The 278,713-nt window shown below is 50.0% G+C and overlaps 6 protein-coding genes and 2 long non-coding RNA genes across 13 annotated transcripts; 6 read left to right on the top strand and 2 right to left on the bottom strand.

The window, feature by feature from the left end:
* Positions 1-497: 497 nt before the first annotated feature.
* Positions 498-20,303, bottom strand: THOP1 (thimet oligopeptidase 1). The gene is made up of 10 exons (XM_082206981.1): positions 20,227-20,303; positions 18,563-18,766; positions 17,423-17,571; positions 5,638-5,745; positions 5,073-5,175; positions 4,295-4,455; positions 3,673-3,808; positions 2,724-3,090; positions 1,578-1,779; positions 498-878 (listed from the first exon to the last, which is right to left on the bottom strand). The coding sequence occupies exons 1-10, from the start codon at positions 20,240-20,242 to the stop codon at positions 621-623; spliced, it is 1,704 nt and encodes a 567-aa protein (XP_082063107.1). The 5' UTR covers positions 20,243-20,303; the 3' UTR covers positions 498-620.
* A 15,623-nt stretch (positions 20,304-35,926) lies between these two features.
* On the top strand, positions 35,927-44,697 carry SGTA (small glutamine rich tetratricopeptide repeat co-chaperone alpha). Its single transcript, XM_082207004.1, has 12 exons — positions 35,927-36,049; positions 38,059-38,188; positions 38,861-38,964; positions 39,207-39,291; positions 39,629-39,728; positions 40,023-40,127; positions 40,312-40,450; positions 40,862-40,924; positions 41,171-41,208; positions 41,462-41,551; positions 42,466-42,593; positions 43,147-44,697. Exons 2-11 carry the CDS (start codon positions 38,089-38,091, stop codon positions 42,578-42,580), a joined length of 939 nt encoding a protein of 312 aa, XP_082063130.1. The 5' UTR covers positions 35,927-36,049; positions 38,059-38,088; the 3' UTR covers positions 42,581-42,593; positions 43,147-44,697.
* A 12,591-nt stretch (positions 44,698-57,288) lies between these two features.
* SLC39A3 (solute carrier family 39 member 3) lies at positions 57,289-66,419 on the top strand. Of its 3 annotated transcripts, XM_082206948.1 has the most exons (4): positions 57,308-57,357; positions 61,747-61,807; positions 62,225-62,517; positions 63,440-66,419. In XM_082206948.1, exons 3-4 carry the CDS (start codon positions 62,311-62,313, stop codon positions 64,187-64,189), a joined length of 957 nt encoding a protein of 318 aa, XP_082063074.1. In that variant the 5' UTR covers positions 57,308-57,357; positions 61,747-61,807; positions 62,225-62,310; the 3' UTR covers positions 64,190-66,419. The 3 variants fall into 3 exon arrangements, with proteins under 3 accessions (XP_082063072.1, XP_082063074.1, XP_082063073.1); XM_082206946.1 differs by lacking the exon at positions 61,747-61,807 and having other exon boundaries at positions 57,289-57,357; XM_082206947.1 differs by lacking the exon at positions 57,308-57,357 and having other exon boundaries at positions 60,478-61,807.
* Positions 66,420-69,463: 3,044 nt separating this feature from the next.
* DIRAS1 (DIRAS family GTPase 1) lies at positions 69,464-82,194 on the top strand. Of its 2 annotated transcripts, none has more exons than XM_082207020.1 (2): positions 69,464-69,586; positions 79,816-82,194. In XM_082207020.1, exon 2 carries the CDS (start codon positions 79,827-79,829, stop codon positions 80,421-80,423), a length of 597 nt encoding a protein of 198 aa, XP_082063146.1. In that variant the 5' UTR covers positions 69,464-69,586; positions 79,816-79,826; the 3' UTR covers positions 80,424-82,194. The 2 variants fall into 2 exon arrangements, with proteins under 2 accessions (XP_082063146.1, XP_082063147.1); XM_082207021.1 differs by having other exon boundaries at positions 69,467-69,582.
* Positions 82,195-85,190: 2,996 nt separating this feature from the next.
* On the top strand, positions 85,191-93,305 carry LOC309523225. Its single transcript, XR_014215285.1, has 2 exons — positions 85,191-87,703; positions 88,247-93,305. It is a non-coding gene; the product is annotated as an uncharacterized lncRNA (long non-coding RNA).
* A 7,875-nt stretch (positions 93,306-101,180) lies between these two features.
* On the top strand, positions 101,181-197,361 carry LOC309523220 (guanine nucleotide-binding protein G(I)/G(S)/G(O) subunit gamma-7). 3 transcript variants are annotated; one of them, XM_082207025.1, is made up of 5 exons: positions 101,181-101,265; positions 118,285-118,368; positions 175,539-175,566; positions 195,249-195,364; positions 195,557-197,361. In XM_082207025.1, exons 4-5 carry the CDS (start codon positions 195,284-195,286, stop codon positions 195,680-195,682), a joined length of 207 nt encoding a protein of 68 aa, XP_082063151.1. In that variant the 5' UTR covers positions 101,181-101,265; positions 118,285-118,368; positions 175,539-175,566; positions 195,249-195,283; the 3' UTR covers positions 195,683-197,361. The 3 variants fall into 3 exon arrangements, with proteins under 3 accessions (XP_082063151.1, XP_082063149.1, XP_082063150.1); XM_082207023.1 differs by having other exon boundaries at positions 101,230-101,380; XM_082207024.1 differs by lacking the exon at positions 101,181-101,265 and adding an exon at positions 106,257-106,277.
* Positions 197,362-238,975: 41,614 nt separating this feature from the next.
* LOC309523221 (guanine nucleotide-binding protein G(I)/G(S)/G(O) subunit gamma-7) lies at positions 238,976-240,402 on the top strand. The gene is made up of 2 exons (XM_082207026.1): positions 238,976-239,119; positions 239,313-240,402. The coding sequence occupies exons 1-2, from the start codon at positions 239,039-239,041 to the stop codon at positions 239,436-239,438; spliced, it is 207 nt and encodes a 68-aa protein (XP_082063152.1). The 5' UTR covers positions 238,976-239,038; the 3' UTR covers positions 239,439-240,402.
* Positions 240,403-267,391: 26,989 nt separating this feature from the next.
* LOC309523227 lies at positions 267,392-273,568 on the bottom strand. The gene is made up of 3 exons (XR_014215286.1): positions 272,311-273,568; positions 269,660-269,820; positions 267,392-267,940 (listed from the first exon to the last, which is right to left on the bottom strand). It is a non-coding gene; the product is annotated as an uncharacterized lncRNA (long non-coding RNA).
* Between the last annotated feature and the right edge of the window lie 5,145 nt (positions 273,569-278,713).

Consider the following 278,713-nt stretch of genomic DNA (forward strand, 5'->3'; position numbering starts at 1 on the left):
AAGTGGGGCAGGGGGCTCTGGGGTCCCCATCCCCTGCCCCAAATGGCCAGGGAGCCTTTTGGCCCATCCAGTTCTGGGGGGGGGGGGGAGCCAACAACTGAATTAAACCAGAGGAAGGTTCAAAAAGCTAAGAACAAAGGCTAGAGGACTCGCTTCGGGTTAGGAATTTCCTGGTTCCCAGAAACTGTGTGTCGCCTTCTTTACGAAGAGGAGTCTGGGATGCGGGAGCTGATCAACGAACAAATAAATAAATAAATAAATAAAGCAAAATAAACTAATCAGTTTTGCATGTATTGCCTAAACACCGGCTTCTGGGTTAAAGGGGATATTTCCTTGCTTATCTGTATGGTGCTGCCATTATGCATCAAAAGGATTTAATTTGAATTAGTACACACATACAAATGTTTTAAATGGAGAAAGAAAGCTAATGGATAGTTCAGCATTCAAGATTCTTTCCCAGCAAGTTATTTTTTTATTGATAAGCTTTTGATCCGGGAGAGCTCAGTCAGTAGAACCTGAGACTCTTAATCTCAGGGTTGTGGGTTTGAATCTTGCGTTGGGCAAAATATTCCTGCCTTGCAGGGGGGTTGGGTGGATGACCCCCTGGGCTCCCTCCAATGCTACGATTCCAGGCATGCTTTTGCAGGTGTTACTGCTCCTTCCCGTGCAGCCACCTGGGGACGCTGCCTACCTGTGTTGGCCTGTCGGGACTTGATGAGCTTCTCTAGCAGCTGGTCTGGGATGGGCACGCCATTCTTGTAGTGCGTGGACATCCGCCGCAGGGGCTCCTTCTCCCACACCCAGTTCTCCAGCATCTGCGATGGAGCCTCTACGAAGTCCCTCTCCACGTGGGTCCCACTGAACATGGCAAAGTCCGCCTGTCCGGGGGCAGAGAAGAAGCGGCTGAGCAAAGGGCTGCAGGACTGTCCTCAAAGTTACCCAGTGAGCTTCCTGGCTAAGGATTTGAACCCTGGTCTCACTCAGGCCTCATTTAATCGACACCACAACACTGTGAGGCCGGTTGGGGCTGAGAGAGAGGCTCTGACTAACTCCAAGGTTAGTCAGTAAGCTTCATGACCAAGGTGGGGGAATTCGAACCCTGGCCTCTCCCAAGTCTTTGTCCTGCTTTCATCCCTAGAGCCATGTGAGGCAGAAAAGGCTGAGAGGTCACACAGTGGGCTTCAAGGCTGAGTGGGGGGGCTTTGAGCTCTGGTCACTTCCAGGACCTAGTCCGGCACTCTAACCACTATGTGACGCTGCCGTGGGGGGCCACCTGCTATGGATACTTGTGTACCTGCATGGGGTTGGACTAGATGACCTTGTGATGTCCCTTCCAACTCTGCCATTCAATACTTGGCAATCATTTTTAATGATTCCTACACACTGTTTCACACGTCTTACCCAACAGGCAACACTAAATCACACTAATTTAGCCCAAATACCTTTCCAATCCCAGGTTGCTTCACCGCTTTCTAGCACCCCTCATTTTCAAAGGTTGGAAAATTCAGCAACTTGACCTCGGACCCATTTTCCAGCCCAGAAGACCGAGGCCAAGGGCTCCCGGGTCAGCCTCTCACCTGCGAGCAGAGCTGGTGCATGACGTGCCCAAACTCGTGGAAGTAGGTCTCCACCTCGTCGTGCTGCAGCAACGAAGGCGCGTCCTGCGTGGGCTTCGTGAAGTTGGCCACCATGGCTGCCACCGAGATCTGGCGGCTGCCGTCGGGGAGAAGGCAGCCGGGCTGCAGACCAAAGCAGGCTGCGTGGCCATACTTCCCCTCCCTGCTCCGGGGACAAAGGAGAGCCTGTGGCAGAGCAGCCGGCTGGGCTGGGGGTCCCTTCCCACGATGCACTTCTGATACTCTCTTGGGGCTGGAGCCTCCGGGGCCAAGGACAGTCTATCTGGACTCCAGCAAGGACAGGAAGCAGAGCTGGACTTTGGCCGGAGGCGGCAGCCAGGCTCTTCCTTGCGAGGCCTCCTGGGATGGCAGAACCTCTCTGCCCTGGGGAACCAGAAGGCGGGGACGGCAGCTGGGGACAGGGCTGGTGTGCTCAGGACCCCTTGCGGGCTTCTGGACTGATTGCTAGATTTTATTTCCTTGCCAATTCCCATCCTGATGAATCCCTAACCTTTTACAACCATTAACTGGTGAACATGTAAAATAACATCCTAAATGCAGCACAAATCTTAGAAAATAAGTAACAAATCATCAGTGAAGCAATTACAAATCACTGATGAAACAATTGCTGTTTAGCTATTAACAGAGCAACCAAAATTCTTCCCTTGGAGGGCATCTGGTCGGCTACTTTGGGACCAGGGTGCCAGTGGCGGGTGTCTTTGGATGCCTTGAAGGAGCCTCCAGCTCCAGAGGCAGTCGATCTGGAATCCTGGGTCTTTGGGGGCACCTGGCCACTGTGAGGACAGGAGGCCAGGCCGGCTGGGCCCCCTTCGGGTCTGGTCCAGCAGCAAAGCTCTTTTCTGGAGCCTCCAGCTCCAGAGACAGCAACTCTGGATTCCTCGGGTCCATGGGCATTTTGCTGCTGTGAGGTCAGGATGTTGGGCTGCTGGGCTGATCCAGCCCCCGGGTTCTTACTATGGAGCCTCCAGCTGCAGAGGCAGTCTACCCAGATTCTTTGGCTCTACGGGCTGCTGGCCCATGAAGACTAGAAGCCCTGGACCTGGGACCTTCTGCACGCTCTTTGACCCTTCGCCCCCTGGGACTCACCTTGGGTAGAGGTCCAGGTAGAACTTCCCGACAGCCTGGCCGGAGTGGGCGTCCTGCACGGCGTAGAGCTGGACGTCGGGGTGCCAGGCGGGGGCCCCCTCCTCCAGGCGGAAGGTGAGCCCCAACAACTCCTGGTAGATACCCAGCAGGCCGGCCGTCACCACCTCCATGGGGAAGAACTCCTTGAGAAGGTTCTGGTCCACCTGGTAAAGCGTCTCCTGAACCCGGTTCATGTAGAAGCGCAGGTCCCAGGCATGGAGGCAACCGTCAAAGGGCAGGCCGCGCTGCTCGCACTCCTGGCGCTTCAGGGACAGCATCAGGGCCCGCTCCTGCTCACCCAGCACGCGCAGCTTGGCCGCCAGCTCGTCTACGGGGGGGAGGAGAGTGCGGGAGGGTTGCAGGGTCCCCCGGGAGTCATCCAGACCAACCCTGTGCTGGGCAGGAAGCTCGGCCAAAGAACCACAGACACCCCAGGGTCCACAGAACCCCAGAATGGAAGGTTGGGGCCCCCAGGGGACATCTAGACCCACCCCCTGCGAGGCAAGAATCTCAGCAAAAGAATCCCTGATGGAGAACTGCTTAAAATCCTCCAAAGCAGAGTCCACCACCTTCTGAATCCGTTGGTTCGGGTCCTGCCCTCCGGAGCAGAAAAGAAGCTCCAGGCAGGGGCCTGTGAACCTCCTCTGGCTTCCAAAAATAACTATTGTTAATAAAGAATTTAAGTCAAAGGTTTTCTAAACACGCAAATAAGAAACACAAACAATGGAGAGACTTCCTTGCACCTATTGGAAGGCCTCTCCTTCCTTGGAGGTCTTTAGCGGAGACTCCTGCCTTGCAGGGGGTTGGGATAGATGACCCCCTGGGGTCCCTTCCACCTAGGAGACCCTTCAACCGCCCCGCTTTCTTTGGGGCTGAAGCCATGTACTCGCCATCTGCAGAAACGCCATACCCAGGAAAGAGGCCACCGTCTGGCAGTCCTTGGCCATGTTCATCTCCAGGACGAAGTCGGCGTGCGTCTCAAATCCCAGCAGAGCCGCCTTCTTCGCCCGCAGATCCACCAGTTCCTTCAGGATCAGGCAGTTCTCCTGTGGCAACCGGAGGGAGGGGGGAGGCGGTGAGGCAGCCAGTGGGGGAGACTGCAAAGGAGCCCCTTTTATTGCCCCCCTTTCAGAAAAGGCCTTTATCATCAACTACATGGAGAAAGAGACATTCTGAGAAATGTAAGGAAACACGAGGCTGCAGCAAAACCCTCAACAAAGAAAATGGAATCGTGCAGGGAGGTTTTCCTCCCTGTATCGTAAACTCGAACTCGTGACATGCAAGGAAGCGGAACGCCAGGAGGGTCAGGGCGGGCGAAACGGCACAGGGTCCATCTGCGGAACTCACTGCCACAGGACACCAACTCAGACGGCTTTTAAAGAGCGAGGGACAAAATTTGGATTGCAAGTTTGCTGAAATGAGTCACTGCCGAGTTTTCATGTGACAGCAGAGATATGCAGGGAGAAAGGGAGCCGTTCTCTAAGCAGAGAGCAGAAAAGGCGTTTATTTGTTTGGTTTGTGCTGCCTTCTACCTCCTTGCAGCGGGAGTTGAACTGCTTCTCCACCAGCCTCCGCGTCTCTGGAACGTGGCACTTCTTCATCAGGGGGAAATAGTGGGGGTATTTCAGGGTCACCTTCAGGTTGCCCTCCTCAGTCTTCTCCAGGGAACTCAGGAAGTCCTCAGGGAGACCCCCTGCAAGGAAGGACAAAGGGGCCCAGGGGGTGAGCCTCACAGAGGACTAGACGCTTTAACTGCACAAGTTTCATGTGAGGATTGCAGGCTTCATGGTGCCTGGTGTCCATTATTGGGTTACTGGGATTATTTTATTATTACGCTATGCACTGATGCTTTTATACCATTAATCTTCTTCTGGAGATTGTATCCTCTGAAAAGGTCAGGAATAATAATAATAAATGACAAAATGAAACTGTAATATAATGGCGAGTACTTGGCAATCATTTACCCTTTCTAAGCAAATTAACATTAATCTGTGATCTAACAACAAGTATTTTAAATTATTTCTATGCATACCTGGGAGGAACGGTTGAGAAAATTATTGGGCCTGGCTTTGAGTTGGAAGGGACCCCCGAGGGTCATCCAGCCCAACCCCCTGCAAGGCAGGAATCTTGCCTAAGGTGGGTTTTGAACCCACAACCCCAAGATTAAGAGTCTCCTGCTCTACCGAATGAGCTATCCCAGATATGTAGAATCATGGAAAGGTAGAGTTGGAAGGGAACCCCAAGGGTCATCTAGTCCAACCCACTTTGCCCCCAATGGCACCCAAGGGACACCCATTGCCCCGCCCTTACCCAGCTCTTCCCGGGAGAAGGGCAGGACGGTCGTGTCCTCGTTGAGGTTCTTGTTGAAGTCGATGCAGAGGACGCTCAGCCTTTTTTTTATCTCTTTGATTTTCTGGACGAAAGGGGGAAATGGGGTTGGAGGCAGGAAAGGCCCCGAGCCGAGTTGGCTTCCCCCCAACAACTCCCCCCCCCCGCCCTCACCCCTGGTTCCCGATCCCACGTATTCCCACGATCCATGCAGGGCAGTTTACTCGCTAAAAGGCCTCCCGTGAATCCACGAGAGGAAGAAGGGGTCCCTCATCTCAGGCTGTGCATCATCTTCCCAGGCCTCTTTCGACCTGGCAGGGGCGTCCCTCCAGCCCCGGTGGGATGAGAGAATGGGGGGCTGGAAGGGACCCCAAGGGTCATCCAGTCCAACCCACTGCAAGGCAGGAATTGCAGCGTTCGGCCAGCTCCGTTCCCTTCGCTTCCAAGCCTCCCCAAGAGGAGCCACGGATTTGCCTCTTGAGTCCAGCTGTGCCCCTGATAGGCCAGGTGACCCTCAGGGCCCCCCCCCCGGGCAAATGTCTCCCACCTCCTGCGTCTCCTCGGGGAGATGGAGGCCACTCCGCCGGCCCAGCTTGATCAGACGCTCAAGGTATCGCTTCGCTTCCGGCTTCAGGGAGGTGTTCTCCAGCTTCTCCTGTAAGGAAGCAACAAATCAAATAATTACAATGGCACCTTGGTTCTCAAACTCCAAAAACCCGGAAGAAAGTGTTCTGGTTTTCGAACGTTTTTTGGAAGCTGAACATGCGATACAACTGTTGGCTATTGTTTCTGGGGATCCTGCACCAATCAGAAGCCGTGCCTTGGTTTCCGAACATTTCAGAAGTCAAACACACTTCACAAACGGATTAAGTTTGGCACTTTTGTTTTTGCTATTTATTTTGCATTTTTGTTTTTGAGGCTTTTTCGGTTCATTTGTTTTGCTGACTGTGTGGAACCCAGTTCAGCTCCTGATCGATTGTGTCTCTGCAGAAATGGATAAAAGCCCCCCTTCCAAACAATGACTGTCATCAGTGCAGGTAAGAAAAAAATTAATTTTCATTTTTATCATCTACAATACTGTCTTATTTATAGTACAGTACATTGATTATTGCTTTCATTTTATGGATCAATGGTCTTGTTAGATAGTAAAATTCATGTTAAATTGCTGTTTTAGGGGTTGTTTTTAAGGGATTAATTTGTTTTGCATTAATTTCTATGGGAAAGCATGCCTTGGTTTTGGAACGTTTTGGTTTTGGAACGGACTTCTGGAACGGATTAAGTTTGAGAACCAAGGTACCACTGTATTACTAATAATAATTGTTGTTGTTGTTATTCTTTCACCTCTAAACCACTTAAAGCAGTTCAGAAAATAGGCCAGGACTTACAACAATGGTAATAACAGCTATTATTATTAATTATTATTATTATTTCATCTCCATAAGGTTGAGAAAAGTTGGTCAGGAGCTCTGAGCCTACCCAGCCAAAAGGCGAAGATGGATCTTCAGAGGAGAGCTGCTTTGCAAACTGGATTTTCCAGGTTCACAGCCCACGCTCTGCACTGCTGCCACACACCAGCTCTGCCCCGAGGGCTGAGAGCAACACCTACATCCAGTTCACTTGATGCACCTGCAGATTTTAAAGCTCGTGGTAGGGCAAAACTTAATGTCTGTAAACGGAGCTGCAGCCTGAAGCCTACCAATAAAGCAAGACTCTAGTCCTCATGCTTCCATATGAAAAGCTGATTTAAACTTAATTTTTGCAAATTTCTTCAGGGAGGGGTCTTTAAAAAACAGGGTTTTGGGTGTGAGCAAATCTGCTTGTATTTTTGTGGTTGACCAAGAAACATCAAAACTGCTTCTGGAAAACCAAAGAACATCCATTTTACCATCTGAAAAGTTTATGGAACGCAAAACAACAAACAAACATAATAACTGCAAATATACAGCAATCATTTTTAGAGAAATTTTACTTCCTAAGTATCCTCTTTGCCTTCTAAAAATGTCAGGTAAAACCGCGACTTCCGGAGGCGGCGCGAACGGCAATGGCGGTCTCCTTCACTTGCTGAAGGGGAAGCTCGGCGGAAACGGGTCGTCCGCTACGGCGAAGCGGAGACCCACGTTGGAAAACCACAGGCAGAGTGAGCCTGTGGCCGTGGGACTCGGCGGGCACCAGAAGCGCCCCCCGAAATGAAGAAGGGACCCCGTAAGGGGTCTCAGAACGTGGAAGGGCTGGCGCGGTGCTGTGAGTCGATCGCTCTTTCTGTGTGAGCGAAGCTGCATAGCTGCTGTCGGTGAGCGCTGACCTTTTTTCCTGGACTATTGGATTTGGAAACAGCAACCCGTGAGTAAAAGGGACTAAAATAACTGGACTAAATTAATTTTAAAATTTGGCCAAAGCGGGAGATGTAACCAGGAAGTCCGTCTCCCGGTTCTGCTAAAAGTTTTAAAGCAACGACTTTGATCTGAAGCCTTTGAAGAGGAATTAAAAGTTTCAATTTCGTGCATGACCTGAACTGTCGCTATAGCTACTAAGGGATTTAAACTTTTTTCCTGCCTTGTTTTGAACTTAGTTCTTCCTCTCCCTGTGGATTTACAAAATTATTTAAAGAAACCCAGGTACTTGACTGCCAAATCATTAGAGCTGTCAGTTTTGCGGACTTGATCTTTGTTACTGCAAACTGTTACATTTGAGTGTTACTGGACTAGCTACTTTGAAACACTATTTTCTGGCACTTTTCCTGAAACTTTGTCTAAATAAGGACTCACTTTGCTGGTTATAAAGAAGAGTGGAAGGTCTTTTTTGAAATTTATGAGTGGTTGGATACTGCTGGACTTTGGTAAAACTTTTTTAAGCTTTTAAGCCTGGGAACAACTATTGGAAAAATTTCCTTTGTTTTCCTCAAGATTTGTTTGAACTCCCCCTGGTGGACTTTGGACTTACAACTGCTTGGGACTTGTTTTTCTTCTTCTTTCTTCCTTTAACTTGTTGTTTACTCTCTGGGCTTGTGGATTCCCATGGGAGCATACATAATTTGACCTTGGCACGTAGACAGGAGTGGAATGAGTGGCACTGGGAAAACAAGGTCGGCCAAAGCTAAAGCTAAACAATTAACTCAATCAACATTAACCTCCCAGTTGCGCAGATCATCTGTTCCCACTGTTTTGGGAACACAAGAATTAGAAACTGAGCTGACTTCATCAGAAGGCATGGCAGCTGGAGGAAACGAATCAGTACTAGATAAAATCTTAGAGAAATTGGAAGCATTGGACAAAAAAGTGGATGCACAATCGGCAAAGATTGACCAAAATACTGCCAGCCTAAATAAATTAACTGAACAAGTGACTTTACATGCACAATCAATTGGGAAGCTTTTTGAAGCTACTACAGAGAATCGTAAAGCTACCACAGAGAATCGTAAATTGGCTGAGGAGGTTAATCAGAAAGTGGAAGCAGTGAAGGAGGAGGTTAAACCACTGTCTAAACAGATTGGTGAACATCAGGCCTACCTGTCTATGATTGAACTACGCAGCCGGGAAAATAACCTGAGGCTGAGATCAATTTTAGAACTTGAACAAGGGAATTTAACGGAATATTTGACAAAAGAACTTTCTAAGTTTTGGAACTTGGAGGAAGACAAGGACTTTAAAATCGTTAGTGCCTTCAGACTTGGAAGAGTAGCAAGGAAGGACAGACCCAGAGACTGCTTGATTACTTTGAGATCTAAGGAAGAAAGGGACAAAATACTGAGCTCACACTACGAAAAATCACTTGTAATCCAGGGAAGGAGAGCCGAAATTTACAAAGATATCCCTAAACAACTTTTGGATCTAAGAACCACCTTTACAGAACTAACAAAACTGTTGAGAAGTAACACAATCCTTTTCAGGTGGGAATTTCCTCAAGGATTATCTTTTACATTCAGAGGGAAGAAAGTGAAAATCAAAACACCCGAGGATAAAGATAAGTTTCTAAACGACTACGGAGAAGACCTTCAGAAAGGGAGTATAGGACCTGGGTCTTGGCCACCGCCACCGCCAGCACCTACACCTTTGGGGTCTGAGGATCAGAAGAAAGAAACGCCACTACCTACTGAATAACAGATTTGCCCAGGATGTCTCTGCAACTTCTTAGCTGGAACATTAATGGAGGAAATTCCCCGGAAAAAAGGAGAAGGATATTCCATATATTAAAGAAAGAACAATTGGATATTATTTGCTTACAAGAAACACATGTGACTAGGCTCCACAGAAAAGTGCTAATCAATAAGAGGCTAGGCCAAGAATTTATTTCATCAGACCGAGTTAAAAAGAGAGGGGTGGTGATTTATGCTAAGGAGAGCCTATCACCAAAATTCCTTTTTAAAGATGAGCAAGGAAGAATCTTGGCAATCGAAATACAAACACAAGGGGGAAAGTTTTTGATATTGGGAATCCACGCACCGAACGAAGGGAAATCGGAATTTTATAAGAGGTTGCATGAGACAATGCTGGACTATCTGGACTACAATAACATCATTATGATGGGAGATATGAATGGGGTGGTGTCCACAAACATGGATAAGTCACATGGTCAAAGTCTGACAAAAGATGGCAGACTACCTAAAACTTTCTTTGAACTAACTGACAATATGGATCTGATTGATATTTGGAGGATAAAGAACCCCCTAGGAAGAGAAGGAACATTCTTTTCTGAAGCCCAACTGACATGGACAAGAATGGACCAAATATGGATAACTAGAGGCCTGGCCCCCAAGACTAAGAAGGTGGAAATCTGCCCAAAAACCTGCTCCGACCATAACGCCATAAAGATGGATATGAGACTTACCCCAAGCGGTTCCTTCAGATGGAGGATGAATGACTCCTTGTTAAGAGATAAAGAGATTATACAGAAGGCCCAAAAGACATTGAAGGACTATTTTGAAATAAATTTGAACACTACAGTTGAAAAGAGAGTAATCTGGGACGCAAGCAAAGCTGTTATGAGAGGGTTTCTGATACAACAGAACACAATAAAGAAAAGAGCATTGAATGAGAAAAAGAACAAGATTTTGGAGAAAATAAAGGAAGGGGAGAAAAAGCTAAGATTGAAACCAAAATCACAGGAGATTTTAAGAGAAATTAAACTCTTATCAATCACAATATTCCAAATTGATAAACAAGGAAGTTGAATGGAAAATTAAAATGATGAAACAAAGGACATTTGAATCAGCAAATAAATGTGGGAAACTGCTAGCTTGGCAGTTGAAAAGGAGACAAAAGTTGAATACGGTTACAAACTTAGATAATGAAGGAAGAAACATTCAGAACCCCGAGGAAATTAGAAAATGTTTCCAGAGATACTTTAAACAATTATACATGCAAGGGCCACAAAAAGAGACTGAAATAGATCAATTTTTAAAAAGAAATGGACTACCAAAATTGACTCAAGAAAATAGAATAATCTTGAATTATAAAATAACACAACAAGAAATTGAAGGTGCCATTCAGAATATGTAACTGGGCAAATCTCCAGGGTCAGATGGGCTTACCTCCAAGTATTATAAGATATTGAAAGACTTTTTGATACAACCATTAATGGAGGTTTGCAATGAGGTTATGGAGGGGAAGAAGGCACCGGAATCGTGGAAAGAAGCTTTCATCACACTGATACCTAAATCAGAAACTGAAAAGACACAACTTAAGAACTACCATCCCATCTCTCTCCTAAATGTGGATTACAAAATCTTTGCAGATATTTTGGCAAGCAGATTTTAAAAAGTATTAAACGAAGTAATTCATAAAGACCAGGCAGGCTTTCTCCCCGGTAGACATTTGCCTGATAACACTAGAAACATTATTGACATTTTGGAACTTTTACAAGCAAATCTTAACACAAAAGCAGTGTTGATTTTTGTGGATGCGGAGAAGGCCTTTGACAACATTTCATGGAAATTTATGAAGAAAAATTTGGAAGGGATGGGAGTGGGACAGGGGTTGCCCTATCTCCCCTTTGTTATTTATTTCAGTCCTGGAGGTGCTCTTGAATATGATTAGAGTTGGTTGAAGGGATTCAGGTCGGAGCCAAACAGTACAAACTTAAAGCTTTCGCAGATGATCTGGTTTTGACTTTACAGGAGCCAGAATCTAGTACGAAAAGAGTCTTAGAACTGATTCATGAGTTTGGTCGGATGGCGGGATTTAAATTAAATAAGCAAAAAACTAAGGTTTTGGAAAAAAACTTGACAACTGAGGAATCAGAAAGGTTTCAGAAAGAGACAGATTTAAATGTGGTCAAAAAGGTGAAATATCTAGGGGTAAATATGTCAGCTAAAAATCTGAATTTATTCAAAGATAATTACGAAAAGTGTTGGACAGAAATTAAAAAGGACTTAGAAAGTTGGTCAAGACTGAAACTTTCCTTGTTGGGCCGAATTGCTGTGATAAAGATGAATGTATTGCCAAAAATGCTGTTTTTGTTTCAGACCCTCCAGATTGTGGACAGGGTGGAATGTTTTAGAAAGTGGCAGAAAGACATTTCTAAATTTGTCTGGCAGGGCAAAAAGCCCCGAATAAAATTTAAAATACTAACTGATGCTAAGGAGAGAGGGGGGTTTGCCCTGCCAGATTTGAGGCTCTATTATGAATCTGCAGCTTTCTGCTGGTTGAAAGATTGGTTTCTTCTTGAGAACACTGATGTCCTAGATCTGGAAGGGTTTAACAATGCTTTCGGATGGCATGCATATTTGTGGTATGACAAGGTAAAAATTCATAAGGCTTTTAAGAACCATATTGTCAGAAAGGCAGTGTTTAATGTCTGGACAAAATACAAAGACTTATTAGAAAACAAGACCCCAAGGTGGCTGTCACCAATGGAAGCCAAGGCTCAGAAAAGACTTAATATGGAGGCCAAATGGCCGAAATATTGGGAAATACTAGAAAAAGAAGGAGATACTTGGAGATTGCAGAGTTTTGAGAAATTAAAGGATAAAGTGCGAGACTGGTTACACTATGCTCAGATCAGGGAGGTCTTTAATTTGGATAAAAAAACAGCTTTCCAGGTGGAAAAATCGAAATTAGAAACAGAACTGTTAGAACCTAAGACCAAGGTACTTTCAAAAATGTACAACTTGCTGTTGAAATGGAATACGCAGGATGAAACTGTTAAATCAGCTATGATAAAATGGGCACAGGACATTGGACATAATATTATGTTTGCTGACTGGGAAAAGTTATGGACCACCGGAGTGAGGTTCACGGCATGCAATGCCTTGAAAGAAAACATTATGAAAATGATATACAGGTAGTACATGACCCCAGTCAAGCTGGCAAAAATATATCATTTGCCCGATAATAAATGTTGGAAATGTAAAGGAACTGAAGGAACATTCTTTCACCTCTGGTGGACGTGCCAAAGGGTTAAGGCTTTCTGGGAAATGATCTATAATGAGTTTAAAAAGGTATTTAAGTATACCTTCCTTAAGAAACCAGAGGCCTTCCTTTTGGGCATTGTCGGCCAAGGGGTGTTAAAGAAGGATAGAACTTTCTTTATGTATGCAACAACAGCAGCAAGAATACTCATCGCAAAATATTGGAAGACGCAAGATTTGCCCACTCTGGAAGAATGGCAGACGCAACTGATAGACTACATGGAACTTGCTGAAATGACCGGCAGAATTCGAGACCTGGGAAAAGAGACGGTGGAAGAGGACTGGAAAAAATTAAAGGACTATTTACAAAAACATTATAAGCTGTATGAATGTTAAGAAAATGCATGATAGAAAACAATACGGCATCAGTAAATTTAGTTGTAAGATGTATGAATAAGTGATGACTAAGAAAAGGTTGAAATCTGAAGTAATATTATGTTTAAGTTAAGCAGTTTAGTACATGACAAAATATTGAAAATTTGCGACATAATATTTGAGAACTATAAAATAAGAATTGAAATAAGGTAATAATTTGCTGCTTATAATTATATGATTGAGAACGCAGGAAAGGGTGATGTGAGGAAGTCCAAAGATTATGAAAATTAGATTTATGAACAATTATATTTTACTTGTATTCTTCTTTATTCTTTTTCTTTATTCTTGTTTAATTTTGCTTTGACTTTTTCTGTTTGTTGTATTATATATGTTTGGTGTTTTGTCTGTTGTTTAAAAATTGCAATAAATATCTTTTAAAAATAAAAATGTCAGGTAAAACCAAGTAATTCCAATAATAAATAATTTAAATAATCTACCATATAACTCCCAGACTCAGCAGTCATTTTTAACGATTTCTATGTATTGGACAACATTTAGCTAGGCAACTCTAGGTTAGATGAAGAAGCACCAAAACATCTTTCGGGAAACCAAAGAATTTCCGTTTTCCATTTTACCTTCTGAAAAGGGAAAATAAGAATATCTTTCAATTTCCCAATTCATGTTACAATTTTTTAGCACCCCTCATTTTTGGAAAGCTGAAATGCCTGACTTGTGTAACTCCAATATTTAGGCTAATGGCCAAATATAAATCAGTTTAATAAAAATTGATTGAGTGGCGGACTCTCCTTCCTTGGAGTTTTCTAAGCAGAGCTTGGGTGGCTTCTGTCAGGGATCCTTTGGCTGAGATTCCTGCATTGTGAGGGATTGGGCTGGATGACCCTTGGGGGTCCCTTCTAGGATTCTAGGATACAGATGCCTGAATAGCAAAACAGGCATCTGTGAGGCCTGACAGCACAAAAATGAGTTGGTTAAATTAATACAATTTAGTTTTACTTAGAAAGTTAGATGTGTGTAAAGTTGCATGGAAATACCGTAAATTTCGCTCCATAACACGCAGATTTTTACTCCTAGAAAGTAAGGGTAAATGTCTGTGCGTGTTATGGAGCGAATGCCTACAGATGGCGGGGGAATCTGCTGCAGTCGTGAGCAGTCCGAGGCTCGCTTTGAAACAGCAAAGCGGGTGTAAGCGGCTCCTGTCAGCTAGCGGAGCCGGGGAGGAGGGAGAGAAGCAGAGCGGGAGTTGGCTGCTTTAAAACAACCCCTGCTCTATGTCCCTCTCTCCTCCCCACTGAGCTGTTAAGTAGCAGCAAAGCTTTTCAGCTAGCGGAGCCGGGGAGGAGGGAGAGAAGCAGAGCGGGAGTTGGCTGCTTTAAAACAACCCCTGCTCTATGTCCCTCTCTCCTCCCCACTGAGCTGTTAAGTAGCAGCAAAGCTTTTCAGCTAGCGGAGCCGGGGAGGAGGGAGAGAAGCAGAGCGGGAGTTAGCTGCTTTAAAACAACCCCTGCTCTCTGTCCCTGCCTGCAGTTTCTTGCTGTCCGATTTTGGATTAGCCACTGTAGGGGCTGTGTGTGTGTGTGTGTGTGCTTGAGCTATCATTCTACTCCTCCTGCTTCCCCTTCACTCTCCCAGCGCCCCTGCGACTTTAGAATGGACACTGTGTGTCTGTGTGTGTGTGAGGGCTCCTTCTCCCCTTGCTTCCTGTTCACTCTCCCTGCGACTTTAGAATGGACACTCTGTGTGTCTGTGTGTGTGTGAGGGCTCCTTCTCCCCTTGCTTCCTGTTCACTCTCCCTGCGACTTTAGAATTGACACTCTGTGTGTCTCTGTGTGAGGGCTCCTTCTCCTTCCCTTGCTTCCCGTTCACTCTCCCTGCGACTTTAGAATCAACACTCTCTGTGTGGGGGGGGGGGGGATCGTTCTCCTTCTCTGCTTCCCGTTCACTCCCCCAGCGACCCTGCGACTTCCAGCGCCCTGCGACTTTAGGGCCAGTTCTCTCTCTGTGTGTGTGTGTGTGTTGACCTCACTACGCTTGTTGGGGGAGAGTGTTGGTCGCAATTTTTCTTGATTTGTCTCAGAATGGTTACTATCGTGGTTTCCTTGCTGGGGAGGAGGGAGAGACGCAGAGCCTGATTGTTCTAAAGGAGCAAAGCCGGAGAGGAGCCTCTTCTGCATTATTAGCAGCATCCTTCTCCACACCCCCCACGTGTGCTCCTTGTCCCTTGAGTGCTTTTCCTTCCCTCCCCACTTAAAACGTGGTTTCAAAGCATGGATCCACATGGATCCTAAGGATTTTTGCACTGGGTCACCCCAAATTCACCATCAGATCACATAGCATGTCCATGGCTACAGCCTGCACCAAAAAACACACACACCCACTGTTTCATGGGGCCGCAATGGCGCAAAACGTTGTTACAAAGCATGGATCCACATGGATCCTCAGGATTTTTGCATTGGGCTACCCCAAACCCACCGTCAGATCACATGTCTGTGGCCACAGCATGAACCACAAAAATCATACATCCACTGTTTCGTTTAGAATATTTTTTTCTTGTTTTCCTCCTCTAAAAACTATGTGCGTGTTATGGTCAGGTGAGTGTTATAGAGCGAAAAATACGGTAATTGCCTAGGACTTGCAGTTATACAGTGGTGCCTCGCAAGACGAAATTAATTCGTTCCGCAAGTTTTTTCTTCTTGCGGGTTTTTCGTCTTGCGAAGCACGGTTTCCCATAGGAATGCATTGAAAATCAATTAATGCGTTCCTAGGGAAACCGCTTACCAGGCTGGCGGTGCGGAGAAGGGCTTTTCTCCGCACCGCAAGCCTTCAGGACAGGTACGGGAACAGAGGATAAGGTGCGCAGCGCTTTCCCTCTGTTCCCGGGGCTTGCGTGGGAGGAGGGTTTTTCCTCCCCACCGCCAACATTCAGAACAGCATTCTGAGTGTTGGCGGTGGGAAGGAAAACCCTCCTCCCACCCCAAGTCTTCAGGAAAGCCATCCGATGCCGGGCGGCGGGAGAAGGTGTCCCCCCCCCCCCGCATCGGAGCTTCATCCCGATGCCGGGCGGCGGAAGGAGGCGTTCCCCCTCGCCCGCCCGGGATCGGAGCTTCGTTCCGATGCCGCGCGGCGGGAGGAGGCGTTCCCCCTCCCCCGCCCGGGATCAGAGCTTCGTTCCGATGCCGCGCGGCGGGAGGAGGCGTTCCCCCCCTGCCAGCATCGGAGCTTCGTTCCGAAGCCGGCGGCGTGAGGAGGTCCGAGGACAGTGGGGAAGACGCGCTGCGCTTCCCCGCTGTCCCTGAGATTTCCCTATGGGCTGTCGTCTTGCGAAGCAAGCCCATAGGGAAATTCGTTTTGCGAAGCGCCTCCAAAACGGAAAACCCTTTCGTCTAGCGGGTTTTCCGTCTTGCGAGGCGTTCGTCTTGCGGGGTACCACTGTATTAGAGATTGATATTATTTTTATTATCTGTTGTTCTCTAGCATTACCTGACCTTTTCTGCTGACTTGCTTAAGAAACCTGGAAGCAGAAAAGGTCAGGTAATGCTGGAGAACAACAGATAATAAAAATAACATCGATCTCTAATATAACTGCAAGTGCTAGGCAATTAATTATTTCCCCCAATAAATGTTGGAAATGTGAAGAAAAAGAGGATACGTTCTTTCATATGTGGTTGAATTGTAAACTAATTTAAAAATATTGGGAAATGATTTATAATGAATTGAAGAAAATGTTCACGCTAACTTTTGTGAAAAACCCAGAAGCCTTTTTGTTAGGCATTTCAGGTCAAGATTTGCTGAAAGAGAAGAAAAAACTTTTCATGTATGCTACAACTACGGCTAGGATGTTGCTAGCACAAAGACCAGGCTTCCTCAACCTCAGCCCTCCAGATGTTTTGAGACTACAATTCCCATCACCCCTGACCACTGGTCCTGCTAGCTAGGGATCATGGGAGTTGTAGGCCAAAAACACCTGGAGGGCTGAGGTTGAGGAAGCCTGACAAAGAAGGAAAAGTGCTGAAATATCAGCTAAAGAAGAATGGCAAGGGAAACTGACGGAATACGCCGAAATGGCAAAACTAATGGAAAGACAAAGACAATAGAGATTTTGAGAAAGTCTGGGAACCATTTATATAAACTTTACGGAATCAATGTAAAGAAATGGACTCACTTGCAAGGTTTGATTAAACACTTGCAATCAACATAAGAAATGTGAAATAGAAATAGGATGTTAAAATGATAAGAGAATAATAATTCCTTTAAAAAATTTAAAGAATAAGAAATAACCAATAAGCAGGGAAATATAATATGCCAAAAAACCAGAAAATAAAGTTGAGGGAAGTCACGGGGTGTGTGTGTTGAGGATTTGTAATGTATTTTGTTTTTGAAATAATGGTTCTGAGGATGAAAAAAATGTAACATTCAATTAAAAAATTTTTTTTAAAAAAAGAAACCTGGAGAGGCCAGCCAGAGGGAGATGTGAAACTGGTGCCCAGAGAAGTCTCCATGGTTGCAACTGGGCAAGCGCCTGGCACCTGGGGGAGTTCTAGCACTGGTCCTGCCCCCTTCCCGCCCCACTTTGGGGCGCCGCCTGCATCCTGACCTGCAGCCAGATGATGCGCTGGTAGACGTCCCGCCGCATGCTCATCTCCACGTCAAACTCGGAGAGCTTCTTGTCGGCCTCAGTGCTGGCCGCACGAACCTCCTTGCAGGGAGACACGTGTTGCGGGAAGTCTAGCATGTTCCGCTGAACTGGGAGGGGAAGAGGGAAAGGGGTGGCTGTCAGGCAAACCTCTCGGCCCCCTACCCACCCATGCAGAGAGCACCCTGTGGCCCAGAGCTACGCTTACTTTGACTAACAATGGGGCTTTTAGTATCACGGCTCCAGCCCCCTGGAACCTAGTGCATTTCATTTCATTCTTGTCTCCCGTCCTCCATCCATAGAGCAAAAGGAGGATACCTCAGTCAGTACAGCAAGAGACTTTTCAGCTCAGCGTCATGGGTTCAAGGCCCAGCTTGGGCAAAAGGTTTCCTCCATTGCAGGGGGTTGGACTGGATGACCCCTAGGGTCCCGTCCAACAGTATTCCCCTGTGATTCTACCTCCAGGAGGCTTGCACCATAAAAATACAAGATAGAAACACAATACACATACTAAAAACTAGAGCGAAAACACACAAATCAATACATAATTATATATCCTAACTGCCTGGAGATCTACAGATGAATAGCATACAAATTTAATTGTTATTATTATTAAGAATCTTCCTTTCCCCCACCCCTTCCCACAAACACTTTTGAAAGGTTATTGTATCCTTAGCATCAGTTTGGCTCCTTAAGAATTGCATTGGATAAGGCAGATCCACACAAAGAAGAAGAAGAAGAGTTTGGATTTGATATCCCGCCTTTCACTCCCTTTAAGGAGTCTCAAAGCGCCTCACATTCTCTTTTCCCTTCCTCCCCGACAACAAACACTCTGGGAGGTGAGTGGGGCTGAGAGACTTCAGAGAAGTGTGACTGGCCCAAGGTCACCCAGCAGCTGCATGTGGAGGAGCGGAGACACGAACCCGGTTCCCCAGATTACGAGACTACCGCTCTTAACCACTACACCGCACTGGCTCTAAAGAATCCCCGTAACCGCAGCTTCTCCCAGTGCCGAACTTCCCAGCACTCCCAGCAAACTACAGCTTCCAGGACTCCTATTGTGTGGAAATGATGTGCCTTCAGCGCCCCCTCTGGACTTACCCGTGTACTCCACCTCCACGGCCGCCAGGGCGCCCAGCGTGTTCTCGTAGGAGATGTCGCCCTGCGCCAGGGCACCCACCGTGTCGTACACCCGCTTGGTCTTCTCGATCAGCTTGGCCGTAGCGTCCTGGATCTGTGCGGCCGTCAGGTCCCAGCGGAGGTGGCTGGCCGGGCAGGGGGGGGCTGCAGCCTCCATGGCGCTGTCTGGGTAGGGAAGGGGCAGAGAGGGGGCTTTTTGTGTGCCACAACTGCAGCAAGAATTTTGTTAGCCAAAAATTGGAAGCTACAAGAAATGCCAACAGTGGAGGAGTGGCAGATGAAGTTGGTAGACTTTTTGGAGCTGGCTGACCTGACTGGAAGAATCCGCGATCAGAAGGAGGAGGAGCATCAAGAAGAATGGAAGAAATTTAAGGACTATTTGGCTAGATATTCTAACATAATTTAAGTAGAACTACTTGTAAGTACCAAATTGGCCTAGGAGTAAAATAGATTGATTGTATAACATTATGGATTGAGAACATTATGAAAAGAAAGAAAGATATTAATGGAATAAGTTAATTCTATTTGAAAGTGGATATTGGAAAACTGCTAAAATGAGTATTATGGAAACACAGGGGGGATCTGAGGAAGTCACTTAACAATGTTATTTAAATTGGGATTTTAACAGTTAAGATATATGCTTGTTTGTCTATTGTATTGTTTTTCTTTTGTGTTTATTATAAATTTGGAAAACTTTTTTTTTTTAAGGGGGCAGAGGGGGGGCATCAAGCAAGCAGGAATGGTAAAATAAAGGGCTTCTCGCCACTGCCAAGGCTAGTAGGATCTGAATATCAGTGGCTGGGAATCTGCCGAACTCTCCGCCCCAGGAGGCAGCCACCAACCTAGACAGCTTAGAAACAGGGTGAGACAAATTCACGGAGAGGACAATGCCAGGATAGCTCTGCCGTGCCTCCAGTTCTGCGGAACTCCCTGCCAAAGGAAGCAGCAGCAGCCAGCAAACTAGACTGCTTTAAAAGAGGACTGGACAAATTCATGCCCTGTCAATGGCTCTTAGCCACAATATCTCTGCTCTGGCCTCCCCAGTTGCTTCTGAATCCCAGTTGCTGGAAACCACACAAGGAAGGGGAAAGTCGCTCTTGTGTTCAAATCCTGCTGGCTGAGTTCCCCTTCGCGGGCATCTGCTTGGCCCTGTGAGAAAAGGAACCTGGGCTACATTGCTCATGCTCGGCATCTGGTGCCCCTCAAGGGCCCAGCGGTGCCGGGCATAAGCCCAGAGCTCCCTCCCCACCCCCAGCCCCGGCCGAGCCTGGGCTGCTCCCCCCCCTCTGTTCCTCTGCCAACTCCCAGGGCGGCAGGGAGGGTGCCAGCCAACCCCCCCCCCGACCCAGGACGGGGCGCCAACGAGCGACCTGACGGGAAAGGGAAGGCTCTGCGCCCCTCAAGCAGAGCAGACAGGTATCCAATCGGTGAATTGTGGAAAGGCAGAGAGAGAGGTGGAAGGAAGGAGGCTTGTTGGCAGGCGAGGCTGAAATTCCCCCGGGCAAGTCCAAACGGGAAGATGGGGGGGGACCCCAGCCTTCCTGGCTCTGACCCCCCCCGTCCCAGACCCCCCTTCCCGGCCTTCCTACTGCAGCTCCGACTCTGCTTTGCACCCCCAAAATCACCTGTCGGAGGAGCCATCCGCTTTGCTCGGCGGCGAGTCCTGCGGCTCCCGCTCAGCACATGGAGGCTTCCAGAGCAGAGGCAGCGGAGAGCCAGGGGGATTATGGGATGGGGCGGGGCCAAGGGAGGCGGCCCCGCCCACCTCGACCTCAGAGGGCGGGAGGTTGTCGCCTGCTTTGCATGCGCAGATTTCCCCCATTGCAAACCCCACAAGGAGAAAATCTCGTATAGAATTGGAAGGGACCCTGAGGGTCCTGCAGGAATATGCGCGCGTCCCTCCTTGAGAACCCTGAGGACAAGCCAGCTCTTCTTTTCTAAGGGAGGTGGCAGGCGGAAGGGGCCCTGCTTCTCTCCCTGGCCGCCCCTTCAGGGGCCCGCAAGCCTCTTTCCTTCAATAGAGAGCCGGAAGTCGTCTTGTAGAGACTCGATTCCCGCATCCCCTTTGGGCCAGGAGCGGACAAAGGCGGGGGCAGCTTCTCCGCCTTTGCGCAGGCTCCACCTCCCGCTCCCACAATCCACCGCTCTCCCATAGCAGCGACTCGCCTGCTTTCCGCCCTCAGTTGCTGGAAAGGGAGCATAGACCTACGAAACGGAAAGAGAGAACGTTTCGTTGTTAGATAAGAGAGGTCAAACGTGCCGAGTGATTTTTTTTAAGGAAGGCGTCCTTTGCTGCTGCTCACTGAACCGGGAGCGTTTCGTAATTGGAAGGTTGGCTGGAAATCCGCTCCATCTCCAAGCCTTTCATAGTAACATGGACCACTTATAAACGCCATCTCCAACTCTTGGAAAGATTCCATCAACAGTTCTCTCCTTAGAGTCATAGAAAAGATTCAGAAATTTGGGGAAGTGGCAGGATTTAAATTAAATAGGAAGAAAACTATATTATTAGTTAAAAATCTGAAGGAAGAAGAGAAAAAAGAGTAGGAGCAAAGTATCGAGATAGAAGTTCATAAAAAGGTCAAATATTTAGGGATATGGTTGACATCACGAAACATAAATATCTACAAAGACAATTATGAAAAAGTGTGGCTCGAGATAAAAAGAAATTTAGAAATATGGAGCAGAATGAACCTTTCCCTGCTAGGAAAAATAGCAGCGGTAAAAATGAATGTTTTGCCAAAAATACTATTTCTTTTCCAGTCACTCCCAGTAATGGTGAAAGATGATTGCCTTAAAAAATGGCAGAAGGAAATTTCAAAGTGTATCGGGGGCGGGGGGCGGGGGGCGGGCAAAAGGCCAAGGATAAAGCATAAGTTACTTACAGATATAAAAGAAAGAGGCAGTTTTGCCCTCCCAAACCTTAAATTGTATCATGAGGCTGCATGTTTGGTATGGATTAGGGACTGGATAAAACTGGAAAATCAAGGAGCATTGGATTTGGAAGGTCATGACAATAGATTCTGATGGCATGCATATCTATGGTATGGGAAAGGAAAAGTACATAAAGGATAATCATATAATTAGGAAATCATTAATGAGGGTTTGGGAGAGATATAAAGATAGAACAGAAGACACCCTGGTGGCTTTCACCACTTGAAGCTTTGCTGCTCAAGCCACTTGGTAAAAAAGGAAAGTGGCTTACATACAGTGACTTACTAAAGGAACAAGAAGGAAAATGGAAGCTAAAAGAGTATGAGGAAATAAAATATCATTTTCAGAGTTGGTTACATTACAGGCAATTACACAAGATATACAAAGAAGACAATAAGAAAGGATATAGTTATACTACTTCTAGATTTCTAAAGGAAGTTATAGAAGGGAAAGTGAAGTTGCTGAAGGGTGCATATATTATTCTGCTAGAATGGGAAACAAAAGATGAGGAGGTGAAAATAGGTCATTATCAAATGGGCACAAGATATAGGACATAACATACAATTTGAAGATTGGGAAAAATTGTGGAGAATAGAATTAAAATTTACAGACTGTTCTCTTTTGAAAGAAAATTATATGAAAATCATGTATAGATGGTATAGAAGAAGAGGAAGAAGAAGAAGAGTTTGGATTTGATATCCCGCTTTATCACTACGCAAAGGAGTCTCAAAGAGGCTAACATTCTCCTTTCCCTTCCTCCCCCACAACAAACACTGTGAGGTGAGTGGGGCTGAGAGACTTCAAAGAAGTCACCTAGCAGCTGCATGTGGAGGAGCAGAGACGTGAACCCGGTTCACCAGATTACAGATCTACCGCTCTTAACCACTACACCACACTGGCTCTCTATAACACCAGTACATATTGCAAGAATGTACAAAACCGGGTCAAACGTATGCTGGAAGTGTAAAGAAAAAGAAGGGACTTTTTACCATATGTGGTGGGAATGTAGAGAAATTAAAAAATTTTGGGAAATTATATATAATGAGTTGAAAAAATGTTTAAATTAACATTTGTAAAACAAAACCAGAAGCATTTTTGTTAGCGATTGTAGGGAAAGACCTGCCGAGGAAAATAATGAACTTAATAGCACAAGGATGGAAGAATGAGGAAATCCAGACAAAAGAACAGTGGCAAGAGAAATTGATAGAATATGCAGAATTGGTGAAATTGGCATAAAAACTGTGAGACAAGGACAACTGTGAGTTTAAAGAAGAATGGGAACTTTTTACAAACTACTTAAAAAAACAACAAAATGAATTGGACTCCTTGGCAGGTTTTGAATAAACATACACAAATTTATTGATTATTAACATAATAGATAGATAACTTAAGGATCTTTACAATTTTTACAATATGCAGAGAATAACGTGTTGAAAAATCAGAGAGAGGAGCTGAGGGACGTCTTTGGGGGGAGAGGAGGGAGGGTTCTTCTTGGGGAGGGGGGAGGGGGAAAATGGGGGGAAATGAAGACGATATGTTTTGATAATTTGTTATTGATACGGAACGGGGGGGGGGCAATGTCTTCTTCACTACAATATATTTGCTCAATTTCTCTAGGACTCCATCACCCCTCCCCTGTCCTCCATAATCTCTCAAGTAATACTGTCAAAATCCTGTTACAATGTATCCACTCTGTTTCTGCTTTTGCTCTATAGTACAGAGTGGCTTAGAAATCACTGAAATCTTCAAAAATTGATATAAAATCAACCGTAACTCCGATTTCTTCACTTTTGGTGTCATTCAACTCAGCTCCCCCTGGACTCCATAATGCTACCCCTACCTCCATAATCCCCGAAGCGGCAGGTCACGTACACAGGAATTTCTTAATCCTGTCAGATAGTCTTGCAAAATCCTTCCTTCGGGCAATATTAGGTGGCAGACGATGCATATCTCTGACCCATTGTCTTGCCACCACCAGTACTCAATAAATGTGTATCTATGTATATTTCCCGCTCCGCATATCCCCCCTCCCTCATCCGAAAATGCTAATTAATGTAATCCCACCTTTTCATAATGTATTCATGACGTGTAAAGTATATTCATGATGTAACTTGTGAAACCCAACCTTCCCATAATGTATTCGTGACGTTTCATGCACTGTATTCTGGGACATGGAGGGAAAACTCAAAAGTTCATGTCACCCCTTTCTCACTGTTCAATCTCGCCTTGAACCTGTTGCGCAATAAACTTGGATCTTCTGCAGTTTGCTCCTGCGTCCGGCTGAGCTCATTTTCTTCCGCAGGGACCCACGGACTTAGTCCGATGAGCTGGGTGGCAGAGTAACCCCGCACCCAGATTTTTTCCGTAACAGTTGGCTGCCCAACGTGGGGCTTGTGGTTCTCCCAAGCTGCTGACTGGGGGCCCCGAAATCTTCAGCCGGCTCCAGGCCATTTTGCCTGGGAAGATCCTTTTGGACCCCCAGCCATCTTCTGGGCGGTAATCGAAAGCCCTAGGAGTTCAGCCGGGGAGCAAAAGAGGGATCCAGCCGGCTTATTCATCGATCCCGGGATCATCATAGAAGACGCGTGAGTATAAGGAAAAAGGAAAATCCAGTGCACTGGTGGGAAGGGGGTGGAAGTCTCCTGGCAACTGAATTCTCTGCCCTCCTCTCTATCGCTCCTTCTTGCCTTTCTCTTGGTCCGGTTAGTGAGAGAGACCGTGGACCGCTGCTCAACCCGAAAGGGGGGTTCTGAGCTCTATCCCTTTTCCTTAAAATCTCCAGCCAGCCGCACCAATTGGGAGCCCGAAAGTAAGACGGAGAGACCCGACTTGAAAGATAGCCGACTCTCTGCAACGGACATCCCAGTTGAAAGCAAGGGGTTGGAGCTCTCTTTCCGATCTTCCCGAGCGTCCTTTCTAGGGGGCAGGAAGTGGTCTTGCTTTCTATCCCAATCCCAGCCGCACCGGTCGAGCTACATACCACGTGTACTGTAAGCTCGCTTCCGAAAGCAAGGGGGATTTTCGACCCGAAATTCTATCCAGGGACCACCCGATCTGGCACTGCATGGCGCGGGCGTCCAGTAGGGCCCCTTTTCCTGAGATGTGACGATAGGTAGGAGGTTGCCAGGAGGGATAGCCCATGAGGAATTGGGCAGGACCGGCAGAGTGGAAAGAGACCCCAGGTTATAGGAAATAAGGAAATAAGGAAATAGGAAATGGAACGCAAGGAACCGGATAGCTAGAGCTCTCTAAAACCCACTAAGGAAGTTGCCAGGCAACTAGAAGCCCCTTCTCCTCTTTACTATACGTCCCTGTACTAAGCGTACCAAACCCCTAGACATACCAATCCTAATCAACCCCTCTTTTTTTCCCTTCTCTATCCCAGACACACACCCCCCCCCCAAAAAAAGGAAAAAGCAAAAAAGCAACAACAGCAACGCATGTGTCAGGGGTTCAGGAGCAGAGACGCAGAGAAGGGAGGAAGCAGAGAGCGAGGGGGAGGAATCCGAAGGGAAAATGAGTGATGATGACGACCCGAGATCTCCAAGCCTAAGCAGTGAGTCAGAGGACTCCCAAAAGGGAGCCCCAGTGAGCAGAGCAAGGGGGGGATCCGGGGGGACACCCCAGGAGGAAGGGAACAGAGGAGATTCAGAGAGCAGCAGCTGGAAGTCGGGACCCACGCTCATAACTGAGGGCGGCAGCAGCTGGAAGTCGGGACCCACGCTCAAGACTGAGAGCAGCAGGGAGGAAGGTAGCCAGGCATCGGGTTCCGGAGGTTGTCAGCAGGAGGGAGGGCACGAGTCAGGGGTGGTCACGCCCTCCTCAGAGAGCGAGGCAACGGTTAAGAGGAAAGTAGAGAGTTGGGCGCGCGCGCCAAGTTCAAATGCAGCGGAAGCTGGAGCAGTAAGCAGCCCGGAGAGTGAGCCAGGTCCTAAAGCCCGCCGCAAGGAGGCAGAAGGATCAGGGGGGTCAGCGTCAGAGGAGAGTAGAAGGGAGGAGGCCCAGGGGGGCAGAAGGACCCAGAGACGTAGGGAGAGGCGAAGGAGGTGGAGCAAGGCTAGGGTATTAAGCTGGTGTGCAAGAGGCGGGGACTCAGACGGGTCTTCGCCGACCTAGGGCAGAAGGTGTAGAGCTGCACGCTGCAGTTCGGAAATGAAACCTGTAACTTAATAAAGACTCTTATAAAGTGAACGCTGGCGGACTTGGTCCTATGTGAGCTGGGACTGGGTGGCAGCTCTGACAGTAAGACCCGTCTCACTAAAAGCTTCGGACACCTGATATCTCGCAGCGGAGAGAGAGGCAGCTGGAGGAGGGGATCGGTGTTTGGGAGCAAGCTCACGACGGTTAGCAGAGATGACGGAAGCAGAGAAAGTTGCAGCGCTGCAACAGGCAGTTACCCAATTGAACGCGGAGGTACTGGCATCCAAGAAGAGGGAGGAGGATGCGGCAGCCGCCTACAGAGATCTCCACGCCAGGTTTGAAGCATGGGTTAAACACGGGCAGCCAGGACCCAGACCGGAGGGGGTTGGGTTGGCACGGAGAGCAGGAGGGCTTGTGGCTCACTTCGATGGGAATTTACAACAGTACCCCAATTTTCGAGCAGACGTAATGTGCGCACTGCAACTGCTGGCAAAAGACTTTAGAGATGAGGAAGAGAAAGTGGGGTTCATACTATCCCATTTGCATGGGGATGCTAAAGCGTGGCTACGCAATTTGTGGAGGGATAAAGATCCGGCGCTTCAGAATGCAGATGCCTTTATCAAAGCGATGGATGCGTGTTTTTTGTCTACTATTGATGTGGATCTTGCCCGACGGGAGATTCATGGACTGAAACAAGGGAGGGCAAGCGTCCGGCAGTACCACGCCCGCTTTTTTGCGCTGGTCAGTGCCTTAGAGTGGGACCGGGATTCGCCCCCTGTCAGAGACCTGTTCTGGGAGGGTCTAAGCTCAGCGGTCAAGGATGAAATTGCAAGGGGGGAGAGGCCCCGAAGCACGCAGGAGGTGGTCCAAAGGGCGCTGACTGTGGGGGTGAGGCTGGAAGAACGTCCCTGGTGCAGAGATGAAGGACGTGGAGGGCGCGAAGCAGCGAGAAGTTTCTCTTTCGTTCCAAGAGAAGCAGCGCGTGCGCAATCCACACCTCCGCCAGGAGGGGGAGGGGAACCGATGGAGGTTGGAGGTGCAAGGGCTCAGTCAGCAGCCAGAGCCCAAGCACCGACAGCAGTGAAAGCGAAGCCTCCTAGAGGGAACAGGAAGTGTTACATCTGCGAGGATCCAGGCCATTTGGCGAAAGAGTGTCCCCGGAGGCTCCACAAGCACACTGCAGCCTCGGCAATGGTGACTGCAGCAACGCAGCAAGGAGAACCACAGCAGGGAAACGACGATGTCTGGCTGGAGACAGAGGCACTGGGGCCCAGCCAGACGCATCAGTGAAGCAGTCCCCAGCGATCTTGCAACCCACGGACCCCCTCCCACCCAAACCAGTAGTGCAGCTCACAGCATCTCTCCAGCTACCCGATGGCGTCACTATCGAAGTGCCGCTTTCTGTGGATTCTGGAAGCAACGCAGACTTTATAGCGCAGGATTTTGTGGAGCAGCACGCTATACAGCTACTGCCTGCCACTCTGCCCCTGCAAGTCGTCACAGTGGATGGCAGAGAGTTGCTAGGGGGGCAGGTGGTGAAGCAAACGCCACCGATGGTGATGCGCCTTGGCAACCACAGGGAAGTCATCAGTTTTAATGTCACCCAACTGTCGGACACGCCCATTGTGTTGGGCATGAGTTGGCTGGACAGGCACAGTCCGACACTGGCTTGGTACCAGAGACAGCTGATCTTCGGCTCCTCTTATTGCGCAGAACACTGCATCCTGCCCAGACAGGAGGCAGAGGAGGAGGAATCACAACTGCAGTTGGGAACGTTGCAAGCAGTCCCCCACAAATACGCGGACTTTTTGGAGGTCTTCTGCGAGAAAGAGGCTGACAAGCTACCACCGCACAGGCAATATGACTGCAAGATTGACCTCCTACCAGGGGCGACGCTGCCGAAAGGGAAGCTGTATTCCATGTCTGAGGACGAATTACAGGAACTCAAACAGTTCATAGATCACAATTTGCAGCGCGGTTTCATCCGGGAGTCCAGGGCAGTAGGGGGCAGTCCTGTTTTCTTCGTGAAGAAGAAGGACACGCCCCAGAAAAGACTGGTGGTGGATTTTCGCCTCTTAAACAAGATGACCAAGCCTTCTGATTTCCCCATGCCCAGGATTGACGACCTGCTAGCGACGGTGCGCAAGGGACGCGTGTTCACCAAGTTGGACCTGCGAGGTGCGTACAATCTCATCCGCATGAGGGAGGGCGATGAGTGGAAGACAGCCATGTTCACGCCTCTGGGCACCTACGAATACAGAGTGATGCCGTTTGGATTGCAAAACGGTTCTCACTGTTTCCAAGCTTTCATGCATCATGTGTTGGCGGGACTCCTTTACAAGAAGTGCGTCTGCTTTCTGGATGACATCCTGATATTCTCCGACTCGCAGCAAGCCCATGACCAAGATGTTCGGGAGGTGCTGAAGAGGCTGCAGCAGCATAGACTGTACGCCAAACTGGAGAAGTGCCAGTTCGACACGACGGAGGTGGATTTCTTGGGTTACAAGTTGTCGGACAAGGGGCTAGCCATGGACAGCGCCAAGGTTCGTGCGGTGTTGGATTGGAAGAGCCCGCGCAATCGGAAGGAGGTCCAGCGGTTTGTCGGCTTCGCCAACTTCTATCGCAAGTTTATCAAGGGGTTCGCGATGCAGACGGCGGCCATTACGGACACGCTAAGCTCCAAGAAAAAGAAATTCATCTGGACGGAGCGGGCGGAGCAGTCCTTTCAGGCACTCAAGCGTCTCTTCGCGTCGGAAGAGCAACTGCTGCATATCGACCCCAGCAAACCGATGCGGGTAGAGACAGACGCGTCCGATAGAGCAGTGGGAGCTGTCCTGCTGCAAAGGGACCCACAGGGGGTCTGGAGGCCGGGAGCGTTCTACTCCAGAAAGCTCAGCAAGTCGGAGCAGAACTACACCATCTGGGACAGGGAGTTGCTGGCCATTCATGCAGCTTTCAAGGCGTGGAGGCACTTCCTGATCGGCGCCAAGCACACGGTGCAGGTCTGCACGGATCACAAGAATCTGGAGCACTGGCGCACGGCTCAGTTCCTGAACCAGAGGCAGATACGTTGGGCGGAGTTCTTTGCTGACTTCAATTTCCGAATAGAGTACGTCCCAGGCGACACCAACGTCATGGCGGATGCACTGTCCCGCAAACCGCAATACCTCGAAGAGGCGAAGCCAGCGGCAGCCATGCACATCTTCGCGCCAACAGCGTGGGCGTGCGCTTCAGCCACAGTAGACCTGGATGCGGTGCGGCGGGCGTTGCAGGACGACTCCTTCGCGCGGGCGAAGATGGCAGAGGTGCACAAGGGCACGGCGAAGGGCGACGAGTTCCAGATACGAGACGGCTTGCTCTTACGTAAAGGGGCCATCTACGTGCCGGGAGACGAACTTCGCGCCAGGGTACTGCAGCAGCTGCACGACGCACCCACGGCCGGGCACTTTGGCACGGAAAAAACGGTGGAATTAGTCGCAAGGGACTTTTGGTGGCCCAGACTGAGAGGGGAAGTCGCGGACTACGTTGCGAGGTGCGACACCTGCCAGAGGGCCAAACCGGTGCACAAACCACCGGCGGGACTGCTGGAACCGCTGCAAACGCCGTTTGAACCGTGGGAGAGAGTGGCCCTGGACTTTGTTACGGATCTACCCAGCTCGAGAGGCAAGACAGCTGTACTAGTGGTGGTGGACTTGTTCACCAAGATGGCACATTTCATTCCGTGTGCGAAGGTGGCCACGGCGGAACAAACCGCCAAACTGTTCATAGATCACGTGTTCAAAGTGCATGGTCTGCCGCGGTCTATCCTGTCCGACCGCGGGCGCCAGTTCGTCTCGAATTTCTGGCAGAAGCTGATGAGTTTTCTAAATGTCAAGGTCGATCTGGCATCAGCAAGACACCCGCAGACCAACGGGCAAGCAGAGAGGGTCAATGCCATCATGCAGCAGTACCTGAGATGCTATGCCAATCAACAACCTGCGACCTGGGTGGATTACCTGCCGCTCGCCGAGTTCGCTTACAACAACACGAAGCACGTGTCCACAGGGGTGACGCCGTTCTTCGCCAACAATGGGAGGAATCCCAGAACCTTCCCGGGACGGGAGAGAGTGGGGGACGGAGAACCACAGACGGCGGACGCGTTCGCGTCAGAGTTGCAGGCGGTACACGATCAACTCAGACGGCAGCTGGAGCTAGCTAAGCACGCCTACAAGGTGCAAGCTGACAAGCACAGGCGGGTTGGCGAAGAGATCCAAGTGGGAGACTGGGTCTGGTTGGCAGCCCACGCAGTGCCGACCAGGTCACTAGCCAAGAAGAAGTTGGGGCACAAGCAAATTGGTCCGTACCAAGTCGAAGCACAGATCAACCCGGTAGCCTTCCGACTGGCGCTGCCGGAGGGTTCCAGAATGCATCCGGTGTTCCACAGGTCGGTGCTCACTCCCTACAAGGCACCTCACAGATTCCAGGAGCCAGGGACGGCACCGAGTCCGTTCCGGGAGCGGACGGAGACGCGAGGGGTGACGCAGCAAGACCCCATCAACGAGGTCACGGAGATTTTGGACTCCAGATGGGGAGAAGAGGGAGTCGAATACCTCCTAGCCAGAGAGGGCACCCGGGCCAGCGCCAATAGCTGGGTGCCAGACTACGCTTTGGAGGAACCCCTGCTCAAGGACGAGTTTCATGCCCTTTTCCCACACAGACCCATGCCAGCGAGCTTCTTCGACGACTGGCTGTTCACGCCCACACTTTCTTCCAGCACGTTCCATGGATTCGACTCGGACGGGGAACCCGCACTGAGCACCCGTTCCCCAGAAGGATCGCCGGCGGGTTCGGCGTCAGACACCTCGTATTGGTGGGACGATCGACCGGAGGAGCAATGGCGCCGGAAGTGGCTGGAGATGCCAGGTCGAGCGACCGACGCAGAGACTGACATGGACGTGTTCGGGGAGGACCTTGGGTTCGAGCACGGCGGTACAGAGATGGAAGCGGAACAGGTCAACGTCGGCGACCGCGAGGAGGAAGACTCGGAGGTCTTCAGTTGGCGGCCAACCACGGGGAGCGAACTGTATCCGGCATTCCCTCCCGTGATGATGGAGCACCCAGCACCCACACCTGAAAGCGGGGAGGGGGGAAGGGGGGGCTTCGAGGGGGGGATGGATGTCAGGGGTTCAGGAGCAGAGACGCAGAGAAGGGAGGAAGCAGAGAGCGAGGGGGAGGAATCCGAAGGGAAAATGAGTGATGATGACGACCCGAGATCTCCAAGCCTAAGCAGTGAGTCAGAGGACTCCCAAAAGGGAGCCCCAGTGAGCAGAGCAAGGGGGGGATCCGGGGGGACACCCCAGGAGGAAGGGAACAGAGGAGATTCAGAGAGCAGCAGCTGGAAGTCGGGACCCACGCTCATAACTGAGGGCGGCAGCAGCTGGAAGTCGGGACCCACGCTCAAGACTGAGAGCAGCAGGGAGGAAGGTAGCCAGGCATCGGGTTCCGGAGGTTGTCAGCAGGAGGGAGGGCACGAGTCAGGGGTGGTCACGCCCTCCTCAGAGAGCGAGGCAACGGTTAAGAGGAAAGTAGAGAGTTGGGCGCGCGCGCCAAGTTCAAATGCAGCGGAAGCTGGAGCAGTAAGCAGCCCGGAGAGTGAGCCAGGTCCTAAAGCCCGCCGCAAGGAGGCAGAAGGATCAGGGGGGTCAGCGTCAGAGGAGAGTAGAAGGGAGGAGGCCCAGGGGGGCAGAAGGACCCAGAGACGTAGGGAGAGGCGAAGGAGGTGGAGCAAGGCTAGGGTATTAAGCTGGTGTGCAAGAGGCGGGGACTCAGACGGGTCTTCGCCGACCTAGGGCAGAAGGTGTAGAGCTGCACGCTGCAGTTCGGAAATGAAACCTGTAACTTAATAAAGACTCTTATAAAGTGAACGCTGGCGGACTTGGTCCTATGTGAGCTGGGACTGGGTGGCAGCTCTGACAGCATGCATCTATAAAGGGGTACCCAGTCAACCAAGCGTTGTGAGCCCTACCAGTCTGATTACCTGGTGGTGTGTTTGAAGAGGCAAGGAGGCTCATAAAACCATGTGGGACCTTCCTACTAATTTCACTTAATGAAGCCAAAGGTAGTGGCCCATCTCCTTGCAATAACCAACTAAAGGATGAGAATATATATGTTTACATGTTGTCTGTTATGTGTGTTGTCTGTTAATACATATATGAGAATATGTATGTTTACATGTTGTCCGTTATGTGTGTTGTCTGTTCCTTCTGTCTCTGGCAGACTGCCTTTCTTAAGTGTGCATAGTTTAAACTGCAAGCTTGCTTCAAAATTTAAATCTAAGGAAGTCATGCTGGATCTTAGCAGTCCTAAATAAGAGAAAATGAGAATGAAGTGTGCAAATGTTTACCCCACCTCTTGCTTTGCCCCAACTTTTGAGATTGCGAGTCTACAGTCTTATTTTGGAAGGTGCTGATAACCTAATGTTTCTGCTGCAAAAGCCTAGTTGAGCCAACTGCTCTCAAGCTAAAATGCAGTGTATGTATTTCATTAAGCATATGCCTATGAAAGTATGGTGTTCCTTCTAAGAAAATATCTGAGTCCAGTTTTAACTTTGATTTGGTTGGACAGAAGAGTTATTGTAAGGCTCCTGATATCAGTCTCTATAAGACTTCCTGGCCTCTTTTCTTAGAAAATGCCCCCCCCCCCTGTTTCATTCTGTCTCTTTCAGGGTTTTTTTTTCCCCTCCTTCTCCTTCTTATTCTGTGCCAGGTAAATTTACTCCTGAGTAAGCTTCCTTTAAAGGAAACTGCAAGGGGGGGCATAGATTAGGCTTACTATTGCTCTGCAAGTTCAACAAAATTGTCAAATCTATGGCTGTTGTAATTATTTGTGAGTGGTTATATCAATTGAATTAACTTTGCTTTATAAAAGATCCTCTCCCTATCTTAGGAAAAATGTTAACTTCAATCTTCCTTTAAAGATAATTTCTATAGGTATGTGTGTGTTTCTGGTAGTACAAATCTTGCTATGAACCCTGTATTTTAGGGTTGGACTAGATGACCCCAGGTCCCTTTCAACTTTCCCAATTTGTGGCTGATGAGTTGAAATTCAGCCCAGGTTGGCTCTTTGTTTTTTAAAAGGTGTGATGAGAGGTGAAAGCCATGATGTTTGAAGCAGAACTGGTGATATCAAGCATTTAAGTGATTACAGTGTTTATCATTTTGTCTATTATTTACAAAAATCAGACTTAAAAGTCTACTCAAAGTTTAAGCACATACAAATGGATAATCAAGTAGAATTAGCCTTGACCAATCCATTTGTCTGCAAATGGTAAGGCCTCTTACAGAACTTTAATGCAAATCTATCTCCGAATGGGGGACTGATACGGAACTGGGGGGGGGGGCAATGTCTTCTTCACTACAATATATTTGCTCAATTTCTCTAGGACTCCATCACCCCTCCCCTGTCCTCCATAATCTCTCAAGTAATACTGTCAAAATCCTGTTACAATGTATCCACTCTGTTTCTGCTTTTGCTCTATAGTACAGAGTGGCTTAGAAATCACTGAAATCTTCAAAAATTGATATAAAATCAACCGTAACTCCGATTTCTTCACTTTTGGTGTCATTCAACTCAGCTCCCCCTGGACTCCATAATGCTACCCCTACCTCCATAATCCCCGAAGCGGCAGGTCACGTACACAGGAATTTCTTAATCCTGTCAGATAGTCTTGCAAAATCCTTCCTTCGGGCAATATTAGGTGGCAGACGATGCATATCTCTGACCCATTGTCTTGCCACCACCAGTACTCAATAAATGTGTATCTATGTATATTTCCCGCTCCGCATATCCCCCCTCCCTCATCCGAAAATGCTAATTAATGTAATCCCACCTTTTCATAATGTATTCATGACGTGTAAAGTATATTCATGATGTAACTTGTGAAACCCAACCTTCCCATAATGTATTCGTGACGTTTCATGCACTGTATTCTGGGACATGGAGGGAAAACTCAAAAGTTCATGTCACCCCTTTCTCACTGTTCAATCTCGCCTTGAACCTGTTGCGCAATAAACTTGGATCTTCTGCAGTTTGCTCCTGCGTCCGGCTGAGCTCATTTTCTTCCGCAGGGACCCACGGACTTAGTCCGATGAGCTGGGTGGCAGAGTAACCCCGCACCCAGATTTTTTCCGTAACAGTTATGTTGAAAATTCTTTAAAATTATTTTAAAAAGAAAAGAAAAGAAAGATTCCATCAACAGTGTCTCTGAAAAATTGTACAAATCACTTGGGAAGACAGGCGAACTAATATCAGTGTAATAGAAGAAGCAAAGATCACCAGTGTTGAAGCAATGATTCTTCAACATCAACTTCGTTGGGCTGGTCATGTTGTGCGGATGCCTGATGATCGTCTTCCAAAGCAACCACACTATTCTGAACTTAAAAGGGAAAGTGTAATGCTGGTGGTAAACAAAACAGGTTTAAAGATTCTCTCAAGGCAAATAAAGGTAAAGGTAAAGGTACCCCTGCCCGTACAGGCCAGTCTTGACAGACTCTAGGGTTGTGCGCTCATCTCACTCTATAGGCCGGGAGCCAGCGCTGTCCGCAGACACTTCCGGGTCACGTGGCCAGCGTGACAAGCTGCATCTGGCGAGTCAGCACAGCACACGGAAACGCCGTTTACCTTCCCGCTAGTAAGCGGTCTCTATTTATCTACTTGCACTTTGACGTGCTTTCGAACTGCTAGGTTGGCAGGCGCTGGGACCGAGCAACGGGAGCGCACCCCGCTGCGGGGATTCGAACCGCCGACCTTTCAATCGGCAAGTCCTAGGCACTGAGGCTTTTACCCACAGCGCCACCCGCGTCCCTTCTCAAGGCAAATAATGCAGTATAAACATGGATGATTGAGAAACATTGGCCTGTGAGAGCTCCAATTGGAGAACAGCCTTCACCAAAGGTGCCATGGACTTTGAAGACACTAAACTCAGGACGAAAGAGAGAAACGTGTTAAGAGGAAGGCACGCTTGGCAAACCCTCACCATGATCAACTCCCACCCGGAAGCACTGGTGGAGGAAGGGGGGAGCGCACCGCCCCCGGCAGAGCAATCCCGGCAGGGTGCCATTGCGGCTGTCCCCCCCCTCGCCCCCGCAGGCAGCGCCCCCGTTAAAACCATGTTTATGGAAGATAATCTTACTCAGCTATGAGGGATCGTCAAAGAAGAAGAAGAGCAGCAGCAGCTGCGTTCTGCCTCGCAAGGTTGTTGCACAAGCCGCTTTCTCTCAGATGCCCACTTGGTAGCGCTTGCTGCTAGTCTTAGGTCAGCTGTAGGTTCGCAACACGCTTATGACAACTACACTGGACAACATTGCAGGGCCCTTGTGTGCCAGTTTTTCAGATTCAGCCTGGCCTTCCGAGAACATTGGACAGCATAGCAAGTCTCTTGTAACTCACAGCTTGAGCTCCTTTTTACTGAGCTGCCCTGGGATGTTTTCTAAAAAATATAATAACCCTGAAAAACCACAACACTGCAGTCCGAGGTGTGTCCAGTCTGAAGAAGAAGAAGAAGAAGAGTTTGGATTTGATATCCCGCCTTTGACTCCATTTAATGAGTCTCAAAGCGGCTCTCATTCTCCTTTCCCTTCCTCCCCCACAACAAACCCTCTGTGAGGTGAGTGGGGCTGAGAGACTTCAGAGAAGTGTGACTGGCCCAAGGTCACCCAGCAGCTGCATGTGGAGGAGCGGAGACGCGAACCCGGTTTCCCAGATTACGTGACTACCGCTCTTAACCACTACACCACACTGACTCTGAAGAAAGTGTTCAGCGGGACTTTGATACACTTTCCCAAACTTAACAGACTTGGGTCTCCAGCTGTTTTGGGACTACAACTCCCATCATCCCCAGCTAGCAAGACCGGTGTATACATACAGCATGCATTTAAAGTACACGCCCCAAAGAATAATGGGAACCGTAGTTCGCCCCTCACCGAGCTATAACTCCCAGTACCCTCTTCGGAGGAGGAGGAGAATTTATCCACTGTGAACCCGAAAACGCCCTATGCAGACAAGGAGTTGTGTCACTTCTGTTGTTCTCATCTATCTCTGGAATGCAATGCGCTGGAGATGATAGTCAGTTACGTCACTCTCGCGCGCGCGTTCCTGAGCGCGGCGAGGGGCTTCTGCGCATGCGCTTTGATGTGCGCTTTGCCCGGCGGAACTGAGAGTTGGGCGTCGGCGACTGGCGGAACCTACTCCAGAGCGCAGGCGCAGTCCTTTCTCAGCCACGCCTGCGCAGTTGGGCCGGGAGGCCGGAGAACAAGGGAAGGGGAGCCATTCGCGCATGCGCACCCGGGGGAGGCGGACTCGCTGGCTCCTGCGCTGCTGGGGGGCGACGGAGGGCTGGTGAGTGGGGGGGGGGCGGGGGTCTCGGGGAAGGGCCCCCTTTGTTCCCAGGGGGGAGGGGCCGCCCTGAGGCTTGGGGGGGGGGGTTGGTGGCCAGGGTGCTGTACCGGTTGGGTTTCTGCCTCGAAGCAAGTGGGGAGCTCCTCCTCCTCCTCCTCCCTGGAGGCAGCCGGGTCCTTGAGAGGGGAAGGGGGGTCTCTCTCTCTCTCTCTGTGTCAGGGGCTGTACCTGTTGAGTTCCTCCCTCTCCCCGGAGAAAGAGTAGGGGCGCATCCTTTCCCCTTCCCCAGAACATAATGGAGGGGGGGGGGGCAGAACAGGCAGAAGTCCAGCAGGTGCAGCCCTTTTCCATGCCTGCATCTCCACGTGGTACATGGGGGGGGGGAGAGAAGGACGTGACTGTTGGATGCCTGCCTGTCCAGCCAAACCTCCTGTGAGAAACCATGAGGTCCCAGTTTTCACTGTTTCACTTTATGCTATGTTCCTTCCTTCAACAAAAGCCCCCCAGATCCCATGAGACAGGGGGGCTGCAACGCCTGCCTTTCTGGGTGCCCATCCGAGAAGGTCGAGGTGTTGGAGGGACCCCTGTGCAGACCCCTTCCCTTGTGAGGAGGGTCTCTCTGGCTTCTGGGGAGCGGGGGCACCAGCATGGCTGGTTTTATTGATGCAGCCCCATCCATGGGTGGAGGGGTTTGGGGTGGGGGAGACGCTCCAGGGAAGACCCTCTCCCTAGACTGGAGCAGGGAGCAGAAGGATAGATGATATGGCCTCAGCAATTCTGAGAAACAAACAAGCAAAAATCAGGGCAGTTTTGAAATTGGTGGTGAAATCCGTGCACTTTGGAATCAGTTTTTAAAAAGTGTGGTGGTTTTGGAGTCAGTGGTTAAAATTAGTGCACTTTGAAATTGATTTCCGCAGAGTGGCTGGGGAAGCCCAGCCAGATGGGCATGGTATAAAAAATGAATTATTATTATTGTTATTAAAAGCAGCATGGTTCTGGAATCGGTACTCAAAATCAGTGGGCTTTAAAATAAGTGCAGTTTTGGAATCAGTGGCTTAAAATCAGCTCAGTCTTTGCACCAGCGGTTAAAAATCAGCACTGTTTTAAAATCAGTGTGCTTTGGAGTGGTGCAGTCCCGAGTCTTGATCCAAAATGTCACCTGACGGGATCCAAGCCCAGAGGTACAACTTGCTCCTTGATTTGGGGAGCTGCCCTACAGAATCTGGAGATGATTTCCAAAGAGGCATCCCAATGCAAACAGACAAACCTTCCGTCAGTTCTATAGCCTGACCATATCTGCGAGAAAGGAAGGCCTAGAAGGAAATCCAGTGATGTCCTGGTTTTTGTCAGCTTCAAGGAAAATATTTCAGATCCTTCTCTAAGTGACATTTGGCTTTCCCCATACTTTGTACTTCGGGTTACAAACACTTCGGGTTACAAACTCCGCTAACCCGGAAGTAGTGCCTCGAGTTAAGAACTTAATTCGTTCTGGAGGTCCGTTCTTAACCTGAAACTGTTCGTAACCTGAGGTACCACTTTAGCTAATGGGGCCTCCCGCTGCTGCCACACAATTTCTGTTCTCATCCTGAAGCAAAGTTCTTAACCCGAGATACTATTTCTGGGTTAGTGGAGTCTGTAACCTGAAGCATCTGTGACCTGAGGTACCACTGTATTTATTTACTTGCAGAAGTGCTCTGGCAAGCCAGTGAGGGTGTCATGGTGAGAATGTTGGACGGGGACCTGGGAGATGAGGGTTCAAATCCCCACTCCGTCACTTGGTGACCTTGGAGTCAGTCACAACCTCTTTGCCTCCTTCGCAGGGTCGTTGTAGGGATTAACGCAGGAGGGGGTGAACCATGGACTCCTTGGGATAGAAATGAGCTCTTCTGCTGAACCGCTTAAGAAAGCCGGAGGGGCCAGCCAGATGGAGATACCCATCGCCAACCTGGTGCCCAGAGATCTCCCTGTTGCTGACCGTTAACCCTTTGTGTGCTGTTGTTCTTTTCCAGCCGCCGAGAGGAGTTCCCTGGAGCCCCAGCATGGCCGAGAAGAGGCGCCTGGCGTTCTCCATCATCCAGTTCCTCCAGGACCAGCTGCATCATGGCGGACTCTCACCTGACGCCCAGGAGAGCCTGGAAGGTGGGGGGGGGCGGAGGACGGGGAAACGGGAGCTGGAAAAAGCTCAGTTTGATTCTATGTTTTCCTGTTTAGGCCTCGGGGGGCCCCTTTGGCCCAACCTTCTTGCCCAACATTTGGCTCTTAATAATAATAATAATTTATATCCTGCCTTTTGCCATGACAGGACACAAGGCAGCTTGCAGATAAAACAGAAACTGCTAAAAACAAAGGAAAACAACAACAAATTTATTATTTATATGCCACCCATCTGACTCTGTTACCCCAGCCACCCTGGGCAGCTTCCAACAAATTAACAAATTAAAAAGTGATCAAACATGGTTGAAATTGAAACTGCTTCTATGTAGCTGTCGATCGATCGATCTAATCCATTAAAACACACAACGCGGCACCACTACTTCCTTAAAAGTGGACTGTTTTGCAGGGTGGGATGCAAATTTGATTAATAATAACCGTCATCATAATTTTATTATTTATACCCTGCCCATCTGGCTTGGTTGCCCCATCCAGGCTTGTCTTTGCTGAGTAGGCACAGGCGTTGAAGAGTGGAAGCTGAGTGTCTCTGCCACCCTGGGACCTTCTGCATGCCAGAAACGTGTCCTGCCACCGACCCCCCCCCCCGTGGAGCCGTAAATGAGGGGAGCAGGGTTAACGGGCCCTTTGTCTCTCCTGCAGTCGCCATCCAGTGCCTCGAGACAGCGTTTGGTGTCTCCACGGACGACCGTAGCCTCGCCTTGTCCCAGACCCTGCCGGAGATTTTCGAAGCTGCTGCAGCAAAAGTAGGTGTTGGTGGGAGCAAGAGGAGGGGAGAAGGGGGTGTCTTTGCAGGCGGTGTTGCTGGCAGAGTGGGGGGAGATGGGGTGGGGGGAGCAGGTAGTCTGTGGTGGCAGCATGACTGGGTTGGATTGGATGAGCTCTGAGGGACCCTCCTGGTGATCCTGCCTGCCCCAAGAAGGGTCCTTTGGGCAGGCACCTCCTGAGCTCTGACTTTCTTCTCTCTTTCTGCCCTGGTGCGCCTCAGGAGCCACAGCCAAGCCCACCCCCCTCAGAGCCGGTCACCCCCTCAGAAGAAGAGGCCGCAGAGGCAGAAAGGCTGAAGGCCGAAGGTGAGACCCTCCCTCCAGGCACTCCATGCCAGCTCCAGCCGGGCTGCCGGGAGGGAGCCCCGCAGCTGAGGGCCTGCCAGGGATCATCACCCTCATCCTCAGTGCTTTTTTCCAGGCGGTTCTCAAGGATCTGCAGTACCTCTTTCTTTTGGTTGAAAAGTGTGGCACTTACTGAAACTACTTCATTGTGAGCTCCATCACCTCTTTTTCTAGAAAAAAAGCATCGATAGTGGTGCTCTGGATGCTTTAGCTGAGATTCCTGCCTTGCAGGGGGTTGGGCTGGATGACCCTCGGGGTCCCTTCCAACTCTAGGATTTCCTTGTTCCCTTCTCAATAGGAAATGAGCAGATGAAGGCGGAAAACTTTGAAAGTGCCGTCTCCTTCTATGGGAAAGCCATTGAGCTGAATCCGTCCAATGCAGTTTACTATTGCAATCGGTGAGCTGGTGGGGGATGGGCAGATCTTTCTCTCTTTCTCCACTTTTGTAGTTGTGTATGTGTGTGTGTGTAATGTTCTCTGTATGTTTGTTTCTCTCTATATTCCCCCTTCCTCTCAGTCTGGAGGGCTCCATTGCTTAGAGTGTGGTGCTGAGAATGCCAAGGCTGCGGGTTCGATTTCCGCATGGGACAGCAGGGAGTTGGGCTAGATGGCCCTCAGGGTCCCCTCCAACACCATGATTCTAGGATGCCATTTGCGTGAGCGCTGAGCATCTTTCCTTCTCTCCTCCACAGGGCTGCCGCTTACAGCAAGCTGGGGAACTACACCGGGGCCGTCCGGGACTGCGAGCGAGCCATCCACATCGACCCCAAATACAGCAAAGCCTATGGCAGGATGGGGTGAGCATCTTGGGGGGCGGAAGGCGGGGCAGGAGAGGTAATTCCCCCTCCCCACTGGCCCCTCCAGCCTAAGTGGGGGACCCAGGATGTGGCCTGTAAGGGAGAAGCCAGGGAACGGCTTTTGGACCTCAGGGTGCTCCTTTACGGTCAGGCAACCTTCTCTCTCTCTGCCTCCTGGTCCCAGCTTAGCCCTGTCGAGCCTGAACAAACTCTCGGACGCCGTTGTCTACTACAGAAAAGCTCTGGAGCTTGATCCAGATAACGAGACATACAAGTCCAACCTCAAAGTCACGGAGCAGAAAATGAAGGAGGCTCCAAGCCCGGTGAGAAGGAGAGGCAGCAGTGGTGCAGTGGTTAGAGCCCCTGGGCCAGGACCCACGAGGGACTGGTGTTCACACCCCCTACCCTCTTCCATAGAGCCTCCAGGTGACCTAGGGGGCCAGCCACTGCCTCTCTTGGTCTGGCCTCCCTTGCAGGGTGGCTGTGAGGATTAAAGGGGGAGAGGCCAGAGGCAAATCGCCACCTCTCAGACTCACCTGCCTTGCAGGGTCATGGCAAGGATGTCAACGGAGGGGGAGAACTTTGCACACCACCTCCAGCTCTTAGGAGGAAACAGTGGTGTGTAAATCCTCCTTTTGCTCTTACACTGAGCAAAAGGTTCCTGCTTTGCGGGGGGCTGGACTAGATGATCCTTGGCAGTCCCTTCTGACTCTACGGTTCTGTTTGCCTTTCAGACAGGAGGTGCTGGAGGCTTCGACTTAGCCGGCTTGCTCAACAACCCCGGGTTCATGAGCATGGTGAGTCTAGCCCTGCTTCCTGAGCTGGTGTTTTGATTTATTGGAGGAATAAGGATCTCGTTGTTGTTGTTGTTAAAATTTGTATGCTGCCCTCTAACCATAGATCTCAGGGCACTTCAAAACATAAAACTGCAATAGAAAAAAGACAGAATTCATAATAAAAATTTAATAGTAAAAAGAAGACTCCCCAACCACTCTCTCTTTCTCTCCCCTCCACTTTTCTCCTTTAAAAAAAAATTAAAACAGGCATCAAACCTGATGAACAATCCGCAGGTACAGCAATTGTAAGTATGGGAAACACCTGATTTTTAGGGAAGGGGTGGGGGTCTTTTTTTGAAGCTTCTTCTGACACCCCCGAATGGCAGGGTCCCTGCAGATTTCAGAATTGCTGGAAGGAGAGCCAACTTGCCATTCAGAAGAGTCTCCGAGGATTGCCTTGCCGGGGGTTGGGCTGGATGACCTTTGGGGGAACCCTTCCGACACTCGCTACCTGTGACAATGACCCCTTTTCTTTTCTCCTGCCCTCTTTGCTGGAAGGATGTCTGGGATGATCTCGGGTGGCACCAACCCCATGGCAGCGCCAGGAGCGGGCGCGTCCCCCAATGACCTCGCCAGCCTTATCCAAGCGTGAGTAGAAAGGCCTGGGGGGTCTCTCCCCTCCCGGCTCTGAGCAGCAGCACCTGGCCAGCAGCCTTGCCTCTGCCTCCCGGCTTTTCCTCTCAGGATCTCCAGCTGGTTCTCCCTCCCTCCTCATTCAATCCCCCTCACAGCAACCCTTCGAGCTTGGCTAGGCTGAGAGGTAGCGGCTGGCCCCCGAGTCCTAGTGGGCGGGATTTGAACCCTGGTCTCTCCCAGGTCCCAGTCCCACGCCCAAACTTTTTTCTCCAGGCCTCGTTTGCAGAACAAAAACTTGCTTGCCCCAACCAATCTTTTTTATTGGTAAGATATGCCCTGGGGAAAACAGTGAAGATAGTCTTAATTTTGAAAAGATATCCATCCATATTTTTCAAATGAAAACATGATTTTGGTAGTTCCCTGGACTGAAATGTTTGAATGGGAAATGTTTTGAGATCTTATGATGAAGGGTGGTATATAAATCAATAAAATAAAATAATTTTTTTTTCTTGGGTTGCCCCTGAACCTTCCTGCCACACTTGGAGAACTGCTGCTCCTTTCTCCCCTTTTATTTTTCAATCTATTTTTAACAGATGAACCTGCAATAATTTGACCACAAATACATGCTTCCCATTCAAATATTTTGGCAGGTGGTGTCTTCGAATTCAAGCCACAATATTGCAGAGTCTCTGCCCGCATTTGTGGTATGAACTCTTTACCCTTCAGTAGGGAATTCAAGTTGCGCAGAGTCTCCTGGCTATGGATTTATTGAGGTTAATAAATCTTTTGAAGACCCCGGGGCAAGTGGCCGGCTATGGATTTATTAAATTGAACAGATTGCCTGGAGATTCCGGCGCATTTTGCAGCGGGAAAATGCCCGCATCCCGACCAGGGGCCCTCCCTGACGTGCCTCTCCCCCTCTGCAGGGGCCAGCAATTTGCGCAGCAGATGCAGCAGCAGAACCCGGAACTCATTGAGCAGTTGCGCAGCCAGATCCGCAGCCGGACGCCCAGCGCCAGCAACGAGGAGCAGCAGGAATGAGGCGGGTTGGAAGGTGTGTGCTGGGGACCTTGTGCGGGGCTCCGGGGGGGGGGGGCTGATGTGCTAGCTGTCGCAGGGTGAGATGGTCTCTGGTGTTCCCAGAAAATGATCAGACGCAGGAGCAGACAGCCTGATGTGGCAGCAGCCGCTGGGCTTCTTGTGGAGGCTCCAGCTCCAGAGGCAGTCTACCTGGGCTCCTAGGTCCTATGGAGCGTTTGCCCAGTGTGGGGACAGGAAACTGGGCTGGATGCGCCCCCTTGCACCTGATGCGGCACCCAGGTTCTTACTGTGGAGCCTCCAGGTGCAGGGGCAGTTTATCCAGACTTCTGCAAGGACAGGAAGCCTGGCCAGATGAGCCCCTTTTGGCCTGATCCAAAGGCTGGGAAGCCTGGCCACTCCAAGGACAGGAAGCTGGGCTGGATGGATCCCCTTGGGGCCTGAACCAACAGCCCAGGCTCCCTTCCTGTACATGTGGAGCCTCCAGCTCCAGAGGCAGTCTATCCGGATTCTTCGGTTCTATGGGGCATGTCCCTTTTTAAAGAACAAAACCACTGCTTTCCTTCCAGGGGTGCCCTTTGTCGGAAGATGACCTCCTTCCTTGGCTGGACAGGAAAGAAGATTTGAAACTGGAAAAGCCATGTTTGTGTTGCTGTTTCTCCTGCTCATGGAGTGCGGGGGGGGGGGAGCAGGAATGGGGGAGTTGGGGGGACCCCCGAACCTGCATGTTAGAGAGGCAGCCCCTCCCACCCCAGTAGTCTCCCCTTCTTCCTCCTCCTGCTCCTCCTCTTCTTCCTCCTGCCCCCCTTGAGACCCCCGGGAAGATCCACGACTGGTGCGGTAGTTTTTAAATCCCATTTTCTCTCGGGGAGATGCTACGTTTCCAGGGAAGAAGCCTCACTCCAGAACCACGGCCTTCTCTGGGGGCGGGGGGGGGGCAGCAAACCCTCTCTCTTTCTTTATTTTTGCAAAAAAATCCAACCCCCCCAAATGGATTTCTGTGTCCACCTCCCTGGGTTGTTGTCTCTGTTTCTTTCTCCCTTTGCCAGGCTCTTCTCTGGTGCCTTCGTCTGGGATCTCTAGCACAGGGCAAAAACCGGGGGGGGGGGGATTTTTGCATGGGATCATGTGTCTTTTGCAGGGTGGGGGGGCATGACTTTGGGAAATTGCAGCTAAGGTGAAAAATAGGATATTCTTTGTTTCCTCTCTTAAAAGATCATGGCGATATGCGTAGATCTCTTTGCGGAGGGAGCACAGGTTAGCAACGTCTCACCCCCCTTTTGGCTTCCAGAAGGTTTTTAATTCAAATATTGGGAGGGGGATTTGGGGGGATTCTTGCATGTTTGTGAGCTTAGCAAAAGGAAATTTGTCTTGGGGGGGGCTGAGTTGGCTTTAGTGTAGGAAGGGTGTGTGAATGCCCCCGGGGCATCGCCCTCAAGCACCCCCCACCTGCCCCACGGAGGGTCGCCATGAATCCGGTGCCAAGAAAGTTGCTTTGCAGGGGGGGGGGATTGCTCTCGATATTTTACAAGGTCTCTGGGATAGATGGACAGACAAGCTTCCTGCCTCCCACCCCCAATTCAAATAGATGCGCATCCCCAAGCTGCATTTCTAGAAACAGGGTCTGATTTCTAAAGATGAGTGGCTCAGGGGAAAAGAGGACTCTCTCTTCCTCTCCCCGCTGCAAGGCCAGGTCAGGACTTCCTCTTCCAGTTGGGGGTCTCTAGCGACACCCCCAACCCCACTTTTCTGCTCCTGGTTTGCCCAGCCTGCAACCCGCCTTCCGCAGACCCTCTTCAGGATTAGGGGTGGGGGCAAATGGGCACTCAGAAACTTGCTGTTCTATCCCACCTCCTTGGTACCCCACATCTGGAGAAGGGGGTGCTCAAAAAAGGGGGCATTGACAATTTTTTAGATGCCTTGTTGGGAATAAATGATCCCTGGGGGTTAAAAGGGGGAAAGGGGGTCGGAGACCTCCCCCCCCCCGCCACCCCTTAAGAGCTTTTCTTTGGATTCCTTCAAAATGTTTTTTTTTTAAATTACTATTATTATTAAAGAAATTGGCACTGTTTCCGTTTTCCTTTTTTTAACGTAGAAAATAAAATCCTTTGGACACTGTTGCTTGCTGTTGTCCCCCTATCGATTGGCCCCCGTCTAACCTAAAACAGGGAATTATTATTATTAATAATAATGATAATTAATTACAGTGGTACCTCGGGTTAAGTACTTACTGTAAATTTCGCTCTATAACATGCAGATTTTTTCTCCTAAAAAGTAAGGGGAAATGTCTGTGCGTGTTATTGAGCGAATGTGTGGTCCCTGGAGCTGACTCGCCGGAGCGCAGGGGCAAAAATAGGCAAAAATCAGGCAAAAATAAGATCGGGCGGGCGGAAAAGCTGCTGCTTTCCTGCATTCTGCCTCAGGATCTTACTGCCCACCCGCTTCTGTTGCTGCGTTTGCTCAAACTCAACAAAGAGCAGGGAATCCCCTGCCCTCCTGGCAAGCAGAGGGTTAAGGAAAGGATCGAGTCCTTCCTTCTAATTCTTTCCTAGTCACACTGCGTGCAGGCTCCAGCCCACCACCTCCTCCTCTCCATGCTCTAGGGACTCGCAGGCAGCCGAAAAACATGCAGGTGGGAGAGAGAGAGAGAGGGCTGGCTTGGGTGGGGGGGGACTTTTGCTTTCCTTTCCTCCCCCCCCCCCCACCCCGTTAAACACCTCTCCTGCATTGTTAGCCAGCTGCTTCTCCGCACACCCCTCTTGTGCTCCTTGTCCCTTCTGTGTTTTTCCTTCCCTCCCCATTTAAAACGTGGTGACAAATCACGGATCCACATGGATCCTCAGGATTTTTGCATTGGGTCACCCCAAATTCACCATCAGATCACATTACATGTCCATGGCTACATCTTGCACCAAAAAAATCACGCACCCACTGTTGCCTAGGGTCGCAGTGATGCAAAAATGTGGTTACAAAGCATGGATCCACATGGATCCTCAGGATTTTTGCATTGGGCTACTCCAAACTCACTGTCAGATCACATGTCTGTGGCCACAGCATGAACCACAAAAATCATACATCCACTGTTTCATTTAGAATATTTTTTTCTTGTTTTCCTCCTCTAAAAACTACGTGCGTGTTACGGTCTGGTGCGTGTTATAGAGCGAAAAATACAGTACTTCGTTCCGGAGGTCCGTACTTAAACTGAAACTGTTCTTGTTGCGTTCGCAAAGTAAAGGAAGGATTGAACCCTGATTAATAAGAATACACACAGAGGCTTGAACCAGCAAGACTCTGGGAAGGGTGTGTATAATCGTGTCTCTCTGTGCTTGTCCGCCGTGCGGCCCCTGGCCCAGGTAGTTTTTATTCATGAAAGAACTTTTTACAGAGTGTTCGTAAGAACCAATCAGATTTCTTCTGAGCATTTCCACAAACCCCACGTGGGGAAAAAGATCAAAAGAAATTATTTTAACTACAAAGACTACTATTCTGAGCGTGCATACATAATCTGAGAGTAAATAAAAGAGGACTAGAGAAACTCCGGAGATCATAAACAGGAGTAAATAAGAGAGGATGGAAGGATGGCAAGGAGATAGGCATCTTTATCACCTTCCTGTGAAACTATTTCCAGGCCCTAAGATTAACATCCTGCATCAAAGAAACTTGCCCACTATCTTTGTGGCCCAAGGGTGCCTGCCTGGCGAAGCAACTGCTTTGTACGTGACATGTGAGGAGAGAAAAATGGGCAGCAGAGTCAAAAGGGCATGAAAAAGGCATGAATGTAGAATCTTATGGGATTTAATCAGAAATTATCGTCAATATATCAAACCCAGTCAACACAATGCTTTCATCGTGGATACGATGGCTTGATGTATATTTTATAATTCCTCATGGTAATCCCATCTGATCCCTACATCTCACCCTTTTTTATTTATTTATTATTTATGTACAGGAATACTTAAGAGAGGAGAGGCATTGCGTCCTCATAATCTGCCTGCATGCGTTTTTGTATCACAGAAAGATCTCTAGCAGACATTCCTGAAGTGAGCGTAGTTCATGTGTGTGTTCTTATATCACAGAAAAATCTCTAGCAGACATTCCTAAAGAGAGCGTAATAGAATCATAGAATCATAGAGTTGGAATAGACCACAAGGGCCATCGAGTCCAACCCCCTGCCAAGCAGGAAACACCATCAGAGCACTCCTGACATATGGTTGTCAAGCCTCTGCTTAAAGACCTCCAAAGTAGGAGACTCCACCACACTCCTTGGCAGCAAATTCCACTGTCGAACAGCTCTTACTGTCAGGAAGTTCTTCCTAATGTTTAGGTGGAATCTTCTTTCTTGGAGTTTGGATCCATTGCTCCGTGTCTGTGACCTAGCAGGGCAGCAGTTGAAGAAGGAGCAAAAAAGGTTTTCCTGTGTGTTTCTTTGTGGCTGATTAGCTGCTCTCCCTGTGCAAAGGTCAGAGGGGGCAGGGTTTCTGTTGAGTCAGGTGATTAGCTGTGGGAGGAGCTTATCAGACCTAGCAGGGCAGCGGCGCGCGCAGTTTGATCCATCTTTTAGATTTAGGGGAGCTAGTCTCAAACGTTTGTTGGGGGAGACCTAGGTTTTTTTTCTTGTGGGGAGAGTTATTTGTCCTGTCTTCACGCTTTTTATGATGGAGGACCTCTGTAGCCACCCCCAACGACACGTTCTCAGGATGGAGGGGGATGGAACAGCTGCAGTCGCCTGTGGTTCCTGCGCAATGTTTGCCATCTTGCCAAAGGTTGCAGGCAGCTTTACCTGCAGCAATTGCATGTTGATTGCCCTCTTAGAAGACAAAGTCCAGCAACTGGAGGAACGTGTAGCTACGCTCCAAAGAATTAGAGAGCTGGAGCTCTTCTTGGAAGCAACAGAGCACACCGTCTCCACCAAGGAGGAGACAGGGGACTCCCCTGAGAAGGAGGCTAGTTCACCAACACAGGAGCCAGATATATGGAGAAACATGACTCAAAGAAGTAGGAGGCCCAGGGTTCGCTCTGATTGTTTAGAAATACACAATCGCTTTGAGGTCCTCTCCCCTAGCATGGAAGACGAAGAGCAGACTCCATTTGAGGATCTCTCCCTCATTACAATAGCCTCCAGAAGATCAAAAGAGACTACGAGGCTCTCGGCACGGCAGGAAATTGAAGCAACTAAATGCACAAATTGTCATCTCATCTGTCCTCCCAGTTGAACGACGTGGCCCAGGGAGAGAGGGAAAAATAGTGGAAGTGAACAGCTGGCTTCGCAAATGGTGTAAACAGGAAAGGTTTGGATTCTTAAATCACGGACTACAGTTTCTTGAAGATGGACTTCTGGCAAGTGATGGGCTGCACCTCACAACGGTTGGGAGAAATGTTTTTGCCAAAAATCTCAGAAACCTCATCAGGAGGGCTTTAAACTGACTAATGTGGGGGAGGGAGACAGTGCTCCTGAAGGTAGGAGTCTATCAATTGATGAAGATGATAATCCAAATGTCATTGACCAAATGGAGCAAACAGCACGCAGACCTAGTGGTGGGAGGAAAAAATCCTTAAATAAGAGACACGGGGGAATGATTAATGGACTTCAATGTCTGTACACTAATGCGCAAAGCATGGGAAATAAACAAGATGAGCTTGAGCTCTTGGTACAGCAAACTAAATATGACATAATAGGCATCACTGAAACCTGGTGGGATAAGTCCCACGATTGGAATGTAATAATGGGGGGATACAATCTATTTCAGAGAAACAGACCAGACAAGAAAGGAGGAGGAGTGGCGTTATATGTCAGGGATGTGTATACCTGTGAAGAGATCCAAGATTTAGAACCTCAAAGCCAAAGTGAGAGCATTTGGGTCAGAATTAAAGGGATAGAAGAATAACAGAAATCTCATTGTGGGAGTTTACTATAGATCCCCAAGCCAAACGGAGGACATAGATGATGCCTTCCTGGAACAGATGGCCAAGCATGCAAAAGGAAGGGAGATAGTAGCAATGGGGGACTTCAATTACCCAGATATTTGTTGGATGTCAAACTCAGCCAAGAGCTTAAGGTCAAACAGATTCCTCACTGGCCTTGCAGACAACTTCATTGTCCAGAAAGTGGGAGAAGCAAGAAGAGGAACATCCATTTTAGATCTGGTCCTAACCAATGTTGATGACCTGGTTAGTGGGGTAGAAGTGGAAGGATCATTAGGCGCAATTGATCATGCTCTTCTGAAGTTTACTATACAGCAGAAAGGAGCAGCCAAGCATACTAGGACTCAATTTCTTGACTTTAAGAAAGCCGACTTCATAAAACTTAGGGAAGTGCTGGGTGAGATCCCATGGACAGTAATACTAAAAGGAAAGGGAGTTCATGATGGCTGGGAGTTTGTTAAGAGGGAGATACTAAAAGCACAACGTCAGGCAATACCAATGAGACGGAAACATGGAAGGTGCTTAAAGAAGCCAGGGTGGCTATCTAAAGAACTTTTAACTGAGTTAAGATTAAAAAAGGATGTGTACAAAAAATGGAAAAGGGGGGAAACCACCAAAGAGGAATTCAAACAAATAGCCAGCACGTGTAGACACAAAGTCAGAAAAGCTAAAGCACAGAATGAACTCAGGCTTGCTAGAGAGGTTAAAAGCAGCAAAAAAGGCTTTTATGGGTATGTTCGTAGCAAAAGGAAGAACAAAGAAACAGTGGGGTCACTCAGAGGAGAGGATGGTGAAATGCAAACAGGGGACACAGAAAGGGCTGAACTCCTCAATGCCTTCTTTGCCTCAGTCTTCTCCGATAAAGAAAACAATGGAGAATTTGGAGCAAATGATTCAGCAAAGGAAACACAGCTCAGAATAACTAAGGAGATAGTACAAGAATATTTGGCTAGTTTAGATGTATTCAAGTCTCCAGGACCGGATGAACTGCATCCAAGAGTATTAAAAGAACTGGCAGATGTGATCTCAGAACCACTGGCAGTCATCTTTGAGAATTCCTGGAGAACAGGCGAAGTCCCGGTAGACTGGAGGAGGGCAAATGTTGTCCCTATTTTCAAAAAGGGGAAAAGAGAGGACCCAAATAATTACCGCCCAGTCAGTCTGACATCAATACCAGGGAAGATTCTGGAGCAGATCATTAAGCAAACAGTCTGTGAGCACCTTGAAAGGAATGCTGTGATTACCAATAGTCAGCATGGATTTCTGAAAAATAAGTCATGTCAGACTAACCTGATCTCGTTTTTTGACAGAATTACAAGCCTAGTAGATGAAGGGAACGCAGTGGATGTAGCCTACCTTGATTTCAGCAAGGCATTTGACAAGGTGCCCCATGATATTCTTGTAAAGAAGCTGGTAAAATGCCGTCTTGACTCTGCTACCACTCAGTGGATTTGTAACTGGCTGACTGACCGAACCCAAAGGGTGCTCATCAATGGTTCCTCTTCATCCTGGAGAAGAGTGACTAGTGGGGTGCCACAGGGTTCTGTCTTGGGCCCGGTCTTATTCAACATCTTTATCAACGACTTGGATGATGGACTCAAGGGCATCCTGATCAAATTTGCAGATGACACCAAACTGGGAGGGGTGGCTAACACCCCAGAGGACAGGATCACACTTCAAAACGACCTTGACAAATTAGAGAACTGGGCCAAAACAAACAAGATGAATTTTAACAGGGAGAAATGTAAAGTATTGCACTTGGGAGAAAAAAATGAGAGGCACAAATACAAGATGGGTGACACCTGGCTTGAGAGCAGTACATGTGAAAAGGATCTAGGAGTCTTGGTTGACCACAAACTTGACATGAGCCAACAGTGTGACGCGGCAGCTAAAAAAGCCAATGCAATTCTGGGCTGCATCAATAGGAGTATAGCATCTAGATCAAGGGAAGTAATAGTGCCACTGTATTCTGCTCTGGTCAGACCTCATCTGGAGTACTGTGTCCAGTTCTGGGCACCACAGTTCAAGAAGGACACTGACAAACTGGAACGTGTCCAGAAGAGGGCAACCAAAATGGTCAAAGGCCTGGAAACGATGCCTTATGAGGAACGGCTAAGGGAGCTGGGCATGTTTAGCCTGGAGAAGAGGAGGTTAAGGGGTGATATGATAGCCATGTTCAAATATATAAAAGGATGTCACATAGAGGAGGGAGAAAGGTTGTTTTCTGCTGCTCCAGAGAAGCGGACACGGAGCAATGGATCCAAATGACAAGAAAGAAGATTCCACCTAAACATTAGGAAGAACTTCCTGACAGTAAGAGCTGTTCGACAGTGGAATTTGCTGCCAAGGAGTGTGGTGGAGTCTCCTACTTTGGAGATCTTTAAGCAGAGGCTTGACAACCATATGTCAGGAGTGCTCTGATGGTGTTTCCTGCTTGGCAGGGGGTTGGACTCGATGGCCCTTGTGGTCTCTTCCAACTCTATGATTCTATGATTCTATTCTATGATTCTCTGGAGCAGCAGAAAACAACCTTTCCAGGCCTTTGAACATTTTGGTTGCCCTCCTCTGGACACGTTCCAGTTTGTCAGTGTCCTTCTTGAACTGTGGTGCCCAGAACTGGACACAGTACTCCCGGTGAGGTCTGACCAGAGCAGAATACAGTGGCACTATTACTTCCCTTGATCTAGATGCTATACTCCTATTGATGCAGCCCAGAATTGCATTGGCTTTTTTAGCTGCCGCGTCACACTGTTGGCTCATGTCAAGTTTGTGGTCAACCAAGACTCCTAGATCCTTTTCACATGTACTGCTCTCAAGCCAGGTGTCATCCATCTTGTATTTGTGCCTCTCATTTTTTTTGCCCAAGTGCAATACTTTACATTTCTCCCTCTTAAAATTCATCTTGTTTGTTTTGGCCCAGTTCTCTAATCTGTCAAGGTCGTTTTGAAGTGTGATCCTGTCCTCTGGGGTGTTAGCCACCCCTCCCAGTTTGGTGTCATCTGCAAATTTGATCAGGATGCCCTTGAGTCCATCATCCAAGTCGTTGATAAAGATGTTGAATAAGACCGGGCCCAAGACAGAACCCTGTGGCACCCCACTAGTCACTCTTCTCCAGGATGAAGAGGAACCATTGATGAGCACCCTTTGGGCTCGGTCAGTCAGCCAGTTACAAATCCACTGAGTAGTAGCAGAGTCAAGACCGCATTTTACCAGCTTCTTTACAAGAATATCATGGGGCACCTTGTCAAATGCCTTGCTGAAATCAAGGTAGGCTACATCCACTGCCTTTGCCTATTCTTTTCTAAAACTGAGCAGCTAGGCTGGACCCATGTCAGTCTGTTGAGGCAGCATTGAGCATCAGATAAATTTGCGGGAATGTAGTTATAACTTCTTTGATTACACATGAAAAACCAGCCATCTGGGAAATGCACATGAGCATAATTAGAAGTAATCTGCTGAACACGTGAACAATTCCAAGTTGGCCTTCCTGTGTCCAGACAGTGAGTTGCCCCACCTGCACTGGGCAGCTCCCAATGAAATATTAAAAGCACAACTTGGTGCAGGGGACAGTGTGGGAGGAGGTTGCAGAGAAAAGTCACAAGGAAAAGAATAAGCAGCAACTGACAGCTGCAGAGTTGGGAGGGAACCCCAGAGGTCCTCCAGCCCAGCCCTCGGCAAGTTGCAGGAGGCGAGCCAGCATACATGAAAAGGAGCAAGCCACGTTTCCCTCTAGGAGGAAGGATCGTCCTTTTCTTAGCCACAGAAAAGTTGGACTAGGTGGTTCTTGGAATCCCTTCTGACACGGCCCTTTTAAAAAATCCAGCGAACACCTGGCTCAGAGCCAGAGGTGGCTCCACCTCGCTCCGCATCCTGGTTTCAACTGGGAACAGCCCAGTTTGGAGAGAGGGCAGGAAGGAGCTGCTGCTTCCCAGGAACCGGTGCTTCAAGATAGACTGCCCCTAAACTGGGAGCTCTTAGCTGACCATTCTGTAGAGCTGGAAGGGACCCTGGGCTCATATAGTCCAAACCCAGGCCACCTCCCAATCAATGGTGTAAACGCAAATGGTGTAAACAGGAACGGTTTGGATTCTTAGATCACGGACTGCAGTTTCTTGAAGATGGACTTCTGGCAAGTGATGGGCTGCACCTCACAACGGTTGGGAGAAATGTTTTTGCCAAAAATCTCAGAAACCTCATCAGGAGGGCTTTAAACTGACTAATGTGGGGGAGGGAGACAGTGCTCCTGAAGGTAGGAGTCTATCAATTAATGAAGATGATCATCCAAATGTCATAGACCAAATGGAGCAAACAGCACGCGGACCTAGTGGAGGGAGGAAAAAATCCTTAAATAAGAGACACGGGGGAATGATTAATGGACTTCAATGTCTGTACACTAATGCGCAAAGCATGGGAAATAAACAAGATGAGCTTGAGCTCTTGGTACAGCAAACTAAATATGACATAATAGGCATCACTGAAACCTGGTGGGATAAGTCCCACGATTGGAATGTAATAATGGAGGGATACAATCTATTTCAGAGAAACAGACCAGACAAGAAAGGAGGAGGAGTGGCGTTATATGTCAGGGGTGTGTATACCTGTGAAGAGATCCAAGATTTAGAACCTCAAAGCCAAAGTGAGAGCATTTGGGTCAAAATTAAGGGAGAGAAGAATAACAGAGACCTCATTGTGGGAGTTTACTATAGATCCCCAAGCCAAACGGAGGACATAGATGATGCCTTCCTGGAACAGATGGCCAAGCATGCAAAAGGAAGGGAGATAGTAGTAATGGGGGACTTCAATTACCCGGATATTTGTTGGACGTCAAACTCAGCCAAGAGCATAAGGTCAAACAGATTCCTCACTGGCCTTGCAGACAACTTCATTGTCCAGAAAGTGGGAGAAGCAACAAGAGGAACAGCCATTTTAGACCTGGTCCTAACCAATGTTGATGACCTGGTTAGTGGGGTAGAAGTGGAAGGATCATTAGGCGCAAGTGATCATGCTCTTCTGAAGCTTACTATACAGCAGAAAGGAGCAGCCAAGCATACTAGGACTCAATTTCTTGACTTTAAGAAAGCCGACTTCATAAAACTTAGGGAAGTGCTGGGTGAGATCCCATGGACAGCAATACTAAAAGGAAAGGGAGTTCATGATGGCTGGGAGTTTGTTAAGACGGAGATAGTAAAAGCACAACGTCAGGCAATACCAATGAGACGAAAACATGGAAGGTGCCTAAAGAAACCAGGGTGGCTATCTAAAGAACTTTTAACTGAATTAAGATTAAAAAAGGATGTGTACAAAAAATGGAAAAGGGGGGAAACCACCAAAGAGGAATTCAAACAAATAGCCAGCACGTGTAGACACAAAGTCAGAAAAGCTAAAGCACAGAATGAACTCAGGCTTGCTAGAGAGGTTAAAAGCAACAAAAAAGGATTTTATGGGTATGTTCGTAGCAAAAGGAAGAACAAAGAAACAGTGGGGTCACTCAGAGGAGAAGATGGTGAAATGCAAACAGGGGACACAGAAAGGGCTGAACTCCTCAATGCCTTCTTTGCCTCAGTCTTCTCCGATAAAGAAGACAATGCCCGACCTGAAGAATTTGGAGCAAATGATTCAGCAAAGGAAACACAGCCCAGAATAACTAAGGAGATAGTACAAGAATATTTGGCTAGATTAGATGTATTCAAGTCTCCAGGGCCAGATGAAGTGCATCCAAGAGTATTAAAAGAACTGGCAGATGTGATCTCAGAACCACTGGCAGTCATCTTTGAGAATTCCTGGAGAACAGGCGAAGTCCCGGCAGACTGGAGGAGGGCAAATGTTGTTCCTATTTTCAAAAAGGGGAAAAGAGAGGACCCAAATAATTACCGCCCAGTCAGTCTGACATCAATACCAGGGAAGATTCTGGAGCAGATCATTAAGCAAACAGTCTGTGAGCACCTAGAAAGGAATGCTGTGATCACCAATAGTCAGCATGGATTTCTGAAAAATAAGTCATGTCAGACTAACCTGATCTCGTTTTTTGACAGAATTACAAGCCTGGTAGATGAAGGGAACGCAGTGGATGTAGCCTACCTTGATTTCAGCAAAGCATTTGACAAGGTGCCCCATGATATTCTTGTAAAGAAGCTGGTAAAATGCGGTCTTGACTATGCTACCACTCAGTGGATTTGTAACTGGCTGACTGACCGAACCCAAAGGGTGCTCATCAATGGTTCCTCTTCATCCTGGAGAAGAGTGACTAGTGGGGTGCCACAGGGTTCTGTCTTGGGCCCGGTCTTATTCAACATCTTTATCAACGACTTGGATGATGGACTCAAGGGCATCCTGATCAAATTTGCAGATGACACCAAACTGGGAGGGGTGGCTAACACCCCAGAGGACAGGATCACACTTCAAAATGACCTTGACAGATTAGAGAACTGGGCAAAAACAAACAAGATGAATTTTAACAGGGAGAAATGTAAAGTATTGCACTTGGGCAAAAAAAATGAGAGGCACAAATACAAGATGGGTGACACCTGGCTTGAGAGCAGTACATGTGAAAAGGATCTAGGAGTCTTGGTTGACCACAAACTTGACATGAGCCAACAGTGTGACGCGGCAGCTAAAAAAGCCAATGCAATTCTGGGCTGCATCAATAGGAGTATAGCATCTAGATCAAGGGAAGTAATAGTGCCACTGTATTCTGCTCTGGTCAGACCACACCTGGAGTACTGTGTCCAGTTCTGGGCACCACAATTCAAGAAGGACACTGACAAACTGGAACGTGTCCAGAAGAGGGCAACCAAAATGGTCAAAGGCCTGGAAACGATGCCTTATGAGGAACGGCTAAGGGAGCTGGGCATGTTTAGCCTGGAGAAGAGGAGGTTAAGGGGTGATATGATAGCCATGTTCAAATATATAAAAGGATGTCACATAGAGGAGGGAGAAAGGTTGTTTTCTACTGCTCCAGAGAAGCGGACACGGAGCAATGGATCCAAACTACAAGAAAGAAGATTCCACCTAAACATTAGGAAGAACTTCCTGACAGTAAGAGCTGTTCGACAGTGGAATTTGCTGCCAAGGAGTGTGGTGGAGTCTCCTACTTTGGAGGTCTTTAAGCAGAGGCTTGACAACCATATGTCAGGAGTGCTCTGATGGTGTTTCCTGCTTGGCAGGGGGTTGGACTCGATGGCCCTTGTGGTCTCTTCCAACTCTATGATTCTATGATTCTATGATTCTATGAATGCTTCTTTCTCCCCAACTTGTCTGATGCTGCCTGCTCTGACTGGCAGTGCCCCCCTGGGCACTCTCTTCCCTTGCCCTTCATGGGGAAGCTGCAGATGGGCCTGCGTTAAATGAAAAGAAAGGTGCCAGTCCTCATGGGGGTTTTGTTTGGCAGTGATGTCTTGGGGTGGGGATTAAGCAGGGATCGGAGGAGAACCTTGCCCCTTCCCAGCCCCATTTGGGGAAGCTGCCAGGACACAACCCTTTTGGAAGCAGGGTATGTGGATTAGGGTTATAACTTTTTTTTCTCCTGTAAAAAAACAAAACCTGTATCAGAACTTTTCTCTGAAAGGCACTGAAAAAGGGACCCCAAAAGGAACAGTTGGAATCGCTGTACTATGTAGCATTACTACTCCATGAAAATCATTTCAAGAACTTGTCAGAAATGTTGAAACCTTGCAAAAAAGCCTTGCGGGTTTGGGAGAATCCCTGGAAGCAGGAAGAAGAAGAGTTTGGATTTGATATCCCACTTTATCACTTCCCGAAGGAGTCTCAAAGCGCCTCACATTCTCTTTTCCCTTCCTCCCCGACAACAAACACTCTGTGAGATGAGTGGGGCTGAGAGACTTCAGAGAAGTGTGACTGGCCCAAGGTCACCCAGCAGCTGCAGGTGGAGGAGCGGGGAATCGAACCCGGTTCACCAAATTATGAGTCTACCACTCTTAACCACTACACCACACTGGCTCTCAGGAGCCATCCGTCCTCCAGATCCCGAGAAGGAATCAGTGTGCAGAAGGCGCAAGCAAAGTGGTGTGGGAACATTTTGCTTCCTGCAGCAGAAACAAAGACCAGCTGCAACTTCGCTTGATTGTAAGCAGTAAAGTGGGTTGTGCAACGTACAAAATGTTGTACTAGTATTAGAAAATCTGCAATCTCTGTTTTTTCCTGTATGCATGCTATGCATATGACATAATATATTATGCAGTTCCCTAGGCAAAAATCGCTTTATTGCTTTTGGGGTGACCTTTTTCCAAAATATTTGGAAATGACTGTCCATTCCTTTGCTTTAGGCAAACCTTTCTCTAACCTGGCTCCAGGAATAGGAGGTTGTAGAGAAGCTATAAGCTTTGTGCGGATCCTGCTGAGCTGCATCCCTGCCCCCCTAACGCAGGGTGCTGTTTGGGACAGAGTGAGGCCCTTGAGCCATCCAGCTCGGTGTCGTCAGCACTTTTCCCTATATATTTCTCGTGAGTTGACCGTAAAATCCTTCTTCGCTGTACATATTCCGTTAATGGGTAGACCACTTTCCTGAACTCCCAGCACACGCAAAAGTCGCCGGAACCAGGCATGTCGCGGCCGCTGTTTCGCGCCGGCCGCCGTTCGGCAGGCACAGCCACTTCCCTGAAGGATGGAGGACACCCTTACTTGCTGCACAGCCGAAAGGCGACTGTGGGAGGGCGGGGCGAGAGGGAGGGAAAGGCCCGCCTAAGGGGCGGGGTCCACAGCGGACGGGCGGGTTGCTCAGCCAACGGGCGCCGCCATGACGTCAGTGGCAGCCAATAGGCGTCGCTTCGCCGCGGTTGCCAAGGCAGGCGGGCGAGGTGGGAAAGGGGCGGAAGGAGGAAAGACGGGAAGCGGCCGCGCAGGTGAGGAGGGGGCGGGAGGAAGAGGAGAGGGGGCTCCCGCACCCCCCGGGGGCCCGGCGCCCAGGACGGCCGGAGGGGGCGGGGCCTGGGCGCCAGGGGGCGGGGCTCCTCCCCGTCGCCGCCTCCATGAGGACTAGCCGCTTGGGTCTGCAAATGGCTTTGCCCAACTGCAGCCAGGGTCCAGGGATGCGCCGTCGGGGTGTGGGGCATGAGAGGAGGAGGAGAAAGAAGAAGAAGAAGAACACCAGTGATCATCGTCATAATAGCAGGCTATTGCATAGGGTTGTGCAATCGCAGGGGCCGCCAGGGGCCATCTAGTCCAGCCCCCACTTGGGCACAAAGCAGTCGCAGGGTTGCAGGATTGCCAGCAGACGGACCTCTGCTGAACAGCCTCCAACAAAGGAGAGAGAGAGAGCTTGCCAGCTTGTGTGGTTTGGAGGGGTCAGAACTTCATCATCATCATCTTTGAACTGTCTTCAAGGACATGAAGAGCAGGTTGTGGTACTCTATCCGGGGCATAACTTAATAATAATAATAATAATAATAATAATAATGGCACCCAGTCTGGCCCCTGCAACACAGGGATCCCCAACATGTGGCCATCCCAACTCTGCTTAAAAACTGCCAGTGAACTGTAGGATCCTAGATTTGGACTGTTAACGGAGAAATCTGAGGGCTCCCTTGGACAAAAAAACAAGGACATCAGCCAGGAATAGCAGAGCAAAACAGGAGCCAGAAGGCTTGGTCTTGATTGAAGACTGTCGCGACAGGACTCCCACCTGCCACCAGGTGGAACAAGATGGAAGCCCCAAACAAAAGAGCACCCAAACTTTTATTAGCTGCTAATCCCCATGTTAAAAGGTAAAGGTAAAGGTACCCCTGCCCGAACGGGCCAGTCTTGACAGACTCTGGGGTTTGTGCGCCCATCTCACATCTATTGGCCGGGGGCCAGCGCTGTCCGCAGACACTTCCGGGTCACGTGGCCAGCGTGACAACGCTGCTCTGGTGAGCCAGAGCCGCACACGGAACGCCGTTTACCTTCCCGCTGGTAAGCGGTACCTATTTATCTACTTGCCCCCGGGGGTGCTTTCGAACTGCTAGGTGGGCAGGCGCTGGGACCGAGCAGCGGGAGCGCACCCCGCCGCGGGGATTCGAACCGCCGACCTTTCGATCGGCAAGCCCTAGACGCTGAGGCTTTAGCCCACAGCGCCACCCGCGTCCCAAATCCCCATGTTACACCCCCCCCAAACTACATCACGGTTACATCATGAAAGGGGAGGTCTGCGGGCAGGATTCTGAGTATCCTGGACCCTGCCCCATGGTTTCCCTTGCCCGCCACCAAACACCCATCAAGTGAAACAAAAGAGATATTTACATTTCTGTTTCTCAGCCAAGTTAATCACACCCTTTTGTCTTCATCTGGGTTTCTTATTTCTGGAATGGCTACCTGTCTGGCACTCAGGTATCAGGATGCCAGGGATTATCACTCAGGCAGAGGGGCTGCTGAGGAGCTGAGCTCACATGTCTGTATGAATTTCTAAAGTTTTCACAGTGAGCCAGTACAGAGATACATTTATCAGTGAATTGTTACATTTGGTATCACGCAGCAAAGGCCCTTTGAATAGATAGGAAGAAATTGTGATAAAGTGTTTTGTGGGGACAAATCACAAAAGTCACAAAAGTGATTGTGCTGATTTTGGTAGTGGGCTGCATGTGTGTGATATCTGCTGGAGGGGCAACCCCCCCAACCTATACATAAATTCCTGCAACAGGCTCCCCCAAGGGTCATCCTGTGCAACCTCCACTGCAATGCAGGAATCACATGGCTAAAGTATTCCCAACAGAAGTCCATCCAAATTCTGTTAAAAAACCTCCAATGAATCATAGAATTGTAGGGTTGGGAGGGTCAGCCAAAGGGGATCCAAGTCTAGCTGCCTGCAAGGCAGGGATCACAGATCAAGGATCCCTGACGGGGCTGCCCAAACTGTTTAAATTTAGATTGGTCTCCACTAGGGCCAGGGCCTTTTCAGTACTGGCCCTGATCTGGTGGAACGCTCTGCCTCATGAGACCAGGGCCCTGCAGGGCCTGCAAGACAGAGCTCTTCCGCCTGGCCTTTGGTCTGGACTCAGTCTGACCCTTCTGTTTCCCTCCCCTTATGGTTTTGATCTATGAGCTACTTTTAAAATGAGGCTACATTTTAAATTGCATTTCAACCTGTATTTTAAATTAGTTTTTTTCCCTTTTATGTTTTTACTGTAATTTTACTAGTGTTAGCCGCCCTGAGCCCGGCTCTGGCTGGGGTGGGCAGGGTATAAATAAAATTTATTATTATTATTATTATTATTATTATTATTATTATTATTATTATTATTCAAGACCTCCAAGGAAGGAGAAACCCAGGAATAACAATGAAATGCATTTGTGAGCATAGATCCGCTCCGTGCCTTCAAAGCCTGAAATCCCCCCTTGCCAAAGATTCTTGGGAGCTGTAGTTTCTCTTCGCAGAGCTGCATTTCCTAGCACCCTTAACAAACTAACTACAATTCCCAGGATACAGTGGTGCCCCACAAGACGAATGCCTCACAGGACGAAAAACTCGCTAGACGAAAGGGTTTTGCGGTTTTTGAGCTGCTTCGCAAGACGAATTTCCCTATGGGCTGGCTTTGCAAGACGAAAACGTCTTGCGTTTTTTGCAAGTTTGTTTCCTTTTTCTTAACACTGTTAATACAGTTGCGACTTGACTTCGAGGAGCAACTCATAGAACGCGGTGTGGTAGCCTTTTTTGAGGTTTTTGGTGATTTTTGAAGCTTTTCCAAAACTTTTCCGACACCGTGCTTCGCAAGACGAAAAATTCGCTAGATGAAAAAACTCGCAGAACGAATTAATTTCGTCTTGCGAGGCACCACTGTACTTCTGCAAGGGGGAAGCCATGTAAATGTGCTTTAAAGTATGTGACTCTGCTTTGAAGTCTTCTTAGAGCGCCAAGTGATTGTCTGCTTTTCTAAATATTAGTATTATTGGTGCTCTCTTGAATTACACCCTGGATAGAGTATCGCAATCTATTCTTTGTGGGGTTGGCCTTGAAGATGTAATAATAATAATAATAATAATAATAATAATAATAATAATAATAATTTCAGTTTATATACTGCCCTTTATCAGAAGATCCCAGGTGGTGTTCCACATTAAAAACACATTACAGAACATCAAGGATAAAAACATAATAATAAGAATACTGACAGGAAGCCTATTAATGAAACAGTCATCATAATAACTAGTTATTACTGATACATTCTTTTTATGAAATTGCTTATTTATTTAGTCAAATTTATACACATCTTGATAGTTAAAAACAAACAAACCTCAAAGCAGTTTAGAAAATAATGCCGTAAAATCAAGAAAAATACGCAAGCTTTAAATGAAACAAAACTTTGTTTCAAGTACTAAAACAGATTCAAATCCCCCCCCGCCCTTTCCAAGCATCCGAACAGGCTGGACTAAATGGGAAGATGCCTGCCTGATCTCAAGAGGCGGGGAGTTCTAAAGTCTAGGTGCTGCCATACTAACTGATCGAGTTCTTACTGTTGCAACTGGCGCATTGAGCTGAATTGAACCTGGGCAAATATTTCACTGCCGGTGTGTTTTCCCTGCGTCTTGAGGGCAGCATGCCCCAAAAGTCTGCTTTAAAGTACTGTATTTTACATAAACAAGAGTTTAGTAGTAGTATGGGGGTTATTAGGTTGTTTTTCTTCTTATTTTTATTGTCTTTTGTGTTTCTTATACTGAAATCTGATGTTGTGAACTGGATCTAGGGAGGTGTACAAATTTTAATAATAATAATCCAGTGGTACCTCGGTTTTCAAACATCTCCGTTGACGAACATTTCGGTTTTTGAATGCCGTAAACCCGGAAGTACAGCCACACCTCAGGTTACGAACACGGCAGGCTGTGCATTTTTTGTTGCGGACTGCACCGAACATGGAAGTACCGGAACGGGTTACTTCCAGGTTCGGCGCTTGCGCAGAAGCACAAAATGACGTCACACGCATGTGCAGAAGCGCCAAATCACGTCACGCGTGTGCACAGATGCGACACTTCACGCTGTGGGTTGTGAACGTGCCTCCCACATGGATCACATTCGCAACCCAAGGTATAACTGTAAATGCTTCGGTTTTCGAACACACCTTGGAAGTTGAACATGCCAAGCGGCTTCCACTGAGTGCAAGATCCTGAGGCCTAGCTGTTGGCTATTGAGTTTTCAGTTTTCGAACATTTCAGAACTCGGAATGGTCTTCCGGAACAACATACGTTCAAAAACTGAGGTACCGCTGTAATAGTCATGAGTAATCATTTGTCTATTTATAGAAAGATCTGTTTTGTTGCTGCAGGAAAACCTGCATCCTGGTTCCTTCTCTCCAGAAAAAGGAGTTTCTCAGAGCTGCTAACAAGGTATAAACCACAGTGAAAATTAAACCGCAGAATTATCCCTCTCCAAAAAGGGAAACATACAAGAGCAACTCTCCCCTCCTGCAGTTTCCAGCAACTCTGATTCAGAAGCATTGGTGCCTCTGGCTGTGGGTCACAAACATCCTGGCCAGGAGCCCTCCAGAGCCCTCTCCTCCTCTGTTTTATATTATTATTATTATTATTATTATTATTATTATTATTATTAGCCACCCATCTGACTGTGTTGCCCCAGCAACAGAATAGTAAAATTTGAAACCCTCCAGCATTAACAAAGGAATGTGTCCCATTTTCTTTTAAAGCCATCCAGGATGGTGGCCTTTCTCCTGTGGCAGTCAGTTCCACAGTCTCAATGCCAAGTTGTTTCAATCCCATCTGTTTTTCTCTCATCCCCCCTTGCAGAGCTCCATGGGTTTGGCGGCCGCCCCCTACGCCTGCCGCCCGGAGCCCCTGGCACCCTCCTAACAGATGCCCCCGGGCACCACGCCATGAATCTCCTGGTGACCAAGGTGCTGTCCCTGGTGGGGGTCTTTGTGCTGATGCTGGGGGGGTCCTTGCTGCCTGTCCGCTTCATTGCCACCGACGGCGAGAAGGCAGAGCACTCCCAGCGCATCATCTCCGTCTGCAACTCCTTCGGAGGCGGCGTCTTCCTGGGCACCTGCTTCAACGCCCTGCTGCCGGCTGTGCGAGAAAAGGTGGGGCGCAAATTGGGGGGGCGATGCCATGTGGAAAGGACCTTGAGGGCCACGTTGAGCCTCCCGGGGCCTGAGGTTTCCCCATCCCGGATCTGTATGGCCATGGAATGGAGCCCCCCTATTCAGAGGCATTCTACCTTTGAATAAATAACTTTACTCAATCTGGGCTTCCCTCCCTGTCCGTTTGTGGAGGCCAGGATCAACACAACCCAGCAGCCACTGCTGTGAACGTGTGTGTGAGGGGGGTTCCCAAGGGCCGCCTCCCCTTCTACGCAGCTTTCTGGGGGCCATGGAGTGGGCAGGGCTTGGCCAATCTTCTTTTAAAGCCATCGCATTTGGTGGCCATTTGTGCTGCTGCCACCAAGGCGGCCCTGAGACCCTCCTCCCCTCTCCTGGCTGGGAAAGAAGGCGCCAGTCCCCACTGAGGATGCCGAGGGGTGATCCTGGGGGTTTGTTCCTATAACTGTTCCCACCTTGTTAGCGGGTCTGAGAAACTCCTCCTGGGAGACCAGGATGCGAGTTTCCCTGCAGCCAAGAGACACTTGACCTTTCCATATTGCTTGGCTGTGGTGGGCAAAGGAAAAGGAGAGGGAGGGGCTTTCCTTTGCAGGCTCCCCAGACGCTCGTGGGTGACCCCCAGGTCTCAGGTGCCATTGGCCTGATCCAGCCAAGCTGATCTCCACTGAGCTGGGCAGAGGGGATATTTGGAGAGACAGCAGACAATTGGCTCAGTCTGCAGACCATGAGACTCTTAATCTCAGGGTTGTGGGTTTGAGTCCCATGTTGGGCCAAAGATCCTTGCCTTGCAGGGGGTTGGGCTGGATGACCCTCAGGTTTCCCTTCCAACTCTACAATTCTATGCTGCCTCCCCCTTGTGGCAGGGAGTTCCACTGCTTCACAGCCTCTTCTCTCCCCTCCCCAGCTGGCGGAGGTGCTCAAGGTGGGCAACGTGGTGACCGACTACCCTCTGGCTGAGACCATCATGCTGCTGGGCTTCTTCATGACAGTCTTTGTGGAGCAGCTGGTGCTGACGGTGCGCAAGGAGCAGCCGTCCTTCATTGACCTGGAGACCTTCAATGCCGGCTCGGACGCGGGCAGCGACTCTGAGTTCGAGAGCCCCTTCCTGGAGCCGCCCTCCAAGCGCCACCACTACCACCAGGGCAGCTCGACCAGCCACAGCTCCAGCCAGTGCGGCCTCAACGTCCACGAACTCTCGCGCTCGACTCCGCTGCGCCTCTTCAGCCTGGTCTTTGCCCTCTCAGCCCACTCCATCTTTGAGGGGCTGGCGCTGGGCCTGCAGGAGGAGGGGCACAAGGTCATGAATCTCTTCCTGGGCGTGGCCATCCACGAAACGCTGGTGGCGGTGGCGCTGGGCATCACCATGACCAAGACGGGCCTCACCCTGCGTGAGGCGGCCAAGCTGGCGGGCGCCGTCAGCCTCATGATCCCGCTGGGCATCGTCATCGGGATGGGCATTGAGAGCCGCCACAGCGTGGCCTCCAGCGTGGCCTCGGTGCTCCTGCAGGGCATTGCCAGCGGCACCTTCGTCTTTGTCACCTTCTTTGAGATCCTGGCCAAGGAGCTGGAGGACAAGAGCAGCCGCCTCCTCAAGGTGCTCTTCCTCGTCCTGGGCTACGCCGTCATGGCCACCCTTGTCTTCTTCAAGTGGTGACGCCGTGGCCTCCAGGCGGGGAAGCTCTTCCCCACCGCTGCCACCCTCAGCCACGCCCCAAGCCACGCCCAAGAGATTGCACGGCGTGATGTGGCGTAGGCTCCGTGGCCTTGAGGCCGGATGGAGGAACGAGACGCTTCCCGCTGCCCCCTTAGACACACACACTCCGGACCAGGGGGTCCACGATGGGACATGGCACTGCCTTGCTCAGCTCCCCTCGCTCTCAGGGAGACCCCAGTCCCTGAGGCAGCTTGGCACTCATGCCTTTCTCCTCCCCAGATCCTGGGCAACCCCTCTCCTGCAAGGCATGAACCAGTCAGGAGCAAGGTGGCAAGGGCCACGGAAGGGGGCAGAGCCACAACAGGACCTGGGCCTGATCAGTTCCTGCTCCTTTTTCTGCCCTCCTGGCAAAGCTCTTGGCAGCCGGCTAATCTGTGGCGCCTCTTCAGGGTCAAGGGCGCAGAAAGGGCGTCTTTTCCCCCTCTGGCTCCCCCCTTCTTTTCCTGGAGGTGAGGATTGTGGCGGCAAGAGGGGAGACCTGGCTGCACAGAGTTTCCCTCCAGGCCTGTGCAGTTTCCCCACAGATTTTGCTCTTGTGGACGCAAAATCCCGCTGGGATGTTCGTTGGATTTCTTAGGGGGCGCAGGGAGGAGATCCCCTTGTGGGCTTTTGCCAACGGTTGGCTGGTGGTCTGGCCCAGCCAAAGCTCACTGGCTGCCAGGAAGCCAACATTCGCAGTCTCTCTCCCTGCAAAAGGTTCACTTTCCCCTCTCTCCAAAAGGCTCATTTATTCCTTCTCTCTTGCTGTGAACAGATTTGCCAGGGAGCCCAAATCCACAGTCTCTGTCTCTCCTTTTTCATTTTCCTTTGATCCCCACCTGGCCAAAGCCAACCCCCTCGTCCCCAACCCCACTTGGAGCCGCCTCCTGCTTTCTCCTACTGGCTTCTTCTCCTCTCCCTCTTTGCGCCTGAGTGCGCAGGTGACACCTGAGCCTCTCCTTCCTTCTTCCCAGTCGAGGGGACCTGCTGCTGCTAACGGGGCGCCATGCACTTTCCTAATCTCTCCAGCAGCCGGGGATTTGCAGCACAGACAGAAATCTCCTCTTGGCCCCCAAATTCTCTGCCTCCTTGTATTTCTAACGCTTTCCTTGAAGGGGAAGGGGTGGTGGAGCAGGGCTGTACCCCAAAAAGGTGGAAAGCCGGTTTGCTGGGACCCTTGTGGGCTCCAAGGAGGAAAGTTGCCGTTGCTGTTCCTTTCATTTATTTGTTCATCTGGGGTCTGAAGCCAGAGAGAGAGAGAGAGAGGGAGAGGAGGCCTCTTGGCTGCTGAGTCCAGAGGCTTGGATGGGCTAATGGATCCCTGGAGCACAAAGAGCAGGTGGCATGCAGACTCTTTCCTGCACCCCTTTCAGGGTGGAAGGACATGCAGGAGGCGAGGGGGGGTCTCAGTCTTCCTGCCACTGCTTCCCACCCCCAGCTCTGGCACCAGAGTTTTGGCTTTGATTCATGCTGGGAGAGAGAGGCTCAGAAGTAGCAGCTGGCAGGTGCCGAATCCTCACTCTTCTCCTGTGCCCACCCTTCAGTTTCTGCAGTGGGAAAGGGAGCTGTCCTTCTTGCTGACCCAAAAGGATCCGGCAGAGCTGTCTTGTCAAAACAACATTGCGCTGGGGCTTCTTGCCACCTGGCGAAAGAGGCTGGTGTGACCCGGAAGCTTGCACTGTCCTTTGGCCCCACCAAATGAAAGAGCGGCCATATCTCTGGCGGATCTCTCTCTTTTTCTTAGGGGTCTGGGATTAGGGTTCCATTGCCCCCCAACCAAGTCTGCAGGTACCCTGTGTTGACTTAGCTTGGCTGTGCACTTTCTGCAGAGGATATGCTGCCCAGGCCCACGTTTTGCAGGGGATCCAAGTGCCTCCCTGGCTTTCCTTGGGTGTGGTGAGAGAGGGAGCCTTGGACTCTGGGGCTTCAATGCTGGGAAAAGTTACCTGCTTGTGAGCAGAACACGTTGACGCTGCTTTTCCATTTAAATCCACATCCTTTCCCCCCACCAGGACTTTGAATTTAGCACAGAGGAAATTGTGCACATGTCATATTTTTGCATTGTGCCCTGGGGACAGGGTTTTTATTTTATTTTAATAATTCAGCGTAATCTCCACTGTGCTAAAAAATGATAATAACAGTCACCGGCCTTTTATTCAGCCGCTCTTTAAATAAAACACCTTTCAAATTTTGCCACTTTTCTCTGGCTCTGTTTATTGGGGGGAGGGGAGCTGTACTCTGTTCCAGGCCAATTTTTGCAAGTATAAAACTCCCAAACCAAAATTCCTCTGGAGATGTTTGGGTTCTTCTTTGCAGTCCGATTTCCTGCAAGATGTTGTTGGGGCAGGAATAAGTGCGTCAGCAGTGGATTTACCCTGGACTGTCCAGACTCCAACCTGCTTTATTCGTTTTTCTGCAATGCTCCCCCCAAACATGACCCCCTTATTGCATGGGCTTAAATGGTCCAGAAGAATAAAGGGGAGCATTTGCGGCCTGGTAGAAAAGCTACCGGGTTTCACCTGGAAGTTACCAAGCTCCCCAACAACTTTGCATGTGCAAAGAGATTTCAAAAAGTGTTAAATTTATACCACAAAATGCATAAAAGTGGGGATTGTTTAGAGGCACCACAACACCATCCTGAGCACAACAGAAAGCGAAATTTATCCTAAATTTGTGGGGTCCTGCAGTTTTTGTGGGGGGTTGTGAATTCTGAGCCGCCCCCTGTGGAAGTGACTGTCGGACAGAGCTGCACCCCTTCCCTTTTTCTTGAGGGGGGCTCTGGAGTCTCATCCGGCTCCCCTAAGAACTCGGGAATCCAGAAGGACTGCCTTTGGGCCTGAAGGCTCCATAAGAGCATAGGAAGAGTCTCTGTCAAATCTTCATTCATCTGCTGGAGCCGGTTCCCACCAGGGACACTTTCTCTGAGTAAACCTTCATCCCGATAACCTTTTTGGTGGAACTGCGAACAACAGCCCTGCGAGGCGGCAGGAAGCAGGGGCACCCAGAGATTGCAGGGCCCACCCCCATCTCCCTCCATCCCCAGCAGACGGCACAGTCGGGCAATGGAGGCAGCTGGAAGGTTGCAAGTGTTCCTTGCGCACACCCAGGTCTGGCTCCTTGCCCGCTCCCGGCTTGGCTTCCAGAGCTGTTGACACACACGCACACACCCCGCCAGTGCGAAGCTGCTGAGCAACACAGGTGTCCCGCAGGGGGCTTTGCTCAGACCAGTGGGCCGCCTTGTCCTCTGCCTCTTGCGGGGAGGGGCTCCCCGTTGCTCCCCGCAGCTGGCTGCTATATTAATAACAATCCCAGATATTAATTAATTGGCTGCATGAGTCACCCGGCGCTCTGGGAAGAATTCTGCAAAGAGGTACAGTGCATCCCGAGAGTCTGGCTTCCGCCTCTCCAGTTTGGGAAGGCACTGCCGCCCAATGCTTACTGCAAGGGGGGGGGAAAGGGGAGTAGGGCAGAAGGCCTGGCCTTGTACGTCACATTGGCATCTTTTAAGCCCAGAATTCGGGGGTTTGGTTGGGCTGAGAGTCTGGCAGAAGCACCATAGAATTGTAGAATTTGAAAGGGACCCCCAGGGTCATCTAGTCCAACCCTGTGGAATGCAGGAATCTCAGCTAAAGCATCCATGACAGATGGCCACCAGAAGTGCCCACACTGGCTGGCAGCAGCAACTCCCTAGCTCCCAGGCACCTTTGGAACTCCTTGCCCAGGGAAACCAGGCAGGATCCCTCCTTGTCCTTCTGGGAGGTGGAGACGGGTTTCTTCCGTTGCTGCTCAATCCCTTCTTCACTCTTATCTGTTCTAAGTTTTTGGCTTTCTGCATTTTATCAGTTTGCTTTAGTTGGTTTTTTTTTAGCCCCGCTGAGTCCAAATTCTGGCAGAAAAGTGGGGTTTTAGTAAGAGCAGGGTGGTGCCGCCTCTCTCAACCCTGGCGCCCTTGAACTACAACTCCCACCATCCCTGACTGCTGGCTGTGCTGTCTAGGAAGGATGGGAGTTTTAGTCCAGCAACATCCTGCCTTGCGGGGGCTGGACTCGATGACCTTTGGGGGTCCCTTCCAACTCTACAATGCTATGATTCAAGGGAAAGGGTGGGATGGGTCTGCATCTCCTCGGCCCGGACACTCCCTGGCTGCGACCATGGGTGCAGGTTGCTGCCTCTCACCCTGGCCCACCTGGCAACTCTGTTGTGGGGAAGAGCCAAGCAATGGGGCAGAGTTTGCGCATGGCCCAGACCAGGGGTTTGCAACCCGGGGCTCCGGAGCCGCATGTGGCTCTTTTACACCTTTGCCGCGGCTCCAGGGCGGATACTAGCAAGGGGAGGAGGCGCATTGTGCGCCCTGACACTCCCCACTGTGGCGGGCGCTGTACTGGCTGTGACGTCGCATGGGGGCGGTGCGTGCGTTAGTCACGCACCGTCCCGACGTCACCTTCCCGCCCGCCCGCCACATTGTAAGGGGCATGTACGCTGGTCACTGCATTGTAAGGGGCATGTATGCTGGTCACTGTTTTGAAGGGGAGTGAAGAACACACACACACAAAAAAAGGTAACTTGTTAATTTAACGTTTATTTCTATGAGGAGGAGTAATTCTGAGGGGTCAAACAAAGAAATGATAAAAAAGTGACAAAAAAGTTATTTTTATAATGACGAGTTTTGCGGCTCCCAGTTTTTTTCCTTCGGAAACGGGTCCAAGTGGCTCTTTTTGTCTTAAAGGTTGCAGACCCCTGGCCCAGACGAAGCCGAAGGCAGCCCTGAAAGCCTTTCCTAAGCCACAGTTGCCACACTTTGCACGAAAGTGGGGTTGAGAGGTAGTGTGGTGTAGTGGTTAGTGCTGGAGATGGGGGACCGCGGGGGTGGCGCTGGGGGCCAGCTGCTGCCTCTCAGCCTGGGCGTAGGAGCCAATTCCTGGGGGCCGAGGTCCCTTTGGTCCCCCCAATAAAATAACTGGCATTCAAATGGAGTGTCTTGTGATCGATTATGCATGGTGGGGCATACCTGGCCCCGCCCAGTATTTTATTCAAGTTGGCACGCTTGTCCTACCTCGCAGGGCTGTCGTTGCGGGATGCCCCTTCGGAGTCCAATGCGGCGGGAGAGAAACGCAATTAGCTAATGAGCTAACTAGCCATGACAGAGGGAAGAGATGGAAGCCCCGAGGTGGGGCCCTGCGAGGGGCGGGGCGTGAGGCGAGGCCCTCCCCTCCTCCCCTCCCGCCCCATATCGGCGACGTTCACACGTGACGCGCCTCCTCCTCCTCCTCCGCGGCGTCTCCGGATGGCTGCTGGGCGGCCGCGCTGCTGCTGCTGCTGCTGCTGCTGCTCCGGTCCAGGCTGAGCCCCGCCAGGCAGGTAAGGGGGATGCCAAGCGGGGGGCTGGGCTGGGGCCTGGGGTGGCTTTATTTGGGGGAGGTCGGGGCTTCCTCTGGGGTCGCCCTCTCCGCAGCCGCCCGTCCATCTGCAGGCAAGCGACCCCCTCCCCGGGGATGCGTAAAAATATTCCCCCCTCGCGCCCCGGATGCATTTTGGGGGGGCTGCGCGGGATGACGCGAGTGATGCAGGCAAGCCAGCGGGGGGGGGGCTGTTGGAGGAAAAGGGTGGGGAGGGGGCTCGGGCACCTGCATTGCCCCCCATTGAATGTCCTCATTCGGGGGACTCTTGGGGGGGGGAGCAGAAGCAGCCGCAACATCTCCCATTTGGGGGCAGCAGGAAAGGGTCCCCTCCGCGCACTGCAGAAAGGGGGGGACCCCCAAACACAAGGCGCCGCACCCCATAGCCCAGCTGCCTGCCACTGAGGAGGGACAGTCGGGTGGGGGGCAAAGGGGTGGGGGGCAAAGGGGGCGGAAGCTGCAGCAGCTCCCTCTTCCCCCAGTGAGATGCTGCTGCTCCTGCTCCTGGAGGTTCTCTTTGGAGAGACCTGGCCGCATCTGGCTCAACAGCTCTCCCCCTCTCCCCCCCCCAACCGCCCTGGACCTGGAGGCTGCCGGCCAGTGTTGGTTGTGTGGCTTCTCCCCTTGGGGTACCTCCATCTTTCGAGTGGGCAAGAGAAGGACATGGGGTGACCCTTGGAGATACAAACAGCAGCCCCCGCCAGGGCCAGGAGAGGGGCTATCTGAGGCCACAAAGGCAGCTGCTGCCTTATTGCCAAGTGTCCCAGCACGGACTGGCAGCAGCGGCTGTGTGGGTTTTCTGACAGAGAGGTGCTGCTGAAGAACCTCTTCCTAAAGATCAGGTAAGATGCTGGTCCTCATGATTTGGGAAGGAAACCAAGCCCAGCCCCTGCTCTGACTGGCTCAGGGTCACCTGACAGGCACATAGGAGCAGGAGGGCAGGGGGGCAGCAGGCCTCTCCCCCCTCCCACATGCTATCCCAACTGGGACTTGGAGGCAGACTGCTTCTGGGCCTCCACAGACAGCCTTTCTCTCCTCCGTGAACTTGGCTGGTTCTGTTCAAAGAAGGGCACCCTGGGCTGGGTCAGCCTCCTCTTTGCCACAGGCCCCACCCCTAGAGATCCCCCCCATGGCCCTCTCCCTCCCACACCCTCCAATACCAGTTTGTGACTGACAGCCCTTGATAGCTCTACTCCCCCCCCCCCCGCTGCCTCTCCTGCATTACTTTTCCTGATCCCCTTTCACAGCTGCTCAAGCTGGTGGCTGTCATGAAATCTTGTGGCACTGAGTTCCACAGCCCGTGCGAAGAAGTCCTCCTTACAATGCAGGGGGTTGGACTAGACGGCTCTTGGGGGTCCTTTCCAATTCTACAATAGGAGAAAAACCTATTTCTCTATCCGCTTTTCCCACCCACAATTTCACACCCCTCTTGCCCTATCCTCTGTCCCAGAAGCATTTTCCTTGCAGGGAACTATCTGTGGTGCCGGATTATTCACAGGGTCCTCTTGGGAGAGTTTCCCAGCACCCATCCAGATCCTTTGGCCCTCATTTTTCTGCCGCAAAATGCCGCGTTTGCACCCACATTTAACCTTGACTTGACGTCCTCCAGAGGTTTTGCCTGCCAGTCCCAGCAGCCAGAGAAGAAGAAGATGGTGATACAGACACTCTGCTTGAGCTCAGAGGCACTGTTGTTCTCCCAAACAACAATCCCAACAAAGCCAGAAGGAGCAGGGAGGAATTCAGGTGGATAAGAGAAATCGGATCTGCAAGAAGCATTTAAATCGCTCTTGATTTTTTAATCTGGGGGAGGGGAGGGGGACGGCGACTGAATGTTATGTCAACAGGTCCCCACTTGGGGGTTGGGAGAGCGTTAATGAGCACCTGAAGACCCCCTTTCCCCTTCCAGGAGGCCGATCCCTTGGCTGGCCTCCCTCTCTCGCAGCAAAAGCTCTCCCTCGCCCGAGAGCGAAACTCCTGCTCCGTAATTAATAGCTGCTGAACGGGGTCCAAGATCTGGCCCGAAACATTGCAGTGCCTCTGCTTGCGTTGCAGTGCAATCTGCTGCTGCTGCTGCTGGGGTGCCCTGCAAATCTCAGCACCCCTTTTGTTCAGCGGGAAAGTGCATGCCAAGAGTGGCTGGGTAAGCCAGCCAAATGGATGAGGTGGTATCATCATCATCATCATCATCATCATCATCATCATCTTGCTGCACCCCTCAAGAGTTAGTGAGCAGAGGCGGAAAGGCTTGCAGAACTATCTCCGGGACCTTCATTCCAGCTCACTCCTGGAGGGCGCAGTTGGTGCCTGGGCCCCTCAGAGGACCTGTAGACCAGCCCTTGCTTGCGGGAGCCTCCTGTAGAGGAAGGGACAGGATCCGCCACTCGGGTCCTGACTCTGCACAGCTTTTGGGGCAATGCTGAGCAAGACGCCACTTAGCCTGCCCTGGTCACTGCCTAATAATAATAATAATAATAATAAATTTTATTTATATCCCGCCCTCCCCAGCCGAAGCCGGGCTCAGGGCGGCTAACAACAATAAAACAGTATAAAAGTATAGCATAAACAACACTCTAAAATCATTCATTATAAAATTAATTAATTCAGGCCACTGGCAACCATTGGGCCAGAGCTCCGCGAAGATTGCCGAGGGAGGGAGTCAGGCTGTGCCCTGGCCAAAGGCCTGGTGGAACAGCTCTGCCTACATCCCTTAGGCAGGATGAAGAGGACTAGAATATTGCTGATTTTTACAGGAAGGCCCTCCTCTTAGTTGCAGAGCAGATGCTCTGCAGGCAGAAGTTCCCTGCCCCCTCTGAGAGGCTGTCAGCCTGAAACTCTGCAACAGATTTCTTTGGAAGGTGGCAGACTCTCATTCATCTGCCAGACAGGTGCGATGCGATCTCTGCATTGCAAGGGGTTGGGCTGGATGACCCCTGGTAGTCCCTCCTAACTCTGCGATTCTGATTTTCAGAGCTGTTGCTACCCAGCCAAAATTTCTGGGCCGTGTTCCAGGCAGATAGGGAAGGGGTTCAGCCCAAGACCCCTGGCTCCCCCTCTTCCCAAATTCAATCTGGCTGCCTTGCTGGACTGTGGTGATATCACTGCAGGGAAGTCACTGGACTCACACATTCATGCACTGAGAGTGCCCACCTCTCAGGACTGTTGTGCATTTGAGTCCCCCTCAAGGACACATAAGAGGAAGTCCATCTTGACACAGAACAGAGTTAATCTGTGGAACTCCTTCCCACAGGATTGGGCAAATTCATGGTGGAAAATGAGGCTGCTGTGATGATGGTGGTGGTGGCTTTTTCCGGCTGGAACTCTCAGGGGGCGCCATTGCCAGGCTCAGAGGGAGGCATTCATGGAGACATCCAGCACCTCCTTTTCTAGAAAAATAGCACAGATTATTATTAGTTATGAAGTTTGCATGCCATGCTTCACCTGAAGATCACGGGGGGGGGGGGGTGTTCACAACATAAAAATGCAAAATGAGAACACAAAATACATAATAAAACAAAAATGAACCAATAATCCCCCCTCCCACAACACATTTAGAAAGGCATCGGATGTCAATCAGCCAAAGGTCTGGAAGAAGAGGAATGTTTTTGTCTAGTGCCTAAAGATCTATAATGAAGATGCCAATTGAGCCTTGCTGGGGAGAGCGTCCCACAATTGGGGAGCCACTGCAGAAAAGGTCCCGTTCTCTGGAGGCTCATGAAGAAGGGCCTGAAAGAATGATCTTAGGGTCCCAGTCGGTTGATATGGAGAATCATAGAATTGTAGAGTTGAAAGGGATCCCAAGGGTCATCTAGTCTAACCCCCTGCAATGCAGGAATCTGAGCTAAAGCACCCTTGAGGTATTGCGATCCTGAGTCATTTAAGGCTTTATAGGTCAAAAACAGCACTTTGAACTGGGCCTGGAAACTAATTGGCAGCCAGTGCAGTCAGACCAGGATCAGTGTAATATGTTCAAACAGTCTTGTCCCAGTTAGCAACCTGGCTGCTGAATTCTGCACCAGCTGAAGTTTCTGAACCGCCTTCAGAGGGAAGCCCTACGTATAATGCACTGCAGTAGTCTAACCTTGAGGTTGCCAGAGCATAGACAATAGCAGGCTCTCTCTGTCCAGATAGAAGCGTAGCAGGGCCACCAGCCGAAGCTGATGGAAGGCACTGTGGGCCACTGAGGCCACCTGAGCCTCGAGTGACAGCAAAGGATCTAGGAGGACCCCCAAGCTATGAACCTGCTCCTTCAGAGGAAGTGTAACCCCATCCAGAGCAGGCAAACTCCTGCCCATCTAGTCTAGGGAACCCCGCACTAACAGCGCCTCCAGCTTATCTGGATTGAGCTTCAGTGTGTTGGCTCTCATCCGGTCCATTACCAAGGCAAGACACTGGTCCAGCACGTCCATTGCCTCACCTGCAGATGTAAAGAGGAAATAGAGCTGAGTGTCCTCAGCATACTGCTGACAACATACTCCAAACCTCCAGACAACCCCACCCAGCAGTTTCATGTAGATGTTAAACAACGTGGGGGGTAGGATTGAGCCCTGCAAAACCCCACATTGAAGGTTCCACAGAGCTGAAAAGCATTTCCCAAGTAACACCCAAGTAGGACTGGAACCACCACAGAGGAGTCCCACCCACCCCAGACTCAAACAGCCATCCTAGAAGGAGACCCTGGTTGATGGAATCGAAAGCCGCTGAGAGGTTGAGGAGAATTGAGAGGGACACATTTCCCCGTCTATCTCCTGACAAATGTCATCATGCAGGGTGAAACTGGTCTAAACCACAGAGCCTAGGACTTGCTGCTCAGAAGGTTGGCGATTCGAATCCCTGCGGCGGGATGAGCTCCCATTGCTCGGTCCCTGCTGCTGCCAACCAAGCAGTTCGAAAGCACATCAAAGTGCAAGTAGATAAATAGGTACCACTCCGGTGGGAGGGTAAACAGTGTTTCCTTTCACTGCTCTGGTTTCACCAGAAGCAGCTTAGTCCTGCTGGTCACATGACCCAGAAAAACTGTCTGTGGACAAACGTCGACTCCCTCATCCAGTAAAGCAAGATGAGTGCCGCAATCCCAGAGTCGTTTGTGACTGGATTTAAATGTCAGCGGTCCTTGACCTTTAGGGTGACCAAAGCAGTTTCTGTGCCAAAACTGGCCTAAGCCCCAATGGAAATGGATCCAGAAAATCAGTTTCCTCCAAGAGTGCATGGATCTGGTCTGCGATCACCTGCTCTAGAACCCTGTCCAAGAAAGGGAGAGGAGCATCTGGCTGGTAGGTAGTTAGGTTTTCTGAATCCAGGGATGGTTTCTTAAGAAGTGGTTTTACCACGGCCTCCTTCAAGCAGGCAGGGACCATCCCCTCTCCTGAAGAGACCTTGATCACCTCCCTGGCCCAGCCAGCTGTTCCCTCCCTACTGGTTTCTATCAGCCAAGAGGGGCCAGGGGCCAGAGTGCAAGTGGTCACCCTGACTTATCCAAGCTCCTCAGGCCTTGCAAACTGAAACTCGTTCAACACAACAGGCCTAGACTGTGCTCTGGACCCCCATGAGATTCATCTGCTATAACAGCAGTCAAGGTCTTGGTGGAGGCAAGCAATTTTATCCTCAAAATGCTTTGCAACCAAGTCACAGCGAGTTGCCCCTGGCTCTGTCACCTCCTTTGGGCCGCCTGTAAAAGGCCCCGTACAACCTGGAAGAGCTCTCCCAGACGACATGATGAGGATGCCATGAGAGCAGCAAAGTCGGCCGCCTTTGCTGCCTTCACTGCTACTAGGTAGGCTCAGTAAGGAGCCCTTACCAGTGTTTGGTTGTATTCATTCACATCTTTCCTCCCCTTGCGTTCAAGCCGTCTCCCAGCTTGTTTCCTCGCCCTAAGCTCTGGAGTATACCAGGGGACCAAACAGGCTCCACAAAGTAGGAGAGAGCGCTCAGGGGCAATCGTGTCAATAGCCTGAGCCGCTCAGGCGTTCCAGAGGTCGGCCAGGGCTTCGAAAGGAGCACCAGCCATATCAGGCGGAAATGCCCCCCCCCAGCTGTTTGGAATCCCACTGGATCCATCAGCCTCCGAGGGCGGACCTTCCTAATAGGTCCCCTGCCTCTGTGGAGGGGGAAAGGTGCTGACAGCCTAAATTTCACAGGAAAGCCATCTGCAAGTATCTCAGGAGCTGTCCTATGGAAGAGGGAGCAAGCTTGTTTTTTTCCTGCTCTGGAAGGTAGGACTCGAACCCATAGCTTCACATTACAGGAAGGGAGATTCTGACTCAACATCAGGATGAACTCTCTCTTAGGAAGAGCTTTTCTACCATGGAAAGGAGGTTGTGGACTCTCCTTCCTTGGAGGTTTTTAAGCAGAGATTGGATGGCCATCTGTCCTGGAGGCTTCAGCTGAGTTTCCTGCATTGCAGGGGGTTCGGCTGGATGACCCTCAGGGGTCCCTTCCACCTTTATGGTTCTATGATTCCACGAAGTGATCTGGCCATGACGAGGGACTGGCATCAACACCCTCCATTTTCAGATCACCCTGTCTAGTCAAGAGAGCAAGGAGCAGCGTGTGGCCTGACACATGTGTTGGGCTCGGGACATGTTGTCACAGCCCCATGGCAGCCACAGAGTCCTGAGCCCCCCAGAGCTGGTTGCCTCAGCATGGTTGGTCAAGTTTGGGGTCCTCTACACCCCCCTCCAAGACTCTGCCAGCTCAGACAGGGAGACTGGCGGGCGATAAAACAGCACAATCCCAAATCTGTCCAGCCCCAGGAACACCCCCTCTAGATCTCCCCCAAACTGGACACTCTCACACATGGAGAGAATTCCTCTAGGCCATGGCCAATTCCCCTCCCTGACCCCCAGGTCTCGCCAGATGCTGCACACAAGACCCAGGTGGGCACAGTGGGGTGAGACCAATGCCCAAGCCAGAAGGGCCACAGTCAGATCACAAACGAGGGGGTCTTAGTCCAAGCCAACCTGGCATTCAGCAGCCGCAGACAAGAGGGGGGGGCGCTTTGAGTTGGGGGGGTTGGGGCGGGGTAGCTGAGCCCCCAGTTCCCAGAGGTCCCCCAAACAGCGGCAAGCCACTCATGCACCAGGATTGCAAAAGACCAGCTCTGCTCAATTGCTCTTGCTGGTGTGTCCAGGGTGCCATATGGCCGCCCGGCAGCTCTGTCCAGAAATAGCACGGTATGCTGATCCTATTATGGGATGTCCACCTGGGGCAGCCAAGCTGAGTCTGCGCTCGGCCTCCGCCAAGGCCTGATCCTGCAACCAAGGACAGCTGGCATCCGGTGTCCGAGGGCTCAGCTGGGCATGGGGAGAGAAAGCAGCCCAGATTTTGAGAGCGGGAGAGGACAGCTTGCCTTTCGCACAGGCAGGCTCTTGGTCCAGGAAGCCCAGTGATGCCCACACAGGCCAGCAGCAGCTCTCGGGGTTTCAGACTCAAGGAGACGTCCCCCGCCTGGAGACACCACCTGGGAACTGTTTTGGAGGAGGAGCACTCACACCAGGAATCGAACCCAAGCCTCTGCTCGAAGCACCAGAGGAGAAAAAGGAGAGAGTGTGGCCTAGTAGGAAGGGTAGGGCCAGAATGATGAGGGTCATCTAGTCCAAGGCAGGAATATGCAGCTGCCTCATATGGGGATCAAACCCGCAACCTTGGCATTATCAGCACCATGCTGTAATCAACTGAACTATCCAGGCTGGTGGAGGGCACTGGTTAGCCTAGACGGGTTTTGCACCCGTGCCCCTACAATAGCCGTGCAGGCGTGGCAGACAGGAGTGCTGGTTGGGAGCTGCTTGCGCCAGGTTTTTATAGAATCGTAGCGTTTGAAGGGATCCCCAGGGTCATCTAGTTCAACCCCCTGCAGTAATCATTAGCCCAACATGGGACTTGAACCCACAACTTCGTGATGAAGAGTCTCATGCTCTACGGACTGAGCTATCCATTTTGACCCTGCCAGAGATCTGTGGATGACGGGTGGTATACGCATAATAATGGTCATGATAACAGCAACATTATTATTATTATTATTAGGGTAAATGGACCCCTGACCATTAGGTCCAGTCGTGGCCGACTCTGGGGTTGCGGCGCTCATCTCGCTTTACTGGCCGAGGGAGCCGGCGTACAGCTTCTGGGTCATGTGGCCAGCATGACTAAGCCGCTTCTGCACGGAAACGCCGCACGGAAACGCCGTTAACCTTCCCGCCGGAGTGGTACCTACTTGCACTTTGACGTGCTTTCGAACTGCTAGGTTGGCAGGAGCAGGGACCGAGCAACGGGAGCTCATCCTGTCACGAGGATTTGAACCACTGACCTTCTGATCAGCAAGTCCTAGGCTCTGTGGTTTAACCCACATTGCCACCCGCATCCCTCCTCCCCCTCCTCCTTATTATTATTATTATTATTATTATTATTATTATTATTATTATTACCATTACTAAACCCGCCAGTGCCTGGGCAGGGAGATGTGTTTCTGGCATTTGACTCCCTTTGCAAAAAAGCCTGTCCTTCCCAAAGAGTCTCTGCCAACTGCTTTTTTACAATCCCACTGAACCTCCCACGTTTGAGGATCCATTTCCCCTTTACATTTCCCCTTCTTTTCTCCACCATCCACCCATTTCCTTGACAGGAACTAGAGAGGACAAGGCTTTTGGCAGCTGCTATGCTCTGCCCTCTGCCGTCGGAGGCAGGATATGGCTCTCGTACCCGGATCCTGCTTTTGGGTTTCTCCTGCTATGAGAAGAGGGGGCTGGTCCCTTTGGCCCGGTCCGGGTGACGGACCCTCCCCTGCGGAGATGTGCTGTGGCAGCAGAGCCTCCATGCCCAGCGGCAGTCTATCCCCAAAGCCGGTCGCTGGCAGCTGCAAGTGGGGAGAGAAGTACTGCCGCCCTCAAGTCCCTTGGGAGAGCCCCCAGCTCCAGAGGCAGTCTATCTCAACTTTGAGGCTCGCAGGGGGCATTTGGCCTCTATAGCCCAATCCAGCTGACATCCTCATACCAAGGCTGGGACCTGTGGCATTCTGCAGCTGCATATTCCTGCATTGCAGGGGTTGGGCTAGATGACCCGCAGGGTCCCTTCCAACTCCATGATTCAGGAAGAAGCTTTTTATGACACTCCCTGCCTCCTCCTGTGGCGGTGAGTTCCCCTGCCCACTGTGTCCCCCAGGGTCGGGGGACACCCCCCCACACCCCCATCAGGGCTTCTTGTGCTCTGATAGATGCCTCCAGAGGGCAGAAGCCACCTCTCTCTATCTGCCCCCCCCCAATTCTGCACTGCGGGTTTTCTCCCTGTTGCCAAGACGGCTCCTGCTTTGTGCCGGAATGATGAACCACCCTCCGCTCTTCCCCACCTTCTCCTCCATTGTCAACCCCAGAGAATGACCCAGTTTCTTTTGGGGGGGGCAGAAAAAAATGGGGGGGCAGGAATGAATGGGCAAACAATGAATGGGAAATGCCGTCTCTGTGCCTGCTTCCTGCCCTTTCCTCTTCCCCATTTCAAGAGCAGCAGCTGCCAAGGAGGCGAGTCCCCCCTCTTTTTGCAAACGCCTCCCAGAGATTAGTCAGTGGGGCTTTTGTGGGGAGGTTGGGTTTTTTTCAGGCAGACAAGCTGCTGGCTCTTTCTCTCCCGGCCCCCCTGCAATGGTGCCAGCAGGAGAGGTCTGCTCTGTAGGGCAGGATCCATCCTGGCCAAACCCCTGACTCCATGCAGCTGCCCGTGAGAAATTGCAGTATTCTGTTAGGGGGGATTGCTTCCCCCAAAATGCACCTATTAGGGGATTACACACTTGAAATGCAGAAATGTGATGCATTGGACTTAGATGGGGGGGGGGGCGCGGTGGCTGTGAATTTGCCCGAGAGGAGGGGGCTCTTTCACTTTGACCTGCCTTGAATCTTTGCTGGGGTTGCGGGGGGAGCATATCCTAAGCCTTATTTATCCCATTATTTTATTTATTGCAATTTATATCCCCACTAAAGGGTTGTTTGCATGGTCCTGCCTCCTCCTTGTTTTAATCACTATTCCTGCATCACAAGGGGTCGGACTGGAAGACCCCCAATGATTTTGGCTGCTTTTCCAAGCCTGGCAGGCTCCTGCGCCCCTTGTCCCCCCCCCACGGCCTGGCTAACCCCCCTGCTCTGACTGCTATGCCCTGCTGCCTCTGCTCCTTGAAGCTGACCTTGCCTGCCCTCCTCCTCTCTCCTGGCGCAGGTGCTGCCAAGATGCCTGAGCAGAGTAACGACTACCGGGTGGTGGTGTTTGGCGCGGGGGGCGTGGGCAAGAGCTCTCTGGTGCTGCGCTTCGTGAAGGGCACCTTCCGCGACACGTACATCCCCACCATTGAGGACACGTATCGGCAGGTGATCAGCTGCGACAAGAGCGTGTGCACGCTGCAGATCACCGACACGACGGGCAGCCACCAGTTCCCGGCCATGCAGCGCCTCTCCATCTCCAAGGGCCACGCCTTTGTGCTGGTCTTCTCCATCACGTCGCGCCAGTCGCTGGAGGAGCTGCGCCCCATCTACCAGCAGATTGTGCAGATCAAGGGCAGCGTGGAGAGCATCCCCATCATGCTGGTGGGCAACAAGTGCGACGAGACGCAGCGCGAGGTGCCCACGCAGGAGGGAGAGGCCACCGCCAAGGAGTGGAAGTGCGCCTTCATGGAGACCTCCGCCAAGATGAACTACAATGTCAAGGAGCTCTTCCAGGAGCTCCTCAACCTGGAGAAGAAGCGCAACATGAGTCTCAACATCGACGGCAAGCGCTCCTCCAAGCAGAAGAGGACAGACAAAATCAAGGGCAAGTGCAGCCTGATGTGAGGAGGCCACGCCCACCCACCAAGCCCCACCCCACCCGCCCCTCCGCTTGGCTCCGCCTTCCCTGCTGCTGCTGCTCCTCCTCCTTGGCGGCGTCCTGGCGGTGCTATGGGAACTGTGCCGCGTCCAGGTGCTGCTCTGCGTCTCGGTGGCGCTTGGGGAGCTGGACTATATCCCAGCAGCACTATGGGCACTGCACCACCTCTTCCTAGCACCGTGGGGACTGTGCTACATCCCGGCAGCGCTGTGGGAGCTGCGCTGCATCCTAGTGGTGCTGTGGGCGCTGTAGAGCCTCTTCACAGCACAATCTGCTACGTCTGAGCTGCGCTGTGGGCGCTGCACTGCCTCTCTGCAGGGCTATGGGAGCTGTCCGACATCTTGGCAACAATATGGAACTGTGCTGCCTCCTCGTGGCGCTATGGGCGCTGTAGGGCCTCTCAGCAGCGCAGGGGGAGCCGTCCTACATCTTAGCAGCCCTGCGGACGTGGCACTGCATCTCAGCAGGGCTTGGGGAGCTGTACGACGTCCCGGCAACGCAGCGGGCAGCGGGCAGCCTCTCGACAGCACCATGGGAACTGTGCTATGTCCTGTCAGTGCTATGGGCGCTGCACTGCCTCTCGACAAGGCACTGGGAACTGCAGGACACCTTAGCAGCTACGGGAGCTGCCCCTCCGACCCACTGGCTCCCCACAAGTGGGAGACGAGACTCGCTCCGCTTCCCTGCCCCACCTCCCACTTGTTCCCCTTGAACACAAGGACTTTTCGGGGTGGGGGTCCCCTGGTGCTGCCACTCGGGAGGGCTTCTGCAACCAAGGCGGGGCTGCTGCAGCAAACTGGGGGGCCAGCAGGACCAAGGAGGTTGCCCCCCAGACTCACCCATTTTGAGTCCCGAATCTCCTTGCTGGACTCTGGAGGGGGGCGAAGAAAAGAGAATCTTCTGTGACCTCCCCATCCCGCATTTATTGCCCCCCCCCGCTCACCCTCCAGACTTTGGCCTGCGAAGATGTTGGGGGCAGCCAGGGGGCTGCCATGCTGCTGGGTTTCCTTGCCCTACCTGCTTCGAAGGAAACCCCCGGTGGAGATGACTGCTGCTCCAGGGACGTCGCGAGATGACTGCTGCTCCAGGGACGTCGCGGGTCTCCTTTGTGGGCTTGTGGAGGCCCAGGGGGAGCGTCAAGGCAAGGGGCGCCGCCTGGCCTCTCCTGCAGCCCAGAGCCCAGCAAGGCCACAGAGGAGAAACCGAGGTTTCTGGGGGCACACAGAGCAGCTCCCCCTTCCCCAACGAAGCGCCCTTCTCAACATGCCAAACACTGAACATGGCAAACGTCCCCGTGAACTTTTGAACATGCCATTTATTTTTTATTTTCAGGGTGGGGGGGGGATGAGCTTGATTTTTAAAAGCTGCATAAAACCATAAGGCACAACAGAACATTTCTGCCAGTGAGGTGAGTACGGAGGGGAGTGAGGAAGGGAGAGGGGGCTGGGGTTGGGTTTGAGAAGGGGCAATGGAGGCGCCAGCCCGGCCTTAAGCTGGACTCCCCAAACCTGGTTCTCGCCAGGCGCTTCCTTGCCCGTTCATTTTCTTGCACCTTTTCTCTCTCTCCAAGGAGCTTGCAGGGGGTTGGGCTAGATGACCCCTGGGAGTCCCTTCTGACTTGGCAATTCTGCGATTCCAATCCCCGCAGTGACCCTGCAAGGTGGGCCAGGCTAAGAGGCAGCGAGTGTCCCTCAAGGTCACCCAGCAAGCTTCCTGGCCGAGTGAAAGGGATCTGTTTTATTTCATAGAATCATAGAGTTGGAAGAGACCACAAGGGCCATCGAGTCCAACCCCCTGCCAAGCAGGAAAATTTATTTTCATTTATTCAGTTTATGGACTGCCCTTTATCAAAAGATCCTGGGGCACTCTCCAACATTAAACGCACATTGCAGAGCACCAATAATAAAAATGTAATAAAAAGTCTAATAGCAGACAGCATAGTAATCAAATAATCAGGCAATAACAGAACCTTCCCCAAGCTTTAAAAGGCCATAGATTATTTAATTTGAACCCTAGTCTCTCCCAGGTCCTAGTCTGGTGCTCTAACCATTGCACAATCACTGCCTCTCAGTGTTGTTTTCTTTTTAACTTCAGCGCCTGTCAGTATGGCTGTGTCTCCCCCAGGAGGAGGCGCTTTGGGAAAAGTCTGATCTGCAGCTGGGTTATTATTAGATGATGATAGAATCATAGAATCATAGAATCATAGAGTTGGAAGAGACCACAAGGGCCATCGAGTCCAACCCCCTGCCAAGCAGGAAACACCATCAGAGCACTCCTGACATATGGTTGTCAAGCCTCTGCTTAAAGACCTCCAAAGTAGGAGACTCCACCACACTCCTTGGCAGCAAATTCCACTGTCAAACAGCTCTTACTGTCAGGAAGTTCTTCCGAATGTTTAGGTGGAATCTTCTTTCTTGTAGTTTGGATCCATTGCTCCGTGTCCGCTTCTCTGGAGCAGCAGAAAACAACCTTTCTCCCTCCTCTATGTGACATCCTTTTATATATTTGAACATGGCTATCATATCACCCCTTAACCTCCTCTTCTCCAGGCTAAACATGCCCAGCTCCCTTAGCCGTTCCTCATAAGGCATCGTTTCCAGGCCTTTGACCATTTTGGTTGCCCTCCTCTGGACACGTTCCAGTTTGTCAGTGTCCTTCTTGAATTGTGGTGCCCAGAACTGGACACAGTACTCCAGGTGTGGTCTGACCAGAGCAGAATACAGTGGCACTATTACTTCCCTTGATCTAGATGCTATACTCCTATTGATGCAGCCCAGAATTGCATTGGCTTTTTTAGCTGCCGCGTCACACTGTTGGCTCATGTCAAGTTTGTGGTCAACCAAGACTCCTAGATCCTTTTCACATGTACTGCTCTCAAGCCAGGTGTCACCCATCTTGTATTTGTGCCTCTCATTTTTTTTGCCCAAGTGCAATACTTTACATTTCTCCCTGTTAAAATTCATCTTGTTTGTTTTGGCCCAGTTCTCTAATCTGTCAAGGTCGTTTTGAAGTGTGATCCTGTCCTCTGGGGTGTTAGCCACCCCTCCCAGTTTGGTGTCATCTGCAAATTTGATCAGGATGCCCTTGAGTCCATCATCCAAGTCGTTGATAAAGATGTTGAATAAGACCGGGCCCAAGACAGAACCCTGTGGCACCCCACTAGTCACTCTTCTCCAGGATGAAGAGGAACCATTGATGAGCACCCTTTGGGTTCGGGCAGTCAGCCAGTTACAAATCCACTGAGTGGTAGCATAGTCAAGACCGCATTTTACCAGCTTCTTTACAAGAATATCATGGGGCACCTTGTCAAATGCCTTGCTGAAATCAAGGTAGGCTACATCCACTGCGTTCCCTTCATCTACCAGGCTTGTAATTCTGTCAAAAAACGAGATCAGGTTAGTCTGACATGACTTATTTTTCAGAAATCCATGCTGACTATTGGTGATCACAGCATTCCTTTCTAGGTGCTCACAGACTGTTTGCTTAATGATCTGTTCCAGAATCTTCCCTGGTATTGATGTCAGACTGACTGGGCGGTAATTATTTGGGTCCTCTCTTTTCCCCTTTTTGAAAATAGGGACAACATTTGCCCTCCTCCAGTCTGCCGGGACTTCGCCTGTTCTCCAGGAATTCTCAAAGATGACTGCCAGTGGTTCTGAGATCACATCTGCCAGTTCTTTTAATACTCTTGGATGCAGTTCATCTGGCCCTGGAGACTTGAATACATCTAAACTAGCCAAATATTCTTGTACTATCTCCTTAGTTATTCTGGGCTGTGTTTCCTTTGCTGAATCATTTGCTCCAAATTCTTCAGGTCGGGCATTGTTTTCTTTATCGGAGAAGACTGAGGCAAAGAAGGCATTGAGGAGTTCAGCCCTTTCTGTGTCCCCTGTTTGCATTTCACCATCTTCTCCTCTGAGTGACCCCACTGTTTCTTTGTTCTTCCTTTTGCTACGAACATACCCATAAAAGCCTTTTTTGTTGCTTTTAACCTCTCTAGCAAGCCTGAGTTCATTCTGTGCTTTAGCTTTTCTGACTTTGTGTCTACACGTGCTGGCTATTTGTTTGAATTCCTCTTTGGTGGTTTCCCCCCTTTTCCATTTTTTGTACACATCCTTTTTTAATCTTAATTCAGTTAAAAGTTCTTTAGATAGCCACCCTGGCTTCTTTAGGCACCTTCCACGTTTCCGTCTCATTGGTATTGCCTGTCGTTGTGCTTTTACTATCTCCCTCTTAACAAACTCCCAGCCATCATGAATTCCCTTTCCTTTTAGTATTGCTGTCCATGGGATCTCACCCAGCACTTCCCTAAGTTTTATGAAGTCTGCTTTCTTAAAGTCAAGAAATTGAGTCCTAGTATGCTTGGCTGCTCCTTTCCGCTGTATAGTAAACTTCAGAAGAGCATGATCACTCGCGCCTAATGATCCTTCCACATCTACCCCACTAACCAGGTCATCAACATTGGTTAGGACCAGATCTAAAATGGCTGTTCCTCTTGTTGCTTCTCCCACTTTCTGGACAATGAAGTTGTCTGCAAGGCCAGTGAGGAATCTGTTTGACCTTATGCTCTTGGCTGAGTTTGACGTCCAACAAATATCCGGGTAATTGAAGTCCCCCATTACTACTATCTCCCTTCCTTTTGCATGCTTGGCCATCTGTTCCAGGAAGGCATCATCTATGTCCTCCGTTTGGCTTGGGGATGATGATGATGATGATTATAATTATTAATGATTATAATCATTAATAGTATCCCACCTCACCCACCCCAAATTGGGACTCAAGGCGGCTGATGCCAGTTAAAACAGTGCAGATAAAATCCAGAAACACACAAAATATAACTGATAAGGAGTAATTGAAGCTTTGCTGGAATTAGAGCAGCAGGAAAAAAATACAAGCAGTAAAAACTGCACTGGCCCATTTGAAATCTCTTTCCCCAAGGCCTCTAGGAACAAGGATGTCCACAGCTGCAAAGGAGAAGCAAGGAGGGAGCTAGGCTGGTTTCCCTAGGCAGGGAGTTCCAGAGTTGCCTGCAGGGGCAGATTGAGGGGAGTGCGCGTCAACGGCCCTGCATGCAAGGACAGGCAGGAAGGAGCCAGCTGCTGGTGTCATGTGGGGTGCTGCTGAACATTTAAAAGCCCCCCAATCCACTGCTGTTGCTTAGAAGCAGCCACCACCGAGAAAGCCCTGTCCTGCTTCCCCAACAAGTGATCCTAGGAGGGTGGCAGGAGAGAAGATCTCAAAACCTGGGCAGCTTTGTTTGGGGCAAATATGGCCGTCTAGACAGCATGGACCTCTGCTCTGTAGGGCTTTAGAAGGCCTGGAAACTGATCGCTGGTCGGTGGGGCTATTAATAATACTAATTATTACTATTATTACTATTTATTATTTCTTTGCCACCAATCTGACCGGGCTGCCCCTGCCACTATGGATGACTTCCAACAAATTAAAAACATCCAACACAGCAAAACATCCAACATCAGAACATTTTAAACTTCTGAAAGTACGAGCTAGTCAAGAGTGGAACGGTCTCCCTTCCTGGGAGGTTTTTAAGCAGAGGTTGGACGGCCATCAGTCCTGGAGGCTTTTGCTCAGATTCCTAGATTGCAGGGGTGGACTAGATGTTCCTTGGGGTCCCTTCCAACTGCAATTATGTGATTCTATGACCCTTCCTATACTGGCTTGCATTCAGATGTTGTCTAAAAGTCAGGTGGCCGTTGATGTCCTTGACATCTGACGCAACAAGGGCTTGCTTGCTTGCTCTCTCTAACCAGCCCCAGTCAGCAATCTGGCTGCTTAATAATAATTCATTTATTTTCTTTCTTAGATTAATCCCAAAGATCTCTGGGCAGTTCATGAGATGAAATTGGGGGCAAAGTTCCTCCTGTACAAAGAAGTTGCTTTAGGTAGCTACAGACAAGCTTTGCGTTTTACAGCATTGAGAATTCCTCCGATGGTGCTGCGCCGGCCTTTATTCTAGAGAGCAGGAAATATCAGGAGCGGTCATTGAAAAGCGACTCTTGCGAGGAGGAGATCCTTGGCTTCGGCTCTGATTCAGGGTTCTGCAACTCTGTGCAGACTTTGGAAATGGTTCCCAGGAAATGTGTGGCAGTGTTTTTGTCCCAGAGGCAGTGGCGTGTTGTGGGGGGCGAGGGGGCCGTGGCCCCAGGCACATCAGGCTCCCTTGCTGAGGCTGCGGGGCAGCCGGAGCCGGGACTTTTCCTGGCCCATACTGGTACTTCCCCAGGACCTCCCTCCTGGCGGGTGTCCTTGGGCAAGGGGTGCAAGGGGCAAGCGGAGCAGAGTCGCCCGCTTGCCTGGCACCTGCCGGTGCCCGCCCATGTGTTGCACGTCCGGGGAAGGGCTGCACTTGGCCCCTCGGCCTGCCCTCTTCTGCCTTCTCCCGGGCCCTCGAATTAGCGCCAGCCGCTGCTCCCACCGAGCTGAGAGGGCCAACGCGGCCCCTGGCAGGCGACCTCCGCCAGGTGCAGGAGCCACGGGGCACAGTGAGCCACGTCCACCTGTTGCCTCCTTACGACCCTCACAAGGCGGCCTTGCCCTGGGCGCTGGCAACATGTGCTGTGCCATCAAAGCTACACCCGACTAAGAGAAGCCTGCGAGCGAGATCCTGAAGACGTCTTCCGGAGGGGTCTGGACAGGGATCAGCCCTCAGCAACGTCACCTAGCTAAAATGTGCCTGGGGAGGTTTCGTTCCCGAGCCCTTTTCAAAGGCAGCCCCATGTGGAATGCGTTGCGGTAGTCCAGATGGGGTGCAAGGGAGGCGTGGCCGTCCCCTCAAACACCCTCCCCAGTGCAGACCCTGAGGGGAGCCACCCTCACCAAAATCTTTTTTATATTGGTTTTACATAAAGATTGTACGCAACAAACATGACCATTCCAAAAATAAAAAAGAGGTTCTTTCGAACCTTCAGACCTCCTTCCCTCCCTCCGTGGGTTCCATTTCTAAATTTTATTCCTGTATCTTTTACTGTAATCTATCTATTATATAGATGAACAAGGTATCCAAAGTTCATGTTACTCTACAAGCGTCAATGTGTTTCTGCCAATGATTTCAGCTGTTTACAGTGATCTCTCAAATATGTTAGAATATGTTATTCCAGTCTTTTAAGAATAGTACTTGGTCTTCCTGATTTCTGATCTTTCCCGTCAGTCTTGCCATTTCAGCATGTTCCATCATCTTGGTCTGCCACTCTTCTCTGATCTCCTTCTTTCCATCTCTGGGCTACAGGCATTGTGCTGCTCCAGGGGGGAGGTTACCGTGGGGCGAGGTCCAGGACCTGAGTTGAGGGTTGCCAGACAGTCCTCCTCGGGCAAAGCAGGGTCCACAGCGAGAAGCCGGGCAAGGACAGGAACTCTGGGGGAACCGGACTGGGTGCTGGCCGAAACAGCTCATCAATGACTGGCCTTTATCTTCTCTGAGGCCAGGGGCGGCCCCGGCCCCCAGGAGACCCGCCTCTCCTGGCCTTAAGGCGAGCACTCCTCCTGGGAGAAACCAGCTCCCTTCGCCTCTCTGCCCTGAGCCTCTGCAGTTCAGGAGAGGCTGAAGGGTTACTGGACCCAGGGGGAGACTCACCTGTAGGCACTGAGTCCTCAACCACCTCCGGAGCCAGAGTGGATTCACCTGTTGCCTGCTCCTGAGGATCCGGCACAGGTGCAGGCGCTTCAGAATCAAGGCCCTGCCCCAGTTCAGCCGGCCCTGGAGGCGGGGACTCCTGTGCAGGCTGGGATTCCTCCGGTTCAGCCTCTGAATCGGATTCCCAGGCCATCACAGGCATCCTTGCTGCCGTCGTTGCATACAGAAACAGTCTTTTGTTTTCTTTTGGTAGTTCTGCACCTATAATACCTAGCAAAAACTCTGGCTTTTTTCAGCTCGTTGTATATCATTTCCCAGAAAGCTTTTACCACCCCACATGACCACCACATATGATAAAAAGTACCCTCTTTCCTTTTACATTTCTAGCACACACGTGAACTGGTTCTATACATTTTCGCAATTTTACTGGTTGTCAGATACCAATGGTACATCATTTTTATTTTATTTTAAAAATAATTTTTATTAACAGGCCAATCAAATCACAATAATTCCAAATCACATTAATTCCAAATTACACAGCCAAATTTTAAAATTTTTATTGGGGATACCCATGCTTCGAGTTCCGAAAGGGATCCAAACATCTCTCTTGCTGCTGCTTTAATATACACAGTTCTGTCCAAATAGTATTCACAGTTCTAATCAATCTTCTCTTTGTTGTTTTCCTCATCTTCTTGTTGTTATCATATATTCCTTTCTTTGTGATCTCTGATGGTTTCCACAAGCGGGTTGAAAACAAACATTGTTATATCCTGTGTGGATTTTACACTCATCCAAGAGCCATATCAAAATAGACAGACATCATTTCAACACCTCCGTACAAAACGTTTCCCACAGTCTGTCCTGGTTTCCACAGGCCTGCCGCTCTCCTCAATTTTCTCAGGGGGCCCGGCCAGGCCGATCTCACATTCCAATACAGTAACGGCCATAGTCCTCCTCCCCCTCGGTCCTCCTGCGGGCAGGCCTGCCATAACACTCTCTTTTTATGACTGCGTCACAAAGAACTCCCTTTCCTTTCCCGATGTTTCCACAAGCCATGTCCTTGATTAGTAATCAATTTCCACACAGTTGCCAATCCTCCTGCTTGTGATCACTAATTGTAACGATTCTTTCTTAGGAGGGAGGGTTATTAGATACTCACATAAGACAAAAAAAGAAAAGTCCTCCCCCTTTTCAGTCTCGCTCCGACATACCGATCCTTTGATGAATCTTCTTCTTGATTTATTGTTGAATCCAGCCTGTCGCTCCACATCCCAGAGATCCCTTTAATTAGCAGTCTTTACTCCCGATCTTCACTCGAAGTATATGCATTTGCTTCTTTCTAATTGTTTATTTTGAGCTGCTGCAGCCAGTGCGCGATCAGAGACAGTGTCCAGGAGAGCCAGACCCACACAAGGGCTTTGTGCCTAGTGCCCTCACCCCCTTATTTCGAATCCGGGGGTGATTTATGGCCACAGCAGGCAAGGCAGTGTTCCCCATTCCCTTGGGGCAACAAGGGAGGCTGCATACTCCCATATCAGCCTCTTAATTACCTCGTGTGAGGCGGAGAGATGGTATTGTCAGCCATCTTCCAATGCGCCCCTAGCAGCCCCCCTTTTTTATTTATACAAAATCTCAGCCTTTAAAAAAAATACATAGTTTAGTTTGTTACTTACAAATCATATCCAAGTAATTAATAAAGACAATACCAATCACAAGCTGACATACAAAAATGTGTATCACAACTATATACTGATAAAATTGGATATAGATTTATATGACACACTACATAATATGAAAGCTGATCCTGACAATGCTTTTTTAAATATCATTTTAAAAGTCATTCTTTAGTAATCAGGAATTCCAAGTGTATCCAATACCATCTGAATTGTTTGCAGAGGATCAACAATCTCTTTTATATTACCTTTCCTTAAAACCCATTCTGGTCTCTGCCTTGAAACTATTGTTGTCCGTAGAGGAGTTGCTGGGACAGAGAAATGCCCATTTTTGTGCAGCCAACTTCTGTTTGGCAAGCATTCTTCGTGCATCCATTTGATGTTTCCGTGCTGGGAGTTTAAACAGGCTCTGAAGGCGAGTAGCTACTCGTGAGCTGCCTCGGATCTCAGAAGCTCTTCTTGAGTCCTTTGAAAGAAGAGCAAGCAGGCACCACGTCTTGGTAAAAATGCTTCCGCCTTTCTCTGAAACTTTGTCGGCAGCTCTGTCTCTGTACACCTGAAGTAGGTCCAGTAAAGTATCAACACAATTCTCCACTGTGTAAACGGCTTCAGTTGTCTTTTCATACTTTGACAAATTAAGCAGGACCTGGACAGAATAACGTATGACATCCATGCTAGGGACACTGCGATTACAACTCCGTATCAAAGTAAAAATAGTGGATACTGCTTCATTCTGGACCATACTTTCACAGCAAACGGGTGACAGTCGGGTAACAACCTCCAAGTCTTTTAAAGCTGCCAGAATGTAAGAAAAGTGTTTATATTTGAGAAGCCGATCAATGGCAAGTGCTGTTCTGTACATCATTTTCATGTAATTTTCTTTCAACGAGCAGCAGGCTGTAAACTTCAGATCCTCCTTCCATAACTTTTCCCATGATAAAAACTGTATATTATAACCAAAATCTCTTGCCCAGTGTATCATTATTGATTTAACGTCTTCATCTTTAGTGAGCCTTTCTAAAAGTAATTTATTCATTTTTGAAAGTAATTTCACATTATTTTCCAACAAATCTTTTTCAAACCTTGACATCTCTGTACCAAAACTTTTTTTATCCAGTTTGAAGACATCATTTAATTGATGGTACTGTAACCAATCTGTTAGTAGCTCTCTAATGTCTTCAAACTTTTTCCATTTTAATTGATCTTCCACTTCTGCTAACAGCTCTATTTAGATTGCCCAGTCACCTCACATGTTTAATTTTTTAACAGATATTGCTTCTAACAGAGAGAGCCACCATGGTGTCTTCCGCTCTAATAGATTTTTATACTTCTCCCATACCTCATAAATTGATTTTCTTACCAGGTGGTTCAGGAATCGCTTATGTCCTTTTGTTGTTTTCATACCATAGCTATGCCTGCCCCCCATGCCTGCTATCATGACCTTCTGGGGTGCCCTAGAGAGGGGCGGGGGGAGGACGAGCTCAAGGAATGGCGTGGGCGAGGTGCAGCGCCAGGGTTGTGGGCGAAGGGCTCCTGGGCCTGTTTGGGCTCCTGCCCTGCCTAGGGAACAGCACCCGTTGGCCCTTCTCCCGCCCCTTTTCAGCGGCCCTTCTGTCCCTTTTTTTGAAAGTGCATTTTGAAATATACACATTCCTAGATCTATAACTATATAAATAATTGCAGTAAGAAACGGGTGTTTTCAAAAGGGGTTTGTTGTGGTGTCCAGGGGGATCTATAAATTATTTTTCTGTTTTGTTTTTTAATTATTTACTTGTTTCTGTCCTGTATTTTGTTCTGTGAACCCCCTTGAGATAAGGGCGGTATAGAAATAATAATAATAATAATAATAATAATAATAGGTCTAAGATATCTGTATTTTTAAACAATATCCTCACCAAAATCTTAGTCCTGTGAATTTTAATTGATTGTAGAATTGTAGAGCTGACGGGGACCCCAAGGGTCATCTAGTCCAAGGCAGGAATCTCTTGCCCAACATGGGCTCAAACCCATGGCCCTGAGATGGAGAGTCTTGTGCTCTTACCCACTGAGCTCACTAACCTCTCTCTCTCTGTCTCACTCACACCCAGCAGGAGGAAACCTCTGAATCCCAGTTGCTGGAAACCGCAGGGGGGAGAGCTGCTCTGGTGCTCAGGTCCTGTTTGTAGGTTTCCCCAAAGTGACCATTGTGGCCACAGGCGACTGCCAGGTTGACCTGGCCTGATCCCGCAGGGCTTACGCTCTCCCAGTGCCATCAGTGTCAGTTTCCATTCTTTTAAACAACCACCACCAAGTCTCTAGTCCCTATTGATTTTGGAAATGTCAAGGGAGGATTCTTCACGAGGAGAAGCTGCGCAGTCTGTCAGGTCCTGCTTGGAGGCATCGGCTTGGCCCCCGTGAGGCCATGGGCCCCCCCGTGGCCTGATTCGGCAGCCAGGCTCTTCTGCTATCCTCGTGGAACCTCCATGTCCAGAGGCAGTCTGTCTGGATCCCCAGGTTCGGAGGAGCATTTGGCCGGTGTGAGAAGAGGAAACTAGGCTAGTCAGACCTCCTCTTCCAGTGCTCTTATGTTCTCACCCCCAATGGCCCTGGGTCAAAGCCTGCAGTCTTTGCTGCTGCCCAGGGATGCTGGCTTTTCCGGGGTGGGCCTGGGGGGGGGGAACTGGTGTTTCTGCATTTGCCAAGGGTTCCTGTAGCCAGGCAGCTCCTTCTCTCCTCACTGGCAGAAACAGAAGCAGTGGAGCGACTTTCTCTGCTGCGTTGGCACAATTTATATTGGTTATTTGAAAAGCACCAGGGGTCCGACTCAGCAGCACAATTCCGCGATCCCAGCACAGGGCGTGCAGTGCCCGGTCCCTGCGCTGTACGTGTGCCTGTTTGCCCCTGTGCCGCTGCCAGCCATAGACCTGCACAAGGCCGCCTTCAGAGGCTCCTTTGGGCAGCGGCGGCGCGCTCAGGACCAGCACAAGCCTTGGGGGTCCGGGCAGCTGCTCCGCTTTCTCCCTGGTTGTGGGTCGCTCGGATCCATCATCAAGGGGGTGAATTTTAATTTGAGTTGGATGTTTCGTTGCTTGGAAGCTGGTCTCCTCTGGCTCCCTGTGGTCTCCCCACCCCGTGTGTGTGTGTGTGTGTGTGTGTGTGAATCTGCCCCATCTTCTTTGCTGGCCCAGGAATTGCACAATCCACTCTCTTGTTTGCTGGGCCCAGGACAGCGAAGGGGTTCTCTTCTCCCTCACCCACTGCCTCCTCTCCATCTTTGCCGGCTGGGATGTCTTGTCTTGGATCATGAATGGTGCTTCTTTAAAATTTCGAATGGAGGCAGTCCTTTGCATTGTAAATAAATTGAAAAACAATCCCTCTCACCCCACGTTCCCTCTTGACAATGGCAGCATGACAACATCAGCTACTGTGCATAACTGGCTTTTTCCAGAGAAAAAGGATAGCAAAAAGGGAAAATAAAAGATGACCATATTATAATAATGTAATCCAACAAAACCGATGGTACAATATGTAGCTTTTATCCTAGAAATAGTCTTCCTTGAATGAACGAATAAAAATGCATTTATTGTATCCCATTCCTTCCCCGCTCCCCTCGCCTGGTGGTGTTCTTTGGTCAAGTCGGGACCCTGCAGGGAGGTGAGGGGATCCGATCCTATCCAGGGGTGACGGGGGGGGGGGACTTGCCTGCCCTCCACCCAGCGGCAGCTCCCATTGCCACCATCCCCGGCCATACTGGGAGCAATGGGCAGCCATGGAAAAGGCTTTGGATCATCAGAGAAGGAAATGGAAGCAAAACTGCCGGGATTATAAATGCCATTATACAAATCTATGGGGCAACTGTATTTGCAGTCCTGTGTCACCTCGCCTCAAAAAGGATATGTGTAACTCGCAACTTATGCAAATTTAAGATTTACGCACTCGGAGAACTAAAAAAACAAATGAGTAGTGTTAGAAAAGTTGTGTGCTACCCCACTCTCTGCAAGATCCCAGGGGGTTCTAGGTGCTCACCCAGGGTCTGTGGTCCTTTGGAGAATTGAGAGACGCCAGAGACGGTTGCAGCTTTAAGAAATATGGTTTATTTCCCTATTTACACCTTCTGTCTGCATAGTCCAGATCTTACAGCGTGGTCATTTCAAGAGGGGCTGCCCAAGGTGGATCCCAGTCTTTCTTCCTCCTCCTTCCCAGAACACCTTGCCAAAAAGCTCTCTTACCCTGGCAAACCCCCAGTCTCTGTTCACACCTCAGGGCAAGGGGGGAGGACAGTTTTCTGGACTTGCCAATAGCCTTTAATTGCCCTCTATTGTTTCTTAATGGCCCCAACTTGGCCACCTCCATTTGCAGAGACTCCCCAGAAATTCCTCAGCAGCTTCTCTTCTCCCTTCATCCCCCAAGTAATCAAGATCCTTGCATTTGTTAATTTCTAGGGTTGAGGGCCATGCCACCCCTTAAGCCAGGAAAAGGCCACCCTGGAGGGCATAGGGGTGGAGGTCATTTGTGGGGGCAGAACTGGGCACCTCCGTCTCTCTCCTCACTGCAGCAGCCCGGAGTGATGCTTGGTGTGGGGCAATGTGGGGGCCTAAAAGGGGGGGTTGATCTGCCTGCTTGACACAGACACAGAAGATGAAGGTGGGGGAAATAAAGGTGGTGGAACAGGGCACTTGGGGGCAATGGAAGACCTACATAATGAGAAGTTTTTAATGTTTGACATTTCACTATGTTTTTTGTGTGCTGGATGCCACCCAGAAACGTGGCCTGATGGGTTGTTGTTAGCCCTGAAGCTTGGTCATGGGGCCCCCTTCGCAACCAGCAACCAGGCCTCCTCTTCAATGGGGCTGTCCTACAACAGATCACTCTGTCCTGGCCACCTTTGTGTAATGGACTCCCATACTTTGGGGCTGTTGAAATACATATGTCAGGGTTACTTCCAGATCCTAGCTCACAGAGGATCACGCTAGCCAGCAATCGTTAAATAAAAGTCTTTATTGAGTTACAGTCTCCATTCTCGAGCTGCTGCGTGCAACCCTACGTCTTATGCTTAGATCAGCGAAGCTCCGTCTGAGTCTCCGCCCCTTGCGCACCAACTTAATATCCTAGCCCTGCTCCACCTTTTCCGCCTGACAGTTCTCCTCTGGGTCCCTCTGCCCCCCTGGGTCTCTTCCTTCCGGGATTCTTCTGACGCTGACCCCCCTGACTCTCCTGTCTCCTTGCGCCGGGCTTTAGGACCTGGCTCCCTTTCCGGGCTGCCTACTGCGCCACCTTCCTGTGCATTTGAACTTGGCGCGCGCGCCCAACCTTCCACTTTCCGTCTAACCGTCACTTCGCTCCCCGATGAAGGTGTGGCCACTCCTGACTCGTGCCCTCCCTCCTGTTGCGAGCTGCCAGCGCTTGATCCCTGGCGCTCTTCCTCTTTCCTACTCTCTGGCGGTGACGCTGGTCCCGATCTCCAACTGCTCCCCTCTGAGTCCCCTCTGGCTCTATCTTCCTGGGGTGTCCCCCTAGTCTCCCCCCTTGCCCTGGCCACTGGTGCTCCTTTTTGTGAATCTTCTGATTCACTGGAAAGACTCGGAGATCTCGGGTCCTCGTCATCACTCATCCTTTCTTCTGCCTCCTCCCCCTCGCTCTCTGTTTCCTCCCTTGCCCTCGCCTCTGCTCCTGAACCCCTGACATCATACAACAAAAAATTTATGCATTTGAGCTGGGCAACTCAGTTGGCGTCTATGAGAACCCAGATTTTTAAGCAATGCGGACTGAAGTTGCTTCTGGGGCCCTGAAACATCACCTTCATTTGTTTTATGGGAGATCTGCCCCGGTGGGCGGCAACACCAGCGATGCGTCCGTCTCTTTTTCCCAAAGGGGGATTCAATGCTCCTTGAGATTCTGCCTGAGCCACGGGCACTGCGCTGCGAGCCATGCCAATGCCGATGATTCCAGATGGCGAGGGAGGGACAGGGCGAGCATCTCCTGCACCAAACAGGCTGCATCGCTTGGGACTCTGAGGGGTGTTTGCAGAGGGTGGGTGCGTGTGCAAATGCGTGGAAGGCTGCGTCATCCGTGTGTGCTGCGCAGCTAGACTTTGTCTCCGTGCACCGCTCTTGCCTCTCCCTTCCCTCGCTTGCTGTGCTGGAGGGTCCTGCGTTTGAGGCCTGCGTTTGCACCAAGGTGCGTCTGCGCATGAAGGTCACCAGAAGAGCCGGGCTGCTGGATCAGAGCCTGTCCTCAGCTAATCAGGATAGACTGCTTCTGGGCCTGGAGGTTGCCTAGGGACACAAGAAGAGCCGGGCTGCTGGGTCAGGCCCCAAGGGGGTCCAGGATGCTGTCCTCACAGGGGCCAGCCAGACCCCCGTTATGGGACACCTGCCAGCCTTGCTCCCCGGGTGTGTGGCGCCGCTTCTGTGTGTGGATCTCACAGTGTCTCTGCCCCCCTCACAATCAGAAATGGCAAGTCCCCCTTAGGCCCTGCATGGCAAATCCCGAAATGCGTCATTCACAGGGTTGCTGTGGAAACCGTTGGCTCTCTGCTGGCGTTTGGGAGCGGAGGAGACGGGGAAAGGGAGGGGAGAGCTGCAGCCCCCTTGGAAAAGGGGGGCACCCCCATGCCTCTCCCTGAGCCCCCTTTCTCCGATGGAAATAGGGACGTCCTCTTCTCCACCAGGAAGCTTCTCCCACATTTGAGCTCAGTGCACACAGAGATGCCTTCTGCGCTTCAGCCTCAGCCACCTTGAACCAAGGGCAGCCTCTGCTGAACTGACCTCACAGGGTTGTTGTAAAGGAAAAAGGTGCGAGGGAAGGAATCGTGTGCAACATCTTCTACAGATAAATGGAATGAAACAATATTTCAGCTGTAAGCAGCCCTGAGTCCCTGGAGGGGGGAGGGGAGAGGCAGGAAATAATAATACTGGGAACAGAATGATCCTACCAGAGAGTAAATGCTATTGCTATTGAACTCAGTGGGACTTAGTTCCAAGTAAAAATGCTTCAGGTTGCAGTGTAAAGCTGCACAATCTTTATACCCAATTACTTGGTCGTAAGCTCCATTGACTACAGTGGGACTTACTTCTGAGTAGGCAGAGTGAGGCTCCATTTACAATAAAGGAATAAACCTTCTCCGTGCTTCCTAAGAAATGGCAGGCTGCCGAATGACTTGCAATGAAAGACTTTAAAGTGGATAGGTGACCTTTTCCTTCAAAATTATAGGACACTTCACCATTTCCTCCATTTGGTGCAGGGATTTTATTTTCAGTATAAACAGGACTCCGTTTTAGCCCCTGCACACACCACTTTTAATTATTCTCCAAGATGGGGAGGGGAAAAGGAAAGCGGGACATTCCGGGATCAAATCAGGAACCGGGATGCCTTCTGTAATTCTGGGACTGTCCCTGGAAAAGCAGGGCCCTCGGAGGGCCTGACATAGGCGTTTGCTTTCTCCTCCTGCCATGGGCTTTGAATTCACACCGGCCTTCAGGAAAGCTCTGTGTTAGCTCTGTTTCTAATGTGTCACAAGATTATAAACTATGTCTCATGCAAGAAAATATCTTATTTTGAGTTTATTGGACTCCATCACACGATGGCATAAACATCCGTTGATGACAGCCTGCTGTTGGAGATGCAAAAAGGAAAACGCTTCTTTTAAACTTATGTTTTTTACAGTGTCCGTTATTGGTGAATTTGCGTCTGTGTGTGTGTGTGTGTGGGGAGTTAGGATGTATAAATGCTGCTGTGGGGAAAGAGCTAAAAATTTCAGAAGATATCATTCATATACCTACCAGGGGTCTGCAACCTTTAAGACAAAAAGAGCCACTTGGACCCGTTTCCGAAGGAAAAAAACTGGGAGCCGCAAAACTCGTCATTATAAAAATAACTTTTTTGTCACTTTTATTATTATTTCTTTGTTTGACCCCTCAGAATTACTCCTCCTCATAGAAATAAACGTTAAATTAACAAGCTACCTTTTTGTGTGTGTGTGTTCTTCACTCCCCTTAAAAACAGTGACCAGCATACATGCCCCCTTTCAATGCAGTGACCAGCGTACATGCCCCTTACAATGGGGCGGGCGGGCGGGAAGGTGACGTCGGGACGGTGCGTGACTAACGCACGCACCGCCCCCATGCGACGTCACAGCCAGTACAGCGCCCGCCACAGTGGGGAGTGTCGGGGCGCACAATGCGCCTCCTCCCCTCGCTACTATCCACCCCGGAGCCGCGGCAAAGGTGTAAAAGAGCCACATGCGGCTCCGGAGCCGCAGGTTGCAGACCCCTGACCTAACCTATGGGGCTTGACAGATGGTCAGCAAAAATAGAGTCTCTGGGCCCACACATCTGCAAAAAGATTTATATTTATACATAGGAAGGGCAAAAATATGTCCCCCTTCAATCGATGGATAGAGGACATAACAATTCTTGCAACTAATGAACGGACAAAGATTACGCACAATCAAATTTAATGATATTTGGAATGTATTTGTCAAAACCACATAGTTAATCAAATATTTGAGGGAAACAATGAGTTTATTCATCTACATAGATACTATATAGTTATATTTTATGGTTCTTTTGTTATTTAAAATGCTTTAATTTTTTTTTATGTATTCTCTTCCTTTTTTCTATTTCTCCCCTTTCTTATTTCTTTTAATTTACTGTAATAAGCTCAATAAATTTATAAGCAAACATTTTAAAAAGGAGAGGCCAGTGTTGACTTGGAAGCTTGCAAGGTTGCTGCACCCGCAAGGTCTGGAATGGCACCCATTTCATGCCCTGTTTCGGGTGACACAGGCTCCCCATCGATGGGTGACTGTCCACCAATGCACCACCTGCCCTTGGCCACCAGGGGGCACCCTGCACCCAAAAGCGAAACTGGCTTTGCTCCTTTGCCTGGAAGAATTGGGAGTTGGGGGTTGAGGGTGACTTGCCCAGGGGGCGCTCTGGGGTGGGGGGGGCCTAATGGACCAGGGTGCTCCCCCCCCGATCAGCCCCTGGATCAGGCCCAGGTGGGCAGCCCATCCCTACCCAAAGGCAGCCTTTGTGGCAGCTGCTCTCTCTCTCTCCCTAGCCTCCCTCGCAGGGCTGGCTGTCCCTGTTGAGGCCTCATCTCTTCGGCATGAGCTGCCTCTGCCCAAAATTAAGAGATAAACGTTGCTTTCTCTCCAAGAAGAAGCAACTGGTTCCCTCACTGAGCTGAGTGTACACTTTCATAGAACTGTAGAGTTGGAAGGGACCCCCAGCGGTCATCCAGCCCAACCCCTGCAATGCAGGAATCTCAGCCAAAGCATCCCTGGCAGATGGACATCCAAGCTATGCTTAAAAACCTCCAAGGAACTAACTTGCTCCAGCCACAGCCAGAGTCCAGCTTCGTTCCACTTTAAAATGGTTCTGATAATGGATCATTCAATTTCTCCTGATGCGTTCTCTCCCTGCAAAGCACGTTTCTGCCTTAATATCTCAGTGCAATTCCCTTTGGCAGGAACACTTGTGCCCACAGCCCTGCAAAGGGAGCCTGTCTTCCATTTCCCTTCCTTTTCCCATGGACAAATCAAATATCCTAAAGCCTTTTACATTCAGCTGCAGCAATTTCGTTCTGCACCCAGCTGGTAGAAATCACCATTTCCTTTTATTCTGCCCCCCCCCCCCCCGTTCTGCATGCACATGGGCACAAAAGTGTGTCTCCACAGCAAAATGTTATGGCACATTCCTGGCATGGACATGTTTCCCCAGCAGGGGGCTGAGGAGGCTGGAAAAAATATAGTTTTTGTGGTCCAGGATACCAGGCCACTCGCCGATAAGACAGGAAAAGCGAAGACGAGATGGGAGTTCCTCATCTCTTGCGGGAGTCTTTCTCCATGTGCAAAATGTGTTCATTTAAATTTTATTTTTGGGCATCTAAAAGTGCAGCCAGTCAAGGGGCAAATCTGGGAGTGGGCATTGAGCTGAATCTTTGATTTGAGCAAACTTGAGCAAACTCATTTATTGAAATAAGTTTATTGTCCAATTTATTGCCATCTAAGACAGGGGTCAGCAACCTTTTTCAGCCATGGGCCAGTCCACCATCCCTCAGATCATGTGGGGGCCGGACTATATTTTGAAAAATGGTACGAATGAATTCCTATGCCCCACAAATAACCCAGAGATGCATTTCAAATAAAAGGACACATTCTACTCATGTAAAAACATGCTGATTCCCGGACCGTCTGTGGGCCGGATTGAGAAGGCGATTGGGCCGGATCCGGCCCCTGGGCCTTAGGTTGCCAACCCCGATCTAAGATTTCGTTGGGGGATTGGAGATTTCTCCAGGGCTGCAGGCTTTGAGGGATCCACAAAATGGCCGCAAACGGCTCTATCCTCCCTTCCTCTTTTACCTGAAGTTTAAGGGCATTTTTTTAATCTGGAAGTTTTTAATGTTTGGCGTTTTATTTCGTTTTTATATGTGCTAGAAGCCACCCAGAGTGTTCTGACTCTCATTTTAAAGAACCACCTTGCATTTGGCAAGACAGATGGGAGATGTACAAACAATAAAATAATAATAATAATAATAATAATAATAATTGCTTTGTGTCTTAAAAAATGAAAAGAACCTTTTATGCATTAAATTTATGCACCACTGAAGCTGATTGTTTGCTTTGTTTGCCTAATGAATCTCAGGTTTTTCTTCCTGTTTGGATTCACTATCCTCCCAAATTTGCACATATTGGTTGCTGTCCAAATACTGGAATATATAGGGCCTCTGTCTGCGTTTCAAGGGTTGCCTTCCGGTTTTTACTTCTCTGGGGATTATTGGGTTGTTTTCGTTCTTATTTCTAGAATGTATTTTGTGTTTTTCCTATCATGATTTCATTGCAAACCGCCCATGAAGATTTAATAAAATAAAAATAAATAACATTATTTGGCGTTTTTTCCGGTCAGTTGTCATTCTTCAAATGCCACTGCCAAATTGGGAGAAAGGTGGGAGGCAAATGCAGTAATGATTTTATGATTATTATTTGTTAAAGTTTAATAATAATTGGTATTATTTTCTCATTGTTGAGGTACTGGTGCTTTTAAACAATAATAGTTAGATAATTAATATTTTTTAAAGGCTTTATTATGGAAACTGAATACAGTGGGACCTCGGGTTAAGAACTTTGCTTCAGGATAAGAACGGGCGGACCTCCGGAACAAAGGAAGCTCTGGCCCCGAGGCGCCCCCGACCCTGGTCCGAGCTCTGCATTGCCGCCTTGCCCCGCCCCTCTCCTTTCCCGCCTTTGCCGCTCATGAATAATGCAAAGAGGGAACATGCGCAGTCTGGCCCACCTCCGCAATCTGCATACGAGCCGAGGCCCGCTCCCTCCCCCCGCCCTCGCGGGCCCTGATTGGCCGCTTCCGCGCTCGCTCGCTCTCTCCCCCCGCCCTCCCCCGCGGGGACAACCTAACGGCGCAGCTGAGCGCTCGTCCCGCCTCCGCGCTGAGGGACGCGCCGCGCCTATTGGCCGAGCGGCGCCGTCGGTCATCGCCCCTTTGACGGTGGACGGGAGCGGACGGCGGGGGGGCTGCCCGGCCAGCTTTCGGGACTTGGCAGCAGGTTGGGTTGCGCGGCAGGGCGAGGGAGGAGGCGGCGGCTTCGGCAGCAGCGGGGGAAGCGGCGAGGCGGAGCGGCCGAGAAGGAAGGCAGAGAAAAAGGCGAGCGGGGCAAGAGGGTAAGAGGCGCCCGACTCGCAAAGCCGCCACCGCCGCCCTCAGGGTGACGCGGAGGGGAGGTCACGTGGGCACCTGTGAGGGGCGGGGCCGAGGAAGGAAACGCCCCTTGCGGTGGAGTCTTCAGGGGCGGGGCTTATGTGGCACCGCCCTGTGTTGCGAGCGGGCGGGGCCACCGAGGAGGGGCGTGCAGGGGAAAAGGGGGAGGAGACAATGGCAGGTGGGAGGGGCTTGCACGGTAATTGAGGGGGAGGAGCTGAGAGGGGCGGGGACCATAGGAAGTGGGAGGAGCCTTAAGAGGAGGGAGGCCTTTCCAAGGGAGGAGCTGCTTCTGTGCTGGTCAAAGTGGGAGGGGCCTATCAAATGAAGGAGGGGCTTCTGCACAGTTCAGTGGGCGGGGCTTGCATGTTGATTGAGGGGCTTCTATGCTGATCCCGAAAGGGTGCTCAAAAGGAGGGCAAGGGTGTTCATTTGGTGTCAGCAGCCTCCTCCACATTGCAGGCACAGCATGAGCTTCTGGAACTCCATGCCACAAGACGTGAGGTGGACAGCTTTTTTGGGAGAAGGGGCAGGTTTCACTGGCGGGGTGGGGATCTGTAGCTGGAGCTCCGCCTGCCTGGCCACTGAGAACAGGGCCTGGGCCGGTGGGGAGTTGTTGGGCTTTCCGTTGTGGTATCTGGCTTCTCACTTCTGGTGAGAAGGGTCCCAGCGGGGCAGCGTGGGGAAGAGTATCTTGCCATTTAGACAACAGACTGGAAGCACCTTGCAGGGAGGACGGGGGACTGTTGGGGCTTGGAACACGTAAGTAGTCATTGCGGAAGGTGCTTGAGAAGGGCAAGTGGTTCCTGTGCATGCACAGAGCGCCTTTATGGGTGAGGGTCACTGAGGAATTCGGCGGAGAGGGTCTGGCCAGCTTCTGGACTCTACAGCAGCCTGGGGACATTGGGTCCCCAGGCGTTGTTGGACTCCTACTCCCATCATCTCTAGCCTGTGGTCAGGGATGATGGAGTTGTAGTCCAACCACACCCGTCTAGCTCAGTTGCTTAGAGTGTGGTGCTGATAATGCCAAGGTTACAGGTTGCAGGTTGTAAGTACACTGGAGTGTTTAGCTGGGGATACATCCCAAGTGGAGAAAGGCTGTTTGGCAGAGTGGGGCTGCTGTTAACACACGTTGCCAGCAATAGAAACTGAGATATGAAAGCTAAGAGCTAAAGGGCACCTTAAACCTCCGTTATGGGTGACAACGGAATTTCTAGGCACGCTTTTTTGATAACAAGAATACAAAGCTGAAAATCAATGAACTGTAGCTAAAATATTATGTTCATTTTTCACATGGTGTAGTCCTTCCCCTGCCCACCCTCCTAATATTCTTAAGAGGGACTCTTCTCCAGTCTTCAGGGAGTAGCTAGAAGGGGGAAGGCAGAAAAAGGTCCTCATTTCCTTTCACTTTGCAGTTTTAATCTGAAATCTTAGGCGTAATACTGTGCTCAGAAACTGCTTTCTCTAATGAAGTTCCCTGTTGCAAAATGCGCCTAGAACAATGGGAATTCCCAACACCAGTTATTGCTCTTCCAGAAATGAGCCCCTTGAAATGATATGCAGGAAGGTCTTGGGGGCTGGTGCCCTCTAATTAATGCCGGGGGGAAACACTCCCCATGAGCCCAGTACAGTATTTGGACAAACAACTCATTGCCACTGGGTTCAGTCTGCTCGTGACTTGGCTTGCTTGCAAGGGATATGATGGAGCCAGAGGGGTTGTGTGGGACTTGGAGAGGGAGGGGGGCTGGAGCTGTCATTCCTGAGCTGAGGGGCTGATGCTCAGGTCTGTTCTCCTCTTCCTGGATGGGCGCCATGAGGATGGGAAATGGGTGCTGGAGTCCCATGGGGAGGCAATGTCGATTTGGCTACTCCCAGACCTGAAAGCTGCTGCAAAAAGCTGCATTTTACCTGCCTGGCAAAAGTTGTATTTTGGTTAAATTTCTGCAAAGCAGCAAGGAGCATGCCTTGCCGTGTGCCAAGTGCTTTTTCTCTCTCAACTGCTTTCAGAATGTTATTAATTGTGTTTGGTTGTGGAACGTTTTGATCTGTTTCAGGACATCATTGCTGCTTTTCCAAGTTGTGGATCTGTCTGCTGCCCTGGGGAGGAAGGGCAGGATATAAATTCAGTAAGCAACAATAAATAGACATGCAGGTGTTTGGCTTGTCTAATGCAGAAGGAAACTGTAAATTCTAAGGTCACTGCATCCACTGGTTTATTTTGTGTCAAATCTCCATAGAAGATTTATACTTTGCTTTTCTCCCTTGGTCACTTGAAGCAGTTTACAGTGCAATATAATGCTTTAAAAAATTGATAACTTTATATTCTTCTCATCTCCCTGTTTCCATGGCTGTACTGTTGGTGTAATTTAATTTTAAGGGGCAGCCTAGGCATGCTTCATCTGCTACATCCCACGATATGGCATATGTGTTGTATGTGCATGGGATGCCATGGCCCAGGCAATGGTGCCATATCTAGCCTTTAGAAAATTCGGGCTTATTCTTTTTGCTGTGGATGGAGAATTCGTAGGGAGTCTGAAGCAGAGGAAGACTCAGTAGCACAGAAAGAAAGGTATACTCTTTCAGAGGTGAGAAACATGAAAATTGGAGGCCTGTTGAAATTTCTGTCTGAATGGAGTATACTGAATAGGATGGAGAGCAGAGTCTATCCCAGTTGTGTGGGCAACACTTGCTCTTTAAGAAAAAACCACCTCTTTACATCTGCTTCCATGGAAGGCATTATTTGCATCGGATGGTTGTTGGAGAAAGAAATCTTTTCTCTTGTTCAGAATTGGTTCCAGGATCTGCGTGGTTTGTGCGCTCACACTTGTGTCAACAGAGATTGGGCCTCATGGCAGGCAACAAGATCTCGATGAGGAGATGTGTGCGTGCAATAAAGGAGTTTGTGTTTCGCCACAGCTTCAGTCACCAGCAGCATCTCTCGGCAGCGACAGTGGGGCACTGGTGGATCCATGGGGTTGAAAGCAGCCGAATGCAGCCTTCCCTAGCCTGGTGCTGTCTGGATATTGTTGCAGCCAGCAGTCCCCCAGGTTTGGGAAAGAGCTCTGCACACTTGTAGTCTCGCACCGCCCAACTTGTTGGAAATCTGCACGCCTTTGCCTCTCGTTCTCTTTCTGGGGACTCTGAAATGCACTGCCAGAGTGAATTTCTATCTGATTACAGATAAATTACTTTTATACTATTTTCCCCCTACGATTACTTTCCTAAATTACTTTTATACTATTTTCAGGTTCCCAGGTTGGTGAAATGCCACCCTGGCCGCCTGGAGCTGCATCACTTCAGTGATTTCCAAGTGTTACTCGTTTCTTAGAAGGAAGTTGGCCTAAATTTAGCGCTTGCCTTTTGTAACATCCGCTGTTTGTCCTTTGAGGAGGTGTTGAGCCCTTCTGCTCCAAAACGTTTTCTGAAATATTGCCTCTGTGATGTAACAAGAGGAAGGGAAGGTGTCCTTACGGTCAGCTTTAAGGAAGTGGGGTTTGTTTTGAAACCAGGATCTTGTTCTCGGGATGCAAGAAATGACACCCCCTTTGGCACATGGTAGGAGTTCTCTTTTTAAAAAGTTAAATGGTCCAAATAGACTTGCTAGTTAAGGGGGCTGCAATGTGTTATACGTAGGGCTACCTCTGAAGACAGCTTGGAGACTTCAGTCATTGCAGAATTCAGCAGCCAGGTTGCTGACCTAGACAAGACTGTTTGAGCATATTGCACTGATCCTGGTCCGACTGCACTGGCTGCCCAATTCAAAGTGCTGTTTTTGACCTCTGAAGTCTTAAAAGGCTCAAGACTGCATCACCTCAAGGACCGTCTCTCCCTGTATAAACCGACGCAGACACTGAGATCATCTTCTGAGGCCCTTCTTCATGTGCCTCCGCCTTGAGAGGTCCAGAGGGTGGCACATGAGAACGGGGCATTTGTTTGTGGCATGCTCTCCCCAAGGGGTCTCTCCTGGTGCCTTCATTACATATCCTTAGGCGCCTGCCAAAAACATTTCTCTTCTCTCAAGCCTTTGGCTCATGGGACCATTTACGGCCTTTTAAACTCTCTCTCTCTCTCTCTCTCTCTCTCTCTCTGTGTGTGTGTGTCACACACATATATAAGGGGGTGGTATTGTTTTTGTCTGTTACTATGGTATCTATTTTTGTGTCTTTATATTGTAAACTGCCCCGTCATGCTCTGATGAAGGAAGGTATAGAAATTAGGTAAGTAAACAAATAAGATTAATAATAAATAATATTCCAAAGCCATGGCATCTACACAGAGGTTGCCCTGGCCTGGGAGGGCTCTGCCATTTATTATTTGCAGAGCAAACATGGACACAGGTTGCAGGGGGGGAGAGCAGACCCTTCAAATGTCCCTATTTTCTAGGGATGTCCCTGATTTAGAGAAGCCATCCTGGTTTCTGATTTGATCCTGGAACATCCCACTTTTCCTTAGAATGTCCCTGTTTTCGTTGGAGAAATGTTGGAAGGTATGGAGTAATCTGACCCCCGAGCTGTCGGAAGGCAATTCTGTATAGGGAAGTTTTTTTAAATATTAATGTTTTATTATGTTTTTAAATATATTCAAAGCTGCCCAGAGTGCTGGGGCAGCCCAGTAAGATGTGTGGGGTATAAGTAGAAACATTATCATTATGAAATGGGACGTCCCTATTTTCAGCGAAGAAATGTGGGAGAACGAGAGAGGAGGGCAGTCGTAACTGGGGATAAAGCCGACCCCTCATACTCATTCTTGGAATCAGCAGGACAGGCCAGGAGCCGCCCTCCGTGAGCCCAGAGAAAGCCTTTCTGCCAGCTGGGCTGAGTGGTTGAAAGGGGCGCAAGCTTTTCCCAGAGGCATCTGAAGGTAGCCCTGTTGAGGGAAGTTTTTAATGTCTGATGTTTTATTGTGCTTTTAATTCTGTTGGGAGCCACCCAGAGTGGCTGGGAAAACCCAGCCAGATGGGCAGGGTATAAATAATTTGTTGTTGTTGTTGTTGTCTGCATCCTGCATGAATGCCCCTCTCTCCCGCCCAGATGGGTCTGCCTTGTTTTCATTATGAATGGAGCAGCTTAAAACCATGACTTCACCCTTCAGATATGTTCTTGGAAGTGCTGGGAAAAAGAAGTCCTCTCTCTTGCAGGGTTCAGTCGCTTTGACTTGGGGAACTCAGGGGTGGAGATCGGGTCCTTGGAGGTGGGGCGCAGCTGAGGGGCACCAAACAGCCCCTGGGAGGGTCTTCTGGGCACAATTTCCACAAGAAACTTCTCCTCAGCTGCCGTGAATTGTTTTTCTATGTAGTTCTGGGCGAGAAAAGCTGCCAGGAAGTTGGAGTCGTCTTTCTTTCTAATTTATTGCCTTCTTGTGAAAAACTTCCCGGCTTTCTCTGCTGGAAATGAAGGCAGCAAACTGCAGAGGGCCATTGGTGTGCAAGTCAGAAAATGGAGCCTGCCTTCCCTCTTCAGCCTGGGTTTCTTGTCAGCGTTAGAAACACAGATACATAAGCCAGTTGCCAACCTTAAACCTAGAAGCAGTATTAGCCATTATCCAGGCATGTTTTGCAACTGGTGCGTCCAATTGCGACCACGTGGAGATACCTGGGTACCGGGTTGGTGACTGGGCAAAGCAAAATGTCACTTAGAGAAGGATCCAAAATATTTCCCTTGAAGCTTGAGTTTGTTTCATTCTGGATTGTTTTATTTGATGTTCTAGTGTGTTGCAAACCACTTTGAGAATTGTTCTTTGAAATACAGAGCGGTATAGAAATGAAATGAATTGTCCTCATCATCTTCAAAGTGTAAAAAATGGTGCCTAGGCATTCCATCGTGGCAACTGTAACTTAGGTTCAATGAGATACAGGTTTTATATATGAGTTTCTAACACCAAACAGAATGTCTAGGTGCCATTTCTTTTTCAGTGAATTTTATTATTATGAGGTTGTTTATTTCATAAAATTTACAGAATCATAAAATCGTAGCGTTGGAAGGTATCTCAAGGGTCATCTAGTCCAATCCCCGGCAAGGCAGGAATCTCAACTAAAGCATCCATGACAGATGAACAGCTATATACTGCTTGATTATGTTTATGGGAGGGGATTTTTTGTGGAGGGGCAGGAACGCTGGCAATCTTGGTTCTCCCCATTTTTTTTTGTACTAAAAATTTCCTGCACACAAAAAATTGCAGCTCAGGCCCCCAGTTTAGGGTTATCTCCCATTTATGTAACCGATGAGGAGGAATGGTTTGGAACTGGGGCGGCCAAAACATTTCCTCCTTTCTTGTCCTCTGCGACTTCTTTCTTCCTCCCTCCTTCCCTCCTGAAGCAAAATTGTCCTGGAGATATGACTGACGCTTAATGACAGTGGAAATAAATTCTTTGTTGTTACCCAGCTTGCTCTGGTCTTCCTGAGGGCAGCAGAGAGAGAAAGGGGTGGGGGTGCGGATGGGGGAGTCCAAATCTCCTCCCCGCCCCATTATGGGGGAACAAAGGCCTGTTTCTGCTCTGGCACATCTTCCTTCCTGCTCAGCATCTGATGTCCATTTCAGGAGGCTGGTGGAGCCTTGGGGGCATTCTGTCCATTACAGGGGCTTAGCTCTTTCCCTGTCAATGGGATTTTCTTTGGGTTGGGGGGGGGGCTTGTTCCCTTGCATCTTCTGCTAAGACTTCTCCTCCTGCATTTAAAACAAAACTTCACAGAAGTTGGTTAGGAAGCTCCTCCACATCTGTTTAATGATGCTTCTTCCCATGGTGCCTCCTGCCCCCCCCCCCATTTTTTGAATTTTATACAGCTGGTCTCAGGGCGCTTTGCAGCATAAAACCACAATATAAAACCACAAAATGCATAATAAAAATAAAACAACAATCCAATAACCCCCTGCTTCCCCAACACATTTTAAGAGGGCATTGGGTGTCAATCAGCCAAAGGCCTGGTTAAAGAGGAACCTTTTTTGCCTGGCACCTAAAGGTGGATAATGAAGGTACCAGGCAAACCTCCCAGGGGAGAGCATCCCACAGACAAGATGCCACTGCAGAAAAGGCCCTGTTTTCATTTTGTCACCCTTGAGATATTGGGGCCTTGAGCCATTGAAGGCTTTATAGGTCAACACCAGCACTTTGAATTGGGCCTGGAAACTAATGGGCAGCCAGGGAGGTCAGGCAAGTATCAGTGTAAAATACTCAAACTCTCTTGCCCTGGTGAGCAGCCTGGCCGCTGAATTCTGCACTAGCAGAAGTTTCCGAACTGTCTCCAGAGGCAGCCCCATGTATAAAGTTTTGCAGTAATCTAACCCACTCTGCCCTACCACCATGCAAGAGTTTTCCTGCTCCCTGGAGGAATCCCCTCTCTCAAAACATGGCAGGCTGCTTCCAAAATCTCCATGTTACAGTCGCCAAAATGGAATTCCCAGCTGCCATTTTTGGGCCAGACAGCTGAAAGTCTATGCTGCTTTTGATTTTATTTCTTGATTTTTGTGTTTTGTGTTGTTTCCCCCATAGTTTTGTTTGTTTGCTGAGCTGCCCCAAGAACTTCATTACGGGGCAGTAAGGAAACCCTGTGAATAAAACAGTGACTAAATGCTAGGTCTTTTTCATGCCACCTTCAGTCTCTGAAAAAATGTGTGATATTCCATCCCCTGAAGGTCACAGAGTTAAATAAAATCACTGGACCATCTTGACTGACACTGTGGCAGGAGCATATTTAAGAAGAGATCATATTAAATCAGATATAAATCAGTATAGCAGGAGTGATTTTTGATGTTAATGAAACCATGATGTTTGGAAGTAGTTTTCCTTTGTTTTGCCCATTGCGTGGAGAATTCTTTGAGGATTTATTTCGGCCATTCCTTCTACAACCTGGTGCCCCCACCTGCTCCTCAAATAGCGACCTGGATCCTCGCTTGTGGTTATGGCGGTTCAGAAACCTGACCCCCTCTGCCTCAGAGCTGTTGTGAGTTGTGTACACTTCAGATTGAGCAGGAGGTGTTTCTGAAGGTGGCTGCAGCAGCCCTCCTGTTCCAGAATTCCTGAGCAGGTGAACTGGGAGTCCCGCCAGGCTCACCTGTTGTGCAAGCTGGCCTGGAGCAGTTCTTATTTCGGAAGATGCACTCGCTCCCGGAGGGGCAGGCAGAGGCTTCCTGGGTGGTGCGCATGCCAGAGGTTGTGTCTCTTGGTACCTGTAGGCTCCCTTCCAAATCCAGGTAAGACATTTGCACCTGGAGGCAGAAACAGCAGGTTGGAGGGGAGCAGTGCTTCTGGAGACCAAGTTTCTGGAGACCAGCGGGGACCGGGGGCAGGCAGCTCTCATGCTCAAATCCTGCTTGTGCATTTTACATTGAGGCAGAGCTAGAAATGTGTGTTTTGCACCTGGCGTGGGTCCAATTGCAACCCTGTGAAGATCTCTGGCTGCCAGGTTGGCAACTGGCACCTCCCTCTGACTGCCCCTCTGGCTTTCTTAAGCAGATGCGCAGAAGAGCTTGTACCTTGCATTTATATCACAAGGAGTGCATGGTTCACTCCCCCCCCCCATTAATTCCTACAACAACCCTGTGAGGTAAGTGAAGAGGCCATCACTGACTCCAAGGTCACCAAGTGAGCTTCATGACAGAGTGAGGATCTGAACCCTGATCTCCCAGGTCCTTGTCCAACACTCTAACCACTACACCCACTTGCTCCCTAGAGCACTTCTGCTATGGGGCAGCTCTATAAATTAAGTTGGTAAATAAATATGGAGAAAGCCAAATGTCACTTAGAGAAGGACCTGAAATACTCTCCTTGATGTTTGAATTTGTTTTATTCTGGATTGTTTTATTTGGTTGTTTTATTCTGCATTGTTTTATGTGTTGTGAACCGCTTTGAGGTTGTTTTCTTTAAAATATAAAGCAGTATAGAAAACAACAACAACAATATAATACCCCATTGGAAAAAGGTGCCTAGACATTCCATTCTGGCAACTGTAACTTAGGTTTAAGGTGCCATTTGGCAATTCTAACCCTGGGGGACAAAGAGAGGGTTTCTCCACGGATCTGCCCTCCCCAACCATCCCAGGTCTGGTGTATCAGCAAATGAATGCAAGCCCAGCCTTCTGTTTTGATGGGCACAGTGTGCCTCTCTCCCTGGAGGGGCACCAGCATGCTTTCTCAAGGAGATGTATTTGTGGGTGCAACGCTCTTCCTCACTCCCATGCCACAATATTCACACTTGCATCCCCCTCTGCCCTGGTTTCCTGCAGAAGGGTCTTCCAGACTCTCCGAGTGGTCAGGCTCCCTGGGCCCACCTGCGACCCTGCTTACATGTCTCCCACCCTTCGCAACAGCGTGGGCATCTGCAGAATGAAGCCCACTCCCCACTCCAGGGCCCAGCTCTTCCTCCTGAGACCCTGCTCTTGGGGACGTTTCCTACCCCAGGCCTTGCTCCCTAGGGAAGGTTCCCCACTGGGTTGGGCGGAGGATGGATAGATGAGTCCAAAGATGAAGGCCTTCTCTTCTCCTCCTTCTCCTCTAGGGATGACCAATCTGCTTCTGCTCAGCTCGGCTTGTTGAGCTGCTGTTGGTTGTTTATGAGGAAAAGCTCCTGGAAGGAGGACGGGTAGCTGGCGATCTGCGACTTTTGCTCTCACTGCCGGACTCCCCCCACCTTGCAAAATTAGATTTGCAGAGATCCCCTACTAATCCTTTTTTTCTGAAGGAATATTAGCTTCCTCAGTCCATAATCTGGCCTTGCTGGTTTTATCTTATTAACGGGTGTGCGAGCATCTGTCTGTGTGGCTTCTCCCTCCTCCTCTTCAGGAAGCTTAATCCGGTTTTACTACCTTGTTTATCCTCACGAGAGGCCCCAGATAGCCTTGAAAAAGCCTGCCTGCCAGATCTCACATTATTTATTTATTATTATAATTATTTGTATAAATGTTGTTTGCATACATTGGCATACCACTCTATACAGTGGTACCTCAGGTTAAGAACTTAATTTGTTCTGGAGGTCCGTTCTTAACCTGAAACTGTTCTTAACCTGAAGCACCACTTTAGCTAATGGGGCCTCCTGCTGCCGCTGCGCCGCTGCTGCACGATTTCTGTTCTCATCCTGAAGCAAAATTCTTAACCCAAGGTACTATTTCTGGGTTAGCGGAGTCTGTAACCTGAGGTACCACTGTACCAGTAGATCTCAGGGCAATTTTAATACAGTGGTACCTCTTTCTGTTTTCGAACAATTTGGTTTACGAACTCCGCAAAACTGCAAGTAGTGTCCCGGTTTGCGAACTTTACCTCGGTCTACAAATGGAAACTGAACGATGGAAGGGCACTGGCAGTGGGAGGCCTCATTAGGGAAGGCGTGCCTCGGATTAAGAATGGTTTCTGTTTAAGAATGGACTTCCGGAATGGATTAAGTTCATAAACCGAGGTACCACTGTATAAGAAACACAAAATACATAATAATAAGAAGAACAAAGACAACCCAGTAATGCCCCCTTCCTTGTTTTCCCCTGGTGCCCAAAGATATATAATGAAGGCAGCAGCCGAATCTTCCTGGGGAGAGTTTTTCACAAGCAGGGAGCCATTGCTGATCTCAGAGCAGGGCTGAGAATTGGAGAGTTGCAGTGCGCTTCCATTCCACCCACCCTGAAGCAGACTCACAGTTCTGCAGGCTTCCCTGCACCTAGAAAGGTAGCTGGCCAGGGAGCAGGGGGAGGAGGAGGGCTCTGGCCTAGCCTTCTCCCTGGCAGGCTGGCTTTTTCTGTGTGGGGAATTGATCTTTCTAGCTTTCTCTATGTAAGAATGAGCTTTCACCCTGCAGGCATTTCTTTCCTAACTGGGATCATGTGGTATGAGGACCCCTGTGGGGGTCTTCCTCTTTTCCTGTCATCGCAAGGTGAGCGCATTTAGCAATACGGTAATGCTGCTCTTCTGGCTTGCTCTCGAACTCTTGTGCGTTTTACGATCATGAGTTATTTCATAAGATTTATATGCTACTTGATTGTAAAATAAGCAAAAATCTCAAAGCGGCTTATGAAATGACCAACTGAGAATTACAAATCACCTTGAGAACTTTTCTGCAGTAAGCCATTAATAAATGTAGTAATAGATAAATCATTCTGAAAGCAAACCCTGGATTTCGCCACTAGCGGTGCATAATTTTGGGACCCACTTTATTCCTGTTGATGGGAGGTTGTTTTAAACTGTTTTTAATATTGTGTTTTGATTCTTGAAGGGCAGGTAGTAAATAATGGTAATAATCATCATAATAAATTGCAGTTTGAAATTATATTGCTGAGATATCCTTCTAATGGTGCTGCAAATAAAAATGCTAGCACATTTGCAAACCCAGGCAGGGTCTGGTCTGGTTTCAGATTGGATGGGGGGGGGCTTAAGTTGAGATTCCTGCCTTGCAGGGGGTTGGACTAGATGACCATTGGGGGTCCCTTCCAACTCTACAATTCTATAATCCACGCTGAGAACTAGGCCCTTGTTGCGTGGGGACGGAGGGAGGTTGAAATGCTGGTTGCCCACAGGCGGAGAAATGAGCAGAAGTGGTCCGGGGTGACGCTGGGTGGGTCCTGGGCAGGATAGGATTGACTGGGGTGCCATGGGCAGACTCTGCCCTGTCCCTCTTCGCCTGTGGGTCCCTCTGGCTCACTCTTCTCAGTCCTTAGCTCCCTCTGATCTCCCTTGCAGGGAAAGTCTCCCCCCTCCCACCGCGCTGTCCTTGCAGTGGAGGAGAGGAAAGGCAGCAAACATCCTGTTCTCTCTGTAGCTGCGGCAGCCATTGCTCATTGTCTTTCTCTCCTCCCCTCCCCTACAGCCCTGGGGTCCTTCCTTCCTTCCTTCCTTCCTTCCTTCCTTCCTTCCTTCCTCTCGCAGCATCTGTGTATATGCCCCCCCCAGCAGTTGCCATGAAGACGGGGCTGGCAGCAGAGCCATAAATAAAAGTCCTGTTGAACTGCATCCATCGGAGGCTCTGTGCCAAGCGCAGGATTTTTTTTCATGGACTGGGGCTCCCCCTCCCCCTGCTCGCAAAGCTCCCCGAGATTATTGAGCTGGGCTGAGCTTTCAGGACTGGGCAGGCTCCCTCCCTCCCCCCCCCCAGTGCTTAGAATCCTAGAATCCCAGCACTGCTGAGTTGTCAGGGACCTTGAGGGTCATCTAGTTCAAGCCCCAGCAGTGCTGCACCCCCTGGGGGAGACCTCAGTGGGTCCCATGCCTTGGAGGTGCCAGTGGGGGGAGGGCTGGGGTCCTGCTGCACAGTGAAAAGGCAGGGAGCAGCCTTGCCCAAGTGGCTGCCTCTGGAGGATTCAGACAGCAGCTGCCCCCCCCCCCCCAATCAGGCGACTAGGCTGGCCAAGCCTCTGGATGGGGAAGGATCCTGAGGACTGTGGGAAGCTGCATCCCAACTTGCCGAAGTAAAATATAAATAAATGAAATGTTACACGAATTCTCTTACAGCTCATTACGCAAAGGGCTGTTTTATGGATGGGCTGCTTGCTGGGGGGGGTCGTTGCTTAGACTCAGACCTGCAGTGTGTTGGGGGGAACCGTGGCTATTCCCAATAATTTATTTATTTGTTTATATCAATGTTAGAAACTCAGGTATATACATTATTTGCCAAAAGGCACTTTAAACCTTGGTTGTGACCACCACAACAGAATGTCCAGGTGCCTTTTTATGATGGGATTATTATTATTATCATCACCATCATCATCATTCATTTCATTTCCATTCTGCTTTATATTTTAAAGACACAATCTGAAAGTGATTTACAACACTTGAAAACATCAAATAAAACACTCCAGAATAAAACAAATCCAAGCTTCCTGGAAAGTATTTCAGACCCTTCTCTAAGTGACATTTTACTTTCCCCATATTAAAGGTAAAGGTAAAGGTACCCCTGCCCGTACGGGCCAGTCTTGACAGACTCTAGGGTTGTGCGCTCATCTCACTCTATAGGCCAGGAGCCAGCGCTGTCTGCAGACACTTCCGGATCACGTGGCCAGCGTGACAAGCTGCATCTGGCGAGCCAGCGCAGCACACGGAACGCCGTTTACCTTCCCGCTGGTAAGCGGTCCCTATTTATCTACTTGCACCCGGGGGTGCTTTCGAACTGCTAGGTTGGCAGGCGCTAGGACCGAATGACGGGAGCGCACCCCACCGCGGGGATTCGAACCGCCGAGCATGCGATCGGCAAGTCCTAGGCGCTGAGGTTTTACCCACAGCGCCACCCGCGTCCCCTTCCCCATATTACTTACTTACTTATTTTATAGAGCTGCCCCATAGCTGAAGAACTCTCGGAAGGCAGTGGGGTGTAGTGGTTAGAGAGTCGGATGAGGACCTGGGAGATGAGGGTTCAAATCCCCACTCCGTCATGAAGCTCACTTGGTGACCTTGGAGTCAGTCACAACCTCTTTGCCTCCTTCGCAGGGTCGTTGTAGGGATTAACGGAGGAGGGGGTGAACCATGGACTCCTTGGGATAGAAATGAGCTCTTCTGCTGAACCGCTTAAGAAAGCCGGAGGGGCCAGCCAGCCAGAGACATCAGTTGCCAACCTGGCACCAGAGATGCCGCGAAATGCACCTGGCAGGTTTCGAACACTGCTCCCAACCCCCTGAGCCAAAACCTCCCTCCTCATTTCAATTCTGTACGCACATGTGCCTTTTCAGTATGGTTTAGCTCTTGTGTGGTTTTGCTTATATGGCTTCTGCCTGACTGGAGAAGGCGTCTTCAGCTTGAGAACGGTCACTGTTAACGGGTGTGTTGGGTTGGGGGGGGGAGCATGAAGGAACAGGATCCTGCCCTGCCTTGGGCACTCTCTGCTCAGGGCTCCTTCCTTCCTTCCTGCAAAGGCGCCTTTGCTGCAGCCTGGCCATGGGGGGGGGGGGGCTGGGCTTGCATCAGGGCCATGGAGTGCCAGCCGCCAGCCTGCCTTCTGTCTGTGTCTCTTGGGGAGGGCTGCAGCAAGGGAGACCTCTGGTGGGAGCTCTCAGCAACTGCACTCTCTCTCTTCTCTTGGCACATATGCTGGATTGCAATAACACCTCTCAGCAAAACCTCCATCTACCGCCAAGGTCAACATTGCACGTAGCATTCACAAATCCTTGTTGTGTGTTGCGGAAACCTGGCTACTCTTTCCATGCCATCTCTGTACTGATAAGGAAAGCCACCTTGCCTTCGTCCGAATGCCACTCCATGCTAACAACTGGCTGATGAATGAACTTGGATCGAATTGTCTGATTGCAGGGGCAGCGCAAAAGAACACAGATCGTCAAATGGTGGAGTTGGAAGGGATCAATGGTTCCTCTTCATCCTGGAGAAGAGTGACTAGTGGGGTGCCACAGGGTTCTGTCTTGGGCCCGGTCTTATTCAACATCTTTATCAACGACTTGGATGGTGGACTCAAGGGCATCCTGATCAAATTTGCAGATGACAGCAAACTGGGAGGGGTGGCTAACACCCCAGAGGACAGGATCACACTTCAAAACGACCTTGACAGATTAGAGAACTGGGCAAAAACAAACAAGATGAATTTTAACAGGGAGAAATGTAAAGTATTGCACTTGGGCAAAAAAAATCAGAGGCACAAATACAAGATGGGTGACACCTGGCTTGAGAGCAGTACATGTGAAAAGGATCTAGGAGTCTTGGTTGACCACAAACTTGACATGAGCCAACAGTGTGATGCGGCAGCTAAAAAAGCCAATGCAATTCTGGGCTGCATCAATAGGAGTATAGCATCTAGATCAAGGGAAGTAATAGTGCCACTGTATTCTGCTCTGGTCAGACCTCACCTGGAGTACTGTGTCCAGTTCTGGGCACCACAATTCAAGAAGGACACTGACAAACTGGAACGTGTCCAGAGGAGGGCAACCAAAATGGTCAAAGGCCTGGAAACGATGCCTTATGAGGAATGGCTAAGGGAGCTGGGCATGTTTAGCCTGGAGAAGAGGAGGTTAAGGGGTGATATGATAGCCATGTTCAAATATATAAAAGGATGTCACATAGAGGAGGGAGAAAGGTTGTTTTCTGCTGCTCCAGAGAAGCGGACACGGAGCAATGGATCCAAACTACAAGAAAGAAGATTCCACCTAAACATTAGGAAGAACTTCCTGACAGTAAGAGCTGTTTGACAGTGGAATTTGCTGCCAAGGAGTGTGGTGGAGTCTCCTACTTTGGAGGTCTTTAAGCAGAGGCTTGACAACCATATGTCAGGAGTGCTCTGATGGTGTTTCCTGCTTGGCAGGGGGTTGGACTCGATGGCCCTTGTGGTCTCTTCCAACTCTATGATTCTATGATTCTATGACCCTGAGGACCATCCAGTCTAACTCCCAGCAATGCAGGAATAGGCACCTGTTCCTTACAGGGAACCTTGGCGTTATCAGCACCACACTCTCACCTGTGGAGCGCTCCACAGGACCATCGTCTCTCTGCATTTTCTGGAATTTCCCCCTGTAGCATTGCCAAAGGGAGCATGTTCCGTTTCCCCAGCATGTGTGCCCCGTGTTGGTTCAGGTTGATCAGATGGGAGATGCAAGTCGTCACTCAGCAACTGCGCTCTGCGAGAAGAGCAGGACCAGAACTCGGTCAGTGCTTCTCTCCCTCTGCCTGGTAGGCAGCCCCTCACCCTTCAGCTGCCTCTGCTGCTGCTGCTGCCTCCTCTTCCTCCACCTGCTCTCATGGATCTCTGCTGAAGCTGGCTTGGCTGTGATAGAATTATAGACTTACAGAGCTGGAAGGGACCCCAGGGGACATCTAGCCCAACCTCCTGCAATGCAGGAATCTCAGCTAAAGCATCCAGGACAGATAGCCATCTGCTTAAAAAGGATAGAGAGTCCCCTAGAGATCCGGAAAGGGCTCCAACACAGGGGCAGAACAGCTGCTTGGTGTGCAGAAGGTCCCAGTGCAATGCTTCCATCTGCATTCCAAGCAGATGTCCTACCGTGTCCTTTTAGAACTTGGCTGCCATGCTGCTTCCCCCCCTGGCAATTGTTTGCTAGCTTTATGATGTTATTAATTGTTGCAATGGCTTTATTGATTTGCTTTTATGTAAGCTGCTCTGGGAGAGGCTTTGTTGGCTGAAGAGCAGGATAAAAATATCTCCAGCAAACAAAGGAGTGGAGCCAATGGTGCCTGGGAGTCTTTCCGCCCCCAGCTTTCCCCAAACTGTTGCCCCCCAGAGCTTTTGGAGCGGAGCTGCTCTTGCCCCTGCAGGCAGCGTCCGGAGGGCACATCAGGGTGGTTGCTGGGCACTGGATGCACCTGTCCTCTGAAACTGATCTGCCTCCCCTCCCGTTCTGGAGACTGTGCTTGAGGTCAGTTGATTGCCTTGCCCAGCCACTGGTGCCCCTCGCGTTGGCAGAGGCTGTTACGAACATCGGAGGAGCCGAGCTGCTGGATCAAGCCCCTCTTTGAGGAAAGCTCTTTGGGGAAACTCCTGCACATGAGAGCCTTCTCCCCTCCTGCCGTTCCCAGCAACCGGGTTTCGGACGCCTTGCTGCCTCCGACCGTAGAGGCAGAGCAGAGCCAGCTTGGCTAGGAGTCCTGAGTAGCCATTTCCTCCTCCATGAATTGGTCCCGTCCTCTTTTAAAACCATCCAGGTTCGTGGCTGTTGCTGCTTCCTGCGGGAGTGCTTTCCGCAGCTTAAGTCTGTACTGCATGAAGAAGGCCCTTTTATCTGCCCCGAATCTCCCACTGCTCACGCGTTCCAGTGTGACGAGAGAGGGAGGGAAACTCTTCTCTGTCCTCTTTCTCCATGGCAGGCATAATTTTGCAGACTTACCGTCCCAGCAGCTCCCAATTCACGCAGGGGCTGCATCCCAAGGTATCTCACATGTCATTGCCTGTGTTGTAGTGTTGGCTCCTGTTGTCTTATTGTGCTTTTTGCTGTTTCTGTTTCAGGAAGCCAGGCCTCAGCCCCAGCCTCATCTAAGGGAGCAAGATCCCTGGGATTGCAAGGAGGCCATTTTGCTGTCTGCTTAACAGGTAAGTCCTGGCGAGGCCACAATGAGCAGCTGTGCCGTAGCTTGGGCTCCACCACCGGAAAGGGCGTTTCTCTTGCCACCGCGGCCTGCATTTCCGCCACCTGCAAAGGGACCGTGAGGAGAGCCTCGAAAAGCAAGTCCAGCTCCCCAAAAGGTGGCAACACGAGAACAGGCCTTTTCGGTGGTGGCTCCCTGATTGTGGGATGCTCTCCCCAGAGAGGCTTTCCTTTGGCTGTTAAATCTTCTGTGACCTGTCAAAGCTGTTATTATGATTATTTTATTATCATGCTGTTTATTACTCTGCTTTTTATTACTTTTGTATTACTGTGCTCCATAAAATGTGTTTTTAATGTTGGGATCTTCTGGTAAAGGTATAGAAATCAAATAAATAAATGAATTAAATAAAAGTGCACACCGGAACTTTAGGTTTGCTCAACTTAAGTGAGTTGGCCCTTGCACAATAAATCCTCGCTCCACAGCAGTAATGAAAGGCTTTTTGCAGCTAATAGCCTAATGGGGGAAACGCAGAGCCAGCAAATCAGGATGGCTGCTCAGCAAACAAGTTGTCTGAGATGCCAATTGCACATGAATATAACAGCAAAAAATAAAGATGGAACCAGTCAACTGAAGAGCAACATACCACAACAAAAAAAGATTCTGCAAAAAAGACAGATTAGACTGCTTTTTCTTTTTTTAAAAAAAGATATACAGGCAACTCCCCATTTACATGGGAGTTATGTTCCGAGGCACTGTGTGTTTAAGTGAAATTGTGTACAGTGGTACCTCGGGTTACATACGCTTCAGGTTACAGACTCCGCTAACCCCGAAATAGTACCTCGGGTTAAGAACTTTGCTTCAGGATGAGAACAGAAATCATGCTCCGGAGGCACGGCAGCAGCGGGGAGGCCCAGTTAGCTAAAGTGGTGCTTCAGGTTAAGAACAGTTTCAGGTTAAGAACAGACCTCTGGAACGAATTAAGTACTTAACCCGAGGTCCCACTGTATATTGCATTGCAAACGGCCTTGGGAAATCCTGCAAAGATCCTCTAAATCTCTGGAAACCCTTGAAAATGCCTTTAAAAAACTAGCAGCACTCATCAAATCCACTGCAATCCCTCCCCCCCATCCCCCTTGCTCTCCACAGGCCTCAAAATTCAGTGCAAAGGCTTGTGGCATGACTAGGTGCTGTTTTTGCACTGTTTTGCCGTTTGTGTGCTCTTGTGAGGGCGGCATTTGCTCCTTTTTGTGCCGCTTCCCGGTTTGTGGCAATGCGCCCATGCCTCATGCGCGCGCAAATAGGGAGCTGCCTGTACTCCAGTGCTAAACAAAAAGAGTCTAAAGGAAGCGTTTTCATCTAAGGAAGACATTGCATGGTATCAGTTTTGGGATTTGAGAGTTCCTTTGCAACTGATTGCATTTGTTGTTCCATCAAGGAATAGAGAGTCCCAAATCCTGCCAAACGCGATTATTAAGTCGGGAGGAGGGAGGGGGAGAGGGTCACCAAAGCCACTTTTTATTGACCAAATGTCTGCAGTTTGTTTCTGACTTGCCTTCTTTTTCCTGATAGGGGAGTGGAGCTTGGGAATAAAAGGCAGCACTTCTAAGTGCTTTTCTTTTAGTGAGTGAGTCCCACCTTCAAGAGAGCTTTCCTGGGAAGCATTCCCATGACTGTTGCGCTCCTTTATTTTGCACCAGCACGGAGTGGAATCACTTAGTGGAGTTTTTGTCCTGGGGGAGCCCTTTCTTGGTCTTCCAGTTCTAGGTAGGGGGTAGAGCAGGCTCTTGTCCTTGGAAGAATGGTGTACAGAGCCTACCATTGCCTCCTCCAGTGGTGTAGTGGTCGGGGGGGGGGGTTCCATATAGAATCATAGAGTTTGAACGGACCACATGCAGTGGTGTCCCTGTCTCCAGCAGAGTAGGGAGGAGCCCACTGTGGGCTGCAGAGCTATTCCTCTTACAAACCCCTTTGTTAAAAACAACAACAACCAGGACACACCTCAAAGACGTAAATAAAGCTAAGCATTCGGGAACACGGAAAACACAGGGCACTCCAATCTCTAGCATGTGGGAGATGGTGGGCTCCAGCGGAGCCCCCCAGGCTATCCTTCCCTGAGTCCCTTTTGACCTGTAAAGATGGCAGCTTGTATCCTAGCTATGTTTCATGCTGAGCAAACCCATTGAAATAAAATCTACCCAAGCTAGGCTTGCCTGCTGATTTCCCTGGGTCTGATCCAGCAAAACATCTTCCTGCATATTCTGCACCCCTCCAGACCCGGGAGCCTGTGTCGGAAGCTGCCCTGTGCATAGTCAGACCCTTCACCCACCTAGCTGAAGCTTTGCTACACTGCCAAGGTGGCAGGCCAGGGGGACGTTATCTGGTAATGTCACGGGGGGTGGGGTGGACCAGGCAGCCCCCCCCCAACAGGTGGTCCACTGGTGGTCCACTTTGCTTGGTACCAGGAAGCTGCGCCATAAAGGGGAGCAATGGAGCATACCTTGCTGAGCACGGCTTCTTCCTTGAGAGGAGATCCCGGCTTCTCCTGAGCTGATCCCGAGGATGCCTCTGAGCTCGTCCTGGGTGCATCTGAGCGTAAGATGGGGCTGGTGCCTGCTGGCTCTGGCGTAGGCTATTTTTAAGGGAGACCTAATTAGTATTTGGGTCTCAGTCGGCCACTACCAAAGTGCCCTAGTTGTGGTTCTTGCCCAGGCAGCAGCAGCAGCAGCGGAGAGCGCCCACAAGAGGGCAGCAGACGCCCACGCAGTGCATGAAGGAAGATGCTCCTGAGATAAGAGCTTCCCCTGCTTCAGTTTGGGGGGGGGGCGAGGGGGCTTTCTCTCCCTGTCTCCGCAAACAAGAGCCCTGGGCAAGCCTGCAGCCACCAAGCAGGCACACTGCAGCCACTGAGGGTTTTATTGCAATATTTCACAAAGGTGAGGCTAAACCATTCAGTTGGATGCAGGGTGTGTTTGTTGGTGTTCTTAAACCCCAGTGTGATGCTCGCCTTGCTGGGCGGCCTCTCGCCCTCTCAGTTCTCTCCCCGAAGTTGGGATGAAAAGGTATCTGAGAATGGAAGCGAGTTTGGAGGGACCCCCAAGGGTCATCCAGTCCAACCTCCTCCAAGGCAGGAATCTCAACTAAAGCGTCCCTGTGGCTGCATGACCTGGCCGTCTGTCTCCAGGCCCTGCGGTCGCCCGCAAGGGATTCCCACCTGGCAGGGTTGGCGCTGCCAGCCTTCAGGCCCCACTGGCAGGCACCTGGAGCTGGAAGCCAGCTCCCTGCTGAGGATGTCCTTGGCGATTCTGCCGCCCTCCGTGCTGCGGACACGACCAGGCCAGCTGGACGTTGTTGAGAGAGGAGGTGTTCCTGGAGGCTCTGCCTGCCATGGGACGGCCACAATCCTGACTCAGCGCACGTGGAAGCTGCTACATATATAATATTATCTACACGATATAAAGCAGGATGCATTTGCCTTGGAAGACCACACTTTGTGTTTGGGAATTGTTTTTAAGATTTTCAGTAAAGGGGGGTGGGGAGAAAATAGGACCACGGCCCTCATGGATCTCTGGGGAACAGACTGATTTAAATATAACAACAACAACAATAACAATAATATTTTATTTATACCCCGCCCTCCCCAGCGAAGACTGGGCTCAGGGCAGCTAACACCAGGTATATAAACAATGGATTAAAATACAACTTAAAAACAAGATTTCAGTAGAAACTCAAATCAAAAACTTTTTGGGGATGAATACGTCAGATCTTCACCAAGGCCAAATATCCAGACTTGTTCTATCACAGAGAGGGGAAGGGGATCAAGTTGATTCCAAGCCAAAGGCCAGGCAGAACAACTCTGTCTTACAGGCCCTGCAGAAAGAAATCAGATCCCGCAGGGCCCTGGTCTCATGAGGCAGAGCGTTCCACCAGGCCGGAGCCAGAGTTGAAAAGGCCCTGGCTCTGGTTGAAGCCAATCTAACTTCCTTAGGGCCCGGGACCTCTAGGGTGTTGCTATTTATGGGCCTCAAGGTCCTCCGCAGGGCATACTGGGAGAGGCGGTCCCGTAGGTACAAGGGTCCTAGAAGCATCTGAAGCTGCCGCGTCCCAAGCCAGACTATTGGTCTGCCTGGCTGAGCATTGTCTGCCTTGACAGTCATTGGCTATCCAGGTGTCAGGGAACTGACATCAGAGGAAAGGGAGTTGGTAGGGCTCCCAGAGACTGGGAGAGAGTCAGCAGCCAAAGCAGGGACCAGCAGGGGGAGCGAGGGGTCTCTGGAGGAGGATCTCAGTAATGCTGAGAGAGACGCAGCAGCCCAGGCAGGAAACAGCAGGGGAGAGAAAGGGGTGAGAGACACGTCCAGCGAAAATAGCGGGGAGGTGTCAGAAGCAACTGTAGGGAGACCCATACTTCGCCGGAAGCTGCCACGTCGTGAGTCCAGGAGACGCGTTTCCGTTAAGGAGCTTCTTTGCTGGAAACGCTTCCGCAGGCAGCCACTGTCAGACTCTACTAGTGACTAGAGCAGACATGTCTGTGGAGCTCTGTCACACACAGAGGTTTGTGGAGCCGCACAAACTCTGAGGGGGCACAATTTTAAGCACAAGCAGCTAATCATCCCCTGACAGCAGTCTGACAGTCTCTGTACGCTGCCTGTGCAGGAGAAAGCATCATGAGCAACCCAGCCGGAACCGGAGAGGCAGGGGTTGGAGCTGGTCCAAGCTTGGAAGAAAGGTATCAAGCTCTGGAGGTCCAACTTGCGCTGCAGACGGCGAGGCTCAAGGAGAGAAGGGCTCAGGATGCAGACAAAAAGGGGAGAACCACTCAGTTCCCCAGAAAGGTACCAGGATTGGTGCAGAAGTTTGGGGGGGACCCCAAGGATTACCATGCCTTTAGAACAGAGATGCAATATGCCCTTAATGTGCAGTTTGATGAGTTCCCTGATGAGGAATCGCGAGTTGCTTTCGTAATTGGGCATCTTGAGAAGGGGGCGCGAGACTGGGTTCGACCCCTGATGGCAACGCACAATGATATCCTAAAGGACACTATGAAGTTCTTTCGTGCAATGGATATCATGTTTTCCAGCGATATTGAGGAAGGGGTGGTGCGCAGACAGCGAACTTTTGGACCACCGCCTCGCCGACGTGGGGATCCAGGGCGCAGTCCTTCAATGGCTGCGCTCGTTTCTCTCTGGTCGGGGACAGAGGGTGGCGCTTGGGGGGGAACTGTCATCCCGCCACTCCTTGGTGTGTGGAGTGCCTCAGGGTGCGATTCTCTCCCCGATGCTTTTTAACATCTTTATGCGCCCCCTCGCCCAGCTTGTCCGGAGTTTTGGGCTGGGCTGCCATCAGTATGCCGATGACACCCAACTCTATCTGTTGATGGATGGCCATCCTGACTCGGCCCCAGACACACTGATCAGATGCTTGGAAGCTGTGGCTGGATGGTTACGTGGGAGCCGGTTGAAGTTAAATCCTTCGAAGACAGAGGTCCTCTGGCTGGGACGGGACGATATGGGATTGAGGGGGCAACTCCCATCTCTTGCGGGGGCACAATTAGTGCCAGCACCGTCCGTCAAGAGTTTGGGTGTAATCTTCGATACCTCCCTCTCTATGGAGGCGCAGATTGCAGCTATAACAAAGGCGGCATTTTTTCATCTCCGCCAAGCTAAGCAGTTGGCCCCTTATCTCTCTCGCCCTGACCTAGCCACTGTGATCCATGCGACGGTCACCTCCAGACTGGATTATTGTAACTCGCTCTACGTGGGGCTGCCCTTGAGACTGACCCAGAAACTCCAGCGGGTGTAGAATGCCGCAGCGAGACTCCTTACGGGGTCTTCGCTGCGGGATCACATTCATCCGGTGCTATACCAGCTGCACTGGCTCCCAGTGGAGTACAGGTTTTAACCTTTAAAGCCCTATACGGCCTAGGACCCTCGTATCTACGGGACCGCCTCTCCTGGTATGCCCCACAGAGGAACTTACGGTCCTCTAATAAAAACATCTTGAAGGTCCCAGGCCACAGAGAGGTTAGGCTGGCCTCAACTAGAGCCAGGGCTTTTTCGGCTGCGGCTCCAACCTGGTGGAACGCTCTGTCACAAGAGACAAGGGCCCTGCAGGACTTGACATCTTTCCGCAGGGCCTGCAAGACAGAGCTGTTCCACCAGGCCTTTGGCTAGGGCACAGCCTGACTCCCTCCTTCAGCAATCTTTACAATACTTTAGTTTATGGTTGCCATTAATTTTGATTTTAATTAATTCTTATGATGTTTTTATATTGTTGCACTTTTTTAGTGTTGTTAGCCGCCCTGAGCCCGGCTTCGGCTGGGGAGGGCGGGATATAAATAAAAAATTTATTATTATTATTATTATTAATGGCTTGCAAGCAGGGAAGCAGATCTGTCCGTGAGTACTGGACTGAATTTACCATGCTGATTCACAGATTGGGGTGGGATTTATCGGCGGCACCCATTCAGATGCTATTTGAAGAAGGTCTTTCTTCGGCTGTGAAAGACGAGCTGTCCCGGAGCCCCAGGGCGGTGTCTATGGATCAGCTGACCAAATCTGCGCTGACCATTGGAGCGCGCCAGGAGGCAAGAGCCTTGGAGAGGCGGGAAGGGAGAGGGGAACGTTGGAAGGAGTTCCGCATTCCAGACATTCCTGAGCCAGCTTTCCCGCCGGCAGAGCCGATGGAAATCGGAACAGCCCGCGCGCGCGCAGTTTCAAAGCCCAGTGAGGGGGCTAAGAAGGAGGGAAAAGGAGCCCGGAAATGCTATCTCTGCCAACAGCCAGGCCACTTTGCCAGAGTCTGCCCCCAGAGGAAGGAATGGCAAGGGATGGTGGGAGCTGTTGAGGGGGGAGAGCAGGGAGAAACGGAGCAGGTAAAAGCCAACGCCTGGTTGCCACCGTCAGGGCACTGCAGCCAGGCCAAAGAGCAGTGAAAGTGCCCGTGCCAGAAGCTCCTCGACCTGCTCTAGTGATTGAAGTGTCGCTAGAGCTGCAAAATGGACACCCCCTAAAAATAAAGGCGCTGTTGGACTCAGGCAGCTCCTGCAATTTTATGAGCAAGGAGTTTGCTGCTGAACACCAGATACAGACGATCCCTTTAAGCAACCCCCTGCAGGTGACCACGATCGATGGCAGGGAACTGTTGGGAGGAGGAGTCAGCTTGCAGACCGTCCCAATGATAATGAGGGTGGCAAGGCACACAGAACTGATAGCGTTTAATGTGGCCACCTTGGGAGGCGCTCCCATTATTTTGGGAATGAGCTGGCTAGCCCTACATGATCCGCTGGTGGGCTGGCATCAAAGAGTGGTTTCCTTCGGTTCAGCACATTGCTTAGAACACTGCAGGGGGGAAAAGGGGTCAGCAGGGGCCCAAGCCACCCTGGCAGGGACTGAAGTAATGGAGAAGGGGAAGGTGCCACCACAGTATGCTGATCTCAGCGACGTGTTCAGCGAGAAGGAAGCTGACCAACTACCCCCGCATAGGCCCTTTGATTGCCAGATCAATTTACTCCCTGGAGCACAGCTTCCTGTAGGCAAGTTGTATGCCATGTCAGACAGGGAAATGCAGGAGTTGCGAGAGTTCATTGACAAGAACCTGAAGAGAGGCTTCATCAGAGAGTCCAAGGCAGCGGGGGGTAGCCCAGTGTTTTTTGTGGATAAAAAGCACACGGACAAGCCGAGACTTGTATGTGATTTCAGGCGGTTAAATGCAGTGACAGAGCCGGCGGCTTTTCCTATGCCCAGGATTGATGATATTTTGACCAGGGTGCGGAAAGGAAAGATTTTTACAAAGCTGGACCTAAGGGGGGCGTACAACCTGATACGTATAAGGAAAGGGGATGAATGGAAAACCACCATGTTCACCCCTTTGGGGGCATTTGAATACCTCGTTATGCCTTTTGGATTACAAACAGGCTCCGCGTGTTTTCAAGCCTTCATGAACCACGTACTGGGGCCTTTGCTCTACAAGAATTGCGTGGCCTTCCTAGATGATGTGTTGGTGTATTCGGAGAATGAGGAGCAACATGTGAGAGACGTCAGAGAAGTGTTGAGCAGGCTGCAAGCCAACAGGCTGTGGGTGAAACTGGAGAAGTGTCAGTTTCATACCAAGGAGGTGGAATTCCTGGGGTACCGCTTGTCAGACAAGGGGTTGGCCATGGACCCCGGCAAGGTTCAAGCAGTGCTGGAATGGAAAACACCCAAAACCAAGAAGGATGTGCAGAGGTTCCTAGGGTTTGGAAACTTTTATCGTAAGTTCATCCGAAACTTCGCCCACCTGACGGCGCCCATCACGGACTGTCTCAGCAGTAAAAAGAAGTTTGGACGGCGGAGGCAGAGCGAGCGTTTGAGGAACTGAAAAGGGCCTTCGCCTCTGATGAACAACTTCTGCATGTGGATTTACAAAAAAAGCTGAGGGTCGAAACAGACGCTTCTGACAGAGCCATAGGGGCGGTGCTTCTTCTGCAGCCGGGGAAGGAGGAGTCAGAGTGGCGACCGTGTGCCTTCTTTTCGCGAAAGCTGAACAAATCCGAGAGGAACTACACGGTGTACGACCGGGAACTTCTTGCGATTCATGAGGCTTTCCGGAGATGGAGGCACCTGCTAATTGGTGCACAACATAAGGTGCAAGTGTGCACGGACCATAAGAATCTAGAGTATTGGAGAACTGCGCGAGTGCTCAACCAACGGCAGTTGAGATGGGCCCAGGAGTTCTCCAAATTTAACTTTGAGATTTGTTACATGCCAGGCCCAGAGAACGTTAGGGCGGACGCTCTCTCACGCAAACCTGAATATTTGGAGGGGGAGGGTGCACCCGAAGAGACCCATGTCATTCCAGAGGACCGCTGGGTGTGTGGGGCGGCATTGGTGGGGCAAAGGGAACTGGTAGAGGGAACGGTGCAGGATGAATACGCCCAGGACAAACTCAGGGGTCTCAGGAGGGAGGGAGACAAACCCGGGGGTTTTGAGGAGAGAAACGGGGCGTTGTACTACAAGGGAGCGTTATATATACCTGAAGGGGAATTGAGGGAAAAGGTACTCAAGCAACTGCACGATAGCCCCACAGCAGGGCATTTTGGGCAACACAAAACCATGTGGCTGGTTACCAGGGAATTCTGGTGGCCCAAGGTCAGGGAAGATGTGCGGGAGTATGTGAGAGGGTGTGACCAATGCCAACGAGCCAAGGGGGAGAGGCGGGCACCGGCAGGTTTATTAGAACCACTACCCACGCCGGAAAGGCCATGGGAGGCAGTGGCAATAGATTTCATGACTGATCTGCCAAGGTCCAGAGGGAAAACAGCCATCATGGTTGTGGTAGACCTGTTAACCAAGATGGCCCACTTTATAGCCTGCTCACATGCGGTCACAGCGGAAGAAACCGCTAAATTGTTTGTGGAAAATGTGTTTAGGCTGCATGGCGCCCCCTTGAGGGTGGTTTCTGACCGAGGGAAACAATTTACTTCCAGGTTCTGGAGGAAGCTCATGAGCTTATTGCATGTAGAGGTGAATTTCTCAACTGCCCGTCATCCAGAAACCAACGGGCAGGCGGAAAGAGCTAATGGTGTCCTCCAGCAATATTTGAGGTGTTATGTGAATGACAGAGAGAATGATTGGGTGGAGAAGCTGGCGTTGGCAGAATTTGCCTACAACAATGCAGAGAACGTGTCCACGGGGATGAGCCCCTTTTTGGCTAATCACGGGTGTCATCCTCGAGCCTTCCCAGGGGGGGAAGGGGAGAACTGGAGCGTTCCAGCTGCAGAACAGTTCGTTGAAGAAATGGAAGCGATCCATCGCCAGCTCCAACTTAACTTAAACAGGGCGAAGGAGGAATATAAGAGGCAGGCAGACAAAACCAGAAGGGAAGGGGAAAGCATTAGGGTGGGGGACCAGGTGTGGCTGTCCACCCAAGGGTTACCATTCAAAGGGGGTTGTAAGAAGTTAAGACCCAAAAGGCTGGGCCCATTTGAAGTCACGCAGCAGGTCAACCCAGTGGCTTTCAGACTCCGGTTACCGAACCACATGAAGCTGCACCCAGTGTTCCACAGGTCGTTGCTGTCACCGTATAAAGGGGACAGAGAAGGGAGGGTCAATAGGGGACCAGCTATGGAGGAAAAAGAACACAGCTACCATGTAGCGGAGATTCTCGATTCCAGGTGGAAGGGAGATCAAGTAGAGTATTTGGTAATGTGGGAAGGGGAGCCGGAGTCGGAAAACACCTGGGTCATGGCAGAGGATGTAGATGACGAGGTTTTGATAGAAACTTTTCATCAGAGATTCCCTCGTAAACCTCAGCCAGTGGCGAGGTTCCGGAGGGAATACTTCGCCACCACCGACGAAGAAGAAGAGTTGGAGGGGTTCTCTGATTCCGAGGCGGAGGAGGATTCAGCGAGCCGGAACGAAGACCGATGGAGGGAAATCTTCGAGACGTCTGAAGATGAAGAGGATTCTTTTCGGGGTTTCAGCTCCTCACCGCCCAGAGGAGAGAGTAGGGGCGGGGGGGAAGGGGGCCCTGGAGGGGAGGTGGATGTCAGGGAACTGACATCAGAGGAAAGGGAGTTGGTAGGGCTCCCAGAGACTGGGAGAGAGTCAGCAGCCAAAGCAGGGACCAGCAGGGGGAGCGAGGGGTCTCTGGAGGAGGATCTCAGTAATGCTGAGAGAGACGCAGCAGCCCAGGCAGGAAACAGCAGGGGAGAGAAAGGGGTGAGAGACACGTCCAGCGAAAATAGCGGGGAGGTGTCAGAAGCAACTGTAGGGAGACCCATACTTCGCCGGAAGCTGCCACGTCGTGAGTCCAGGAGACGCGTTTCCGTTAAGGAGCTTCTTTGCTGGAAACGCTTCCGCAGGCAGCCACTGTCAGACTCTACTAGTGACTAGAGCAGACATGTCTGTGGAGCTCTGTCACACACAGAGGTTTGTGGAGCCGCACAAACTCTGAGGGGGCACAATTTTAAGCACAAGCAGCTAATCATCCCCTGACACCAGGCTTTCAGGCAGGGGGTGTCTCTCCCAGCCCTACCGGAAGATTATTTAATCCTCATTGTTATTTATCAAATTTCTATAGACAGACAGTCATAGAATCCTAGAGTTGGAAGGGACCCCTGAGGGTCATCCAGTCCAACCCCTTGCAATGCAGGAACTTTTTGCCCCATGTGGGGCTTGAACCCACAACCCTGAGATTAAGAGTCCCATGCTCTACTGACTGAGCTATACGTTTATAGTACAAAAAACACAAAAGTACATAGTGTAGTAACAAACTGAAACAATACCCCCCTCAGTTTAAAAGGCCATAAATTGTTTAATTAGCCAAAGGCCTTCAGGGGTTGAATCTGGGACCTTTGGCCTGCAGGGTGGGATATGATAGAGCCCAAATCTGTTATGCGCTATGCACTGTCCAGAATGACCTCTGCAAGGGCTTTGTGAGATCTTCCACAGCACTTTGTACAAAGGGATAATAATAATAATAATAATAATAATAATAATAATAATAATAATAATAATAATAATAATTTATTATTTATACCCCGCCCATCTGGCTGGGTTTCCCCAGCCACTCTGGGCGGCTTCCAACTGAATATTAAAAACAGTACAGCTTCAAACATTAAAAACTTCCCTAAAGATGTGGGGCCAAAGTTTTGCCTGGCAATCTGCCCTAACACTAAGACCCCGACCCCCCCCCCCCGCTCTTCACTCCTCCTCCCACCCACCTCTTTGCAACAGGGAGCGGGTGCTGGCCTGCTGCTCTCATTCATCTTCATCCCTCTAATTTGGGTGAGCGCTCGCTAATGGAATCTCATTGCCCACTGGGGTTTTTTGGGTAGAAATTGTTCTCTCTGTCATTGCAGAGAGACGATGATGGCAGAGGGCTAAAAATAGGCCTGCAGGTCACACTCTGCCCCCATGAATCTTTGGAGGGGCTGGCTGGGACACCAGGGCTCCCTCTGGGACTTAGGCTGCCTCTGTCCTCGGAGGGAGGGCTGTGACTGGGGGGTCCCCTGCCGTTTCAGAGAAATCTGTCCCTGATTGTGCGTCCCTGCAAAGGGGCGCATAGGACTCTGAATCTCAGCATTTGGCGAATGATTCCTGTTCTGCTGGGGGTTGGACCTCCAGCTCTACCATTCTATGATTCTAAGCTGGAAAGTGAGCAGAGGAGGGTAGCTGAGATGGTGGAGGGTCTGGAAACCAAGCCTGATGAGGAACAGTTGAAAGAGCTGGGGATGTTTCGCCTGGAAAAAAGGAGGCTGAGATATGGTGGTCATCTTCAAATATCTGAAGATGGGCTGTCACATGTAGAGTTGGAAGGGGCCCTGAGGGTCATCCAGCCCAACCCCCTGCAGTGAGCTATTCCAGGTCCTTGAGGTGTGCTGGGCGACTGAGGTGGCCTCTGCAGCTGGGGGCCCCACAGTGGGTTGGTGTAGGGGGGCAGTGCCAACCTATCCCTCTTCCTTCCAGCAGTGACACTCCTCCTGTTACATCAAGGTTGGGTCACTCTCTGCGTCCCTCTCCCAGCTGAGCCCATGACCTTGTGGCCCAGAAGTCAGGCCGCTGGTGAGCCACCCTGAAACACACTCCCTGGTGCATGGCCGCCTTGCGTAATGCACAGCGTTTGCCTTGCGAATCCCGTCAGGCGCTGCTACCTGTCCCTGCCTGACTCAGCTAATGAGGCCTCTGGCAATCAGCCTTCATGGGAACAGTATGCAACGATGTGCCGGGCGCGTTCCTGCGGGATGAGCCTGCCGTGTGCATGAGTGTCGCATCAGCCCAGCTCCTGTGGGCACATCCATCGCTCGGGATGCTGAGGGGCGGTGGCGGGAGGGCGGGGGCACAGCTGCATTGCATAACTCATCCATCGGTTGCCTTCGGGGGGAACCTGACTCTCACCAGCAAGGGGGCGGTTGCTGGGGGTTGACACTCGGGAGACTCAGGCCAGCAGCACCAAGAAGACGCTTCCCCCGTGGGAGCCCTTTCTCAGGAAGCCCCAGGACCAAGCCATTGCCTGTCGGAGGAGCATGCCGAGGTGTGTGCTTGGGGGTGGGGTGGTTTGCACCTGCCTTCTCCAGACTTATTAGGATTACATTTGTATACCGCCCTTAGGGGCAGATGGGGCTTGGAAGGCCCCACCTGGGAAGGAAGGAAAACTCTGACCCTAAACCTCCACTGCCTTGTGGCTATATTAATTTATGAGAAAGGCTTTGGGAGTAAAGCCAGAGGAAGAATCTATACCTGCTGCCTTGTGGTACATTTTTGGGAGAAGAAAAGGCCCAGGAGTAAATCCTACGCAGATCTGGAGCGGAGCCCCTAAGCAACTCCTGCAGCCAAGCTGGTGCCAAACGTCTTGCTCTGCTTTCCTTTGGACCCCTCAGCCAGGTTGAGAGGGGCTCTTGTGGTCTGGGCAGCCCAGAACCCACAGACACATGGACAATCTTGCGCCCCAGGGAGGTAACTTGGGTGCTGCTCATGCAGCAGGTTGGCTTCACCCCTGAAGGCGCACTCCATTGTCTCTTGAGACAGACAGATGCCAACAATACAATGTACAGTCGTACCTTGGAAGTTGAATGGAATCCGTTCTGGAAGTCTGTTCGACTTCCAAAACATTTGGAAACCAAAGTGCAGCTTCTGATTCTGCAGGAAGCTCCTGCAGCCAATCGGAAGCCGCGGAAGCCCTGTCGGATGGTGTTCGGGAACCAAAACATTCGAGAACTAAGCTGTTCTCGGTTTGACTGTACTGTCCTTCCTCCAAAAACCCCAGGGCAGTTCGTGAAAGAGAAATGCAAGGTGAGAATACAAAAAACATAATAAAACAGAAACAGAAGGAAACCAATTCCCCCCTCCCACAAACCCATTTTAATAGCCGCACGCCTGGCCCAGTTATGTGGAATTTGGCTGTTTATGGAGTGGGGCAGGAGAGGGCCAAAGAAGTGCAGCTCCTCCTGTGCAGGATACAGGTGAGCCTGTGTGGAAATGGGCAGGGCCTTTCCCTGGCAGAAACGCCACTGCTGCGGGCTGGGGCAAGGGCCCTGCACCCCCCAAGTGCCTCACCCCCCTGCTGACACCCTGCAGGATGGGTGCTCCCCAGGGTGCCCTGGCCCATGGGGAGGACAGCATCTGGATCAAGTTGCTGTTTACTTGTGAGTGGCTGGGATGGCGCTGGCGGCGGAGGATTCCCCAGGAGGGTCACTGGGGTCATCCTTGGAAGACGAGGGCTTGTGGCAGGATCCTGCGAACGCGTGTGAGACTGTTCCTTGTCCTCCTCTTTCTCTTTGGCAGAGAGTCCTCTCTGCATCTGGGAAACAGAGGCTCTGAGCCTCTTCCCTGGCCTGGTCTCCTGAGTCACCCGCTTGGACTTCACCTTCGCTGTGATGGCGAGAGGAAGAAAACAGGAATCACGGGGTGGTGTTATTCTGCTTTCAGCTTTGCCCCAAAGGCCTGAGATGGGGGGCAGGGAGAAGGGAGGACTCTGACAGTCCTGTTTTCTGCCTCTGGTCGGGAGCAGCATCTTCTCTCCAGCTGCTCACTGTAAACAAAAGGGGTTCATAGATGGTCATCCGTCATGGATGCTGTAGTTGAGGTTCCTGCATTTCAGCGGGTTGGACTAGATGACCCTTGGGGGTCCCTTCCAGCTCTACCATTCTAGGATTCTGATTTCTGGCTATGTCAAAAGGCAGGTCACTGAGGCGTCTCCAGGTCATCCTGCTTGCTCTTTCGCCCTCCTTTTGTGGAAAATGGCTCATGCATGACTCAGGCCCGCAGTTGGCTTTTGTGGTGGAATGGCCAGGGGGGGGGTGTGCCTGTGTGTTTTGGGGACCCTTTTTTGCCCAAAGTGTCGCCCACCCCATACCAAACCCAGCCTGGTTCCTGATACCATGGGAAGGTAGAGGGAGCCTTGCCAGGAATGAGTCCCAGGAGGAACCTTGCCTCAAGCGAGTTGTGTGACCACGTTCGAGCCTGAAATACCCATCTGCATGTGCAGGGGGGTTTATTATTTTCTAAGCAGTGTGCAGAGTTGCCTGAAATCTCTCTCTCTCTCTTCCCAAGAAAAAGGGACTTCTCTCTGTATCATCTGAGCACCGCCTGGCTTGCTCTGGGAACCAGAAGTGACTGCCATGCAGTTGACGCCAAGGGCTTGTGAAATGGGAGCCCCCGCAGAATTGCACCCCTGACTCGGCCATGGCGAGGACAGGCACAGCTGAGATAGCTCAGTCGATAGCGCATGGAACTCTCAGGCTTGTGGGTACGAGCCCCATGTTGGGCAAAAGGTTCCTGCATTTCAGGAGGTTGGACTAGATGACTCTGGGGGTCCCTTCCTTCCAACTCTATGATCCTGTGATTCTGTCCCTTAGATGTGGCACAACTGGAGAGACTGAGAAGGGCTGTCAGGACTTCCGGGGTGGCGCCATCGGTAATGGCGGACTCCCTCTGAATTGGAGGGACTAGCTCCGCGCGAAACGGGTCTTTTCTGCTATGGCGAAGCGGGGACCCTTTTTAAAATCACAGGCGGATGAAGCCTGTGACCATGGGACTCGGCGGGCACCCTTAGCGCCCCCCCCAACCCGCAAAGGAACCCACTAACGGGCTCCGAAGAGAAGAGGGGGAAGTGGCGCAGTGCTGTGAGTCAACTGCTATTTCCGTGGAGCGAAGCCGCACAGCCATTGCCGGAGAGTGCTGCCTTTTTCCTGGGACAATTTGGCTTCTAAAATAAGCACCCGTGAGTACTTAAACTTTGAACAATTGGACTTTAAATAAGGACTGGCGAGCAGAAAAGAATTGGACTTAAAAAATTTATTTCAATTTGGTACTGAAACGGGAAGGTCTAAACAGGAAGTCAGCCTTCCGTTTCTTTGTAAACAGAATAAAGCAAAGACAACGTAAACTAGAGCTCAGAAAATCGCTTCTAAAGGATTGGCTTTCATCATTTAAAATTGTTGAACCCCCTTCGGCAGCAGGAGAAGAAGGGGGATCTTTTCTGGACTGTTTAAACCTGCAGAAGTGAGTTTAAAGTAAAGTAACTTTCCATCGTCCTGATCCTGGAGCGGGGTGTCAGGACTGACGTTTGAAGCTCATTGACCAGAGACAGTTACAGATAGGTAGCCGTGTTGATCTGTCATAGTCAAAATAAAAAAAATTCTTCAGAAGTGGGCATGCACACGAAAGCTCATACCAAGAACTAACTTAGTTGGTCTTTAAGGTGCTACTGGAAGGAATTTTTTTATTTTGACCAGAGACAAACGCTTTTGACAGGTAGCTAAAAGAAGAGAAACATAGTGATTCCATTGTTTCTCTCGCACCTTAAAGGAACAAATATTGACAAAATATCTGAAAAAAGGAAACTCTGTTGCTAGACTTGTCTTAAAAAGAAAGATTAAATAGAAGTTTTCCCCCTAGAGGGAGACTGTGAAACTGTAACCAACTCCTGGGAGCTGGCAGCTGTTACAGACTACAATCATGGGAATAGACATCCAAGATTTAGAACCTCAAAGCCAAAGTGAGAGCATTTGGGTCAAAATTAAGGGAGAGAAGAATAACAGAGACCTCATTGTGGGAGTTTACTATAGATCCCCAAGCCAAACGGAGGACATAGACGATGCCTTCCTGGAACAGATGGCCAAGCATGCAAAAGGAAGGGAGATAGTAGTAATGGGGGACTTCAATTACCCGGATATTTGTTGGACGTCAAACTCAGCCAAGAGCATAAGGTCAAACAGATTCCTCACTGGCCTTGCAGACAACTTCATTGTCCAGAAAGTGGGAGAAGCAACAAGAGGAACAGCCATTTTAGATCTGGTCCTAACCAATGTTGATGACCTGGTTAGTGGGGTAGAAGTGGAAGGATCATTAGGCGCGAGTGATCATGCTCTTCTGAAGTTTACTATACAGCGGAAAGGAGCAGCCAAGCATACTAGGACTCAATTTCTTGACTTTAAGAAAGCCGACTTCATAAAACTTAGGGAAGTGCTGGGTGAGATCCCATGGACAACAATACTAAAAGGAAAGGGAGTTCATGATGGCTGGGAGTTTGTTAAGAGGGAGATAGTAAAAGCACAACGTCAGGCAATACCAATGAGACGGAAACATGGAAGGTGCCTAAAGAAGCCAGGGTGGCTATCTAAAGAACTTTTAACTGAATTAAGATTAAAAAAGGATGTGTAGAAAAAATGGAAAAGGGGGGAAACCACCAAAGAGGAATTCAAACAAATAGCCAGCACGTGTAGACACAAAGTCAGAAAAGCTAAAGCACAGAATGAACTCAGGCTTGCTAGAGAGGTTAAAAGCAACAAAAAAGGCTTTTATGGGTATGTTCGTAGCAAAAGGAAGAACAAAGAAACAGTGGGGTCACTCAGAGGAGAACTGGCAGATGTGATCTCAGAACCACTGGCAGTCATCTTTGAGAATTCCTGGAGAACAGGCGAAGTCCCGGCAGACTGGAGGAGGGCAAATGTTGTCCCTATTTTCAAAAAGGGGAAAAGAGAGGACCCAAATAATTACCGCCCAGTCAGTCTGACATCAATAGCAGGGAAGATTCTGGAGCAGATCATTAAGCAAACAGTCTGTGAGCACGTAGAAAGGAATGCTGTGATCACCAATAGTCAGCATGGATTTCTGAAAAATAAGTCATGTCAGACTAACCTGATCTCGTTTTTTGACAGAATTACAAGCCTGGTAGATGAAGGGAACGCGGTGGATGTAGCCCACCTTGATTTCAGCAAGGCATTTGACAAGGTGCCCCATGATATTCTTGGAAAGAAGCTGGTAAAATGCTGTCTTGACTATGCTACCACTCAGTGGATTTGTAACTGGCTGACTGACCGAACCCAAAGGGTGCTCATCAATGGTTCCTCTTCATCCTGGAGAAGAGTGACTAGTGGGGTGCCACAGGGTTCTGTCTTGGGCCCGGTCTTATTCAACATCTTTATCAACGACTTGGATGATGGACTCAAGGGCATCCTGATCAAATTTGCAGATGACAGCAAACTGGGAGGGGTGGCTAACACCCCAGAGGACAGGATCACACTTCAAAACAACCTTGACAGATTAGAGAACTGGGCAAAAACAAACAAGATGAATTTTAAGAGGGAGAAATGTAAAGTATTGCACTTGGGCAAAAAAAATGAGAGGCACAAATACAAGATGGGTGACACCTGGCTTGAGAGCAGTACATGTGAAAAGGATCTAGGAGTCTTGGTTGACCACAAACTTGACATGAGCCAACAGTGTGATGCGGCAGCTAAAAAAGCCAATGCAATTCTGGGCTGCATCAATAGGAGTATAGCATCTAGATCAAGGGAAGTAATAGTGCCACTGTATTCTGCTCTGGTCAGACCTCACCTGGAGTACTGTGTCCAGTTCTGGGCACCACAATTCAAGAAGGACACTGACAAACTGGAACGTGTCCAGAGGAGGGCAACCAAAATGGTCAAAGGCCTGGAAACGATGCCTTAAGAGGAACGGCTAAGGGAGCTGGGCATGTTTAGCCTGGAGAAGAGGAGGTTAAGGAGTGATATGATAGCCATGTTCAAATATATAAAAGGATGTCACATAGAGGAGGGAGAAAGGTTGTTTTCTGCTGCTCCAGAGAAGCGGACACGGAGCAATGGATCCAAACTACAAGAAAGAAGATTCCACCTAAACATTAGGAAGAACTTCCTGACAGTAAGAGCTGTTTGACAGTGGAATTTGCTGCCAAGGAGTGTGGTGGAGTCTCCTACTTTGGAGATCTTTAAGCAGAGGCTTGACAACCATATGTCAGGAGTGCTCTGATGGTGTTTCCTGCTTGGCAGGGGGTTGGACTCGATGGCCCTTGTGGTCTCTTCCAACTCTATGATTCTATGATTCTACGATTCAACTTGTGTGGCCTTGCAGCTTGTGTGCCTTATATGCTCTTAGAGTGTGTCTCTCTCCTCCCGCCATTCATGATTTCCAGGGTGCTTTGCAATCTGGGCACGTGTGCCAACACAGCCCGGGCTCTCCCTCCCCTTTGATGCCAGGTAAGCCTCCCGCTGCTGGTCCTGGGGGAGGCTTTTCCCCAGGTGGAGATGCAGGGCACCCGCTTCCTCCTGCCAGCTGCAGCTTGTGCCAGGTGCCTGGGAGACAGAGCGCCCCAGAGCTGGTTTGGAGGCAGTGCCTATGCCAGGCCAAGCCTGCCAGTGCGCAGCTGCCATGCATCTTCCCTGGCTGACTCAGAGGTGGCATCTCTCTTCCGTCACGACCTGGACGGACAGATTGCCAGCCCTGTGATCAGTGCCATCATCAGCCCCACCGCCAGTCCTTATGTAACAAGGCCAGAGAGGCTGACTCCTCTGTGGCCTGCAGTTTGATGGTGAGGATTGTTATGTAACTGCAGGATCTGCCTTGGCTCTTGACTTTCCTTGTCTAAAAATCAGGCCAAGGTGTGGGGGCTTCCCAGACTGGCCCATGGACCACCTGGGCTCACCCAGCCTCGTTCAGGCAGTTTGTGGTGCAGCTCTCCTTAGTTTTAGTTCAGATGTGTGCCCTTAGTAAGCAGAACTCTAGGGCAGAGTCATAGTTGGAGACCCAGGTTCAATTCCCCACTCAGCCATGGGCTCGCTGGGCGACCTTGGAGCCAGTTGCTCACTCTTGGCCTAACCCTGCCTCACAGTGTCCTCAGTTACACTGGGCTGGGTCATTTCTTTGCTGTTCTCTTGCAAACAGCAGCAGAAGAAAAAGAGTTTGGATTTGATATCCCGCTTTATCACTACCCGAAGGAGTCTCAAAGCGGCTCACATTCTCCTTTCCCTTCCTCCCCACAACAAACACTCTCTGAGGTGAGTGGGGCTGAGAGACTTCAGAGAAGTGTGATTGGCGCAAGGTCACCCAGCAGCTGCATGTGGAGGAGCAGAGACGCGAACCTGGTTCCCCAAATTAGGAGTCTACTGCTCTTAACCACTACACCACACTGGCTCTCGCCAAACAATGGACTGCATTTCTAGGGAGTTTGGGTATCCAGAGGGCTTGAGCTGGTGGGAGGGGATCTGTTTGCCTTCACCATCAAGGCAGTGGTAGGGGAGGTAGATGAGGAGGTGAGCAGAGCTGATTTTCGTGGGCAGAGAAATGGCCAGCAACACTAGCAGAAGAGTTGCCAGGGAACGTCAGGCCCACAGGGAGCCCGTCCAGCCCAGCCTCCTCTACTCACCGTGGCCAAACACCATAGCTGTCAACTTACAGATTTGAAAATAAGGGACCAGCAGCCTTGAAAATAAGGGACCAGCAGCCAAAATAAGGGACCTGCAGCCTCACCTGTTCCAGGCACTCCAGTCTTCCTGTCCTCCTGCAGTCTGGTCAAACTCATGTTGGTGGCTTCGAGAACACTGTCCAACCAACTTTGTAACCAGAGGTTCAACTGAATAGAATCTGAATCACATGCACCACAAGGCCTATGCAGCCTCAACGTAAGATGGCTCCCCGGCCTGGCTTTGCACTGCAAAGTTTGCAGCAGCACATGCAACAAAATGGCGTCCAGCGTTCAAAACCCCCCTCAGCTTGCATTAACTAGCCACACACAAGGCATGCAAGCTCCACCCCCCCAGTCGTTCTTAGACTCCTTATTGGGTGAGCAACACAGCCAAGCAACGCAGTTACAGCCTCCCTCCTCCCTGGCCGGCAGGGAGGGAGGGAGAGGAGCTGCTTCCTTTGAAATTTAAGGGACATCATTTAAGGGACATTTAAGGGACATCCATCAATAAGGGACAGCAGCGGGACATGGCGCTGGAATAAGGGGCTGTCCCTTCAAATAAGGGACACTTGACAGCTATGCCAAACACCCCTAAGGAGCTCTGGTTCCAGATAGACTATCGCCGGGCCTGGAGGTTCCATACGGATGCAAGAAGAGCCTGGGATGGGGCCCACCAGGTGCTCATTAGGGGAAACCCGCAAGCCGCTCTCCTCTCCTGCAGGGGCCCCCAGCTGGGACCCATCTCTGCCTCCGGCTGGGGAGGCAGGGCAGAGGCACCCTGGCTTGGAGCCATTGATAGCCCTCTCCGCCTCCTCCCTGGGTTTGCCCAGCCCTCTTTCCAAACCATTCAAGTGGGTGGCCATCCTGTAAAAGAGGAGGAGCTTCCGCCGCAGAGGCCCTGTCTCAGGAGGAGGCGAGCTTCACTCCCATGTTAAGGGGGGACTTTGGAGCAGCAGCGGGGCCTGTGCTGCTTTAAAGCAGAGGAGCCACCGAAGAGACTCCGGACACTTTTGGAATCCCCTTGGAGCTGATGTGCTCAGGCTTCCTCCCAGGCGGCTTGCAGTGGCAGTTGCTGGCCACAAGGTGGCAGTGGTGGCCTTTGCCTCCCATCCACCGGTGGTAAATTTTCCATCCTGTTATTTCTGGCTGGCAGATTCCACGCTCAGGCAGCCTCATCACCGCAGTCTAGACTGCCTGGCAGAGTTAATTCCTCCATGCTTAGGTAAGCGAGACGTAGACACCTGCCAGGCAGAGTCTCAGCTGTGGGCACCTTTAAAAAACACAAAAAACCCTCCCCCAAAACGGGATTTGCCGACATATGAGACATCTTAGCCAGTGTTAGAAACTCAGATATATGAGCTAATTGCTAAATGGCACCTTAAACCGAGGTTGCAGTCACCACAATGGAAGGTCTAGGTGATTTTTTTTTTTTTTTGGCAGTGAGGATTATTATTTTTTAAATATTTTTATTAATTTTCCAACATTTGTAATATCATATCAAAATGTGTCACATATTTTCTCTTTTAGACTTCCTTCAGCCTCTCTGACAATTATTCATATCCAATTTTTTAAATTATGCATTTCCTAATTTTAATATTGCATTTTATATACCCTCTCACTCTTATTTTTTTTTTTACAATATTCCTTAAACATTCACAGAGCTTCTTGAAATCCCACTAACGTTATTTGCTCATCACATATACATTCCAGATAATCTACAAATTTTCCCCAGTCCTCGATGAACTTGTGGTCTCGTAGATATCTAATCTTCCCTGTTAATTTATCCAGTTCTGCATAGTCCATCAGCTTCATTCTCCATTCTTCAAGCGTTGGTAGTTGCTCCTGTTTCCATTTTTGGGCGGCAGTGAGGATTATTATTGTTAGTAGTAGTATTTTCATTTCTATACGGCTTTATATTTTCAAGAAAACAGTCTCAAAGCGGTTTGCGACACATTAAGACATTAAATAGAACAACCCAGAATAAAACAAATTCAAGCTTCAAGGAAAATATTTCAGATCCTTCTCTTAGGGACATTTTGCTTCCCCCCTATTTATTTACCAGCTTAATTTATAGAGTTAGCCCATAGCAGAAGTGCTCTAGGAACGCAGTGTGGTGTAATGGTGAGAACGTTGGACGAGGACCTGGGAGATCAGAGGTCGAATCACCCCTCCATCCTGATGCTCACTGGGTGACCTTGGAGTCAATCGCAGCCTCTTCACCTATCTCACAGGGTCCTTGTAGGGATTAACTGCGGAAGGATGTGAACCATGGACTCCCTGGGGAAAAAATGCAATCCGTGAGCTCTTCTGTTGACCTGCTTAAGAAAGCTGGAGGGGCAGGCAGAGGGAGACGTGAGTCGCTGACCAGGCACCTGGTGTGGTGACAACTGGACCTGCACCAGTCACAAAATGTGCCTGGCGCCTGGGGGATTTCTAGCACTGAACTTAGCTATGCGTATGTTGCATGGTGCAATGGGGTCATTGCGTGCTCTTGCCAGCCTGGATTGTGGCCCTGCACATGGGATGCAATTTAGCTGACCACTTCCATACTCTGGGAAGGGCAGGGAGAGGTGAGGGGGCACATTCCACCAGCGGGCTCATGTGAAAAACTATTGGGATGTTTTCCAAGACTGATTGACTCCTGATAACGAAAATGGGCTTGGGATGCTTGGTTTATGCCGAGCTTTGGCAGCGTGGGGTGTTGTGCCGCCGCTTGTTACGTGGGGCCCATTCCAAAGCTCACCCCCCCCTACAGAATGCACCAGCAAGAGAGCCGCTGAAGCACCCACATTGGATTCCCCCAGACCTTCTTTGCTTGCCCACCTTTTCTGTCTGGGGAGGAGGGTGTGCTCCCATAGGGGGGTGATGCTCAGCAGACGCACCTTCTTCCCAGGTGCTCCCTCTGCTGCAGCAGCTGGGGGGGGGCGCAGGTGCCAATAGAGGCTCCCTGCCCTTCCTCCTCCCTCCCTTCCTCCTCTAGCTGTGCCAGCCTCAGCCACTGCCTTCCCCCCTTCTCTTCCTCCTCCTTGGCCAGGTGCAATTTCCAATTCCTGCCAGCATCTTCCGGCTGGGGAACTTCCTGTCAACAATCTTTGCAGCTGCTCATTAGGCCTGTGGCTCCCTCAGGAATGGGGAGCAGACTGGTGCCCTGGCAGGATGCAGAGTGCATGGGCAGGATGGGCACCCTGGTAGGGTTTTGAAAAAAGCTGGCGGGGTGTAGCTCTGAGGAGGTGGCGCAGCAGCCAGCCTCTGTGGATCGAAAAACCCTCCCTCCCTCCCTCCCTCCCTCCCTCCCTTCTGACATGGGCATTGCCACACGCACAGGAGTTCCTAGCTTCTCCCCTTGGGAGACTTGGCTGTTGACCCCTGATCAGATCAGTGGAGCCTTCTTAGCAGGGCTGGGACCACTCCTCTTTGTTGCATATCCTTCAAGGTGGAGCCCAACAGAAGAGCTCACGGATTGCATTTTTTCCCCAGGGAGTCCATGGTTCACATCCTTCCGCAGTTAATCCCTACAAGGACCCTGTGAGATAGGTGAAGAGGCTGCGACTTACTCCAAGGTCACCCAGTGAGCATCAGGATGGAGGGGTGATTCGACCTCTGATCTCCCAGGTCCTCGTCCAACGTTCTCACCTTCTCACTTTCTCTTCACCTTCATCTGGGCAGTGCATATTTGAACTCTGGAACTCCCTGCCACAAGAGGCAATTGATGGCCGCCAACCTGGATGGCTTTAAAAGAGGATTAGGCCACAAAGGCAATGCTCTTCCTTCCATGGTCAGAGTCAGCAATTCTTCCGAATCCCAGTTGCCCAAAACCCCAGGAGGGGAGAGTTGCTCTTGGGCTCAAATCATTATTAGGGGGTTCCCAAAAGAGGCATCTGGTTGGCTGCTGTGAGAACAGGAAGCTGGACTGGGTGGGCCACTGAGAAATAAGGAGACAGGGCCTGAAAAGCAGCTCTGCTCACTACGTGGCGGGTCTTGCCCTTCCTTGACTTTGGCCCTGGCTTGTTTCACAGCGCTGTGTTGTTTTCGCCCTTGGCCTGTGTAAAGAGTGCCTCTGAGCATGTCGTTTGCCAGGCCAGCCTTTGATATCTGGGAGGACAAGGCTGACCTGCTGGCCCCAAAGAGGACCACAATCCTGACAGCACCACAGCAGCTGGAAGGATTGTGGTCCTACGCAAGGCGTTATAGGTCAGCACCAGTGCTTTGAATGGGGCCCGGAAACTCATTGGCAGCCAGGATAGATGGCATGGTTGCCTCCCCACTAGTGGTCAAGGTGATCCTGACCCCAAGCCCCCTCCTGGCTCCCAGCAACTGCAAGGGTCTCAGGAGCCCCTCGATTTGCCCCCCTTCTAGCAGGGGCCTCACCCCCCCTTTGCAGAGGGTGGCGGCGGATGGTGCCTGCTGCGTGCCCTGCAGGGCCAAGGCGAGGGGGCTGAGTCCGTCCTCCGGCTGCTGCTGCCAACCAGCCTCCTCCGCTTTTCCTTTGCAGAAGGAAGTGGAGCAGGTTCTTTTAATGTGCATCCCCAAAACCAAAAAGTGGTGAGGAGCAGCTGCAGCTCTTTTTTTCAGCCATGCCAGGCTTGGCCTTCGCCAGTTTGGGAAGAAAGAAGAACCCTAACTTGCCTGGGCGCTAAATCATCAAGGGAACCCCAAGGGGGACCCAGAGCCAGGGAGGAAGAGCAGGGCAGGGCAGAGTTCGCCCACCCCTTTTGCAGTGTCATTGACAATCCGTGGGTCTGGCCTTGCAACTGCATGGATGGTGGGGCCCTGAGAGGATGCCCTCCCAGTTCCCATTTGGCCCAAGGAGGCTGGAGACACCAGTTCCCCAGGCGCTGCTTGGATGTCTTTCTCCCATTCCCCTGGGGAAGAGGTTTTCCAGGGGGAGATTCCCGGCAAGGGTTCCTCTTGCCCCTGCCCTGGAAGGTGGTTCTTCTCCACCCTCGTTGGAGAGGGACATCTATTCCTGCTTCCAAAAACTGCATTCTGTGCGTGCACTTTCTTTAAAAATACCTTCCAGAAATGGTTTGAAAATCCCCATCTGCTCCCCTCTTCCGCCTGTTCCACGCAGCCCTCCCCACTGCCAGCGCCAACGATGCCTCATCATCCCTTTTTGCTAATAAGTGAGTCGCACCCCCCTTCCCTAAGCCCGTTGCCATGGCTCCTTTTTGGGTGTGGGTTTGACTTGGAAGCCCAAAATACCGTCTGATTCAGAGCCCGTGGTTGGAGCGTTGGGAGTTCTGCTCTTTGGACAAAGTGTTGTTTCATTCTCTTCAGCCAGGAGGAGGGGAGCTGGTGGAAGGCCCCCCAGTACTCCTTGTGCCTCGTTGTGGAGGCCTTGGTACCTTTTTGGCCTTTGGGGAATCGTCTCCGTGGTGTTTTCTGAACTTGCCTTCTTCCATGTGCCTGGAGCAGTCCCTTCCCAGCGGCCGCTCCTGCTGTGCCAGTTCTGATCTAGAGGAAGCCTTTGGCCTGTTCCTCCAGGGCAGGAACAGTCAGCTGGGGACAGGGTGGGGTGGGGGAGCCCCCAAAGCTGCTCCCCCCCACTTCCAGCAGTGGCTTCCTGGCTGTTCCTTGCTGACCTCCTCCCTTTCTCTGTGCCAGCCTTGCTGTAGCTTCCCTGAGGTCACGTAAGTTCAGAAGAAGCAGCTTTCTGCTCCGGAGCTATTCCAGGACATCCCGTTCCCTCAGCTTTCCTTGAAGGCTTCCCCAGCTGCCGCCTTTGAGCCTCTGCTGCCCACCCTCCCACAATCCTGCAGCCAGCAAGCTGGAAGGAAACATTTCTTAGAAAACCTCAAGCATCCGGCCAGGCCTGCCGCAGTGCAGAGGCAAGGCTGAGGCTCCCTCTGCAAAAGTGGAGCTGCACAAGAATCACAGAATGGTAGAGTTAGAAGGGACCCCGAGGGCCATCCAGCCCAACCCCTGCAGTGCAGGACGAGGCAGCTTTCCTGCATGGGGCTCGAACCTGCAACCTTGGCATCATCAGCTCCACCTCTAGCCAACCAAGCCACCTTCAGGCCATTTGTCGGCGGCATTTGTGAAGTGCTTCCCACGAGGCCTCCCAAAGCGGTTTGCAATGTCATAAAAATGCGTAAAAGCAGTTCTGAACACTTGCACGTATAACATACGCTCGAACCGGCAATGCCTGGGGCTTTCAGGGTCAGAGCACAGGCCAGTAAGAGGGAACACAACAGAAGTCTTTCAAGTTACGCACAGCATGGGGAAAGCGGGTGGAGAAAAGCACCCCCCCCCCAGTGCTAGAATTCATCGGCACCCAATGGAGCTGAATGCTGGGAGAATCAGGACAGAGTGCCCTTGTTCATGCAGCGCAGAGTTTAACTGTGGAACTCTCAGCCACAGGAGGCAGTGATGGCCGCCAGCTTGGATGGCTTTAAGAGAGGGGTTCATGGGGGGGGGCAGGGCTATCGATGGCTCCCAGCCAGGTTGGCTTCCACAGTCACAGGCAGCCACGCTTCTGAGTGCCCCTTGCTGGAAACCGCAGGAGGAGAGAGGGGTCCCTGTGCTCAGATTCTGCTTGCTGGTTTCTCATCATGGGGACCTGGTTGGCCGCTGTGAGGACAGCCTCCCCCAGCAGCCAGGCTCTTCTTGCACCCGTGTGTAGGGCCAGTCTGTCTGGATGCCTAGGTCCTGAGGGCTCACCCACACTTCTCTTTGTCTCATGAGGTTTCCCCCCTCTGGGGAAACCCACCGTTCACTGCTGAATCAGAACGTAGAATCGTAGGGTTGGAAGGGGCTCTGAGGGTCATCCAGCCCCCTGCAAAGCAGGCATCTTTTGCCCAGCACACATCCAACGGGTTTTCTGCACATTGACACTTGTTCTAATTTGGCAGCAGGCGGCAGGCTTTCCTGGGGCCCGTGCCTGGAAACCGCAGAGGAGCCCTGGCCCAGGCACCGCCCTCCCTTGCGAGGCTCGCTCCAAGAGGAGTGTCTCTGGAGACTGCGCCTGCTTGATAGTCTCACAGGGGCATTGCAGCCACCCTTGAGGGCTGATCCTGACATCGTCTGGGACGGGGATTCTCCTCCTTCCCAGTCTCCACGGCCAGAGCAGTGGAGGGTGCTGGCTGCCTCACCGGCTGCGCAAGCAGACTGATGCCTGAAGGAGCCCGGGGAAGAGGAGACTGAGAGGAGATCCGAATGCCATCTTCAAATATATCAAGGGCTGTCCCATAGAAGAGGGAACAAGCTTGTTTCCTCCTGCTCAGGAGGGTAGGACTTGAACCCATGGCTTTGTGTCACAAGAAAGGAGATTCCGACTCACCCTCAGGAAGAACTTTCCTCCAGAGGTGGAAGACTCTCCTTCCTTGGAGGCTTTTAAGCAGTGGCCATCGCTCAGGGACTTGTGCCTTGCAGGGGGTTGGACTAGATGACTCTTGGGGTTCCTTCCTACTCTACAATTCTAGGGTTCTAGGGTTTTGTGTGGCCTGGGCATCTCTTGGGACAGAAGCTTCTCTCCTGCCTTGTGTGCAAAGGCGCTGGGGGGCCTCTCGGCTGCCCACGCCTCCCCCATGCAGATTGGAGCTGCACGTCTTTCGGCAAGGAGGGAAAGCCCCTTGTGGCAAAGGAGCTCTTCTCAGAAACATCCGGAGGGCCCCCGGTTGGGGAAGGCTGCTCTCCTCCTCCCCAGGACACGCCTGCCAGTCTCCAGCAAATGTCTTGATGTCGCTTGATGTCTGCCAGTCTTGGTGCTCACGCTGCCACCTCTGCCCCCCCCCCCCGCGAGGCAGCGCCTGGCCCTCCCAGGGGCTGGGCTGCACTTATCTCATTCTTTCCAGGCCAAGCAAACCGCACACATGCCGTGTGTCTGTACGGCCGGTGCTGAGCACACCCCGTCACGTCTGCCTGCCAGGGGAGTCTGGCTCAGCTGCCTGCGTGTGAGAGAGAGGCAGTGAGAGGGAGCTCCTGCTCCTGGCTCCCAAGAGACGCTCTTTGATCTCCACCTCTTCCCGCCTTGCTGGTGCCTTTCCTCCCTTTTGCCGCCATCCAGCAAGCCAAGTGCAGCCTGTGAGAAAAGGCAGGCAGCGCTCCTTCCACCCCCAACTGGCAGCTTGTGCATCCCCAGGGACTCTGGAGGGAGGCTTTCCTCCCTGACCCCTACCTGGAAAATCCAGCCAGATGGGTGGGGTATAAATAATAAAATGTTTATGGTCATGATTATTACTACTCGGAGGCACCAGGAATCAAACCTGCTGCCTATGGACAGCTGCTGCCCAACAGCGCAGACGCAATATACAGTTACAATCGAACTTATGCAACTCCCATTGCAAATTGGGTTTATTATCAACATTTACAGGCTTACACAGTTATATTTCCAGCTGAATTTGGGGGAACCACTAGAAGCATCCATTGCATTGAGCTAGTTCAATTGCTTTTCTTTGATTTGCTCATTGCAAGCTGCTGAAAGTCTGTACTGTAAATGTTGATAATAAACCAAATTTGCAATGGGGATTGAGTAATTTTGATGGTAACTGTGGAGCTAGTCTGGTCAGTGGTCTCTCTGAGCCTTGAGCTTGGACGCAGAGCACCTCTGCATGCACGGGGGTCCCTAGGTGGGGCCTGGGGGGACTCTCCGGAGAGCTCCTGCCAGCATCCTGCTCGATGCCACAAGGGACAGGGCAAAGCTTTGCTGCCACTTCCTCCCCTCCTCTTCGGTTGACATTTTCCACGTGCTTTGTTGGCAGAGCTGATTAAGGGCTTGATAAGAGGAAGGGACATTTGCTTCTCCCCAGCTGCCTCTGCTGCTCTGCAGACTTGGCTCTATCAGCTGCCATCTGTGACCCAGGAGGTCCCTGAGAGAAGGTGACAAGTGCCTTTCTGAGAAGGGGACTCTCCCTTCCCAGCTCTTCACATCTGCATCTGGGAGAGGAGGGGGAAACTGCATAGCACTTGCTCAGCATGCAGAAGACGGCAAGGTTGGGAGAGACCCCCAAGGAGTATTTCTCTCCGCCAGATATTTTGCAAGGCTCCCTTTTCCTGGCTGACTCTCAGGAGGCAGTTACAGATAGGTAGCCGTGTTGGTCTGCCATAGTCAAAATAAAAAAATTCCTTCTAGTAGCACCTTAAAGACCAACTAAGTTAGTTCTTGGTATGAGCTTTCATGTGCATGCACACTTCTTCAGATACACTGAAACAGAAGTTGCCAGATCCTTCTATATAGTGAGAAGGTGGGGAGGAGTATTACTCAGAAGGGTGGTGGGAATGGGAGATTGGCAGATAACTGAGATGAGCCTGTTGACGACTCTTAACGACTCAGGAGGCAAATAACCTTTTTTTTTTGCAATTTTCAAAGGAATGCTGGGTGCATGGAGGACAGGCTGGAACGGTTCTATTGGCGTCTGCCTCTTTCCAGGAGCTAGGCAGCATTGCGGATGGAACAGCCCTTTACAAGGCAGCTGCAATCCTCCGCTCTTGGCACTGGGCATGGCCTGGCAGAGTCCCTGAGAAGATATACCTGCCTGCCCAGGAATGCTGTCTCTGCCTGTGCAACATGCCTCCTGCTCTCTCGCTGCCTCTTCGCCTGGCCTGTGGCTGGGGCTGGCACCCCTCTCTGCTTTTTCCTTCAATGGCTCTTTTTTCAGTTTGCTTCTCGCTGCCTCCATTCTGCACTGCTCTCCCCTCCAAAGAAGCAAAATTAATATTTTTTTGGCGACGATGCTGCCTGTGGTTCTGGCCTCAGCACCAGGCTGATGCCTCAGGCTGTGCTCGGCAGACGGCTCTGTTTGCAGGCCCGGTGCCAGCTTCTCCTCCTCTCTCCTGGGTCCTCCTCTGCTCTGCTGCATGTTTGCAGGATGCGCCCTGCCTTGTCAGCACTGCAAGGCTGCTCTCCTTGTTTGTCCTTTGACCTGGGCACAATCAAAAGGAGTGTCCAGAGTTGCGTTTGGTCCCCTTTGCCTAGCAATTCTGATTGGGTAGCTACTGGCTGTGGACAAGGCAGAAGCTGCTTTGTGTCTCTGGTTTCAGACCTTCTTGCTCAGCTTTGTCTGCGCTGACTGCCAGCCACGGCTCTCTCCCTTTCAGATCCACGACAGCGGCAATCCTTTGGGGGATTGGCCATCACAATATTTATATTTTATTGAAAATGTTCAGTGGAGAAACGTGAAGGAGGTGGGAAACCCCCCAGAAAAAGTGCTTGAAACTGCAATACAATGCATGGGTATAGACAGAAGTAGTGCAATTATTCTGATGTGTATAAACTTATTAGCAAGTTTTTGTGCTTTTTATAAATGCTTTCCAAATATCATTGTATTTATTCATACACAATCTGTGCCTAAAAGCAAGACGTCTGTATGCTGCACGTCTCTGGTGTCAGACCTCCTTTCTCAGGTATGTGTGCACTGACCGGCAGCAATGGCTAGGTTCCAATTAACGCCTTGCTTTAAATAGGAACATATGCCGAGTAAGGCAGTGGGCCACCTAGCACTGTGCTGCCCCCCACCCTCAGTGTTTCTCAACCGTGGGTCCCCAGGTGTTGCTGGACTGCCATTCCCATCATCCCTAGCTAGCAGGGGTGTTGGGAATTGTAGTCGAGGTTGAGAAACACTGGTGGGTTTCCGGGCAGGGCAGTTTCCCAGCCTGTCCTGGAGATGCCTCTGGGGACTGAACTTGCAGGCAAAGCTCTTCCTTTGATTCCCCTAAAGAGAAAGCCTTCTTGGTTCAGCCAGGGGACGTTCCCAGGCCTAGCGGGAGACTCTGGCGGGAACTGAACCCAGGGTCTCTTCCATGCAAGCACCTGCCTTCGGGCTCATTCAGACTTTTGCCACTGAATCAGAGCAAACGGCAATCAGATTCAACACGGGCTGCTGTTTGCTCCAGTTCAGTGGCAAAATATGCATGTTCCCGTTAACGAAAAAACAAAAACAAAACCACCACTCAGACATGGCGATTGGCAGTGCGGACCTCTGCCTGCAAAAGGAGGTCTGGATGAGCCCTTAGACGTCGGATTGTGTTTGCCTCCGTCTCTCTCACCTTTCCTTTGTGAAAAGGTTGTTCCGCCCCACCTATATATAAGCCGAGACTCTAAATCCCAAGGCTGTGCTTTGAGCAAAAGATTTTTGCATCATGGGGTTGGACTAGATGGCCCTCATGGTCCCTTCCAACTCTACAATTCTAGGATTCTATTAGAATGGTGGCCCCAAACCCCTGCAGTGCAGGAGTCGCAACAGAAGACACCAAGAGTATTAAAAGAACTGGCAGATGTGATCTCAGAACCACTGGCAGTCATCTTTGAGAATTCCTGGAGAACAGGCGAAGTCCCGGCAGACTGGAAGAGGGCAAATGTTGTCCCTATTTTCAAAAAGGGGAAAAGAGAGGGCCCAAATAATTACCGCCCAGTCAGTCTGACATCAATACCAGGGAAGATTCTGGAGCAGATCATTAAGCAAACAGTCTGTGAGCACCTAGAAAGGAATGCTGTGATCACCAATAGTCAGCATGGATTTCTGAAAAATAAGTGTCAGGGTTACTTCCAGATCCTAGCTCACAGAGGATCACGCTAGCCAGCGGTTGTTGATTAAAAGTCTTTATTGAGTTACAGTCTCCATTCTTGAGCTGCTGCGTGCAACCCTACGCCTTATGCTTAGGTCGGCGAAGCTCCTTCTGAGTCTCCGCCCCTTGCGCACCAACTTAATATCCTAGCCCTGCTCCACCTTTTCCGCCTGACAGTTCTCCTCTGGGTCCCTCTGCCCCCCTGGGTCTCTCCCTTCCGGGATTCTTCTGACGCTGACCCCCCTGACTCCCCTGTCTCCTTGCGCCGGGCTTTAGGACCTGGCTCTCTTTCCGGGCTGCCTACTGCGCCACCTTCCTGTGCATTTGAACTTGGCGCGCGCGCCCAACCTTCCACTTTCCGTCTAACCGTCACTTCGCTCCCCGATGAAGGTGTGGCCACTCCTGACTCGTGCCCTCCCTCCTGTTGTGAGCTGCCAGCGCTAGTTCCCAGGCGCTCTTCCTCTTCCCTACTCTCTGGCGGTGACGTAGGTCCCGATCTCCAACTGCTCCCCTCTGAGTCCCCTCTGGCTCTTTCTTCCTGGGGTGTCCCCCTAGTCTCCCCCCTTGCCCTTGCCACTGGTGCTCCTCTTTGTGAATCTTCTGATTCACTGGACAGACTCGGAGATCTCGGGTCGTCGTCGTCACTCATCCTTTCTTCTGCCTCCTCCCCCTCGCTCTCTGTTTCCTCCCTTGCCCTTGCCTCTGCTCCTGAACCCCTGACATCCATCCCCCCCTCAAAGCCCCCCCTTCCCCCCTCCCCTCCCTCCGGTGCGGGAACTGGGTGCTGCAGTGTCAAAGGGACGAATGTCGGGTACAGTTCGCTTCCCGTGGCCGGCCTCCATCCGCAGACTCCCGGTTCTTCCTCCCTGCTCTCGTCAACGACGGTCACCTCTGCTTCCATCTCCGTGCCGCCGTGCTCGAGACCCTGGTTGTCCCCGAAAAAGTCCATGTCGGTCTCTCCCTCGCTTCCTTCTGTAGGCGTAGCTCGTCCTGGACCCTCCAGCCACTTCCTGCGCCACTGCTCCTCTGGTCGATCATCCCACCAATACGAGGGTTCTGAGGCAGATCCCGAGGGTGACCCCTCCGGGGAACGGGCGTCTCGTGTCGGTTCCTCATCCGAGTCGAACCCCCGGAACGTGCTGGCTGAAAGCGTGGGCGTGAAAAGCCAGTCGTCGAAAAAGTCCGCCGGCATTGGCCTATGGGGAAAGAGGGCATGAAACTCTTCCTTGAGCAGAGGTTCATCTAGAGCGTAGCCCGGCACCCAGCTGTTGGCATTGGCCGGGGTGCCCTCCTTAGCGAGAAGGTATTCTACCCCCTCTTCCCCCCATCTGGAGTCCAAAATCTCCGTGACTTCGTTGAGGCGCACCTCCTGTGCCACTCCCCGTTGCCTGGTTCCCTCTCGGAGCGGACTCGGCGCCGTGCCGGGTTCCTGAAACCTGTGCGGTGCCTTGTAGGGAGTGAGCACCGATCTGTGGAACACCGGATGCATTCTGGAACCCTCCGGAAGCGCCAGCCTGAAAGCCACCGGGTTGACCTGCTCTTCGACTTGGTAGGGCCCCAGTTGCTTATGCCCTAGTTTCTTCTTGGCCAACGACCTGGCCGGCACTGCGTGGGCTGCTAACCAGACCCAGTCTCCCACCTGGATCTCTTCGCCAACCCTTCTGTGTTTGTCTGCCTGCACCTTGTATGCGTGTTTGGCCAGCTCCAGGTGCCGCCGCAGCTGATCGTGAACCTCTTGCAACTCCGACGCGAACGCATCTGCTGTCTGCGGCTCCCCCTCCACCAGTCTTTCCAGTCCCGGGAAGGTTCTGGGGTGCCTCCCGTTGTTGGCGAAGAACGGCGTGACCCCCGTGGACACGTGCTTCGTGTTGTTGTAGGCGAACTCGGCGAGCGGCAGGTAATCCACCCACGTCGCAGGCTGTTGATTCGCATAGCATCTCAGGTACTGCTGCATGATGGCATTGACCCGCTCCGCTTGCCCGTTGGTCTGCGGGTGTCTCGCCGACGCCAGGTTGATCTTGACGTTTAGGAAGCCCATCAGCTTCTGCCAGAAGTTCGAGATGAACTGCCGCCCGCGGTCGGACAGAATAGACCGTGGCAGACCGTGAACCTTGAACACGTGGTCTATGAACAGTTTGGCGGTTTGTTCCGCCGTGGCCACCTTCGCACACGGGATGAAATGCGCCATCTTGGAGAACAAGTCCACCACCACCAGCACGGCCGTCTTGCCCCTCGAGCTGGGCAGATCCGTGACGAAGTCCAGGGCGACTCTCTCCCATGGCTCGACCGGAGTTTGCAGCGGTTCCAACAGTCCGGCCGGCGGTCTGTGCACTGGTTTGGCCCTCTGGCAGGTGTCGCACCTCGCCACGTAGTCCGCGACCTCCCCTCTCATTCCGGGCCACCAGAAATCCCTGGCGACTAATTCCACCGTCTTCTCCTTGCCAAAGTGCCCGGCAGTGGGCGCGTCGTGCAGCTGATGCAGTACCTTGGCGCGAAGTTCGTCTCCCGGCACGTAGATGGCCCCTTTGCGGATGAGCAATCCATCTCTCAGCTGGAACCCGTTGGTCGCTGCCGTGCCCCTTCGCATCTCAGCCATCTTTGCTTGCGCGAAAGAGTCATTCTGCAACGCTTGTCGCACCGCCTCCAGGTCCACTGTCGCCGCAGCGCACGCCCACACTGTTGGCGCGAAGATGTGCATGGCGGCCGCTGGCGTGGCGTCCTCCAGATACTGTGGCTTACGGGATAGCGCGTCCGCCATGATGTTGGTGTCCCCCGGGACATACTCTATTCGGAAGTCGAAATTCGCAAAGAACTCAGCCCAACGTATCTGCCTCTGGTTCAGGAACTGTGCCGTGCGCCAGTGCTCCAGATTCTTGTGGTCCGTGCAGACCTGCACCGTGTGCTTGGCTCCAATCAGGAAGTGCCTCCATGCTTTGAACGCTGCATGAATAGCCAGCAACTCCCTGTCCCAGATGGTGTAATTCTGTTCGGACTTGCTGAGCTTCCTGGAGTAAAACGCTCCGGGCCTACAAACCCCCTGCGGGTCCTTCTGCAGCAGGACTGCTCCGACGGCCCTGTCCGAGGCGTCTGTTTCAACTCTCATCGGCCTGCTAGGATCGACATGAAGCAGCTGTTCCTCCGAGGCGAAAAGACGCTTGAGTGCCTGAAAGGACTGCTCCGCCTGCGCTGTCCAGATGAACTTCTTTTTCTTGGAACTGAGCGTGTCTGTAATGGCTGCAGTCTGCATAGCGAAGCCTTTGATGAACTTGCGATAGAAGTTCGCGAAGCCGACAAATCGTTGGACCTCCTTCCGGTTGCGTGGGCTTTTCCAATCCAACACCGCTCGAACCTTGGCGCTGTCCATGGCGAGCCCCTTGTCAGACAACCTGTATCCCAGGAAATCCACCTCCGTCACGTCGAATTGGCACTTCTCCAGCTTGGCGTAAAGCCTATGTTGCTGGAGCCTGCTCAGCACTTCCCTGACGTGTCTGTCATGCTCCTGCTGCGATTCCGAAAAGATCAGGATGTCATCCAAGAAACAGACGCACGTCTTGTAGAGGAGCCCCGCCAACACGTGATGCATGAAAGCTTGAAAAACGTGGGAGCCATTTTGCAATCCAAAAGGCATAACTCTATATTCGTAGGTGCCCAGGGGTGTGAACATGGCTGTCTTCCACTCATCTCCTTCCCGCATGCGAATCAGGTTGTACGCCCCTCGCAGGTCCAACTTGGTGAACACGCTGCCCTTGCGTACTTTCGCGAGGAGGTCGTCGATTCGGGGCATGGGGAAGTCCGACGGCTTGGTGACACTGTTCAAAATGCGGTAGTCCACCACGAGCCTTTTCTGGGGCGTGTCTCGCTTCTTCACAAAGAATACAGGACTGCCCCCCGCTGCCTGGGACTCTCGGATGAAACCGCGTTTCAAATTATGATCAATGAACTCCTTGAGTTCCTGCAGTTCGTCTTCAGACATGGAATACAGCTTCCCTTTGGGCAGCGCCGCCCCCGGCAGCAGGTCAATCTTGCAGTCATATGGTCTGTGGGGGGGTAGCTTGTCTGCCTCCTTCTCGCAGAAAACCTCCAAAAATTCTGCGTACTTGTGGGGAATCGCTTGCAGCGTGCCGAGCAGCAGCTGTGACTCCTCTTGCTCCCCTTCTTGCTGGGGCATGATGCAGTGTTCAGCACAAAAGGAAGAACCGAAGGTCAGCTGCCTCTGGTACCAAGCCAGCGTCGGGCTGTGCCTGTCCAGCCAACTCATGCCCAATACGATAGGCGTGTCTGAGAGTTGAGTGACGTTGAAGCTGATAATCTCCTTGTGATTTCCAAGCCGCAGCACCATAGGTGGCGTCTGCTTCACCACTTGCCCCCCTAACAGCTCCCTGCCATCCACCGTGACAACCTGCAGTGGCAGCGCGGCAGGCAGCAACTGTATAGCGTGCCGGTCGACAAAGTCCTGCCCTATGAAGTCTGCATTGCTTCCCGAGTCGACGGTGATTGGCACGTCCATGGTGATTCCATTGGGTAGCTGGAGCGATGCGGTGAGCCTCACTACTGGCTTGGGCGGGAGGGGGTCCATGGGCAGTAAAATCTCTGGGGACTGCTTCACTGACACGTCTGGCTGGGCCCCAGTGCCTCCTCTTCCAGCCAGACATCGTCGTTTCCCTGCTGTGGTTCTCCTTGCTGCGTTGCTGCAGTCACCATTGCTGAGGCTGCAGTGTGCTTGTGGAGCCTCCGGGGACACTCTTTCGCCAAATGGCCTGGATCCTCGCAGATGTAACACTTCCTGTTCCCTCTAGGAGGCTTCGCTTTCACTGCTGCCGGTGCTAGGGCTCTGGCTGCTGACTGAGCCCTTGCACTCCCAACCTCCATCGGTTCCACCCCTCCCCCTGTTGGGGGCGTGGATTGCGCACGCGCTGCTTCTCTGGGAAGGAAGGAGGAGCCCCTGGCTGGTTCGCGCCCGCTGTGCCCTTAGTCCCTGCTCCACGGACGTTCTTCCAGCCGCACTCCCACCGCCAGCGCCCTCTGAACGATCTCCTGTGTGGTCCGGGGTCTCTCCCCCCTCGCAATCTCATCTTTCACCGAGCTGTTCAAGCCCTCCCAAAAAAGGTCTCTGACGGGAGCCGAATCTCTGTCCCATTCCAGGGCACTGACCAAAGCGAAAAAGCGGGCATGATATTGCCGTACGCTGGCCCTCCCTTGTCTTAGTCCGTGCACCTCCCTTCGGGCAAGATCCACGTCAATGCTTGATAAAAAACAGCCATCCATCGCTTTAATAAAGGCGTCCGCATTTTGGAGCGCAGGATCCTTATCCCTCCACAAATTGCGCAGCCATGCTTTAGCGTCTCCATGCAAATGGGACATGATGAACCCCACTTTCTCTTGTTCAACTCTAAAGCCTTTGTGCAGTAGTTGTAGTGCACACATTACGTCTGCTCTAAAATTGGGGTACTGTTGCAAATTCCCATCGAAGTGCGAGACCAGACTGCCTGTGCGTCTCCCCAACCCAATCCCCTCTGATTTGGGTGTCTGTTGCCCCTGCTTCGTAAGCACGTCCAACCTGACCTGGAGATCCCTGTAGGCGGCCGCTGCGTCCTCCTCTCTCTTCCTGGACGCCACCGCCTCGGCAGTCAGTCGTGAAACCGCGTCTCTGAGTTCCGTTATTTGCTGTTCGGCCGTCATATTGTCTACCGTTCGTGAGCTTTCTTGTAGGCACCCGCTTTCCCTCCTCTCCGCGAGGTCGTGGATGTCCACAATTTGAAGAGAAGGAGCTTACTGTCAGGGTTACTTCCAGATCCTAGCTCACAGAGGATCACGCTAGCCAGCGGTTGTTGATTAAAAGTCTTTATTGAGTTACAGTCTCCATTCTTGAGCTGCTGCGTGCAACCCTACGCCTTATGCTTAGGTCGGCGAAGCTCCTTCTGAGTCTCCGCCCCTTGCGCACCAACTTAATATCCTAGCCCTGCTCCACCTTTTCCGCCTGACAGTTCTCCTCTGGGTCCCTCTGCCCCCCTGGGTCTCTCCCTTCCGGGATTCTTCTGACGCTGACCCCCCTGACTCCCCTGTCTCCTTGCGCCGGGCTTTAGGACCTGGCTCTCTTTCCGGGCTGCCTACTGCGCCACCTTCCTGTGCATTTGAACTTGGCGCGCGCGCCCAACCTTCCACTTTCCGTCTAACCGTCACTTCGCTCCCCGATGAAGGTGTGGCCACTCCTGACTCGTGCCCTCCCTCCTGTTGTGAGCTGCCAGCGCTAGTTCCCAGGCGCTCTTCCTCTTCCCTACTCTCTGGCGGTGACGTAGGTCCCGATCTCCAACTGCTCCCCTCTGAGTCCCCTCTGGCTCTTTCTTCCTGGGGTGTCCCCCTAGTCTCCCCCCTTGCCCTTGCCACTGGTGCTCCTCTTTGTGAATCTTCTGATTCACTGGACAGACTCGGAGATCTCGGGTCGTCGTCGTCACTCATCCTTTCTTCTGCCTCCTCCCCCTCGCTCTCTGTTTCCTCCCTTGCCCTCGCCTCTGCTCCTGAACCCCTGACAATAAGTCATGTCAGACTAACCTGATCTCGTTTTTTGACAGAATTACAAGCCTGGTAGATGAGGGGAACGCAGTGGATGTAGCCTACCTTGATTTCAGCAAGGCATTTGACAAGGTGCCCCATGATATTCTTGGAAAGAAGCTGGTAAAATGCGGTCTTGACTATACTACCACTCAGTGGATTTGTAACTGGCTGACTGACCGAACCCAAAGGGTGCTCATCAATGGTTCCTCTTCATCCTGGAGAAGAGTGACTAGTGGGGTGCCACAGGGTTCTGTCTTGGGCCCGGTCTTATTCAACATCTTTATCAACGACTTGGATGATGGACTCAAGGGCATCCTGATCAAATTTGCAGATGACACCAAACTGGGAGGGGTGGCTAACACCCCAGAGGACAGGATCACACTTCAAAACAACCTTGACAGATTAGAGAACTGGGCAAAAACAAACAAGATGAATTTTAAGAGGGAGAAATGTAAAGTATTGCACTTGGGCAAAAAAAATGAGAGGCACAAATACAAGATGGGGGGACACCTGGCTTGAGAGCAGTACATGTGAAAAGGATCTAGGAGTCTTGGTTGACCACAAACTTGACATGAGCCAACAGTGTGACGCAGCAGCTTAAAAAGCCAATGCAATTCTGGGCTGCATCAATAGGAGTATAGCATCTAGATCAAGGGAAGTAATAGTGCCACTGTATTCTGCTCTGGTCAGACCTCACCTGGAGTACTGTGTCCAGTTCTGGGCACCACAATTCAAGAAGGACACTGAGAAACTGGAACGTGTCCAGAGGAGGGCAACCAAAATGGTCAAAGGCCTGGAAACGATGCCTTATGAGGAACGGCTAAGGGAGCTGGGCATGTTTAGCCTGGAGAAGAGGAGGTTAAGGGGTGATATGATAGCCATGTTCAAATATATAAAAGGATGTCACATAGAGGAGGGAGAAAGGTTGTTTTCTGCTGCTCCAGAGAAGCGGACACGGAGCAATGGATCCAAACTACAAGAAAGAAGATTCCACCTAAACATTAGGAAGAACTTCCTGACAGTAAGAGCTGTTTGACAGTGGAATTTGCTGCCAAGGAGTGTGGTGGAGTCTCCTACTTTGGAGGTCTTTAAGCAGAGGCTTGACAACCATATGTCAGGAGTGCTCTGATGGTGTTTCCTGCTTGGCAGGGGGTTGGACTCGATGGCCCTTGTGGTCTCTTCCAACTCTAGGATTCTATGATTCTATGACTCCTTGGCATGTGGCTTAAAAACCTCCAGTGAAGGAGATGCATGACCTTTTGCAGGTGAGCGGGAGTCTCTGTCTCTGCGTGTCCTCCCTGTTGGGTTGCATTTAAAGGCAGGAGGCCCCCTCCTCACTGCCAACCAGGCAAAGGCCAGCATGTCCCTAAGCAACTAGCCAGGTGAGTAGGGCCCTTGCGCACAAACCCTCTTCCACTTGCTGCCTGCTTGGGCAGCAGGGAGCCTCCCTCTGGCCAGATCCTTCCTTTGCAATCTCCCTCATGTCTCTCTGCAGGGGCTTACTTTGCCATGCGCGGAGGTGGGGGTGCGGGGTGGAGCTGTGCCTGCCATGTGCCATCCATATATGTTTGCGTCTGCTTTGTCTCCTGAGTGACTCAGCCTTTCCTCTGCTCTCCTGGCTAGTTGTGCCAAGCGTCGGAAGGGATTCCTTTTTGGGTTAGGGTCTGTTTCTTGCTCTCCTGCTTTGCCAAACCAGGAGGCACTCTTTCCCCACAAATAAGATATTTTAATTGAGATTTCCCCATGAGACAATAACATTTCAGCTACCAAAGATGCAAAACAAAGAAAAGAAACAGAGGGAAAGAACAAGGAGCAATTCATGTGAGGAGAGAAAAGAGAGAGAAAAGCAAACTGTTAGTGAGAATTACAGAAGACAAACTTCCAATTTCCCATCTGCCAGTTACATAAAATGAAATAATGTGATTAATTTAAAACATCAGTCAGTGCGGAAATCTATCTGCTCTGCTTTCTGTTAAGGTTAAGGTGCTTCAGAATCATTCGATCCACCGTCCTGTGATATCATATATGAGTTTGTACTACTGAGGAAAGGATTCTGTGGAACTGTAACAACCTCTCATGTGGATTGTTGGACTCTATGAACAGACAGGTGGAATAGACACTTTCACATATATGGACCTCATGCATAAACAGATTAGAGAATGAACTGATCCACTGGTTCTTCTACTTTTTTCGTTGAACTTTATGAGCTACTTCTGTTGAAATCTACAATTCAATAACATGAATGGTATATCTTATTTTTTCAAACGTCTTGTGTGTTTATTGAATATCCAGAAAGGAGGGCTGCATTCTTTTCCAGTTGCTCCAGGATGGAGTTTCTCTTTCTTTCTCTCTTGGTCACAATTAGTTCTCAACGTGGCAGTTCAGTTGAATCATTAGTGAACTTTCCTGTAAAGGTGAGTTTCACTTTTCCTGAACAGGGAAGGCGTGTCTGTCTCGCTCTGTCTGTCTGTCTGTCTCTCTCTTGCAGCACTCTCTTGCATTCCTGGCATACCAATACATAGAATCACAGAGTTGGAAGGGACCCCGAGGGTCATCTAGTCCAACCCCCTGCAATGCAGGAATCTCAGCTAAAGCATCCCTGCCAGGTGGCCACCCAACTTCTGCTTAAAAACCTCCAAGGAAGGAGAGCCCTCAACCTCCTAAGGGAGGGGGGACGAACAAGAAGGTTTCCAACTGATTGACACAAGCTTACTCCAAAGTTAATTGGCTGCATTTGCATAAATTTGCATATGACGAGCAAAGTGCAGCCCTGTGCCTTCCTCCCATCCTTTTGGAGGTGCCCTGGTGTGTCACCACGGATGGAGGCTCCTCCTAAGTGCCACGTGGGAGTCATAGAATCCTAGAGTTGGAAGAGACCACCAGGGCCATCGAGTCCAACCCCCTGCTAAGCAGGAAACACCATCAGAGCACTTCTGACATATGGTTGTCAAGCCTCTGCTTAAAGACCTCCAAAGAATTCGCCTGTTCTCCAGGAATTCTCAAAGATGACTGCCAGTGGTTCTGAGATCACATCTGCCAGTTCTTTTAATACTCTTGGATGCAGTTCATCTGGCCCTGGAGACTTGAATACATCAAAACTAGCCAAGTATTCTTGTACTATCTCCTTAGTTATTCTGGGCTGTGTTTCCTTTGCTGAATCATTTGCTCCAAATTCTTCAGGTCGGGCATTGTTTTCTTTATCGGAGAAGACTGAGGCAAAGAAGGCATTGAGGAGTTCAGCCCTTTCTGTGTCCCCTGTTTGCATTTCACCATCTTCTCCTCTGAGTGACCCCACTGTTTCTTTGTTCTTCCTTTTGCTACGAACATACCCACAAAAGCCTTTTTTGTTGCTTTTAACCTCTCTAGCAAGCCTGAGTTCATTCTGTGCTTTAGCTTTTCTGACTTTGTGTCTACATGTGCTGGCTATTTGTTTGAACTCCCTTTCCTTTTAGTATTACTGTCCATGGGACCTCACCCACCACTTCCCTAAGTTTTATGAAGTCGGCTTTCTTAAAGTCAAGAAATTGAGTCCTGGTATGCTTGGCTGCTCCTTTCCGCTGTATAGTAAACTTCAGAAGAGCATGATCACTCGCAACCTAATGATCCTTCCACTTCTACCCCACTAACCAGGTCATCAACATTGGTTAGGACCAGATCTAAAATGGCTGTTCCTCTTGTTGCTTCTCCCACTTTCTGGACAATGAAGTTGTCTGCAAGGCCAGTGAGGAATCTGTTTGACCTTATGCTCTTGGCTGAGTTTGACATCCAACAAATATCCGGGTAATTGAAGTCCCCCATTACTACTATCTCCCTTCCTTTTGCATGCTTGGCCATCTGTTCCAGGAAGGCATCGTCTATGTCCTCCGTTTGGCTTGGGGATCTATAGTAAACTCCCACAATGAGGTCTCTGTTATTCTTCTCTCCCTTAATTTTGACCCAAATGCTCTCACTTTGGCTTTGAGGTTCTAAATCTTGGATCTCTTCACAGGTATACACATCCCTGACATATAATGCCACTCCTCCTCCTTTATTGTCTGGTCTGTTTCTCTGAAATAGATTGTATCCCTCCATTATTACATTCCAATCGTGGGACTTATCCCATCAGGTTTCAGTGATGCCTATTATGTCATATTTAGTTTGCTGTACCAAGAGCTCAAGCTCATTGGACTTCCGGGTTAGCGCAATCAGCAAATGGCGGATTCCCTCCGAGCTCCGGAGGGAATTGGCTTCGTGGAAGACGGGTCCTGCCGCGGCGGCAACGCGGGGACCCTCAGAAACCACAGGCGCGGAAGCCTGTGGACCTGGTAACTCGGTGGGCACCATTTGCGCCCTCCCCGACCAGCGAAGAAGCCTTTTTAAAGGCTTCAGAGCGGGTGACGGAGAGTGGCGTGGTGCTGTGAGTGGATCGTTTCTTCTACGGAGTGAAGCTGCGAGCCATGGCCGGAGAGTGCTGACTTCTTCCTTGAACATTTGGGCTGTAAAAGTAACAACCCGTGAGTAATACGGAAATTGGACTTAATTTTTTTCTCTTAAATTTGGCACGACCGGGGGATACGTTAAAAGGAAGTCCGCCCCCCATTTTGTAGACAATTTAAAGCAAGAATTGCATAACTAAGGTCGAGAGACCATTTCTCTCTTTGTGAGATAAAAGTTATTAATTCCACAATTTGGCACTATAAGTATTTTGCTGGAGGATAAGAACTGATTTTAAGGAGCTGAGGCGCAACCCCCCGGGATCCGAGAGTGATCCGCGAAAGAGCCTCCTGAGGAGGTATAAAGAGTTTGACAGCTGTCAAACGAGCTGTCAAAGTTGCAAGAATTTGCCTTCTGTTATTTCTGCTGGTTATTTTTGATACATTTAACTTGAAACTGTTGAAAATAAAGAAAAAATAGGAACAAAGTAATCAGACTGTTGGAGAAAGAATATTAAGTAACCAGAACCCCTCTAGAGGGGGTTCTGAGACATTACAATGGCTGCAGATGGAAAATTACAGGCTGAGCTGGAAAGAATGTTCTTTCTCGTGGGAAAATTACAAGACCAGAGTGCAGCTATGGCTACAGATGTTTTGACTTTGAAATTGAAAGTAAATAATCTTGTTGATGGTCCCAAGGACTTGACTCAAGAAAATTCTGCAGTCGAACAAAAAGAGATATGTGCAGACTCAGAGGAGTGGGAAGGAGGAGCTGAAATGTTGCAGGTGAAAAGGGACAACCAGTGGCCTGTAAAAATGGATTACAAAGAAAACAAGATCTGGATGACGAAAATTTGGTTTGAACTTGAGAATGAAGATTGGAGGAATCTCCCCACGGGGAGATCGGAAGACCTATGGATTATAAATTTGATTAAGGCGAAAATTGGAGCCTTTGGGACATTTGGGACATTTGGATTTAAAAGGAACAAGAAACATGATTTGGGCTCCACTTTTGAATACGGAGGTCTGGTTGGAAGAAATATAGATCCCATTGGGACAGAGCTTCTCCGAGATTCGATGTCTACTATAAAAGACTATCAACAAAACCGGCAGAGAGGGACTGAAAGAGACTTAAGGGCCTCGGACGTGATGGATCCGGGCTGAGAGTTGACAGATTGATGGATACTTGTTGAGGATCAAGACTGGGAAAGGGGGGGCGAGAGTTTGGGAATCCAAAGGGTGTATAATTATTTGCTGTTTTCTGTTACTTTGTTTTGTAAATAATACAAAAATTGGGAAATCTGTGGAAGGGAAATGGGGTCGTCCTTAGAAAAGTATGTAAAGGATGGGTATTTTGGTTTAAACTGAGGTTTATAAGTTAAATTTGGTTAACTAAGAAGAATTAAGTAAAATATTAATAAGGTAAAGGAGGGAGATAAGAACTTGCTGAGTAAACTATTGAAGTTGGAATGCAGGAGGGGGAGGTGTGGGGAAGTCCAGGAAAGTGGTTAAGAAATTGGGGATTTGAAATTATATGTGTTTGTATTTGTGTTTGTATGTTTGTGTTGTGTATTGTTTGTGTGTGTGTAAATCTTGAAAATTCAATAAAAAATTTATTTTAAAAAAAGAGCTCAAGCTCTTGAAGTTGGAATGCAGGAGGGGGAGGTGTGGGGAAGTCCAGGAAAGTGGTTAAGAAATTGGGGATTTGAAATTATATGTGTTTGTATTTGTGTTTGTATGTTTGTGTTGTGTATTGTTTGTGTGTGTGTAAATCTTGAAAATTCAATAAAAAATTTATTTTAAAAAAGAGCTCAAGCTCATCTTGTTTATTTCCCATGCTTTGCGCATTAATGTACAGACATTGAAGTCCATTAATCATTCCCCCGTGTCTCTTATTTAAGGATTTTTTCCTCCCACCACTAGGTCTGCATGCTGTTTGCTCCATTTGGTCTATGACATTTGGATGATCATCTTCATGAATTGATAGACTCCTAACTTCAGGAGCACTGTCTCCCTCCCCCACATTAGTCAGTTTAAAGCCCTCCTGATGAGGTTTCTGAGATTTTTGGCAAAAACATTTCTCCCAACCATTGTGAGGTGCAGCTCATCGCTTGCCAGAAGTCCATCTTCAAGAAACTGCAGTCCGTGATCTAAGAATCCAAACCGTTCCTGTTTACACCATTTGCGAAGCCAGCTGTTCACTTCCACTATTTTTCCCTCTCTCCCTGGGCCACGTCGTTCAACTGGGAGGACAGATGAGATGACAATTTGTGCATTTAGTTGCTTCAATTTCCTGCCGAGAGCCTCGTAGTCTATTTTGATCTTCTGGAGGCTATTGCTTGCAGTGTCATTGGTTCCCACATGAACCAAGAGGAAGGGGTATTTGCCAGTGGGTTTTATGATTCCTTGCAGTCGTTCAGTTACATCTTGGATCTTAGCCCCGGGGAGACAGCACACTTCCCGAGACATCTTGTCAGGCCCACAGATCACTGCTTCTGTTCCCCTCAGTAGGGAATCCCCTATCACCACTACACGCCTCCTCTTGGGTTTGGTCGGGGTTTTTCCGTGAGCTGTCCGTTCCAAGGTTGCCTGCACATTCCCTGAGGACTGACTTTGCTGCTCGTCTTCATATACCTGATCGACTGTAATGATGGAGAGATCCTCAAATGGAGTCTGCTCTTCGTCTTCCATGCTAGGGGAGAGGACCTCAAAGCGATTGTGTATTTCTAAACAATCAGAGCGAACCCTGGGCCTCCTACTTCTTTGAGTCACGTTTCTCCATATATCTGGCTCCTGTGTTGGTGAACTAGCCTCCTTCTCAGGGGAGACCCCTGTCTCCTCCTTGGTGGAGAGGGTGTGCTTTGTTGCTTCCAAGAAGAGCTCCAGCTCTCTAATTCTTTGGAGCGTTGCTACACGTTCCTCCAGTTGCTGGACTTTGTCTTTTAAGAGGGCAATCAACATGCAATTGCTGCAGGTAAAGCTTCCTGCAACCTTTGGCAAGATGGCAAACATTGCGCAGGAACCGCAGGCGACTGCAGCTGTTCCCTCCCCCTCCATCTTGAGAACGTGTCGTTGGGGGTGGCTACAGCGGTCCTCCATCATAAAAAGCGTGAAGACAGGACAAATAACTCCCCCCACAAAAAACCTAGGTCTCCCCCAACAAACGTTTGAGACTAGCTCCCCTAAATCTAAAAGATGGATCAAACTGCGCGCGCCGCTGCCCTGCAAGCTCTGATATGCTCCTCCCACAGCTAATCACCTGCCTCAACAGAAACCCTGCCCCCTCTGACCTTTGCACAGGGAGAACAGCTAATCAGCCACAAAGAAACACACACACACACACACACACACACAAGAAAACCCTTTTTGCTCCTTCAACTGCTGCCCTGCAAACTCAAGGGATCTAAGGGATCTAATGATGTTTTCTTTAAGAGCGGGCGCACCACTGCCTCCTTCAATTCCCCAGGAAATATCCCGGTGCCAAGGGACAAATTGATGATATCCCCCAAGGGGGCCCGCACCTCGTCTGGACACGCTCTAATCAGCCAAGACGGGCACAGGTCAAGAAGACAGGTGGTGGGCTTTCCAGCTCGGAGGAGTCTGTCCACATCGGCTGGGGATATCTGGTCAAAGTGGTCCAATACTGGACCCGAGGACAGTCGAGGGGCCTCCAGTTCCTTTATTGTATCCAAATTGGCAGGGAGGTCATGGCGGAGCAACAGGACCTTCTCCGCAAAAAAGCTCGCAAATGCCTCACAGCTGTGTGTCAGATTGTTATTTAAATTTGGCTGTCCTTCAAGGGACGTTAAAGACCTAATTATACTAAATAATTGCGCCGGGCGAGAGCTAGCGGATGCAATGGAGGCCGAGAAGTAAGACTTTTTAGCGGCCTTCACTGCCATCTCATAGGTTTTCATAAAAACCCTATAAGATGTTCTTGAGGCTCCATCACGGGCACCCCGCCATACTCGCTCTAGCCATCTGAGGTCCCGGTTTATTTTCTGAAACTCCTCAGTAAACCAGGGAGCCCGGTTTCTGCGGAGTCGCAGAGGGCACTTAAGTGCGATCTCATCTATGGCTGCCAGGAGCTGGGTATTCCAGCCCTCAACAAGCTCAGTCAATGAGTCGCCAGGGGGAGCAAGGTCCCGCAAGGCTTGACGGAATCTATCAGGGTCCATTAGCCTCTGCGGGCGAGCCCAAATCGGCTCGCCACCTAAGCAGGGTGGGGGTGGAAAGTCAATCCTGGCTTTCAGAGCGTAGTGATCAGACCATGGCACCGAAGACACCAGGTCCAGAGCCTGTGAGGAGGGAGTGGCATCAGCATGGATGTTGAAGTCCCCCAATACCAATAGGTTAGGGAACTCCAAGGCCCAGCCGTCCACCACCTCCAGCAGGCCTGACAGGGTGGCTGCTGGTGTGCTAGTGGCCGGTACACCAGCCAGACAGCCAAGCTCACCTCAGAGCCCCACACTAGGCCAACACATTCAATGCCGGGGATCGATGGCGATGGTAGAGCCCTGAAAGAACAATCTTCCCGGATTAATAATGCCACCCCTCCCCCCCGGCCCACAGTCCGTGACTGGTGGAGGACGGAGAAACCCGGGGGCGTCATCTCTCGTAAGGTAACAGTTTCCCCTTCACGCACCCAGGTCTCCGTCACACAAGCCAGGTCGACCCCATGCGAGGTAAAGAAATCTCGCAGGGTAGCGGTTTTGTTGCCTATAGACCTGGCATTGCACAGCACCAGTGATGGAGGTAAGTAATCCTTGCTCACCCTACCCTCGTCCCTTGGGATGGGGCGCAGATTGGAAGGGGTACGAGCATATCCGTATCTCGATCCCCTTCGCCTATAACATCTGCCCCCACCACCATACCTCCCTCGCCCCTCCACGGTAGCAATCCCAAGCCTCATACAAGCCTCCATTTACAAAATAGAAAACAAAACAAACCAAAAACAATTATACCTAAACAAAACCAATCCCCACCCCAAACCACAATAAAACGGAACAAAATAAAAATACATAGATAAAAACCACTGTTCACGGTGGTACAACAAAGTAAAAAGTAAAAACACCTTTAAAACACTTTGAAACATTTTGAACATTTTCTGCAGCAGCACCAGTGTCCTTAAAACTGTAGCGGAGGTGAGTCTGGGCCCCGCCCCCTAGGCCAGGTGGAGTTAGCCTGAGGAGGGAGCGGCCTTCCCCAACACTCACGGTGCAGCAGCAGTCCCCAGCAGCCGGTCTCATTCGGAGGCATTCGCTGCCTCTGACTCCCAGCAGCCATCAGGGCTGGCTCCTTTGGCCTGGCGCTTGTGGGCTCCTTTGGCCCTCTGCAGGGTCTGGGGGCTGCTGGGGACTCTTCACCCCAGTACAGAGGAAGGGGCTGCTCCGCTTGCAGGGTGGATGAACGCGGCAGGGCCCTGTGGAATGTGCGAGAGGCACCGAGTGTGTGCGAGAGTGATCGCATCTTGTGTGACTCACGCCTGTCCTTTTCCACAATGGTGATAGGGTGATGCTGTCGCTATGGGGAACCCCTTGCCAAGCTGCGTTGGCTGCGTGGGCATCCCAGGGCTCCCCAGCTTAGCGGGTGCAGGTGGGTGACGTGGTTTTCTCTCCTGCGTCATCACACGGCCACCATGGCCTCCCCACTGCACCCCCCAACCTTCTTAAATGTTCTGGTACAAAGCTGCAGGAAGGACAGAAATGCTCTTGGGCAGCTGTGCCCTGCGCAAATCCCTCTTTCTTTTGCTTTCTTTGTGGCGGGGGGAGAGATGGGGGGAAAGAAAGAAAGGGGCTATTGTCTCCAGTGATTTCTGTGTCTTCCCTTGCTATGGGACTTTTGAGATTTGTGGAGCAGGGAGCAAGAGGCCCCAGGACCCTACAGGGTGTCTCTGCCCAGAAGAGCAACTGCCCCATTCCTTCTCTCACCACTGATCACTCAAGGCAATTCCTGCAGCCAGGCGGGTGCCAAGGCTGAGAGGGGGGGTCTTGTCGTCTGGGCAGCCCAGGACCCCCAGTCACACGGCCCAGGCTGGTGCCCCAAGGAGGTCACTTTGGTGCTGCTCGCACAGCGATTTGGCTTCACCACTGGAGGCACACTCCTTTGTCTCTTGAGACAGGCGGATGCCAACCACCTCACTGAGCTCTGTCATGGATCATGGAAACACAGGCAGGTCAATGTGTCCCTCTTGCTCAGCATGGCCTACTTTGGCTGACAGCAGTGCCTTCGCTCTCCCAGCCCTGCAGGAAACCAGCAAAATGGACATTAGCCTGAGAGCCATTCTCAGAAGTGTGGAGGCAGAGCACATCCTGACTCAGAGCCACTGATAGCCTTTTTCTCCATAAGTTTGACTAATCCTCTTTTAAAGCCATCCCAGTGGTGGCCTTCGCTGCCTCCTGTGGCAGGGAGTTCCACAGTTTAACTGTGCTGTGCAAAGAAGTTTATCCGCCCTGAATCTTCTGATGTTTAGGGTGTCGCCAAGTTGCAGCATTACAAGAAAACTTTTCTCTCTCTGCTTCCTCCACTCCATGTATGACCTTACAAACTTCTGTCATGTTGCTACGTCTGACCGGACACCTTGAGAAAAGCAGGGTGCCGGATTCGATGGAGCTCCCCTTGGCCCGATCCTTTTTTTTTTAATGATATTTATTACTTTTCCAACAATTTAAACACAACACAACAAACAAACAAAAAAACTAAAAAGAACAATACAATACAAAAACACTAAATAACACTGACACATTAAACTAACATAACCAAACAAAAACAGTTTAAAACACATTCCGTATCTTATCTTTCATTCACTTATTTCTACGACCTCCCCACACCTCCCTTTTTGTATTCCACTTCTATTAGTTGTTTCAGCAATTCCTTTCCATCTTCCTCTGTTTCCTATCCTATAATTATCTTAACACATTCTAACCTTATTTTTCCTTTAATACTCTATTAATCTATTTATACTTATTTCCTTGTAACATTTCTACTGAAGCCATATCACTTCATTCCAACATTCTTCTAACATTCATTAATTTTACAGTGTTTCTGTAAATAGTCTTTAAACTTTTTCCAGTCTTCTCCCACCGACTCTTCTCCCTGGTCTCGGATTCTGCCAGTCATTTCCGCCAGTTCCATATAGTCCATCAACTTCATCTGCCATTCTTCCCTGGTGGGTAAATCTTGTGTCTTCCAGTACTTCATGATAAGTATTCTTGCTGCTGTTGTTGCATACATAAAAAAAGTTCTACCCTTCTTTAGCACCAATTGGCCGACCATGCCCAGGAGAAAGGCCTCTGGTTTCTTCAGGAAGGTATATTTAAATACCTTTTTCATTTCATTCTAAATCATCTCCCAGAATGTCTTAATCCTTGGGCATGTCCACCAAAGGTGAAAGAATGTACCTTCAGTCTCATTACATTTCCAACATTTATTGTCGGGCAAGTGGTAAATTTTTTCTAGCTTGACTGGTGTCATGTACCACCTATAAATCATTTTCATTAAATTTTCTCTTAGGGCATTACATGCCGTAAATTTCATACCTGTGGTCCATCCCAGTCAGCCATCATTATGTTATGTCCAACATCTTGTGCCCATTTAATCATAGCTGATTTCACCATTTCATCCTGAGTGTTCCATTTCAACAACAAGTTATACGTTCGTGACAAATTCTTGATTTTTGGATCTAACAATTCTGTTTCCAATTTTGATTTTTCCACCTGGAAACCAACTTTTTTGTCCAATTTATATGCCTCCATTATTTGGTAACAATGGAGCCAATCTCGCACTTTGTTTTTCAATTTTTCAAAGCTCTGCAATGAATTTTAACAGGGAGAAATGTAAAGTATTGCACTTGAGCAAAAAAAATGAGAGGCACAAATACAAGATGGGGGGACACCTGGCTTGAGAGCAGTACATGTGAAAAGGATCTAGGAGTCTTGGTTGACCACAAACTTGACATGAGCCAACAGTGTGACGCCTCAGCTAAAAAAGCCAATGCAATTCTGGGCTGCATCAATAGGAGTATAGCATCTAGATCAAGGGAAGTAATAGTGCCACTGTATTCTGCTCTGGTCAGACCTCACCTGGAGTACTGTGTCCAGTTCTGGGCACCACAGTTCAAGAAGGACACGGACAAACTGGAACGTGTCCAGAGGAGGGCAACCAAAATGGTCAAAGGCCTGGAAACGATGCCTTATGAGGAACGGCTAAGGGAGCTGGGCATGTTTAGCCTGGAGAAGAGGAGGTTAAGGGGTGATATGATAGCCATGTTCAAATATATAAAAGGATGTCACATAGAGGAGGGAGAAAGGTTGTTTTCTGCTGCTCCAGAGAAGCGGACACGGAGCAATGGATCCAAACTACAAGAAAGAAGATTCCACCTAAACATTAGGAAGAACTTCCTGACAGTAAGAGCTGTTCGACAGTGGAATTTGCTGCCAAGGAGTGTGGTGGAGTCTCCTACTTTGGAGGTCTTTAAGCAGAGGCTTGACAACCATATGTCAGGAGTGCTCTGATGGTGTTTCCTGCTTGGCAGGGGGTTGGACTCGATGGCCCTTGTGGTCTCTTCCAACTCTAGGATTCTATGATTCTATGATTCTGTCTCCATCTTGTTTTAGAATTTCCCAATATTTCGGCCATTTGGCCTCCATATTGAGTTTTTTCTGTGCCTTCACTTCCATTGGTGACAACCATCCCCCCCCCTGGCCTGATCCTGTGCAGAGTTCCCCGTGCCTCACCATGTTCTGCTTTGGAGGTGCTCTGCCTCTGATTTGCAAGTGGGTCGTGTGCTGCTGCTGCTGCTGCCCTCGTGCCCCATTTGCTGGCTTCCCCTGGGTTGGCGTCTGGCTGGACACCACGGTGGGGGACCCAGGAGGCTGTGCTCAATGGAGCCCCTTTGGGCAGCGCTCAGCATAGGGCCTGTGTACTATGGGATGCCTGCTGCTGCGCCTCCTGCAGGATGCCCCTTTGCAGACCTTGAGCCGCCCAGAACTTGCACTCTGCTTCCACTGCCAGCTGCTCGGAGGAACCTTCTCTTTGCTGCTTCTCCTCCTCTGATAGCAGAAAGCGGAGGTTGCCCTCAGATATTGTGGCTGGAGACAGACAGCACCTTCCTCTCCCGTCTCCTTGGCTGGCTTTCGGCGCTTTTCTCCGCTCCGCTCTTGCTGCTCCTCTCTGTCTGTTCAGCACATGCTGCACCAAGGCTGTAATTACGTTTCCAGAGCTCGTGAGAAAATGCTGGACTGTCTGTATATCTTCTCTCCTTTCTGCTTGCTTTCTCTCTTCTTCTTTTCTTAATCAGCAAGTATCAGTGATACAGATCTCAACAGCTTTACAAAAGGAGGGTGCCATTGGATTAGCAATCGCCTGGCACCAGCAGTGGTGATGGTGTTTTTAATCCTTGCTTCTCTACGTTTTGACTTGCTCTCTTGGCTGCAGAAGATGGGGCTTCATTTGCAGGCAGCCAGTGATCCTGCATAAGTACGGTATATTCAGTTGAAAGGGGGTGGCAAGGTGGAAGGGGGCCTAGGGCACGGAATTCAGCTTGCAAGAAATGAGAGCATGGTTTGTGGGGGGTGTTTTTAGGCAAGGCACTGGCCCAGGAGACTGCGGAGGTGATGGGCAAACGGATTTTTGAGGGGCTCAGCTTAGCTCTGCCTGGCCCCAGATCTGTTGGTCAGCTGCATGCAGGAGGCCTCTGGTGTCTCCAGGCAGGACTGGGAAGAGAATCTGCTGCAGACAGCACCAAGCTAGACAGACCCATTGTCCAACTTGCTATAAGGCTGTGCTTCCTGCAGTATTTAAATCAGCCTTTCACCCAGAAACATGACTAGAACCTTGTTTTATGAGCTGCAGGTCGGTGGTGCAGCACTTGCTCAGCATGCCAGTTCAATCCTCAGCACCTCCAGGTAAGGCTGGCAGAGGCTGCCGGACTCTGAAACCCCAGAGAGCCGTTGCTGGGCGGACTCCAGTGGTCTTACTGGGTTTAAGGCAGCGTCCTGCATCCATCCCGGCAGGAGCAGCGTAGGTTTGCACCATACCTGCAGCCAGTGGGGAATCCAGCAGTTCTGCCCAGAGTCTGGGGTTTACCTTGGTGCAGCAACACTCAGGCCACTCTGCCGCTTAGTGGAAGGCTATTATTATTACTTACTTACTTACTTACTTACTTACTTACTTACTTACTTTAAATACCACCCTTCATCTGAAGATCTCAGGTCTCACAAAATACAAATACAGGATAAAAACACAAAAGAAATAGTTAAAGCCAAAACAAAACAATACCCCCTCCCTGCCCAAAAAACATGTAAAAGCCGTAGAATATTAATCAGCCAAAGGTCTGGGAGAAGAGGAATGTTTTTTCCTAGCACATAAAAATATATAATGAAGGTGCCAGGCAAACCTCTCTGGGAAGAGCATTCCACAAATGGGGAGCCACTGCAGAAAAGACCTGTTCTCATGTTGCCACCCTCCGGACCTCACCTGGAGGCGGCACATGAAGAAGGGCCTCAGAAGATGATTTCAGGGTCCAAGTCGGCTCATATGGGGAGAGGCAGCCCTTGAGGTATTGCAGCCCTGAGCCGTTTAGGGCTTTACAGGTCAAAAGAAGCACTTTGAATTAGAAAACTAATTGGTAGCCAGTGCAGTCAGATCAGTGCAAAATGCTCCCGCTTTCTTGCCCCGGTGAGAAGCCTAGCCGCTGAATTCGGCAGCAGCTGAAGTTTCTGATCTGTCTTCAGAGGCCTTGGAGTACTTTGTGTTGCATATTGTTTTAGCATATAGTTGACAAGTGCGTTCAACCCAAAAGCAAGCTTCAGAAAGGATGTGAGATGTGTTTTCTCGGACATTCTCCCCATCCTCCAACCACTATGGGGGGGGGATTCTGATGCTCTGCTTGCGATGAGCCAGGGCTGCCCACCGTTGGAGGCAGGATCCTTGGCTTGGTGGGCCTGCTTGGGGTCTGGCCCTCTCATTCCCATCTCGCAAGCATGCAGTGGAGAGAAAGGGGGCTGAAGCACATTTGCAGGCAGGGCAAGCAAGGAGGAAGAGCATTGCTTCATTTTTGTTCCTGAATCTGCCTTAAATGATCCTTTGGGGAAGGGCAAGGAGCTGGCCCAACCCCTTTGCTCCCCTTGTTGTTCTTGGCGGGGCGGGGGTGGGGGATTCATCACAGGTGAGGTTCAAGGTTCATGCTGCAGAATCTGTTTTCCCATCAGGCAGGCGGCAATAACACAGCACCCCTCCTCTCTTTCCGTGTGGAATAGTTCAGGGCGTTGGGCGGTAAAATTCCATATGTTGCCCAGGCTGATCCCCCCCTCCTCCCAGGTCTGCTCTGTTCCAGCTTATCGGAAAACATCTGGCACTGCTGCGCTCCCTCCTCCCTTGACACGCCTGGGGCAACCGAATAGGCAGTCCTCCAAGGCCTTTGCTCTGTGCCAGGTGGGTCGGGGGCCACCATTTTCCAGGGCTGCCTGTTGCCCCAGAGACTCCTCTGTGTTTTTCCAATATTCACATGCCTTTGCAATCTCTATATCCTGCCCTGCCCTGTAACTTTGTGAGGAGCAAAAATGGTTGGACGCAGGCATGTGGAACGCTGCAGTATCCCCTGAGGGGTTTTCAGTCTGGCTCCTGAAAGGGCACCACAGCAGCCAAAACAGCCCCAGGCTCTACCCAGAACCGTCAGCCATCCTGCACTGGGTTCCTGAGTGTCTCATGGCAGCAGCCCCAAAGCTGGAGTGGCCAATCAGGGCAGAGGAGGAGGTGGCGGCGGCAGTGGCCCAAGGCTAGGGGAAGCCGTGGCCTGGCGTGTCATCAGGTTGCTCCAGGTGAGCCCATGCCAGACCTGAGCTTCTCCTCTCCAGCTTTCACAGCCACAGGGCCTCGGGTTGCACTCGCATTCAGCAATCAAGCAGCGGCTCAGTTCCTGGTTGTTGCGCTGTCTCAGCCTTGCCTGCAGCTCACCTGCTCCCTGAACAGGCCCGCCTTGAATTGGGTGCCAGGATTGGGAGCCTGATTTCCCACCTGTGCACAGCAGCTGGAGCAGCTGGCTCAGGGGTAGGCAACCTATGGCCCAGGGACCGGATCCGGCCCAATCGCCTTCTCAGTCTGGCCCGTGGATGGTCCGGGAATCAGCGTGTTTTTACATGAGTAGAATGTGTTCTTTTATTTCAAATGCATCTCTGGGTTATTTGTGGGGCATAGGAATTTGTTCACACCCCCCCCCCAAATATAGTCTGGCCCCCACATGGTCTGAGGGACGGTGGACTGGCCCACGGCTGAAGAAGGTTGCTGACCCTTGATCTGGCTCCATTTGGGGTGGGTGGGCTGGGCAGGCCCATTTTGTGGCCTGTCTCTTTTCCTTCTTAGAAAACGTGGCAGCCGTTTTCTGCCTTGCCACATCAACAGCCATTTGCGGCAGGTGCCCATGGCACTTCCTCAGGATGGCAAATGGGCCCATTGCCCCCACCCAAAGAAGGCAGGGGGGGACCCCTCAGCTGGAGCTTCTGGATTCCCATGAAGGAGACGTGTTCTGGTGGGCATCTCCAGTAGTGAGGAAGGGGAAGCCAGAAAGTCTTGGCTCCCTGTCACAGCCAAATCCCAGTCCGTCTCTCCCTAACAAGCCACCTGAAGCCGTTGCTGGAAAGCTGGGCTATCGCTCCCAGCTCCGTCCAGCTCTTTTTCCGAGGCACCGGGGCAGGGGGGCGTTGTTGGCTTTCCTGCTTTGGGCTTCACCCTGCTTGCTCCCACTGCCTGCCTGCCCGCCTGCCTGCCCGCCTGCCCTCCCTCCTTGCCTTGCAAAGGAGAAAGAGAGTGACTTCCCTACAAGGCAGGCCAAGGCACACTTCTGAACTCCACCCCCTGCCTGTGAGTCATCCCTTTTGTTGTGAAGCATTTGCATCCCTGGAGTAATGTCCTTCCAGTGACGCCTGGCAAAGGAATTTCAGGCACGAGGAGAATGTCTGCTCTGTGGGGCCAGGGGGTGGGGTTTTTTTTGGGGGGGGGACCCAAAGCACACTGGGTCTCTCCGCCACTGCCCATACTGCCATTGCCTCACAGCTTCCTGCACAGCATGTGTGGGTTTTCCCCTCTTGCCTCTCAGGAGCTGCTCCTGAGTCAAAACTCAGACCAGTGGGGCAGAGAGAGACTGAGCAATCTGCAGACATCTAGGGCCCAGGGCCTGTCATCTCGCCAGGCGGTTCCTGAGCCTCTCTTCTCTCTCTGCCTTGCAGGGGCCCAGGGACCTGAAATGTGAGGGAAGCGGGGGGACGGGGACGGATGCTACCATGCTGCTCCACCTCGCAGGGTTGCTGAAAAGATAGCAAGAGGCTGTTATGTGGAGAGTCTCATCCTCCAGGGAGCCCTGTGTGGGCAGCATTGCCAAGCAGTCACCTGGCTCGGCAGTCAGTTGCTCTGAAACAGCTACCCCCCTCCCCCCTCTTGGCTCTGCAAAATTTGTGCCTTGCAGCTGCTCTGAAGAAGTCACCTGATGCCTCGGGGTGGTGTTGGTCAAGCAGCCAGGGCCAGGCTGAGCTTAATGGACCCAATTATAGAAGTCTGTCTGTCTGTCTGTCTGTCTGTCTGTCTGTCTGTCTGTCTGTCTACCTATCTATCTATGGGATGTATGAGGTGTTAGGGTAGGGTAGTACCTCTGGTGGGGGCCATGTCCTCCTTCTGGGGTGGTTTGTCCACCTTGGGTCCTCCCCACCCTCATCCCCCGGCACTCAGCTCTCACCTGCGGCTCCTAGAAGCTGTCAGCAGGTGACAGTGGCCACAGTCCCAGGAAACAGCTTTGACTGGCCAGCTGAACCAGGTGAGGGGAGCCAAGGGGTCTCAGACTCTCGATGAGTTAGGGGCTTCTCCTGCATGCAAAGACAGGCTCCTGAGGACGGAGTGGACGAGACCAAGAGGGGGGTTCAGTGGTCAAGGAGGTGGTTTCTGCCCATGTGGCTTCATCCCTGGAGAAACACTCCATTGTTTCTCGAGATAAGACACATGCCAAAAACACATACACAAAGAACAGCACATACATGCACTCTGATATGCGTATATAAATGACAGCCACCCATATCAGAGCATTGAAAGCATGTGACAGATTAGCATGTGCCAACCACTATCCCAGGGAAGGGAATTCTCTGGTTTGGGGCCTGCTACAAAATGGCCCTGCTGCCCCACACCCTGCCCTCCAAGTGGAGCTGGAGATCACGTCTCCTTCCCCAAATGTGCCAGTGGGGAAGTGTTTAGAGGGAGAGGCTGGGCCTGGGAGACTGGGTTCAACTCCCTTGAGCACAGGCTCTGCCTCTCTCAGCCTAACCCACCTCACGGTTGTTTTGAGGCTCGATTGATCATACAAACTCTCTCTCACACACCCCAGTGTGTGTAAAAGAATTTGGGACCCCCCCTCCCCTGCTGGCATTTGGGCAACCTCCTGTCTCCCCCCCCCCCAAGCTCTGTGTCAGATTGATATTTATCCCCATTCAGAAAATAAAATAAAAAAACGTAACCTTTCCTCTCTCTTTCTCTGTCTCCCTCTCAGGTGTGTTCCAAGGACGCTGGAAGAAAAGGTATGTTTGCAGGTGGCTGTGGAGCGGCTTCTGTAATGGGGTTTGGATTGGGATCTTATTCCTGGGCTGCCTTCTCTCTGGTGTGTTGGAGGTGGCGGTTGGTGACATTGACCTTTTTCTCTTGCCTGTGCCTAATGGACTGATCTCTGGCCGTGAAGGGGATCCAGGGACTGGGCAGACACGGATGGTTTTGCATCAGGGGAAAGGGGTCTGGGGTCTGACTCGGGAGAGGGGAGCAGCGATTTGTGGAGACCTGTAGCAGCCAGGAGGCAAGAGTCAGAGGCAAGGGAAGCTTCAGAGCTGGAGGAAGAGGAGCAGGAGGCAGACTAGGCAAGGCAAGGGACGCCCTCTCCTGCACCACTTGTCACCCAGAACCAGGAGGGGACTGACAAGGGAGGAGCAGAGGACGTTTCCATGCAGGCGCAGTCTCCAGCTGTGTGTGCGCAGTCCCTCAGGGAGACACAAACTGGTGGAGGGAGAGTGTGTTGAATGGTTTCTTGAAATGTAAAGGTTCATCATTGTTCCACCCGATGTGTATGTCTTTAAGGGGCCAGAGCAAGGGCCAGAGCAAAATAACGAGACCCAGCTTTACCGCTGTGAAACATAGCAGGTGCTGCTGAGTTGTGTTCATCAAGCTGTGTCAGCAATTGGGTCTAGTATATAAGGAGCAGCACTTAGCTCCTCTCCCATTACACTGGGGGATGGGTTGGTGGTTGGGTCTGGTTTGTTGTTGATGTATTTAGTGTATTTTTTTTAAGCTCACCTAACCTCTGTGCATGTGCAGAGTTCATGTCTCAGCAAATCTTTTATACCATTTAAAATGTTGCATCTTTGGGCTAAATTACCATTTGAATAAAGGAAGGGAAGGGTAAGGAGTAGATTTTAAAAATAGGGTTAGATTTTTTTTTTTTTTAAAGAAACTCAGCAATTCAAGTATTCACCAAAGCTAGCAATAGAAGTTGGTCAAATTAAATTTCTGTTAACTCAGTTCTAAGGGATCATGTTTCCTTCTCATCTGGCCAATATTGTTTTCCTGCAGCCCAAGCAAAGGGAGCGCTTCCTTTATTTACAGGGAATTGAGAGCAGGTGTTTATTAAAAAATGTGGGCTATCATTTTGTGTGATTTCCCTCTTGTCATTCATGGAACAATCAGCCACGCCCTTATATATGGGGGGAAATGGCCAGAGTCAGAATTCATAGGATCTTTAACATTCTCAGTCATTTCAGCCTTACCATTTGCGGACAAAATTTTCTGCCCTTTATTTATTTTTTAAGTCTATTTGCCAATACATCTGCAAAAAAAATGTAATCATTGTTTAGTAATGATATGGGTCTAATTTTTTATATTCAATCTATCAGTGTCAGGTTTGGGAATCATTGTGATATGTGCCTCCTTCCAAGTGTCTGGTATCTACCCTCCTCACAAAATGCTGTTCATGACCTTGCATAACACCGGAGTTAATTGATCTTCTAAAATTTTATAATACTTGGCTGATAATCAGATTAGTTTGGGTTCCCATTTTTCCTTAACATAGATCACTACCCCTCTTTTTTTGTTCACGTTTGAGTTAATAAACTCAACTCCTAACCTTTTATTTGTCAAAATATGTTTGTTTTTTGGCCACATGCGTTTCCTGTAAACAAATTACATAAAGATTCTTTTTCAATACATTCTCAATTTTATTCCTGGATATAGATTTATATGACACTCTACATAATATGAAAGCTGATCCTGAGAATGCTTTTTTTAAATATCATTTTAAAAGTCATTCTTTAGTAATTAGGAATTCCAAGTGTATCCAATACCATCTGAATTGTTTGCAGAGGATCAACAATCTCTTTTATATTACCTTTCCTTAAAACCCATTCTGGTCTCTGCCTTGAAACTATTGTCCTTAGAGGAGTTGCTGGTGTTGGCTATTTGCAGTGTGGTAGCGCTGCAGAGAGCTTGCTGGGGAGACCATGCATTAAAAAGGGACTCAAAAATAACTTAAACAAGGTTTTAATAACAAAAACAAAAACTCCTTTTACACTAAAGATAACAACAACAAACCAGACCCACCCACCAACCCATCCCCCAGGGTAATGGGAGAGGAGCTAGGTGCTGCTCTTTACATACTAGACCCAATTGCTGACACAGCTTGATGAACACAACTCAGCAGCACCTGCTATGTTTCACGGCTGTAAAGCTGGGTCTCGTTATTTTGCTCTGGCCCTTGCTCTGGCCCCTTAAAGACACCATTCAACATTTCCCCTGCGGTTCATCATTGTGGAACAAAAACATAAAGCATATTTTGTATATGTCTTTCATGTGTAAACTTTGGAAGTGCTTTTGTAAAAATGGCCGCAATTTGATTGTCACCTGGAACATATTGAAATACAATCATTTCATCAGCAATTAGTTTCTTTACAAATTTTAAGCGTAACCTTAAGACTCTAGTGCGCTGCGTATTGGTTTCTGAACATAGGATAGAAAGTCCACTCTGGGAATCAAGGCAAACTTTTACTGGTAGTGTTACTTGCATCTGTAGGTCTGCAAAAACTTGCAGATACCATTCTACATCACGAGTGGCCTGAACGCATGCACATAATTCACTCTCTGTTGTGGAGAGACAAATAATGGTTTGTGTCTGGGACTTCCATTCAAATGGACAACTGCTATAACAAAACACCATACCAGACACACCCCTGCAATTATTTTGTTCCACTGCATGAGATGCATCGCAGAAAATTTCAAAACCTTTGTCAATACTTGTTGTAAACTGCAACCTATAATGTTTAGTATGTTTAAGGTACATTACCACTCTCTTAAGAGCAGAGAAACATTGCGTAGTGGGCTTTTCCACAAATTTTGCCAGAAAGTGAAAAGCATAAGTTATATCTGGTCTTGAGATTCTTTGAATGAAATTTAGCTTGCCTATAGCAGAACGATACAAAGTTTTGTTAGGAAATGGCTTATCTTCACCTGTAAAGGTGAAACCACACACCATAGGTGTTTCCTTCCCATTTGCATTTTCTAAACGTAGCATTTCAACTAGATCATCAATTTTTGCAGTTTGATGAACCAGAAAAGATCCATTTTTGCCTTTCTCAATTTGCATGGATAAGTAATTTTTAGCTATGCCTAATTCCACCACATCAAATTTCTTCTGTAACTGTGAAACTACCTGTTCATATTCCTGTTTAGTTTTTGTAGAAATTAACACATCATCTACATACACACATATTTTTGTTACAGAGTTTGCCCTTTCCTTTATAAACACACAATTGTCTGCCTTTCCGTGTGAAAAACCAATATCTAGCAATTCTTTTGATAAAGTTTGGTGCCAATTCCTTCCACTTTGGTGCAGACCATAAAGGGATTTATTTAATTTGCATACCAAACCTTCAGCGGCATCTATGCCTTCAGGAACACGCATAAAAATTTGTTCTTTTAAATCTGCAAACAAATATGCAGTTTTTATATCTACGTGATAAACAGAATGTCCACGTTGTGATGCATCTTTTAACAAAAGCTTAACTGTTTCATATTTTACACTTGGTGAATAACACAAATCATAATCTTCACCTGGAATTTGTTGAAAACCCCTAGCAACTAATCTAGCCTTGTACCTTACAACTTCATTTTTGTCATTCATTTTAACTCTGTAAACCCATTTTGAATCAATAACTCATATCTGGGGTTTGTTGTACAAGAGACCAAGTGTTATGCTCTTTTAAAGAAGCTATCTCAGAGTTCATAGCTTTATACCAATTCGCAGCTTGGTGCTTAGGTAAATTCTGAACATCATTGTAGCTTTTTGGCTCAAAAACCGCCTTATTGGCATACACAGTATTAAAATGTTCATCTGCAAACCATTGTGGCTTCTGCCTCTTTCTATCTGAACGCCTCAGTCCGGAAGGAGAGTCAGACTCCTCAGACTTAATGGGACTAAGTGAACTACTAGTTTCAGGTTTTAAATCATCATTGTCAGGCTGAAGAGATGCCTGTGGGCTAAGCTCACAGTCAGAAAACTCAAGAGAATCTAACCTCCCCTCGGGTGCCTGTGACTTTAAATCATCAAACAAATTATCAGATTCAACAGGCTTTTTGTCTTTTTCCATTAATTCAGAAGCACTATCATTTCCTGCTGCTGCTGCTGCTTCCTCTTCTTCTTCAGTATTATCTATACCATTAGTATCTTGGAAAACAGCAACTCCATTCCAATTTACAGTTTGTATCATGCTTCTGGTAATATGAAATTTGCCAGTTGCTGGTATGTAAATTCTGTATGCCCCCTACTGGTAGCCCATTAATTTTCCCTGAACACTACGCTCACCCAATTTCTGCTTAGCGGGATAAGGCATAATTACATCTGAACCCCAAATACGTAGGTATTTCAGATTAGGGCGTTTTTTAAACAGCTTCTCATAGGGGGTGACATCTAAACCAGAATGATAACTGCGATTTCTAACATAACAAAACGCATTAAGCGCTTCAGCCCAAAAATCTTTGGGCAGATTAGCATCGTGCAAATACGTTTTAACCCCTGCCTGCAGGTCACACTGCACAACTTCAACAAGCCCATTTTGCCAGGGACTTCGGGGGCAAGATAACTCATGAGTAGTCCCCTGCGCTTCCAGGAAATTCTCAAAAACCTCAGAAACAAATTCCCCGCCCCGGTCAGAAAACAGGTTCTTAATAGGTTTGTTAAAGTGCGTTTTTACCCAGTTGCAAAAAACCTTGTACTTCTCAAATGCTTGGGACTTCTCAGCTATTGCATAAGTCCAACAGTATCTACTATACTGGCCTATCAGGGTAAGCCAGACTTCCGGGTTGGCGCCTCTGGCAATGGCGGATTTCCTCCGATCGGGAGGAATCCGCTCAGTGGAAAACAGGGTCTTAACCGCCACGGCGAGGCAGAGACCCATCAAAAATCACAGGTGGGAGAAGCCTGTGGACGTGGGATTCGGCTGGCACCTTTGCGCCCCCCCTACTCATGGGGAAACCCTGTTTTGGGGAACCGGAGCAACGTGGGGGTGAGTGGCGCGGTGCTTTGAATCGACTGCTTCTTTCACGGAGTGAAGCCGCATTGCTGTTGCCGGACAGCGCTGACTTTTTCCTGTGGACAATTGGATTTTAAACAACTGCCCATGAGTAGAACGGAAAATTGGACTATGAAATTTCTTAATTAGGCACCAAAAGCGGGAAGGTCTAAACAGGAAGTCCGCCTTCCGCTTTTGTAGATAGACTGAAGCAAAGACACGGCAAGCTAGAGTTTAGAAAGTCGTGTTTAAAGGATTAAATGTTCATCATTTAAAATTACTGAACCCCCCTTGGAAGCAGGAGAAGAGGGGGGAACCTTTTTTAGACTCTTTAAACCTGCAGAAGAGAGAGTAAAGAAAGGCAGTTTTCCACTGTCTTGAACCTGGGAGCGGGGTGTCAGGACAGACGTTTTGGGGAAGTTCATTGACTATGGACAAACGTTTTTGACAGATAGTTAAAAAAAGAGAAACATATTGACTCCATTGTTCCCTTTTGCATTTAAAAGGAACAAAATATCGACAAAATATCCGAAAAAGGAAAACTTTGTTGCTAGATCTGCTTTTAATAATAATAAAAAAGATGGATACAAATAGAAATTGTTTCCCCCTAGAGGGAGCTTGTGAAGCTGTTATTAAAGTTGAACTGGGGAGCTTTGCAGCTGTTAAGATTAAAGATCGTGGGACCAGACTTCGACCTTGAACAAAGTGGACACTGACAAACTGGAACATGTCCAGAGGAGGGCAACCAAAATGGTCAAAGGCCTGGAAACGATGCCTTATGAGGAACGGCTAAGGGAGCTGGGCATGTTTAGCCTGGAGAAGAGGAGGTTAAGGGGTGATATGATAGCCATGTTCAAATATATAAAAGGATGTCACATAGAGGAGGGAGAAAGGTTGTTTTCTGCTGCTCCGGAGAAGCGGACACGGAGCAATGGATCCAAACGACAAGAAAGAAGATTCCACCTAAACATTAGGAAGAACTTCCTGACAGTAAGAGCTGTTGGACAGTGGAATTTGCTGCCAAGGAGTGTGGTGGAGTCTCCTACTTTGGAGGTCTTTAAGCAGAGGCTTGACAACCATATGTCAGGAGTGCTCTGATGGTGTTTCCTGCTTGGCAGGGTGTTGGACTCGATGGCCCTTGTGGTCTCTTCCAACTCTAGGATTCTATGATTTAAGAATGTGCTCAGAGGCTCTGGTGCTTGCCTTTTGCAAGACAAGTGCTTTATTGGAACAGTTACATGAGAAGATGGATTTGATGACTGTTGCAATTGGAAATTTTGGACAGGCAATGGGTACCTATATAGAACCCACTCAGGAATTAATCCAGGAATATGCTTTGACAGATCAGATGAGGGAGGAGGTTGTTGCTGGACCTCGGGTGGCAGAGATGGAGGGAACTGTGGCCCAGCAGGAACATGAGTTGGTGGCTTTGACGAATGAACCTGGAAAAAGTCAGATTTGGAGAGATGGAGTTCTGTTTGGCTTGGAGATGGGGGGCTGGATGGACCCCCCTATGCAGGGATGTTTTGACCTTTCAAGTCTGGCTTTGGGCCGGGGGGAGTTTGGAGTTATGGGGGGCCGTTAACTTTGGAGGGACCTTGAAACACGCCTTTAAATACCACATGGATTTCAGTGTTGACTATGGAAAAGGGGCTGACTTGTCGAGAAGGGACAAAAATATTGTCAAGCTGGAGTCTCCCCTAGTGAAAGGAGCAGAAGACAAAGTAAAGTACGGGTATAAACATGAAGAAGACCTGCGAAAGGGACATAGAAAAGACTTAAGAGCCTCGGATATAAGGTCACCAGATTGATGGACTAGATGGATGGGATAGAAAGGACTGACAAAACCCGAGACCAGGAAGAAGAGACGATGGATGAAGAGTGGAAGAAAGTTCTAAAAATTTATTTAGAAAAGTATTGTAAAATTAATGAGTATTAGAAAAATGTTGGAATGAAATTATTTGGCTTTAGCAGAAATGTTAAAAAGAATTATGTAAGAATATGTTATGGTTAAAAGAATTTGGTATAAATAAGATTTAAGTTTTAAGTTTTAGGGTTTTTATGGTAAGATAAGATTAAAATAGATTAAGGTAATTTAATGACAGAATATTGTGAAAGATGCAAAGGATTTGCTGAGATAATTAATAACTAGAATACAAAAAAGGGAGGTGTGAGGAGGTTGATGAAATAAGTTAATGAAAATTAAGAATTTGGGAATATTGGATTTGTTTTTAATTTTTTTGTTTATTTTTGGCTTTTTGATTTAGATGTATTGTGTGTTTTGTTACTTTTCTTTTTTTACTTTGGTTATTATTGATCTGTATTGTTAAATTGTTATGTTTATCTACTTCTTTATCTCTTCTTCTCCTTCTCTTGTCTTTTCTTTCTTCTTTGTAAATTTAAAATTCTCAATAAACATCATTTAAAAAAAGAAAAGAAAGAACGTTCCTTCCATTTCTTTACATTTCCAACATGTATTATCACAATTACGATACATCTTTGCTAATTTTACAGGAGTCAAATACCATCTATACATCATCTTCATAATATTTTCCTTTAACAAAGTACATGCGGTGAACTTCACTCCTTTCTTCCACAATCTTTCCCAGTCCTCAAACATTATGTCCTAAATCTCTTGCCCAATCATCACCGATTTAACTTGTTCATCTTTTGTATGCCACTCCAGCAAAAGCTTGTACATTTTAGATAAGTTTTTACCTTCAGTATCTAACAACTCCATCTCCAACTTACATTTTTCCAAGGCAAAACCATTTTTCTTATCCAATTTATACAATTTGTTAATCTGGTGATAATGTAGCCAGTTTAGCTTATCTTTAATTTGCTCAAATGGTCTTAATTTATAACCTTCCTCTTCCTCTATTAATAAGTCATAATATCTCAACCATTTGGTATCCATATTTAATTTTTTCTGGGCCTTTGCCTCCATTGGTGAAAGCCATCTGGGCATCTTTCTTTCTAAAAGGTCTTTGTATTTTATCCAAACATTATACAACGATTTCCTAATTATATGATTTTTAAATGCTTCATGGGCTTTTACTTTATCATACCACAAATATGCATGCCAACCAAACACATTATCAAATCCCTCCAAATCTAGTAAATCTGTATCTTCTAATTTCATCCATTCTTTAATCCAACAAAGTGCGGCAGCTTCAAAATAGATTTTTAAGTCTGGCAGAGAGAATCCCCCTCTTTCTTTAGAATCTGTAAGTAATTTGTTTTTAATTCTGGGTTTCCTCCCTTGCCAGATAAATCTAGAAAGAGCTTTTTGCCATTCTTTAAAACATTTCACATTGTCTATAATTGGGAGGGCTTGAAACAAAAAAAAAGCATCTTTGGCAGCACATTCATCTTAATCCCAGAAATCCGGCCCATTAATGACAATTTTAAGTTAGATCATACCTCTAAATCTCTTTTAATTTCATTCCATATTTTCTCATAGTTATCCTTATACAGATTCAAATTTTTCCCAGACAGGTTCACCCCCAAATATTTAACTTTTTTCACAAAATCTAGGCCCGTTTTTTTCTTGTAATATTTTCCTTTTTTCATTATCCAGATTTTTCTCTCTTACTTTGGTCTTGCTCTTGTTTAATTTAAATCCTGCTACCTGACCAAACTCATGTATTAGCTCCAGTGCTTTAACTGCACTGGAGTCTGGATCTTGTAATGTCAGAACCAAATCATCAGCAAAGGCTTTTAATTTGTATTGTTTCGAACCTACTGTGATACCTTTGACTTGCTAAGTGTGATTAGAGAAGATGAACAAGACCCCCAGTACTGAGATAAACAGCAGAGGGGACAGTGGGCACCCTTGCCTGGTTCCCTTCTCAATTCTAATTTCCTCTGAAACCACATTATTTACAATAATTTTAGCTTTTTGTTCTTGATAGATTGCTTTAATACCATTTATCAATCAATCAATCAATCAATCAATCTTTATTACGGTCCAGAGACCCAACAAATCATTACAAATCAATACACAATTCATACAGCCTACCTCCAGGTTAATCAAGCATTTTGTTTAGAATCTAGGGCTCATTTGTTCTTGCAACCACTGATAAAAACTTTGCCACTGCTAACGTTCTAGCTTTTGTCCGGTCTTCTAGTAGGAACCTGACATAGTGAGCCTCTGATTTTCCCGGGAAAGGTACCAGCAAGGGTAGTATCAGTTCAGCCCTGGCCTGCTCATATTTTGCACAGTGCAACAAAATATGATTTATGGAATCGATGTCTTGAGCACACAAGCAAAGTCTGTCCTGGTAGGGAACTCCTCTCAACCTACCATCCAACACTGCAGAGGGGAAGACATTTAGTCTGGCTTTGGTGAAAAGCCTTCGGTAGTTAGGTACCGTCAGGTTTTTGATGTAAGATGTTAACTTAAAGACATACCCATATTGAACTCCTACTGCCAGCAGACTACAGACTGCGTGTGATTGAGATCACAAGTCACTGTGTGCATTGTCCCATAATCTTTGCTTTAAAACCTTTTGGGCGCCTTCATAACCAAGGTAATACAGTTGGGGGGAGACAGACCAATAGAGGTGGCTTTTTTAGCCATGGTTTTCTGCCATTTGCTGACAAATTCCTCATTGGTCAGGTTTTGGTACAAACCCTTCCCTAGGTTAAACACTGAAATCCTGAGCCAATGTTTTAGGGCAGCCCACCACACTTTAGTTGAAATTGGGCATTCACCAGCTTCTAACAGAAGTACAGAGTTGGGGACGCAGTTGGGTACCTGCAGCAGAGATCGTAGAAATTTTGCCTGAAAGCCATCTAGCTTTGGCAGGTCCCCATTTTGCCAGACATTTGCTGCATACAGGAGTTGGGAAACGGGCTTTGCGTTGAAAACCCTTAAGGCTGCTGGAACATATTTGCCGCCCTTTGTGAAGAAGAATCTATGTATGGCTAGCTTTGTAATCTCCGCCTTTTGAAGGGAGGTTTGCCAATGGTGCTTCCAAGATCCTGTATGATGGAATGTGAGCCCTAGGTAACTGAAGTATTTTACCTGTTCAAGGTTATGGCCATCCAGCAACCATTGAGACTGGGAGAATCTTCTTTCATTGTTTATTATAATTGATCTTAACTTAATTGCAGTTTGTGGATTCAGTCTATTCTCAACTGCAATTGTTATCTCAGGTGTCCATTTTTTCCTACACAATGCTAGATAATTTGCTTTATCTATGACCTCATGTTCTGTGAGAGTGCTGAATTGAATTTTGGCCAGTAGTGGAGATGATTAGAGAGGTAGGTGGTCGCTTTCAGTCCTATTATCTATGGTGAATTTTTTAATTGATTTGAAGGCCTCTCTGTTAGTGAGACAGTAGTCTACTGTGCTGGCTCTATTTGTATTTATGAATGTGTACTCGCTTTCTCTGTCCCCGGGGGATGCCCCATTAGCAATGATGAGGTCAAGACTTATTTGTAAAAAAGCCAGGCAGAATCCGGCATAGTTGATTTGGCAATCTTTCGAATGTCTACGTGAGGGTGGGTTTAGAAAGAAGGCACTATTTTCCTTTAGATCTCTTAATAATGGGAATTTTATTTCCAGGCTATCATCATTTGAGCCTATTCTGGCATTCATATCTCCCATTAGGTAAAAAGGCGATCCAGGGTGCCTATTTTGTAGGGAATAAAGGAAACTATGGAATTTACGCCACGTGCTCTCTATCTGTGTTTGCACTAATACCATTTATAAAATCATGACCTATCCCCATACTCTCTAAGTTATGTAACATAAAACTCCAAGAAACATTGTCAAAGGCTTTCTCAGCATCGATAAACATTAACATTGCTTTACAACTCTTTCTTGCTTCTAACTTTTCCAAAATATCCACAACATTTCTAACATTGTCTTTCATATGTCTTCCAGGCACAAATCCTGCCTGGTCTTTATGAATATACTCAGATAAAACCTTTTTTAGCCTATTAGCCAGTATATTTGCAAAAAAATTATAATCCACATTAAGTAGGGAGATTGGTCTGCAGTTTTTTACGTTGGATCTATCCTGACCCTGTTTAGGAATCAGAGTAATGTAAGCTTGTCTCCAGGTTTCAGGTGCCCCCCCCCCGTAAAATTGAATTAGATATTTCTACCAGAGGTTGTATAAGCCAATCTTTCAATGTCTTATAATATTTCGCTGATAGACCATCAGGTCCTGGTGTCTTGCCAAGTTGCATTGAATTTATTGCATGTTCCACTTCCTGACTTGTAATTACGCCATTTAGTAGATTCTTTTTATCCTTTGGAATCCATTGCAGTCCGTTGTTCTTTATAAATTGCTCGATTTTCCCTAGATCTTCTTTTGCTTTTTTATACTGTTGCTTATAATATTTATGAAAGTTTAGATTTGAAGGGAAAAGGAAGAGTTAAAGAATTTTGGTTGCTGTGGTTTAGAGAACCCAACCCACTACCCGTGTTTCCTACTTATACTCACTTCTGCATGCGCTGTTCCTGGTGATCCTGCGATCTCTTGACTGGTTGTTTAAGGCCGGCCTGATCAAGTGTTGCTTCCTCTGGTTAACCCCGCTGGACCTCCAGTTATTTCCAGACCCTGGGATCGATGGCGGACTGGTTATTCCTCCTGGAGACTGCCTGGTGCGCACTGCATAACCAGTCCTACCTCGCTTCCAGAATCCGGGTAACCAAAAGTCCCTTCGAGCGTGGTCGCCATCTGTTGTAAATAAAAAGATGCCCTTTTCCCTTATGGGGTATCCAAGAGCCCATATAGAGTCCTTGCATAGGTTCCCTATTGGTAGGAGAAATAACAGAGGAGGCAGGAGGGGAGGTGGCTCCATGGCAGCATCTTGGCGGCCTGAGGCCAGTTCTGGATGCTGCTCTAAAAAAAATCAGAGATAAGTGGGGAGACAGAGGAAGCCCCTGGAGGAAAGTGTGAAGGAGCTTGCAGAGAAAGGTTCAGCTTGGAGGGGCGGAGGCAGAGAGTTAAGACCTCAGCAGGCTTGGAGGCCCAGCTGTTAGAGAAGCAGAGTTGGGAGGGGTCCCCAGAGCTCATCCAGCCCAGCCCCTGCCATGCAGGGCTCTCAGATCAAGCAGACCTGACAGATGCCCGCCCAAGCTCTGCTTAGAAACCTCCAAGGAAGGAGAGCCCCCCCCCATCTTCTCAGGGACCCCAGCAAAGAAGACCAACCGCCCTGAGTTCTGCAGGTGAAGGGGGGTGCACTAGGAATCAACAACAACAACAACAATAATAATAATAATAATAATAATGAGACCCAGGACTTCCCTTGCTAGCTTTCGCCTTGGGGCTTGTGCTGGGACCCGCCGCCTCCTCCTCCTTCTCCCCTTCTGCGATTGCTGGAGAGGGAGCAAAAACACCCCAGAAGTCACAGCTGAGCAGGGGGAGCCCAGGGTGGGGGCCCAGCCTCTTAAGCAAGGGGTCTGTGGCCAGAGCGGAAAGGCTGGCCGAGCCAAGGAGAGAGAGAGAGAGAGAGAGAGAGAGAGAGAGAGAGATGGCCATCCAGAAGGAGAGCTAGGCTTGGACCTTCTTTGCCGCCCTTGCTCCTCCCAGAAACACGGCGGCTGCTGCTTTTGGACTCTCCTCAGGGCAGGAGACCCACCGGCTGACCCAGCTCAGGCGCCCTGAAGCAGGATTGCGACCCACCAGCCAGGCGCCGCTTTCCCAGCCGTCTTCAGGGAAGACCTGGAAAAAGAGCCCTGCAGCTGCAAGACCAGGCCCAAAGTCCAGTCCAGCCTCCTGTCCTCACAGCAGACCAATGCCCCCCAGGACCCAGATAGACTGCCTCTGGACCTGGAGGCTCCATGAGGGCCGCTGAAGAAGCTGGCTGCTGGATCAGACCTGCCCCCTCCATCCTCACACAATATCGGGTTGTGGAGGTGGACTGCCTCCACTGTGCAAAAGCAGTGCAGGATTTATTGTTCCAGAAAGGAAGTAAAGACCACACATTTTCCAGCACAGGAACATAAAGAGAGCCCATCTAGCACAGCCTCCTGTTCTCCCAGGGCCAACCATGTGCCCATTGTGGGCTTCATAGCATAATGTCAAGCCTGGCAGGGCAAAGCCCCCTCTTTCTTTCACATCCGTTAACAACTTAAACTGAATTCTTGGCTTTTTACCCTGCCAGATATATTTTGAAATTGTTCTTTGCCATTCTTTAAAAAATCATTGTCCCCTTGATTATTGGAATTGTCTGAAATAAAAATAGCATCTTTGGCAGCATGCTCCTCTTAATCGTTGAAATTCTCCCCCAGAATGATAACTTCATTCGACCCCACACCTCTAAGTCTTTCTTTATTCCATTCCACACTGGCACATAGTTATTTTGAAACAAATCAGTACTTTTGGGGATTAACCAAATTCCCAAATATTTAACTTTTTTACCACTTCTATCCCTATATGTTGTTGCATTGTTTCTATCATACCTTGCTCCATATTTTTGCAAGTATTTTGGTTTTTTTCTTATTTAATATAAACCCTGCCACTTGACCAAATTGTTCAATCTCTTCCAAAACTGCTTTTACACTTTCCAACGGTTCTTCCACAGTTATTACCAGATCGTCAGCAAAGGCTTTCACTTTATACTCATTCTGGCCTACTGACACACCTTTTATTGTTTCATTTTTCCTTATTGAGTTTTAAGAAAATCTCCAGGACCATTATGAATAACAATGGTGAAAGAGGACATCCCTGCCTCATACCTTTTGATATTGTAATGGTTCTAGGGGTTGCTCGTGTGTAAGCCGGTGCAAACACCCGGCTGGGTTGCCTGAGTGAACCTTTCCTATCCAGACAGCCACTCTCCCGTGGCTGACTCAATCGCTGGCAGAATCCGTCCGTGGGCGTTTCTTAAACTTCTTCCAGCAAAGAAGCTCTTCGACGCCTAGTCTCCTCCTACTCTCTCTGCACAAAAGCCTTCTGCGCAAGGAGGGCGTAGGCAGCGGAGGACCCCTACTCTCCCCGCTGGTCCCCGGCAAGGAGTCATGGGACCACCTCGCCGCTTCCCCCATCTGCCCCCTTCTCCACTGGTGCTACGCTGATTCTCTTCACCAGAAGATGGGCTGCTTTGCTTTTTGTTCAGTATATATCGCTTTTATTCTGTTATAAAATTCTTTTCCCACCTCCATATATTCTAAGTTTTTAAAAATAAAATCCCAATATATGTTATCAAAGGCCTTTTCTGCGTCCACAAATATTATAGAATCATAGAATCATAGAGTTCGAATAGACCACAAGGGCCATCAAGTCCAACCCCCTGCAAAGACCTCCAAAGAAGGAGACTCCACCACACTCCTTGGCAGCAAATTCCACTGTCAAACAGCTCTTACTGTCAGGAAGTTCTTCCTAATGTTTAGGTGGAATCTTCTTTCTCGTCGTTTGGATCCATTGCTCCGTGTCCGCTTCTCTGGAGCAGCAGAAAACAACCTTTCTCCCTCCTCTATGTGACATCCTTTTATATATTTGAACATGGCTATCATATCACCCCTTAACCTCCTCTTCTCCAGGCTAAACATGCCCAGCTCCCTTAGCCGTTCCTCATAAGGCATCGTTTCCAGGCCTTTGACCATTTTGGTTGCCCTCCTCTGGACACGTTCCAGTTTGTCAGTGTCCTTCTTGAATTGTGGTGCCCAGAACTGGACACAGTACTCCAGGTGAGGTCTGACCAGAGCAGAATACAGTGGCACTATTACTTCCCTTGATCTAGATGCTATACTCCTATTGATGCAGCCCAGAATTGCATTGGCTTTTTTAGCTGCCGCGTCACACTGTTGGCTCATGTCAAGTTTGTGGTCAACCAAGACTCCTAGATCCTTTTCACATGTATTGCTCTCAAGCCAGGTGTCACCCATCTTGTATTGGTGCCTCTCATTTTTTTTGCCCAAGTGCAATACTTTACATTTCTCCCTCTTAAAATTCATCTTGTTTGTTTTTGCCCAGTTTTCTAATCTGTCAAGGTCGTTTTGAAGTGTGATCCTGTCCTCTGGGGTGTTAGCCACCCCTCCCAGTTTGTTGTCATCTGAAAATTTGATCAGGATGCCCTTGAGTCCATCATCCAAGTCGTTGATAAAGATGTTGAATAAGACTGGGCCCAAGACAGAACCCTGTGGCACCCCACTAGTCACTCTTCTCCAGGATGAAGAGGAAACATTGATGAGCACCCTTTGGGTTCGGTCAGTCAGCCAGTTACAAATCCACTGAGTGGTAGCATAGTCAAGACCGCATTTTAGCAGCTTCTTTACAAGAATATCATGGGCCACCTTGTCAAATGCCTTGCTGAAATCAAGGTAGGCTACATCCACTGCGTTCCCTTCATCTACCAGGCTTGAAATTCTGTCAAAAAACGAGATCAGGTTAGTCTGACATGACTTATTTTTCAGAAATCCATGCTGACTATTGGTGATCACAGCATTCCTTTCTAGGTGCTCACAGACTGTTTGCTTAATGATCTGCTCCAGAATCTTCCCTGGTATTGATGTCAGACTGACTGGGCGGTAATTATTTGGGCCCTCTCTTTTCCCCTTTTTGAAAATAGGGACAACATTTGCCCTCCTCCAGTCTGCCGGGACTTCGCCTGTTCTCCAGGAATTCTCAAAGATGACTGCCAGTGGTTCTGAGATCACATCTGCCAGTTCTTTTAATACTCTTGGATGCAGTTCATCTGGCCCTGGAGACTTGAATACATCTAAACTAGCCAAATATTCTTGTACTATCTCCTTAGTTATTCTGGGCTGTGTTTCCTTTGCTGAATCATTTGCTCCAAATTCTTCAGGTCGGGCATTGTTTTCTTTATCGGAGAAGACTGAGGCAAAGAAGGCATTGAGGAGTTCAGCCCTTTCTGTGTCCCCTGTTTGCATTTCACCATCCTCTCCTCTGAGTGACCCCACTGTTTCTTTGTTCTTCCTTTTGCTACGAACATACCCATAAAAGCCTTTTTTGTTGCTTTTAACCTCTCTAGCAAGCCTGAGTTCATTCTGTGCTTTAGCTTTTCTGACTTTGTGTCTACACGTGCTGGCTTTTTGTTTGAATTCCTCTTTGGTGGTTTCCCCCCTTTTCCATTTTTTGTACACATCCTTTTTAAATCTTAACTCAGTTAAAAGTTCTTTAGATAGCAACCCCGGCTTCTTTAGGCACCTTCCATGTTTCCGTCTCATTGGTATTGCCTGACGTTGTGCTTTTACTATCTCCCTCTTAACAAACTCCCAGCCATCATGAACTCCCTTTCCTTTTAGTATTACTGTCCATGGGATCTCACCCAGCACTTCCCTAAGTTTTATGAAGTCGGCTTTCTTAAAGTCAAGAAATTGAGTCCTAGTATGCTTGGCTGCTCCTTTCCGCTGTATAGTAAACTTCAGAAGAGCATGATCACTCGCGCCTAATGATCCTTCCACTTCTACCCCACTAACCAGGTCATCAACATTGGTTAGGACCAGATCTAAAATGGCTGTTCCTCTTGTTGCTTCTCCCACTTTCTGGACAATGAAGTTGTCTGCAAGGCCAGTGAGGAATCTGTTTGACCTTATGCTCTTGGCTGAGTTTGACATCCAACAAATATCCGGGTAACTGAAGTCCCCCATTACTACTATCTCCCTTCCTTTTGCATGCTTGGCCATCTGTTCCAGGAAGGCATCGTCTATGTCCTCTGTTTGGCTTGGGGATCTATAGTAAACTCCCACAATGAGGTCCCTGTTATTTTTCTCTCCCTTAATTTTGACCCAAATGCTCTCACTTTGGCTTTGAGGTTCTAAATCTTGGATCTCTTCGCAGGTATACACATCCCTGACATATAACGCCACTCCTCCTCCTTTCTTGTCTGGTCTGTTTCTCTGAAATAGATTGTATCCCCCCATTTTTACATTCCATTCATGGGACTTATCCCACCAGGTTTCAGTGATGCCTATTATGTCATATTTAGTTTGCTGTACCAAGAGCTCAAGCTCATCTTGTTTATTTCCCATGCTTTGTGCATTAGTGTACAGACATTGAAGTCCATTAATCATTCCCCCGTGTCTCTTATTTAAGGATTTTTTCCTCCCACCACTAGGTCCGCGTGCTGTTTGCTCCATTTGGTCTATGACATTTGGATGATCATCTTCATTAATTGATAGACTCCTACCTTCAGGAGCACTGTCTCCCTCCCCCACATTAGTCAGTTTAAAGCCCTCCTGATGAGGTTTCTGAGATTTTTGGCAAAAACATTTCTCCCAACCATTGTGAGGTGCAGCCCATCACTTGCCAGAAGTCCATCTTCAAGAAACTGCAGTCCGTGATCTAAGAATCCAAACCGTTCCTGTTTATACCATTTGCGAAGCCAGCTGTTCACTTCCACTATTTTTCCCTCTCTCCCTGGGCCACGTCGTTCAACTGGGAGGACAGATGAGATGACAATTTGTGCATTTAGTTGCTTCAATTTCCTGCCGAGAGCCTCGTAGTCTCTTTTGATCTTCTGGAGGCTATTGCTTGCAGTGTCATTGGTTCCCACATGAACCAAGAGGAAGGGGTATTTGTCAGTGGGTTTTATGATTCCTTGCAGTCGTTCAGTTACATCTTGGATCTTAGCCCCGGGGAGACAGCACACTTCCTGAGACATCTTGTCAGGCCAACAGATCACTGCTTCTGTTCCCCTCAGTAGGGAATCCCCTATCACCACTACACGCCTCCTCTTAGGTTTGGTCGGGGTTCTTCCGTGAGCTGTCCGTTCCAAGGTCGCCTGCACATTCCCAGAGGACTGACTTTGTTGCTCGTCTTCATATACCTGATTGACTGTAATGAGGGAGAGATCCTCAAATGGAGTCTGCTCTTCGTCTTCCATGCTAGGGGAGAGGACCTCAAAGCGATTGTGTATTTCTAAACAATCAGAGCGAACCCTGGGCCTCCTACTTCTTTGAGTCACGTTTCTCCATATATCTGGCTCCTGTGTTGGTGAACTAGCCTCCTTCTCAGGGGAGTCCCCTGTCTCCTCCTTGGTGGAGACGGTGTGCTCTGTTGCTTCCAAGAAGAGCTCCAGCTCTCTAATTCTTTGGAGCGTAGCTACACGTTCCTCCAGTTGCTGGACTTTGTCTTTTAAGAGGGCAATCAACATGCAATTGCTGCAGGTAAAGCTGCCTGCAACCTTTGGCAAGATGGCAAACATTGCGCAGGAACCACAGGCGACTGCAGCTGTTCCCTCCCCCTCCATCTTGAGAACGTGTCGTTGGGGGTGGCTACAGCGGTCCTCCATCATAAAAACGTGAAGACAGGACAAATAACTCCCCCCACAAAAAAAACCTAGGTCTCCCCCAATAAACGTTTGAGACTAGCTCCCCTAAATCTAAAAGATGGATCAAACTGTGCGCGCCGCTGCCCTGCAAGCTCTGATAAGCTCCTCCCACAGCTAATCACCTGACTCAACAGAAACCCTGCCCCCTCTGACCTTTGCACAGGGAAAACAGCTAATCAGCCACAAAGAAACACACACACACACACACACAAGAAAACCCTTTTTGCTCCTTCTTCAACTGCTGCCCTGCTTGCTCCTGGGCCAGGTCACAGGCTCACACCCTATTCAAAATAATAAAATTCCTTCCAGTAGCACCTTTTTATTTTATTTTTTTTATTTTGACTATGGCAGACCAACACTGCTACCTATCTGTAACTGGAACCCTATTCAAACACAGACATGCCCTTCAGACAGGATTTGTGAAGGAAAAGACAATGGGGAGGCTTTTCCATTTTGACCTTGCAGAGAAAAGATTTGGTCAGTTTAGGAATAAAAATGGTTCCAGGTTGGCCTTCCTGTGCTGATCTATGTATGTGCTTGGTTGGTACACTTATGAACATTACCATATAACTAAGACCATAAAATTCCTATCACAAATCCAAGAGGGGTTGGGGTGTCGCAGGTCTGGGGCAGAATTCTTACACCCTGGGGAAAAGCAGCATTGCTTTCTGTACAGCTTGACTGTGTGCCAGCTTCTCAAAGACTGCTTTCTCCTGGGACACTGCAGAGCCACCCTTTCCCTTGATTGATTCCTGCTGGGCGGAACCGCTTTGAGTCTCGGTTCCCATGGACTGCTCCTTAGCACTGTATCTGTACTTCAGGGAGGGGTGGGGTGGCAATAATGTTATCGTAAAAAGGGGGAAAGGGAAGAGGCCTCCCTCCGACTGATTGATTGATTGATTGATTGAGTTCACTTACATGCTGGGGCAGGAGACCCTTAATCTCAGAGTTGTGGGTTCAAGCCCCACATTGGGTGAAAAGATTCCTGCATTGCAGAGGGTTGGGCTAGATGACCCCTGGGGTCCCTTCCAACCCTACAATTCTGTGCCATTTTCCCACAATGAGCTGTGCTCAAAACAGCTTATAGCAAACATCCAAAACACAGAAACACAGAGCATGAGAAGTACAAATCTACAAAATGCAGAGCATGTCGGAAGATTAAGAAATGACAAACATAGCATTCTCCTTTGAAGCAAATTGTGCCTTCTAGATTTGTTTCAGATTGATAGCCTGTCTTTTAAGAAAGGGAATGTAAAGATTTAAGTTTCAAGATACATCAGCAGGAGATGCCTGAGTTGCTCTTGCTCACCTGGGCGCCCTGAGAGACAGGAGCAGGAGGGGAGTGGGTCACTCTAGGGAAGAAGGAAGCCCCACATGCTCTTCCTCTCCTCTCCCCCTCGCAGCATTCCAGGGGCTGACGCAGAGCCCATGGCAGACCATGTCGACCACTAACAACATCGCCCAGGCACGGAAGCTGGTGGAGCAGCTGCGGATCGAGGCCGGGATCGAGAGGATAAAGGTGCGCCAGGAAAGAGGAGGGCCACCCCCCCCACAAGCACACCCCACAGGGTCCTGCAAATCTCTCCTGGGGGCAGGGGTCATCCTGCTAGAGTCCCACCTGCGGACTTCCCCTGGCACATCTGCACAGGCTGAGAGGGGGACCTGATCCTGCTGCTGCTCTCATTCCTCTCTCTCCTTCTTCCCCACTCAGGTCTCCAAAGCCTCCTCGGAGCTCATGAATTACTGCGAGCAGCAGGCCAGGAACGACCCTCTGCTGGTGGGCGTCCCAGCCTCTGAGAACCCCTTCAAGGATAAGAAGCCCTGCACCATCCTATAGCCTGCTCCTGCCTGGTCTGTCTCTCGGCGGCATTGGACACCCGAGGCGTGCCGGGGGCAGAGAGGGGCTCCATCAGGGTGCAGACTGCAGCAAGCCCAGGTCCGATTCTGATCCCCAGAGGGAGCCCAATCCCGGGAACAAAGTTGGCCAGGTGGAGGAGCACAGGGGGTGCTTGGGGGAGGCGGGCATGCCCCTTTGGAAACCACCCTGATGTCCGTCCGGTGGGCCGGGGTCAGCCTGGACGCCAGAGTTCCCCACTTTGGCCCTTGGCAGGTGAGACCAGAGGTGTGGCTCTGTGGGAGATGGGCTCTCTGCACGTGCGTCTGCGCACTGTGCCCCTTTGCAAATGACCCACCCAGGAGTCCTTGGTTCAAAAGCCTCACAGGAGCAGTGGGGAGAAGGCAGGAACCATGACCTGGCCCCCGCCATTCCCCAAGGTGGCTCCTGCCTTGGAAGTGCCACGGACCCCCTGCAGAATCCCTGACAGGGCAGGGGGGGCAGGGGGCTCCTTCCTGTCCCCACGGAGGAGGAGAGTCTCCCTTCCTTGGGGAGCAGACCCCCTCCTGTGCACCCCTCCTAACCTGAGCCCCTCGCCCTGCTAGGGCTGCGTCTCCCTGCATGAGTCCCCCATAAACAACTCCCTTGAAGGAGAGAGCGAAAGGCTCCTTCCTCGATGGGGGGGGGCAGAAAGTGGGCATCTTCCTGCCCCCCACCTTGCAAGGGAGAAAGGAGGTTCTCTCCTTGGGGGAAAAGCGGAGGGGACTCTGCGGACGACAGCCCTGCAGGAAGAGGCCGAAGGTGGCTTGTCCCATGGGGATGGGGGGCAGGCCATGGGACCCCACAGCCCAGGCAACGGTTCCAGGAGGAAAGGAGGGAGGGGGAGAGAGAGATTGGAAAGGCCCCGTCCAAAGCCCCTTGCCCCTCGCTCTGCCCTGGCATCCAGGCCCCAGAGGCATCCCTACAGCTGTGTCAGGCCAAAGGGTTTGCTCTCGGATGCCCCCAAGGGAAGGAGCCCTCATTTGGCAGTCGGTCCCTGGAAAAGAAAAATGGAGGGGCCACAGTGGAAGGGAGGGGGCAGAAGGAGCTCTGCTTTGCTCCTTTCCCTCCCGGCGTTTTTGGAGGAGTGGGGTTGACACGCCCCCCCCCCGGCCGTGGCGTTGGTGTGTCCTCTGCAGAGAGTCTCCCGCGGAAGGAGGTTCGGCAGAAAGGGACACCCCCCCTAAAGCCCCCCCAACCCTGTGGCGTCTGCGTTCTCCACCTTGTCACACATTGAGCCAGATGGGGGGGGGATCCAAAGGGGTGCCCCTGCTGCTCTGTCCCATTCCTTCCTTCCCTTCCTCGCCAGGGGGGTGGCCTTGCTGTGACTCAAGCAGCCCCCCACCCCCAGATTTTTTCAGCCTTCCCTGGGCATTTATTCCTCCTCCTGCTGGGCTGCTGACCCCTGAGAGTTGAACCCAGCCATTTCCCCTTTGCTTTCTCCCCCAGCGCTCCAAGCCCGGACCCTCTCTGGACCGTTTGGGGGGGGCGATCCCCAGAGCAAGACATAGGCGCATGCACACCACAAAAGCAGCAAATGTGCCCCCTTTCTGCTGTCCTTTGGGCCTGGGGGAGTCTTGTTCTTTTCTCTGGCTCCACCCTCAAGTGGCCTTCCTCCTGGTGAGGTCCTGCAGGCCTCCCCCCCCCCCAAAAAAAATCACCTTCTCTCTGCTGCCTCTCTCTGCCCACCCCACAGCCAACCAGCATCACAAACCCCCCCATACCCACATGGTTGGAGCAGGAGGGGTCCTGGGGGGCCAGACCCTGAGAGCAGGATGGGGAGTGAGAGAGGGGTGTGGTTCACCTATAGGGTGAGGGGCAGGCTGTGCCACAGCTATGGTGGCTCAAAGGCGGGGGGGGGGGCACCCCTGCCACATCCAATGGCCCCATCCTGCCAGGGTCCCTAGGAGGAGCTGCTTCCCATGGAGGAGGCAGGGGGTTGGGGCTCCCCGCTTCTGACCTCTGCGTTTGGGGGGAGGCAATGGGAGTCCAGAAGGACACCCCCCTTTAATAGTAAAAGAAATCTTCTTGTGGGTGGCTGTGACTCGTGGTTGCTTTTTCCTGGCTGCATCCCAGTGCAGACGGGCGCTGCTGCTTGTAGCTGTCTGCATCTCTTTGGCGAGGGGGGGCTTGCTCCTCCTAGGGGGTCCGCACAGTACCTTCCCAGCCCTTGCCCAAAACTGGGAGGGAGCAAGAGAAGGGAGCCCCCGGGAGCCCCTGAAAAAGCCATGGCAGGTGCGCCAACCCTCCTCTCCCCTGGGGGGCACTTTAAGCCCTTGCTTGCCAGCCAGAGAATGTCTGCTCCCTGCCCCTCTCCACCTGCTTGCCCAGGGCCATTGCTGCACCAAAGAGGGGGTTGGGGCAGCTGGGCTGGGGGGCAAGGGAGAGACCCCCCAGGGCCGCCTCCTCCTCGGCAACCCCCTCCCCACCCACCTCTCCTGCCCCTCGCTTGCAGGCTCTTCCTTCTGCGCTGCTCCAGTTGGAGGAGGAGGGGGCACGGCTGTCCTGTCCCGGCACCCCACTCCGAAGCAGGGGGACCCCCCCTAGAAACCCACATCTCTTCTCCGGAGATCCAGGCCTTACGTTCCCCTGACTCTCCAAAGGTGCCAATTTGCCCCCTTCTCTCTTTTTGCCAAACTGATGAAATAAGTACTTTCCGAGGTTCTCTTTTTAATTTAACAAGCTTAAAATGCATTGATTTCAGAGGTGGTTTTTCTTTTTTGAGAAGAAAAAAAGAATGCCTGCCACACAGATGTTTTGTGCTTTTGAATTCTTTCTCCAATTCCTTGTTCTTATTTGCCAAATCCTGATATTGTTGCCAAAAGCAAATCAAGATTTGTAAAGATTGTATTTTTAGGGAAGTGAAAACCCGTGTCCATAACGTAGGCTTGATCATCTCTCTCCTCCTTGGTTTCCTTTCTCTTTTTGCCAAGCCCTTCATCGTTCTTTTCTTCCCGTGTGCCATAGACCAGTTTCTTTCCTCGCACAGTGTTTAATATTTTGTGGAATTGCTGTTTAAAACAATAAGGATATTGATCACACAACGAATTAAAAACTCACTTTTGCTGGAGCGTCTCGTCTCTGCCCTTTTTCCAACCTGGGGGGGGGTGTGGAGAAGGGGGCTCTGAAAACTTCTATTTAGGGAATTGCACAATTTGGGGGCCTGTCCACACCTCCCCTCTCCCCATCCTCTGGGCATCCTCTATTCCCCTGGGGAAATCCGTGCTGAATCCAGAGTTGGGAGGAAAAACTCAAGAAGACATCTGCTCCTCTTTAAAAAGGCCCCATCCTGCTTTCCACTGGCTCCTTGCTGCATTTCCACACCCCCACCTTGCGGGTGTTTCTGATGTGCAGCACTATCTAGCAAAGGGTGCAAAACCGGGAAGGGGGAGCGGAAACTCCGGGTGAGGACCACCCTGAACCTTGGCCACTAGGGGAACAAACTGGTTGTGTAAAATGGGGGTTTTGTGGAGAGCGTTGGGGAGGGCTTGTTTTCCAGGGTGGGGAGTCCTGGCTCTGCTTTAGGCCAACCCTCGAGGGAACCACTTGAGGGGGGTCAGAGGGGCCCCGGTTTGCAACCTGAATAGAGCACCCACCTCCTCCTCCTCTGTGAATTTGCCCAAACTGCACCCTAAAGCCCTCCTTGGGGGTCTTTGCCTGGCTGAAGATGCGCCCCTGAACTCTGTTTGTGCCTCTTTGCGCCCCTGGGAGAAGGACAGAGAAGAACGCGGGGGGAGGAGACACCCGACTGCACAAAGTTATCATCTCACATGAGCCGCTCCGTCCCCCTTTGCCCAGACTGGCAGACGGCCCCCGGATTGAAAAAGCCCCCCCCCCCTTTTAGGGTCTGCAGGAAGTTGCTGGGAAAGGAGGAGGCCCCTCTTTTCCACCCCAAGAAATCCACTTCTTGCCACCACCAACTCTGTCACCGCAGTGGGTTGGGCTGGATGACCCCTTGGGTCCCTCCCAAATCCCTATGGGTCTAAGATCCTTGGGCGAGGGTCCTGCAATTCTGCTGCCTGCTCTCCCGGGGTCAGCTGAGGCCCTGCTGGCAGGCTCCCCTTTCCCCCTCCCCTGCCGCTGGCTCTGGCCTGCTCTTCTCCCCCCCCCCCGGCCGGCTGTGGTGCCAGGCAGACGGCGGAGGCAAGTTAATTATAGCTCCAGAAGAGCCAGAAATAGGATCTACCCACCTTGGAAGAATGGCAGGTAAAGGTGATAGACTATATGGGACTAGCAGAAATGACTGACAGAATCCGAGACCAGGGAAAAGAGACGGCGGAAGAAGATTGGAAGAAATTTAAGAATTATCTTAAGAAATACTGTAAAATTTATGAATTTTAGAATGATGTGGTTTTTAAAATCAAATGGAGTACAGCTGTAAAGATTAAGTGAAAGGAAAGTAAGGATGATAATTAGACAAAATTAAGGGTGAGGATTTGCTGAACTAAATTTTTGAAATGGGAATGCAGAAAGGGGAGGTATGAGGAGGTTGGTGAAATAAGTTTTATGAAAATAAGGTATTGAAACTATACTTGTTTTTTCTTTTTCTTTTATTTTTGTGTTTGTGTGTATTGATATGTTTGTTATAATTTGTAAAATCCTAATAAATATTTATTTAATAAAAAAAAAGAAATAGCTCTGGCTATTTATAGGAGCCTCTCTGAACTGGGTTTCTCCAGCAGCTCCTCGCTCTGGGAGGCGGCAGAAGGCAGGCGCCCAAGGCAACACAGGCAGGATGAGGCCTCTGCTCTCTAAGGCAGCCCCCCCTTGCATATGCCCCCCAGCCTAATTCCACGCAGGGAGAGGAGCAGCGTCCTGCAGTGCAGTGGGGGAGAGTGTCAGGCCCTGAGTTCGAATCCATGAAGGACGGTGGAATTAGAGCCTCTCTCTCAGCCTGGTCTACTTTGCAGGGCTGCTGTTGTGAGGATTAAGGAGGCCTGGGGAAGATGACAAGGGTTTGAATCCCACCGCTCAGCCACAAAGCCCATTGCATGTCTTTGGGGCCGGTCGCTGTTTCTCAGGCTGCCCTACCGCACAGGGTTGTTGTAGGGTTTATTATTAATTTTTTTTGCAAAAAAATTATTAGTTTTTACAATATCAGCGACAAATAAAAACATAAAACAAACAAAACATAACAAACATAAATCATAACCTTATTGAAAATAACAGTTATTTACTTTGTCCATCATCTTCATCTGCCATTCTTCTACTGTTGGTAATTCTTAAGTTTTCCACTTTTTAGCTAACAAAATACGAGCTGCAGTTGTGGCATACAAAAATAAATTAACATCTTTCTTGGGCAATTCCGAACCTGTTATTCCAAGAAGAAAGGCCTCTGGTTCCTTTATAAATGTATATTTCAACATTTTTTTCAATTCATTATAAATCTTTTCCCAGAAGTCTTTCACCTTGGGGCAGGTCCACCACATATGAAAGAATGTTCCTTCCATTTCTTTACATTTCCAACATGTATTATCACAATTACGATACATCTTTGCTAATTTTACAGGAGTCAAATACCATCTATACATCATCTTCATAATATTTTCCTTTAACAAAGTACATGCGGTGAACTTCACTCCTTTCTTCCACAATCTTTCCCAGTCCTCAAACATTATATTATGTCCTAAATCTCTTGCCCAATCTATCACCACCGATTTAACCTGTTCATCTTTTGTATGCCACTCCAGCAAAAGCTTGTATATTTTAAATCAGTTTTTACCTTCAGTATCTAACAACTCCATCTCCAACTTAGATTTTTCCAAGGCAAAACCATTTTTCTTATCCAATTTATACAATTCGTTAATCTGGTGATAATGTAGCCAGTTTAGCTTATCTTTAATTTGCTCAAATGGTCTTAATTTATAACCTTCCTCTTCCTCTATTAATAAGTCATAATATCTCAACCATTTGGTATCCATATTTAATTTTTTCTGGGCCTTTGCCTCCATTGGTGAAAGCCATCTGGGCATCTTTCTTTCTAAAAGGTCTTTGTATTTTATCCAAACATTATACAACGATTTCCTAATTATATGATTTTTAAATGCTTCATGGGCTTTTACTTTATCATACCACAAATATGCATGCCAACCAAACACATTATCAAATCCCTCCAAATCTAGTAAATCTGTATCTTCTAATTTCATCCATTCTTTAATCCAACAAAGTGCGGCAGCTTCAAAATAGATTTTTAAGTCTGGCAGAGAGAATCCCCCTCTTTCTTTAGAATCTGTAAGTAATTTGTTTTTAATTCTGGGTTTCCTCCCCTGCCAGATAAATCTAGAAAGAGCTTTTTGCCATTCTTTAAAACATTTCACATTGTCTTTAATTGGGAGGGCATCTTTGGCAGCACATTCATGTTAATCCCAGAAATCCGGCCCATTAATGACAATTTTAAGTTCGACCACACCTCTAAATCTCTTTTAATTTCATTCCATATTTTCTCATAGTTCCTTATACAAATTCAATTTTTCCCCAGACAGGTTCACCCCCAAATATTTAACTTTTTTCACAAAATCTTGGCCCGTTTTTTCTTGTAATATTTTCCTTTCTTCATTATCCAGATTTTTCTCTCTTACTTTGGTCTTGCTCTTGTTTAATTTAAATCCTGCTACCTGACCAAACTCATGTATTAGCTCCAGTGCTTTAACTGCACTGGGGTCTGGATCTTGTAATGTCAGAACCAAATCATCAGCAAAGGCTTTTAATTTGTATTGTTTCGAACCTACTGTGATACCTTTAACTTGTTCATCTTTTCTAATCATACTTAGCAAGACCTCCAGTACTGAGATAAACAGGAGAGGGGACAGTGGGCACCCTTGCCTGGTTCCCTTCTCAATTCTAATTTCCTCTGAAACCACATTATTTACAATAATTTTAGCTTTTTGTTCTTGATAGATCGCTTTAATACCATTTATAAAATCATGACCTCTCCCCATACTCTCTAAGTTATGCAACATAAAACTCCAAGAAACATTGTCAAAGGCTTTCTCAGCATTGATAAACATTAACATTGCTTTACAACTCTTTCTTGCTTCTAACTTTTCCAAAATATCCACAACATTTCTAACATTGTCTTTCATATGTCTTCCAGGCACAAATCCTGCCTGGTCTTTATGAATATACTCAGATAAAACCTTTTTTAGCCTATTAGCCAGTATATTTGCAAAAATTTTATAATCCACATTAAGTAGGGAGATCGGTCTGTAGTTTTTTACGTTGGATCTATCCTGACCCTGTTTAGGAATCAGAGTAATGCAAGTTTGTTTCCAGGTTTCAGGTGCTTCCACCCCCCCACCCCCCGTAAAATTGAAATAGATATTTCTACCAGATTCTACCAATCTTTCAATGTCTTATAATATTTCGCTGATAGACCATCAGGTCCTGGTGTCTTGCCAAGTTGCATTGAATTTATTGCATATTCCACTTCCTGACTTGTAATTACGCCATTAGGTAGATTCTTTTTATCCTTCGGAATCCATTGCAGTCCGTTGTTCTTTATAAATTGCTCGATTTTCCCTAGATCTTCTTTTGCTTTTTTATACTGTTGCTTATAATATTTATGAAAGTTTAGATTTGAAGGGAAAAGGAAGAGTTAAAGAATTTTGGTTGCTGTGGTTTAGAGAACCCAACCCACTACCCGTGTTTCCTACTTATACTCACTTCCGCATGCGCTGTTCCTGGTGATCCCGCGATCTCTTGACTGGTTGTTTAAGGCCGGCCTGATCAAGTGTTGCTTCCTCTGGTTAACCCTGCTGGACCTCCAGTTATTTCCAGACCCTGGGATCGATGGCGGACTGATTATTCCTCCTGGAGACTGCCTGGTGCGCACTGCATAACCAGTCCTTCCTCGCTTCCAGAATCCGGGTAACCAAAAGTCCCTTCGAGCGTGGTCGCCATCTGTTGTAAATAAAAATATGCCCTTTTCCCTTATGGGGTATCCAAGAGCCCATATAGAGTCCTTGCATAGGTTCCCTATTGGTAGGAGAGAATAACAGAGGCCAACCAGAGAATATTGAGAAGCAAAGCAGCTAGTAAGCTTGATCTTTATTGATCTGCTGCAACAGGGTGCTCCCCTCACCAGCAGGAGAGAGGAGGAACCACGAAAAATGGTGCGCAAGGCCTTATAAAGACTTTTGAAATTGCCACCCTGTAGATGAAGACCACCCCCAGAAACATCATACATACATCACAGAAAAAGGCAGTCTAAACAGAAATTTGAATATCTCCTTGTTTATCTCTTGTCTGGCAGGTTACTTGATTGGATTGCCTGCGGAGCCTGGCCAGTCTTTTGTAGTGATAAATATTTAGTTCCTGGGCCAGGTCACAGGCTCACACCCTATTCAAACCCCCCATAAGACAGGATTTGTGAAGGAAAAGACAATGGGGAGGCTTTTCCATTTTGACCTTGCAGAGAAAACATTTGGTCAGTTTAGGAATCAAAATGGTTCCAGGTTGGTCTTCCTGTGCTGATCTATGTATGTGCTTGGTTGGTACACTTATGAACATTACCATATATCTAAGACCATAAAATTCCTATCACAGTGGCATAGGTATCTGGAGCTGGAGAAGTGACTGCGAGTGTTTCATGTGACAATAAATATTTAATTCTCCACCATGTGCATTTCTTTGACTGAGCAGTGCCTAAAAGCCGTGCCCAGGGAGCCCCAAAACCCTCCCTTCGCAAGCACTCTGCACATGCACAGGTACTGCAACGTCCTGTGTCCCTGAGCCAATTTCTTGCGGCAGAGGGAGAAACATGGGTGGTCTCTCACTTAGCATCTCCATCTGTCTCGAGAGACAATGTAGGAGTTCCTGAGGGGGTTGAGGTCAAGCCCTTGAACGGTTGCAGTGTCTGCTGTGGTTGCAGAGACTGATGTGGGAGAGACGTGTTTTGTTGCAGCCGGGGCAGAGGAAGGCCTCCGGTTTTGCTGCTGCCAGGGCGTTTCTTCTCTCTGCGCTCCTCCCAGTGGCCATTCCTCCTCTGGTCACCTGACTGCCTGTCTCCAGGCACCATGGTCTTCAGCAAGGGATTCCCACATGGCGGGATCAATGTTGCCAGCCTTCATGCCACGTTGGCAGACATCTTTGTGAGGCTATTTGGGGCAGGGAAGAACTTCCGGCCACAGGCTCAGGGCGACTTTCCAGGCTGTGTTTGAAGATGGGCCCTGGGACTGGGTGACGTCTGGCTTTCAACATTGTGCTCTATCCCCAGAGAAACATTGCAATATACTGACAGATCACAGTGTCTGAAATACGAATGGAGCGAGGTAGAGGCGAACAGGGCAATGTCCCGGCATTAGGGGTCTGAAACAGACTTTTTTTTTTACTTTACAATGGTCATTTTATAGTACAGAGCAACAGATCCATGAGAGAAGCAATGATCAGCTTCACAGTTTCCCCCACATCACGGTTTTTTACACAGCACACGTAATGCAATTTGCGATGTAGGGCCACATCTATCAGCCTGGAAAGCTCAGTTGTTTTGAGCTGATAACGCCAAGGTTGCAGCTTCGATCCCCAACTGGGGCAACTGCGTATTCCTGCATGCAGGGGGTTGGACTAGATGATCCTTGGAGTCCCTTCCAACTCTGCAATTCTGTGATTCAATGCATATTATGAAACCGTTCCCACCATGTGGACTTCAAACCAGCTATGGATGATGTTGCCCAGCCCTAATGGGCACCACAGCGACAAAGAGAAAGGGAGAGTGTGCAGTTTGTCTCAGAAGGAGGACCGGGGGCATGTGGGAGTCCCTGGCTCGCCTTCCCTCTCTGACCTCACCCCTCCTGGCAGAAGGCTCCCCTTCTCCAGCTTCCTGCTCCCGCCTGGGGGCGGCTGCAGAGATGCTTCTCTCCCCGCTCTTTCCCAGGGGTGAGCTCAGCTCCTGAGTCTCTGCCAGGCCAGCGTGACTGGAGGGCAGGCGACAAAGGAAGCCTCTCCGCTCCATCCGCCCCCCCTTCCCGGCAGGCTCCGTGCCCCCCCCCCATGCCTCACATGATGCCTCGGTCATTGGCCTTTACCGAAAAGCCCCGTGTCACGGTTGGCTCAAGGCTCACAGGGAAATAAAGCCCCCCCCTCCCTCCCTCATCTCTTTGCAGAATAAACCCTTCCTCCAGATTGCAACACCCGCCTCGTGGGCTCCTGTGTCTATTTTGAGCCCGTCGTGGGTGCTGCACTTCATTCCCCAAACAAGAGCTGCTCACATCGTAGAGCGGAGGGAGAGCAGTCACAAGGCCGCCCTGCACACGCCGGCAGTCTTTGTCATCAAGAAGGTGCCGTCATGTTGCTGGCCTCATGTGACATGGGTGACTCTCCAGGGAAACCCAGAGGCCTGCCTGATCCTTCGCAGCCGAGCGGCAAGAGCTGAGTTCCTCCTCCTGCAGGAAGGCTCCGCTGCCAGCATTTGCGCCTGGCTTCATTTTGCAAAAGGGGTTTGCCACCGTTCTTTGAGCATGGGGCAGGCAGGGAGCCAGCAGAAGCCAAAGGCAGCTGAATGTTCTGAGATTCAGGACAAGCAAAAGAAAGTTCTTCTTCGTGCATTAATGAAATAATTATGTATTTGCCACCCACCTGCCTGGGTTGCTCCAGACACTCTGGGCGGCTTCCAGTGAAATAGGAAAAGAATAAAACATCAAAAGCTTCCTTGTGCTCTGCTCTGCCTCCGTGGTCTGAGGCTTCTGGATCCTGGCTGCTGGAGAGTGCAGGTGGGGCGAATTGCACTTGCGCTTGGATCCTGCTTGTGGGTTTCCTGCAAGAGGTACCTGGCTACTCACTGTGAGAAGAGGAGGCTGGACTGATCCAGCAGGCTTTTCACAGGATTATTGGAAAGGACCCTGAGGGTCATCTAGCCCAACCCCCTGCGACACAGGAGTATTTTGCGCAGCATGGGGCTCGAACCCACAACCCTGAGTTCAAGAGCCGCCTCCTCTCATGGCTGAGCTATTCCAGGAATGTTCCTGAAGCACAGGGTTAGAGATCCACCTCTCTGCTGCCACTTAATGGTGGTGGGGTTAGAAATCCCGGCGCCTGAACCTTGCTGGGCGCAGACAGAGGGAGACGTTGGGCGCTAGCCTGGAATATCCAGCCTCAAGAGTGCGATGATTTCCTGCACTCAGGCAGGAAATGTGGCCGACACAAAGGCGATTCTGTTAAGTTCCTTTCCACGCTGCAGAGGGTGACGCAAGGGACCCAGTTTCCGTGCGCCAACCACACGTGGCTCGCGCTTGGCACCTCCTTGCAGAATCCCACCTGCAGCCGCCAGAAGCGGAGCTTCCTCCCCTGTTTTCTGGGGGTTGGGCTCGGAGACCTCTTTCAGGGGCTGACCTGTGCTGACTCACCTGCAGCCTCCGCTGCTGCTCTCCCGGAGGCTAAGAGACTTGGGGGGGAAAGGTCAGGGAATTGGGTGAGGAGGTCATCTCCTCGGTGGCCGTCACGGCCCCCGCCCCCCACCTTTGCTGAAATGAATCCCTCTGAGTCAGCAGCCTCGATGAACCTGGCATATGTATTTATTCCACGGCTGTGTCGGAAAGCGAGTCAGGGCAGCCCGTCTCAAGGACGGGGAAGGAGCCCGTCTGCTGGGTCAGACCAAGGCTGGCCCATTTAGCCCAGCTGGCCAGATGTCTCTGGAGGTTCCATAAGAACGGAAGAAGAACCTGCCTTGCTGCTCTGACAGGCATCTTTTGGGTTGGGCACCAGACGGGGCTCCTTCTTCTCTCCCTGTCGCCTTGCATCCCTCTCCCTGCTTCCTCCTCACCTGCGCAGGAGTTCTTGAGCAGGATGCAAAAAAGATTCCAGGGCCGGCAATGGCGGAGCTTCATGCTCCGGCACCGGCGGGGGGGGGGGCGGAGAGCAGACGGGGGCAGGGCTGGCACGCATCCTGGGGGCGGGGCGTGCCACCTGCAGGGGCGGGTGCCCACCGCAGGCGGGGGGGGGGCAGCCGCGATGTCACCCTGCCGGGATCGCGCTTGCGGGGACAGTGTGCGCCCCCCGCCCTCCTCTTCCTCCGCCAGAGAGGGCTGGAGAAGGTGGAGCAGAGTTTGCATGATATTTCTGCAAGGTGGCCTTTTCTCTCTCCCGGCCACCCCACCACCCCTTCTTTGGAGAGACTAAATCTCTGCAGGCCGGTGGCCTGGGGGCAGCGTCCACTTCTGGCTATCAACCACTTGCAACCAAGTGACCATGCTGACCTCTCCACACCTGGGGGTGCCTGTTCACACACTAGCAACACATCCTGTGGAATTCTATCCATTATATTCTATCTGCACAACCTGAATGGATTTCAGGAACCAAAAAGGCCTAATGAAAAATACAACTTTCAAGCCATCTGTCCCCAAAATGGCAACTAGGCATTTCATTTTGACGACTGTAACCCTGGTTTAAGGAGCCATTTGGCGCCTAGCTGATATATCTGGCTTTCTCACTGCTTGGGGGTGAGCAACAGAATTGCTGAGTTGGAAGGGACCATAAGGGTTGTCTAGCCAACCCCTGCAACGCGGGAATCTTTTGGCCCAAACCAGCAAACCCTGGAGGATTCTCCTCCTTGGTGTGAGATCTGTGTCCAGGGATGCAAGGAGATCAAGGGGGAAAGAAGGACTTGCACTTTGGCCTGCTTCTGGCCCCGGGGGCCATGTCAAGCATGTTCTGCGGGGCTTGTGCATCAGCGCTGAGATCCTGGTAGCATGTCATAAATCTTCCTCCTTGGCGGAAGAGCCTCCCCCTGGCTGGGAAGCCAGGGTGGGGCAGGAGCTGAGCACTTACTGGAAAGCGGCTCTCCTTGGCCTCTTCCTGGGAACTCTTGCTTACTGGGGGAGAGTTCACAGCTGCCAGCCGCAATAAGTTGAGCTGCAGTAGCAGCTGAGAGCTTTCTGTAGAATTTGAATTTGCCCCGAATGAGGGAGAAGCACAGACTGGAGCAGTGCAGACTCCTCTGTGCACTGAGAAGAGCAAATCCAGGAGCAATTTCTGCACAAACTTCCCAGTTGGAAGAGAAGAGGAGCTGGTTTGCTCCAACGGATTCTGACTCTGGGGAGACCCTCAGAGGTCCACCTCGGACGGGAGCACTTTTGTCTTTTTCATTCTTGTTCTCTTTTATCTTTCTTTTTCTTTTTGTCACTTGTTTTATAAATGAAGTTCTTCTTTTAAAAAAGTAAACAAACACACACATATACAGTATAAGCTTTTCGCTGCCCACCGTCTTTCCCCAAGCCATTGCCCATTTTCCGTGGTGGTGTGTTCAGCTCATTTTCAAGGGATGCAAAACCACAATTATGGAGGCAGTGGATTTAAAAATAAATAAATTTGAAAATCCACCTCTGCCAACTGTGGGTAAGGGAACAGCCCTTTAGAGTCCTCCTGCTTTGCCAGTTGCCTAAAATAGAGCCTCTTCGGCCTCCTGCTCTACTCCCCCCAAGCTTCTTTTAGCATTGGGACCATTCCCTTTCCACACTCCTCCTTCTCCTCCTTTTTCTTCTTCAGCAGCAGTGGCTCAAAGCATTTCTCCACCAGCGAAACATCTGGTCTCCTGCCAAGCTTTCATGGGTGGTGCAGAGGGTTGGTGGCTTTCGAGGGGCTGCAGCAGCGGTGGGTGGGTGGGTGGGTGGCCCCGAACAGAGAGAGACACACAGGCAACCTCTTGGGGGCAGGATCCATAAAATGCTGCGGCACCTGAGAGGCAGGTTGGCAGGTTTCCTGCTCACAAAGGAGCTTTTGCAGGCAGTACCCCTCCCCCTGGGAAATGCTGTGCCATGTGGCGCAGGATGGAGCACTGTCCATATGGGACAGTTGCTGCTTTCCTGAGAAGAAATTCTGGAGGAGTCCATCATTCCTGTTTCTTGGTTTTTCGACAGCATCTTCCTGGCCAACACCTATTTTAAACTGGCCAGCTTATTGGGGCAGAACCCAGAGTGGTCCGTCCTCTGCTTATCTCCCCTCACTGCGATTAAGTGAAGCTACAGGGAGCTATGCAGGGGGCCTTCTCAGCTGTGGCCCCCACCCTGTGGAACCCCCTCCTGTCAGAGGGTGATAGGACATAAAGAACTACCTGACCTTTAGATGCACATTTCCCATAGGTCCCTCCTGCTTTCCCACTGCCCCCCAAAGGGAAGTTGGAGAGACAGCTGCCAATTCTCTGCAAGGGACAGTCCTGGCCCAAAAGGGGGGCAGGCCTTCATGTGAGCTGGGCTCTGCCCTGAACACCCAACTCCTTGCCCTTCTTTAGCTGGGTCTGGAGAACCATAAAAACCTGCCACAAGTCAGGGGGGGTCTTATTTCCACCGCCTTGGTTCCACATTCACCTTTTCTGAATCCAAGCGTGCCAGGCCTGTGCTTAGGTGGCCAGCGTGAGAGGGATGGGTGGCTCAGCACTTACGTTTTCACAACAGTCACTGAGCAGAAACTCAGAGCACACTGTGTTAAAATATATATTTAGCAGCAAAGCTGTGCTTCTTGCAGGTTCTTAAGAGAATCTCTGCCAGACCATCTGTGCTCATTGCAGTGTGAACGAAACTTTGCTAAGTTAATCCTGTTACGCTGGGCGGTTTTCCAGGGAGCAGATCCCACTGAATTGGAAGTTGCTTGCAGGTTCTAGTCAGTCGTAATTCGGTTGCAGCACTGACGGTCCCCAGCATCTCCAACTTCCAACTGGAGCTGGTCAGGATTCCTGCTCCCCCCCCCCTTGCTGGAGTATCCCACTGTGGCTACAAAGACCAGAAGACCGGTAACTCGTAACTGCTGCCTCCCACCTTGTTTTTGTGGCAACCAAGTGACCTCCCCTTGGCGCAGGCCTGGGCCGTGAGTCTGGGGGTCCTGGGCTGCCCAGACAATGAGACACCCCCCCCTGGCCTCACTGATGAGGTGAAGAAGGAAAGCAGAGCAAGACGCTGGGCATCCGCTGGGCTGCAGGATTTGCCGGAAGGAGGCGTGTAAGGTACCACCCAGCCGCCTTGGGGACTTTGCTCCAGATTTATGCAGGGTTTACTCCTGATCCTTTCCCCCTCCCAAAGATGTCCACAAGGCAGCGGGTGCAGATGCTTCCTCAGGCTTCTCTCCCAGAGCCTGTCTCATGGATGGGTATAGCAGCAAGGACCAGATTAAGGGGCATGGAGTTCCTGAGTGCTTTGTGGACCTTGCCACTGCTGCAACCCCCGGCTCCTGTGCATCTTTTGAAATCCCCAACCCTACCTTTCATCTCACACACCCCTGTGAACCCAGGCAGCTTTCTGGAGCCACCTCTGCAGACACAAACTAGGATGGGTTACCTGCCGCCACCCCAAAGGTTGCTCCCTTGCCCTGTGACGGAAGCTAGTGCAGCAGCTCACCTGTGACACTTGAGCTCTGCCATGCCTGGAGCAAAGTTTGAAGGCCCGGCTGTTTCACTGGCAGCTCAGGTTCAGAAATCCCACTCCAAGGGGCCACTTCTGGGGTTTGCCAGCCCCCCCCCCCCAGCCCACGGAGCCACGTCTGGCTGTTAACAGGAAAGCCAGCGATGGCAGTCAGTGCAGCAGCCGGCTTTGCAAGGGACACCAAGACTTTCAGGGTGGCCGTGGGCACTGGTTTCTGTGCCTGCGCATCTTTCGGAGAGGATAAGAAAAGGCAGGGGGGCCCCACCCAGTCCACCATCCTCACAGTGGCCAGCCAGATGCCTCAATGGGAAACCCACAAGCAGGATTCGAACACCAGACCATGATCTCCCCTCCCCAACTGGCATTGCTGCCTCCCAGCTGTGGAGGCAGAGGCGAGCCGCAGTAATGGCAGGGGCCACTAATAGCCATCTCCCTCCTCCTCCATGATTTTGTCACCAACCAAGGGAAGTCCTCTTCTGCCTCCTGCAGGAGGGAGTTCCGCAGTTCGGCTCCCTGGGTAAGATCTTTAAGCGCCATCACAGCAGCTCCCTCTCATTTCAAGGATTTCCATGCCCCTTTCCAAATAGCAACCCCCTCTTTTAAGGCAGCTGAACAATCACTATAAAAACAAGGCACTAATAAAATGAGCGGAATTAAGCCACAAACACAGATTTATATATATTCTCATCCTTAGTCATGGAGCGTAACTGAGTCATCATGTTTTATGCTGTGAGATCAGTGAAAATCTGTTCCATGGCAGGAGGCTTAGATTTGGGGGGGGGGGGGCTTGAAGTGCATTTGGCACAGCCAGCGCATGTGTGCTGCCTTTCCGTGGGGTAGTGAGTGGGGAGGTGGGCCTCCATTTTTGAGGGGGGCAGTGTTGGTTTCACCCTTGCCTCGAGGGGGGCACGAAGGTAGCCAGCCTTCCAGCTGCAAACTCCTCCCTTGGGGATTCTGGCAGCCTTTCTTTGTGTAGCAGTTGTAGCCCACCTTTTTCCTCCAAGGGGGTGAGTGGGGGGCTCCCTGCTCCTCGCAGAACCCCCACAGCAGCCCTGTGAGGTGGGCCAGGCTGAGAGAGTCACCAGCTGGTCCCCAAGGTCACGCCCCGTGGGCTTCATGGCTGAGTGGGGGGATTCGAACCCCGGTCTCTCCCAGGTCCTAGTCTGACTCTCAACCCTCTACACCACCACAGGATTTCTCTTCCCATGCAGGCATGCGTCCAAATGGGTGATCATTTTGGGATCGGGGGCCCTCGTGCATGCAGGTGTTTTCACCCCACTCACATCAAAATAATAGCATTGTAGTGTTGGAGGGGACTCCCAAGGGTCATCCAGCCCAACCCTCTGAAATGCAGGCCTTGCAACTGAAGAATCCCAATGAAGACCACCCAACGTCTGCTGAAAAACCTCAGACGAAGGAGCCCACCACCGTCTGAGGGAGACCATTCCCCTCAGGAAGGTCTTCCTCATGTCTAGTCAGAATCTCCTGTCAGATCAGGGACTCCCCTCCAGAGCAGGAGAGGTCTTATTTTACTGTTGCTAGCCGCTCTGAGCCCAGCTTTGGCTGGGGAGGGCGGGATATAAATAAATAAATTCTTCTTCTTCTTCTTCTTCTTCTTCTTCTTCTTCTTCTTCTTCTTCTTATTATTATTATTATTATTATTATTATTATTATTATTATTATTATATTACAAGCTTGCTCCATCTTGCGTGGGGCAGCTCTTCAAGTAATCCTGTCTCTGACCAATTTGAAACCTGCCTGGGGGCATAGGAGCCAACTCCTGGGGGCCGAGGTCCCTTTGCTGCCCCCAAATACAGTATTTGAGGGTGCTTTCCACCCCCCACCCCCGTTGATGGGCATTTCCATTCAAATGGAGTACTCATGCGGCATCTTGTGATCGATTATGCAGAGCGGGGCTTACCTCCCCCCTCCCAATATTTTATTCAGGTTGGCAGCCCTACCTGGCAGAGAAGGGTGCTCAGCGGGGGGGGGGGTGCGCTCAGCTCTTTTCTTTCTCTCTGCCTCTCCAGTCCCCCCATCCCCATCCTCCCGCGCTATCTTTCCCCTTTGTTTGGGGTGATGATGTCACCTGGAGCTTTCGCTGCTTCCTGCCATTGTGCTGGGTGGGGGGCAGCCCCTTCTGCAGACACAGGAGCCTCTGTTTCGCTGGGGAGGGAGAGACACTCACGCATTACATCATGACCAGCGGCTCTGCCTTGAGAGGCAGCTTAGGGGGGGGCTGCTTATCCCCACAGGGAGCCAAGGCAGCTGCTCAGCAAGGGCGGCTGCCAGGCATGCAGAAGGCAGCTCACCGCCTCACACCGCATTGCGCCTGTTGCCTGCCAGGGGTCTCTCTGCCCCAGCTCAGCCTGGAAGTGCCATGGGGTCGTTTGCATGCAGAGCAGGTGCCCTGCCCCACGGAGCTCAGGAAGAGTCCATGTTGCTCAGGAGGTGCCTGCAGTCGTGCCAGCCCACGCAGGCAGCGCTAAGGGCAGGTGGGGCTTCTGCTGCTGTGTGCATTGGGAGGAGAGGGGATGCATGCAGAAGGCCCCAGGCCCCATCCCCAGGGCGGACTCCTGAGCCACGGTTCCAGCTGGTTCTGCACCCTGTCTCTTCCCCACTTGCATCTCTGGGGGCCCCATCCAGCCCCACACAAGGGGCAGAGCCAGCCCCCTCCTTCTCTCCCTTCTCCTGAAACACCCCAGGAAGGAGCCAGCGAGGCCCCGGCTCTTTTCCTGTGGCCCTTTCAGAAGGTGACCTCATGCTTTGCAGGAACACAAAAAGGCTGTTTTGTGTGTGCTGCTCCAACGGAGGGCTGCTCTCCCCCAGCTTGTCTGGGGAGAACAAAGACGGCTCCATTTGTGCTTCCACACTTCCTGCAGCCAGAGTCCTCCTAGGCGCTGAATGAACAATTTGCTTCTTTTCTCTGCATTTAAAATTAGGTGGGGAAGAACTCACCCAATGTGTTTGGTGCAAAACAATGGGGGTAAGGAGAGGGTTAATGCGAGACCCTCCTGGGGGTGGGAGCAGCAATAAAGGGGTCCTAGGCCTGCCCCCCATTGCCCCCAGCAGGCAGGGATGGCGGCCAACTTAGAATTGTAGAGTTGGAAGGGACCCCCAAGGGTCATCTAGTCCAACCCGCTGCAAGACAGGAATGCTCAAGCATAGAATCAGGACCTGGCAAAGCTCAGGCTGCATCAGTGGCTACTGAATACCAGTGGTTGGAAATCTGTGGAACACCCTCCCAGAAGGTTGCAGGTTCAGTTCCCATATGGCATGGCAGGGGGTTGGGCTAGATGACCCTCAGGGTCCCTTCCAATTCTACGATTCCCTGATTCTATGACTAACTCATGGAGATGACTATGGGCACATCTGTGGCTACAGGCCATGTTAGCTCTGCTCTGCCTGCATGGTGGGAGACAATCAGGCAATTCCTTTCCCCCTCCTTGCAATTTCTGTTAGTGCAAAAATACTCTTAATCTCAGGGTCCTGGGCAAAATATTCCTGCACTGCAGTGGGTTGGGCTGGATGACCCTCAGGGTCCCTTCCAGCTCTGATATTCTATCCCTGCTTCAGCAGCTAAGGAGAGTCCTCCAGATTTCACCCATGTGGTTGGAGATGGGAGCAGGGTCACACCCTCCCTCCAGCCCCTTGGAACCAGGGAAGGGGGCAGAGAGAAGAGGCAGCTCTCCATGTCTGCAGAAGCTGACTTAGGCCTCACTCTGAAAAGATTTGTGACCCGGCGTTCATGGGTCATGAAGTGCCTCTGTCTCCATTCACCTAGGAAAGGGAGCCGGGGACGGAGGCACCGGGCTTCTGCCACTGCTTCTGTGGCCTCCTCCTCTCACGTAGGGACCTGGCCCTGCTCCAGCCCTGCCAGGCAGCAGGAAGGTTTGCAGAGTAAAGAAGCGAGAGGGAAGCAAAGGCTTCCTTGTTGGGTGGGGAGGGGCCCCAGGGGTCGTCCCCCTGCAAGGCAGGAACCGCAGTTTGGGTGCCTTGGGAGCATTTGCACCCTGGGAGGGGGCTGGCAACGAAGTCATGGCAATGCTGAGCGTCCTCTCACTCGCACCCCCCAGTTCAGGGCCTTGGGGGTGGGGGGGTGGGGCAGCCTGGGTGATTTCCCCAGCTTGGCCCGGGGCGCTGACTCACCCCATGGGTGCCCAGTCTGCCCTTCTGACAGCAAAGCATGTGGGAATACACCTCTCTCTCTCCTTGGTGGCTGTGAGTCCCGCTGCCTATCACAGGCACCCTCCCTGGGGCTGCCAGAAGCCATGATCTCTGCAGGGGACAAAGACAGGGGAAAGCAGGCAGGGTTCTCGGGAGGAGGCCTCTCAAATCTCCTCCTGCGCCAGAAACAGGGAGCCAGGAGGGGGAAAGGGCAGGATTCTCATGCCCCTCCAGCCCATCCAGATCTCTGGCCCAGGCTGGGGGGAGGAAGGCAGCTCTCCATCCCCCCCTCCAAAATGCTTTTTAGGGAACTGCTAAGCCTTTTCTCCCTCTAGACTTGCAGCATCTCGGGCAGAGGGGGGGGGACATTCCCGGTGCATTCAAAAGGGTTCCCTGTGTTCAGCATCCCCCCCCCACCCGCTGGGAATGCCCTGCGAACCCGAGACCCCGGAGAGCCACTCAGTCAGTGCCAGCAGTACTGAGCTGCAATGGCCTGACTGCATCAAGGCGGCTGAGATTGCAAACAGATGAATATCAGCCTGGATAGCTCAGTGAGTTAAAAGGGTGCTGATAAGGCCAAGGTTGCAGATTCAGTCATCCGAAGAGACAACTGCATATTCCGGCCTTGCAGGGGCTTTTGCTAGACGACCCTCAGGGGTCCTCCAAGGCTTCAGCTATGTGATCTCCCCTCCACAGTTGAATCCTCACTGCTGGAAACCACAAGGAGGGAAGAGTTGCTCTTGTGCTCAGATCATAGAATCATCAGAAGGGACCCCAAGTGTCATCCCGTCCAACCCTCTGATGCAGGAACATGGGAACTGTTACGGCTAAAATCTGGGTGCGGGGTTACTCTGCCACCCAGCTCATCGGACTAAGTCCATGGGTCCCTGCGGAAGAAAAATGAGCTCAGCCGGACGCAGGAGCAAACTGCAGAAGATCCAAGTTTATTGCGCAACAGGTTCAAGGCGAGATTGAACCCAGAGAAAGGGGTGACATGAACTTTTGAAATTTCCCTCCATATCCCAGAATACAGTGCATGAAACATCACGAATACATTATGGGAAGGTTGGGTTTCACAAGTTACATCATGAATATACTTTACACGTCATGAATACATTATGAAAAGGTGGGATTACATTAATTAGCATTTTCGGATGAGGGAGGGGGGATATGCGGAGCGGGAAATATACATAGATACACATTTATTGAGTACCGGTGGTGGCAAGACAATGGGTCAGAGATATGCATCGTCTGCCACCTAATATTGCCTAGAGGGAAGGTTTGGCGAATTAAGAAGTTCCTGCGTACGTGACCTGCCGCTTCGGGGATTATGGAAGTAGGGATAGCATCATGGAGTCCACGGGGAACTGAGTTGAATGACACTGAGAGCGAAGAAATCGGAGTTACGGTTGATTTTATATCAATTTCTAAAGATTTCGATGATTTCAAACCCATTCTGTACTATAGGGCAAAAGCAGAAACAGAATGGATACATTGTAACAGGAGGTCCCTGGTTTCGGATCCATTGTTCTCGCCGTGGGGGGCCGTCAGCAGCTTGTCAGGGGTGAAATGAGGCGTGCAGGAGCTCCCTGAGGTAGCTTCTGCAGGACGAATGCATGGCTGTGATTGGCTAAAGCGGGGCCATAGGAATAAGCGGGGCCTCGGATGTTCCTAGAAGGAAGGGGGAAAGGAGCCCCCCCCCGTTCCGTATCAGTCCCCCATTCGGAGATAGATTTGCATTAAAGTTCTGTAAGAACTTGCAAATCTTTTCTCCGCACCCTAAATCTCAGTGAATGGGATGTGTGGCTTTATGCAAACCTGAAAGGGACTTGCAAGCCATGCCTCTTACGGTCATTTGCAAGTATAGCAGTGCAGGTAGCTGCATATAGGGTATTATATAAAGAACACCTCTTGTATTTTGTTGCTAAATTACTTGTGGCATTCTCAATAGTGTTTTATGCTTTACACCTAGCAGGAAGGTCTAATTGACTGAAAAATGCAGTTGGTGTTTTGTCCTTCGCCATTTTTGTGTATTTCTCAGGTGTCAAGCTAGCTCTTCTGTGGTCTCACACTGACATAGTGCTACAGCAACACATCCTGTCTGTTGAATCCCCTCGGGGCTTTCATTTAACCATGTTGCCTGGCATTCACCATAGCTGGCACAGGTTTGGGCATCTCGTGAGGGAGATGTCTTCGCCTTGGCCTTTAGCTATGGGATTTTATTATAGGCTGTGGTTTTGCACGCATGGGGGTTGCTCACTTGCACTTAAAGGACCAAAAGGCTAATTGCAGCCTGGATACACGTGCCCAATTCAAACTGAGTCCAATTTGAATTTATCTTGCCCCATGGTTCTCAACTCTTCAAACCAATCTGTTAAAAGAAAACCATTCTTAACAAGGGCAGTTGTCCAAATAAGTCAATTTAACTCTATAAGGGATCATTCCTGCTAAACCAAAGCATATGCACCTTCATGTACCTGGTGTTTTATGGATCCAGAAGCTTGTCCTTGGCAAAACGAGGTTTAACACATTTTAAAATGGATAGGGAAAGTTGGCAGGGTGCCAGGTGGAACAATTAAATGTGGTTATAAATTGATCTAAACATTGGACTACACAATAGTGTGAGCTATTAGAAAGTATAAAATGCATGAGAATTCTCCATTGGTGTGTAAGCAATAAGACATTAAACATAAAAACAATTACACACAAAAATTGCCCCCCTTTGTGGAAATCACACTGTCAGACACATAATAATAATAATAATAATAAATTTTATTTATATCCCGCCCTCCCCAGCCGAAGCCGGGCTCAGGGCGGCTAACAACAATAAAACAGTACAAAGGTACAACATAAACAACATTCTAAAATCATTCATTATAAAAATTAATTAATTCAAGCCACTAGCAACCATTGGGCCAGAGCTCTGCGAAGATTGCCGAGGGAGGGAGTCAGGCTGTGCCCTGGCCAAAGGCCTGGTGGAACAGCTCTGTCTTGCAGGCCCTGCGGAAGGATGTCAAGTCCCGCAGGGCCCTGGTCTCTTGTGACAGAGTGTTCCACCAGATCGGAGCCACAGCCGAAAAAGCCCTGGCTCTAGTTGAGGCCAGCCTAACTTCTCTGTGGCCTGGGACCTTCAAGATGTTTTTATTTGAAGACCGTAGGTTTCTCTGTGGGGCATACCAGGAGAGGCGGTCCCGTAGGTACGAGGGTCCTAGGCCATATAGGGCTTTAAAGGTTAAAACCAGCACCTTAAACCTGATCCTGTACTCCACCGGGAGCCAGTGCAGCTGGTATAGCACCGGGTGAATGTGATCTCGCAGCGAAGACCTCGTAAGGAGTCTCGCTGCAGCATTCTGCACCCGCTGGAGTTTCTGGGTCAGTCTCAAGGGCAGCCCCACGTAGAGCGAGTTACAATAATCCAGTCTGGAGGTGACCGTCGCGTGGATCACAGTGGCTAGGTCAGGGCGAGAGAGGTAAGGAGCCAACTGCTTAGCTTGGCGGAGATGGAAAAATGCCGCCTTTGTTATAGCTGCAATCTGCGCCTCCATGGAAAGGGAGGTGTCGAAGATTACACCCAAACTCTTAACGGACGGTGCTGGCACTAATTGCGCCCCCGCAAGAGATGGGAGTTGCCCCCCCAATCCCATATCGCCCCGTCCCAGCCACAGGACCTCTGTCTTCGAAGGATTTAGCTTCAACCGGCTCCCACGTAACCATCCAGCCACAGCTTCCAAACATCTGGTCAGTGTGTCTGGGGCCGAGTCAGGATGGCCATCCATCAACAGATAGAGTTGGGTGTCATCGGCATACTGATGACAACCCAGCCCAAAACTCCGAACAAGCTGGGCGAGGGGGCGCATAAAGATGTTGAAAAGCATCGGGGAGAGTATCGCGCCCTGAGGTACTCCACACACCAAGGAGTGGCGCGATGACAATTCCCCCCCAAGCGCCACCCTCTGTCCCCGACCAGAGAGAAACGAGCGCAGCCATTGAAGGACTGTGCCCTGGATCCCCACGTCGGTAAGGCGGTGGTCCAAAAGTTCGTGATCGACCATGTCGAAAGCTGCTGATAGATCTAGAAGAATCAGCAGCCCTGACCCGCCTCGATCCAGCTGTCTACGAAGGTCATCTGTTAGGGCGACCAGAGCCGTCTCGGTCCCATGACCAGCGCGGAAGCCAGACTGGAATGGATCCAGAGCCAATGTTTCATCCAGAAACCCACCAAGCTGTTCAGCAACCGCTCTCTCAATCACCTTACCCAGGAACGGAAGATTCGAAACCGGGCGGTAATTGGATAGATCTAAAGGATCTAATGATGTTTTCTTTAAGAGCGGGCGCACCACTGCCTCCTTCAGTTCCCCTGGGAATGTCCCCGTGCCAAGGGACAAATTGATGATATTCCCCAGGGGGGCCCGCACCTCGTCTGGACACGCTCTAATCAGCCAAGACGGGCACGGGTCGAGAGGACAAGTGGTGGGCTTTCCAGCTCGGAGGAGTCTGTCCACATCGGCTGGGGATATCTGGTCGAAGTGGTCCAATACTGGACCCGAGGACAGTCGAGGGGCCTCCAGTTCCTTTATTGTATCCAAATTGGCAGGGAGGTCATGGCGGAGCGACAAGACCTTCTCCGCAAAAAAGCTCGCAAATGCCTCACAGCCATGTGTCAATTTGTTATTTAAATTTGGCTGTCCCTCAAGGGACGTTAAAGACCTAATAATACTAAATAATTGCGCTGGGCGAGAGCTAGCGGATGCAATGGAGGCCGAGAAGTATGACTTCTTAGCAGCCTTCACCGCCATCTCGTAGGTTTTCATAAAAGCCCTATAAGATGTTCTTGAGGCTCCGTCACGGGCACCCCGCCATACTCGCTCTAGCCGTCTGAGGTCCCGCTTCATTTTCCGAAGCTCCTCGGTAAACCAGGGAGCCCGGTTTCTGCGGGGTCGCAGAGGGCGCTTAGGTGCGATCTCATCGATGGCTGCCAGGAGCTGGGCATTCCAGCCCTCAACAAGCTCAGTCAATGAGTCGCCAGGGGGAGCAAGGTCCCGCAAGGCTTGGCGGAATCTCTTGGGGTCCATCAGCCTCTGCGGGCGAGCCCAAATTGGCTCGCCACCTAAGCAGGGTGGGGGTGGAAAGTCAATCCTGGCTTTCAGAGCGTAGTGATCAGACCATGGCACCTTCGTCGGAGGAGACATGATCACATCTATACCGACGCCAAAGATCAAATCCAGCGTGTGGCCTGCTTGATGTGTGGGGCCCGAAACAAACTGGGAGAGCCCTAGTGTCGCCATGGAAGACACCAGGTCCAGAGCCTGTGAGGAGGGAGTGGCATCGGCATGGATGTTGAAGTCCCCCAATACCAATAGGTTAGGGAACTCCAAGGCCCAGCCGGCCACCGCCTCCAGCAGGCCTGACAGGGTGGCTGCTGGTGCGCTAGGTGGCCGGTACACCAGCCAGACAGCCAAGCTCTCCTCGGAGCCCCACACTAGGCCAACACATTCGATGCCGGGGATCGATGGCGATGGTAGAGCCCTGAAAGGACAATCTTCCCGGATTAATAATGCCACCCCTCCCCCCCGGCCCACAGTCCGCGACTGGTGGAGGACAGAGAAACCCGGGGGCGCCATCTCTCGTAAGGTAACTGTTGCCCCTTCGCGCACCCAGGTCTCCGTCACACAAGCCAGGTCGACCCCCTGCAAGATAAAGAAATCTCGCAGGGTGGCGGTTTTATTGCCTATAGACCTGGCATTGCACAGCACCAGTGACGGAGGTGAGTAATCCTTGCTCACCCTACCCTCGTCCCTCGGGATGGGGCGCAGATTGGAAAGGGTATGAGCGTATCCATATCTCGATCCCCTTCGCCTGTAACATCTGCCCCCACCGCCATACCTCCCTCGCCCCTCCACGGTAGCAATCCCAGGCCTCATAGTGGCCTCCATTGATGGCAATTAATATTATTCTTTCGCAGCCTAGAACAATAAAACCTTAAAACAGTAAAAACAAAAAACAAAAACAACCCAGAAAACAATACAACAATACAAACAAAAACTGCAAAAATTACAAATTCATCAAAATCTAACAAATTCCCCAGCCCACCCAAACATCCATCCCACCCCATATATAGAATCGAAAAGGAAAGGAAATATTAAAAACAAAAACAAAACAAAACATGTTAAAAAGGGCTCTGCACTCCTCCGGGTCCTCCTGGGCAGTAGCAGCATCAATGGCAACAACCATCCTTGTGAGGCCCCACCCTGGGCCAGATAGTAAGTGGCAGGAGCAGTCCTTGTGAGGCCTGTCAGGCCCTCCCTAGGCCAGGTGGTAAGTGGCAAGAAGGAGCAGGGCCCTCAGGCACTCACGCAGGAGAGTCTTCCTGGGCAGCAGAGCAGTCCTTGTGAGGCCCCAGGCCCCGCCCCAAGCCAGATGGTAAGTGGCAAGGAGCAGGGCCCTCTGGCACTCACCACAGGGGAGTCTTCCTGGGCAGCAGAGCAGTCCTTGTGAGGCCCCAGGCCCCGCCCCAAGCCAGATGGTAAGTGGCAAGAGCAGGGCCCTCAGGCACTCACCACAGGGGAGTCTTCCTGGGCAGCAGAGCAGTCCTTGTGAGGCCCCAGGCCCCGCCCCAAGCCAGATGGTAAGTGGCAAGAGCAGGGCCCTCAGGCACTCACCACAGGGGAGTCTTCCTGGGCAGCAGAGCAGTCCTTGTGAGGCCCCAGGCCCCGCCCCAAGCCAGATGGTAAGTGGCAAGAGCAGGGCCCTCAGGCACTCACCACAGGGGAGTCTTCCTGGGCAGCAGAGCAGTCCTTGTGAGGCCCCAGGCCCCGCCCCAAGCCAGATGGTAAGTGGCAAGAGCAGGGCCCTCAGGCACTCACCACAGGGGAGTCTTCCTGGGCAACATCCTTACATAATAACACATAATACAAAACAAACTAATTAAATATCAGTTACATATCTTGACACAATTGTGATCTTTTATGCATGTATCTTTTGAATCCTGGAGCACAGTCTTAAGGTTCAAAAGTGAGAAAATGTCCTTGCAATTCAACTCCTCCCCTTAGCCATGAGGGGTTGTTGCTGCTTTTCATCATTGCACATCTGTAGAAGTGATATCCTGTAAGGGGCAGGGTTTTGGGGCTTAAAGACAGTTAGAAAAGGGAGGGGGCAAAAGGCGAAAAGGATGTCCTTCGGTTTCTGTTGGAATCTTAGCGAATTAAGCGTTTCATTCATCCCAATATTATTATCACATTTTCCTATAACTACTGTTATTATCTGCCAAGTTTGTTTGCTTTCCTTCACTTTGGAGGGAAAGAGAACTGTAAAAAATACAAGGTTAAAATAATAATGAAACACACACAATGACTTATGAGGAACGAAAAACAAATAAATGCTAAGACACACAATTTTAAGAAATCTGAAGTAACAATGAAAATAAAAGAGTGTTTCTTGATGTGACAACATTGGCTAGAATGTTAATAGGACAATACTGGAAAATGACTTAATACCAAGGAAAAAATGAATGGCAATTTAAAGTTGTGCAAGTACCTTGCACTAGCCAAAATGACAGAATTAATAAGAGATGCTCAGGCCGAAGGTAAACAAGTACCATTCCACAAACAATGTTTGGTTGTGCTTCGATTAACTTCATAGACATCATGGAGAAACGGATTAAATAAATGAAAACAGATTATTTGTAACTTTAAAAAAAGTGTCAAAGCCACAAAGAGATGGAAGTCACTAATATAGCAGGGATTCAGACGTGTTTCACAGAACAGAAAGAAAGTTGCTGTGGGAGGAAAAGGGGACAAACACTTTGTTACCGGGGTTCACATATCCTGTTAAAAGGGAAAATTATTTCATGTGAGAAGCCTGTCAGGAAATGCTGTTCCTAAAATTCCCATTGGGGGGGGGAATGCTTTGATATTTACCTGTGAAAAGAACTTGGCATGTTAAGATTTGGAACCTGGAAAGCTCTTGACTTTTGATGGGCTAGTTGTTGTTTTTTTGTTTGTTTGTTTTGTAGCCTTTTGTCTTAAGTAGCCCCTAGAGCAAAGACAGATTAAGGGTGATTTCCCTCAATGGTTCCGACTTTTCTTTTACATTTGGAAGAAACCTCCTCTCCCTCCTTACAGTTCCCCCCCCCGTCCTCTCTCTCTCTCTGTCTTCTTTAGCTGATCTAGCCTCTGTGCATGTGCAGAGTTCATGTCTCAGCAAACCTTTTGTACTATTGAAAATGTTGCATCCTTTGGCTAAATTAACATTTGAATAAGGGAAGGGAAGGGTATGGAGTAGATTTTGAAAACAGGGTTTGATTTTAAACAAAAAAGAGAAACTCAGCAATTTAAGTATTCACCAAAGCTAGCGATTTCAGCCCAAGCAAACGAGACTGCTTCCTTTATGTACAGGAAAGGGCTAATATCCCTCTGGCCATTCGCGGAACAATCAACCGCTCTCTTATTTATGAGTAAAATGGCCAGAGAGTTAGAATTCATAGGAATTTTTTTTTTTAAACATTCTCAGTCATTTCGGCCTTACCATTTGCAGACAAATGGATTGGTCAAGGCTAATTCTACTTGATTATCCATTTGTATGTGCTTAAACTTTGAGTAGACTTTTAAGTCTGATTTTTGTAAATAATAGACAAAATGATAAACACTGTAATCACTTAAATGCCTGATATCACCAGTTCTGCTTCAAACATCATGGCTTTCACCTCTCATCACACCTTTTAAAAAACAAAGAGCCAACCTGGGCTGAATTTCAACTCATCAGCCACAAATTGGGAAAGTTGAAAGGGACCTGGGGTCATCTAGTCCAACCCTAAAATACAGGGTTCATAGCAAGATTTGTACTACCAGAAACACACACATACCTATAGAAATTATCTTTAAAGGAAGATTGAAGTTAACATTTTTCCTAAGATAGGGAGAGGATCTTTTATAAAGCAAAGTTAATTCAATTGATATAACCACTCACAAATAATTACAACAGCCATAGATTTGACAATTTTGTTGAACTTGCAGAGCAATAGTAAGCCTAATCTATGCCCCCCCCTTGCAGTTTCCTTTAAAGGAAGCTTACTCAGGAGTAAATTTACCTGGCACAGAATAAGAAGGAGAAGGGGAAAAAAAAACCCTGAAAGAGACAGAATGAAACAAGGGGGGGGCATTTTCTAAGAAAAGAGGCCTGTACATAAAGGAAGCAGTCTCGTTTGCTTGGGCTGAAATCGCTAGCTTTGGTGAATACTTAAATTGCTGAGTTTCTCTTTTTTGTTTAAAATCAAACCCTGTTTTCAAAATCTACTCCATACCCTTCCCTTCCCTTATTCAAATGTTAATTTAGCCAAAGGATGCAACATTTTCAATAGTACAAAAGGTTTGCTGAGACATGAACTCTGCACATGCACAGAGGCTAGATCAGCTAAAGAAGAGAGAGAGAGAGAGAGAGGACGGGGGGGGGACTGTAAGGAGGGAGAGGAGGTTTCTTCCAAATGTAAAAGAAAAGTCGGAACCATTGAGGGAAATCACCCTTAATCTGTCTTTGCTCCAGGGGCTACTTAAGACAAAAGGCTACAAAAAAAAAAAAAAAAACCTAGCCCATCAAAAGTCAAGAGCTTTCCAGGTTCCAAATCTTAACATGCCAAATTCTTTTCACAGGTAAATATCAAAGCATTCCCCCCCTCAATGGGAATTTTAGGAACAGCATTTCCTGACAGGCTTCTCACATGAAATAATTTTCCCTTTTAACAGAATATGTGAACCCCGATAACAAAGTGTTTGTCCCTTTTTCCTCCCACAGCAACTTTCTTTCTGTTCTGTGAAACACGTCTGAATCCCTGCTATATTAGTGACTTCCATCTCTTTGTGGCTTTGACACTTTTTTTAAAGTTACAAATAATCTGTTTTCATTTATTTAATCCGTTTCTCCATGATGTCTATGAAGTTAATCGAAGCACAACCAAACATTGTTTGTGGAATGGTACTTGTTTACCTTCGGCCTGAGCATCTCTTATTAATTCTGTCATTTTGGCTAGTGCAAGGTACTTGCACAACTTTAAATTGCCATTCATTTTTTCCTTGGTATTAAGTCATTTTCCAGTATTGTCCTATTAACATTCTAGCCAATGTTGTCACATCAAGAAACACTCTTTTATTTTCATTGTTACTTCAGATTTCTTAAAATTGTGTGTCTTAGCATTTATTTGTTTTTCGTTCCTCATAAGTCATTGTGTGTGTTTCATTATTATTTTAACCTTGTATTTTTTACAGTTCTCTTTCCCTCCAAAGTGAAGGAAAGCAAACAAACTTGGCAGATAATAACAGTAGTTATAGGAAAATGTGATAATAATATTGGGATGAATGAAACGCTTAATTCGCTAAGATTTTATTATTTGCAACTTCCAACAGAAACCGAAGGACATCCTTTTCGCCTTTTGCCCCCTCCCTTTTCTAACTGTCTTTAAGCCCCAAAACCCTGCCCCTTACAGGATATCACTTCTACAGATGTGCAATGATGAAAAGCAGCAACAACCCCTCATGGCTAAGGGGAGGAGTTGAATTGCAAGGACATTTTCTCACTTTTGAACCTTAAGACTGTGCTCCAGGATTCAAAAGATACATGCATAAAAGATCACAATTGTGTCAAGATATGTAACTGATATTTAATTAGTTTGTTTTGTATTATGTGTTATTATGTAAGGATGTTGAAATGTGTCTGACAGTGTGATTTCCACAAAGGGGGGCAATTTTTGTGTGTAATTGTTTTTATGTTTAATGTCTTATTGCTTACACACCAATGGAGAATTCTCATGCATTTTATACTTTCTAATAGCTCACACTATTGTGTAGTCCAATGTTTAGATCAATTTATAACCACATTTAATTGTTCCACCTGGCACCCTGCCAACTTTCCCTATCCATTTTAAAATGTGTTAAACCTCGTTTTGCCAAGGACAAGCTTCTGGATCCATAAAACACCAGGTACATGAAGGTGCATATGCTTTGGTTTAGCAGGAATGATCCCTTATAGAGTTAAATTGACTTATTTGGACAACTGCCCTTGTTAAGAATGGTTTTCTTTTAACAGATTGGTTTGAAGAGTTGAGAACCATGGGGCAAGATAAATTCAAATTGGACTCAGTTTGAATTGGGCACGTGTATCCAGGCTGCAATTAGCCTTTTGGTCCTTTAAGTGCAAGTGAGCAACCCCCATGCGTGCAAAACCACAGCCTATAATAAAATCCCATAGCTAAAGGCCAAGGCGAAGACATCTCCCTCACGAGATGCCCAAACCTGTGCCAGCTATGGTGAATGCCAGGCAACATGGTTAAATGAAAGCCCCGAGGGGATTCAACAGACAGGATGTGTTGCTGTAGCACTATGTCAGTGTGAGACCACAGAAGAGCTAGCTTGACACCTGAGAAATACACAAAAATGGCGAAGGACAAAACACCAACTGCATTTTTCAGTCAATTAGACCTTCCTGCTAGGTGTAAAGCATAAAACACTATTGAGAATGCCACAAGTAATTTAGCAACAAAATACAAGAGGTGTTCTTTATATAATACCCTATATGCAGCTACCTGCACTGCTATACTTGCAAATGACCGTAAGAGGCATGGCTTGCAAGTCTCTTTCAGGTTTGCATAAAGCCACACATCCCATTCACTGAGATTTAGGGTGCGGAGAAAAGATTTGCAAGTTCTTACAGAACTTTAATGCAAATCTATCTCCGAATGGGGGACTGATACGGAACGGGGGGGGGCTCCTTTCCCCCTTCCTTCTAGGAACATCCGAGGCCCCGCTTATTCCTATGGCCCCGCTTTAGCCAATCACAGCCATGCATTCGTCCTGCAGAAGCTACCTCAGGGAGCTCCTGCACGCCTCATTTCACCCCTGACAAGCTGCTGACGGCCCCCCACGGCGAGAACAATGGATCCGAAACCAGGGACCTCCTGTTACAATGTATCCATTCTGTTTCTGCTTTTGCCCTATAGTACAGAATGGGTTTGAAATCATCGAAATCTTTAGAAATTGATATAAAATCAACCGTAACTCCGATTTCTTCGCTCTCAGTGTCATTCAACTCAGTTCCCCGTGGACTCCATGATGCTATCCCTACTTCCATAATCCCCGAAGCGGCAGGTCACGTACGCAGGAACTTCTTAATTCGCCAAACCTTCCCTCTAGGCAATATTAGGTGGCAGACGATGCATATCTCTGACCCATTGTCTTGCCACCACCGGTACTCAATAAATGTGTATCTATGTATATTTCCCGCTCCGCATATCCCCCCTCCCTCATCCGAAAATGCTAATTAATGTAATCCCACCTTTTCATAATGTATTCATGACGTGTAAAGTATATTCATGATGTAACTTGTGAAACCCAACCTTCCCATAATGTATTCGTGACGTTTCATGCACTGTATTCTGGGATATGGAGGGAAATTTCAAAAGTTCATGTCACCCCTTTCTCTGGGTTCAATCTCGCCTTGAACCTGTTGCGCAATAAACTTGGATCTTCTGCAGTTTGCTCCTGCGTCCGGCTGAGCTCATTTTCTTCCGCAGGGACCCACGGACTTAGTCCGATGAGCTGGGTGGCAGAGTAACCCCGCACCCAGATTTTAGCCGTAACAGTTGGCTGCCCAATGTGGGGCTTGTGGTTCTCCCGAGCTGCTGACTGGGGCCCCCGAAATCTTCAGCCGGCTCCGGGCCATTTTGCCTGGGAAGATCCTTTTGGACCCCCAGCCATCTTCCGGGCGGTAATCGAAAGCCCTAGGAGTTCAGCCGGGGAGCAAAAGAGGGATCCAGCCGGCTTATTCATCGATCCCGGGATCATCATAGAAGACGCGTGAGTATAAGGAAAAAGGAAAATCCAGTGCACTGGTGGGAAGGGGGTGGAATCTCCTGGCAACTGAATTCTCTGCCCTTCTCTCTATCGCTCCTTCTTGCCTTTCTCTTGGTCCGGTTAGTGAGAGAGACCGTGGACCGCTGCTCAACCCGAAAGGGGGGTTCTGAGCTCTATCTCTTTTCCTTAAAATCTCCAGCCAGCCGCACCAATTGGGAGTCCGAAAGTAAGACGGTGAGACCCGGCTTGGAAAGACAGCCGACTTTCCGCAACGGGCATCCCAGTTGAAAGCAAGGGGTTGGAGCTCTCTTTCCGAACTTCCCGAGCGCCCTTACGGAGGGGGCAGGAAGGGGTCTGGCTTTCTATCCCAATGCCAGCCGCACTGGTCGGTGCCACGTAACCGTGCGTGAGCCCGCTTCCAAAAGCAAGGGGGATTTTCAGTTCGAAATTCTATCCAGGGACCACCCGATCTGGCACCGCATGGCACGGGCGTCCAGTAGGGCCCCTTTTCCTGAGATGTGACGATAGGTAGGAGGTTGCCAGGAGGGATAGCCCATGAGGAATTGGGCAGGACCGGCAGAGTGGAAAGAGACCCCAGGTTATAGGAAATAAGGAAATAAGGAAATAAGGAAATAGGAAATAAGGAAATAGGAAAGGGAACGCAAGGAACCGGATAGCTAGAGCTCTCTAAAACCCACTAAGGAAGTTGCCAGGCAACTAGAAGCCCTTTCTCCTCTTTACTATACGTCCCTGTACTAAGCATACCAAACCCCTAGACATACCAATCCTAATCAACCCCTCTTTTTTCCCCTTCTCTATCCCAGACACCCCCCCAAAAAAAGGAAAAAGCAAAAAAGCAACAACAGCAACGCATGCATCTATAAAGGGGTACCCAGTCAACCAAGCGTTGTGAGCCCTACCAGTCTGATTACCTGGTGGTGTGTTTGAAGAGGCAAGGAGGCTCATAAAACCATGTGGGACCTTCCTACTAATTTCACTTAATGAAGCCAAAGGTAGTGGCCCATCTCCTTGCAATAACCAACTAAAGGATGGGAATATATATGTTTACATGTTGTCTGTTATGTGTGTTGTCTGTTAATACATATATGAGAATATGTATGTTTACATGTTGTCCGTTATGTGTGTTGTCTGTTCCTTCTGTCTCTGGCAGACTGCCTTTCTTAAGTGTGCATAGTTTAAACTGCAAGCTTGCTTCAAAATTTAAATCTAAGGAAGCCATGCTGGATCTTAGCAGTCCTAAATAAGAGAAAATGAGAATGAAGTGTGCAAATGTTTACCCCACCTCTTGCTTTGCCCCAACTTTTGAGATTGTGAGTCTACAGTCTTATTTTGGAAGGTGCTGATAAAAGAGGCCAGGAAGTCTTGTAGAGACTGATATCAGGAGCCTTACAATAACTCTTCTGTCCAACCAAATCAAAGTTAAAACTGGACTCAGATATTTTTCTTAGAAGGAACACCATACTTTCATAGGCATATGCTTAATGAAATACATACACTGCATTTTAGCTTGAGAGCAGTTGGCTCAACTAGGCTTTTGCAGCAGAAACATTAGGTTATCAGCACCTTCCAAAATAAGACTGTGGGAGGTTGGGTTTCACAAGTTACATCATGAATATACTTTACACGTCATGAATACATTATGAAAAGGTGGGATTACATTAATTAGCATTTTCGGATGAGGGAGGGGGGATATGCGGAGCGGGAAATATACATAGATACACATTTATTGAGTACCGGTGGTGGCAAGACAATGGGTCAGAGATATGCATCATCTGCCACCTAATATTGCCTAGAGGGAAGGTTTGGCGAATTAAGAAGTTCCTGCGTACGTGACCTGCCGCTTCGGGGATTATGGAAGTAGGGATAGCATCATGGAGTCCACGGGGAACTGAGTTGAATGACACTGAGAGCGAAGAAATCGGAGTTACGGTTGATTTTATATCAATTTCTAAAGATTTCGATGATTTCAAACCCATTCTGTACTATAGGGCAAAAGCAGAAACAGAATGGATACATTGTAACAGGAGGTCCCTGGTTTCGGATCCATTGTTCTCGCCGTGGGGGGCCGTCAGCAGCTTGTCAGGGGTGAAATGAGGCGTGCAGGAGCTCCCTGAGGTAGCTTCTGCAGGACGAATGCATGGCTGTGATTGGCTAAAGCGGGGCCATAGGAATAAGCGGGGCCTCAGATGTTCCTAGAAGGAAGGGGGAAAGGAGCCCCCCCCCTCCGTTCCGTATCAGAACGGAGCCTGCAGCCTTGGCATTGTCAGCACCACACTCTCAGGAATGGAGCTGCCCTGCCCAGGGTCCTGTTCTCACAGTGGCCAAACGCAGCTAGCACCAGGGAGCCCAGATAGACTGCCTCTGGGCCTGGAGGTTCCCTAAAGGCACAAGAAGACCCAAAGCCCCCCCCCCTGAAACTGCCACACCCCCATAGGATCAGGGCCCCATTGGGAGGGGGTCAGGCCTCCCCATGCACGGAGAAGCCATTTTGCACAAGCAGCTGTTACGGTAAAATCTGGGTGCGAGGCTGCTCTGCCACCCAGCTCGTCGGACTGAGTCCCTGCGGAGCAAAATGAGCGCAGCCGGAGACGGGAGCAAGATGCAGAAGATCCACGTTTATTGCGCAACAGGTTCAAGGCGAGACGGAACCCCGAGGATGGGGTGACATGAACATTTAAAACTTCCCTCCCTTACCCATGATACAGTGCAGAAGCATCATCAATACATCACAGTTACATCATGAATATATCAAGAAAGGGTTGGGTTACACAGGATTAACATCTGGAGGAGGGAGGGGGATATGTAGAGTTGGGGATATGCACAGATTAAAATGCTGGGACAGATTCTTCGGGCATATATAAGTATATGCCACCCCCGGAGCATTTTATGGTGGCATTTAATTTGGAGAGCAAATTAAATTCCGTACCACAGCCATTTGAGGTCACAACTTGCTGCATTCTGAACTTTATTGGGAAATGACACGGTGTTTAAAAACAGGGTTTTGCTTCATAAATCGTCCATTCATAAATGGGGACGTTGTGCCAGAGGTGGAGGGGCAGCCCCCACCATAAAAGGGGTCTCCTCTCCCTTGGACAAGGCGGATGGAGGGTGCCGCGTTGGACAGCCATGTGCCCCCATCCTGCCCCCCCTGCGGAATCTGGCCCCTCAGGCCTCCTTGGGGCTCCGGCTGGCTGGATTCTCCCCTCCCCCTTACGATATATGATATATCTTTATTGTCACTGTCCCATGCAGGACAATGAAATTGAAAAAACTACATAAAATTACATAAAAATGGCATAAAACTACCACAAAACTACATAAAACTACTACAAAACTACATAAAACTACATAAAAACTACATAAAACTACTACAAAACTACATAAAAACTACATAAAAACTACATAAAACTACATAAAACATTCAAACCCCCCTAAAAACTCTAAAACCCCATTTTAAAATACCCTATACTATAGAACCCTTTGTCTCTGGGGGGCTTGGACCCCTGGTCAACTGCTGCAACTGGGGGGCTTGGACCCCTGGTCAACTGCTGCAACTGGGGGGCTTGGACCCCTGGTCAACTGCTGCAACTGGGGGGCTTGGACCCCTGGTCAACTTGGCCGCTGCAGGCGCCTTGGCCTCTGCCTGGGGGGCCCCTCATCCTCGGCCCCCCGTCTTGCTTTCCTTCGCTGGAGGTTTGCCTGGATCCTGCGAGGTAGGAGAGAGAGAGAGAGAGGAGAAGGGGCTCAAGTGGCAGAATGGCAGAGTTGGAAGAGACCCTGAGGGCCACCCAGCCCTGCCAGTTGGAAGCCACGCTGGACCCTGCTGATCTCTGCCAATGTGCCAGCAGCCTTATTGCTGCCCACAAGTCACCCCAGTGGCCCTTGAGGCTCTGAATCTCGGAGCCAAAGATGCCTGCCTTGCAGGGGGGTGGACTGGATGACCCTGGGGGTCCCCTTCCAACTACACTATGGAGAAGCAATGAAGGAGTTCCCCACTTCCTTGGGTGCAAGCTAAAGGGAGATCCAAATGCAAACATTTGTTCCTTCAGGCCAGGGATGGGGTACACTCTCAAGGGCCAGATGCGGCCCTCCATGACTTACTGCCTGGCCCTCAAAAGGCTCTGCCAGTGCTTTTGCCCTTGGACAACTGCCTCTCATTTCGAGGAGGGGTGAGTGTGCGTCACCTGCTAACCAAAGGCAGCCCTGACATTGGCCACTTATTCGCCTCCCCCACTGGCCCCTGGAAGGTTGTGCAGATGGGCGTGCGGCCCCCGGGACAGAAAGCCTTCTGACGGAAAGGGGACCTGGACTGTGCAGGAGGGGAGGCGGCTGCATGGCAGCATCTTGGCGGCCTGAGGCCGGTTCTGGATGCTGCTCTTTGGAAGAAATTTGGAAGAAATTCAGAGGAGGGCAAAGAAAAAGAATCAGAGATAAGTGGGGAGACAGAGGAAGCCCCTGGAGGAAAGTGTGAAGGAGCTTGCAGAGAGAGGTTCAGCTTGGAGGGGCGGAGGCAGAGAGTTAAGACCTCAGCAGGCTTGGAGGCCCAGCTGTTAGAGAAGCAGAGTTGGGAGGGGTCCCCAGAGGTCATCCAGCCCAGCCCCTGCCATGCAGGGCTCTCAGATCAAGCATCCCTGACAGATGCCCACCCAAGCTCTGCTTAGAAACCTCCAAGGAAGGAGAGCCCCCCCCCATCTTCTCAGGGACCCCAGCAAAGAAGACCAACCGCCCTGAGTTCTGCAGGTGAAGGGGGGTGCACTAGGAATCAACAACAACAACAACAACAACAACAACAACAATAATAATAATAATAATAATAATAATAATAATAATAATAATGAGACCCAGGACTTCCCTTGCTAGCTTTCGCCTTGGGGCTTGTGCTGGGACCCGCCGCCTCCTCCTCCTTCTCCCCTTCTGCGATTGCTGGAGAGGGAGCAAAAACACCCCAGAAGTCACAGCTGAGCAGGGGGAGCCCAGGGTGGGGGCCCAGCCTCTTAAGCAAGGGGTCTGTGGCCAGAGCGGAAAGGCTGGCCGAGCCAAGGAGAGAGAGAGAGGGAGAGAGAGAGGAGAGAGAGAGAGAGAGAGAGAGAGAGAGAGAGAGAGAGAGAGAGAGAGAGATGGCCATCCAGAAGGAGAGCTAGGCTTGGACCTGGTTTGCCGCCCTTGCTCCTCCCAGAAACACGGCGGCTGCTGCTTTTGGACTCTCCTCAGGGCAGGAGACCCACCGGCTGACCCAGCTCAGGCGCCCTGAAGCAGGATTGCGACCCACCAGCCAGGCGCCGCTTTCCCAGCCGTCTTCAGGGAAGACCTGGAAAAAGAGCCCTGCAGCTGCAAGACCAGGCCCAAAGTCCAGTCCAGCCTCCTGTCCTCACAGCAGACCAATGCCCCCCAGGACCCATGGAGGCTACCAGCCCCCCTGCAACCACAGAGCCAGGGGTGGTTGTGGCCCCTCCTCCTTACCTAACTGCCTCGGTTTCTCCACAGGAGCCTTGGCCGCTTCCTTCGGGGTGGGCGCTGTTTTCCCCTCCGAGTGCTTTTCCGGGCTCTTCTCCCCCCGGCATACGCTGGGCCCAGCTGGAGGCGTTGGGACACAAGAAAGGACATTTAAGAGCAGGGAGGGGAAAGGCTCCCTTTCCCAGGAGTTCTGGGGTGGGGGGTGGGGGGGTCTTTCTGAGCTCTCAGGGCAGATTCCACAGAGATGTTTGGCTCTAAACCTGGGTCTCCTGCTGTTGTTGGACTACAACTCCCACCATCCCTAGCTAGCAGGAGCCTGTCTTCACATGCAAGGGACGTCCCAAACTCCCTGAGGGTCAGCTGGCCAGTCGAAGCCATCCTGGGATTGTGGCCGCTGTCGCCTGCTGGCAGCTTCTAAAAGGCGGGAGGGGGCTCAGAAGGAGCAGGACATGTCCCCCACCAGATCCCCCCCCCAGCCTCTTCCCCTCACCTTGAATCTCCCTGTGGCCCCCAGGGCGGAAGAGTTTTGGGGCCGGATGAGCCAGCCCCTTTCCGGGCCTCTGGCCAGGGCCACCTTCAGGCGGATGGGCTCCACGCCGGGGCAGGTGCCCAGGATGTGGCGCTTGTTAGGGGGAAATCGAGGTGCGAGGCTGCTCCGTCCCCCAGCTGGCCGGGCAGAGCCCGGGGTCCCTGCGGAAGAAAGGAAGGAGTCCAGCCAACCGGAGCAAAGAGCTGTGGACCAAAGTTGATTGCGCAAGAGGTTCAAAAGCAAATTTGAACCCCGAGGATGGGGTGACAAAGACTTTGGAAACTTTCCCACCACATCCCAGAATACAGTTCGAAGGGGAGGGCTTAATATTTAACTTTAAAGATGCCCCCCCCCGTAATTTCCGTAACACGCTTTATGGCCACGACAGAGACCCCCTTGCGCTCATTCAGGGTCTTCACCGCCTCCATCACCAGGGTCAGCGTGGGCGGGTTCTGTGCCTTGCCAGCGAGGCAGAGGACTTGGCTGCAGAGGCAAGAGGAGGAGCGCCTTCGCTAGGCACCCTGCAACCGCCCCACCCACCCTTAAGGACCACTGTCCCCCGGGCAAGCATTTCCCCTCAGAGCCATCCAGCGCGGGCGAATTGGCGGCGCCCCCACCTGGAACGCTGCAGACTGGGCAGAGAGGGGCACCTGTGGGCAGCCATTGCCCCTGCGGCTGTTGCTGCGTCCTGCGCGTCCATCAAGGGGCGCATGTGTCTCCCCCCACCCCAGCCGCCTGCTTGGAAGGGGCCCCACTTCCACCTCCCCAGTCCAAAGGGGCTTTGCCCCCACATGGGAAGCGGCTGGGGCTTTGGACCTACCCAGCGTAGTCACACGTTGGCCACCATCCCTGAGCTGCTCTGGCTAGCGGGGGCCACTTTGGGCACCCCCTCCCGCCGTGCTGCCACATTCTCCAGCCCCCACCAAATTCCTGTAGCTCAGCCCCAGAGTCAGTGGAGCCCCCAGCCCTGCAAGGGAAGACCTCCACCTGCAGCATGGGCAGGTTCTGGGCTCAGGTGGAGACACCACCTGCAAAGATGACTCGCATGTAAGCCTTCCCTCTGTTTTAAGAATTGTAAGGTGCCAGAAATAAAAGGAATGTTTGTAAGTACACAAGGTCAAACACACACACAAGTATAACCCAGTCAGATAGGCGGACTGTAAATAATAATAAAAAAATTATTATTATTTCTAAAATAGAACAGGGGAGCAATCCAGAAGTCATCTTCACACTTAACGACCCCCAATTTGTTCTCTGCAAAAGAGAATAGCTTGGAAACACCTCTCCCAAAGGTTCTTTTCACTTACCAATCCTTCCAATCCAGTCAAAAGAGCACATTTTGTGTGTGAATAGGGCAGGTTTCAGAAACCATTTCAAAAATGTCCCCGACTGGCCAGGATAAGGCAACCTGCCAGCATTCTCAGATCTTCTGACAAACCCTCACAAGCCACACTCAGATTTCTGCTGCAGATTCAGAATTCGGTGTGGTGCTTTGAGGTGGTCTTTGGCCAAGGGGCGGGGCAGTCCCTAAAATCTTTCCAAACTGCCACACCCCTTCGCTGGGGGTCATCTCTTTTGAATAACACCTCCAAGGACTCCTGGGAGGGCAGGGGGCTGAGGACCCCCTGCTTTCTCTCTGGGTGCCTTCAGAGATCCTCTCCTTCACCCCCCACGTGCTCCCAGGCCAAGGGAGAGAAGCCTCCAGGTTTCCCTGGAGAAAGCTCCCAAACCAGCACTCCCAGTCTGAACTGGAGGAACTGGGCTCTCTTGGGGCACCTACCTGCTGACAACGCCGCCATTCCAAGCAACTGCCCCCCTCTTCCGCCCCTTCCCTCCGGGAAGCTTCTTTCAGCTCAGCCCCTTGCTAAGCCCCTTTTCTGCAGGAGGGAGCCTGGCCTGCAGATGAGTCACACCTGGGCTGCAGGTGGACTCCTCCCTTGCAAACCCTGTGGCCCCGATCCTGACCCCCCTTGCACCAGGGAGCCCAGGAGGGAGGCTCTGCTGCAGGGCATTGAACAGGGCAGGGGTGTCTCCTGTTTGGGGGGAGAAGCCAGAAGCTTTTCCTGCCCTTTTTCACCTCGTCTCTGTGCAGCCCTTCAAGGCACCGTCCAATTGTCCTGGAACCTGTCTGCATAAAACAAAAACAACCCAATCCCCCCCCCGCCCGCAACGCATTTTAGAAGTTCATTGAATGTCAGTCAGCCAAAGGCCTGGTTAAAGAACCGAGACTTTATTTCACCTGGGTCAAAGACCCAGTTTGGCACATTTGTGTACATGCACACCGGCTGGGCACCTCAATGGTGCCCCTCTGGAGGCAAAACCCCCGGCTAGCCCCCTGGCCCACCCCTAGCTAAGACACTGGGTAGCCAATTTCTCCCATAGAGCTCAGAATGTATTAGAAAAATTATATAGAAAGGTTTATTGTTTTGTGTACATTCAAATGTAAGATAAAGGATCACACTTCAAAATGACCTTGACAGATTAGAGAACTGGGCAAAAACAAACAAGATGAATTTTAACAGGGAGAAATGTAAAGTATTGCACTTGGGCAAAAAAAATGAGAGGCACAAATACAAGATGGGTGACACCTGGCTTGAGAGCAGCAGCGGCGTAGCGTGAGTTCTCAGCACCCGGGGCAACGCAAGTAATTTGCGCCCCCTAACCCGGGGCAAGGCAAGTAATTTGCGCCCCCCCTAACCCGCGAGTTGCCACTGGCGCTGGCGCCCAAACGACGCCGCTTGCCCGGAGGAGGAGGGGGGCAGAGAGGCGAGGAAAATGCAACGGCCCAGCAGCTGCAGCAGCACCGGCGGAGGCGGGGCTGTGAAGAGGGGCTGCCTGGCGCGTCCTCCGCGGCGAGCGCTGAGAGCCGCTGCCTGCCGGGCGCCTTCAGCCCGGACGCGCGCACAGCTCGGCGGTTCCGCGAGACATGTGGCTCCGCTATAGCCTGCGCCCGAGGCTCTTCGGCGACTCCGGAGGCAGCGAGCGCGCCCCCCCGATGTTGTGCCCGGTGCGGCCGGCACCCCTGGCACCCCCCACGCTACGCCACTGGAGAGCAGTGAAAAGGATCTAGGAGTCTTGGTTGACCACAAACTTGACATGAGCCAACAGTGTGACGCGGCAGCTTAAAAAGCCAATGCAATTCTGGGCTGCATCAATAGGAGTATAGCATCTAGATCAAGGGAAGTAATAGTGCCACTGTATTCTGCTCTGGTCAGACCACACCTGGAGTACTGTGTCCAGTTCTGGGCACCACAGTTCAAGAAGGACACGGACAAACTGGAACGTGTCCAGAGGAGGGCAACCAAAATGGTCAAAGGCCTGGAAACGATGCCTTATGAGGAACGGCTAAGGGAGCTGGGCATGTTTAGCCTGGAGAAGAGGAGGTTAAGGGGTGATATGATAGCCATGTTCAAATATATAAAAGGATGTCACATAGAGGAGGGAGAAAGGTTGTATTCTGCTGCTCCAGAGAAGCGGACACGGAGCAATGGATCCAAACGACAAGAAAGAAGATTCCACCTAAACATTAGGAAGAACTTCCTGACAGTAAGAGCTGTTTGACAGTGGAATTTGCTGCCAAGGAGTGTGGTGGAGTCTCCTCCTTTGGAGGTCTTTAAGCAGAGGCTTGACAACCATATGCCAGGAGTGCTCTGATGGTGTTTCCTGCTTGGCAGGGGGTTGGACTCGATGGCCCTTGTGGTCTCTTCCAACTCTATGATTCTATGATTCTATGAAAACATATGCAAAGGGACTTGACAGGAAGTCAAAGTTGAAGAAAAGATTTTGGAAGATAAAAGTGGAAAAATATTTACTTTCATTATTATCATTTTGTGTGCGGGTATGGGTGTGTGGGTCTCTGCACATATGTGTATTGTTGGATGCAATATTTGGGAGGAAATAAGACGGTAAATAACAAATAACAAACTATATATCGATGTATGTAATTTTTATTTCTTAATTATATTTAATGGTGGTATGGCTGTATTGTTTTTTGTAACATAAAATCATTCAATAAAAAATATTTTAAAAAATAATAATTCTCCCATAGAGCTTATACCCTGCTGAAATCCCCTCGGTGCAGAAAGCTGTTCAAGGTTCAGGAACCCAGAAACAGAAATGAGAGAGCAATCTGAATCCAAGCAGGGGTTGTGGTGTCGCAGGTCTGGGGCAGAATTCTTACACCCTGGGGAAAAGCAGCATTGCTTTCTGTACAGCTTGACTCTGTGCCAGCTTCTCAAAGACGGCTTTCTCCTGGGACACTGCAGAGCCACCCTTTCCCTTGATTGATTCCTGCTGGGCGGAACCGCTTTGAGTCTCGGTTCCCATGGACTGCTCCTTAGCACTGTCTCTGTACTTCAGGGAGGGGTGGGGTGGCAATAATGTTATCATAAAAAGGGGGAAAGGGAAGAGGCCTCCCTCCGATTGATTGATTGAGTGAGTGAGTTCACTTACATGCTGGGGCAGGAGACCCTTAATCTCAGAGTTGTGGGTTCAAGCCCCACATTGGGTGAAAAGATTCCTGCATTGCAGAGGGTTGGGCTAGATGACCCCTGGGGTCCCTTCCAACCCTACAATTCTGTGCCATTTTCCCACAATGAGCTGTGCTCAAAACAGCTTATAGCAAACATCCAAAACACAGAAACACAGAGCATGAGAAGTACAAATCTACAAAATGCAGAGCATGTCGGAAGATTAAGAAATGACAAACATAGCATTCTCCTTTGAAGCAAATTGTGCCTTCTAGATTTGTTTCAGATTGATAGCCTGTCTTTTAAGAAAGGGAATGTAAAGATTTAAGTTTCAAGATACATCAGCAGGAGATGCCTGAGTTGCTCTTGCTCACCTGGGCGCCCTGAGAGACAGGAGCAGGAGGGGAGTGGGTCACTCTAGGGAAGAAGGAAGCCCCACATGCTCTTCCTCTCCTCTCCCCCTCGCAGCATTCCAGGGGCTGACGCAGAGCCCATGGCAGACCATGTCGACCACTAACAACATCGCCCAGGCACGGAAGCTGGTGGAGCAGCTGCGGATCGAGGCCGGGATCGAGAGGATAAAGGTGCGCCAGGAAAGAGGAGGGCCACCCCCCCCCACAAGCACACCCCACAGGGTCCTGCAAATCTCTCCTGGGGGCAGGGGTCATCCTGCTAGAGTCCCACCTGCGGACTTCCCCTGGCACATCTGCACAGGCTGAGAGGGGGACCTGATCCTGCTGCTGCTCTCATTCCTCTCTCTCCTTCTTCCCCACTCAGGTCTCCAAAGCCTCCTCGGAGCTCATGAATTACTGCGAGCAGCAGGCCAGGAACGACCCTCTGCTGGTGGGCGTCCCAGCCTCTGAGAACCCCTTCAAGGATAAGAAGCCCTGCACCATCCTATAGCCTGCTCCTGCCTGGTCTGTCTCTCGGCGGCATTGGACACCCGAGGCGTGCCGGGGGCAGAGAGGGGCTCCATCAGGGTGCAGACTGCAGCAAGCCCAGGTCCGATTCTGATCCCCAGAGGGAGCCCAATCCCGGGAACAAAGTTGGCCAGGTGGAGGAGCACAGGGGGTGCTTGGGGGAGGCGGGCATGCCCCTTTGGAAACCACCCTGATGTCCGTCCGGTGGGCCGGGGTCAGCCTGGACGCCAGAGTTCCCCACTTTGGCCCTTGGCAGGTGAGACCAGAGGTGTGGCTCTGTGGGAGATGGGCTCTCTGCACGTGCGTCTGCGCACTGTGCCCCTTTGCAAATGACCCACCCAGGAGTCCTTGGTTCAAAAGCCTCACAGGAGCAGTGGGGAGAAGGCAGGAACCATGACCTGGCCCCCGCCATTCCCCAAGGTGGCTCCTGCCTTGGAAGTGCCACGGACCCCCTGCAGAATCCCTGACAGGGCAGGGGGGGCAGGGGGCTCCTTCCTGTCCCCACGGAGGAGGAGAGTCTCCCTTCCTTGGGGAGCAGACCCCCTCCTGTGCACCCCTCCTAACCTGAGCCCCTCGCCCTGCTAGGGCTGCGTCTCCCTGCATGAGTCCCCCATAAACAACTCCCTTGAAGGAGAGAGCGAAAGGCTCCTTCCTCGATGGGGGGGGGCAGAAAGTGGGCATCTTCCTGCCCCCCACCTTGCAAGGGAGAAAGGAGGTTCTCTCCTTGGGGGAAAAGCGGAGGGGACTCTGCGGACGACAGCCCTGCAGGAAGAGGCCGAAGGTGGCTTGTCCCATGGGGATGGGGGGCAGGCCATGGGACCCCACAGCCCAGGCAACGGTTCCAGGAGGAAAGGAGGGAGGGGGAGAGAGAGATTGGAAAGGCCCCGTCCAAAGCCCCTTGCCCCTCGCTCTGCCCTGGCATCCAGGCCCCAGAGGCATCCCTACAGCTGTGTCAGGCCAAAGGGTTTGCTCTCGGATGCCCCCAAGGGAAGGAGCCCTCATTTGGCAGTCGGTCCCTGGAAAAGAAAAATGGAGGGGCCACAGTGGAAGGGAGGGGGCAGAAGGAGCTCTGCTTTGCTCCTTTCCCTCCCGGCGTTTTTGGAGGAGTGGGGTTGACACGCCCCCCCCCCCGGCCGTGGCGTTGGTGTGTCCTCTGCAGAGAGTCTCCCGCGGAAGGAGGTTCGGCAGAAAGGGACACCCCCCCTAAAGCCCCCCCAACCCTGTGGCGTCTGCGTTCTCCACCTTGTCACACATTGAGCCAGATGGGGGGGGGGATCCAAAGGGGTGCCCCTGCTGCTCTGTCCCATTCCTTCCTTCCCTTCCTCGCCAGGGGGGTGGCCTTGCTGTGACTCAAGCAGCCCCCCACCCCCAGATTTTTTTCAGCCTTCCCTGGGCATTTCTTCTGGCCTGCTCTTCTCTCCCCCCCCCCCCGGCTGGCTGTGGTGCCAGGCAGACGGCGGAGGCAAGTTAATTATAGCTCCAGAAGAGCCAGAAATAGCTCTGGCTATTAATAGGAGCCTCTCTGAACTGGGTTTCTCCAGCAGCTCCTCGCTCTGGGAGGCGGCAGAAGGCAGGCGCCCAAGGCAACGCAGGCAGGATGAGGCCTCTGCTCTCTAAGGCAGCCCCCCTTGCATATGCCCCCCAGCCTAATTCCACGCAGGGAGAGGAGCAGAGTCCTGCAGTGCAGTGGGGGAGAGTGTCAGGCCCTGAGTTCGAATCCATGAAGGACGGTGGAATTAGAGCCTCTCTCTCAGCCTGGTCTACTTTGCAGGGCTGCTGTGGTGAGGATTAAGGAGGCCTGGGGAAGATGACAAGGGTTTGAATCCCACCGCTCAGCCACAAAGCCCATTGCATGTCTTTGGGGCCGGTCGCTGTTTCTCAGGCTGCCCTACCGCACAGGGCTGTTGTAGGGTTTAAATGAAGAGCGGGAGACCTGTGTGCACCACTCTGAGCTCCTGGGAGCAAAAGTCATGGAATGGTAGAGTTGGAGGGCAGCCCCCAAGGGTCAGCTAGCCCCCCCTCTGCTGCTGCTGCCGCCGTGCAACGAAGCACCCTGGACAGCGTCCAACCTCTGCTTAAAAACCTCCACGGAAGGAGAGTCCTGAACCTCCGAGGGAGACTGTTCCACTCTTGAATAGCTCCTACTTTCAGAAAGTTCTTCCTGATGTGGAGTCAGAATCTCCTTTCTTGTCACTTGAAGCCATGGGTTCGAGTCCTACCCTCCAGAGCAGGAGGAAACAACCTTGTTCCTTGAGATACTGGAAGATGACTCTCCTCTCAGAGCCCAGCTCCTGCAACCGTTCCTTACCAGGCTTGGTTTCCAGTCCCTTGGTCATCAAGGTTGTTCTCCTCTGCACCCTTGCTAAGGAAGAGAACACCACAAAATGCAAAATGGCACATTTATTCATACATCCAATTAGAACTATTTAATTAATGTGACAAAATTAGGGGTTCTTTAGTTGTGGGTTAGGCTGGATGGCCCTTGGGGGTCCCACCCAATGCCATGAAAATGGAGGAGCAAGGTCCAGGCTTTCCGAAGTCTGAGAGCCATTTGCCCCTCTGCTTCCCCCTCGCCACTTGGCGACCCTGCTAGGGAATCCCACTGCCCCCAGGGAGCCCTGACTTAGCTCAGCACTGCCTGCACAGGCTGGCAGCAGTTCTGCAAAGATTCAGGGCAGGTCTGCTTGGCGATGCCTTGCCTTATTGGGGCCAAAACATGCTGGCTTTCCCCTGATGTTTCCAGATCAAAACCTCAACACAGACAGCGTTGGAAGGGGAGAGAGACAAGCATCCTTTAAACTATTAGAATTATTCCAGGAATGCAGAGGAAAAATTCCCTCAGTCTTCCTCTCAGCTCAGCTGCTCCAAATTTTTCCCCAAACTCCTCATGTTCCTGGAAGAGAGAAAACTTTTGTTCTGCATCTTGGCTCACGACCCTCACAGCTTCATTTCTTTATCCACTCCCCTGTATTGCAAAAGTAATACTGATTAAAACACAAATATAAATTAACCCCCCCACTGCTTGAACAGTGATTCAGAATTTGCCTTGCATTTCTCCAAAGCCCAATGCATTCTATAAATAGGATTAAGAAGTTCCCATTAAGCAGAATATTCCATCCACTATAATAGGCAGCACTTGATTTTCCTTTTTCCTTTCCACGTTCATTGCTTCTTTTTTTAAAAAATAAAATAAAAAACAAACGACTCCATTTATTGGATCCACCTTGTGTTTTTTCTAATCAGCTGGTCCTGTTTTCCCTTAAAAGTTCAAAACTGTTTTTATACACAGTTGGAAGAATCTGTCCTGCCAAATTCCTGGCTATTTATAAAACAGATCTCAACCTGCCAAAAACTTCTCAGAACATTTGTGACATTTGGGGTTCGTACTCATAACAAAAGCTATTTCAAAACTGTGGATTTGGAGTCCCCCCCCCCGCGCTTTAATTTAGGATAAATCACAGAGCTGTAGAGTTTGAAGGGACCCCCAAGGGACATCCAGCCCAACCCCCTGCTACTCAGGAATCACAAACGTGAAAAATAGGAGCCGACAAAACATCTTCCCACCCACCTAGGAAAAGAAGTGAGTTTGGGAGGGGGCTTGCTTCTGAGTAGGGGTGCAGGTGGGATTGTGCTAAATGTTAGGTAGGCTAAATGGAGCCTCCATGGGCAGAGTCAGTCTATCTTTGAACGTCAGAGAACAAGAGCAGGAGGAGGCTGCTGCTCTTGCTGGAACTGCAGGTGGAGAGAGTGACTCTTGTGCTCAAATCCTTTGGGGGGTCTGCTTGGCCGCTGTGAGGAAGGATGGCTGGTCCCCTTGGCCTGATCCAGCATGCTCTCCTTAGGCTCTCGAGGATCCTCCAGGGCCAGAGGCAGTCTATCTGGATTCCTAGGTCCTTCGGTGTATTTGCCTAGACAGGCCTCTTTGGCGACACTGAAGTTATGTCCTCTCCCCCTGGGCTGAGCACTCAGACCGGGAACATAACCCAGCTCAACTCTGCATGTGCTTTGGAAGCCAGCCATGGGCGGTCCCTGGGGGGTTGCCCCCTCTGCCCTCTGGGCAGCTGAGCCCTCGCCCTTTCCCTCCCTGGGCAGGGAGGCCAAGCCACACACTTCCCCCAACACCACCCTGTCTGGGACCCCCCAGGACCCCCTTCGCTGGAACCATTTCCTGGGAAACCTACTGGCAGGGAACGGCCTGACCCACACCCCTCCGCCGTTTGTCAGCGAGTGGAGCTGGGCAGGACGTCACTTGGGGGGAGAAGAATGTGAAGGGGAAGTCAGGAGATGGGAGAGACCCAGGGAGGAAGTTCAGCCCACCGGAAATCCTCTCAAAGCTGGCTGTCGCCCCAAGAGTCACCCGACCAAGTCACCTGCTGCAAAGGCCAGCCTGGGGTCAAACGTGAGAGTGACTGTCCACTGGCCGCTGCAGAGGCCCAGGCGACTCAAGGAAGCAAGCCCAGCTGTGCACGCTGAGGAAAAGGGTGTTGAATGGTCAATTTAAAATGTGAAGGTTCATTATTGCTCCACAAATTGTGTATGTCTTTCAGGGCCAGGGCAAATAACGAGACCCAGTCTTGCAGCTGTGAAACATAGCAGGTGCTGCTGAGTTGTGTTCATCAAGCTGTGTCAGCAATTGGGTCTAGTATATAAGGAGCAGCACCTAGAATCATAGAATCATAGAGTTGGAAGAGACCACAAGGGCCATCGAGTCCAACCCCCTGCCAAGCAGGAAACACCATCAGAGCACTTCTGACATATGGTTGTCAAGCCTCTGCTTAAAGACCTCCAAAGGAGGAGACTCCACCACACTCCTTGGCAGCAAATTCCACTGTCAAACAGCTCTTACTGTCAGGAAGTTCTTCCTAATGTTTAGGTGGAATCTTCTTTCTTGTAGTTTGGATCCATTGCTCCGTGTCCGCTTCTCTGGAGCAGCAGAAAACAACCTTTCTCCCTCCTCTATGTGACATCCTTTTATATATTTGAACATGGCTATCATATCACCCCTTAACCTCCTCTTCTCCAGGCTAAACATGCCCAGCTCCCTTAGCCGTTCCTCATAAGGCAACGTTTCCAGGCCTTCATAGGCGCCGACTCCATGGGGCCTGAGGGGGCCCGAGCCCCCTCAATAATTCGTTTGGGGGGGCTCAGCCCCCCCAATAATTTAAGAAAATTATTAAGACTCTCCTCCCTGGAAGAGAGGGGAGTGGTTGTGGGCGGGAGCCCGAGCTCCGCCTCCTGGCCGGGGGCCTTAGGCCCCGCCCCTCCTCACCTGGGCTGGCACCCACGCCCACCGGAGGCAGCCAACCAGGTGTCTCCGGTGGGCGTGTTTAGCAGCTTAATGCTGCGGGGCCAGCTCCGCCTCCTCCTCCTCGTCGTCCCGCAGCGAGTCAGGATAGTTCCCCGTTCGTTCCCAGCAGCGACGACCACGTGGATCTGACTAAGAAGAGAAGCTTTAACATAGAAGTTTTGCCTTACCTTTTCTCTACGATAGTTGATTTGGGAGGGTTGAGTGCCTCTGTGTGTGCAAGTGGAGTTTGTGTGTGTTGATTTGCTCTATCTGGGGAGTCTCTTTGTACATCCCATCTAGCCTCCTTGTTTAGCTAATTTGGAGTGTGTGTGTGTCTTCAACGTTGCTGCGCTGTTTGGGGAAAAAAGCGGGGGAGCTTTCACTGCTACGTTTTTGTGGGTGCTAATTCTACTCTGCTAATATTACCCCTCTTACTGCTAAAGGCTTTCCTTAATTGGAGAGTCTGTGGGTTTGCAGAAGCGATTGTTTAAATCTGTGGGGTGTGTCCTGAGACTGTGTGTGGATATATTGAGTGTTTGTGCGATTGCAGAAACGCTTTACTTTGAATCTGCTGGTGTGTGTGCAGAGTTCGTGGGGGGGTATATTTGCCCACCGGGTCTGTGTGTACCTCCGGAAGTTTTTCACTTCCCGGAAGCAATGCTTGTCTCTTTAAACTGCTCCTCAAGCTGCTGATTTTCAGCGGTCTTAGCATTGGTTGGGGGTGCAGGCATTGAAATTGTGCTTAAAATGGCTGAAGGTGGTCATCTCTTTGCAGACATTACATTGAGGCTGCTTACCTTACACGGACCCAAGCCTCCATTGTCCTTCAAACCCCTTGTGTCTCTCTCCGTGCTTTGTTTACCCCCACAGGCACCCTCCGCCCCCATCGTGGCTCCCTCCTGACTCTGATTTCCTTTACCAACCCCCTTCCCCCTTATGGTTGCTGGCTGTGCCTTTAATTTATAGTTTTACCCTTCCCCGTGCTGCGGCTCCCTTCTGGCTCATATTGACATTCCGTCCTATTGTTGTCGGTTGTGCCTTTATTTTATAGTTTTATTTGCCTTGCATTTATCATTATATTAGCTGTTTTCAGCATTTGTCTTACTTGGGAGACTAAGTCACCCCCTCCCCATTATCCTTCGCCCTCCACTCCCCCCCTCCCCCCAATAATTTAAGAAAATTATTAACTGAAAAGAGTGGTGTGAATCATGATAGTGGTTTTTTTTAAAATAAATTTTTATTGGTTTTCCAAACACAAAATAAAAACAAACAATGCACAATACACAGACATACAAACATATAAACATGTATAATTTCATACACTTGTTTTCATACACCTTACTTCCCGGACTTCCCCATACCTCCCTTTTTCTGCTTCCTTGTTTTACATTTCTTCAGCAACTCCTCCAATTAACTAATTATTCAATTCAATTTCTTTTAAGTTCTTCTTTAACTTATTGATTACAGCTGCAATTCTCTATTTCCCTATTCCTTGACATCTTATCACTCCTCAATTTTACAACAGTTTTAAAGATATATTTTACATTTCTTCCAGTCTTCTTCCACTGTCTCTTTCCCCTGGTCACGGATTCTGCCAGTCATCTCCGCCAGTCCCATATAGTCAATCACCTTCGTCTGCCATTCTTCCAGCGTGGGTAGTTCTTGCGTCTTCCAATACTTTTCTAAAAGTATCCTTGCTGCCGTGGTAGCATACATAAAAAACGTCCTATCCTTCCTTAACACCAATTGGCCCACCATGCCCAAGAGAAAAGCCTCAGGTTTCTTAGGAAAAGTCCTTTTAAGGACTTAATTTCATTATAGATCATTTCCCAAAAGGCTTTAATCTTCGGACAGGTCCACCAAAGGTGGTAGAAAGTACCTTCAGCCTCATTACATTTCCAACATTTGTTATTGGGCAAATGATAAATTTTTGCAAGCTTAACTGGGGTCATATACCACCTGTAAATCATTTTCATGATATTTTCTCTTAAGGCATTACATGCCGTGAACTTAACACTGGTGGTCCATAACTGTTCCCAGTCAGCAAACATAATGTCATAATGAATCATGATAGTGTTACGGTGCTGCGGGCACACTTAGAATTTGTCCCGGTGCGCGAACCTTCGTGTAAAGTCTGGCGGGCCAGTGCTGCGGCCGCGGCGACATCAAAAGGACTGGAGCAGAATCGCCTGGAATCCTCCACCTCGCGTCGCCTTGACGCTTCGAGACATTACGACGCCACGGCTATATAAAGCCCACCCTGCTGGCGCAGTCATTCAGTGTGTTAGTTTCGTTCAGTGCATGCTGCAGACGTGTTTAGCGTTCCGACTTTAGTGATTACTTTTAAAAAACTTTAAAACTCACTAATTTTCATCTAAAATTTAGAAAACTTCCCGGGGCAGGACCCTGGTATGGGCCCCCCCAATATTTTTTATAAGTCGGCGCCCCTGCAGGCCTTTGACCATTTTGGTTGCCCTAGCTCCTCTCCCATTACCCTGGAGGATGGTTTGGTGGTTGGGTCTGGTTTGTTGTTGTTATCTTTAGTGTAAAAAGAGTTTTTGTTTTTGTTATTAAAACCTTGTTAAAGTTATTTTTGAGTCCCTTTTTAATGCATGGTCTCCCCAGCAAGCTCTCTGCAGCGCTACCACACTGCAAATAGCCAACAAAGGGACAGGAAACTGCAGCGGTGAATCCATAGCTCTGTTGGTTAGAGCGTGGTGCTGATAACACCAAGATTGCAGGTTCAATCCCCATAAGGGACAGCTGCATATTCTTGCACTTCAGGGGGTTGGACTAGATGACCCTCAGGGTCCCTTCTCACTCTACGATTCTATGAGTATAGGATCATAGTAAAAAAGAGGATTTGCAAGCTGTTTTGGAAGGATTTGGCAAAGGGCATCGAAAGCCCCACTTGATTGTATTGAAACTACTTCATCTGGTTTCTGAGCCTGTGTCCCCCAAGACATACGCCAGATCCCCAAGGTCTGCTTCCATGGAGGGAGACAAAAACTAGACACTTTCCCCCCAGACTGGGCTATGAAAGAGAGAAAGGGGGGAGAAGAGGCCCCCAGTTCACCACTGAGAACTGCTAAAAGGCCAACCCCCTGCAAGGCAGGAAGATCAGGGAGCAGGAACTTGGAAACTCTGTCACACGCTATGAGACTTGGGATAATCGGAACAAGCACAGTTTTATGGCTGTTTTATGTACCTTTCTTGCAAATCTGGGGGTTTCTCCCACCTGTCATTTGCAGCCTACAAAAACCCAGCCAGATGGGCAGGGTATGAATAATAACTATTATTATTATTATTATTATTATTATTATTATTATTATTATTATTGAAAATATATTTTAAAACACATTTTGAAATAATTAATCCTTGGGAAGGCTGTGCAGGTTAAGGGCGGAGCTGGTTGCCTGCAGCACTTGCACCCAGGCCAGCCTCACCCACAACCTCCCATCTGCCCAGATTTCGGAGCCCAAAGCAGAGAGCAGAGGAAGTTGCCTCCGTCCTCTGTCCCTCCCTGCCCAGCCTGGGCCCCTGCCAACTGCTGACTCAGTCCTCCGGCTGCTGCCTGGTTTCGGCCCAGCAGGATCTGCAGGCTGGCAGAGAGGCTTGCCCTCCTCCTCCTCCTCATCCCGGGTGATGGGGCAGATTCTGCATCCCAGGTAGGACCCAAGAGTTTGCCCAGGTCTTGATCAGCCAAACTCCGGAGAGCATCCACTGGGCCCTGCAGAATTTCTCAATTATTCATTTAACCCAAATATCTTAGAAATCCCCAAGTCACATTGCAACTTTTTAGTCCCCTCATGTCAGGAGTGTGAGAGCTGGAAGATTTGGCGCTCCCTCTTGCTGCCAGAAAGCTCTCCCTAATTTGCAGAGGCTTGTGGGCGAAGCAAGAATGCAAATGGAGAATTCACTCCTGCTGCCTCCAATACGATGCAGCGCAAAGCATTGAGCAAGGGCATAAAGAGTCTAGTCCTCACTGTTCAGAATGAATAAGAACATAGGCAGCTGCATTCTTCAAGCCAGGACACCCCCCCCCCCGCTTGGGATAAGACATCCTTTCCCTGCACTGCTGTGGACTGTGATTTAATCTGAAGCTGGGGGATAGAATCATAGAGTTGGAAGAGACTACAAGGGCCATCGAGTCCAACCCCCTGCCAAGCAGGAAACACCATCAGAGCACTCCTGACATATGGTTGTCAAGCCTCTGCTTAAAGACCTCCAAAGTAGGAGACTCCACCACACTCCTTGGCAGCAAATTCCACTGTCGAACAGCTCTTACTGTCAGGAAGTTCTTCCTAATGTTTAGGTGGAATCTTCTTTCTTGTAGTTTGGATCCATTGCTCCATGTCCGCTTCTCTGGAGCAGCAGAAAACAACCTTTCTCCCTCCTCTATGTGACATCCTTTTATATATTTGAACATGGCTATCATATCACCCCTTAACCTCCTCTTCTCCAGGCTAAACATGCCCAGCTCCCTTAGCCGCTCCTCATAAGGCATCGTTTCCAGGCCTTTGACCATTTTGGTTGCCCTCCTCTGGACACGTTCCAGTTTGTCAGTGTCCTTCTTGAACTGTGGTGCCCAGAACTGGACACAGTACTCCAGGTGAGGTCTGACCAGAGCAGAATACAGTGGCACTATTACTTCCCTTGATCTAGATGCTATACTCCTATTGATGCAGCCCAGAATTGCATTGGCTTTTTTAGCTGCCGCGTCACACTGTTGGCTCATGTCAAGAGAGGTCCGAGATCCCCGCAGTGCTGGAAATAGTGTGATCCCCCGTCTGAAATCCCAAAGAGCTGCTGCCAGCCAGTGCAGGCAATGCTGGTGCAGATGAGCGGATGGTCTGATGTGAGACAAGTTCTGCATTCCATGGTCTGCGTCGCTTGAATGCAGTCACTTGGCTGTTACTCATGCAAAGGTTCTTGAAGACTGGGCGCATTACTCAGCCACCTGAAGCTCCTGCAGTTCATCCAGGAACTCTGAGTGACAGCCTTCGACCCAAGGAATGCTCTGATGCCCTGCACATGTGGAAGAAGAGCAGAGAGGGAGCACAAGGGGCCTGCACAGAATAAAGAGGAGAAACGGGCAGAATATGCAAGCGGAAAGAGGGAAGAAGGAGGTGCTAGGGCTGCCTGGTCATAGAATTGTACGGTTGGGAGGGGTACCCAAGGGTCCTCTAGTCCAGCCCCCTGCAGGGCAGGAATCTCAGCATTGTGCTTGTTGCATGGAAGACTAGGCACAGTTCCCTGCGCTGCCCACAGGCCCAGCGTTGTGTCCATTGCACTCCCCCCCCCAAACCCCACACTCCTGCGCTGTGAGAAGCCTGCCTGCCTGCCTTTGGGTCTTCTCGGCTGGAAGCCAGCGGCCGCCAAAGCTCAGACAAGCCAAGGATTTTATGAGGCAGCCTGTTCCTAGACAGCTGTCTGGATCCCACCCTCTCACTCTCCGCGTGCCAAGTCTGGAGCAGAGCTGGAGGAGCCCCAAAAGGGGGCCTGGCTGCGTGGGGGGGGCTCTCTTTGCAGCCTCCCCAGAGGAAGTGGCTTGTCTGCAGTGGAGACACTGGCAGGCGGCGACCGTGAGGGTTTTGCTTGGTGCTCAGAGTCTCTGGCCTGGGAGATGTCTGGGGTTCGGCTGCAGCCAGAGTGGGTGGGCGGCGGAGAAGAAAAGAGAGGACTCATCCGGCCGGGCAGCCAGCAGCGTCACTTGCCAGAGCCCAGAGGCTCAGCTGGTGGAAGCAGGGAAGCCTCCTCACCCCCAGGGCAGGTCAAGAGCAGGAGAACTTCGGAAAAAGCCTGGACCCATATGGTCCATCCTCCTGGGCTCACAGGGGCCACATACCCCATAGAACCCAGGACTCCAGATAGACTGCCTCTGGGCCTGGGGGACATCTCTCCCAGCCTCCTCTTCTCACCATGGCCAATCAGATGCGCATCATGGGAAACACGTGAGCAGGATCCGGGCACAAGAGCAGCTCTTCCCTCCTGTGGTTTCCAGCAACCAGGATTCAGACTGTGGAGGTGACAGCATAGCCATTGTGAACCTCCCTGAGATTGTTTGATGGAGGGCAGTATATCATCATCATCAACAACAATGGCTAATAGCCCTCTCCTCCTCCACCCAGGCTGGCAGTCTTCCCTGCCTCCTGTGGGAGGGAGTTCCAGGGTTTAGCTCTGTGCAAAATGAAGAAGGACTTCCTTTGGTCATTTGATTGAAGTTGAGAGAAAGTCACCCAGCTGTGATGACTCTTGTCTGAGCTTATCATGCCAGGGAATCCGTTCCTCTGACCACAGCTAGACATCCCCATCCGGCTAGACGCCCTGACTCAGGCAGCAGGGGCGTGGTGGGGCAGTGGATTTGGGAGACCCCTGCCTGGGCTCTGCGGCCTCTCTGTCCCGCGGCTGAGCTGGGAGGCTGTGCGGTCAGTGGGCGAGAGGCCCAGACAGCCATTCCTCCCGCCAAGCGTCTCACGAGAAACCAGCGGAGAGGAAAACACACATCTGGTTCTGCTTAGGCACAAGAAATGCTCTGTTGCAGCGGCTGATCCTCTGGCAGTGGAGGAGAGCAGAGCAGCTGTTTGGCATGCAGAAGGTTTGATCCCTTGGGGCGCCTCCTGGCAGGGCTAGGAAGAACCCCCCACCTGCAACCCTGAAGGAATGCTGAAGGTGGGAGATTGCTGAGCTGGATGCTTTGGCTGAGATTCCTGCACTGAAGGAGGTTGGACTAGATGTCCCTTGGGGGTCCCTTCCAATGCTGGATTCTATGGTTCTACAAGGGGCAATGAGCAGCTGGTTGCATGTAAATCCACCCTTTATCAGAAGCATGAGGACTTGACTTCACTTGATCTGTATTGCAGATTCCTGCCTTGCAGGGGGCTAGGACTCTTGGAGATCAGGCTAAGAGTTGCTGTTGCTGTTGCTGTTGTTGTTCACTCAGTGCACAGGATTCTTTGGAGAGAAAGAAAGAATGCGCTTTGGACATGCTCCAAAGGAATGGCGTGTCCTCAGCCTGTGCCTTGTCCTGGCATCTGTCCAGAGCATGTGCGGTCATACCCTGACTCAACCCTGCCAGGATGGCCGGGATCTGCACTGGATCTAGTTTCCCACGATCCCTTCCTCCTCCTCCTTGCTGCTGCTGCTGCTGCTACTGCAGGGCTGAGAGCTTCTGTGGCAAGTCAGCAGCAGGATTCATGCCAGCTGGCCTTCGTCACCCCGCTTGCGTGTGTGCGCTCGGGGCCTTACGTACTTTGTGGTGGGAGCCTGAGGCTCCCAGATCTCCTGGGCACGGGATCCCTAAAGAAGGCGAGGAAGAATCCTTTGCGGTGAATCACCTGACTGGGCTCTGTAACGTGGTGGGAACTGCAGGGGCAGATTGTCTTTTCTTTGGGGCAGAGACAGTCACATGGTCCAGTGGGGAGAGCACCTGCTTGGCATGCAGAATGTATTTGCTTCAGTCCCTGGCAAGGCTTGGAATTGCCCCAAGGCAGAAATACCAAAGAGCTGCTGCCCGCCAGTGTAGAGATGTTCTGAGCTTCTTGCGTTTCTGTTTAAATCAAAAATGGTTTGGGAGCATGAGGTCTGGAGCATTGCAGAGCAGCTGCTTGGCATGCAGAAGGCCTCGGGTTCAATCCCTGGTAGGACTGAAGGCAGGACTGGGATTTGTCCCCATTCGGAAACCCTAGATAGCTGATGCTGCCAGCCAGTGCAGACAGCACTGCTCTACATGGACTGTTGAAATGAGGATGTTTCGATTCTGCATTCTGTGCAGCATCGGAGATTCAAAAGCAAATGTTGCAGGGCAGTGATTTGGAGAACACCTTGCCCCAAACCCTGAGAGGGGCAGGGAATGGCAATATTTGGCTAATAATAATAATAATTTGTTGTGTTTTTTTTGTTTGTTGTTGTTCTACGGGGCTGCCCCACTTTCATACCCATTTCACAGATCGGGGGCTGATCCAAAGCAGCAGGAAGCCCATGAGCAAGAGCGCCTTTCCTCTGCCCCCTGCAAGCTGGCATTCTGCAGCAGGCAGCTCTTGAACGTGGAAGCTCTACTAATGGCTTGAAGGTGTTTCCATCAGGACCCCTGGGGAGGTGCTGCGCAGAGGGGAGAAACGGGCACCTTGCCAACTTCCCCCGGGGTTTCTTTCCACCCGTCACCTGGTTCCTCACAGGCGTGGGAGAAGCACCTGCCTCCCCAATTAAACCCATGAGTGCCTTCCAGGAATCCCCGGCTGCTATTTATAAAATTGGCCACTGAGCCTGGGAACCTAGAGAGCTGACTCTGCCTCGAGCTGTGACTCACAAACACACATGAGGAGATAGAATCACAGAACAGTAGAATTGTTGGGAGGGAACCCTGAGGGTCATCTAGTCTAACCCCTGCAACGCAGGAATCTCAAGGGGTTAGGCTAGATGACCCTTGGGATCCCTTCCAACTCTACTATTCCAGGATTTCAATAACGGCATCTGGTCGGCCACTGTGAGGACAGTAGTCTGGGCTGGATGTGTTCCGTTTGGCCTGATTATTAGGCATTTCCTACCTCAGTGATCTCTGGGTTGTGGGTTCGATTCCAACATTGGGCAAAATATCCCTGCATTGCAGGGGGTTGGGCTGGATGGCCTTTGGGGGTCCCCTCCCAACTCCACTGTTCTGTGAGGCCCTTCCCCACATCTCCATGCCTTGGCAGCAAAGAGAGTTCAGCTCAGGGCTGTACTTTCTCTCCCCCTCCCCTCCTTCTCTAGCTCCCTTGGTGAGAGCCTGGTGCTGATAACGCCATGGTTGCAGGTTCGATCCCTGCATGGGGCAGGTACCTGTTCCTGCATTGCAGGAGGCTGGACTTCTCTGATTTCTTTGATTTCCCTAGGAGGGAGCCAAGGCAGTTTAGAGGAGCCTGCCCATCTTCCCACACTGGGAGAAGCTGCCAATGTTTATGCCACAGCCAGTCAGTAAGAATTGGGGGGGGGGTGTTGTGGGTCAGCCTGGGGCTCTCAGGTGGGGGGATTGTTTTCCCCTGGGAAAGGAAGCCGGTGGCTGCTGGGTCCTGGAGGGAGCCCTGACCCCCGAGCAAAGGGGTCTTGTAAGGAGAGCAGGAAACCGTTTTGGGAAATTGTATTAAATTGAATTCAATCATAGGATCATAGAGTTGGAAGAGACCACAAGGGCCATCGAGTCCAACCCCCTGCCAAGCAGGAAACACCATCAGAGCACTCCTGACCTATGGTTGTCAAGCCTCTGGTTAAAGACCTCCAAAGGAGGAGACTCCACCACACTCCTTGGCAGCAAATTCCACTGTCGAACAGCTCTTATTGTCAGGAAGTTCTTCCTAATGTTTAGGTGGAATCTTCTTCCTCGTCGTTTGGATCCATTGCTCCGTGTCCGCTTCTCTGGAGCAGCAGAAAACAACCTTTCTCCCTCCTCTATGTGACATCCTTTTATATATTTGAACATGGCTATCATATCACTCCTTAACCTCCTCTTCTCCAGGCTAAACATGCCCAGCTCCCTTAGCCGTTCCTCATAAGGCATCGTTTCCAGGCCTTTGACCATTTTGGTTGCCCTCCTCTGGACACGTTCCAGTTTGTCAGTGTCCTTCTTGAATTGTGGTGCCCAGAACTGGACACAGTACTCCAGGTGAGGTCTGACCAGAGCAGAATACAGTGGCACTATTACTTCCCTTGATCTAGATGCTAGACTCCTATTGATGCAGCCCAGAATTGCATTGGCTTTTTTAGCTGCCGCGTCACACTGTTGGCTCATGTCAAGTTTGTGGTCAACCAAGACTCCTAGATCCTTTTCACATGTACTGCTCTCAAGCCAGGTGTCCCCCATCTTGTATTTGTGCCTCTCATTTTTTTTGCCCAAGTGCAATACTTTACATTTCTCCCTGTTAAAATTCATCTTGTTTGTTTTTGCCCAGTTCTCTAATCTGTCAAGGTCGTTTTGAAGTGTGATCCTGTCCTCTGGGGTGTTAGCCACCCCTCCCAGTTTGGTGTCATCTGCAAATTTGATCAGGATGCCCTTGAGTCCATCATCCAAGTCGTTGATAAAGATGTTGAATAAGACCGGGCCCAAGACAGAACCCTGTGGCACCCCACTAGTCACTCTTCTCCAGGATGAAGAGGAACCATTGATGAGCACCCTTTGGGTTCGGTCAGTCAGCCAGTTACAAATCCACTGAGTGGTAGCATAGTCAAGACCGCATTTTACCAGCTTCTTTACAAGAATATCATGGGGCACCTTGTCAAATGCCTTGCTGAAATCAAGGTAGGCTACATCCACTGCGTTCCCTTCATCTACCAGGCTTGTAATTCTGTCAAAAAACGAGATCAGGTTAGTCTGACATGACTTATTTTTCAGAAATCCATGCTGGCTATTGGTGATCACAGCATTCCTTTCTAGGTGCTCACAGACTGTTTGCTTAATGATCTGCTCCAGAATCTTCCCTGCTATTGATGTCAGACTGACTGGGCGGTAATTATTTGGGTCCTCTCTTTTCCCCTTTTTGAAAATAGGGACAACATTTGCCCTCCTCCAGTCTGCCGGGACTTCGCCTGTTCTCCAGGAATTCTCAAAGATGACTGCCAGTGGTTCTGAGATCACATCTGCCCGTTCTTTTAATACTCTTGGATGCAGTTCATCTGGCCCTGGAGACTTGAATACATCTAAACTAGCCAAATATTCTTGTACTATCTCCTTAGTTATTCTGGGCTGTGTTTCCTTTGCTGAATCATTTGCTCCAAATTCTTCAGGTCGGGCATTGTTTTCTTTATTGGAGAAGACTGAGGCAAAGAAGGCATTGAGTAGTTCAGCCCTTTCTGTGTCCCCTGTTTGCATTTCACCATCTTCTCCTCTGAGTGATCCCATTGTTTCTTTGTTCTTCCTTTTGCTACGAACATACCCATAAAAGCCTTTTTTGTTGCTTTTAACCTCTCTAGCAAGCCTGAGTTCATTCTGTGCTTTAGCTTTTCTGACTTTGTGTCTACACGTGCTGGCTATTTGTTTGAATTCCTCTTTGGTGGCTTCCCCCCTTTTCCATTTTTTGTACACATCCTTTTTTAATCTTAATTCAGTTAAAAGTTCTTTAGATAGCCACCCTGGCTTCTTTAGGCACCTTCCATGTTTCCGTCTCATTGGTATTGCCTGATGTTGTGCTTTTAGTATCTCCCTCTTAACAAACTCCCAGCCATCATGAACTCCCTTTCCTTTTAGTATTACTGTCCATGGGATCTCACCCAGCACTTCCCTAAGTTTTATGAAGTCGGCTTTCTTAAAGTCAAGAAATTGAGTCCTAGTATGCTTGGCTGCTCCTTTCCGCTGTATAGTAAACTTCAGAAGAGCATGATCACTCGCGCCTAATGATCCTTCCACTTCTACCCCACTAACCAGGTCATCAACATTGGTTAGGACCAGATCTAAAATGGCTGTTCCTCTTGTTGCTTCTCCCACTTTCTGGACAATGAATTGTCTGCAAGGCCAGTGAGGAATCTGTTTGACCTTATGCTCTTGGCTGAGTTTGACATCCAACAAATATCCGGGTAACTGAAGTCCCCCATTACTACTATCTCCCTTCCTTTTGCATGCTTGGCCATCTGTTCCAGGAAGGCATCGTCTATGTCCTCCGTTTGGCTTGGGGATCTATAGTAAACTCCCACAATGAGGTCCCTGTTATTTTTCTCTCCCTTAATTTTGACCCAAATGCTCTCACTTTGGCTTTGAGGTTCTAAATCTTGGATCTCTTCGCAGGTATACACATCCCTGACATATAACGCCACTCCTCCTCCTTTCTTGTCTGGTCTGTTTCTCTGAAATAGATTGCATCCCCCCATTATTACATTCCAATCATGGGACTTATCCCACCAGGTTTCAGTGATGCCTATTGTGATGGGATGATGAGCTGCTTGTGCGTAAAATCGTAGTCCCTCAGAGTTTGTGCAACTCCACAAACCTCTGTCTGTGACAGAGCTCCTCAGACATGTCTGCTCTAGTCACTTGCAGATTCCGACAGTGGTTGTTTTCGGAAGCGCTTCCAGCATAAAAGCTCCTTAACGGAAACACGTCTTCGGGACTCACGGCGTGACAGCTTCCGGCGAGGAATGGGTCTCCCTATGGGAGCTTCAGACACCTCCCCACTGTTCTCGCTGGACGTGTCCCTGAGCCCTCCCTCTTGCTCGCTTTCCCTCAGAGATCCTCCTCTCACCCTGCTAGTTTCTGCTTTAGCTGCTGCGTCTCTCTCAGCCTCCGTGAGACTTTCCTCCAGAGACCCACCTCTCCCCCTGCTGGTCCCTGCTTCAGCTGTTGAGTCTCTCCCAGCCCCCGTGAGCCCTTTCCCCACCTGTTCCTCCGATGGCAGTTCCCTGACACCTATTATGTCATATTTAGTTTGCTGTACCAAGAGCTCAAGCTCATCTTGTTTATTTCCCATGCTTTGCACATTAGTGTACAGACATTGAAGTCCATTAATCATTCCCCCGTGTCTCTTATTTAAGGATTTTTTTCCTCCCACCACTAGGTCTGCATGCTGTTTGCTCCATTTGGTCTATGACATTTGGATGATCATCTTCATCAATTGATAGACTCCTACCTTCAGGAGCACTGTCTCCCTCCCCCACATTAGTCAGTTTAAAGCCCTCCTGATGAGGTTTCTGAGATTTTTGGCAAAAACATTTCTCCCAACCATTGTGAGGTGCAGCCCATCACTTGCCAGAAGTCCATCTTCAAGAAACTGCAGTCCGTGATCTAAGAATCCAAACCGTTCCTGTTTATACCATTTGCGAAGCCAGCTGTTCACTTCCACTATTTTTCCCTCTCTCCCTGGGCCACGTCGTTCAACTGGGAGGACAGATGAGATGACAATTTGTGCATTTAGTTGCTTCAATTTCCTGCCGAGAGCCTCGTAGTCTCTTTTGATCTTCTGGAGGCTATTGCTTGCAGTGTCATTGGTTCCCACATGAGCCAAGAGGAAGGGGTATTTGTCAGTGGGTTTTATGATTCCTTACAGTCGTTCAGTTACATCTTGGATCTTAGCCCCGGGGAGACAGCACACTTCCCGAGACATCTTGTCAGGCCCACAGATCACTGCTTCCGTTCCCCTCAGTAGGGAATCCCCTATCACCACTACACGCCTCCTCTTAGGTTTGGTCGGGGTTCTTCCGTGAGCTGTCCGTTCCAAGGTCGCCTGCACATTCCCTGAGGACTGACTTTGCTGCTCGTCTTCATATACCTGATCGACTGTAATGAGGGAGAGATCCTCAAATGGAGTCTGCTCTTCGTCTTCCATGCTAGGGGAGAGGACCTCAAAGCGATTGTGTATTTCTAAACAACCAGAGCGAACCCTGGGCCTCCTACTTCTTTGAGTCACGTTTCTCCATATATCTGGCTCCTGTGTTGGTGAACTAGCCTCCTTCTCAGGGGAGTCCCCTGTCTCCTCCTTGGTGGAGACGGTGTGCTCTGTTGCTTCCAAGAAGAGCTCCAGCTCTCTAATTCTTTGGAGCGTAGCTACACGTTCCTCCAGTTGCTGGACTTTGTCTTTTAAGAGGGCAATCAACATGCAATTGCTGCAGGTAAAGCTGCCTGCAACCTTTGGCAAGATGGCAAACATTGCGCAGGAACCACAGGCGACTGCAGCTGTTCCCTCCCCCTCCATCCTGAGAACGTGTCGTTGGGGGTGGCTACAGCGGTCCTCCATCATAAAAAGCGTGAAGACAGGACAAATAACTCCCCCCACAAGAAAAAAACCTAGGTCTCCCCCAACAAACGTTTGAGACTAGCTCCCCTAAATCTAAAAGACCTGCCCTGCTAGGTCTGATAAGCTCCTCCCACAGCTAATCCCCTGCCTCAACAGAAACCCTGCCCCCTCTGACATTTGCACAGGGAGAACAGCTAATCAGCCACAAAGAAACACACAAGAAAACCTTTTTTGCTCCTTCTTCAACTGCTGCCCTGCTAGGTCAGATGAAGGGAACGCAGTGGATGTAGCCTACCTTGATTTCAGCAAGGCATTTGACAAGGTGCCCCATGATATTCTTGTAAAGAAGCTGGTAAAATGCAGTCTCGACTATGCTACCACTCAGTGGATTTGTAACTGGCTGACTGACCGAGCCCAAAGGGTGCTCATCAATGGTTCCTCTTCATCCTGGAGAAGAGTGACTAGTGGGGTGCCACAGGGTTCTGTCTTGGGCCCGGTCTTATTCAACATCTTTATCAATGACTTGGATGATGGACTCAAGGGCATCCTGATCAAATTTGCAGATGACAGCAAACTGGGAGGGGTAGCTAACACCCCAGAGGACAGGATCACACTTCAAAACGACCTTGACAGATTAGAGAACTGGGCCCAAACAAACAAGATGAATTTTAACAGGGAGAAATGTAAAGTATTGCACTTGGGCAAAAAAAATGAGAGGCACAAATACAAGATGGGTGACACCTGGCTTGAGAGCAGTACATGTGAAAAGGATCTAGGAGTCTTGGTTGACCACAAACTTGACATGAGCCAACAGTGTGACGCGGCAGCTAAAAAAGCCAATGCAATTCTGGGCTGCATCAATAGGAGTATAGCATCTAGATCAAGGGAAGTAATAGTGCCACTGTATTCTGCTCTGGTCAGACCTCACCTGGAGTACTGTGTCCAGTTCTGGGCACCACAATTCAAGAAGGACACTGACAAACTGGAACGTGTCCAGAGGAGGGCAACCAAAATGGTCAAAGGCCTGGAAACGATGCCTTATGAGGAACGGCTAAGGGAGCTGGGTATGTTTAGCCTGGAGAAGAGGAGGTTAAGGAGTGATATGATAGCCATGTTCAAATATATAAAAGGATGTCACATAGAGGAGGGAGAAAGGTTGTTTTCTGCTGCTCCAGAGAAGCGGACACGGAGCAATGGATCCAAACGACGAGAAAGAAGATTCCACCTAAACATTAGGAAGAACTTCCTGACAATAAGAGCTGTTCGACAGTGGAATTTGCTGCCAAGGAGTGTGGTGGAGTCTCCTCCTTTGGAGGTCTTTAACCAGAGGCTTGACAACCATAGGTCAGGAGTGCTCTGATGGTGTTTCCTGCTTGGCAGGGGGTTGGACTCGATGGCCCTTGTGGTCTCTTCCAACTCTATGATTCTATGATTCTATGATCTACCAGGCTTGTAATTCTGTCAAAAAATGAGATCAGATTAGTCTGACATGACTTATTTTTCAGTTTGATTTGGGAAGCTAATAAGAATAATTGGCAAAAGGGGGGGTCTTGCAGATGAGCAGCGGCCAGCTTAGGCCTCCTCTGGACCCAAGGGGGGAGGGGGCAGCGTTGACGTGACCGCCCCACATGACAGAGAGGCTGCCGGCTGGCCCTGACTGGGATCTGCTCTCCTTGGAGATTGACGTCAGCCTGCGCTGTTTGCATGGGAATGTGGATTTGCAGCCCGTGGGGGGGGAGGTCACCTGGCCCCCGTCCCTTGGGGGTTTGTGCCAGCTTTCCCCCACCCCTTGCAGGACAGCTCCCTGTGGAAGCTGGTTTCACACTGGCAGCCCCCCCCCCCCCGCGAGGAAGAGCAGAACTCGTGCATGGCCATTTACGCCCAGGGTTGCCCACACTGACTGGGAGTTTCTGCCCACTGTCTTTCTTAAAATAAACCAAGATGCTTGTCCTCACTATTAGTAATGGGTCACCTGGAATTTCAGATCCCCCCAAACTGGTGCCAAAGTTTAGTGCTAGTTTTGTGCCGTGAACCCCATGTTTCATGCCCCCCTTTGCAGTCAATTGGACAAGGTTGGGTTTTGGGGTGTCCCTGTGGCCCCTGGTGTGAGTGTCAATGACTCAGTTTTGTGTGTGATGCAGAAAGCGGGGTTCACAACACAAAATGGCACATAACCAGCACAGCGCTCGGCACCAGTCTGGAGCCAATGAAACCAGGTTGTGACCCCAGTTTGAATGTAAATTGCTCAGTTTGGGGGAGGCACAAAATGGTACAAAGCTTGCCCAAAATGTTGGCATCAGTTTGGGGTGATCCAAAATTTTGGGGTCACACATTAATGGAGATAGGATGGCTTTAGAGTGAGTGCATCTCGCTCAGCATTGCTTGCACTGACTGGCAGCAGCAGGTGTAGGTGGTCCCGGTCATACCTGGAGACTGAACTGGGACCTTTCTGCATGCCAAATAGGTGTTCCACCCACTGAGCTTTGCAGCCCTTCCCACAATCTAGCATCAGGTTGGATTTGCAAATGTGCCAGGCCTTTCCATTTAATAGTATTTTTTTAAAAAAATAATATTTATTCCTTTTAAACCTTACAAAAAGGAGGAAAGAGAAGAAAAAAGAAGAAAAAACAATACAGTACAATATATAAACTATACACAACACAATATTAACACATTAAACAAAACGAAAGCAAAAACAGTTAAAAAAACACACATCATACCATCTCAATATCCTCTCTTTCATTCCCTTGTTTCATCGACCTCCTCTCACCTCCCTTTTTGTATTCCATTTCTATTAATTTTTTCAGCAAATCCTTTCCATCTTTCTCTATTTTCTGTCATATGATTATCTTAACATATTTTAACCTTATTTTCCATTAATACTGTAATACTTATTTATGCTTAATTCCTTAAAACATTTCTACTAAAGCCGTATAATTCCCTTCCAACATTTCTCTAACACTCATTAATTTTACATTATTTCCATATATAGATTTTAAACTTTTTCCAATATTCTTCCACCGTCTCTTCTCCCTGGTCTCGGATTCTGCCAGTCATTTCCATCAATTCCATATAGTCCATCAACCTGGTGATCTTCTGTCCGAGGCTCTTAACTCTTTTCCAAGTCCCTTCTGCAGGTCTTCTTCATACAGTGGTGCCCCGCAAGACGAACGCCTCGGAAGACGAAAAACTCGCTAGATGAAGGAGTTTTTCGTTTTCTTAGCCGCTTCGCAAGACGCATTTCCCTATGGGCTTGCTTCGCAAAACGAAGCTTGCCCCGCAAGCTCTGGGGATAGCGGGGAAGTGCAGCGCGTCTTCCCCACTGTCCCCGGACCTCTTTTGAAGCAAGGGGCGGCGGGGAGAAGATCGCTTCTCCCCGTTGCCAGCCCCGCAATCTCCGGGGACAGAGACCCCGGACCCCTTTGGAACCAAGGGGCGGCAACGGGGAGAAGCGATTCTCCCCGCTGCCCCTTCCCTTGCTTTAAAACAGGTCCGGGGACAGAGGGGAAGGCGCGCGGCGCTTCCCCTCTGTCCCCGGATGGTCTCCATAGGAACGCATTGATTGATTTTCAATGCATTCCTATGGGAAACCGTGCTTCGCAAGACGAAAAACTCACAAGAAGAAAAAACTTGCGGAATGAATTAATTTCGTCTTGCGAGGCACCACTGTATTTATACATGCACTTTACTTTGTCTTCTCCTGATCTTGTTCTTATTTTCCTTCCTTTGATGCTGAAAAGTAGATCTCGGGGAAATTCCCACCTAGCAATGTTTTTATTCCTTCTCGACAAGTCAGCCAAATCTCCATAGTTAAAACTAAAATTCAAAACATATTTCCAGTCGTATTTCAAAGTTCCTCCAAGTCTGGCGGTCCCCACAACTCCAGTCTCCTCCTGACCCAAGTCCAGGTCCCAAAGGTCAATAAACCCCTGCATGAGAGGATCGATCCAACTTTCCTTCTCCAGTCCAAGTGGGGCTCCAATCCTCAAAGTCTGACTTTCTCTAAATTCAGTCATAAAAGGCATCAACTTATAGTCATCAAATTGCATCTGTAAAGCTGGGGCTCTCTCCCTCTCCACTTGTGCAGTTTTAGGTTCCACAACAACCACTTTCTCCCCCGCCTTCTCCTCAATTTGCCATGTCAAAGTAGGTCCCTGTATTGATTCCTGAATAGCTTCTGTATTAATATTCACCTTTTTGTCCCAAATTAGTCACTTTTTGTTCCAAGTTATCAATTTTTATAATCATCACATCCGTCTTCTTATGGAGCTGTTCCAGTGAGTCATTAATCTTACATAATGCAACCACTAAGGCTTCTTCTGTCAACATTCTTAACGGTCCAAGGTCAATCCCAGATTCTCACAGTCTTATCTTGCAGCTGAAAATTCCCCCACCCTCAGCTCATGTAACAATCTCAAAGGCTTCCTCTAGGGGGAACCAATTTCTATTTGTATCAATCCTTTTAAGCACAGTTCAAGCAATAAAGTTAGTTTCAATTTTCAATTACTTTTACTCCTTTTTAAACGCAGAAGGAGCCAATGGAAACAATGTATTTCTCTTCTTTAACAAACAATCTATTCACAGTCAATGAGCATATCCAAAACTTCAGTCTTACTAGCAGCCCGTTTCCAGGTTCAGAGTGGTGGTAATTTGACTTTCTTCACTCTCTCCTGCAGGCTTACGCGGTCTAAAATTTCCCCCCTCTTCTCCTGCTTCCAAGGGGGGTTTGATGATTTTAGCCGATGGAAGTTTAATCCTTTATGAAAAGCTTTCCAAGACTTTAGCTTTGCAGCCTCTTTGCTTCAGTCTATTTACAAAAGGGGAAGGCGGACTTCCTGTTTGAAACCTCCCCGTTTCGGTGCCAAATTAAGACGTTTAAAAATCCAATTTTCCGTTCTACTCACGGGTAGTTGTTTTAAGATCAAATTGTCCACAGGAAAAAGTCAGCGCTCTCCGGCAACAGCAATGCGGCTTCACTCCGTGAAAGAAGCAGTCAATTCCATAGAATAGTAGAGTTGGAAGGGACCCCGATGGTCATCTAGTCCAGCCCCCTGCAATGCAGGAATCTTTTGCCCAAGGTGAGGCTCGAACCCACAACCCTGAGACTCAGAGTCTGGTGCTCTTTTGCATCCTGGAATATTAAGTACAATTTGTGTCATGTAATTATGATTCTGTTGGTTTTATTTCCAATTGCTTTCCCAACCATCCTCAGTCTGGGATTCGCCTTGCGGCAGGCGGAAAACCAACAGGTGCAGCTTCTGCCACTGTGTCTGTGTGCAGGAGAAGCCTCTTGCATTTCTGCCTGCTGAGCAGCACAGGAGCCCCTGCCAGAGGGGAGCGTTTGGGGCCTTGTTTACCTCTCCGCAACATACCTGCACAGGTGCGTGTCAGAACCTGTCACCCCTGACTCAGGTGCTTCCGCACATGCGCCCTGGGTGCGTCTCTCCCCCCCCCCAGATGGCTGCACAGATCCTCTCCCAGGAAGCCAGAGCCTCAGAACTCATTGCCACTTGATGCCCCCCTCCTTCACAGCTGGAGCACTTCCTGGGTGCCAGAGGGAGCCGCCCCACCCTTCCTGCCCTCCCTCTCTCCCTCCAGGCATCTCACATTCGCCACCCACCCACCCCGCCAGTAAACAGGCACCCTGGCCAGTCAGGATGGGCGCCAGCGCAGCAGAGCCAAAGAGCACCCCAAGGCGCCTGAATCCTGAAATGAGGAGAGGGCAACCAGATTTAACTGCAGAGCTTGGCAGTTCCATAAAAACATGAGGACTAGCACCTTGTTTCTAGTAGGAGGCTGGTAGCCGCTGACAGCTCTGCCTCCCTCTATGAATTCCTCTCGTCCTCTTTTAAAACCACTCAAGTTGGTGGCCCTCATGACACCTTGTGGGATCTCAGGGTTGAAGATAGAAGAGCCTGGCTGCAGGATCAGGGCCCAAAGCAGCCCCCAAGGGGCCTCCTGTCTTCCCAGGAGCTCAATTCCTATAACAACCTGCCCATCTGACTGGGCTGCTCCAGTCACTCTGGGAGGCTACCAATAGAATATTAAAAACACAATAAAACATCAAACTTTTTTTAAAAAACCACACACCATGGAATCATAGAGTTGGAAGGGAACCCCAAGGATCATCTAGCCCAGCCCGCTGCAAGGCAGGAATCTCAGGCGGCCATCCAACCTTATTCATTTTCTTTAGGACTCTGAATGTCTGGTGCTGGGGAGAAGCAGCATCTGGAGAGGCAGTGCGCCCAGGATCAGGCCCGGGGGCAGTGGGCCATGCCAGGGCAGAGGCTGCTTGGCTGCCGACCAGGCCTGGCTCCGCGGGAACCTGCTCCCGGCTCTCTCCGGAAGGAGGGGCCCCTTTCCTGGAGACGTTGCTCAGCGTTTTCTCTGTGTCTGGGAAGCGTTGACTCAGCACCAGCCTTGAGGAAGAAAATTGGGGAAGAGAGAGAGTTGGTTCCCGGAGCAAGGGGAAGGAGTTCCAGCTGCCGCCCCCTCCAGCCAAGGAAAGCAAAGCCTCCCCCCCCCCAAGGAAAATTAAATTACAAAATTAAAAATAGGAAATAAGAAAAGCGTAACAATAATAAAAAACAAAGAAATACAAAAATTCAAAGACAAAATACATAGAGTAAAAAAGAAAACAAAATTAACAAGAAATCAATATTTTCATGTCTTATATTTCATTTACTTGTTTCCTGACCTCCTCACACACCCCTTTTTTGTATTCCAGTTCACATAGTTAGTTCAGCAAATCCTTACCCTCTATCATTTATTTTTACTTATTATCTTAACCTATTATAACTATATATTTCCAGCCATTGTCAATCCGTATTTACATATTCTTATTAATATTTTTACCAGTACCACTTATTTTCAATCCAACATCCCTTCAACATTCATTAATTTTACAGTATTTCTGCAAGTAGTCTTTAAATTTCTTCCAGTCTTCTTCCACCACCTCTTCTCCCTGATCTCGGATTCTGCCAGTCATTTCCGCCAATTCCATGTAATCCATCACCTTCATCTGCCATTCTTCCAGTGTGGGTAAATCTTGTGTCTTCCAATACTTTGCAATCAATATTCTTGCTGCTGTTGTTGCATACATAAAAAATTCTGTCCTTCTTTGGCACTAATTGGCTGACCATGCCCAAGAGGAAGGCCTCTGGTTTCTTCAGGAAGGTATATTTAAATACCTTTTTCATTTCATTATAGATCATCTCCCAGAAAGCCTTAATCTTTGGGCACGTCCACCAAAGGTGAAAGAATGTACCTTCAGTCTCTTTACATTTCCAAGATTTATTTTCGGGCAGATGATAGATTTTTGCAAGCTTGACTGGGGTCATGTACCACCTATAAATCATTTTCATAATATTCTCTCTTAGGGCATTACATGCCGTAAATTTTATACCTGTGGTCCACAACTGTTCCCAGTCAGCAAACATAATGTTATGTCCAACATCTTATGCCCATTTAATCATAGCAGATTTAACCGTCTCATCCTGAGTGTTCCATTTTAACAGCAAGTTATACATTCTTGAAAGTATCTTTGTTTTAGGATCTAACAGTTCTGTTTCCAACTTTGATTTTTCCACCTGGAAGCCAATTTTTTTTATCTAGATTAAAGGTCTCTCTTATTTGGTAATAGTGAAGCCAGTCTCGCACTTTATCTTTTAGTTTCTCAAAACTCTGCAATTTCAGATTATCTCCTTCCTGCTCCAAAATTTCCCAATATTTCGGCCACTTGGCCTCCATATTGAGCTTTTTCTGAGCCTTCGCCTCCATCGGTGACAACCACCTTGGGGTTTTGTTTTCAAGTAAGTCTTTATATCTTGTCCAGACATTAAACAATGCTTTCCTGACAATATGGTTTTTAAATGCTTTATGTGCTTTAACCTTGCCGTACCACAAGTATGCATGCCACCCAAAAACATTGTTAAAACCTTCTAAGTCCAAAATGTCTGTTGTCAAGAAGCAGCCAGTCTTTCAACCAGCAGAAAGCTGCTGATTCATAATAGAGTTTAAGGTCTGGCAGGGCAAATCCCCCTCTTTCTTTTACATCAGTTAGTATTTTAAATTTTATTCTGGGCTTCTTGCCCTGCCAGACGAATCTAGAAGGTAGGAGGCTCCTTTGCAGGCTGCCTTCTGAGCTGAGAAGGTGACTCTGCTGAGAAGGTGAAAGAGCTGAATCTCCAAAGCAGGCATGGGCTTTGTCTAGTCTTTGGGGTCCCAGTGCTAATCATGTCTCTCTTTCTGTCGGCATTACTGCTTTGAGGTTCTTCCTAACCCTCTGACATCTCAGAAGCCTGCCCCGGGGGGGGGGGGCTTCCTAAGCATGCTTTTAAGTTCCCTTAATAATTGCATAACTCCCTCTTCAGCCCCTGAAAAAGATTCTCCTGGATTAATAATAATAATACCCCGCACATCCGGCTGAGTTTCTCATCACACTGGATGGCTTCCAGCACATACAAAAACAGTGGCCCATGTTGCCCGCCATCCTGTCTCACAGCGGCCAAAGAGTCCTAAGGATCTAGGAATCAAGATAGAAGAAGAAGAAGAAGAAGAAGAAGAAGAAGAAGAAGAAGAAGAAGAAGAAGAGTTTGGATTTGATATCCCGCCTTTCACTCCCCTTCAGGAGTCTCAAAGCGGCTAACATTCTCCTTTCCCTTCCTCCCCCACAACAAACACTCTGTGAGGTGAGTGGGGCTGAGAGACTTCAGAGAAGTGTGACTGGCCCAAGGTCACCCAGCAGCTGCATGTGGAGGAGCGGAGACACGAACCCGGTTCCCCAGATTACGAGACTACCGCTCTTAACCACTACACCACACTGGCTCTGAACCTAGAGGTTCCATAGGAACATGGGAAGAGCCTGGCTTCACATCAGACCCAAAGTGGGGAGCCCATCCAGTGTAGCATCCTGTTCTCACAGTGGCTGATCAGATGCTTATTATGGGAAACCCACATGCAGGGTTTGAGTACAAGAGCAACTCTCCCCTCCTGCAGTTTCCAGGAACTGGTAATCCTAAAATCCTAGAATGGTGGAGTCGGAAGGGACCCTGGGGGTCATCTAGTCCAACCCCCTGCAATGCAGGAACAGGCAGCTGCCCCAGTGAGGGATCGAACCTGCAAGCTTGGCGTTATCAGACCAGGCTCTCACCGGCTGAGCTACACAGAAGCATCGCCCCTTCCAGCTGTGGAGGCAGAGAAGATCTATCCTGGCTAGTGGCCATCAATCACCTCACGATGCTCCATCAATTTATCTCAGCCCCTTTCTGAGCCTTCCAAGTCAGTGGCCATCAACTGTCTCCTGGGGGAGGGAGTTCCACAGGTTAACCACATGCCATGTGAAGAATCACTTTCTTTCATAGAGCTGTAGAATTGTAGACTTGGAAGGGAACCTGGGGTCCTGTACTCCAACACCCTGCAGTGCAGGAATCTTCTGGCATTTGGCTTTGTGAGAGGCAAACATTTGTTGGACAGCAACAGATAAATAAGGTTCCAGACCTCATGCTCCTGCGAAAGAAGAAGAGTGGACCCCATCATGTCCCCTAGCTTTGCATTTTCATTAATGCGCAGCAAGATGCACTGAGTCTTTCTGCCCCGAGGATGTCTGGCCCTTTGCTCAGCCGACGAAGGGAGAAAGCCGAGGCGAAGGGCCAGCCCAGTCCTCCCTGCAGCTGCCAAACTGTGCTTGTTTTTCTGGGGCCCCACCCTGCACCTCACGCGTCTCCCGGCAAGTCACCCTTGCCGACACCCAAGCGGAAATCCGGTACCGTGTGGCAGAGCCGCTGTTGCCCCCCCTGGCCGAGAGAACCAGGCTGCCCAACCGGCTTGGCAGGGGAAGGTGAGCAGGCCTCTTGGCCCCAATCCCAGAATTTCCACACACAGCCCTTTCACCGGAGGAGGGTTTGGCAGTGCCATCGCTCCTCTCCGAAGGGAGAAGGCCTGAGATGTGTTCTTGAGGCGTCTGGCTGCCTCCACAAGAGAACCTCGCCTCTCGGGGAATGGCCCTGGTTTTAATAAGTTATTTTCTTCTGACTTACACTCCCCCCCAATGGCTTGCATTGCAGGAATCATAGTATTATATATGGAAGGGACCCCGAGGGTCATCTACTCCACCCCCCTGCAAGGCAGTATTCTCAATTCAAGCATCCACGAGAGATGGCTGCCCAACCTCTGCTTTAAAATGTTCCTTGTGCAGGAGCAGATCTCCTTGGCAGAGTGCCTGCTTGGCATGCTCCATCCCCGCTGGCAGCATCACCAGGCAGGGCTAAGAGAGGCTCCCGGGTCTGAAACATTGGAGAACTGTTGCTGCCAGTCAGTGTGGAGCAGTCCTGAGCTACATGGACCAAGCATCTAACTCACTGTGGCAACTATTGACGGCACTCTTTTGTGCAGAAGCATGACGTTTGGAGCCTTGGCTCGCTTTTACACGAAGCGCTGTAGCTCGGTGGTCCAGCACCCTGAGTCTGACACCCCAGGGAGCCTTCATGCTGCCAGTCAGAGCCGAGAACACTTAGCTGACTCAGCATGCAGCCATCTGCTATCTTCCTTGTTTATGAACTGCCATCAGATTTGTCATTTTCTCAATGGCTTGCCCTGGGACTTGAGATGCCCAGTTCCTCCAGAGGTTGCAGAGTAAACATATTCGGAGCGTGCCCTTCTTACCCAAACCGACATGTTGCAAGAAACCAGGGAGCAGCGTCACACCCAGAGCAACGCCTTGCAAAATGGGATTTATTTATAGCACGCTGGAATGAGACATTTCAGGCCTGACTACATCTGTATATGTATATTGTTTTCTTTTTTCCTAAACAACAAGTACAGCTGTACTTTAAAAAACACACACCATGTAAACAAACCGTCTTGCCAAATGCAAGGTGGTTCTTTTAAAACTTGGCCTTTTTCATAGATCCGTAGAATTGCAGGGACTCCCAAGGGTCATCCAGCCCAACCCCTGCACTGCAATCACAGGAAGCACTTCCTCAAGGGTATGAAATGAAATTTAGAAAGGAACTATTTGGGGCCTTCTGTCTCCTGTTTTGTTGCTGCCTTTCTTTTCTGTGAAACCCCCCCCCAAAAAAAACACAACCCACCCACCCACCCACTATTAAATTAATGATAATAATTTGGCAAGCTCTAGGCATCAGGCAAGTCAAACAGGTTTGCATACGGCCTGCATAATTCCCTCTGCCTTTTGTTACTCATGGCAAGGAGAAACCTTTTGCTTACTCAGCCGCCCTCCTGGCTCCTGATCTGTCACGGCACGTTTCCGTCTGCACGCTTCCAGGTCTCTGTGGCATGAGGGCTAGCAGCTTAGGTTGTAGTGGCTGTTTTGAACTGGAAGCCAGCAACTCTCTCGAAGCTGCATTGCGGCTCTGCTTCTGTGACTGCTGGAGGAGAAAGTCAAAAGTAGAGCGGTGATTAGATAGATAGATAGATAGATAGATAGATAGATAGACAGACAGACAGACAGACAGACAGACACATTATTTGAATTACAACTCCCATTACAGTTGGCAAAGTTTGCTTTATACGTAGGGAGCGGCGGGGGGGGGGTGCTAATCTGTGTTGCACAGGACAACCCCCCCACCCCCACCCCCATATAAGACACATTAAATGATTCCTTGACTTTTGCAAGTTCCTTTTCTGTTGCTTTGAAGGGTCAAAGAGCCAGTGTGGTGTAGTGGTTAAGAGCGGTAGTCTCGTAATCTGGGGAACCGGGTTCGTGTCTCTGCTCCTCCACCTGCAGCTGCTGGGTGACCTTGGGCCAGTCACACTTCTCTGAAGTCTCTCAGCCCCACTCACCTCACAGAGTGTTTGTTATGGGAAGGAAGGAAAAGGAGAATGTGAGCCGCTTTGAGACTCCTTAAAGGGAGTGATAAAGCGGGATATCAAATCCAATCTCCTCCTCCTCCAAATGCAGAATGTGAAAAGGTTTCCCCGAATGATCTTAAATAGGTTGGAGACCTGGGCACAAGCTAACACAATGAATTTCCATAGGGACAAATGTAAGGTTCCTGCACTTAGGCAGGAAGAACCAGATGCACAAATATAGGGTGTGGAACACCTGGCTCACTAGCAGGACATGTGAAAAGGATCGAGGGGTCTTGGTGGACCACAATTGCTCACAAAGGACACAACTTCCTTTGCACCCGTCCAGATCAAATGAACCAACAACCTCCCAGCTAATTGATCCCTCTCTCACGCACAAATCCTGGATGTGTGCTGGGTGGAGAGACGGAGCCGCAGTGCCATTTCCTCTGGGGACACTTGCATGGGAGCTGCCTGGTGTTTTTGCTGCTGCCCATCTGACTAAGCATCTCAGGAAGAGACTTTCCCTTCACAAGCAGAAATAGGTTGTTATTATTATTATGAATTAACGCTGTGGGGTGTGTGAGAGAGCATACTTTGCAAAAATATATTCACATGGCAGCAAGGCTCCATTCAGCATAACATCCTGTTTCCAGGGCTGGTTAACCAGTTGCCCAACCTGGGAAACCATAGCTCAGAGGTAGACTGCTCTTTGAAGTGGAGGCTCCATTTTTAGTGGTCATGGCCAAGAAGGCTTCTCTTTTGTGAGTTTGGTGAAGCTCTTCTTAAAAAGATGATAAGGAAAACCTTGCTTGGGGGTCTAGAGCAGGCATCCCCAACCTTTGGCCCTCCAGATGTTTTGGACTACAATTCCCATCATCCCTGACCACTGGTCCTGTTAGCTAGGGATCATGGGAGTTGTAGGCCAAAACATTTGGAGGGATCACAGGTTGGGGATGCCTGGTCTAGAGGCTGGCCGGCCATCCGCCAGGGATTCTTGAAGTGCAATTTTCCTGCATTGCAGGGGGTTGGGCTGGATGACCCTTGGGGGTCCCATCCAATGCTACAAATCTATGATTCATCAGAGGCTTTTAAGCAGAGGTTGGGTGGCCACCTGTTGAGGATTCTTGAGCCGCCATTCCTGCATTGCAGAACCCCTTCTGCCCTTCTTAACACCCAGGGGGTCTGCAGGGGTCACTTTGGGTTTTGAGCCCTCATGTGAGCACCTGGAATTGGGACCACCAGGAATGGACTGGAAACTGCTGAAGTCTCAGCCTCAAATGGCATGAAATTCACATGAACAGGGCGGGTGCAATTTTTGCATTTTCGTTTCTGCAGTGAAGATTCTCCTTCCCCATATCAAGCAGAGACTAGCCCTGTTCAAGAGCCTAAAAGGACTTCCTGGAAGGGCAGCGATAAGGCCTGCAGAGCACATTCCTGGTGGCTGCGGAGGCTTCACATTTGTGCCCTTTTGGGGTTTATCTTGCTGCTCCCCAGACAGTCGCCAAGAGCCTCCCAGACGCCTCTTCTCTGAGGCTTTTAGGGCCTGTCAATCTGGCCTCCTTTGTTGATTTGGAGTCTGCCTGGAGAAAAAGGCCTTCCTTTAGGAGCAGGATGGAGAGATAGGAGGGGTGGGGAACCAGGGAAATATCCTCAAATGCTTTGGGCTATATTTAGACACAGGGTGGGATTTTCCCTTGCTCTCTCAGAAATGGAAGCATTTTAGACCATTTGTTGCAAGCGAAAAATGCACTCTGTGCATGCACAGGTGCAACATTGCACATTATTATTTCAATTTGGTTTTCTGAGATAATATTGCAGAGGGGGTTGGGCTGGAGGGCCCCTGGGGGACCCTTCCAATTCTGTGGTTCTATGATCCCCTGATCCTTGGGAGTTGGAGTTCATCTCTGGGCAGGTGAATGCAGGTGATAGTTTGCAACGCAGGTTCAGATGCAAAACAACTCCAGGTGACTCTGTCTTCCGCCACTCCAGACCCGCCCGTGCCCAGGCCAGGAAGGTGGTGTGGCTTCACTTGTGTTTCCTGCCCCGCCTGCTCATCCTCAGCTCACCTGGAGGCACACCTGACTCCCGGCAGCAAGCTTCCTCTCTGCATCTCTCGACAGGCTTACAGGAAGTCAGCAAAACATTCCTTTAAAATAATAATAATAATAATAATAATAATAATAATAATAATAATAATAATAAATCTTTCCAAACAATTTACAGCATTTTCTGGTTTACAATCAATTAACCTTGGGCTACCCCCCCCATCCCTCCATGCTTTCCCCAATTTTCCAATTAGTGCTGCATATTATAGTCATTCTATCTATACTTTTTCCACAATGTTACTTGAATTTACAATGAACATTGAAGTTACAATGTTTTTGAAAAATAATTTACAAATACTTTCCAATCCTCCTTGACTCCTGCCTCATCTTGGTTTCTGATTTTATTTGCTAAACTTGCCAATTCGGCATATTCCACCAATTCCATCAGTTTCCAAGGTCCTGCCACCTGCCAGGTCTGGAGGTGTGGGGTGAGCCTGTCACTTCCAGGGCATCAGGGTTGCCTTGCAGCTGGATCAGGCCCCCCAAAGACCCATCTAGCCTGCTCTCACGGTGGCCAAACAGCCCCGAGAACCCGGGAATCGAGACAGACTGCCCCTGGAGCTGGAGGTGAAGAAGAAGGTGGCTGTTAAGCCAGGCCAACGGGGGACCCATCCACCCGGACCTCCTGCCTGTGCAAAGATTTGGCCCCATTGATTGGAGCAAAACAGGGCTGAGCTCTTATGTCCTGGCAGATGATATCTGGAAGGAGAGGCAACGAGAGACCTGCAAAACAGAAACAAAAACTGCTCAGAGGATCCTCCTCTTGCAAACCTTAATGGGAGCAAAGAGGGGCTGCATCCAATGTTAGCCCTACTCAGAGTAGACATGCTGGAAGGACTAGATAACTCACTGAGATCCATTAGTTTCAGTGGATCTACTCTGAGCAGGATGCAACCATCCAAAATCACCGAAAAACAGGATTCTGCCTTCCCTAAATGCACCAGGAATAAAACAAGCGCTGAACTGCCTGACATTTGAGGTTTCTGGTTTAGAAGCTCAAAGAGCTTCTCATGTTTTCCCAGAGCTGCTCTTTCAACATCTTTCGGAGCCTGGCCCCAATCCAAGCTGGACTTGTTTTGGAAAAGCCCAAGAGTGACTTTGCTTTCTCCTCCTCGGCTGTACAGAACAAACTTTTCCTAGGAATTGCTCATGTGACTCTTCTTGCAGCTGAGAGAGGAAAAAATGCCAGTCTGGGGAAAGACGAAGGAAAGAGGCTAAATAAATGGCCATTTATTTAAAGACACAGATAAGGTGCAAGTTGCTAGTCCCTGCTGTGTGCTACATGTCCCCCAAATGCACCCCCCTTTGCCCCTCACCTGCCCTCTCCCCAAGGGCCCAGGTGAGCACAAGGTGAGGACTGTCCCTTTGCAGGGAGGGGGGAGGAAGGAGAGGCCGTTCCAGGGCAGGAACACCAAGAACCGTGCGCAGGTCAGGCGCTTTGCCAAGAGGCCAGACAGTCAACGCTGATAAATAGGCCTGCAAGGAGGAACATGACGGAGGGACAAAGTGGGCCGTGTCCTCGGCTGCCCTCGTGGCTTATCCGCAGTCCCTCAAAACACTGCTCCTGGTGCAGCTTCATGTGGCCTGAGTCCACCCCATGCACCCAAAGCACATTCCCTGCCCAACCGAAGAGTCCTGGGAAACAGAGCTACTGTTCCCAGCAATGATTATTTCAGGGGCGAAGGACGTGCTCTAAATGTGCCCAGCAGGCATTTCCCATTCAGAACCACGAGGACTGGATTCTTAACTTCATTTATAAGGGGTGGGTTATGGTTCCACAGCAGAACGCCTGCTTTGCACAGAAATTATGTGGGCGTCTCCAGGTAGGCCTGGGAGAGTGCCCTGAGTCTGAGACCCTGGAGAGCTGTGGCTGCCAGACAGTGGACTCAGTACTGAGCTAAATGGAACTGGGAGTAAGGCATCTGCCGACATCGCAAGCCGGAGGAAGGGAAGAGTCCCTGCAATAATTGGCAGCCAACCTCTGCCAGGCTGACTCTTGCAAGATGCAGGCAGAGTCTTCTTCATATACAGAATAAACAGCCTCTTGTCCTCCTGGAGATTCAGTCCCTCCCAACCCAGAGACGGCCAGCAAACCTTGAGGACTTCTGGAGGCTGGGCAACCCCCAACTGTGGGTGACTTCTGCAAGCTGTCCTGCCCTCCTCCTCCTTTCTGCTCCTGCCACCTCCTCCCGCTGCAACTGCCAGAGGCTCTTCCTGTTTTCCTGTTTTGCAGGCTCTGTTTTCACCTCTGCTCATTAAAGGGAGGTGTCTGCTCCAGCAGGACGCCTGGGTTCCTTCTCCCAGGATCCTGCTCCTGGCGCTGGCCACGTGCGTGCGGGGGGGGGGGGTTATCCAGCTCTCCCTGCCTGCCTCAGTTTTCCCTCCACCCTCCAGGAAGTGGGCCTCATTAAAGCAGGCTTGCTGCTGTTGTTGCCAGGAGCCGAGTGCGAGGAGTGTGTCATGGGGCTATGCCCCACTTGCACTGGGGAGAGGCGTAGGCTATTTCTGGAAGTGGATACCTGACCCATAATGGGCTTATGTCTGTCTCTCTGTGTGTGTTAGAAACCCTGTAAATCCAGCAGGGGAATAATGTCAGTTAATACTGGACTCCAGGGTCTTCCGGGCTGGACTACTGCAATGCGCCTTCTGTGGGGCTGCCCCATGGCAGATCTATTAAGATCTCATATAAACCCTGCTTTAAATGGCGAGGAAGAGGTGAAATGACAGACACTTGTAAAATTATGAACACACACACAGCTTTTTATATTTTATTTTTAAAAGTCAAAGTTTTGGGAGGGGAGTCTGGAATCTCCTTGGGAGATCTGAGGGGTCCCCCTCCCTGAATGGTTGCATCTTGTGGCTTCATCTCTGAGTGCAGGGGCTGGGGGGGTCCCTTTTTTTAGGGGTCATGGGAGGTCTCTGCATTGACACACACACATAACACACACATACACACATCCCGCGCAAAAAAGGCCACCTTTGACTCTACTGGAGGCCCTCATGGCAAAACTCATTGCCTTGTTAAAAAGGATAATGCAAAAGCAAGGAGCCAGTCCTCAAGGCTGTGAGGATGGAGGTGAAAGTATGTTAGCGGAAGCCGGACTGGATTTCCTGCATGCCTCCCGATGGAGCTGAATAACAGGGATAAGGAGGCAGGGGCATCCTGGAGACAGGAAGCACTACCGACTTCAGCTTCCCTAGCTCAAGTCTCGGGAGGTTCCACAGGGGAGAGGAGTCTCTTCTTATGAACCAGGTGTTTTTAAAAAATCTACAGTATCTGTCTATCTATCTATCTGTTTCCCCAAAGGCAGCACGAAAGACCATAGAATTGTAGAGCTGGAAGGATCCCCGAGGCGGACAAATAATTCCTGCCTTGCAGCCAGGACTGCTTGGCATCTGGCTTCTTTCCAAAGCCCAGCGCCTGGCAGCTGACCTCCTGCCAAGCGTATCTCACTTTTGCCAAGCTTATCTCTTCAAATGGACAAAGAAGGAACCTCCTTTTGATTAGTGTCCTTGTTTGCTTTTTCCCAGCTCAGTTCCCAATGAAGATTATTTTAATTGGCTACCGGTCCTCGCTCGGGAAATCTTAATTAAAAGCGTCCAAACCGATGCGGGGGGTCCGTAGTTATTGGTTCTATGGTTGCTCGAGGCATTGCATTTGTCGAGCTGTGCAATCGCTGCTTCTGACTCAAAAACGACAAATACCTGGACTTTTTGTTATTTAGAACCTAAATATTATTCTGGAAAATAAATAAAGGATAAACAAACAAACAAATGGAGCCACATAGACGTTTTTGGATCAAGTTATCCAGACGAAAAGAAAACTGTTAAGCGTAGAACAGAGCTGGAAATGCCCCCTTGTCTTCCTCTCTTGTCTCTTGCTGTCCCCGCTCCAATTTTAGATTGTAAGCACCTTGGGGCAAAGACACTTTTTCCTAGACCTTACTTGTGCTGCACATGATAACAGTATTATGGACTACATCCCACTGAAATGAGCATGCACAACCAGCTCAGGCCCATTGAATTTCAGTGGGTCTACTTTTGAGTAGATTGTGGCCATAGGCAACCCAAAATTATTGCTCCTCAAGTGAGGGAGACATAATGAGCTGCTGAGGAGGAAGGAAGCTGATTACAGGTTCTGTGCACAACATGCAATTAAAGTGCATTGCTTCCCCAAAAAACCCTGGGAACTGTAGTTTGCTCACCATAGAACCACAGTTCCCAGCACCCTTGACAAACTGCAGTTCTCAGGAATCTTCAGAGGAGGTTTGTGTGCTTTAAATGTATGGCATGTACGCAGCCTATGTTCTAAACCTCCCTGAGGCCCCTGAGGAAAATTCAGCGTATAGATAAAGGGAATTAGAGAATCCTAGAGTTGCAAGGAACCCAGAGGGTCATCTAGTCCAACCCCCTGCAATGCAGGAATAAAACCTCTGGTTTTCCATCCATTTTGAGACCCTACCTGATCCTGCTGAGCTTTGAAAATGTGCTAGCAGGTTTTGTTGTTGCTACCCGACTAAGAGACACACCAAACATTTAAAGCCATTGAATGCACATTCTTCCCGCCAAAGGATTCTGGGAACTGTAGTTTTGCCCCTCAGAGAGCTCCAGTTCCCGGAACCTTTAAAAACTGCAGCTCCCAAGATTCTTAGGGGGAAAGAAGCAGAATCATATAATTGTAACATTGGAAGGGACCCCCCCAGGGCCATCTAGTCCAACCCCCTTTCAAGATAGCGGGGAGCACCCTGGAAAAGTGGGGAGTCACTATGGCAGGCACCTCACGAGCAGTCAAAGGGTGAGGTGCTGCCTGTTCTCTAAAAGCCTCTTTAGGTCACTGCAACCAGCTCTGGGTGTGAGCAAACCAGATCCAGGTCACCAGCCTCTTTGCGAGAGGCTGGTCAAGAGGCCAGGAGAGAAGAAGCTGGTCTCCCTCCTGGAGGGCAGAGCCAGCCGAGCAAGAGCCATCTAGGTCGAGGGCGCCTGATTAGGGACTCAGCCCAGCCAAAGCTGCACTGTGCAAGAGCTGAGCTGCTCCATCGCACCAGGGTGTCGTGCTTGTTAATTTTGCACTGCTGCCAGATTAATATTAAGGTTAAACCCCACACACCTCACGGAGACGGGTGGTGACTTACAGCCATTTATTACTTACATGATGTGGAAGAGCTGAGCTCCCCGTCAACCAAAGCTCGTTGCCCAGAGATATGGGGCGCACTGCATTTTGAATACAGTATTTCATGGTGTCCAGCTACAGCACAATTAAAATTGACCAAGTGCAGGCACTTTCACTTGCTGCATTGCACCAAGCCGTGCTTTGCAAGAGCTGAGCTGCAGACCATGTTCATTTTGCAAGTCAAAAAGTGTTGCAAACTTTCCAGCTATAACATAGTTGAGAGCTCAGGTGCATGTTATTAGAGAGAGCATGAGACTCTTCATCTCATCAGATGTCCAGGAAATAAGCAACTCTTTGATTTTTGGAAGACAGCCCTGTAGCGGGAAGTTTTTAATGTTTTATTGTGTTCTTAATATTTTGTTGGGAACCACCCAGAGTGGCTGGAGCAACCCAGTCAGATGGCTGGTGTATAAATAATAAAATTAGTTAACCATCATCATCTCAAGGTCATGGGTTCGAGCCCCACACTGGGCAAGAAGATTCCTACATTGCCGGAGGTTGGGCTAGACGACCCTTGGGGTCCCTTCCAGCTCTACAATTCTATGATTCTAACACAATTGAGAATGAGTGTGCAAACACACACATGTTGGCCCAAGTCATGCATTGCAAGAGCTGAGCCACTCCACCCCCCATCGCCCGGTGCTTTGCAAGAGCTCATCTAAACTGCATGTTAATTTTGCATTGCATAATTTTCCACGGACAGATTACTAGGAAGGATCAAACCACCCTCTCACAAAGCCAAAGCCATGATGTGCAAGAACTGAGCTCCCATTGACCAAGGTGCCTTGCCTAGAGATCATTTTCATTATTGCATAGTTTCTGCCTATGAACACAACTGAAATTGAGTGTGGGGAGTCTAAGCTGTGCTTTGCAAGAGCTGAGCTGCAGCACATGCTCATTTCGCAAGTCCAAAGCATTGTAAACTTTCCAGCTGTAACACAGTGAAGATTTAAGACAAGAGAGAGAGAGAGAGAGAGAGAGAGAGAGAGAGAGAGAGAAGGGAGGAGGAGGAGGAGGAGGGGTTTTTCACCTGCCACCCTGCTTTAATTGTATTCTCACTTTGAGTCCCAAAAGGCACAGACAGAGCAAGGACATCCCAGGAGCTAAACATTTGAGAAGTGTGTGTTCCATCCCTGGCACCTGGCATTTAGAGATAGACTTCCTTGGGTGTGGAGGCTCCATCTGGCCATGACA

Source organism: Podarcis vaucheri (assembly GCF_965113315.1).
Source record: "Podarcis vaucheri genome assembly, chromosome: 18".
Classification (NCBI taxonomy): domain Eukaryota; kingdom Metazoa; phylum Chordata; class Lepidosauria; order Squamata; family Lacertidae; genus Podarcis; species Podarcis vaucheri.

Bases quoted from the DNA above. Each gene is read 5' to 3' on its own strand.
- SLC39A3 (XM_082206946.1), top strand. From the start codon at position 62,311: ATGAATCTCCTGGTGACCAAGGTGCTGTCCCTGGTGGGGGTCTTTGTG. The intron at 62,518-63,439 runs GTGGGGCGCAAA...TCCCCTCCCCAG, and splicing joins TGCCGGCTGTGCGAGAAAAG to CTGGCGGAGGTGCTCAAGGT.
- THOP1 (XM_082206981.1), bottom strand. The intron at 3,809-4,294 runs GTAGAAGGCAGC...CGGTTGCCACAG, and splicing joins TCAACTCCCGCTGCAAGGAG to GAGAACTGCCTGATCCTGAA. The intron at 3,091-3,672 runs GTATGGCGTTTC...TCCCCCCCGTAG, and splicing joins GACGGTGGCCTCTTTCCTGG to ACGAGCTGGCGGCCAAGCTG.
- SGTA (XM_082207004.1), top strand. From the start codon at position 38,089: ATGGCCGAGAAGAGGCGCCTGGCGTTCTCCATCATCCAGTTCCTCCAG. The intron at 38,189-38,860 runs GTGGGGGGGGGC...TCTCTCCTGCAG, and splicing joins CGCCCAGGAGAGCCTGGAAG to TCGCCATCCAGTGCCTCGAG. The intron at 39,729-40,022 runs GTGAGCTGGTGG...TCTCCTCCACAG, and splicing joins GCAGTTTACTATTGCAATCG to GGCTGCCGCTTACAGCAAGC.
- LOC309523220 (XM_082207025.1), top strand. From the start codon at position 195,284: ATGTCGACCACTAACAACATCGCCCAGGCACGGAAGCTGGTGGAGCAG. The intron at 195,365-195,556 runs GTGCGCCAGGAA...TTCCCCACTCAG, and splicing joins CCGGGATCGAGAGGATAAAG to GTCTCCAAAGCCTCCTCGGA.
- LOC309523221 (XM_082207026.1), top strand. From the start codon at position 239,039: ATGTCGACCACTAACAACATCGCCCAGGCACGGAAGCTGGTGGAGCAG. The intron at 239,120-239,312 runs GTGCGCCAGGAA...TTCCCCACTCAG, and splicing joins CCGGGATCGAGAGGATAAAG to GTCTCCAAAGCCTCCTCGGA.
- DIRAS1 (XM_082207020.1), top strand. From the start codon at position 79,827: ATGCCTGAGCAGAGTAACGACTACCGGGTGGTGGTGTTTGGCGCGGGG.